Source organism: Rhopalosiphum maidis, chromosome 1 (assembly GCF_003676215.2).
Source record: "Rhopalosiphum maidis isolate BTI-1 chromosome 1, ASM367621v3, whole genome shotgun sequence".
NCBI lineage: Eukaryota > Metazoa > Arthropoda > Insecta > Hemiptera > Aphididae > Rhopalosiphum > Rhopalosiphum maidis.
This window is the reverse complement of record NC_040877.1, coordinates 30069257-30285891: the sequence shown is the minus strand read 5'-3', so window position 1 is coordinate 30285891 and position 216635 is coordinate 30069257. Positions and strand designations below refer to the sequence as shown.

Genomic DNA, 216635 nt, shown 5'->3' with positions numbered 1-216635 from the left:
TATATCACCACCGCAGAGGTTCATTATATAGTCAATGTGAGGTTTTGTCGAAAGCAAATTTCTTAACAGTCCTAATGTTTTCATTAGAATGTTGATATGAGAATCAGATAACAAATTGAATATTTGGTCAGTTCCCAAAGTACTTAGGATTTGTGATTTAATTTTTTGTTCTGCTTGGAATGCCATATTCATTAATGCCCATATACCATTAAGTCTTAATGAATGATCATCTCGTTTAGTTAAACTGCAAAATAGTTCTATAGCTCCTGACTCTAAGATGGGTTCTTTGGATGGTGAAAATTCTAATAAAAGGTTACATAGTGTGGACGAGGTAACACTCAGAATTTCATCAGAAGCACCTTCTAATAATGTCATTAAAGGTTTCCAAACTGAATGATCTTGAAAAGTTGTACGTAGTTGCTGGACAGAACGTGACAAAGAATGTAAACATCGAACAGCAGCTAATTGCACTTTAGGGCTAGGATCTTTCAGACCTAAAACTATATGATCAATTAAATTGTCAGTTTCAATTATACGCTTGCGAATTTCTTCATCATTTGCCCCAAGAGATGCAAATACCTAAAACATACATGATTATAAATACTCAAGAATACTAAAGAATTAGAAAAAATGTATGATTTATTTTTACTTTGAAAGCAGCTTGTTTCATTTCTTTAGACCTATGTTCTCCATAAGTGCCACCATATTCCCCCAAGGGATGTGCAGGATAATTCACAAACTCTGCTAGAGTTTGTAACAGGTGATTTGATATACTTGCTAATGACTGAAGTTCAGCATCATCCTCGATGAGTACAGCTAAAATTTCAGCTGCTTCAACACGATGTTCCCATTTTTGATCATTTTGACATAAACGCACAAGAGTTGGTAATGCTCCAAACATTACTTTAGAATCACTTACTTCTAATGCTCCTGCTCGATAGAGACACGTTATGCATTTTGATGCGGCTAAACGCATACTAGTAGGTCGATCACCACCTCGCATAGAGTCTAACATTTCTGGCATTGTCTTACCATTATATTCAGTCTCTTCTAAAGCTGCAGAAATCATTGGGTTATCTTGACAAACGCGAGCAAAACATTTCAATGTGGCAATGGATAAATCGTCCAGTTCAGTGTTCAATAGATTAGCCAAAATAAAACCGATCCCTTCTTCCCATAGTATATTTTGATGAGCTGTTGTACGACAAGAATAAGATAGTATAGACATGGCACAAATACTGTTGCTAATAGAATCTTCAATGATTTTAATCAACTTTCTTATAATGGCTACATCACTAAACACAACGGAATAATCAGAAAAAGGAAATTGTAAAATGGTACATATGCAACGAAGACACGCTTCTGTAAATTTTGGTTCATCATCAATGAGGAAAGCATTGAATATATATGTCACAACATTTGCATCCACCAGTGCCTTAACTTGGTCTTCAGTTCCTTTGGCCAATGAGCCAAGTATTACTACAGTTTCTAGACGGATATCTGGTGTTTTTGATTGGTCGGGTAAAACCTATAAAAGAATAATAAATATTGCATTTGTAAATCGAATAAAAGCGCTGAAAGGAATATTCATTTCCAATTTTATAATGAATTACCTGCAAAAGCCTGGGCAGTATGCCGTTGGCGATAACTATTCCCTTCTGCTTGTTGCTACCCATGATGGAGTTCTTTACGAAGTTGAGCGCCTGATAGCATTTTGCGTTGTCTTGCGTGTACAGGTTGTCGATGTAGTAACGAGACGTTTCAGCATTCATGACGAATATCGGATGCGGAACCATAATAACAATATCAATGATGACAGTAATAATGTATTATTATTGTTGTGATTTTGTCGTCAGTCTTTCAGTTCGGTCAGAGCGGCAATCGTCAACGTATCGTCGCAAATAGGACAACCATTGAAATCTGAGAGTAAGAAACTGGTTACGGGGACGAATAAATATGAATCATGTATCAAAAATAAATCGATAGCCCCGAAAACGAATCGCTTTGATATAGAAAATAGATGTATTGAAAATTGGAAAACTTCACTAATCTCGCAAAATATTATAAGTTATAACAACGATAACAGCTTTAATATTTCTTTTGTTATCTAAACACAGAATTTTTTGCAAATTTCGAGATTATGGTAATAACCAACGTTGTGGTAACAACAACTAAACATTCGTGACAATAATAACTCGGTCTGTTCACAGAATAAATAAAAAATTAGTAATTTCTTGAGTTTGTTCCTTTATTATAGTATTGTACACTATTATATAAATATTGTATTTAAATAATCAATTACATTTCAGAAGGTACAAAAACTTCATTGGTCGATTCATAAAGAAATATTACATCATAATTAAAGCAACTTATAAAGTTCCTTACTATATATTTTTTATTTTATATAACTTAAGATTTGTTAACTAATTAACAAATAACATTTATTTATATAAATAAATATACTTTAAAAACTGTGATTTCATTTATATCGTTCAAGTACCTACTAAGCAGTTTAACCCAATAACCCATTAATTTAATAGAAGTGCGTTCAATTTAATTATAGTTCTTACTTAACCACAAATTTGATATACATTTATACAGTGCTTGAATTATAGGTGAACGTGGGGCTCATGGGGTCCCTCTTATTTTTAATTTTTTTTAGCATACCCTTTTTATTTATTTGAAACGGAACGTTGGGATCGCAACATTTACTACTTATAGTGAATTTGTAAATCATCAGTTTTTATGATGCAAAATATACCTATAACCTATAATCATAATATTTGTACATTTGTATCAACTATGAAAAAAAAATGATTGTAAAATTCCTAACCGTAAAATATAATGATAAGAAAGTATAATGCTCTTCGACCTTATAAACTAAGTTTATTTTTTACTTAGTTTATATGGTTGAAGATTACGAGTATGCCTACAGAAGTATAAATATATTATATCTGTGATTATTCCATAAATAATAGATATTATATTTAATAGATTGATATAATCGTATTATAAATTATAATTGAATGATATAATAAATAAATAAGTGTTTATACAATTTAATAATTTTTTGGGGTTATGGGGACAAGGGGGGCACTTTTTTGGGGGGCAGCAAATTTAACTGGGAACTTTTCTTATAATATTAATTTAATGATGTTTTTTTTATAAACATATTATGAAAATAAATATGATATGAAAATAAATTAATAAATTTTACAATTGCAGGCTTTGATTATTTTGTTATCATGGGTACTACTGAGAAAACCTACGATATTCAACATTCTAGAACACTCAATAGATTTTTATACTGCATGATACTATTAGCATATCACATGTATTGTAAGTTTTTTTAGGGTAAGAAAAATTTCCACTATAAAAAACCGACGTGAGGAAAAGGACATTAAAAAAATGTGTACCCGGGGCAGTAAAATCCTAAATACGCCACTTGGTGACTGAAGGGGGGAGTGGGGGGCTTTGGGTAATATGACTGTAAATTTTGTATGGAATGCTCGTTCCATCCAATATCCTCTAAGTGTCTTGGGTCTCTTTTCTAGTTTTTTTCCAAATCAAGCACTGCATGTAGGTACTACCTAGTCAGCATAGAAAGACGCGTTAGAGCCCTTGGCAATCTTAGAAAAAAGCGCCTTTACCGATTAAAAATTTGACAAATGTACGCAATATACTCGTTAATAACAATAATTAATGGAATACTAATGGAAAAATTTGGTATTTTCCTTATGCGTTTTTCATAATTTAATTATTAAATTCACACGTAGTGTGTTTGAATAAACAAAATCATACACATTTCAAAATGACAAAATGCATAGTGAAAAAAATTTCGTTTTTAAAGTAGAATAAAAATACTACTTTTGTAGAGGCATACTTCGTCATAACCCTTGCTACGCCACTGAGCACTGGCTATATCAATTAATACTTACCTATCTATATAGTACTATTAATTAGTTGGTATATTATTTACAATTTATTCATATTTTACATAAAGACCGTAAATGAAAAAAAAATTCGGGGAGGGGGGGATCAAACATTTTTTTTATATATAAACGTTGAAAATGTATAGTTTTTAAGATTATATAATCAAGATGTGTAAATGATCTCACGTGGATTCGCTCACAAATCTGCGATCCGTAAAACATTTATACATAATTTTGTGAGTAATATTTATTTATTTATTTAAGTTATTGTATACTATGTTATAGAGTATAGACATAGACTTATAGTCTAAAAACCCTAGTTCAATTCAAATAGCTGTTTTTTTAATCTAAATATTTACAATATAATATTATTTTATCATAGACAGTTATATTTATTATTGATTTATATATTATATTGTATACTTATTATTATTATAAAATAATATACATAATAGGTAAACTAAATATATAGTTTTAGAATTAGAAAAGTGTTGAATTTAAATAATAGTAATCTGAGGAAGGGTATTATCTTTAATGTATAACTTGATTACTTTTTTTTCAAATAAATTTTTTTTGTTTTTTATGCATATAACCTTTTTGAATCCCATAATTTTTTTCCTTATCCGTGATTTCTGGCGCAATTGACATATTTCCAAACCATTTATTACACTACTCGCAAATTTGTGCCCAGTTACAAATGAAAAACTCATAAACAATATTATCCAGTTTTGAACACAGAACCTAAAAATAATTTTACAACTTTACAAGGGTTTTAAACACAAAACCCACAACACGAAAACAATTTGATCCATGTTTCCATGTTGGTATCCCGTACTCGTAACTCGCAAACAATTGTATCCGGTTTCGAAAACAAAACTCATAAACAATTGCACCCGGGTTTGAACTCAAAACCCATAAACCACCGCATTTTTTTCCCGGTTTTGAAAGCAAAATCCAAAACCCGTAAACGATTTGTCCTACTTATTTGTTATCTCATACCCTTGCCCAGCTGCTAGCTCACAAACAATTGCCTCAATCACAGATGTAGAACTCACAATTACATCCAGTTTTGAACGCAAAACCTGCGCATAATTTGTATCTTACATTACATTATATTTGTATTAGGATTTTAATACATAATCCGTTAAGTAGGTTCCCCAAAAAAATGTAACCTATTTTAACTCCCTAAACTTATAATACGATGTGAGTATGTGACTAATAATTTCTCAGTACCTGCAGCCTCACTTATTTCTATAGAAGCTAACACACAATACACGCATTTAAATTCAACACTATAGTAAGTTGGAAATGGGCGAATGTCGTGCTATGACTATAAACTAAAATTATTGATTTAAACCAATTAACACCTTTTTATTAAATGTATATAATATTCGATATTTATTTTCTTATATTACTAATATGGCTATATATATTATGTATTAGTTACATTGATGACATTTGGACATTTGGTATATACCTAAGTCATAAGACGTATTTTATACGCGAGAAAGTATCTATACATAAATATTATTATAGTCGATCGACGTTTGCGCGTTCTCGCTTACAATGTGGAATAGGCCTACCGGGGACACCACAATAAAAAAAACGCGGCTCGTGTAATACCTCATAAATAACACAGACGATGGTAAAATTGTTAATGTATGTCGTTTAACAATAAAGGTGGTGAGGAAAATTACACAATAACACGGTTATCTTACTATCTTAGTATTTAAGTATCAATTAAATAATTGTTTTATATCAAGAAACGAGAAATATTAACGTTTTTTTAATATAGGTTTTACCATAGGCGTAAATTTGCCATTTAGAAGAGGGGGGATAAAATTATAAATAAAAAAAAAGGTCTGCGAAACTCTATACGCCCCTCCCCCAAATTTACGCCCATGGGTTTTACCAGTGGCGGATTAAGCTATTTGCTTTCCTACAAACAGGAAATTTGCCGCTGTCTCAAATTATAATAATTATTAGAAGTATAACTGCAATCTGCATTTAACATTGTACATAATTGTCATTTGTACCTACATAATTAAAAAAATATTTCAGGATAAAAATTTAAAATAATTAAAAAATATAAACTAATTGTCATTTGTATATAATTTAACATTTTTTCAATAACATATTATAAATGACAAATTACAATTATTTTAAATTTTTACCCTTAAATATTTTTTAAATTATGTAGGTACAAATGACAATTACTGACAATGTTAAATGCAAATTGCAACTATACTTATAAATATGTTAAAAAGTGTTGCATAGATAAATGTAATGATTATATTTAATTATGCAAATCATACTAAAATAACGAATAATGTATTTAATTGGTATGGGGCTTTTTTCCTAGATTGGTTCAGAGTTGGTTCTATATTAATTACAGACATGTTTAGATATTGTATAATATACTCTAAGATTTTATACAATACACACAAGTAGGATGAAATGCTTTTGCTTTAGAATGGTACCTATTATAACATATTGTAAGCACCAACCTCTTTTAAAAATCTTAAAAAAACAAAAGTCAAAACCAATCGTTTTTTCTTAGACAACCATATCCATTTTTACATTTATGTTATCCACAACTAAATAGTCCAAGAGGCTGGAGGTTGTAATAAGGCTTACATAAGCAAACATTTTTTTATACAATTATATTTTTTAAATTTAACCTTATTCATATTATACTATCAGTGACTGACAATAATAGTTCATATCACATAAGTATACAAATTATAGATATTTTAATATACATAAGTACATAACATTTGTCTAATATTTTAGTGTAGGAAATTCATTGATTACTGGTAACCTAACCTTATATCTTAGATTTTATTTTTAAGCAATATAATTTGAAACTGATATCAGTGCTATTCTATATTATAATCTTTAATAAAATCAAATCAACAATCCTAATAGATAGATTTAGCAATACATTTTTATTTATAAAATTGGATATTTGACCTGAGATATAATGTCTATGAAGTTTTCTTCAATAATTTACAAGTTCTTAGTTTAATTTAAAATTTTGGTATATTTAGCATTTATCTTGAATTTTAGTTCACCAAGAAGCGCTATAAATGGTTATAAATTTAAAATTGTAATTTTACTAAAAATACCATACACATGTAAATAATATATACTACACCACTGCTATGAAGTAATTTTATTTTAATTAGTAGTACACAATTTTAAATCAAGTTATATAGTTTATTAAATCATATAAAACTTGGATGAATAATTTTAACATAAAGCAAGAAGTTAAATAAATTGATTATTATATTTAATCCTCATCTAACAGTAAGTTAGGTACACCATCTGATATTGGAAACGCTCTATGTGATTCTGGACATATAAGTTCACCATTTATAATGTCTACCTAAATAAAATAAACAAGTGTTGGAATATTAATAATTATTAATTACATAATAAAATAATTGTATTTTCAAACGAAACCAATAGGTAAACTGAATTATTATATGATTGGACCTTGACATAAATGTGGGTTACACAAACTTTTTTATTAGGCCAATAGATAAAACATAATACTGGAATAATGTGTCTTAACTTAAAAAAAAAATAATAATGATAGTATTTAAGTATTAAATACATCAGTCCAGACTTACTTCCATGAGTAGATGGTGTACTTTTTTGAGATATTCTTCATCGTTTTCATAGTTTTTGATTAAATCTTCAGATAGGTCTTTGCCATAGCCAATCTAGAATAAAAACAAAAATAAACCCTTGTAAAATCAATTAATATTATGGTAAATACTAAATAGATATTATTTGATTGCATAATAATAATACCAAAACCACACAATGAACGTACCTGCTTAGCAGCATTTACAAAAACTTTCCAATTGATATTCCCTATTATTTTTTTCACAAACTCCTTGTTGAATTCTGATTTGGATATCTTAATTTCTTTCGCCTGTCGAAAATAACGTATAAAGTAAGAACACGCAACATTACAATAAGGAGACAGTATTCAAAAAATGTCGACAACAGTGAATAAAAATAACAACGAAATCACTCACGACAATGCGAAGCGGATATCCTACTTTGACTCCTTCCAGACTTTTGGACGACAGCATATTGTGGGTAAACAGTTTCATAGTTGATGATCGCGTGGTGAAGCTTAGCGTATTGAAAAAATTAATTATAGAACAGCAGCCAACAGTTCGATACACCAAGTAAAACGCTCAAAACGGTTAATAAATATTATGATTAATACGAGTACTTAGTAGTAACAAGTAGTAAAACACTAGTAACAGTATTAAGGAGTAAGGTACATGTGACTGAAATAAACTAGTAAACAGTGACAACACAAGAAACCCCCAAATCATAAATCGCGGATACCGGCAAGGCAGCAATACTGCCAATACCACAGCAAGTATAACAGAGTACAGGACACAGGCGCAGACGCACAAGAGCGGCCACTCACAATATGTGTCACACATTGAAACATTTAGTTATTAATTAATGTAAAATCGTATCTATTTTCGTTTATGGATTACAGTACACGATTATTGTGAAACCCCCTTTCCTTAAAATAAATGGCGACACTGTTCTCCTATTGTTCCCACTAAAATTCCAATTTCAATTGAGTCCCATAGTCCAAATACTAAATTTTAAATAGTAAATTACGATTTTCACGATCATTATTATTTGTTATATTATATTGTTATTTGATTTGATTTATAAATGCAATTGAAGATGAGGTTGGAATTCAATTGAAAGTTATTTTTAAAATGTATGTTTTAATTACCCATGTAGTAATCTTTTTGACAAGACATTCATAGTTAATTAATATTAATTAAAGTATGTATATTATATTTGCTTTAGAATATTTAGCTACAAATAAATTTTTCAATAAATCATTAATTTCTGAAAAAAGAAATCGTAAATAAAGCAGTTTTTAAATATTTATGTAATCTTTTTCATTAGTCAATAGTCTTCAAACATCCTAGCCATCCTACATTCCTACGTAGTTTCATAATTAATAACTATATTAGGTAGGTATCAAGGCTGGACAAGTTAACTAATTATTTAAACTCGTTAAGTTAATACAGAAAAATGTAAGTTCAGTTTAAAGTTAAAAGTTACTTTTTTTATTTATTTAACTCGTTAAAAGTTAATTTGAAAAAAAGTAACTTACCTTAGTTAAAAATAAGTTAGTTTTTTTTTCGTGTAAAATTAATTACACGAAAGGTCACAGGAAACAATACGAACAAAATTTTATGAACAAATAATAATTGTTAACGACACAACGAATTTATAATAATAATAATATATGTTAAAATCATTCTGGGTTTTCTCGATAAGTTAGAAGTTACTTGTAAAAATAAAAGTAACTTGTTGAGTAACTTTGTTAAATAACTTAACTTTAATTTTTTTTAACTTGTTAATGCCCAGCCTACTAAGTATTATAAAATTGTTCATTGTAATCTTATTGTTCTTTAAAAATGAACATTTTTATTTTTTTAATTTCGACTATAATAAATAATATTGTTCAATGTTTGTTTATTTTTAATATATCTGAAAATAAAAAATGTTCAGATTTTCTGTGGCCTGTGCCATAGGTACAAAACTAGAAAGCCAGTTGATGTGCTCAGTAGTCAGTCGAGGTACTATATTATATTGTAGTAAGTTACTGTATTTTTATAGTTTTATTATTCTAAGATTAATTCTTATAATCTTATCTAATACCTGTCACGGAATATTAATATTAATTATACATATGTTATTATAGAAATAATGTATATTCACATCACTGCAGCGACTGTGATAAATTATTTAAAACTTTAAAAGTAGTCAAAATGTCAACAAAGTCAATATAGCCATTCGTCAATATTCCTCATAATAATATATATCACATAGTTTATGTGTTGATTGTTGGTACTTGTCACTCAATATTTAATAGTTAGTAATATTACTAACATTCTGTATTTCTCTTATTTACTCATTAGTCATTTCTGACTTCCCGTGATGAACATCGATGACCAACCTCAGGTTGTAGTTTGAAACGTTTTTGACTTTTTGGGTTTTCACCACGATTCATTTATTTTTACGTTTTATCCAAATCCCGTGTAATAATTAGAATAATATCAAATATTATAAATGATAGTATATAATATACTGTATATTCTACCACAGAATATTCTGTAATTCTACTGTATATGCTATAACATTTATACTATTAATAGTATTTGATAATATGAAGTGTTATCGATTATCGATCACTCGCACAAATATAAACATTTTAATCGTCTATACTCTATACTATATGCATGGTTGAAATATACATATACACAATATTTCAACCATGATTATATGCTATTGCCCATTACTATATTATAGTAACACTTCATATCTGTGATCACTTGTAGGACGACTATCGCAGTCGCAGACTTGCAGTAGTGCAGTATTATCGTTTATTGCTATTATCCAAGTCAAATATTGTGCTGTCACAGTCTTACGAACCACGATGTAAGAATAATAATATCGTAATAAATTATAAATACAACAAAACCAACTACCGTCTACCAAGCTATGTTGTATACTTGTATTATAGTAATTTTGATCAATTTATTAGTACGTACCTACATTTAGGTAATGCCGCAGTGGTATACGTTTACAATTTACAAACTTACATTTTTTTTTTGCGGGGTGGAATCCCCAACACATCCATCCCTCTAAATAGGCCCCTGAGTTTAAGCAGTAACCCAAAACAATAGTAATAGACTTATAGTTCGTGGCATGATATAGTATTATATCATAGTTCGTGAGTACTCGTGGTCGTGGATATTAAAAATATAACGTCGCCTCGTCACTTCGACATTTGTGTTCGATTTTTATATTAATATGGTACGTTATACTCAATTATACGAACTTTCATAAAATAATAATCACTAAACGATGACAAAATAGATAAATTTGTGATGCACTTAACAGTTAACACTGTCTCGTTGAGAACTTGTCAGCCGAATCAGCTGGTCGTGATCATCTGCTGCGTCCTGCGAGTCTGTAAATACCGACTAAGTAGTGGCTACTGGCCAGTTGGGTGCGGCTTAAATGCCGCGTGTTTGCGCATCTCGAAAACACGAAGCATTTCCATTATATATCAATCATATGTGTTGGTTGTTTCAGTCTATTTTTCTTTGTTTTATCATAAAAATAATAATCATACTATACGGCAAACATAAAAATGCGTTTTGTTTTGAGTATGAAGTCTATGTTTATTTAATATAATAACTTGTATGTATATTTGTACAACTAATTTAAGTGACATGTATTCAGTTGATTGTTGATGAATTTTAATTAATGTAAATTTTTATTGAATAAAAAAAATGAAATGATTATGTACCTATTATATGAAATTTGTTATCGGTACAGTCATGTAGGAATGGATAAAGAATTATAGAAATCAACGAATTATCGAGCTAAACTAAATGTTGATCATTTAACTTATCTGTAACCATCTTAAAGGGGTTTAGGTTGGTAAATCTAAAATCAGAATTGAACGTAATTTTTAATGCCAACTATTAAAAAAAATCTAATCATCAAAATGTTATAGTTTTGTAAATTGTAGTTGTAGATAACTATAAGTCTATAACCGTGAATAAAGTATGCATTATAGCCTATAATGTATGATGCATTGTATTGAAAATATAATATATTTTAATTTATATAATTTATTTCCATATCTACCTTTAAATTAATGTTTTTATAATATTTAAAAACTATTTGAAAAACATGTGTCGTTTATTAATAGAAAAAATTGAGTAAATTCAAATACCTATATACAAATTAATTTTACTGTATGTATAAAAAAATGTAAATAAGTAGTGCTTAAATAAAAAATGATTTAAATTTAGTTTATAAATACAATTAACATTCATATAATATATACGTATATAGTACAAAACTAAAAATATTATGGTTATATTAACCACAATTTTTAAAAATCAGCGGTTCATTAAAACTCCTTTAAAACTCCCATCTTTTGTTTTTTATATAACTCATTTGGATTTTGTTTTTTTTTTCTTTTATAAATATTTTGATTTTCATCAGACTTAAGATATGTTGAATCTTTTATACTATTTGGTTGTTTTTGTTGTATGTTAAAATCTATTAATTTGTTTTCAACTTCAGGTATGTTTTCTATCAAATTATTACAAAAATAGCTTGTCATTTTTCGGAACAGTTGATTGTCTTTTTGTTTAATAAATATGTCCGTTGTTTGATTCATATCATTATGTCGACGAGATGGCTGTTTTGAAGTGTGATTATAAAAATGAAAGTTTTGTTTATCTTCGATCTGTTCCATTATATTTTCTTCTTTTTCGTTGCTTATATGTAATTGTTCAAATGTAATACCTAGAGAAGAATTTCTACTATAAGAAGATTGAGATTCTAACTCTAAATCTATATCATTGAATTCATTATTAATATTTATTGAAGTGTTGATACATCTTATAAAATCTGAAAACATGTCCGGCTCTTCAATAATTATTGATAATTCTTTTTCGGTGTCATTTTGATAACTTTCCATGTCCATATTACTGTTCAGATGTGATTTATTAATTCCCATTAAAAACTGTTTATACTCAGGATCACTGTCATTATTAAAATCTAAAATAAAAGATGCTGGAACGATATTAAATTCACCATTAGATGATAAATCCATAAGCATATAATTTTCATTAGCCAATTTGTTGGTTTTAAGTTCTGTGACTATAGCGTTATGGGGTATTTTGATTATTTCTTTAGATACTTTTTCTACCGGTTTCACTTCCGTAGTGAAAATTTTACTATTATTTGATGTTTCTTCTACCGGTTTTTTAGTTTGTAAACTTTTTGATTTAATCATTTGAGAACTTTGTATTTTTTTTGATAGAATTTTGGGAGAACTAGTTCGTTGTATATTTTCTTTTTCCGAGATTGAATATATTTTATTAGAAGCTTCTGAATTCTTTGAAATTCTTTTATCTGAAGTTTTTGTAATCAATGAAGTTTTATTAAATATTTGATTTGATTTTTGTTTTAAAGTTTCACTCGAATTTAAATTCATGTTTGATTTAAGTATACTATTATGAATAGCTCTTTTATCTTTTAATACATTAGATGGTGTGATATTATTTTTAGTATTTTTTGTTTTAAGTTTTGGAGGTTCAGGAACTTTAAAAACTGGCTCAGGTTGAATTAAATCAATACTAATATCAGGTAATTTTTTTAACTTTGATATTATTTTATTGTTTGTATCATTGATATGGGTTATAGTTATTTCTTTTGAAATCTTTAAATTTAATGGAATTAATGATTGTTCTTTCTGATTAAGTATTAATTCTATTTTTCTAGAAAATCGTAAAAAAAAAAAACAATTATAAAAACCACAATAAATTTATACAATTATAAATTATTAAAATATATTTTTTACACAATGTACTTATACTTTGATTGATATGATAAATTACGTACATTTTAACTAATTTTAATTAAATTTATAAAATTATAGAGTATATCAATTATATTATTTAGGTAGATCATAAAACAGTACATTGCATAACACATACGTGTTATCACTTAAGATATATGCATTGTAATTTCAGAGAGTGCCAAATTAATATCAACTTATTATTTATTTAATATTCCAGAACATCAATAATTTATTTATATTTTAAATTCTGAGTTGATCGATTATGTATCGATCTTACAATGATGGGTGCTTTTTTCCTGTCTACCATCACCCTTTGAGGCAGTAAAAATGCTTCAATTTTCAACAGGGAGTGATTTCTGGTATCAAAGTGAATCTAGTTGGTACTTTAGGGTCAAAAGGTTTACGAATATTTTTTTTATAATTAGGAAAAAAAATATAGGAAAAACGGTAATCTATTTCTTGACAAAATTGATTTTTTTTTTTTTTTTTTGTCTAATTCGAAAATGAATTACTGTAGATATTTGACATTTTCACAAAAAGTTTATACAATTCTTTATTTACTATAACATTTTCAAAGTGTTTTAGCAATTTTTTCTAGTTTTTTTTTCAATTAATGTTGATTAGAAATTAATCGCTTTGTAGAAATGCTTGAAAATTAAATACAAGATCCTATAAGTTGTTCTTAAATCTATATTATAATATTGAAAATGTATACACACTTTTTTTTTAATTTGCATTTGTAGTTTAAATTTGACGAATTTTAATACATAAGTAGGTAAGTGTTTTATTCTTATAATATAAATAAATATATATAGAGAGAGACACTTTAAATTATAACTGTGGAAGTTGAAGTTGGTTTGAATATTTATAATGTATATAAATTATATCTATACATATTAATCTGGGCTTTATTATCTACCTATATAATTAATCAATATTATTCATTATATCTATTAATTATTTTTATGATTAATAGAAACCATATTTTAATAAGGTTATTCACTACCTAATACAATTAGTAGGTACCTACTTAATTGTATCTTGATCCATTGTTTTTGATGAAACTTGTGACATTTTTGAGATTGGACTCAATTTGACTTTTGAGTTACTAACATTTTTACATATCTATATAAATAAATAAATAAATTTAGGAAATAATTACTTTTGAAAATTGTATAACAATGATTTTTAATTGTAAATACTCGCTGGTACACTAAAACTACAGTGACGCCACGGCAAAATAATACTAAGTCGATATAGCATATTATCATAATGTAATATAGGTAATAATAATATTATGTTATATTATATACAATTTACCAAACATGACTTATTACTTAGTATGTATTTATTCATCCCCCAATCACCTCAAATTATACAAAAACCAAATATTACTTCAAGTCTATAGGTATTATCTATACTAGTATACCTTTATATAACCAGAGGTAATTCATATAATCATACAGGACATATAGACCTAACACTAGTGTTACCTATTTATCAATAATACAACATAATATAGGTACCAGAAATTATATTATAGTACTTAAACATAATCTATAATATTAGACGTTTGAATCATAAATAGTGATAAAATAATATAAAAATATGAACAATATTTAATTATTTTATTAATTCTAAATTCTTCAAGAAGATAAAGGGTATTACATTACTTAAATATGAATTTATAATATTATATATATATACAGTAGACGCCGCTTATAAGATTCACTTTGGGACCAGTACAAAGTGAGTCTTATAATCGAATGAATCTTATAGGCGAAGGAGAAAAAAAAATTAATTACGTATTTATAAATTTTATTTTACTACATATTTTGCTTTAATTTTAATACTTTAACACATAGTACATATTACATACTTATTATTGAATAAATTTAATAATCCTGATAAAAAAAACTAAAATTATAATAAGTAAATATAACCTATAAAAATATTATAAAAATTATACATCAATAAAAAATTATAAAGGATGTATGTATCATGTATTTATTATTTATTTTGAAAAAAATTTATAATTTTAGTTTGTTTTTTATTTTGTTCTAATATTTCGAAAATATACTGTTCGTAATCAACACGAATATTATTTAATTTTTCAATACTAATTTATTTCTAAATTATAACCAAAAAAGTTTATTTTCTACTATTTATTTTACGAAATTTGAGTTTTTTAACCAATTTTTTTTAATGTATTTTGATACGTCCGGACCGTTCCAGACTAATAAGCGACTGAACCTTATATCCATGAGTCTTATAAGCGGCGTCTACTGTAGTTATAATTGATTATGCGTATATAATAATGATATTTTATATCCAGTATAGGTATTTCTTAAAAAATTAATATTAACAGCAGTTAAAGCATAAATACAATATTTTCTATCTACTTCATTACGAATTATTACCAAAGCACCCTTTACGTCACAAATCATATCATAATCCTACATACAAATTTGAATATACCAATAGTCACAAGAGTAGCCACTTTGTTTAATAGACTCTTTAGCACGAACCATCCAAATCCTTGCCCGTAATTCAAACATCATTCCAGGTAATTCACCGAAAAGATTAAGGAGAAACTAATATCGAGATTTAGCTTAAATTAAAAAAAAAAAATCAAGTCAATAGTGTTTTTACTGGGTAGTGGGTAACTCTTTTTATTCAAGTCAATTATTATGTCATCAATTAAAATATTAAAAATTAAAAAAAAACTCACGGATTATATGTTTTTCAATAAATAAAAAAAAAACATTTTTCTTTTTTTTTTTTTAGAAAATTTCATTGTTTATTTATGTACATTATAAAATATGATAATATATGTAAAGGTTTCAGGTCTCCACAGTTGAATTACAATAATAATTAAAATTGTTACTATATTTATTTAAATGACTTTATTATTTCGTTTAAATTTGAATGTCAAATGTTTATAAAAAAATGTGTGTGCCTATCTTTAAAATTTTTAAATAGCTTTCAATAATACTTTTGAGAAATCTTATATTAAATTTTCTAACTTTTAGATCGGGCAAAAATTTTCGTTTTTTTATAAATTTGATTTTTACCTGTCATTAGTGTCATTCATTGTAAATTCAATAGATTTATTCACAATAAAGGGTGTACGAATATATGAATTTTTATTTTCTAACTGTATGTGCTTAAAATTACTTTGTGCATTAATCATATATTATACACATATTATATAGATTCGTCTATAGATTCTGAACGGAATGGGGTTTTTTATTTTATCTTAACTTTCAATATTGTCTCATTAAGTTAGTTTATGGTAGAGGTTATAGAGAGAAAACATAGTATTCGACAAAATTAATTTTTATATTCTAAGCGCGGAACGATGAATGTAGTGATTTGAATGTTTATTTTTGTATCTAAATATACTAGTTATTTTATAGTATAGAAAACATAATTCCATATTATAAGATCTCACATAAGTTTGTCTTATTATAGGCTGTTATAGCTAATATTAAAAATACATTTATATAACATTATTTTTTTTTATGCATTCTTAACTAAATAACTCGTCAAGATTGCAAACGTTTATAAGCTATTTCGTAATAAAAAACTATAAAATCATCAATTTTTAAACCTTTTAAGATTTAATAATTTAATACAATCGTTCTCATAAGTAATTAATACTGTAATTAAATTATCTAGTAGATATATAAATATAATTATTTTTTTTTATACAGTTTGAAATTTAAATTTAAACGAAAAATTACTTATTTAAACGATGAATAACCATGTTCATTGTATTGTTTTAACTTAAAAACATTATTCCTATTAAGGACTTAAAATTGTAGTGTATATCATGAGTTTTATTTTACGCAATTTCATAAACAAAATATGTATGTTTATTTTAAGATATTACCAATATATTTATTATAACAAACTCGTTGGATCACCCTATATATAATGTAGCACCAGTGTCGTATATATAGGGAGGTTTTAGGGGTTCAGCCCCCCTGAAATGTATGGTTGGTATATGGGCATTGATTTTGATTGTATAATTAATTGGAATTTTAGAATGGATATTTTTTTAACCCCCTCCCCTGATATTAATTTCTATATGCGCAACAGTATTTATATCATAAACCTATTCACACTAGCTGTTTTATGGTAAGGTGGTATTGATTCAAAAGTTAATAACAAAAATATATGATATTAATAATATAATAAATACAAATACGCATTTTTATGATAATTTGTTTGTTTTACGTAGCTAAATATAAGTTAAAAAATTCATAAAAGTTTCATCATAAATTGTTTTTAATGTAATTTAAAAATATCAAAAATACATAGGTACGTACGATTTGCTTACATTTATTAGAAGTCCAAATCTTGGTAAAATTATATAATATATAATATTATATTAAAAATATTAGTGACTTCAGAGAGTTTTCTTAGTCTAAAAGATATTGACGGACGGTGTAACTTTTTTGTTAATTAAAAATTATATTATTATATTTTTATGCATACCTAATAAAAATTTTGAAATATATCGACTAATTTTAAGTTATTTATACTATGAACTTATTTAAATTATTTTACTTGTAGGTCGTTTAGGATTTATAATTTAGTGAGCGATACATTTAAAATTTTGTATTATTTTGGTAAAAATTATAATAATTTAATTCAATTGTATCACTTTCAGAACAATATAATGGTAGGTACCTAATATAAATAAATAAAGTATACAAAATATTCTTAGTAGTAGAGGTCGTCAGTTTCCTTTCAGAACCGTAAAATGATATAATTATGTTTCATTGAATTCAAATTTATCACATTTATTTATTATTATACAGGTGCATCTACTCCAGCGATTCCCAACTTTTTAGTTCTGCAGACCACCAATTATGTAAAAAATCATTGAAGCCCACCTTTATACATAAGCACATATATATATATATATATATACATACAGGCATACGGCAGTTATTAAAAATAAAATAATAAAATATTATTATAACCAGAAATATTATTAGGTATACTAAAAATATGTAATCATATTATTTTAAATATATATTGTATAATATATATAATATTTAATATTAAATGGTTTACGGCGTGGGTTGGGAACCGCTGAACTACTCATTAGTTCAACAACGAGATATAATTGAAACCTATATTATACAAAAGACCAAGTTCCTCGGTTTTTCTATCGAATTGATACTATCTAATATCTTTAATAGTGAATATTAAAATCGTTTCACAAAAGGTATTATACTTACAAATCTATTGCATTTTTTGTTTAACATCATGTAACTAATTAATCCACAACAATTAATAATTATTAAGCTTAATACTTAATATTATCATAGTTTTTGAAACGAATTGCATTTTAGAAAATATTAGCAATATTAGTTTCAATAAAAACAAAATTTAATTAATGTATAATACCTACTATAATATATTATGGGTATATACTATATTATAATAAATAATATAATCACATTAGCTTGATAGTTATTTTATATATTAAACAGTTGTGCATACTTACAGGAATCGGTATTATTGATGGTTTCTGGATGTTTGTAGGTCGCACCACTTTGGCGTGTAGTTCATTTTTGTTGGACATGTTAATTTCTTGCTAAGTATGAGAAAAAAAATTGTTGAGTATAATACAAATCCAAGATGTTTGAAAACAACCTAGACGATAAAGTGATTAGATGTTTTGACTGAATGAGATCGATACAGCGGAGGACTGCAGCGATCGAGTACTGAAGTACGGGAATGATATGACGAGAAAAAAATAAAATGGAAAAGCTTGTTTGAAATGTTTGGATTATCATCCATAGACTAAATTATAGATGATTTACCTGGACGATTGTCTATTGGGTCATGAGTGACGGATGGTGGCCAATCACATTGTGAAAATTATATAGGGTCTTTGGAGAGGAATGTTTTGCAAATAAACGGAGAAATTCATCGATGAAACCTACTAACATCGACGGAAGATGGATAATTTTATTATTATTCATATTTTGTATTTTTCTTTTGGTTTTTTCCGAAAAATCTAAAAGTGATCGACTATTGACTGAATTTTCCGTGTATTACCTATTAACTGTAAAACCAATTACTTGAATTAATATATATATACATGATCTATAGGAATAATAATATCTATATTATATATATATTGCTATAATGCTATTAATATTATTATATTACTAAAGAAAAGACTCATACATTTGAATACTTATTCTAACTTATAAGTAGATAACTTTATTGTACACAATAAATTAATAATATATAATGCTTAGTACAACAAATACTTACTCAATATATTGTAATTTTGATCAAGTATTCAAAATGTTTAGTGCATATTTTTTAATATTTCGATATTTTCGAGTTTAAACGACTTATTTTCGATTACAAAAGGTTAAAGCATATTTAAAATGTTTAGTAGGTACATATTTTGATAGTTTAACCAAAATCATGAACTTAAGTAAATATTTCTCATGAACTGCGAACTTGTCATAAAGACGATGGTAAACTAATTTTTATCTTAATGGTTAGTAGATTAGATTAAATGTGTCTTGTCTATATTGTTGTTTTTTAAATACATAAGCACATAAAAAATTGACTTAAGTAAAATAATTAAAATAAATTAAAATAAATAGAATATTTAAGGAAAAAATGTTATTTTATACTGTAATATAGGCGAGTAAATTTTTTTAGGGCATATTTTTAACTACATATTTTTAATTTTTTTTATGTAAAAGTGCATATTATTATAAATGCATAGTTGATGATTTTTTTATTGCGTATAAAATTCCTTGTTCTAGTTATTATGAATAAACAATGTTACTATACCTGTACAATACAGTACGTGTAAGAAGTTTACGGAAAAAGTCACGGGGAAAAAAGCTACATAATTAGTTGATGATGACAGAAGTTTCAGACAAGTTAGATACGACTGAAATGACTTATCTTTTTTAATGGAATAAGCAGCAGTCGTGTAAAATCTACGCAATAATCAAGGCTATAATTTTATTAGTGTAAACGATTCATATTTTATATTAATACTTCAAAATAACAATAAATTTTAAATTATATAACTAAATAAGTGTTCTGATTCCGTCCACGCTCTACTGATTGAGTTCCGAAGAGTGAACTTACAACGTTACTTGGAAATATGTATAGTAGAATCCGCTTAATGGGGACACCACATAATGATGGGGAACAACCATTTAAATGTTTAATGAAGACAAATAAGCAGAGTCCCGAATAAATATATTCGTTACATTAATATACATTGGTTTATTGGGATAGTTGGATAATGGGGACAGATTGATCACCGTCCGATGTGTCCCAATTAAGCGGATTTGACATTACTTACACGCCCACGGTACTAACTGCATGGATGTTCATAACACAGTTGATTAAAAATACAATAAACCCATTACGATTACGAATTTCTCAGATTAGTCTATATATATTATTAATATAACTTGTTACATATCATACTTGTCATAGTAAGAACAAATCCCCTTTAAACATGTAAATGAATTAATTTTTATAAATTTCTGTTCTGTCTACTCACTCTATTATAAATTTATAACTATATAATTATGATTATATATCATTGTAAAAATATATATTTTTAAATGATCTATGTTGTTGCATCTTACTATTTATAGAAAAATATAATATATCTATTGTCTACAAATCTAAAATATGCTTATATAACACGTTCAAAATTTAAATCATGCAGTCATGGCCTATACTCTATATGATTATATAGTATATAATATAATACACGATGGTATGTCTGTACGTCGTCCGTGTAACTAAATAAAGTCACAATAATTGAAAGGGTTGATTTATATAGATTATAGGCCGTCCATTATGGTATAAGTACATAGCTATTCGATACGACGCGGCTAATTTATTAAATTTATCTTACATAATATATTATAAAAATATAGCTATGATTATATGAATACTATATACTATTGTCGCAGTATTATTTATTATTACGCGAGATGGGTTCGACTTCATCCTAAAAGCTTTTCATAAGCTTCTTTGCTGCAACGTAGTAACATATTTTAATGTTAGTTATAATGACGTTAACAAGGTATAAACTAAATAAAGTATCTACCTATAGTAAGTTCAATATTGTATACAAAGTGAATCACTATTATATAAGCATAATCACCTCATTTTTCTTTAGTAATGCATTAAAATAACTGATTTTTAAAATGTTTAATTACCTATAGGTATCTATTAAAGTATTAACTATTAAGGACTTATTTCAATTAATTAGATTACCTCTCTTGGACTGAGGCAATACAAACATCATTTTTTCAAATGAGTTATGAGAGCCATACTTTCTTACTGTAAATTATAAAGCAAATAGATTATTGATGATTTTAATGGATCTATATAAAAAGTTGAATGAGTAGTATCAAGTTATTACAAATTATATATTAATAAGTAATAAGGATAATAGTTCCTAAAAATTATTACAAAACTATAAAATATAGATACTATTTAATTTAGTTTAGGTACCTCTTAATACTTATGACAATTTTTACAAAATATAACATGTTAAAAAACTAAAAAGAAAATTAATCACAATAATTTTAAAATTATCCCCGTATAATTAGTTAATATAATAATACCTCCTATATCTTCCAAACCTATTATTTACTGGTATTATCCTTACATTTTAGTATACAATGTTAAAATACTCGATAATTACTCATCGAATTTTGATTTGGACACATCAACCTTTAAAGGGAAAGTAAGTAACTATACTTGGCTGTAATGATAGTAGGTGTTGTTGGCGTTGAGTCAAAATCATTGAGCAAAATACTGTAATGTACTTGTGTTAAAAACTGCAGGATTCAGTGATAAATCATTTATCATTTTACACAAAATACGTGATTCTGTGTGAATATTACTTATTTACTTATAATTAATAATAGTATTCAGGAAAAAACATTTTACGATGTATTTATATTGATATTATAGAAATGTATTATTAAAAATTTGGTAATTTGATTTAATTTTGATCGTAAATATTGCATTTTATTATATATATCATTTATATTAAATCAATTTAAAAAAAAAATTGATTTTAATTGTGTTCATGTATTGTGGCATAAATAGGCAATAGCGTATAATTAATTTAAATGTTTTGAAAATGTCATTATGATATTGCTGCAGTGCCTATTACCTATACCTACAATAATATACAAACAAGTTTAAAATTTTTATAAGCGGCTTTTAGTAGAAACTTATGAGGGTGTAAACGTTTATGGTGATTCACAAACCTGTGTGTGTGTGTGTGTGTTTGTGTGTGGGGGGGGGTGTGTTTCCCTAAATCATCTAATATTTAATTGCTGCTATTACATATGTATAATAAAAAAAATCAAAATGTAAAACTGTATTCTATATTTAAATTAGTATTATATTTTTGATTGTTGTCTGTGGGTGCAAAATGATACTTTTGCACCCCTAAAAAAATTGTTGTGGGTGCAACTGCACCCTTATGCCCCTCCTAGATGTCGCCACTGCAAATTTCCATGAACAATATATTATATTTTTTTTTAATTACAATAAAATAACTAAAATCGTTATTTGTGGTATATTTTTGTAATAATTATTGGAAATTGGTTTTCGTAATAATTCCCATTTTTCCGTTATTAATACCTATTTTGGATATTTTTACTTAGAATTTTTTATTTTTAACCTCTAAAATACCTACCAACTAGATTACATTTACTACCTCAACTACTTCCTGTAAGAATGTTGAATTTTTTGTTTTCAAAGTAGGTTTTCAATTGTGATTGCTAAATCATAATTTGAACTTTTCAAAATATTAAATAATGAAACGCTAAAACGACCATCAAATATCAATCTACTCGAATCACGCGCATTAGCGCTGCTGCAGTGCTGACGCGCCTTTTCCGGTTTTTTGGAGAAATTTGTTATCAATCACTGTCGTTATCAGCCGTCCATTATCAATCGCTGTTATCAATCGGGACCGGCAGTCACTTTCTCGGTCATATATTCAACGTCTCATGCCGGATTGGCGCCATTCCGAAATTGGCAGCCAAACCGGGTTGGTTTGATTGTTCCGGAATTTCTACCTTACTAGCGCGATGTCCGCGGTTATAGTCGCGTGGATGACATTTGTGACATTGCTGGCGCTGGCTTTGGGATCGGCCGTCAATGACCGCAAGCCTAACACCGTGTTCGTGGCCATACTCATACGGAATAAGGCTCACACTCTTCCATACTTCTTCAGTGCTTTTGAATCTCTTGACTATCCCAAGGACCGAATACATCTGTGGTGAGCTATTGAGTTATTCGATGGATAAAACAAACCTCTGTTGTTTTTGCTTTAAAGTGGTTTAACTTTAACGTTCTGAAGTGATCACACTAGTCTTCAAATATTAAAGCATAGATACGAGTAATCTTGTGAATTGTACTGTCTGTCACTTTTACTTTCCATAATTAACAAATCATTGTGATGTACTCTTTGTTTTTCATACTGTTCTCTTATAGGCGCTTATAGACAAAATAATAACGACAGATTTACTACTGAATTTCTCAAGACCTGCAAAATGTGATAGAGCAATAGTATTTAAAATAGTTTTTATTTGCTAATACTCCAAATATTAATGTTTACATTAATTATTATGAATATGTTTTAGATATTGAAATCAAAGAAAATTAATTTTCATTACTAATGCATTATTTTTTCATAATGTACACACTGTGATATTGAATAAGTAATAATGTAAAACTTGTTATAGGTATTAGATATATAAACAATTATAAAAAAAAGTTTGGTATGTAGTGAGAAATTACATTTGTTTAATTTTCTGTTTAAATTAATTTTGATTTTCTATTTAAGAAAGCAATAACTTATTTTTAAATATCATAAATTAAAGATTTATTTTACTTTTAATTGTTTTTAAATTCAAAAATAATTTAATAAATGTATTTTTTTGATCAATTTATAGAAAGTTCTAAGAAAATATGTGTATTATGGTTTCAATAATCTTTTAAATTAATGATTTATTTTATAGGAATATTATAGGATATAAAACTAGATTGTTATCTAATTTTTAAAGTATAAATGTTAATTGCTACATGCTTATTATATTTATTGTTTTATAGGATTAGGAGTGATCATAACATAGATAACTCCATTCAAATTTTAAATAAATGGTTAAAGACATCAGGAACAGTTTACCATTCAATTGATGTTAAAGTAGATAATAGTTCAACAAAGTATGATGATGAAAGCGGTCCAGCACATTGGCCCCATTCTAGATTTCAGCATATTGTCCAGCTAAGGGAATCTGCTTTAAGAACTGCACGAGAAAGTTGGGCTGATTATATTTGGGTAAATAATTAATAAAAATAAATATTTTATTCTTAATGACTTAATTTTTGTACTAATAGTTTTTAGATTGTGATGCGTTTATTATCAATAAGTCTACTTTGAAAAATTTAATAAAAAAAAAATATCCAGTTGTTGCTCCTATGTTGAAATCTGATGGATTATATTCAAATTTTTGGTGTGGCATGACTGACAACTATTATTATAAGAGAACTTCTGATTATGCACCTATAGTAGAAAGAAAAACTAAGGGGTGCTTTCAAGTTCCAATGATTCACAGCTCAGTTTTAATAGATTTAAGACTTCAGATCACTAACTATTTAACATTTAACCATAGTTTATTGTCTAATTACATGGGACCTGTAGATGATATAATTATATTTGCTATGTCTGCAAATTTTTCTGGTTAGTTATTAGTAATTTTTCTTTTAATGATATTTAAATTTATATATTATTTTTTCGATTAGGTATTCCCTTGCACGTTTGTAATGATGAAATGTATGGCTTTATAACTATACCACTTGAAAAAGATAGTTCTTTAGAAATGGACATAAGTCAGTTGACAAATATAAAATTAGAAATAACTGGTAAGGATCAGTATTTAATATTTTTTGGCGGTAAAAAATATAATATAGTATGTATATCCAAGTACAATAGTAATATATTTCTATCTCAATATTTTTTAGTTGATAATGAACCATTACAAATTTCAAGTAACTTATCAGATCTTGATTTACCAAGTGCTCTCTTAGACAATATGGGTTTGGACAATGTTTTTGTGATTAACTTAGCCCGAAGAACAGAAAGACGTAACCGTATGTATTACTGTCTTAATGAACTGGGTTTAAATGCAACGTTTATCGAAGCTACTGATGGAAGGTTAGTAATTTAATTCCAGAATTTTTAAATAGTATATTATATTATCAATATTATTATTTTAAAAGGTATAACTTATAAAATAAACAGTTTATTAAGAAATAAGTAATAATGGTCATTTATATAAATAACAAACACAAAAATTTACACAGAGATAATAAGAATCTTAAAGATATGTCACCATGCTTGGTGTTTCATTTTTTTTTTGACAACTACTTAAGTTTGTTAATTCATGATCATTATTAATATTATCTTGGTTGATTTCTGTTAAGTTTTCATCTTTATTTTGATGAACTGATATTCTGCATATGACTGTTCTTCTGCTTTTTGCTGATGATCTACTATATTTGTATTGGTCAAATCCAGCTACATCCATTTCATCGTCAACACCGCATAATTTTTGTTTTAGTGTACAATACATTTTACGTATTGCTACCTAATAAAAATATAAGTACAAACTTTAATACACTAAAATTAGTAAAATTATATTTTGACATTTGATTTTAACTAAGTATTCAATAATTAGTTTTCAATTATACGATTTGATAAAAAGATAAATTTATATTATTAAAATATTCAATAATGAAAAATATTTACTTGAATTTCTTGCATTCTTGCTGCATAAATATATGAGTTTACTGCAGATTTAAGAATTACGAGACAATTTGTCGCGAAGTATGTATAAAACTTCACGGTTAAACTGCCCCAATCCGGTTGAATTATACAATCAGTACATATCAGGTAGTATTGTAAGCACGCTGGCATCCACCCAACTACAACACTTCCGACAATTATTAATGTAGTGTATAGCGCCTTTTCGTTTTTACTCTGTTGTGATTCCGTTTGTCTACGTACCTACAGCATTCACATAAATTTGCGGGTATTATTAGATCAAAAATATAAATAACGAATAGTTGCATTTTAATATTTTACTTGATTTGGTTTATTGAAATGCACACTGCCACTCTGTTTGTACAGGAGACGAGAAGCTTGATGTTTTTTTACCAATATAAATATGTGATAGTACACTATTCCCATAATGGCAAGAGCGGCGAAAAGTACAGCTGAAAATGTACTTCTGAATTTTGATTCTTTTAAAAAACTGAAAAAAGTATATGATAATATTATTATAAGATTTCGGTATTATGTAAATTGTAGTGGATTTCGATTTTATTTTTATGTATGGTTAGAGGGGGGGGGGGTGCAAAGGCTTTTACAAAATCTTAAGAAGATACTATAGCCCTGAGTTGATAATGTAAGACACACAACGGAGAACATTGATTAATTTTTCTATTTGACTCTTAGAGGAAAAACACATGTTAACAATTTAAAGTTCACAATTAATATTTTGGGGATAATGTCATATTATTAAAATAGATCATACAATGATAAAGTTATACCTGCCTAAAATATCATTTTATCCAAAATATTATTTTATTTCGTGTTTCTAATTAGTGTTTTTGCTTTAAAATTGCTTTGTAAAAGCAGTTTTAGTAGCCCATGTGTACGTTCATATGTTTTTAATAAATTTTCTGTATAATTTCGTAATTATTACGAAACGACCAACAACTGTAATGATATGAATTTAAGGATAACATTTTTATTATTCTTTTTTGATATTACTTATATGATATTAACCCTTTATTATTACTGGTGGAAAGTCTTCTTAAGGCTAAAAGTATGTACTAAAAGAATGCCCCCCACCAATCATCTGGATCCGCAACTGACGAGTAGTATATTTGATTCATCGAGTACGTAGATAACGTGGTATATAATATTAGAAAACGCATTATGTATTACGCTCGTCACACCTATGTAAAAAGTACCTTTTTTAGTAAATAAGAATATAAATGAAGGTTAGATTTTATCAATTGGTATATATTTTGTTTTCTTGATAAAAAAACTACGTTGTATACGAATGTAATATATTGTCCTCACCATAAACCAACAAAATATGTAAGGAAAGTCATTGAAAAAATTATAAACACGTTGGTTCTGCTACCAAGTGTCAAAAGAGAATTTAAGAAATAATCTTATCTTTATAAAGTTAGCAACATAATCATAAAAGAAATTTATGAAATATGTCCAACAAATTTGTTGATAATTTGTTGGACTTTTTTGGAATATTCGAGTACTCTTTATTTTTGTTGGACATTTTATTTTCGCCAATATAGTTTTTTCAAGCTCTGCTTTGTTGAAAAAACTTGTTGTAAAAACAAATGGTTGCTACTTGTGCTACATTGTTTACTGCTGCAGCTCGGTGTAGACTCGGTGGTCTCGCTAAATACTTACTCGATTAGTTTACATTGAGGCGATTGGAACGCCTGACAAGGTATCATATGAAAGTAGGCGAATAGGAATGATGGCGGTAACGTCCATAGGAAGAATAAGAACACGGTAACGGTGCCATGCGTAACGGTGGCCGGGTAATGGAGCGGCCGCAGAATGCCGATGTAGTGGTTGAACGCCAACATGATGAGATGGCCTGCAGTGGTTACTATGGCACCTAGCCGGAGTGCCTCCAGGCCTAAAATGGTACACATATCCATTAGGTTCACTTGGAAGCCCACTGGTAGCAGGCTGTTGAATGTATGTCCGAGGCCCAACAGGAACGACGTGTACAGATCAGTACCGGCCAGGCTGAGGCTGATGTACAGGGTTGGCGACAGCGGCCTCCGGATCCATATCACCGACAATAACAGTATCACGTTGAATATTATCGAGAACACACACAGCAATATCAACACCGGTGTGAAAGTGATGTACAGAAAGTGCGAGTATTCGTTGTCCAACGTGTCCTTTTCCCATGTGTTGTTCTTCACCGGTTCCGTGTAGTTGCATCGGTCGTTGATGCTGTTTGTCGTCTCCATTTTGCGCTCTGCAGCACTCAGAAGTTCCCCGGATCACCGATGATGTGAATTGTTGATCTGTTCCCGGGTCTGCAGAAATATATCAAACGATGATTGAATGGTCGTCATGTCTTTATGGTTAAAGAGGACGTAGTGGTCTACAGGCAAAGTCGGATCAAGAAGACGCAACACTCGCTTGTGTTGTCTCAGTCTTAGGTTAGGTAACGGGAATTTTATTGATATTTTAATTAAATTATCATATTAACTTGATACTAATTAAAATATCAATAAAAGTCTCCGAGTTGCTCTAAATAATAATCTTCACCTTTCATTTTATTATTGGTCAATTTACTCTATATTATAATGTTAAAAATAACAGACTAAAATAGATTATTATGAACGTAAAATTGTCTACTTATGTTGTATACGTTAGTAATATGGAGACAACATATGCGTGAGTGTGATGTCCTCTTAATATACCGTAACCTCACGTACATTAGTAATTAGATACGAATATGTGTAAAGGAGCTTCTGAATTCGAATTGCCTATTCTTTCTGCACTCGTCAATCTACAATGTGAATATACAATATGCGGCAATAAATAATAATCTCAGTTCTATTAAAATAATGGTGCAGAGTTTATCGTTAAGCCGACTTTTAACATAGCTTAGTTTTAGTAGTTAGTACCTATATCTATATATCATATATTCATTTTTTTATGTAATCCGTCTATAATATGGTTATACTGTTTAATATTAATATTAATATAATTTTAAGTTTTAACTTAATTCCTAGTGTCTGACTAAATAATCAATTTAATTGGATTTTTTTTAATGTATAGTAAAATATTTTGAGGCATAGGCAATACAAGATACAATTAACAATGTATAAAAATATAATTATACAAATATTAATATATACCTTAAATACCTTTAATAATAATAATTGATATGACGATAAAAAATAACAATAACAGTATAATAAAATGTATTGTGATTTTGTGTATGGAATAAATAAAAAACGTATAAGCATATCATTCGATTGAAAATCTCGTTCATATGTTTTGTTATATACGATGTAAACAGTAAAGGCATGTCTTAGTGTAAGAGAACATCATAAATAAAAAGTATTTCGAACTTTTTGGTTTAGAAGGATCTCTGATAAATTCAGTTAACGGCATTAAATTAAGTTTTTAGTTTAGTTAGATACTGCACGAACATATTATATTCATGATGAATATTTTTCATCTTAGGAAATAAAGTTTTCTCACAAATGTGTTCCCACACGAGCGATTCGTTTAACGTGTTATACTGTTATAAACATTCATAAATCATTATATTTATCAATTTGTTTATTTTAAAACTGGTTATAAAGTGAACTTTTTATATATAGATATGAGTTTCACATATAAAATTAAATTGTCTTATTTGAATTTTCTGGTTTATTTATTATAGTAATGTCAAAATACGATTAATTTTGTACGTGTGCATTAATAATTATATTAGGTTTTATTTTAATCAAAAATTAAATTGTATATTAAAAAATAAAATCTGCATTTATATACTACATTTTTAAAATTTTTATAAAAGTGTAAATTCTTAAGGTTTGAACTTGAATTTTTTTATGAAAAATATTTTTTATTTACAAAATAATAGAATAAGCAATTGACTATAATTTCACGCGTGTATATAGGATTATTAAAAAGTTGTGAAATAATACAAAAAAAACTTGTTTCCTAATTTAAGCCCTCATCATATTACCTTGCCTGTGCTAGAAGTTTTTTGAAATTTTTGAAAATGTTCACGCCTTCACGGTAGATAGTTTGATATAAGTATATGTGACGTTCAAGTGTCGTTCGCTAATATGTATTAAATATTATGAACACGCGTTCACGATCGCGTTTTTTCCAAACACTGCACTAATTATAGTGATGTCTGGAGAATTTATTATTGATTTTTTAGATAAAATATATGAGATATGAATTGTATATATTATTTATTTTTTATAGTTATTAAATTTAAGTAGATATAGCCGGCGTATAAGTTAAGGAAAAGTACAGGATATGAAGACGCACGCAATATTATAACGTGTATAAAAATGCCAACGTTACATTTAAAAAAAAATGTTAACACATTTGATTGTTTAGATGATTTCTATAATGTAAAAATATTGTATAAATTATTATATCCATAAATATAAATATAACCGTAGTACAAATAATAGAAAATAAATGCAATAGGTTTAATTAATTTTGTATATTATAAATATTTTGTTAGAGTGTCAAATAATTTTATTTTAAAAGATTTTGAGCAAATTGAAGAATATATTAATTTTACAACGATGTGTGTTTTATATTTTTATGTTTGTCATTACCTTTTTGAGAAATAAAAATGTTTAGAATAAGCGTAGATAGGTATTTTAAATGTTGACAAAACATTTATAGTTAATTTACTAATATTTTGTATACATGGTATAATTCTCAAAATATTTCAACTAATTTTGAGCTATTTATAGACATTTTACATTTCAATTTTGTTTCTATAACTATCGATACAAATGTTTTCGTTTTTGTCAAAATGCTTGAAAATGTAATACAAGTTTTCTCATGAGTTATTATAGTTATTAAAAAAATTAAATATTTATACATATGCGAGTTTAAATGATGACAAAATTCATCAAAATTCCCGAAAACTTTCATCTTATTTTCTAGTTAAAAATTTATGAAATGACGAAGTTCACTTGATACCTAACCTACTGTGTCTATAAGACTGAGCAGTTATCTACTTTTTCTTTTTATAAATTTCTTGCGATAAAAATAAAACAATAAATATTGCAACTTTTTTATTATTAAAATAGCTGTTTTATTTATAATATATATTTATGTATAATGTATATAGAATAAGGAAATTTAGTTAAAAGAGAAAAAAATTACATGTGGAAGACATGAATAGAGAAAATATTCTTTGACATCATTCTATAAATATATACACATACGTAATAATAACATTATTAATAAATTGTTTAAAATCTGAATTTGAGAATTGATTTTTTCTTCATAAATTTGAGTATGAATAGTAATCAAGTTGAAAGATCTCTGAATCATTTTTTTTTTCATTCGACAGGTTGTATTGGGTAGGACCGATGGGTTCAAAGAGGATAAATTTAATATGAAAGGATTTATATTGCATATCTTAAATTTTTTTAGTATTATTTTATAAGTTATGTAAGTTTTAAATATTCATGTTTGCTCAATAAATAGTTTTTATGGTAACAAATTAATATACCAGTACCCAGTGTTCAAGTGTAATGCTCTTGTGATACAGAAATAGGGATAAATGGAGAGTAATTATTCAGGTATAAATTTAATTTTGCTTCTAACGATGGTCTTATCTGCATGTAAAATTTGTATTAATTAATTTTGCAGTGTCACATAAACATCAATGTTTATCTTAAATATTGCACATTTTTTACTTAGATATTTGTTGGAGTATGTACTATGTAAGGTTTATAATATCAATAACCCTAATATATTTTTTATTTATTTGTGTTACGGTAAAAGTACTAACCCAATTAGAAAAAGATAGATTATAAGATATACATTTAATAACTTAATTTTTTAAATAATTGTCTTTATTTATGACTAATAAAGTTTTATAAACAAATATAAATAGAATAACGAAAAATTTATAAATAACACTTAAAAATAACAATAAGGAATAAGTAAACGTAGAAAATTATTAGAATGTACAATATTATTTATTAGTACATATCTGACTACCGTGACATCAAATTTTGTTATGCAATAAGAGAAATTTGTAAATGGCCACTACACCTAATTTTTTCAAAAGCATTTTGATTTTTTTTTTTTTTTTGGTTTATTAGTATGTACTTAATTTCAATTTTGTCGTGCATTATTAAACTGGCGCCACCTCATATAGCCAAGTCTGTTGGAAGACTGTACGTTTGTTTATATCTGTATTAAATTAGTTGTCTGACAGTGCATGGTATATATTTATTTGAAATTCATAATAATTTTGTACTTGATAACTCAAGGAAATACGTGGAGTGAAATGATATCAAGTTGTGTTGGCTTTCGTTAAAAATGATATACCATCACTGAAAAATATTACTTTATAAAAATTTCGAATGAAATCGTGGCAATCATTCTACCGTCAATAGCTAACGATTTGAAACTGGCAAAGCACTTTTATTACACTAATTGACTAATACCATTATGTACAACGACTTTTCGAAGTAGAATAAAATATTGATAATTTATTTCTTCCTATAGTTTTTTATGTATTGCATAAAATATAGGCGTGAAGTTTTAAATATTTTTAGCTTTGAATCTATAAATTATATAGATATTTTGTTTTATTATATTATATTATCTATAATATTTTTAGAATATTGTATTTTATTTAATTATAAATTTTGTAAAACTATAACATATTTTAACTGAGATAGAGCTTTGTTGTTTAAGATCTTTCTTGTGAAATTTAATTGTTTGTTTTAAGCTATAAGAGAGTGATTTATATTGAGTACTAAAAAAATATATTAATCTGGTGTTATATTACTTTTATTAACAATTTAATAATGGTTAGTGGAGTAACATTATAGTACAAAATTGTATAAAAATTCAATAACATTACACTTATATAAACATACACAATATGATACTGTATAAAAACTAAAAAGTATAGAAACCTTGGCAATGGGAGCAAAATTAAAAAAGGTCTCCATTATTTTTGAACCCACTATTTTGTACATATATGTAGGTACTGAAAATTAATACAGTTGACGTAATCGGTAAAGAAAGAACATCGACCATTATTTTAATTTTATTTTCACTGGATAATTATACTTTTTATAATTGTATCGCTGTTTTCGTTTGTAGAACAATTGACATAAATATAAACAGCTTGGGTGATTCAAAATGTATGTTACAGCCATTTTGTTGTATACATATTCATAATAGTATTGGTATGAAAGTTTTTATCTGTAAAAGTATCCAAAATGATAAGTAATTTTTATATCTTTTTACAATATTTTTTTGGGGGTTTTAGGAGTTATCTTAAAAATTCAAATGAAAACTTATATATTCTTTACAATCATAATTTTAAAAAAAATTTCTGAGTTTTTTGAAACATAAAAATCAAAATTTAGGCAAATAGCTTATAAGTTATAACTTATAATTTATAAGTATTTAAAGTTTCGATGAGCGGAACGGAGTGGTACTCAATACCACGCAAAATGTTAGTCTATTACTTCGCTTACCTAAGCTTTAAATACTCATAACTCATCAACTATTCGTCGGATTTTGTATGTATCAAAAAACTGAAAAAAATTCATTATGATTGTAAAAAAATCTTCCCCGTAAAATATTGTAAAAAAATATAAAAATTACTAATCATCTTAATTATTTTTAAACCAAAAAACTTTCGTATTAAAGATTTTTTCTTTTTTATGAATATTTATATGATAAAATGGCTATAAAATACATTTTAAATTATCTTGTATATAATATATTAATACAATAAATCGTATATTTTTGGTAAGAACTCATTTGAGTGAAATTCGTTATGTTCGTATGACTTAATATTAAACATATTAGTAATTCAGAAATCAATTTTGTTCAAACATTAAAATATGCATTATATAATGTCTTATAACACGATATGTATTACACTATTATGACGTTTGTTGATTATTTGAATATAAATATGTAATAGAGTTAATTCGTGTTAATGAAAAAATATACATTCTAATATTTTGGTTTAATAGATTACATTTATTTTGAATACGATATACTTATAATGTATATAACGTTACATGACTAATAATTAAATCAATTCTTATCATTGAATGTTTTTATAAAAAATTATCATCAAGAAAAAATGTTACTGCACCATACTATAAATGGTATAGTAAAGATATGTATTTATATGTGGGCGTGAGTTTACTAGAGTGAAACATCCGGCACGTGCCTTGATTATAAAAGGCATAACCATGAATAACATGAATTTTCGGTAATAATATTAAAAATGTTTTCAAACTATAATAGAATTCAAAAATATAAATGGCATCAGGTTCTTGCATATAAAACAGTTTAAAAATAAGATTTAGTGACCGTAATTGAGACGTGTTCTAGCTAATTGTGATTTACTTGAATTTATGTCGACATTTTCAGTCCGATTTATTTGTGTTTTTTGAAATAAATTTTACTTAGCATGTGTCGTAGTATTATTGTTAGAATTTGTTAATTATGAAATTTAAACTGTGATAAATTTGTAATGTATCATTTTGTTTGAAAATGTAATTTACAATTAATTCAATTTTTATTTTACGAGTGAGAAGTACTGGTAAAATAATTTAAGCGTATTCACTTAGGTAGTATACATATATAAGTAGGATAATAATAATTGTACACGATAAATCGCCTGTCAGTTCAATTGAGATGTTATGAGAATAATTTGTATACCAAGATTTAATTGGTAGTTTCAATTGCTCGGATTTAACGGACTGTTTGCAGCAACAGATGATATTGGATCTACGGGTCAGTAAGCTATATTTAAGTCACAAGATACTGCGGTGACTCCGCAAAATAGTAAACTAATTCGCCTGGGTATTGTTGGATCAACCTTCTACTAGAGTCTTGACTGTGCCCAAGGTCTTGGGTGCAATCGGTAAAGGTACTCAAGAAATTTAACCTAATATTTTGTCTATCACATCCACGTGTTGGCCGGTGTAGTACGGTTTTTTTATTGAAAAAGTCTCCAAATGTCCTGTAATTGGATCTAGACTACGACCGTGTGTCGAATATATTTGTCACGTTCCGATAAAATAATATGTATACATAAATGGTGACCAAACTACCGGTACATATTAGATTATACTCAATATCAGTGGTGGTTATCTTAAAAAATATAGGTTTAGCGAAACATAAAAAGTAACCACTCATCAAGAGCGTAGTTTGCTCTCCCCCGTAATCACATGTATAAAATATTTACATGATTGAAGGTATAGATTTCGAGGTATTGTTCGAGGAAGACCTTTATGGCCACCACTGTTAGATATTATTTACTGGACTGTTATACTATTATGTATCTACTATCTTATACGGCATAATATAATTCAGTTTCGTAACTTAGTGAAATTTTTCTTTTTTTTAAGGAAGTAAATATAATACATATTTTTATGTATTATATCTAAAAATACCTGTAGGCTGTAGAAGAAGTGACACTGTTCTTTTTTTGAAATAATTACCAACAATATCTGTACAATCTGTACTTATAAACATTATAATATGGTAGTACTTGAAGTTTTGTAGAATAGTAAAGTTATTGAAAATATATTAAGTTAGTATTATCTGTATTATAATGAGAAAAAAATAATAAAGAATTCGTATTATATATTTCATAATAATTTAAATATTTGAATGACAAAAAAGTGAATATTGATTATATAAATTAAAAAACGCAAATAGAAAAATATTATTCAATAAATTAGAGCTTAAAATATTGGAGCAAAACGATATATTTATTCCCACTATAAAATGTAGAGGGAGGGTGTCACACCCTTTGCCCAGATTACGTTTATGATGGAATAGTATAAATTATTGGTTATTACATATTTTGATTAATTAGATTCCCTATAAATGTTGTGGTGAAAAGTATCCATCCTTTCTACTTTTTTTATTTACCTCTTTACTATATACAAATGTTTCATTAAACGTGTTATGTTGAATAAAAAATCGGTTGTAAGTTATGTTTTTAAATTGAAAAATTGTCATCTAAAACGCAGTAAAAACTAGGAAAATAATTTAACTTAAATTACTTGTAGGTACTTAATAATACGAGACGAAAATATTTTTAAATTTCAATGTGACATCCTTTCTACTTATGAGACCACTAAAAGTAAAATAATATGTTTTCTTTGTATTTATGAACTTTACCGTTTTTCTTAAAACCTTGATCGTTTTAAAGTTGTAAGTAAGTCTTACTAAGTTATAAGTTTTATTATAATTTATCGCTCTATTAAGTTTTCTATTTTATATAGCATTAAGATAATAAATTATATGTATAATACATAATATAAGTAATAATTCTTTCTGTTACTATCCATATTATATTTTGTTCAAACTATCATAATAACAAGTATTTTAAAATGCTGTGTACACAACTTATTTTTGATTAGAAATAATGAATAGATAGTCAATTCATGCTAAAAGGTGAAAAAGTGATAACCTGTGATAACCTAAGTGATTATTTTAGTACACGTATTCGTATATTTTTACATATAGCCTGTAAATATGTTATATGATTGGTACCTTTAAACATTTATTATAACAATTTTATATAAAAATGTATGTAAACAAAAAAATATTAATATGTGTACAATTTACATACTATATTATCTAATTATGGTTATGACTTATTGTCAAGATTCAAAAACATATTTTAAACATTAAATTCTATTTTAAACCAATTTTAACGGTATTAGTGTTTGCAAGTTTTTAAAAATCTTATTTTTTAAATGTTAATAATATTATACAATAGAAGACGTTAAAAATATTACTTTTTTTTTTAAGTACATTTTTATTTTTATTTTTCGTGCTATTAAAGATTTACAATTTTAAAAATATTAGGTTTTCTTTTAAAAAAAATTGTAAGTTCAATTATTCATTTCTATTAAGTTAACAGATTTTTAATTTGTCAAAGTGCAAATTCTACAGTTTTATTTACAACCTATTTAAAAATATGTTTATAATTTTCAAAATTTGTTTTAAAAGCTAGTAAGGTGGTTAAATTAATTTCGTTTAAGGTCGAGATTTAAGTATGATAAATAATAGATAGGTGAATTTATTCCGTTAAAATATGTTTATATAAACGAGGAATATTAAAACTATTAGGTATACATATAATTTTTGTTAAGTATAAATATTTAAAATATTATTATTGTATTTTTTTAATGGAAAATAATGCATTAGACTTCCACGTGTACCATTATGAATTTAATGCTATTTTAAAATAGCGGGGTCATAGATTTTGCATAAATTTCATAAATAAATACTAGATAGTCTATAGCTGTATATATTTAGAAACGTGTCTAAATATTAACAGCTGAATGTCTAATGTTGTTCTGAATAAAATTTTTTATATTTTTAACAGTAGTATCTATGTACTATCTATATGTACAATATAGGTACTCTTTTGATTTTTAAAAAGTACCGAGCATATTATAAAAAATAAGATTTATCATCTGAAAAATAAAATTATTAAACCTAAATTTGTTTACCATCGGTTTTTTTTTTTATTAACGTAAACTGTTACGAGTTCACTAAAATAGTTAAAATTCTAATTTAGTAAAACTGATGTAATATATTCGATGTTTGGCTTATTATAACGAATCTGAAGAGACCAAGAGGTTGCATTCGATTACTTTTATAATTTATAATACGATAACAGGTAAATTGTGTTATGAAACATAACATAAGTTATTTTTAAGCTAAAGTAGGGTTGATTATTCTTGTGTTTATGTGTGTGGGTGTATATTGTATAACCTGAGTGTACCTATCTACGTTGCGAGAGAAGTAACATTTATGACATATTTTATAGGTATTAGTAGTCAGATAATTATACTATTTCCGGTATTTTATTTTGTTTTTGAATTTGCTAAGATGCATTGTATTGCCGATAATAGTGTTTGTAACTAATACGTGATTAAAATAATTTTAATTTACTAAAAGCTGTGAAGTGGATTTGCTTAAGTTTGTTTAAATTTTCATTATACCTCGGTAAAATGTCAAGTAAGTTTTACTGTGTATTGTTAATAATATGTGATAATATTATTGTCACTAAAGAATTTAATATTATTTACATTACATACTCTTAAGTGGTGTATTCTGCATAAAAATTATAGCAGCATTTTTGCTGTTAACTACGTATATAGTTTTAAAAGCGATTAAGGGCCCATTATTTATGGTTTACTTTTACTAAAAGAGAAGAATTTTGTTTAATTTCTACCCTTAATTTATTATATTTGTTTCTTGGGAATTATTTAAGTGACAATGCAGCCGACTACTCATTCGAATAGTGGCTTATATTAGCATAACAGTAATGGGATTACGGTCAAATAGTAGTTTCATCTAATTTCTGGTCTTGAATAATATATAACTAAACACAATACGCCACATTTTTCTACAAAATTAAAGATTTTAATTATAATTTATAGCCGTTATACCGAATACTCGTATTTGTTTCAAGCATTTAAATTTTAATACGTTTTATTAATACAATCGTCTAAGTATTAAATTACAGTGAAAACTATTTATAACGAATCTGAAAAGACCGAGAGATTACATTCGATTACTTTTATAATTTATAATACGATAACAGGTAAATTGTGTTATGTTTCATAAAATATTGTTTCGTTATTGAGAGTGACTATACGTTATAGAAAATGAACTGGTTGTTATAAAGCAAACCAATCATTATTGTGTAATGTTTACGTTATATAGGGTTTTTTGTTGTAAAGAGTTTCGTTAGTTATAAAAAGTTTTCACTGTATTAGTTTTTGTACTTGCTATAAATATTTTAAACTAAAAGTATTTTATTATTACATATTGTTTGAAATACAACACTGTTTAATTAAAATATTTTTATGTTAACATAAACAATTATTTATTCAAAAAGATATTTTTTTTTTGTTAATATTTTTGTCTTAATATGTGGTGAATAATTATAACATAATTATAATATATACAATATACATGTACAATAAAGTTTCTGAGTCGTAACATTTTTTGATTTTTTTTTTAAATTTAGGTATTCGCTATAATTTTTTCGATTAATAAAATGGTAAGTTTTTCTTATGGTTTACTTAGAGATAAGCATTCCACAAGAATATAAGTAAGCACTGGACAGTAAATTAATTATTCAACATAGTTGATAATAATCAATTGAAAACAGTAGTGAGAAGTTATGGCAATATATTTAAGAGCACATTAAGTTCATTAAAAGTTAGTGAAAAGTTTAAAAGTATATTGTTGTCAATACATTTTTAACTCAAGAAGATAACAAAATTGGTTTTAGACTGAATTTAGCTGGATTTAGCTTATTTATTATTTGTATTCATTACATGTTTCAAGTATACGAAATGCTCAAAATGTTCTTTGTTATTACCAGTTTATATTATTATTTGATTTTATAAGTTTAACTCCCTATATCTAAAGTATTCGAGGATGTATAACTTTAAATTGTGGTTATTATTACTTTTTAAATTTCTGTTAATTGCATTTATGGTTTTGGGTATATAGATTTTAAATATTAAAATAAGGTTTTGTATTAATTCTCAATCATATCCATTACTACATTCAATAATATTGTTTAAAATTTGTAATCATAAATTTTTTGTTTGAGTTTTACAGTTTTTCACTTACACAAATTTATATTTAAGTACTTACTAATTAACTTATAATATGAATTTGTCTAATTAGAATTATGATCGTTATAATTTATGTTTTGTCAGAATATAAAGTATTTATTATTTATATTTTTTGTCAAGTTTGGGGTTTTCTTAAGCTATTTGAGCATACGAGTAAATACGAATTTATCGCAAGAAGTTATCTTTAATAATATGTAATGCATCATTTACATAATAAATTAGATACTTAATATGTGTAACTAAGTCTTTAATTTGATTAACTTTAGAGTTAAAGAATATCGGATAAAGCATAGTCTTCTGGGTATTATGTATGTATGTATATTTAAAATATGCATAGCTGATAAAATATGTGACAAAATTCTTAAAATATATAAACTATTATTAACGTGGAATAATTTAAAAAATGCATTATTATATATTGAAAATCCTAAGGGTATAGTAGTATAGTTTAATTTTACATGAAATAATTATATTTATTATTAGATTGAAAATATATCAGTTAACTTAATATAAATATGTGTAGCCATTAGAATTTGTAATTTTAAAGGTTCAAAACTTAGTTATTATGTGTAATGTGTAGTGTATATTTTATATTCAAGGTTTGGTCTTATAATAATTGCATACTTTTTTTTAAAGCTAAGCAGTGTGTAAATATATTACACGAGGTATTATTAACAACAAATGTGATATTTAAATGTGGATATTTTTGCACATTTTATTTAAGTTTTGCTGTTAAAATAAAAAAGTATTTATTTATTTTATTATTTTAATGCTTATTATTGACCTTAAAATTCTTGAAGTGATAAAAATTAAAATTAATTTAATTATATTATAATATATGAAACTAAATATTTATAAATTTACTCAAGATATTTATTTAATAAATTATACAAATTTCATTTAATTCAATTGAACAACAAAAATACGAATATTAATGTTACATATAATCTATATTGTTAATGGTCATTGATTAATCAACAGTCGTCATAGTAGTTGTCAGTCTTGTAAAAATACTTTTAAAATTGTATTTAAATACTGATATAAATACATCTATTCAAAAAGTATTTTATATACATTTTAATTAGTTTTAAGAAAAAATAATTAAGAGAAAATACAAATACTCGGCTTGTATTTAAATACTTTTAAATTACTTTTTTAATTTCACTTATTTAATTGTATAAGTAGGTAAGAAAATTTTTTTGTAATTACTAATTACTAATTTAAAATTTAAATGTCACATCTAAGGATCATTAAAACTTTGTATTACTTACTTTATTTTACACTTATAAATGAAACAAATAAAAATGTGTTATTATGTTGATTCTAAAGTACTTTAATAATAATATTTAACAATAAATGGATATTGATGAAATACATAATAAATGCATAATAAGTAAATACATTTATTTATTAAATACATTTACTAAAATGTCTCAAATACTTAACATGACTTATGTTTGATTAGGTAGATGGATACATAAATAATTTTATATTTAGAAATATATCTACATTGTACATTCTATATTAGTCGTTATTCCCAGTAAATATTTAAATTGGATGGCTGACATTCCATAATTTATTGTTTATTGATTTTGTTCGCTTCAATTATTTGTCATAATTTTTAGTTTAACAATTATGTTTTTTTAGATATCGTAACCTAAAGATAAATAAATATTTAGTTTTAGTTTTCTGATAAAAAGATTTTAAATTTTAGTTGGTTTGTCGCTTATTTATTTAAATTTGTGATTCTTATTTTATTGGATTACTTAATTTTTGTAGTTATATAATATATAGTATCTAAAATTTATACTATCTATACTGTACTTTAATATTATTAACCATAACTTATATTTAATTCATATTTAGCGTTAATAAATGACTATAGTTTATTCGTGTTGTAAAATCTTAGAAAATGTTGACTATTTATAATTTATAAAAGAGAATAATTAATTTCAATGTTCCATGTTGACTTTATTAAGTTGATTATAAATTAATAATAATGTAAACACAAAATTTTATTGATTTGCATTATGTAACAAAAACATAATAATATGTAAACACACTATTTTACAATGTTTCATTTAAGTCATAATATTATGTGCATCCATACTACATGAATTATTTATTTTTAAATGTCTAGTACTTTATTAAACTTCAGTTTAAAAGTGCACACGAAAAAAAAAATATCATTGATATTACTAATTTAATTTTGATTTCAAAGTTATTGGTAATTCAATTTTGAAAAAATAGTTATATATTTTCACTTAATTTAGAACACATTTTTTGGCTTATGGTTTTTAAATTTGTCTTCTTTTTTGATTTTTACTCGCATAAATTATTATTTATTAGAAATGTAAGTAGAGAGTTTGACTTACCCAACTATTTTTTTATTTTTAACTTTCGACCACTGTTTTAAACTTATATATACACGTAATTGCAATTACATAATATATATGAATCACGGTGTACGTGATTTAAAAATGTTAGATAAAGTTTTCTATAATAAAAAGTATTTTCTGAAAAATAAATAACACATATTTTTTTGTGAAAGCAATAGTTTTCACACCTTTTTTAGAATCTTAAAGAGTATCCATTTACTGAATGAACAATATAAAAGTAAATAATGTAGTAAACATGTGTTAAGTCATTCTAGATTTTTTTTTAGCGTTTTTGAAAATACATAGATATTTTTTTAACATTCATTTTTTTTTATTACACAATCTATAAATATATTTTTACAAAAAGTGTAAGTGTTGTGAGATATTAGTGGCTATATAAATAGGGATGAAGAGACCTTTCAATGAAAGAACTTCGGCTTGGACATATTGGTTATCAGTTAGTTAATGGTTGCTGACACCATTTACGTGTTAGAGGCGTTTCGGAATCATCAGGGCCTTGTGCAGCGGATGAACCAAAAGTAGCTATAGTTCTTTACGATTGCATTGCGGTGGCTTTGAAAACGAGCATAGAATCTTTTGTATAGTGTTGGCGACTTTAGAGACAAGAGGGATAGAGAGATCAGTATTAAGTATGTGATTTGTAGACATAGTAGGGAGATTTAGTAATTTAGCGGAGGCGCTTTGACTGAAAAGTTTGAATACGATTTATGTTAGGGGGTTTGGCTGAACCCTTAGAGTTTGATTTCATAGGTCTCGAGTTCTTGATTTAAAAATTTAAACTGATATTATTGTCGAGATTATACTAGATGAAATTAATTACAATACTAATTAACTGTGTATTTTTGGTTGTTGTTTAGTTGTTTGTTGTCTAAATTAACTAGTTAATGTTTGTTGTACTACGTATACCGTAATAATGCTAATGAATATTTTTAGTTTGATGTTAAATTAGAAACTATTACTAGAAATGTTGATAAAAAATTCCTATTTCAGGAAATCCAATTATTTTATGCGATTGAAACGTTTGGCTTATAGTCAATGATTATAACTTTTGTTGTGACAGAAGAAATATAATAGATATTTCTTGAAATGTTATTTACGATTTATTCAATTATGAAATGGATTAAAGAAATTATAATGATGAATATGTATGTAGTTATTTATTTTTGATTTTAATTAATAAAGAATTAAATCAGGGAAATGCCCATATTTCAGCTATTTAATTTTCACTCATTAAATAGGTATTATATTATATTATTATGGCTTTTAAATAATAAGCGTTTCTTCTTTATACTTTTAATTATTGATCTATAGATACATTTATTTATTATTCAAACAAAATAATTTGATACCTATAAGCTATAACTTAATATTTTCAGAAATATTTGGTATTTTATAATTTTAATTATTTTTAGATTTGTTTTTTATTTAATGTTCAAATAATTGAATTCCTTAGATATTTTTTTTAAAGGCGCTTAACATCATTAAATTAAATATATTTATACAATTAGTTTATATATATATATATAGGGTGATTCTTTTATCAAACAACACTCATTATTTTAAAAAGTATTAATGTTTTTGAAAATATTTTTTACATAGTTTCAAATTGTTAAAAATCAACGTTTTTATTAAAAATTATATTTTAAATATTTTTATCCTTATAATTTTTCAAGTTTTTACTTTTTCGAATGACAACATAGATTTTTAATTTCATATTCTAAAGCAGAATAATTTTTTGAGTATTTTGATACATAAAAATCAAATTTAGGGTGAGTAGTTTATGAGTTATACGTATTTAAAGTTTAGTTGTGCGGAGTGGAGTGGTACGGGGTTACCCCGCAATATGTTTGTTTACTACTCCGTTTGTCTAAACTTTAAATAAGTATAACTCATAAGTTATGTAAAAAAACATTTTCAAAAACATTAATACTTTTTGAAATGAGTGTTGTTTGATAAAAGAATCATCTGTATTGAATATAATAAATATAAAATTTAAAAAATGAGATATTTAATTGAATTAAAATAACGAAAAGGCGATGGATTTACAAATAATATAGCTTGTGATTGGAAAAAACCTATGAAGATGAAATTATATTTATATAATAGATAAATTAAGGTTATCTATTAATCTCATTTATACATTATAACCATCTATAATCGCATTATAACCTATCCTTTGTTTTTAGACTTAATATCATGTGAATTATTTAAAACCCAAAATTGTTGATAAATATTTTAAATACACGTTTATCTGAATTGTATTGTTGACTATAGATTTTTTTTTTACAAAAGTAATTATTTTTTTATTAAACTTAAACTATAATTTTAATAACTATAAAAACAAAAAAAAAACCGTTTTAAAGTAAAATAAATTGTTATTGATATTTGGTTAATTATCCATTTAAATTGAATCTTAATTCAATTTTTTCAATGTTATTAAACGATTTTTTGTATGATATTTTTAATCATTCATTATTTTTATGAACAATAATAATAAATGTCTATTTATAAACCGTTTAGTAAACCAAGATTGGCACAGAATTTTATTATTTTAAATGCGATGATTTATCATACATTATTCATATTATTTTCTGTATTCTAATTTTTCAATTTATAATTACTTAAAAATAAATATTACTATTATTGTACTTATAACGTTTTTATTTGTGAGAATTCAGGTAATTTCAGCATTATGAATTTTGAAATATTGAATAATGTAAATAATGTTGACTCAATTGGATTGTAAAATAATATAACATTAATATATGAATGGTAAATTTTATAAAATATTGTTCTCGTACTTATATACACATAATGTACAGAAGTCAAAATTGATGTCATTGTAAGATCTAATAACTTTTACTTCATACAATAAAATATATGACTTATGCATGATTATAATATAAAAATGCTTTGTTGAAAATAAACGTGCTATATAAAAGAATCATACTTGAGTACATTACTCATTGAAAAAATTTTAAGTGTATTGAGAAAAAAGTGTTATTATTTTACATATTATTATAAGATATGTATGTATTTAAAAATATTTAATACTTGGAAAAAATGTATGTTTGTATAGTTTTGTTTTATAGATAATCTAAAGTTAATAATTTATAATCAATATAATATGTCACGAAAGGTTTAATTTTTTTACATTACACCTTTTGATTTCTTAGTGATACATATAAATGTATTCTATTCATTATGCTCAAACATTTGATATAATTGAAGCTTTATTAAGTTATATAATTTCTGATCATGTCAATTATTTAGAATTTAGACGAATTATTCAATTAAAATAAATATAATTTTAATATAAATATACAATTAGTTTAATTTTTTTAATTAAAACGTCCTAAAAATGTTTTTATCGAGTAATGGCATTATATTAAAAACTTTGATTAGGTCCTCATTATTATTTAGTATCCAAGTCAGATACTTTAACCAACGATTTAAAACCGTTAAACTGATTAAACGTACAATATGAACTATGAACTCTCATCTAATTTTATTTTGTTTGAGAAGAAATACAAATTGGTTATTACACAAAACCGATTTTCTCGATTTATTAGTGACAGAATCAAATAAAATCATCAAAAGTCTTAGTCTAATTTTTTTCTCCCAATTTATATGAAACTATGAAAGTCAATATGCCTTAAGATTTTGTAACAATGAAAAAGAATATCTTGAAACTTGGATATTCGTCAAAGCTAGTACTCAGAAAACAACATCGCGTAATTTTATTATTCATACGAACATCTGTTGTATTCATAATTTATAAAACACAACCATGATGGGATCTTGAAATAGGCACGACAGCGATGTATTTCTATGCAATTTCGGATAATATAAATGTTATATATTATTATTGTTTATGTAATGTATATATGATCAAATAAACGAAAATAAATAACAAACGCTTCCTCCCTTTATTTTTTGTGGAGGTTTCTCCGGCCGAAAATAATGTGTAAATCTATTATATAACGTCCTTACTTAACACGTTTAAAATTGAAAACCACATAAAAAAAATCGTAAAATTATTGCAATCACAATCGCACGTAGCGTAAAAGTGGAGCAAATCATCATACAAAGAAGTGCATTATAGAGTGCATTGGGCCTGCTAAATGCGCCCTTTGCTCAGTCGACCATTTAGCTAATTCCAGAGAATTCCCAGCATTAAAAAAAAAAAAATGTTAAAAAAAACTTCACCAAAGGTTCCACCAGCCAAAGTTATTGACCATCATACTCAACCCGAAACCAAAACCTATACGGGAGCTACAAACAACCAAAACACATCATCTACTAAACATATCTCTGGTATTTTTTCCCAATTCATCTCTAATCTAATTGCTTTAATCAGCCCTCTTATTGCATTCCTTCTTTCCGTTATAAATGCACTCTTAGCTAAAAATACTATTTAAAATTTTATACACACATTACTTGATAATAATATAATATTACTAATATATAACATATACACTTAATTCCCGTTACAACTAATACCAAGACAACGAAAAATCCTGTTTTAACGAAAGTCATAGAAGTCCCCTGCCGAAAAGCAGGGCTTATAAAGAGCTTATTCGAATTTTCGTTACAATGAAATTTTCGTTAAAAAGAAAAAAAAATTCGGTCCCCTGGAGTTTGCTGTAACACCTGTAATGGGATTTTACTGTATTATTTATTTATATGTATTATTAGTATTATAATATTGATTACCTTGTTATTAACACCGTTGTAACAATTTATTTTATTAAATTTTGAATAAATTATGAACTTTATTATAATGTATATATTTGTTGATTTGTTACTAACGTCATTGTGGTATTCTTCTTTTTGCAGTAGCACTGTTTTTACTTTTGCCATAACTTTTGTCGCACAATTTTTTTTCCAAATAGGTTTAACCTAATTATTTCTGATAAAGGAAAAAAATGCTGTTTATATATTTTTTTTTTTGTTTTCTTTCTTTTCACTATTTTGCTGAAAAGTGTTTAAAAGAGTAAAAAAATAAAATAAAAATACAGGCATAATTCTCCGGCTTAATGTTTTCAAGTGTTATCGGAGAAAAGTATTTTGGTTTCTAAAAAATGGTATCTTTTTTCCTATTTATTATAAAAGTTTTTAGTGCAATAATATTGTATGTTTTTTTATAAGCAAATTACTATTAAAGTTCTTTGGCGATATTAAGTTTTTAAGAAATAATTTAATAAAACTTACACAAAAGTCGGTTATTAATTTACAGAAGGGTGCGTAAGAATTTCGTTTGATCTATTTGTTTGCTAACTAACTATTAATTATTGAATTATAGTGTATATGGTAGTAAAATAATGTGCATTATATCATTGATAGTTATCTCTACTTATAGTGTCAAATAAATACTGTTTATATGTTTTTGAACAATGCATTTTGCATAGAGCTTTTGTAGAAAATAATCGGCCTGGTAAAATCTAAATTTCCCTCGATTTGGCTCCGAGCCATTGATTACAGAGAAATGTGTACAAATACATAGTTTTAAATCATCAAAGGAATGGCGATAAATAATGTTAAATTATTGTTTCCTTATTTTAAAATGTTACTATAAATGTATTTATATATAAATATATAGTCTTATTATAATTATATAAATAATCCCTAAATATACATATTATTTATTAAATATATATTTCCTCTCGGCATTCATATAAATTACAATCACGATGAAAATGTTTATCAATTCTCATAAATGATTAACACACTTATATTTTATGATAATTGCATATTTTAGACTATGCTTTTATTTACCATATATTTTATCTATAAATTAAAGTTATTATTTATCGTTCATCATTCTAATAAATTAAGTGTGTATAAGGGTCTATGTTATTATTTAAATTTCTAAAATGTTTTTTAGATTTTTTCAGTGGGTAAAAATTATAGAATAACCAAACAGGATATTAGTCCTCGTTATTCCACTTGTATAAAAAAGTTAAAAATAACCTACTTAGAAAGTCATTGTCATAAAAATAGTTAACATTTAAAAATAACATAAAAATAATGATAAAACTATCAATGAAATACAAAAGAATACATTTTTATTATTTTTTTAAGACTGAAAGAGGGTTTACGGCCATTAATAAAATTAATATCTTGTAGCATAAATTACTTATAATTTTGAAGAGGCGTTTTGCATACAACTATCAATATTATTGTAAAGTTTAAATTAAAACAAAAAAAAATATGGAAATGAAAAAACAAGTATATTTGTGTTTGTTACGAATCTTTAGATATAAAAAATAATAATTAAAAAGTTAAAATAACAATTTTAATTTAACAATAGTTCATGACATAGATTCCTATGTATATTTGTTGCAATATAAAATATTTGTTCTATAGAGTGTTTATATTCAGAATTGTTGAAATAAAATCATTTATGTCTCTATGTTTTTAAATTATCTAATGCGTTAATATTATTGTTCTGTGATGAAATATAATCAACTAAAATGATATACGTAGATAATATTGCAAATGCCGTAATCTCAAAGGCCAATATCTACCTTAAAAATTAAAAAAAAAAAATGAATAAAATAATAAATAAATTATTGTGTTTGAATTATGGGGTCATTGTGCGTTTATGTATGTACTTAGACCAGTTGAATATTATTGTATATAGGGTATCGATTGGATTCCGTTATAAAAATGTTTGAACTCAATTAGCTCTGATTTAAATTACTTAGTGCCAATGGATTGAATTAGAAGGTACAACGTATATTATACACCTATAAAGTAAAATATTTTTAAAACCACTTGAAAGTTTGTTTTGAGTTTTGATACACACTTCATACGGAGTATCAACATGTTTAACGAGCACAGTTTTACTTAGAGAGTAAATATTTTAATGAATATGAAAAAAACATTAAAAAAAAAGCATTTACATGCACGAGTATGTCATAACTCATAAGAGTACAATAATCACGTAGCACATCGATTGTAATTTATAACCAACAGATTTGTTTTTGTGATAGTTATAATTATTACACAAAGTTTAGTCAAAATATTTTTCCTGGTCAATTTTTTGGTTTCTATCATAAGACTAAATTTTTTTTTTATATCTAAGATTTAAATAATATACTATGGTAACACGGCGTTGTGGATAGGTAATATAGCTACACCATCGTCGAGGGCGATTTCTTTTGGTATCCCATGTATTATTATGAGCAGGAAATAATAAAATAATATAATACATCTCTTTTAAAAACTATATGTTATTTTAGTTAACAGAATATCAAAAGTTAAACAAAAGTCTCATTTTTATTGAAAAATTGTAGTTTAATTTACATTTTTAAATAAATAAATGTTAATAGAATAGTTTAATTAAAATGTATTTAATGACTAACCATTATTGGTTATCATTCGGAATAATGTGTTTATATTATGTGTAATCGCAAAAAAGGTTTAAGGTCGTGTATTTTTCATTATGTACTTAGTTTTCTGTACTATTAATTTAATGGATATATTTAAATTGTACGTGCGTTGTATCATCAAATAATGAGTGGGAAAAGTAAAATTTCATTTTTTGAGAAATAAACCCAAGTCGAATAAAAACAGGAACGGTTAAAACGTATACGACCGTACATTTTAATTCACCGTGTGGGTCAGCTGAGACGTGGTGTCTACCTATGGAAACGTTCCAAAGCCGTAAACGGTTTGTAAATTATATACCCTATATATAAATATATAGTACCCGTTGTGTTTATATATATATATATATCATGCAATTTAACTCGATGATTTACTTGGATTTGTGTTTTAATGAATAAATTCGCACATACGAGTCTCTGTATTAGACGGTTATATATGCGGTTGTAATAGACATTCATCCATATGAAGGTGACAGCGGGCGAGGAATAAAAAAACAATCCAAAGCGATTTACTCTGCACCGGTAGGAGGTTTACGTTCAAGTGTGCGTGGGATTTATTTCATTTTCGTTTCACGCGCTCGTTCGCTTATAAAACATTTACATTATACATTATATTTATACATCCATACAGAGTAATCATTATGTATGTGGTCGATTGTTCGAAATCTGATTGAAGTTATAGTTGCGCGTTTATATAATACATAGAAATATAATATTTTCACCTTAAACGTCCTGTACACACATGTACGTTCCGTTTAATGAGTGCGACGTATTGAATAATCGAGATCTCGTAAATTGTTCACCGTGATTTGCGTTCATATCGCGACATTGTTGTTTGGCGCAAATTGTCGAATGACGGAAACATAATAAATAATTAATTAACTCGATGCATATTCGTTATAATATTCGTACTGGTACCTATAAGTCTTTTACGTGCTTGACGCAATGAAAATAACAATTTATAAAGATTCACGTTTCACTGTATTATTATAGATGCATACAAGTCTAATGTTTTTTGGGGTTTATTCTCAAAAACGAAAAGTCAAAGTTGGTCGGACCGTGCGGCGCCGGGCCTTTATGATGGGAATATTTTAAATAGGTCTCCGAGGTCATATCATACATATTATAATAAATATTCGGCGAGGTGGTAATGCGTATAATATATTATATTATATATGCCAGGCAAACGATTTCAAAGTCGTCAGTTGTGATTATGCCGAATAGTATGACTACTATAATGTATGTTTATAACCAAAGTTTTATACATGACTAAACCGTGGCCCCCAGAAGAAAAACGACTAACACCGTTTTCAAGATGTTGTATTATTTATCGTTGTATAGGTACTGAATACTGGAATACAAACGGCAATACGCGACACTTGTGAACGGTATACAACAACACAATCGTGCTAAACTGTGATGAACGATAAGTCGTAGGAATTCGGGACAAACAGTGATAGGATGCTTTAATCGCGTTAAGCGTGTCGGTAAAGGAATGCGCTTGACTTTTGGCGTTTTATAGATTAATATTCAATGATACGAACAATTTCCAAGCCGCGTCATTAGCGACAACGTCGCGCCGGCTAGGGACTGTTACAATGTATGTTTCAATCAAAGTCCTGTACGCGACTACACCGTGGCCATCGGAGAAAAAAAAACACGACTAAAACCGTTTCGGAGACGTAACTATAGCTACTGATTAACTGTGCGATACTTATACAATGGCACTCGTGCTAAACCGCGATAGACAGATGACCGTGGCTTTTGGCGTTTGATTGATTGTTATTCGATGAACTACATATGTTGTGTAGGTAATTGCTGCTGCGGTGTTTCGGTACTACGATATGTAACGATAAGTCTGACGTCCGTCATAATTACTGTTGGCGTACCACTGCAGGACCAGTGATTTTTAATCCGTATAAATTGCGAGAAGTCTTACTTGTAACAACTTATAGCGTGATCGTCTAAAAAAGAGTATTCGTGTAATAAAAACGTTATTTTAAGATCACGCATACGATTATATGAGCGTTATGAAATTATAATATACATCAAGTATCAATAAAGTGAACAAACACTCCTATGCGTATAATATATATACGTACTATTATAAAACGTCATCTTAGTATTTTAATTTATAACTTATGATTTATTTTTATAAATATACAGTTTTTTTGAATTGTGTTTTTCGAAGGATTTCTCTTATTTTAGGGAGCGGGAGCAGTAGACGTGAAGGTTATATTTTACATAGGCGTTGAACCGATTTATTCAAGGGATTTAAATCTTAGGATCTTAAAAGCGTTGAAAATATTTTATACCTTATACAAGCATCGTTCATTTTTTACGGACGATAAAATATTATTTCAACGTAATCGGGAAATCAAATTTTTAATTTTGTAAAATTTATTGTACGACATAATTATAGTGCTCAATTATAACTATGAACATTAATATAACTACTCATATTAAGTCCTAGTTTTGTTTGCTTTAACAATTAACATTATAAACTGTATTAATTATTTAATACGTTGTTTTACCTATAAACTTCTAAACTTTAGTCGACGGTTGCACTAATTGTAAAGAGTTTATTCGTTTGTGTATAGATAAAATTATGCTACGTGTTTAATATTATTCTAATGTTTTTAATTTTAAATAAAAAATATAGTTTTTTTTTTTAAATAAAACGTTAAAAAATATGAATAAATATTAGTTTTAAGATTTATGATTAACATTTGAAGGATATACTGTGTTCAGCTATTTTAATATATAATATATATATATAATATGTTCGCTTGTGTTATTCCATATAAATTAATCTAAAAGTTTTTGTAATTTTTAATGTTTTGTTTGTGTTTTTCTTCTGTAATTGGAAACTTTTTGAGATTTATCATTTTTAATGCATGTTTCAAAAGAAATAGTGAAAAATAAACATGAACATTAGGTACTAGTTATAATGAAATATATATATAATATATAATATATTGTTATTTTTTTTTTTAAATATTATGTACATTAAAACCTTATTTTGTTGTTTTATCTAAATCGGTAGGGTAATAATGATTTTTTTCAATATATCCTTTAATATTTTTCGGATAGAAAAAGTTCTCAAAAGTTTAATATGATCTTTTGATAGGTTGAAAGTCGTTCACAGATGGTACTTTATGTAGGTAATTGTTTTCATTTCACAGCAGTTTTCCAGGAAATTATTGAAAACTTATATGCCGGAAGACCTGTAAATTCTCGTTTGAAGAAATAATTGTTTAATGTAAATATACAATTGTATTGTTGTATAATATATTTTTGCTAGTCTTCTTTAAAGTAAATCTTGAAATGTCTTTGCATACACTTTGACCTCTATAATTGTTTATAGCTTTTAAATTAAAAAAAATAATATAACTAACTCTATTTTCTGGTTGTTATTTTTTTCTTTTTCAGAAATAACTTTTACTGTTAATAATCCAACTATTATTTAGGGTCTATTTTTTATATTGAAAGTAATTAATATGCTTATACGCTATATTATGTATTGATGTAATTCCAAGTCGATTGATTTATATTAGATTAAAAATGTCTATTTTTATAACTCTATGAGAAACATTGATGATATCTTGTAATTTTCAATTAGTTTGTTTGATTAAAAACTATTTTAATTTCGTTTTTTAGTGTATTAATTATTTTGTTTTATAAAACATTACTAAAGCTAATTTGAGTGTAAATGATTTCTAAATTTGGTGTTCTACAAAAATAACCATAACTAAATAAAATCGCAAAACAAAATTGCTCTTTTATAAGAAGGGTCCTTTCTAAATCATAAAATAATCACTATTATCCGATTAAAAAAATATTAGGAACTATTATACTTTAATTCTAGACACGTTATTAAAACACACTCTGATTATTAAATATTCTAGCAAAAAAATAATAAAACAAATGCCTGAAAATTATCCGATAAGATCGATGAGGAAATTATGTCGTTACTTAGCTACTCCTCGTTTAATCTAACCTTATAACTACACTTCAGGAGTGTCGTCAGTATGCTATTTATTTTCAATATTTACCAACTTGAAAATACTCATATTTATCCTAACTTTATTTGTTCTAATTATGAAAATTTCTTGTAAAGTATTTAATACACAAAAAAAAGTTCTTCGTAACAGTTAATAGATTAGTGTTGAATCGGTAGTGCTTTAATAACGCAGGTGAACCAATGATAGCAAAATCATTCTAACGATGTGTGTTCTACTTTATGATTAAAGAAATATCGGTTCATTTCACATAAAGAACATTCACTTTTCTTTTTAAAGTTTATTTAAAAAAAATTTAAAATCAATTTATAATAAATATGATTAGGGAAATAAATTATATTCAATTTTCAAGTGTTAAAAAAAAAAATACAAAACATAATAATATGTTATTATAGTACAAAAAATATATTCCATAAAGATGATTTATTGATACATGATACAGATATTACATTTAATAAAACATGATAATGGATACCTTTTTGATGGTCCGTACTTCTATTTGATTTTATATTACAAAAGTACGGGCTTTAATTTTCTAAAAGGATATTAATTTGAAAGATCAATAAAATATCTCTAAAACGCATGTGCATGGTAAACTGTTTTAATTAATTGTATAAAATACTTAGTATAGTATAAGAAATTCGAGGTTATTTGTTGAGAATAAAGTTAAGGGTATCCAACGTATAAAATGTGGATCAACATATATACTTAAGAAGCATCGAAAAATAATTTAATAATATCAAGAAAGATATTATTTTTCATTTAACTCGCATAATATTTAATATAAATTCAAAATGCAAAAAATTAAAAAGTCGATTTTTACCAAACGTGGTAGAAATATACAATACGATGCATTTGAAAGCTCCCGAATTTATCAGATAAAAACAATTTTAAAGAATAAACACATCCCTTCGGGACTTTGGTTTATTTAAATTTTAAAACAATTTAGGAACGGTGTAAGTTTTTACATACACTTTCGTTTAGTTAAATATTTCCTTAATTGCAGAAATAAATAAATATTTTTTAAAAGTATTATCTTTATCATAAATTTATTATAAATTTAATACATATAGAACATGATTTATAGTTTATACTATAGAAATGTAATTAAACATATTTAATAATATTTAAAAAATCTAATTTTATATTATGTATTATTAATAATAATTGTAATTATTCTTCTTAAATATTAATAAATATTATTAATATTTGAATCTAAAGTGTATATATTTTTTTTTTTTATCTCAAGGTTTCATGAATTCGTTGAATGTTTGTACGTAGTTTCTAAAAAGAGGGGTTTAAATAGCCGTAGTTTGTGGGTATTATTTTCCATTATATTATTGTTATTACTTATTATCACTGTTTTATACATATTTAATACTTGTTCTGGTGGAAAGCGTGTTAGTGTTTTAATGTTTTAATCATTTTTAATACCTATTGTTTGTGTGACATATTGATATATTGGAGAAGACAATGTAGTATATAATAGTCCATTGTTAGTTTATTTAACTTTAAAAATAAGGCGGGTTTTATGCTGAATTTACCGTCCTTTAAACACTGAAATCAGTTCGGTTTATCCTTCATTTTATATGGAATATTACATATACAAAAAAAGGAAAATAAAACGATTTGTAAACTTATTTTTTGTTCGTGAATTTTTAAAATAAGACCATTTTTTTTGTATTTTATGTGATGTTTGAATAATAAATTTAATTTATTCAATCTCGTTATAACATTATTGGATAAACACAGATATGATACTTACCACATTATAATATTTAAGGTATTTTTAAAATTATCTTTATTTTATTTTGTCAATAATACCTATCAATAGATAATGATTGTAAATGTGGGTCATCATATAAAAATATTTATAAGATATTAGGACGAAAATACTGAATCCTATTTTTGTAAATTCTACATTTGACACAATCCTCCTTGAGACACGATACCAGTAATGAATTCAACTAGCTTACGGATTAAAATGATTGACAAATGAATGTTAATTTTTATTTGCTTTGTCTGAAACTGTTCTTTTGATATTATTTTTTTCGTTATTAACACTTTGGCACCATTGGTCTCATTGGCTAATATACTTAATATGTACATACTATAGGTGTGTCTTAACTAATTTCCAGGTATTTTCTGAAATAATCACTATATGTATCTATGTATTAGTAATTATAAAATAATATATTATCAAATATCAATGACGTAATTTATGGCCATCTGAAAAAAAATGACAAAATTGTAATTTATTGAATAAAAGAATTTCTTTTTAGATTAAACAATAAAAATAAACATTTGTTGTTGATTTTTAGCAGATATCCTCTTAATTTCTTAGTATTGTCTGTTATATAGTGGTTTTAATTAGAGTTGAGATTTTGATGAACTTTGCATTGTTTTTCAAAGCTAAAACTACATAATGCTCGTTTTATAACATATTAAACATTTCATGTAATTTTTAAATAAGAATAATTAAAATTTTCTATTTTTTAATATTTTTTGCTTTTAATGTAATTTTTAAATTTTTAGAGTAGCTTAGAAATTATTGGGTACCTATTCAAACACATTTTGATCTAAAAACTATTATTTTTATTGAAAAAAAAATTTCATTTAAAAAAATTGCATGTTAGAATAAAAATATACGTACATTATTATAATTATTAATTTAAATAAAAACTCTACTTTATTTTCAATACTATGAAAAACCCTTTAAGATTAGTTACATACATTAGTAAAGTTGATGTTGCATTTGAACTGTAGAAATACTACCCATGTTCCAAAATAAAACCGTATTAAAAGCTTTAGAGAAGATTGAATTGCGTTTTGTTACACTGCGAACTTTTAGGTCAACTATTCGTAAAAGGAGTAGGTCATGCAAAACAATTATGTGCATGATTTGGTTATAAAATAAGTAAAACTATAGACTTTTGGATCGTTGCCAATCATAATGTCAGGTCTAATGAGTATTGTAAATTGTTATAGTATGGTATAATAATGTATTGGAAAAGTTATTGGGAAAAGAATATTAGAATTATAAAATGTATAATATAATATGAAAAAAGACCGAGAACGAGAATAAGAAAAAGGTAAATGTTTTATTTCCTTAATTACACCTGTAACTAAAGCTTTAGATAAATGTCATCGGTCAGTCACCGGACATGATTAAATAACATCGTATATTGATTATATCACTAAACTTTTAGCTTAAAAACATAAGGTAATTTATTCCTGTTGGTGGTATAAATGTGTAATAATATAGCTAAAGTGTTTTAATATAAATAATTATGGTATATACATTTCACTTTTACAACACACGTGTACTGCAACTGTTTCAGAAAATCACGAATTATAAAAAATATGGAGAAGGTTCACGTTAATGTTACTAATTTATTAAACGCTCGGTGTATAAGTTTTATAAATACCTAGATTGTATAATCGCACCTAACAATTACTAGTTAACGTTTTATTTTTATTATAAATTTATAAAAAAATTTTAATGCTTGTTACAACACACCAAAAGAAAAAAATAGCAAAAAGTGTATCTATTTAAACAAACAGTTACAAACAGTAAATAGTAGAGCGAGTTAAATCAAAAGTTTCAAATAATTACAGATATTTATTATATATATGTAACTTTTCTTGAAATATAACTACATTATATTTTAATAACAATGCTTTATTATTTGTTTTTATATTATTTTATCTAGAATAATGATAATTTTTTCAACAAAATTCTTTTGTTATTAATCATGTAACAGCAAAAAAAATTTTTTTATTTTTTAATCATCCGTACAACCAAAATACGCATTATATAAATGCAAACGAGATTTATTGAGGCGGATGTTCTTATGAAAAATGTGCACAATAGGTATACACAACAAACTGTTTCAAATGTGTACACATATATGAGTACAACTGTCATTGTATATGACTGCGTGGCGTATACGAGTATCTACAAATTACCCTTCTTCGTCGTGGTCTCCAAAATGTTATCGTATTAAGTTTTGTAAACACAAGTGCGAATAATTTATAACTATTCTGTTTTACGAGTTCCGGTATTTTTTTGATAAGAACTGCCAAAAATGTTGATAAGTTCCTTTACGAAAAGTTCAAATCATCTGTACCGATACATGTATATACTTATAGATTTTAACGCGATCAACCTGTCTACGCTTGACTGGAGAGGCGAGTATAATCAATGAACGATTTGGTGTATAAACAGTTTTAAAACGTTCCAAGAAAATAATGTTATCGAAATAATGAATAAATAAATTCCAAGTAATATCTAGTAGCAATGATGAATATTAATTTATTATTAAACTTTATTGCGTCTGTAGTGTTTTGTCAAATAAACTATGATTGTTGTATAGTGTTGATGTAAGAACGTAATTCATTCTCAGGTCCCATTGTTCCGATATCAAAACGATTTTAGTCTATCGGTGTGTAAAACTAATGCCTAATTAATAACTATTGAATATTTCTGTTATGTATATGTCTTTAAGAGTAATTCGACGATTTGAATTGTTTAAAGAAATAACAATGGTTAAATAAAGATATGTTATATAATAATATGGGATTAATAATTGGTTTGGAACCTTTTAAATTATTTTAATCGCACTAATTATATTCTTCCAAATATTTATCATAAACTTGTAACAACGAAATTGTGTTTAAATTACCTTAGTGAAAGATTAAACATCAGACATAATACTATTATACTATTCAAGTTATTATAATATAGTATTTGTGCTTTAATTTTAAAAAATATAACAGGTTATATGACGGTAGTTGTATAAATTTTAGTGTTTTTAATATTTAATTAGTAAAATGTGTAATTTAGAAATGAACTTTATGAAAACTAAAGATTAATAATCATTTTGTAGGTATGTTAAAAATTGTTTTATATATATAAATATATATACAGGGTACAGTAGTATAATTAACTATTAAAGTTAAATGTTTCATAATGTATATAATTAAATATTATAACATTAGGAAATGGAACAAATAGAGTAAATAGCAATTTGTTAGTTTATTAAATAATATATTTGAACCCTACGAAAAATAACATAATATATTTTAATTAAATACCAGTGGCCACAATAGTCAAGGATTATCTAAATAAATAATAATTAAAAAATTGTATACTTAAAATTGTATTTAAAAAATGTACTACTTAAAAATTAACTTTAAATTCCAATAAACTATTTTAACGCAATGTTATTTTAAAATATTATTTACTTAAATGACGAGTGGTGACAAATATAATTTATTTAACTGTAGAAACAATACAATATGTTACTTAAAATTAAATATGTTCAACTATAAATTATATTTAAGATTATAAAAATAATCAAACTTTATTTTGAATTTTTATTTAGAACTGTGAAAATATTAAAGCTCATTTGTGTGATTATATTTTAATATTCGTTTACTATTTTTAAAAACCATTTGATATGTACGAAACAGATAAAAAAATATTTCATTATTTTGAACCATTTAGTATGAAATATTTTATAATATATACTGAGTATGGTACATCTCAAGCATGCACACTCTTTTTTTTAATTTAATAATAAATTAATTCAAATTCTTAATTTTGGAATTTTAATATACTCATAATATACTACAATGTTTTAAAATTCTTGAGATTTTTCATACTACTTAATGAGTGTCCTAGGTGATAGTATAAAACTTTTATTTTACAAATGAAAACTCCTCATTTTTACTCTAAATTATTTGGTGCATAATTTTTTTTTAAATTTGACGTATCTATTAAAAATTTGAATAAATAGTTTATCAGTTGTTAAAATGTTTATATGAAGGATAAAAATCTTTAAAAATGGTATTAAAAAATAGATAAAATACATGTAATATTGGATATACCTAGTATTTATTATACTTGGATCATATTTATAAATTATAAATATTGATAGATTAATATAAATTACTAAAGTTTTCAAATTACCATAGCCCTCATATTTTTCAAACTCATTAACATGAACTTATTATCTATAGTGCACAGCGTAAATAACTCAACTACTCATTCAAATTTTGATTTTGAAATGTCAACATTTTCATAATTATTATTCACAAAGTAATTTACAGTAGAAGAGATAGGTTATCATTAGAATAAAGAAAATTTTTGAAGAATTTGAAAATAAAGTCTGTACCTAATTAAATTTAAAAATTCCAAAAAATCAAATTTTGAATGACTTTGATGAAAACAAAAAGGGTATGCATTTTCTGTGTGTGATACTTCACGCTGTAAATCATGTAACAGAGTACGGATCAACGAAAACGGCCCTTTTCAGGGCCATCACATAGCATAGAACATTTGCGTATTACGTGTAGATAGGCAATATGTATCACAACACTGTGTCGACCAATCAGAAACAGGCACCACTTTAAAAGGCAATTACCGGTCACCTATTTAAATAGCAAGTAAATGAAAGACATTTTTGGATAAAGAAGATCATCCCCGTCACAAAGATACCAATTCGACCTTTGTAGGACAAATACCGGCCGAACAACACAAGAAACCGTACAGGCAGCAAATCGGCCGCCCGGATAGGATGTTTACGCATCGGTACGGTAGCCAATATATAAATACGGGTGCATTCGGACAGACAAACTCACTCTACATCCACTTTCTGACTTGAATACATCACTCAAGGTTAGGTTAGGTCAACGATCGGAAATTGAAGAATTGAAGACTCAAGACTAAGCGGACACTCGTGAATACGAAGCTGCGATCTTACCAGAGTACGATCGGCGAAGTCAAGACCTGAATGAAAGCTACGATCGACGACAACGCCGTAGTGGATAAAATACGATAACTACCGCCGACGCACCTCCGGCAGAACGGTCGATTACCAGCGGCTTTACACGCAGTGTCCCTCGTGGTTGCGGGACCCCATTCCTTCAATCGAACTGCCATTGCAATTGACCATAAAAAAGTCCTTTTCAGGACTATTAATATAGGCCTTCCTGGCGTGCCTATTCAGGCATTCACTCTAAGCTGCGACTTACACAAGACCGCGGAAAGATATTGCGGGTTTATCTCAATTTATTGTAAATAATTGTAGATAATAAGTGCCCCTAAAGATTATATTATAGTCGCACCTCCATAGGTCCGATACCGCCCGTCACGGCCTCTGTACGGCCCGGATTAAGAGTAACTCTCCACACAAATGTATATTAATTTAGATATTGGAAATAAAGATAGGTCGCCGAATACCGATGTACCGTATCAATCACATACATTTTTTTTTATAGATATTCAAAATACTAAATATTTAACAATTTAATGTTTTATTGTTTTGTATGAGATAATATTAGACAATTATACTTACATCAATATTACATAGGTACTTATGCCATAATATGTCAATATGAATACACTGGAAGCTGTTTTAATTAAGTAAAAAGTAAAATCAATTAATTTTTCAAGTTAAATATTTAATCAAAATAATTTAAATATAACATTTTGTGTTAGATCTAAACATAACATTTTAACTGCTAGATAGCTCTTTTTTATTCAAAATATATGATATTGCTTTCACACTAAAAATTAAATTTACGATCGTTTTTACATTTTTTTTTCATGATAACATTTTTGTGAAACATTTTTTTTTATGTTATTTACTTCAATGACGAAGCGGTAAATCTTCTTTAAATTAAATAAAAAGATTGGTATGATTTTATAGAAATTTACTGATTTCAATTTAACAGTTCAACCTTTTTTTTTTAAATATAAATCTCAATTTTATAAACACCATATTTGTATTAAACTAAATTTGTGTAACCTAAACTTAAAAAGGACAAAACTATGTAGAAATCTAGAAATATATTACTCAAACTTTACATGTTATTAATAGTAAACGTTGAAATTATATTATACAATCTTTTAGAGATTAAATAAAATAACAGGCAGGATTCAGAGATCAAATAGATATCGGGAAATTGTTCTGCATCTTTCATCTCAACACAGTGTTATTATGTATTATTGAAACGTGTAATGACGATGTAATCACTTACGAAAAAAAAAATTCTAAGTGAATATCTGTTTAGTATAATTTTTAGAGAATTTTTAATACTTCAAGTAAGTTAGATAAAATTGAGGATGTATAATTTTCAGAATTTATTTAACAGTCCAAATTTTATTTTAACGTTTTTGAAAAATTGATCATTTTATTTAATACTGTGATTAATAACAATATACATTTTTTACTGATATTGTTTCTTTTTTTTTTTTTAAGTTTTGCAATAACAAAAAAAAATCATCTCTATAAAAATGTTAATTACGGTTTTAAGAGTTTCCTATCTATCGTAAGTGATAAATTTATTTAAGCCATTAAGGAAACATTTTTAAATTCAATAATATAGATGAAAAAAGCATCAAATTTTAAAAATGTTTTGATTAACCTATAGATAGTAAATCCTTTTAAAAAATGGCTATGTGTATATATTACTAAAACAACTAAGTTGGGGAAATTATGGTTTCTAAGTTTATTATTTTTTAATTATAATAAAATAACTTTTTTGTTTAAAATGAGCATAACATAAACTTGATCAGTTTTCGCTATTTTTCGATATTTTCTTTTACTTTTAAGAAAAACCAAAACTTAAAAATTGTTTATTGTGTCAAATAGATAATATTTCTAAACAATTGAAATACTCACATAACACTTTGAAACAATCTCTTAAAAGTCCTAACTAGAAACAAGGTTAACAGAAAAAAAACAATTATTTTGGATAATCGTTCCATTTAAAATCTAAAGTCAACTTTTATATGTAAATTTTTTTTTCGTACCTATATAAAATAATAATATTGGTCTTGTAATTTCTTAAAGGCAAATATTGAACAATTTTAAATGTTAAATTTATTTATTTTAGAAAACATTTTATTAACTTTCTGGAATATTTTATGAACCTATCGCAATGTTTATTTTATATTTATGATAAAAAAAATTAATTTGATAATCAATTTTAATCATAAAATATTTAAATTTTTAACAGAGTACACTTAAAAATAATTTGTAATTAAATTGTTGTTGTTTAATTTATAAAATAATAACGAATTTCAAATTTGATTTTGACTGGAAGTGTAATTTTATAACTATTTTTGAATAAAGTAGTTTTTTATTTGAAATATTTTCAGTTTATGCAATTTAAAATCGGTTGACGTTTATAATGGAATTCGAATTATTTAAAAAAATATTTCAGTTTAGTGTCTACTTTTAGATGATTGTATTACTTTTATTTTACCATATAATACAGTGAGTTGAATAATACGAGAACTTTCAGATAATAAGTTAGAACAGAATAATATATGAATTGAACTTCAGAAGTAAAGTAATAAATACTGATATTTTGTTTATTCTTTTAAAATTATTAATACACTTATACATATGAGTAGTCTAAAACAATCATATTACATTTTAAGAAAGAAGAACTGAAATTTACTTTTTAAATATTATTATTAAATTAGTTCACTATGAAAAATGTCGATAAAATTCGGTTTTTAGAAAATATATTTATAAATGTATAATAGGTAAATATAAAAAAAAAGTGTTTTTAATATTTTATTTTACGTTAGAAAAACATTAGTTTAAAAAAAATATTATTTTTCATACATCATTTATATTTATTTGTTTGACTATAAATATTAAAATTTTCAATTATACAATTAATAAGCGTTTTATAAATATTTTTTTTACGATAATTACTAACCTAAAGATGAAAAAGTTATAATATTTATATATATATATATATATATTGGTTTTAATAGTAAAAAAGCGTTATTTCTACGTATACAATCACTATAAATTACTATCAGGATAATATTATTAATATTAAGGTCATGTATTTTAAAACTTTTAAAAGTAAATAATTATAAATAAATTATCAAATATTTATTTTTACCTTGTAAATTTTTTATATTATGCTTTTGATAAAAATAATTACACTGCAATGTTTTGTAAAATAAGCCGATCAATTAAAAATAGTTTATTTTTAATATTTATGTTTCTACTGCTAGTAAACAAACTAAAACAATTTCTTTTTCTTACCTAAATGTGATACATACGATTTGACTACGTTTGTCGACGCGGTGTACTACGGTACTGCTAGGAAATCCACTGTTGTGGCGGTTTTCCGTACCGATGCGCTCTCAAAAGCTTGTAATTTTCATGACGCGCTTTAGTTTGTTCAAAAAATAAAATAAATATATATAATGTATTAGCGATAGATTTGTCCGTGTTTTGATTATATTTATATAATATGTAAGTGTGACAAACGGTTCTTTTTTCTTATAATCATGTTTGTATTTTTGTTCACGGTGAACAGAAAATCTTTAAAATCTCTTCTAATTTTAGAATATTTATTTATTTAATAAATAACTTTAATTTTTTCATTTGAACCTTAAGCTATATGAATCAATGGAAAAATTTAAATTTTTTTTTTTTTATAAGATTTTTTAAAAAAAAGTCATTTAGCTGTATCAATTGGTAGTAAACACGACATTATAATGATACTTACAGATTATATATAATTTCGAAAGATCATAAAATGTTTTTAAAAAATGGTAAAATTGACTTGGGTGTTTTTGTTTTTATTTTGTTGCTATAATATAAGACTAGAATATAATAATTGAGTATAAATAGTTAGGTTAGTATCCATTTACTACTTGTTTTATTATTACATAATTTTTATTTTGACAAAATTATTTTTACGTAATGTACAAGTACCTATAATGTTGAAATACAAGCTCAAAGTCTGTTATTGTAGACAAGTCCGAGCTCTAATGGTTACACATTATTTTCAATTTTTAAAACATTAGTATTAATTAGACTGTATGTTTTCGTAAATATTTTTGAGTACCTACATGACATTTATTTATTTTTCCTACATGTTTTTTTTTCTATAATCAATTTCTTGTATTCTAAAAGAAATATCAATTTTTTGTGTCTTTATATAATAATTAGGTATATTACAGAATATTATTTCGTGCAGTTTTATGTCTGTTTAAAATTCAAATAAAAAAAGTCCTTTGTTAGTATGCAGCTTCGGGGTGATTACATTTAGTTTCTATATAACATAGCCTAACCACCGTACACATCTCCGCTTAACGTTTATGTATCAATATAATAGACTATTTATACAATATCGATTATCGTATACCGATGCATAAAAATATATTGGAAAATATTCAGTATTATTTAATGTCATACAATAATCTGTGATTATACAGCAGTTTAGAAATCATCTAACCTATTTAGCTACGAACTATTTTTAAAAATACGAAGCTCCATAAAGTTTCAAGTAGGTACCAACTTAAAAATGCATTGTTATTATAAAATAAATGGCTGATGAAAAATGAAAATAATAATTAAATGTATAAATGTATAACTTACTATGCTCAACAAAGTTTGTCAATTTTAAAATAATCGCATACGTATATCACAAACAAACATTATCATCTGATAAATGTATATACCCATATTTACGAATTGAAAAGTTTAATTTAATAAGTTACTTTGTAATATTATAATCTTGTATGGTAACTAAACTTAATAAATTATCAATCTTATACATTTTAAGAAATAATATGGGTGTAGAAAATGTATGTGAATAAATTGCATTTTTAAGTAGTATATTAATGTGATTTTTAATTTGATTAAAGTTTGATTGACGCGACGTAATTAAATGTAATTATGATAAAATATTCTTATCAACATGATACATATTAACGAATTTAATATGTAAAAACTAATTCGGTTGTGCGCGTTGCGAATTTATATTTTTAGTTTTTCATATTATTATAAGTTATATATAGTTATCACAGATATATCTATAGTTATTGTGCCATTTAAAATACGATGATTTTTATAATTTTCAATTTTTATTTTTATGATCTTTTTTATCTGTTTAATTGAAATACCTTACTATTCCATTAGTTATCTACAATAATGCTTTTCGTTTAATTTTCGTAATGCTTTATGTAATATACATTTTGGCTAACGGAATTTCAGTAACAAATTTATCGAGTCATTTAAGTATTGTATACAACTTCAATAGTACCTAATATTTACTAACAGAAAATAAAAAAACGATGCACATGTAAAGTTTAATGATTTGTAATATTATTATAGCGCGTTATGTATTAGCATATTGCTTTATTGAATAAATTAAATTACAAAATATTAAAAATGCATTATTTTAGTTATATAATTAAAAATTTGTCGTTTTTCATCTTATAAATACTCCAGAATTTAATTAAAAGTGTGGAATGATTTGTATATCCGATTTATTAAAATTCAATGAATTCAATAAGTTAAAATAGGTATGGAAACGATACTTGTGCTTAGCGTACCATCATTGGTATATATAATGCGTATATAACAGTTATTATCGATCTCGGGTCGCGTTAACTGGTCTACTTCTTATTAGGTATATTAGTTATGTGGTCCGTTTAACATCATGGTCATTGAGTCAAATGACTGAGCACCGTTGAAATTATCGATATTTTATTACTTGGCATGTGTTTATATAGGGCATGTGAACAATATCCGAAAATTTCTCAAAATGACAGATCGGCCTTTAACATATTTAATAATAAATTGTAACTCATATTCACCAAAAACAAAAGCTCGTGGTTATATATTTACTATGCATTAATTTGAATCAGTTAAGTGTATAAATATTAATTACGGTCGTGGATTAAAATTACATTTTGTTCGATTAAACCATTCCCTAGAAAACTTTTGAAATTAAATTTATACTATTCCATAAAGATCTCTCGTATTTTGTTTTTATGAACGTGTTTATTGGTAACCCATAGATAAACATAAGAGTGAATTTAAAAAAAAAAAAATTTCATCTAACAAATTATACAAATACCTACGATGTGTGTGTTTACTAATCTATAATTTAAGGTTGCAGTGTATATATATATATATATATAAACAATTTGTTTTTAAACTTGGCATAAAACACCAAGTCGTTATATAAAACGATAAATTATTTGTTCGATGTAATTTGTCGGCACCGAATGTAAAACGTACAATATTGTTTAGTTGTGTAAATTGTACGCATTTATAGTGGTAATATTAGTCGTAATGATAATCTATATACTATATCACAACGTCGACACTTCTACATACAGGATGATTCACCAAACATATTCATCCTCTTTTTCTTCTTTAATAATACGGTTTTTCAAAATTTGATTTTTTGAATTTTTAAAAAACATTTAACCAAACCACCATATTTAAAAATTCTCGATATTTTTTTATACTATTCTAAAAGTAACGTGGAGATAAAAATTCTATTTTTTAAATGACAATCCCCATTTCAACTGAAAGTTAGTTAGCGGATAATTGATGTATCTAAATCAAAAATGAAATGATTAGTTTTTGGGGGTTGTTCAGTTAAAAAACCCGAAGTTTTTATTGCCAGAAGAATCTCCTCGTGTAGTACAGAAAAAAAAATCTCAAGAATTTGAAAATATAAGCCATATTAATAACATAAAGTATATTTAAAAATTGCCAAAATCAGAACTTGAATAAATTCATTATTAAATAAAAAATGAGGGTGATTATGTTTAGTAATCACTCTGTGTATAAGTATAATATTTTTACGAGTTGTTTTTAGTTTTTACTGTTTTACTCATTCTATCCTTCTCTTGCTCATCAATCATAGAGTTTTGTGTAATATTATTCATTTTTGTGTGATAAATAAAACGCACACAAATAGTCTACGAATTTTTTTTCACGATATTTAAATGTTTATAAACGACAATGATTTTCAATCATTTGAAATATACAATTTATTAGTGTAATTATTCGTTAAATTTGTTAGTATAATAAATGTCAATTGGAATGGTATGATAGTTAAATGTATTATAAAATATATAAATATTTTATCTTTATGAAATAAAAACACGGTTTTAATATTATATATTTACATTTTCAGTGACTATATTTTTTAGCTAATTCAATAATAATTTGAATTAAAAATGCCTAAATGCAGTTTTTTTTATGAAAAATGTTTGTTTTAAAAATAATTCACAAAAAAATGAAAATAAACTGTAATATATAGAATATGTTTTATACAATATGATGATTTCCGTTGCGTATGTCTGGGTGAGTGCGCGTTATTTAATATGTCGAAAAGAAGCCCCCGCATCCAAATTAGAGTTGTATTGTGTCTTACTGCTTTTTTTTATCACTTTATTATTACATATTTTGTTCGTTGTATATCTACGCGTTTACATTATATATTTTATTTATATAGCAATTTTCCAGTAGTTTGTTATTATTAGGTAACTAAAAAAAGAAAATTCAAAGAATGTAATTAGTATATGAAATATACATTCGACATTTGATATACAATTTAAATTATTAAAATTCTTATAATATTTATTTTTGTTTTGTTTTATGTAAGTTAATTGATGTATCTAATAAAATATTTGCTTAAAATTAAACAATATATATTATATAATGATGACCGTAGTGTCCGGTGTCTGGTGTTGTACCGGGTTTGAGCATACACAATTGTAACTGATTATTTTTGAGATAGCTATCTGTTGAACTTCTCGGTGCAACACGATAAAATTAATCATGTAAATTAAAAATAAGACATATATGCGTCTATTAGGTTCCTAGTACATTATTTTCGTCCTGCGATGGTGTCATGGAACATGTCGTTCTAAAGACACCAAATACGATATTATTATTATCTGAAAATTAAGCTTAGAGATTAAAATTGATAATAGTCGCTAAACACGTTTCCTCGTGCCAGGTGGTACGCGGTCTACGACAATCTACTAACATCATGCCGTGTATAGTATATATATATATATATATATATATAAACTCAATTACATACACACATACACCTGTAATGCTTAATATATTTATATATAGGTACTTACCGCACTGCTACAAATTACTTACGCCGAGGATAAAATTTACTCACGTATATAATATATTTAGGGCCACCACCGTCAAACCTTTCAGCCGAGGGGAGTCGCGGGGGATGTCATCGCCCTCTCCCACTTCTCACCTAACCGTGTATATCACGGCGTTAATAATACACTAGAGTCACAGAACGCGAATAATAAGTATTCGTATCATCTCCAACTACAATCGTGTCTATAGAACACGAGAATATTTTTAAAAAAAAATAAACTCTTTTTGCCAAAACTGCGTTGGATCCAAAGAAACGTTGAAATGCTTGCTTATACGTATTAAATCCTTCTCAAACACGAAACGAATGTTTAAAGAACTAAAGAAAAAAGAAAACCTTCTATAAAGTGCAATAAAATAGTCACTTGTCGCCACTTCTTTCTCTTTTATTCCACTGGTGAAATTGATTTATATATTGTATACACATAAATATACTACACTTATACAACGGACAGCGTTTGGGTATTGTATTTGTTGTGGTTATACCAATACATATACTTATGTTATATTTTTACTTACCTTATACATGTTGGTAAAACTTCACTTAACACCGCACGGTATGTGTACGTCACGTTTTTAGAAAATTCCATCGTTTATATTTTTTACACTTATTTTTCCTTCTTATTTTTTTAAAAATTAATACCTATATAAGCATATAACATAATGATTATAATGTATATACTGGTTTATGATTATTGATTGCTCAAATAATTTTTAAAAACTATAAACTAAACTATAGTTAATAAATATTAATTATTGTATTTCAGTTTTCGTAAGTTTTCCCTAAACTTATTACTATAGAATTTTATCATTAATATGCCGACTTAAGTAAAAAAACTCGGGACCTTTTGCAAAAGTTGATCTAGATGCATTGACATTAAAAAAAAACAAGGTTATGGTTTGAAAAAATAAATACCATCTTCAAAAAAAACACTTTGCATTGCCGTACAAAATCTATGTATTTGAAAGTATAACCTTTAAGTATATGTCTAGTTAATAATTCAGAAAACCAGAATTTGAATAAATGCAATTTATCTTCAATTGAAGAATAAAATAGGGCTGAGCGTTATGCTTGGTGAATCACTCTGAATATATTATAAAATGCGCCACGTTTTTCCGTCGTACAAGTAAACGGTTGTTCAAATCCCCCGAATATTTCTACGCATAGTATGTTCGCCAATATAGGAGTCGATCATGTAGGTTAAAAATGCGTGAGCACATAGATGTGATGTGAATTACCACCTTACGATACCTTGTCCAACCGTGATGGCGTTTCGCGTAAGTATAATTTTTTCCGCGCGGGATCTAAGACTCGATGCGACGTAGTCAACCTCGTACGAAAAGAAAAATCAATCATAAAATATTGCGAAACGGTTTGTTGACACGACATTACATTATCTGTACGTTGTGTTATATGCGGCGACGTGGTGTCGTTTTTAATACGCCTAAGAAAAATGTGACCCCGGCGAAACGTAAATCGACCGTTTTGGTAATAAATAATAATATCGGATGATAAGAATAATGCATATTCGGAATAAAACCTTGTTTTTGGTAGGCCAATGATTGATTTGTGTTAAGGTATTATAATTTCTTATTGATAACTGTTTGCTTTTGTGTTTTATTGGCCAAAGTAAACAAATTTTTACGCGCTTTCACATCGCATGATGGTGTCGAACCATATAATATATAAAATTTTACATAGATAATCGGCTTGAGAAGTTTGTTTGATTTTTGAAATTAATTAATGTGCACTATAATAATATCACCTACTTATATACTTATAAAATAAAGTTTGTTTTCAGAATTTAATTATTCTATTCATCATATACCGTTGTACCATACCAAGCATTGACTATCATTATTAAACTTTTTACATACCCTCATCAATAATCACAACATAATTTTCTAGTATGTTAAATAAAAAAGATATTTACATTATTTGGCAATATTAGTAGGTATTATGGGTTTTGTCATATTTATCATAATGTAGTTATCTGACGTATAAAATATGTGATAAATTAATTAATTGTATATTATTTATTATTAATCAAATAATTCAAATGTAGTAAAGTCTGACCAAAATCGATGTATGAATTAGAGCATTTTAATATTTTACAATCTGTCTCAGACGTAAATAGGTGCGATAACGTAGATTCGAATTTATTATTTAAGGTAGAAAATAAAAAATTAACTCACTTTATTATAATATCTTATATTGTAAATTAGAGAGCCGAAGGGTGAGATTTATTCTCCTCGTCCATCTCTCGATACGCGTACTACTTCCGAGTCAAAAACTAATTAATCCAAGAGTAAACCGAACTACAATCGGGAAATAAGAATAATGCAATTTATAATATATACTTACTGTTGTTTTTTCCTCTATTTTTTCGCTACTGCTGTCGAGCTTCGCATTATTTATTATCTTTGTTTTCGTATTTTCTGTTCTCAAACACACAGCACAGGAATAATAATAATAATAATAATAATAAATTATTAAGTGTGTTTTAGTAACCGAACACAAGTATTTTAATCTTCTTACGTTATACAATAAGACGTATTTAATGATAATTTTGCGTTAACGTACCTACAACATTTACAAAGTCAAAAACAGCATCTGGCATTCTTACCGTAATTAACATATATATTTCATAAACATTTCTCTTATACATGCCGCATCATTTATAGATACTATAGTACCTAAGTATTATCATGTCTCGTTTTGTTTTGTGTGTTTTGGTACAAATGTTGTATTACAATAACTTACTGTATTTCAACATGTTCGTTTTGATTCAATGATTAAATTAAATATGAATTACCTAATATAGATGTAAACATCATATCAGACTCATATTTAAAACTATATTTGAGTTTCGATGGTTCAACAACCATACAACGGTGTACAATTAAAAATTTATAAATTCTTAATTTATTTTCTATTTTTAGTTATTATTACGGACTATAAATGGTCTTAACGTTGTATCAAAATGCTTAAAGGTTTTAATGTTATAAATATTAAATTATCAGTTTAATGTGTTCGATATTTATTTAACAAAATGTCAATAATGAATTTAGAATTTTTTTTTTTTTAATTTTTTTTCAGAAGAAATGAAGCATAAAAAAAATAATTTTTTATAGGTTGTTTTACATTATTATATAATTTATAAAGGCCAAAGGTAAATAATCGCCTAAAAACGTACGTCACCTAATAGTATGTTATGAAGTTTAAGCACATAATAATTATGTTTAACACATATAAAAACGGGTGAGAAAATAAGTGTTGTGTTGAAATTAATTAATAATTTATTCACTCAGTTAATCGTGGTACATCCTTATTATTAGTTATTACATTTAAACAATGTAGGGTGTTAATGGTTGTTTAAAGCTGTGCTAGTATAATTTAGTTTATTTTACGTTTGACCAACTATGATTGGTCGAAATACAAATCTAATCTTTAAATTACTAATAATTTTGCATTTCGTTTGGAATTATGAATAATTCCGTCGAGTATTAAAAATAATATATGTTTCGATAAATGAAAAGTGATAATCAACAAATAATTTGAATCTGTTATTATTTCCATTATATATTCTAATAAAAAAAACTATATAATCTAATCCATAACTCGTAAATTGAACTCTTGAGTGTTTTTACAAAAAGTAGATACAATTTGTAACGTTTTGGGTCGCGCCAACGAGTGCTAAACACTCAAATAATGTGACGAGTCAAGTGTGTATTTTACTAGCTACTTAACAATTAAAATTTAGACAAATTAAATTATGACTTTATTGATCAGAAAAATAATATTGTTGTGCACACATGGGTAACAAATTTGTTCGTTTGAGTTGCGTTCGACAAGGAACATTATAATTTGGGTTAAAGGGTGATATTTATTTTTGGATTTTTTTTTTACATAAAATGGTTTGTGAAAATGTTTGATTTATATGCATGCAGACTGTAATATTATACAAATCAAACGTTGACCACACCATGTGCCAAAATAATTTGTATTCACGCAAGTGTTTCTCTCTTAAATTTTGAAATATTTTTTGCTGAATAAAAAATAAATTTTTAAAGTTTCTACTTATTAATGTGTGTGTGTAATGTATGTGTATGTGTATGTAATTATTTTTATATTTTAAAATTATATTACTTATTTATGATACTGTATAAAATCAAACTTATTTGAGTTGATGTTTATGATTATATTTCAAAGGTACCATTATGTGAAAATAATTTAAATTTGGTCGTATATAGTATATAATTTATATAACTTGTAAAATATTTATGCTAACTACATTAAACAATACAAAACATTTCTACTGTAGTATTATTCAAAGTATTTCCGGACAAGATGATATTTTATGCTAAGTTTAATTATTTTTGATAATCTTTAGTGTTAGTGAATCAAAAGAATAACTGTGAATATTTTAATGATATTATGTTTGTAGTGACATAACATTTTCCGTTTCGGACATAATTTTAAATTTAAACCCCCCGTTAGAGTGATAAATGTACAAGTTGAAACTGTCTACGATGCCAACTGCCCTATGATTTACGTTGTTCTATTATTTTATTATCATGTGGTACAATCTGTTTCCATATAATATATTTGAACCACAATATGATATGTTGTACCTAAAATATTTACTCAATCCTTTGTCCCTATTCAGTTTAATACTCACAATACTTGCCTGAACTCTTAATAAATGTTGTTCTTATTTTTTATTCAAGTAGGTTATAGTTGTATAAAATCAGTGTAAAATCTTTGTGTATAAAAAAAATATTTATAAATATAGATGGTCTTTTTTATGCTGGAGTAATATTAAGTTTTTAAGTGTCACTTCGCTTTAATCTAAAATAATATTTTATTAAAGCTTATGTCCTTTTTAAGAATTTGACATGTACATTTTTTAATGTTATAGGTATTAACTATTAATAAGTACCGAATATACATGAAGATATTTTTATTTTATATTTTATATACTGTTTTGTAGTTTCAGAATTCATAAATTAAAAGTATCTCACTGAAATATGTATTAGAAATAAATTTTGTTAAATGTAAAATAAACCTAATGAAACGGTTAATTAAAGTTAAAATCCATTTAGAATTTGGATCGTTTGTTTAAGAAACTTTAAACTATATAACTAACGTTGCTTATAATTTAATAATTTTATTATTAAAGCAAGGTAAAGTTTCCTCAATTTTTCTGTTTTGTTGATTTTAGATTCTAAACGAAGCAATGAATGTACTGACTTTACTATGGTGTGCGTTTTTAATTAATTTAAAATTTTTTTTTTGTGTATCCCTCATCATTTTTTAAGGCAGTAAAAATGTTTTGATTTTCAACTTTGGCAATGGTTTCTGGTAACAAATTGGATGTAGCTGGTACATGGGGAGAGGAGGAGTTTAAATTTCAAAGTACTTTCATTAATAATCAGGAAAAACAAAACAAAAAAAAAAATATGAAAAACCAGACATTTTTATACAAAATCAGTTTTTGACAAAATGTATTTTTTAATTTTGTTATTAGTACACAAAAACTAATTGGAGTAATAATTGTAAAAATTTTAAATTTCCATCGAGTGTTTAAATTATTATTTAGATTATTTATGGTAATTTTCAAAATATTTCAAATCTTTTTGAGCTATTTATAAATAATTGAAATTATGCATTATTTTTAATCCAAACATTTCTTCGAGAAAGCCAAATTTATTATTTTTTTATAAAGTTTTTCAATCAATATTAAATAAATTTTTAAAATTATTATAATATAACTTCAGTGGTGGCGTCAGTATTTTTTTCTAGGTAGAGCAAATTGGAGGCCTACAATTATAAGCTAGGGCTACAAAAAATTGAAAATGATTATATTATAATGTGAAGATTAGGCCAGTGTTAAGGCCACTGTTTGGGCCAGGTATTTTCAAATAAGGCCATGGCTCTATCTTGCCCATCCCTGGTGCCGCCTCTGCGTAACTTTATAATTTTGTTTTCTAATAAATGTCAAGAAAAATTATTCGCGGGTCTAAATTTTTGAAAATGTTACTTAAAAATTCATTGATACATTTATTTTTATTTGTATTTTTGAAGTTCTAATGTTGACATAATATGTTAAAATCACGAAAATGAATATATCTTCTAAAGGATTTTGTTATACTTATATAATTTTTAAAATAAAATTTTCTATAACTAAGGTTTGAAAATATAATACAATATTCCCCATAAGTAGTTAATACTGGCACTAAAAAAAATCTAAAAAATTATACTGACACATTTTTTAGATATTTCTCATTTATACACCATAAACCTTCTCACACTTTATTATTACACGGTAAAATGCTATTGATTCAAAAGTTAATAACAATAAACTAGTATAGTAAAAATACATATTATTGTAAGCAATAATTAAATATTAATATAATCCATGCAATGTTTTCGTCGCAAATTAAAAACATTGATATACCATTGTACTAATAATAAAATAAATTACTTTAATAGTAATATCAACAAATATAGAAGGAAATATACTTAGTGATATAGGTTGACAGACTGTCTACATTTAAAATCGTTTTTCGTGTACAATAGTATATAGGTGTGTTTGAATTTAAATTTAGCTCATCCATTATAGCGATCCACTCGATATTTACTTCACAGCTGTGAAGTGATGCCCACTTTCCTAGTTTTTTTTTTGTTGTTGTTGTTTTACTTTTTTGTGATTTACCGTAAAATGTATTTTAAAGTTTTGTTAACGATTTGTAATTAATAAAAGGATTTTGTTGAGTATTTCACTTTTTTCACTAATTATCCCATTCAATTTCCCCTTCGACATCAATTATTTTTCCCATCTTGAATTTAAAATAAATCAAGTTTTCACATACTAAACGCTTTTTCTTATTTCACTATATATTTTTTAAATTATAATTTTTTTTTCATCTTGAGCACATTCATTTTAGAGTTGCTTAAATTTGTTATTGAGGCGAAATAATATGAGTATATCAAAATGTCTACAGTTTGATTAAATTATGATAATATTATCATTTTATTTGTCGAAAGGTGACAAATGATGAATAATAATCAGGTAAATTATATATTATCTAGTATTTGAAATCATACAAATTAAACATATATCAATGCTTTAAATTTGAATAACTATACAATTTGGAATAAATAGAAAAAAAGATCTCAATCCACATAGTAAATTTCGAGAGTGTCACATTAAATGACCGCTTTTAAAGAAATGCCCAGTATAGTAAAATAAATCGCCGATAGTTTGAATCGTAGGTATTATGTAGTTTGAGTCGTATTGTATAAGAGCAAATAAACCGTAAATGTCAGTAATCTGCAATATACCTTTATAGTATTTATCCCAATTTCCTAAATTATTGAATGCGGTAATGTTGATAACGTTAAGTATGAACTAAATGTGTTTTTATTTTCAGAGCTCTGACCGAACAGGATTTGGAGTTCATGGGCGTGAGGCTCATGCCTGGTTATAAAGACCCCTATTATAAACGGTAAATTAGTTTTATTATTTAGCTTTGAAGAACGTTTTATATTTAATTATGTTTTAATTGTTGTCTTTTATAGGCCAATTACTAAAGGAGAGATTGGATGCTTCATGAGCCATTACAGAATTTGGGCAAAGGTAATATTGCTCTTTTAAATATTTAGTTAAATTAAATTAAGTTATTATTGAGCATGTCCCGTTTATGCGTATATCTACCTAATACGATACGCATAGCAATAATATTTTTTTAAATATTTTATCAATGAACAAGGTCATACATATAAGGTGCAAATATTTAAAAATCTTTCGTTCATTAATTGGATAATAAAATTTTAGGATATAAAATAAAAAAACACAATAATTTATCAATATTTATTGTATAGATACGAAAAATGTGGCGTATAAATGATTGAATAGTATAAACATTCATACAATAAATAAGATTGGTTATAGCTTATGAGTTGATCATTGTTTCAGCAAGGTTGTACCTATTGTTTCGTAAATATTTCATAATATTGATCTACCCTCACATTTCGAATCGAATTATACTATTATTATAATGGCGCTAAAAATACTTATTATTTAAGTCCCCTCTTCTATAACTGTATGTAAATTATTATTATTGTGTTTGTACGGAGTTTTGAATCAACTCGCGGTAAAATAAATATCAGTTATAGCACGCGATGTCTATCGTGAGTTAGTTGTCGATAACAATGATATTGTCGCCATGGAGACAAAACAGGGCATGGCAGTCGTAAGTTTCTTTTTGGTTATTTTCAACTATCGTAAATAAAACTCGACAAATACCGGGCAGAATATGAACAAGAAAGACAAACGGGCGTCTGATGGTTGGGTGTGCAGGTTGGGGTGTTAAGTATATAAGATAAAGAAATGTCTTAGAATAAAATCAAGAGTGTTCTATTTATATGTATATTTACGTAGCAAGTGATTCTTTTTATAGTAAAACTCAAAATTTTGAAAACAAATATCATTTTTGGAAATATTTTTTTTACATAATAACCTGATTGAAAAAAAAACAATATTATATTTTTACCATTTCGTTTTCATTTTTATTTTTTATTTCTGAATTATGGCATACATTTCTAATTTAAATTTTCATAGCTGATTATTTTTTTTAACATATCTATGCATAAAAAGTAGGTAACCGCTCAGCTGTAAAGTGATTAGCTAACAAAGTTCAACTGATAAAGCAAATTTGAACGAACCCGAGAGCATCTTATAAACTGAGAATTCGTGGTGTTCATACTACAAATAAATGTCAGAGAAGTACCTACGTGATGTCAAACGGACAAGTGAGCATTCACGTGGAATAGGTTGGTTACTATAGTGTACTATAACAACAGCTTCACAACGGTGTTGTCCGGGCGCCTATCGATATCAACAGTAAAGCGGCGTGTCTATAGAACAGAACATGTAGAAGGAAACTACAATAGATTTTATGTAGGTGTGTATGTAATATAAAGACTAGGATATATTACGGCGCTTTGTACTTTTTTTCCAATTCTCTAGATTGAAAGTCTAAAACGCATTTATCAATAAGACGTATTTTTGTAACATAATAATATAATGTAATAAATGCAGTACGACGTCCCGATATATTCACTATTAGCCCTAGTCGTATATTTTCTGGTCGTTATTAGATTTACAAAATAGTTGTGATTCATTTTATTACACAACAGTAAAATAGTTTTAAACTATAGTTGTTGTTTTACTCACGCATACGTACTAATCAGTTGGAATGTAATATCATATTGTACGTTTATATGGTAGTCATAATTTATTGGCGAACTTCTATTTATGAACTTTCGCTACAATGAACATGTGTAATAATAAGAATATTTTGCAGTCGGTACACTTTAAACATTAAATTAACAATTCCCTAATTAACTAATTAAAAAAAATATATATTTTTATAGACTTTTATGTAATTTCTTTTTGTTTTTTACGTAAGTACATAAAATTGTCTAATTATCTCAACCGTAGATAATTATATGGTTTAAGAATACAGTAATGCATTTTTATTCTTTTTTTTTTTAGTGAAAAGAAGTTTACACAACTTTATTTTATTTTATTTATTTTTTTACTATAAATAATTTTTTGATTTTGAAAGTTGGAAATAATATACTCTTAAATGTTCTAGTTACTATTCCAATATATTGATTTTATATCTATTTTTGTTTTCAAACTCATTTACTTTAATATATTTAAATTATTTACAAAAGAGAATAAAATTAAAATGTCGGGTAATTAATTTTACAAGTGATTTAAATGTGTATAATAAAAATGAATTAGAAATTAAATGTAATATATAAAATCCTGGGAAAATTACATACGTATTCCTACGTATAAATGTCTTGTATATACGAAAATGTAGTTAAAATTATAGGTACTTAATATTAAATAACCAGAAACTAAACTATTAAATGTTTATAACTGTATATCTTTTAATCGTTTTCCAAAGTTTTATTTTAACTTTTTTTTTTTTCATTAAATATTTCATTCGGCAGAAAAAATAATTCAATTTTTATAGAATTATCTGCAGTTAGTTGTATTGTTTATTGAACTTGTTCTCGTTTATAATTTATAGGTAATTGTAGTTTTTATAGTTTATATCATCATGCTATTTATGCTATTTACACGAATCAACAATTTATAATGAATAAACAGTCTAAAAATTATATAGAACTCGTAGTGACAAAAAACTTAACCATAATATATAACTTAATTTTAGGCTATATAAAATAGTATTAAAATGTAGGAAATGGCTACAGTTTGTAAGATAAATCACATTTTGTTATCGATTATAATAAAATTGCGCAAATACAATCTGTTACTTTACTATAGTATTATACTATATCCTAAGATTTATATAAAATGTATACTTTCTTATTCTAAATCACTCCATGTTTAACCACAGTAGTTCACGAAACTATACGAAGGTTAAAGTTTATAGTAATTTATAAGGTTTGCATAGTGTATACTATCGTATATACAGTTCTAAAACTAACAGTAACACAACTCAAGAATTTAACAGTTTATTTATCGGAGTCCAATTCATATACAACGAGGAAAAGCGCATTCTGCAGTGTATTTTTAAGTTTTATATATATAATATTATTGTATACCTACATTTAAAGTAATATGGGTGCTTCAAATAGAGATCTGCAATAGATGTTTTGTGATTTACCTGCATGTTCTTTTAACCATTTATCTTGAAGTAGCTAGTTGTGTAGATATTGTTTTAAAGTTACTCATATTTTATACTTATTTTATAATTTTTACTTATTCCGTTTAATATTTTGTTAATTTTATAAATATTAATATATTATAGAAGGATTATTATAACCATGTAGCGTATGATAATTATTTTTAGTTAAATCACCTCGTACGAGTGTGGATACTTATTATTATTAAATTATTTTAACGAATAAGCGTAAGATAAACTTGGATTCAGGTTGATTTGGGATTTTTTTTCTTTTTCAGTTTAATTTTATTTATATTCGTACGGTACATTTCCAAATGGAACTAAATTTTTAAGGACGTATTTAAACTATACCGTTATGTATTCTGGAGTTTGCGAATTATTGTTTAAAAACAGTTGCAAAAACATTTAATATTAATCTATGTAATAACTTATAAAAGTATTTAACGAATAACATTACTTATTCGGTAGTGCACTCGGATTATTACTATATTTTAAAATGTTTTCCATTTTTTAACGTTTTATGTGCTTGCGTATTATGAAGAGTACGTTAATTTTAAAGAAAATCATTATAATTATAAATTCATGTAATATATTAACTATATTATTTATTATATTTTTTATAATTGAACAAATTATTTAACGCTGGTGTCATATGATATAAACTTAAAATAACTGTTGTTAAGTAATTATTAATATTATAAGGAATCAATAATTATTATTTAATTTTAATGACAAAAATAATAATAATGTATAATAGCCCAATAATATTTTAGAAAAACACGAAATAAGATAAGGCCTCGTAAGCGATATTTAATCTAATCTCTATTCAAATGAATTAAATGACCTATATTTACTTTAATGTATATATATATATATATATATATATATTTGCTGATAGACAATAGTACACGTATGATTTTTACTCCGACATAGCAAGATAACTAACAATGATTTAGTTGTTGTATCCTGTTTATAATTTTAGTTACAATAAGTTTACTATTTAAAAACCTAGTGCTACCTTTAAGTTATTCGTGATGTGTTGGTATTCCTTAAATTATTAGCGTTCATTTTTTAAGTCCATATAATTTCAATATTGCCTACAATAAATTATAAACGATTTTTCTAACAATGATTTCAATCAATTTATTAGGTTGACAAAAGACAAAGAGATTAAACGGAATAGATAGTTTATTCGTATCTTATGATGAGTTATTATATTAACGAGACTAATAGAATCGGGATGCTGTGTTATAATTAGTTAAATTATACATAGTACTATTAAGAAAGATTTAGGATTTCAAACAACGAACAATGTAGTACGAACTATAAATGTTGTCGCTAATACAAAGTCGCGCGAATCATTGATAGGTGAAACTGATTGTTAACATGAAAAGCGCCCGAGCGAACAAAATGTATAATTTCAATGGACCGAAATCGTGTGGAAATAATCGACGACAAACGATTGTTTTCAAAGAACTCCTAAACTCCGTAGCATAATGGGTATATGTGAATAAATATCCTCTATAATCAATATTTATATATATCGTATCATATTAGTAATTCAGGTTAATTATTAATAGTACTAAAATAAAAATAAAAAAACTAACAGCTTGGAAAATATTAAAATATGGCTAATAATCTCGTACCCGTGACAATTACAGACTGATATCAGATAATAGATGCTATAGTGAATTACAGACAAGTAGACCACCAATTATCTTTTCTAATAATATTTTTATATTAATTACATGACAGTATAATATAATATAAATCTTGATATTTACTTATTAATTATAATATACAAAGGATGAATCACCGAGCATGTTCTCACCCTTATTTTTACCTTTTTGATGTACTAATTCAAAATTTAAACGATTATTTTTGTTTTTCAGTTGTTAAAATATTTAAATTAAAGATAATAGTATTTAAGATTAGGTAGATTACGCTGAAATTCACAGATAGGAAAATATACTTAAAATTTGTTATATAATTATTACAAATTTTTTATCATCACATTTTAGAAATATGTACGCTACTCCCACTTTTTAAAATTTATTTTATAATATATATATATATATTCTTTTTTTAACATAGATAGTATAATTTTACTATGGATAAGCATTTAAAAAAACGCAAACGTAGAAACGTGAACGATTTTGTCTGATTAGGCAACCAAAAAACACAACAAATATGGTAATTTAGATGTTCTAGCAGTATCGAATTTGTATAATCTTACCTTTGCCTAGTTTCCAAAAAAACATAGCAATATACAGATAACATTTGATTCAGAAAATTTAAAAACCTTCAAAAAACTATCGATGATTCAATGTTTTTTTCTCCTAGTGAAAAAAATATTCAGTAGCATGTCCCGTTTGTAAAAGTTAATTTTATTTAAGGTGTAGTGGATGCCAGCGTAATTCTCCTCTTACAAATGGTTTTACAAAACTATAAAATAGATGTAATATTGAATCAATATTGGAAATAGATTTACAACTTAAAATATCGTTATAATTACTTCAGCAATGTTATATTTAATGCAATAATTATTCATTTTATTTGTATTCTTCAATAGTGTATGTGATAATTCTATATTAATCTTTGCACGAATTAAATTGTTTTTCTTGTCCATAATTTGTATTTCATGTTCTTACATCTTTCATAAAGATAACCCGGTCTAAATGTGTATATTTTAACATATATTTTCTGAATTACGTGCCGTTCGACAAGGATAAAAATGTAGAGAACTGTTATAACACAGTATTCATAAAAAAAGCTTCGGATATAAAGCTTATTTTAGTATATTATAATATTTACGAGTATAGTATGCAGTCTACATATTTTGTAAAAATATGTTTAGGAAAATCTTATTTTATAAAAAGAAAGAAATAATATTGTGTAAGTATTAAAACTATGATAGTAAATTTTTGCTAATATAATATTTTTTACAATTATCTACAAAATGTGTATGATAGTTATAAATTTTAGCGTTTATCTTGAAATAATTAAATAAGTAGTATTAATCTACCAATAATTTGCACTTTGGTTTTGTAATAGTAATAGTTTTAAGTTAATGAAAAAATATATTTTTTAGTATTTTATACTTGGTTACCGATGTACTAAGTTTTATTTATCAATCGTCATATAATAATTAAGAGGAAAACAATTTTACATACTTTAAATTAATGGCCATTATTATTAGGTACATATATTTGTTCATATATATAAAAACTCAAAAAAAATCTTATTACTTTAAGCATTTTTGAGCATTCTTAATCAAATAATTGTTTAAGTATTTTAATTTTAGTGCGGATTATTTAAAATGTAAATAATTAAATATCGGTTTACATCAGATATTATTATACTTTGTTCCGGTAGCATTATACTTGCATAAGAATATTTAACGAACGACGAAAAGGAAACCTATATATAGTGACATTCTAAATTGTAATAAAAACTAATTTCTTTTTATCTTTAAATGTTTAAAACACATACATTCATACCCACTTAACCCAATATTGATAATATTGAATTTGTGGAATTTTTATATTTCTAGATTTTTGCTCTATCGATTATTACAAATTACGACTCGTTGGTCTTTGGGAGCATTCCTGTCATAATTTTATTTATTTAACCATATAATGCATACCTATTATGACAAAATAGCTAGTTTTTATGAATATAAATAAAAAATAGTGTATTTTTAGGATTTATTAAAAAATATTTTTGGTAAAATTTAAAGTCTATGGAAGGATCTGGCATTCTAGCCTCCATTTCTATAATTACAGTGAATTCCATATCATAGTTGTATAATTTATAAAAAAAAATATAGGCATTCCAATGTATCTCGACCAGCCCATAATGGACTCTTTGTATTACGGACACGGACACTAATATTTTACCCCGGTGATTTCATAACGGACAAAAATCCTAATTCAAATCTAAATGTAATATCATATTATATAAATACAAACTACGAAACAGCTTCAATATAGAGCGCAATAAGTACCTACACGTGAAAACACAGATTATGACCGATTGCATTATTGCCGATTTCGATAACGTTAATTTCGAGTACCTATTGAATTTATGAAGTTGATATACAATTAAATAGAAATAAATCCAGAAATAAATTGTAATAAAACGTATAAAAGAAAACCCATAAGTAATTCGAATGTTTTTATTCAGTTTATATCGGTTCGCAGTCAGAGTTTACGTATTTTTCATATTGCATGGCACTTACCGTACCGTGTAAATCTTTCAAGTTAAAACAAAAGATGAACATTATTTATTGTAAGGAGTCTAGCGGTTTGTGTATTCGTAAACATTCTGATAAATATTAAAATTAAATTTATAACGTTTATGTAAAATATTATAATATAATAATAATGATGAAGATTATAATAATAATAATATGTACAATATTAATATAATATACATACAAAATTTTCATTTTCCCTTTTACAGATATGTTTCTAATTTTAGTTATAAAACACTTAAACCTGTCTATAACGGACAATTATTTTGGTCCCGTGACTGTCCATTATATACAGGTTTCACTATATAAATTATAATACATTTTAATATTTAATCATACCATGAATTATGATAGTAGTTAATATTGAATTAGTTTAAATGTATTTTTTAAGTTTTTACTTTATTACATGTAACAAGCTTTTGATGCACAATATTTATTTGTCGATAATTTGGCGTGGCAGAATTGAAAGAGTAAGCGTGATGTACTATATCAGCTATAATAGTGGTCGCCCGTCATGAGACAAACATTCTACCGGCAAATAAGTGGTAAGAGCACAACCGTAATCATAATATTATTATCGTGCCGTGGTAGTGGTCAGGGTGCCAATTCAATCGCATGCAATAAAAGGTGGTTTGAAGTTAGTTGTAACTATTACTATTGAACAATGTTTTATTTTTAAATTGAATTAGTATCATAATTTGTATTGTAATGAAATATTGATAAAAATGAACCACAACAGTGGTGTATCTAATTTTCCTATTTTTATTGCCATGTATAATCAAAGTATTGCAAAGTTAAGGTTAAATATCTATTGTTTTTATCTTTATTTCGTTTTTTATCCAACTGCTAGAAATATAGTATTTTATAGCCGGAAACGGGGTTTTGGGGCTCCCGCATTTATTTCTAGAACCTATAATTTTCGAAAACTATGCCATAAAATACACGATACTTCTGTATCGTCTACCACGATCACTGTCCAGTTAAAGCTACGTAAGACCGCTAGAGAGTAAAACGTTTGACACGCATACACATTTTTGCAACACCGCTAAAACTGAGTTCTAATTTAACTTACTGCGTTTATGCCAAGAAGTATGTTTTGGATATTGTGTATAGTTATAATTGCAAGAGAGTAAAACGTTTGAAGCGCGAAGAACGAATTTTTGTAATACCACTAAAACTTAATCCTATACACCTGTATACTGCAGCTGTGTATCTAGAATTTTAATCCTGGGGGTTAAGGACGAGAGGATGAGATAAAAGTAATGAATATATTATGAGAAAACCACAAGGCACAAACTCATCCGGCCAGACCTTATTTTAAAGCACAGTCGGAAAAATTATACGCATACTTGAAAATAAATTTAACATTTCGTTACTACGAAAAGATATACAATTTTTTTTCTATACTTTCTGAAAATACAGATATTATTTACCGGAATTATACACTCACAACTGTGGGTATAAATAAATAATAGACAGAATAGATACTTTATATTTTATAAATGTCGTGGTATCCAATATTTGGATCGGCAGTGTTGTGACCTCCACTGCTATATTTTATATTCAATATAAGAAATTTATAATATCTACTATATATTATGGTTGGAGCGCAGAATAATAAACGTTAAATTTTATATTTCCACCGAAATATTGTATGTGCCGGAGAAGTGCTGTGTACAATGCGTTATTTTAAAATAACTTATTGTCAGCTAAGCTATTGACGGAGACTCATTTTCAAAAAATGTTTACAGTTGACAAACAAAAATACGATTTACGATTATTTGATAATAATTATACTATACCCACGACCCGGCCATTTATATGTGTATTAGAATTTATTACATATTATGTGTAATGCTAATCATTTCATACCTTTTGAAAGGACGACATTTTACTTTGTAATACGAAAACGTGTTTAGTAGCGTTGATGATTTTTATCCGTGTAATACATGTACGTGAATATACTTATATTAGGTACGTAAGTATGTATAATATACAAGTTAATAATGAAAAGTTTTAATCAAAAAAATTGAATTAATAAAAGAACCAATGAATATCCAACATATGTTTGTGTTATGATTATTGACGTTACGTTGCTGTCGTCTACAATAACCGAAATGGTTTCAAAACGTGAACTAACATGTTTATGTAATTTTTTACTAATAAAACAACTGTAATGCCGCAAGTGTCCCGTCTACGGTCTCGTCGTTTCAAATTGTATTATTTTCCAAGTATTAAAAGTATTTTTTTGTTAAATACCTGGAAAATAGTGTAGTTATTTTGTTTTATGTTTTACTCTTTTTCACTACGTTTCCGATCTTGTAGATTTATTGTTTTATTTGTTCTCCCGCCCGTATAAACGATCCATCATGACGGAGTACGATTGTAAATGTTACTGTATTCTACTATATACAGTTTATTGATTCGTTCGTATTTGACACTTTGACTAGTATCGAGTTAGCAACTGTTGAAAATTAATAAATATAATATTATAGGTGTATGTACATATCGATGTAGTTATATTAATGCAAAAACATATAAGTTACATGTCTATTACAATTGATTAACAACACATGGTTTTCAATTTGAGTACATAAAATAAAAGGTAAAATTATGGTTATTTTCACTGCTAAATACATATTAAGTATATATATTTCAGAAAACCTGCTCATATAACATAATATTATATATATTTAGTATATAATGTGTCAATTAAATACAATTAAAAAAAAAATGCATTAATGTAAATTAATACTATTAATACATATCCAAGTATATTATGTTTAAATATGTGTCTTTATTTAGCACTTTTGTTTATTGTTAAAATTATGAAAGTTTTAAAATGTTTTCATATAATGCATAAAATCTACATAGTTATAAGAATATAATATTTTAAAAGTGATATTCTTAAAAAATGTTATATCATACAATTATATTTTAAAATAAAAATATTTAAATTCCATTTATAAAGCTAAAAACTTTGACATTTATATTTTTACGTTGTCGTTTTGTTTTTTCAGACAACTTCTGAAGGTTTAGACGAAGTATTGGTTCTAGAAGATGACGCGAGATTTGAACCGTATTTTCGTTTCAAATTACAAATGGTATTGAACGAATTGAGACGTCTAAAAGTTTCTTGGGATTTAGTGTACGTACAGTATAATATGTTACTAACATACAAAATACATATTATAATTATTATGATCGTTTTTCCAATATTATGTAAGATATTATTGTTACGTTATATTGTTGCATGTCGAAATATAGTTACATTGGTCGAAAGTCATTAAACGACAACAACGAAAGCCAGTTAGAAAACTCGAAACTCCTTGTGCGGCCGGGTTATTCGTATTGGACACTCGGATATTTGTTGAGCGGACGCGGTGCAGAGAAACTGTTAAACGCTAACCCGTTAAAAAAATTGCTCCCGGTGGACGAATTCCTCCCAATTATGTTTAACCAACATCCTCAGTAAGTTGTTTTTAGAAATAATTTTTCTATTGGTACTAATTACTAGGTCAGCACACCTATTGTAACGTTTTTATCAAAGGTATAATAAATCATAATATTATATTACGGTATCTTGCCTCTATACTAGACAGTGAGTAGTGACACATACATCAGGAGTGTAGCCAGGGGGGGGGATGTTACAGGTGTAGTAACAGCAACCCCCCCACTATCCGTGATATACTTATAGATTTACATTTTTTTTTTTTTATATATATATATAATATAAAACTAACCTAACTAATATATACATCGCAATGCTTTACAATCTCGTAAAGTTATAATTAACATATAATTTCAATTTATTTTACTTCTACATAAAAATGAAATATAAAGTATACTTTTTTGTAACAGTTCATAAAAGTGCACAATACTAAGAACTGTCATTTAAATATAATTAATTCACTCTATCTACTTAATATGGAAATAATTGAATTATAAAACTACTATCAAGCAAAAAAATAATAAACTGGACAATCATAAATGTTGGATATTTTAATAATAAATTATATGTATGTAATGTTGTTGACTTTCAGGATTAAAAACATAAAATTGACTTGATAATATTTTAATTTGTTCTGGAAATGCTCTTGAACTAACATTAACACACTACAACTGAAAACAACTATTAACAAATCAAACAAATGTCCGTATTATAATATAATTATAATAATATATACAATATACATATATTAAACCGTTATAGTTTACAAACAAAACTATAGTAAATATTTATATCAAACATTTTATGCGTTATTTATATCGTACGCCGTACGGATATTTGACAATCATTACAGTTTCATTTACGACGTTATATTTCTATATCGAATGCTTTGAATAAACAAAATAAAACTAAAAATTATTAAAGTTTTCAAAAAAGATATCGATTTTCATAATATTAGATATTAATAAAATATAGCTATGAATGCATTTTTTTTTCCATTTTCTATATATCAAGAATTCAAAATCACATTTATATAATAATTAGTCATGTATAGTTTTGGTTCGATATCTATATATAAAAAAAAAAATACGATATTATTTAAACGTGTGTTAAATAACATGATTATTTTCGCCAGCGATAGAACACCCACATTGTATATTATATTACATGATTATAGTGTCAAAAGTTAAAAAAAATGATGGATTCGATTACGATGATATCACGCTATATAACGAATTTTATACGAACATGACTAATGTCTTTAACCGTCAAAGATAAATAAAACAACATGGTTTAAAATTATTATTTTCAAAGAACTTTGTTCCCTCCTTTTTAAACTATGAACAAATCAGATTTTTTCAATGTATATATCAACATTAATACGTTTGACGAGTAGTATTATAGTGATTATCTTGTTTGGTACGATATCGTATAACAGCCAGATGTATATATTATGAATGGCAATGTACATAACTCAATATAAGTATTGATATATTTTACTTAGTATATAGTATTACCCACTACTATAATATTATGTATTAAGTATTTATTGGTAGTTATTCATCTTTGTTGGATCGAAATCATTATCGCATATGTAAAACAAATAAATACCATTCAGACCGATATTTAATATTTTATACTACGTATTATATAGCATATACAGAGTGGCCCTCTGCGTTCTCGCTTATTCTCATTCGAACTATCCAATACGTGAAACGAAAAATCACAGTTAGGCTACACTATAGATTCGAAGTCTTATGTATTATGTACATATTATAATTCAAACACCATAAAACCTTTTATTTCTACTGCAATTTTTACGCTATTGTATAATATATAAATTGATAATCCCATCAGAGTGGTGTGCAAAGTGTGAACGCGATTTATTCACCTGCACGTGTGAAATTCGTTGTTTGGTCTTGTTCGATGAAAAACAATATCATTCGACGCAAACAAATAAAATAATAATCTATCTATTTCGTTACAGGACCGAATGGTTGGAGCAATTTGAAGAACGCAACTTAATCGCATTGTCTGCGTCGCCTCTGCTCATCTATCCCATCCGGTACACGTCAGACGATGGTTACGTCAGTGACACCGAAGACTCTGTGACCGTGCAGGTGACGAATGACAAGTTCGCGACCGAACAAAATGAAATCAAAGAAGATTTGTGATTTGTGTGCCATTATTATTACTTGTTATTAATATTATTATTATAACCTAATATTGAATAGCCTGTTATCGAAATTTGTTACGTGTCATATCATATTTTTATATTCGTTATGATTTTTTTATACATTTAATTATTATTATTATATATTACACATTAGTTATATGGAAACGAATTCGGCAAAGATATTGTATAGGAAAAAACAGCAGTAAATTCGTACAGTTCACTGGTAATTTCATACTGGCGCGTTCGTGTAGAAAATTTACTTTTATTGAAAACATGACACCAGCATTGTTTTTAAGTATAGTGGGAAAGGGATTTATGCCGTGGTGTTATGAGATCGAAAAATACATTTAAAGGTACCTAACCTTGGAATCGAACTCTTGAATACGATTACAGTAGACTGGAGATGATATAAAGTTTTTTTTTTAAATTATTAACAATGTTGACTTTATCATTAACGCTAAAATACATTTTATACGTTTTATTTTTACATAGACTCGATATATGATTGATACCAATTTATTTTTTTTTATGTTACTTCTATAGAGCAAAAACGCGTAGTATACCATAGGTATATTTTTATTTTACAACATAGTGATATTTATACTAGTACAATAAAATAGAAATAAAAGTTTTTCTTGTACTTCAATAGACTGATTGATTCGTTTTTATAAGACTTATATAATGATGATAACTTTGTGTTCATGTCTTTTGACCTACAAGTGAAGCGTAAATTATGTAATTATTTCCAAATAATTGGTTTTTTGTTACCAGAAACAAAACTATTTATGTAATGAATATTTAGTGGGTATTTTATTTCTATGAATTAGATATTATTATAAATGCGCATAATTTATTATTTTATATATTATATGCCATATTTATTAAAAATAAATGTATTTTACTTTTACATATTAATAATATTATTTTACATTTATATTTAACGCTTGGTTTTATTTTTCACCATCGCATGTAATAAAACAAATGTGTATCTTCAGAAACGATGGTCGATGACCTACTTAGTGTTACGCTGTGTACAAAGCTTACACGTTAATTATGTTTGTCAACGTTATATTGTCTGTTTCAAAGCGTTCGTATATTTAGTTCTCAACCAATAATCAGTAACATAAAGATTTTGTCGACGAAATGATGTGATTAAGATTAAAGATGACTGTCAATTTTAAAGCTATCGCAATGTCAAACTTATTTTTGTTTTGATCATCAATGACAATATTAAAATGCTTGAAATAAAAATTAAATATTTTGCTACGCCAATGGTCATGTCAAGACAGTATGACACGTCGATCGTGTTTGAGTGTGTACAAACGACGTCGTATCCAAGACGTTGTATTACTGTCGTATAACAGCCACCAGCCAAAGTCTTTAAAATATCCTTAAGATAAACGTCAAGAAAATTTTTTCTTTACAAGTCTAGATTTGGAAATATTTTGAAAACAACATTATTAATTTAATTTATATTCTACATGAAAACATTTAACTCGGTAAAGTCAATATTTTCCGTATAACTAGGATAGGTATAATAATGTGTATCAACATAAGATTAATAATACTAGTTCATGTTTATATTCTGACTTATTAGGTACATATTTTAACTGATTACTATATAATTTGTATGATTTATTAAATGACTATTTATATAAAAAATATACATTCACTGCAGTATATTATCATTTCTTAGTTCTACATCGTATTGTAGTCTGACCTAAAACTTGGAATAACGAAAATTAATGGTTATCTGATTTTTATTACTATAATACTACATCGGTAAATTTAAAGGCTGTTGATAAAACTTGGTTATTCAGAAAATGTAATTGTTGTTTATAGGTCATTTACAATATTTAGTAGGTAGATAAGTAATAAAATAGTTAACTTATAGTTTTTTTTTTTTTTTATAATGTATTCAGTCTAATATCAAATTGGTATTATATTATGTATTAACATAAACATATGTTGATTGTTGATATACCTAATGTTTAACTTATTTAATAATTTGATCGTTTTATCATTAATTTTGTAACACATAATAAGTTATCGAGAAAATGGTCTTTTTCAGGATGACGAATACATTTAGTTATTCCGGCTCGGTAGAAGATATGAAATCATCTTCATTACCTTCTATCTTAAGAAATCGAATCCACCATCGATCTTTCATACGATTTACTAGGAATGGTTGGTATAATAATATATAACCACACGTTGGAAATACGGGCGCTCAGCAACAAATGTGATTTTCCACAATCAGATTTCATAGTGACTTGTCATATTACCTATCGATTATAGAAAAAAGAAGAATATACTAGTATACGCGCGTGTTTTGAGACGAAAGACAAATAAAGTAAAGCAAAAAAGTAAATACAAGAATTTTTATTTAAAAATTTTGAATTTATTTTAATAATAAACTATTCACTTGAAATTTAATTTTCATGATATAAAAGAATTAAAAGAAATATTTTCAAAAATGTTATTAGAACTTTTCAAAGTTATGAGTATCACAGAATGTAGACACTTAAATTAATCGATAATATTGTATGTATACTCATATAAAATATGGCTTAGTCCATAATTTACATATGTATGAAATATATATATATATCAAGGCTGTAATTTACATAAAAAATAAAAATAGTACACAATTTATAGTTGGACACCGATAACACTTAATAATTAAATACAATATATTTTAAGGGCCCACTAAAAAGTTCGATTTATTACTATAGTTGATATTAAGAATTAAAGTTGAAATGGCGCACTGTTTTTTGCAACAAGTTGTCTGTGAATAAATTGCTTTATAAGTTATGACGGTTACTGGTAATCACGTTGTTTTATTGATTTTTCATCAAAAATATATGCAATGGTCAATTGAGTGGATAGACGGATCGACTTGACGGTACTTATCATGCATTTTGGCATTGGTCTTGAAATCGTCTAACAGATTTAAGTGTGGATAAACTACGTACAATAGCGGTGTAAGTGAAGGGTTTATATTATTACAAACGGGACAATTATCATGAAAGTTGTTACTTAAATAAGTAGATGTTTATTGTTTTCTATACATGCTGTAGGTCTACACTTAGACTCATACGACGAATTTAAATAGAGTTGAGGGGGCTTAGATGGTGACTATTAAAAAGGATTATTTTATACACTAATTGCTGAATAATAACCAATAATATTATTTTCAGTTTGTATCTCGGTGATCGGATGTCGGTCCACGTTCAGTTGGAAACCAATTGACAGGGTCTTGTTTTCCACGAATTAGGTAGGTATTTATTACACTACACCAGAATTCTGCGACAGGGCCACAGAGTCAGCGTACTGCGTACACGATTGCTAATGAATACTAGTCTTATTTTGATAGATTTACTGTTTTTGGTTCAGGTTGAAAGTGTTTGGAAAAATTCTGATAACCGTATAAATTCTGATAAATATCAACTATGCCGTATGTCGTATAAGATTGATAACGACAAACTCAAAAAAAATATAGGTACACGATTTTTTTTTATTTGCAAGGGAAAACAACTGTCTTTTATTGATTAGATTTACATTTAAATTTAAAAAACTGTTAACTACCTACGTAAAGTAAAAAACTGAAAAAATACTCATCGTGGTAAAAGATTTTGTCATAACTATATATATTTTTAAGTTTAGTAAATCCCCGAAATTATGTCAACACTGAACCATACATGCTGGAATGCTTGATAATTACTTTTTTGTGTCTAAAGCAAAACATATTTAGTTTGGATATCAAATGCTATTAAATACACTCCAATGTAGCTGTAATAGTATCAATTATTAATAAGTTATTATTTTATTTTTATTTTTTTGTTCTCAAACGGTAAAACTCATAAACGGTTAACTCTTAGCATAAAGGTAATTGTATTTATAAAACGCTCTTCAGGAGAATCAATAAACTTATCCGTTCGGCATAGCATATCGCAAACGATGTTCATAATGTCAGTAGATATACATTTTCAGTAGCAGTAGCTAAACACGTAAGAAAATACCTATCTACCGAAACGGAAACATAATTAGCTGCGTAGCACAGTTAAAATAATACGCGTAATCAACGACCAACGTATTTATGTGTGTTCTGTATACTGGTAAGTTGCATGAATATTCTCAGTAATTATATTATATTTAAAATAAATAGGTGTGAATAAGATAAATTATAAGCTTGAAATTGTGTTGTAACTTATAATTATTAAATTGTTTAAAATATGGATTCAATGAGGAATGACTGCGAAATTAAGTACAAACAAAAAATGTTAAACATTTTTCCATGTGCAATCAGTGTATCTTAAATTAAAAAATACCAATAGAAATATTATTGTTTGAGTTATATCTCCAACAAATTATAAAAACGTACCTATACATAGATCAAATTATTATTAATTAACAGAGCATTATAGACATGATTTATGTTTTCGATTGATTTTAAAACAATGTATTTTTTTATGACCTGAAGATAATATTTGTGCTAGAAAAAAATGTTGTGATAAGTAAGAAAAAAATGCAAATTATTTTATTATTTAAGATTTATACGTATTTTTAATTTTTATTGACAATACTATATATATATATATAGTAATATATGGTTTCTCATATGTTTTTACTGCAGAAACCTTAGAATCTCAAAGATAAAAACACATGATGAAATATCATTAAAGTGTTATTCTGCTGTAATTTAAAAATTATTTTACATATTATTATAGCAATATTATTATTTTTATATTACACAATGATGAAATTTTCAAAATATTTAAATATATAGTAAAATTATTTATATCATGGACGATAAACCTACTCAACCCGGTCTTAACTAGAGTATTAATAACTACTAGAAAGCTGGGAATATTATATGAAATAATATTATAATAATTACTTAATTATAATTTGTGTGATTAATTGTTATCAATAATTATTTCAACCTCCAACTTACAGTACTCTTTAAAAAAAATGAAAATATAGCTTAACAGACAGTCTTCGTTTGCAGAATTGTTTTTCGTAAGTAACGATTTGTCATTTAATTCAAATTTAAAACACTCATTATATTGATCTACTCAATGACGAAGTACAATATTGGCATCTACTGGCTACTACAACATAGCGAGTTAGCTGTTCTTTTTCATATTATATTTTAGTTAAAATAAAATAGGTATTCAATCATTCAACGAATTCTTATTTTCGTGCATAAAAATAAGTTTCTAGAAATAAAATATATTTAAATAATAATAATATAAATCTATGCAATAATTATGTCTAAAAACCTTATTACAACATTATTGTCTTCAAAAGTTTTATAATATAATATTTAACTATGGAATGACCGCAGAAAAACCTTCGTTATACCCACTCACCACGTTCTAATCGATCTTCATATATATATTTTTACGACAGTGTTTTTCTTCTGTGTAGGTTGATAACTGTTTTTCTACTTATTCGTTAGTAGTAGTGGTTGTTTAATTTAGTTTTGCCCGGCAGAAAAAAATAAACGGTTACTTTATTGCAACTGGGATTCTTTTATATATATATATATATATATATATATATATATATACGATAATATTATTGCTTTTCGTTTTCGTGTGATGTTGTCGTTTTAATTTTTAAACACTGGTTTAATGAAAACACGCCAACTTCACAATGACAACAAACATAAAGATAAGACAACAGAAATTATTATTTTCTTAGACATAACATACAATGAGATTTATTAGTTATCTTCTGGAGTAGGTATTATACATATATATCGTGAATAGTATATTTTTTTATAGCACTAAAATTTGTCCCATTTATTAAGCAACCTTATTTATTATTAACTTAAGTTACAAAATACGATGGAAATATACAAGAGGTAGGATTTCTTGAACGTAATATCAGAACATCTATAGATATTCCGTGATTAAACCAATCCACATTGGTTTGCATTTAGTTAAATACTATTATTGTACAGTAATGATAAGTATAGAAAATTATATATTATTATTATATAATGTAATTATTGTACTATATGTACATTAAATTAATTTCGTTAGTGATGCTGGTAAATAGCTTACTAATATTATATTAAAATACACTTGTGGAATTGTAAAACTATTCACTAGCAGGAACATAATAAATTCAGAAAAATCTTATTTTATTTTGTGAAATTTTCAAACTTAAATCTTAATAAGATGAAATACACGTGAAAAATATATTCAAAAAAATTCTTTAAAAACTCGTACTTGAAGAAATGGAGTCAATATAAATGTTGTCATCGTTGTCGACAAAGATAGAAATTCATGAAGATCAATTTGGTTGTAGAAAAAATAATCTGTTCCTTCAATAGTGACAAAAAAGCAAATTGTATTATTATACAAAACTTTCATCAAAATTATTATAATTTATCATTATTTTAATTGAAAACAATTCCAATCAAAACAATCATAATTTTATATTCATTATTTCAAAATCTATTTTTTTTCGTAGTCTTATGTTGAATATAAAATTAATAGTTTTAAATATTTGTTTAAATTAAAAAAAGATAATAAATAACCATCATAAAAATGTTACTAAATATAAGATTATAATAAAAACACAATATTTTTATTTTATAACTCATGGTTTTGAAGTTCAAAAATGTTTTAAAAATATAATTATTTAATGACATAAAATAATGCTTTATAAGTGTTTGAAATACACATGTAAATTTAACGTGAAAAGCAACAGTGTTTGAACAAAATCTATTCATTTTATCAATACATTTTTGAATTTGAAATAAGTATGGCATTTGAATCGGAAAAGTAAAAAATAAAAGTCAACTGCCAAAGAAAATATAGTATACCGAGGTAAAATACAATCACAGTCAATTCGAAAGCTCTAAAACCTGAATTTTCTAAGTTTGTTAAGAGTTAATATAAAAGTTTATAAAAGTAATAGTTAACTTAACATTTTTATATTTAAATAAATAACGTCATTTTTATAACTTCAATACATGATTATTAGCAGGGGTGTTCCCATAGGGTATACTACATATACGCCGTATACTCTCAAGATATTTTGTCAGAAATATGGGTATACTGCGTATACTCTCAAATTATATACAAAAAAAAACTGGTTTTGGTTACTCAGAAAATGCTACGAAAGTCAATTATTATTTATGACGCTGATAACGGAAATATGACACTTATATCTTACAACTATTATTAGATTCTCAGAAAACAAGAAACGAACTATCGCGTTAGATGATGGAAATGCGTCTGACTCTGAACACGATTAATTTAATCAGTACATCCGTTACCGCCGACTTGTAACATTTTATTATTTTTATAAATCGATTGTGCGTTGTGTGATCTACCGTTTGTGTTTACCGTGAATAAGTTCTTAATTCTTTTATTAATTATTATTTACTAACGTATTCATTTTATTTGAGCAGTTTTATTAATTTATTTAATTGAGTTTAATTAACTATCCTAATCTGTTTTACTGTATAAAGTGTTATTTAAATTTTTATCAAAATATGAGTTCGAATTTTAAACGTGAAAGCGGAACACTTGATAGTTTTTTTATGCCCCGAGAAAAAAAACCTAAAAATGCGACTAATACTGCCATTTGTGCTACTAGTTCACACGAGCTAGTGATGCCCAATGAAGATAATTTTGTTAGTGATAGTCAAATCGATAATCAAATACAAGATGTATGGGATACTTCCAAAATTTGGCCTGCATTATGGACAAAAGAACAGGTAATAGAGTTTCAAAAGAAAAACTCATGGTTAAGTAGCAAAAATGGGAAACTAGGATGTAATAATTGCATTCAAGCTAAAAATAGTATCAATTTTCAAAAATCTAACATCGATAGCAAAGTTCGAATTTCTTCTGAGTGGGTAGGCTTTGAAATCATAGCTGCTGGGTGTAATCGTACAAATCAACTGGCTTCATTAAGAAATAAAATTAAACAACATTCAGAAAGCAAAGCTCATGTGTTAGCTGAAAACATATTGAAAAAAAGCTCAGACAAAGTATTAGATAAAATGTTCGAACGTATATCTGAAGTAGAGATTGATTCCAATACGCGACTTTTTAGAACTGTATATTGCTTGGCAAAAAATCACCGTCCCTTTAAACAGTTTGAAGAACTTGTTCAATTACAACAAATCAATGGATTGGACATGGGATCTTCCTTACATAGCAGAATAACTGCCACTCGAATGGTAAACGTCATTGCAAAGGAGATGCGCAAACGACTTATTTTACGCCTTATACAGTCGAATTCGAAATTTACCATAATGATTGACGAATCAACAACGCTGAGTACCAAATGTACACTAATTTTGTATATTTCATCATATTTTGACGTAGAATCGCCGGTTGTAGCATTCTTAGACCTGATTGACTTAGATAGACAAGATGCTGAAACTATCGAAAAATCTATTTGGTTAAGTTTAGAATGTAATGGGATATCAACATCGTTTGCATTAAACAACTGGATTGCTTTTGCCAGTGACGGAGCAAGTGTAATGACGGGTAAGAAAGCTGGAGTTGCTACTAAACTACGCGAAAAAATTCCGAATCTATTTACCTGGCATTGTTTATGTCATCGCCTCGAACTCTCAGTACATGACGTAATAAAAGATTGTACTGGAGTCTCTCGTTTCCAAAGTCTAATGGACAAACTCTACGCTTACTATCATCAAAGTCCTAAAAATTCAATGGGTTTAGATAAATCTTGTGTTGAAGTAGGCATTGAAATGAAAAAAATAGGTCGTGTTTTGAATGTACGCTGGTCTGCAAGCAGTTTTCGAACTATAAAAGCCATATGGAATAATTATCCGGGAATATATTTACATGTTAGTAAAACACATGATGTGACATCAAATGGCATAAAAAAAAAATTAGAATCCTCTTCTTTTTTGGAGGAACTTGGACTTTTTTACGATGTTCTTTCTGAGCTTGCAATGTTATCTTGTATATTACAGTCCAGAAAAACAACTCTAATGCGTGCCCAGTCGGAGATAAATAGAACGATTAGAATTTTAGAAAGTCTGAAAGCTGAACCTGGGGAAAAAGAAAAGGAAATTATAGAAGCTATTCAGAAAGGAATTAACAAAGGTGTCAATATTACAATGACAAAATCAGGAGGGATTAACAGGTTACAATTTTTGCAAAATTTAGTAGACAGAATGCGTCAACGCTTATTTGATGACTCAAAAAATAAAACAATGCTAGAAGACATTCAGGTAAAGAAAAAAACTATTATTTTGATAATTTATTTCAATATTTTGATTATTTAAACAGAATAAATGAATATTTAATAAATCGTCTTTTATTTTATAGGTAATTGATGAAGTGTTCAAAGTAGCAATTAATGATGCAAAGGGAGAAGATGAAGTTAAAAGAGTATCACGGACATTAGGTTTTTCTGAATTTGAAAGTGTAGTTGACTTCCGTTCAAGAAATGTTTTTTCTAGTTTCATGAAAGCATTAAATATACTCCCAACTTCAACAGCTGATTGTGAACGAGGGTTTTCCGATATGAATTTGACAATAACTGATTTAAGGACTAGCTTAAACATTGAAAATGTGTCAGATTTGATGTTCATCTCTATCAATGGCCCTTCAATTGCAGATTTTAATCCTAGACCTTATATTAAAATTTGGTTAAGAGATCACCGTTCTGCCGTTTCCACTCCTAGAGGTAAAGAAAGAAAAGAAATAGACGACGAAAATAAGATGCAGAAATTATTTTTTAACAATTTATTTAATTAAATTTTTTAGTATTTGTATATTTTCATATTTTATTGACTTATAAAGGTAATTTCAAGCTTTTTTTAAAAGTTTGATTTTTTTTTTCATATTTTTAACACATCCTTTATAATTATAGACCACAGTAAAAATATTTGTATATTATTAAATATTCATGTTTATTACTTTTATTTTAAAAAGATTTATGAGTATTTTTAAATACTTAAAAAAAGGTTCTATTTGTATCATTCTACCCTCCCTTGTTTAAATCATGGATCTTCACCTTGACTAGAGTCTTAGTATACTCTCAAAAAAAATATTGGGAACACCTCTGATTATTAGTCGATATTTCAACAAAAATATTATGGTTTTTCTGTATATTGTTCTAAAATATTATAAAGTGAGTATACTATAGGTAACAAAAGAATACAATATGAATATTAAAACCTGTTATCATGCAAAAGAATACATTTTGAAATTTATTTCGTTTCCGTTGGTTATTATGTTTAGAATTGACGAAGTGACGAGTGACGAATCTAAAAACTGACATAATAAATAGTTCACAATATTGTTTAATACAATTTTTATGTTTTTTCTAAATATTGTCTAACTACAATTTAATATCCATTAAATTGTAAAATGTTAACATGTATTTGTATTTTTTAAGTTGAGTATAAAGAAAATTAATAAATAAAATACAACAAAATCTAAATGTCAAACTATATAATATAATATTCTCTACAGTTTTTGTAATAATTATTGGTTTTGCGCAAATAATACACAAAAACCATAATTAACGATTTTGCATGAGTGCGTCGTTTTATTTATATTGTACGTGGGTCAGAGAGAAAAAACAAATAGTGTGCTGAAATGCCTCAAACCCTCTTTTGAGAATTTAATTTGTGTTGTTTCATATTTACTCCTCTGTACTATTACAAAAATCGATTATCAATCTTACTTTTATGTTTTTGTTATCAAATAGCTAATCCTGCACGACGTTGCGAGTGACAAATTAAATAATACCAGTGTATTTATCCTGTCTTAAACTCCGTAAACTACAAATAATTTTAACAAAATAACTTGAGTGGTATTTACTTAATAAAAATACAAATCTAAAATTATATACAATTAAAGTAATTATTTTATTTTATGTAACTAATAGTAACAGTGAGCCTCTCTTTAAAATGTAAAAAAATTTTCTTCAATGTATGCATTCTCGGGTATAGCTATGTAACAAATTTCTGAACCACAAATATTCACTCAATAAAATAAACACAGATTTTCTTAAGAAAAAAATAAGTGTGAAAAAAAAATATAATAGGTTGAATTAATTTTTGCCGAAATATTGCCAAAAATATTAATGTGTATAATATAATAAAATAATATACATAAAACTTTTACATCTTAAAAATAATGTTTTTTAACTAGAACAAAATAATTAATACTTATCATTATTCATACTTTTAATAAGTAAAAATTAAAATTTGTAAAGATTAATATCTAAATTTGAACTTAAATAAGTACCTATAACAAAAAAAAATTGTTATATATATATATTTTAGATGATATTTTAGTTTCAGTACTTATAAGAAACTTTGTATTACATTTTCAAGTCTTTGTTATAAAAATTGAATATTTTTGATTGATTTCAAAAAAATTTGCTAATTGTTGTGATTTTGACGTATTTATTCGAAATTTGAACTTAAAATGATTATAAAATTAAATTATACCTATGTATTTTACATATATGTATATGTGTATATATATAAATATATATAAGAGTAACTTATGTAGCATCTTGTATACAATTTTCAAGGCTTTTAACCATGAAAAAATTTATTTGACATTTACAGAAATAAAACTAAAAAAAATTGAAAATTTCCAATGTCTATAAATAACTCAAAAAGAGTAGAAATAATTTTGAATAATTTAATTGATTTTAATTAATGTTTAATAAATTTATCATTTACAGAAAATGATCATATAAATTGTGGGTATACCATCTGTAGTTTGGATGCCATTGGTAGTCCTTGGTGCCTTTTGGACTGCGGAAAATCAACTGGTTACACATGGCATAACACTCGGGTAGTTGTGTACGTGGTACCCGATTGTCGTCGGCTTTTGACGTCACTCGGTGGACGAGTATGCAACCAGAAATTCAATCATTCTTCGGGTCGATCGCTACTGCTCATAAATATGGGCACCACATTATTATTAGGTGATCAGTTATGTTCAGTGTTCACTCAGTTTACTCCTTACCGAAGTGGCTAGTAACGGATCACAAAATCTTTGTTAATAAATTTGTATCATAGTTTAAGTAAATTTTTTACTATAATAATTTATACGTTTCAATAAAAACTTTATTCTAGCGATCAATATTATACGTAGTTTTATATTTGACTTTAACAATATATTAACGTCAAATTGAAATTGAATTATAATAGTAGTTAGTAGCCTTGGTTTCTGGCCGACATTCTCAATTTTATTACTAATGAATATAAAAGTCCTGACAGGATAACTGAAGTTAAAAGTTCGAAATTTTTTAGGGACAAGTTTCGGGAATATCAAAAATAAGTAATTTGCGAACCCTGATTGATCAATCTTCAATTTTTCTAGGTAATAAAAGGCAGATTCAATACGAAAATTTTCTTTATTTTCCAATTTGAAAATTTCATCATTAATAGGTACCTCAATGTAAGATTCCATAAAAGTTTTTATCAGATTTCGACTTCTAATCATATAACATTATTTAGTCGTACAATACAACTACAGGTGACAACAATTTTTAAATTGAAGTATCGAGTTTATTTTCCGCAGTTTTGTTGTAAGAAATATTAATATTTTTTCATTTGTGATAATTTTTCAGATTCATGAAATATTCAATAAAATAAACTATCAAATGGAAAAATATTTTTTGCAATAACATACCTATTATACTGTTATTAGTTATTGCGAAACAAAACAAGCTGTTGCTTTCTTTGATTTCGTTAATTTTTTTATTTATTTTCATTTTGGAATTTACAATTAATACAATAATTCATACAAAAAAAGTATACAATGAATATGTAATTTATTTTTTAATATTGATTTGGTAACTTATTATTATTTAACATTTTGGGGTTTATAATAAAGAGGTTTCTGATAGAAAAACATTATTTAACGTGAAGTTTGCTGCCCCAGTGTCCTGTATTTCTGTTTATTATGAATATAACTCGTTGAATTTTGTTGATAAATATAGGTATGACATTGATTAATAATAATATTGTCTTTATAATAGCTGTTCATGAGTCACGACTTTTTTTTAAATTAGGCGAGTGAATATTTTTACACTTTAGTTATGAAATTTTATAAAAAACTTTCGTTCGAAAGCTAATTTTATATGACTGCGCTATCTACCGTCAACAATAGTTTCTAAGCTGTCACGTTATTCTGTACGTAATAAAGTTGTGTGCTTTATCACGGGGACGTCGCGCATCGGGGACCAGTATATATATAATTGCATGTTGTAAAATAAATGTAACCAGCGTTATAATTCGTCACATAGATAGTGTTGTATACTTAAATTTAATAAAAAAAAAAATGTTTAAAGTGTTCATTTGTTATGAAAATGTACTTACTTCAACCCAACTATTAAACAACAAATTAAAAGTTTGTTCATACAAAAGTACCTTTGGCATGACTTTATCAGCAATAAATAGCTTCATTCGAATACTAGTTGCATCTACTTATAAAATTGAGCAAAAACACCTTCAAATGTACCATCAAATCATCATAAAATTCCCAAAATTTCATGTAAACGGATAAAATTTAAATCTTCAGTCAATGCTGGATTAACAAATATAGCGCCTGCAGACTGATAATAAAATTCCATCCTTTACAGCTCTTCTACCTATCATATAAAAATAAATTATATTAAAAAACTATGTTTAAATTGTTGTGAATTGTGATATTTGTTAAAAAAAAATTTAAGACAAACTGATAGCATAATAGTTATAGCATAGTATACTTTCAAATAATTCCGATTCATCATTTATATACATTTTTATAAAAATGCATCCTTAAATATTTTCTTGTCATGCCATCAAAGTTTTAATCATTCAGTCTTCACATAATGATAGTTGATTTTCACTTATACTTCTTTTTGCTGTCAAACGACTTCTAGTTGAAATAAAGCAGACATATTTTCTATCAGCTTTATAACAAATTTTTCGTCGGCAGGTAGTCGATAATCCAGACAAACGTTCGGTTACTATAAAAATAAAACAAATGTTTGTAATAAAAATAATTTAAAGTTATGAAAAACACAATTTCATTATTATTTATTAATCTGAGTTGGTGTTCTTTTATTTTTGAATTTAAAAAATTTTAAATTTTATATTCATTATCTTTTCAGTTATGAAATTCAAACAAGAAGATTATAGTACAGTTCTGTTTAACTTTCTGTTCGGTAGCTACCGTTTAAATTCCTCACTCTCTTTTAAGAATGTTAAACAGGGGATATCAATAAAAGGCCTATGTGTGATCAAAATTTGAATGTTATCAAAAATCTTAAAACAGAAAGTTAATTGTTGAAAATATCAGTCATAAAAATAAGAAGTCTAGTGTTCCTCCCTGTTTCACGTGTGTTATTTGGATAACGACCGCATTATGTGAGATTTTCGAAAACGAAAAAAAATAACTTTCCAAAGTTCAGCCAAAAAAAGAATTATTCTTTATGACAAATCGTTTAACTCAAGACACATTACAAAATTTGTTTTTAGTAATACGTCAAAAAAATGGTTATAATAAAAATCCTATGGCTAGAACGTTTTAGTACTGTTTTAGTCATATACGTAGAGTTGAGACGTCTTCGACGCAGACATCGTATTTTTATACGATCGCAAAATACCACTTGCGATTTGGATCGACTTCTTTACCGTTTGTCGTTTACTTTTGTACGTACAATAAGTAAAGTACATGCAGTCCCCGCTCTAACTATACACCGTTATATATGACGTTTCGTGTCCATCAAGCAGTCGGTCGCATTGTTCCATAACGATTAATTTTCGAGCACTCGTAAATTAGTAACTGCAATAACCATAACTGCAGCGCGATTGTAAAAGGTATGTAAACTGATTTTACATATTTTTAAGTGTTCAGATTGTACGGAAAGTTACCGAAAATTGATTCATCATTCCTTTTCAATTTAATTAACTTTAAAGTCCCTCGACGTATTTTCCGGCACTCCGTTTCTTTAATCCTTTTTGTATTCCTTCGTGTACCTCTAATTATTTAGCTAACGAACTTATTACAAGACTGTTATCACTTGCTATAATGTCGATGCCTCCTAATTTACCTTATAGATATCTGATGTATATGTTAATCTATTCTTCATCATTATTTTTCCTTTTTATTTTTATTTTGCATACATATACAGATACTATGTATGTGAAGTTCCCTCCCTCGACTTTGTCCCATCGATTCGAAAAATATATGCCAATATTTTACAAATCAATTGCAAATAATTGCAAATTGGTTTTCAGAATTTATAAATCAATATTTTTTTTTTTTATGAATTTTACTAGTGTTTTATTTTAAGTGCAACGGTTTTATGGGCTCCATGAAGTTGACCGCGCAAAGTTAAAAGTTTTTCACCAAATTTTGTCAATAATTTGTAAGTTCATTTATTATTATGTATGCGTATATCTATCTTTTTTTTCAGAAACACTGGAAAATCGCCTTTTTTTAATATTCTCTATTTTATAATGATATAGATATGCTATTTAAAATCATATTAAAATTTAATTATACGTAATTTTATGAGAAAATCATTTTTACCAAAATGTTAAAAGAAGTAAAATTGTGTTTTCTAAAAAACTAATTGACCGCAAAAATTGAATATAAGCACAAAATTACGCAAATTATCCGCTAAAAAACGTATACAACAAAATTCAAAAAATCGCAAATGAACATGCTGTCGAAATAGTGCTAGAACTAAACTATACTAATGCAGCACAATCAAGAATAAAATTATACTATTATTAATGTTATAATGTTATTATTTAACAATAATATGATTTTGTACCTAGTTAAATAATAAAATTATAATAAAAAAGCCGACTTTTCAGTGTTTCTGGAAAAAAGATAGATGTATGCATACTTTACACATAAAAAATAACAAATTTAACTTAAAAAATACCGTTGTTCTGATGTCAACGTCAAATAAAAAACACATGAAAATTGGTAAGTATTAATATAAGATGTCATCAAAAATTAATTTATAATCAACACACCAAGTAAAAAGTTTTAAATTTGTGCTTACAAATACTTACAAATTTCGATGATTAAAAAAAAAATATTGGCATTGAACTATGTCTAATTTTCTAATTAAAAAACACTGAAATATTTTTGTCATTTTGAATTCTTCGACACGACTAAATCTTCACTTAATCAACGCTTAGTTGATTGGATCACTGCAATATAAGATTCATCATTAGATGAATTATCCTTAATAATTGCAAGACACTGAATAGTTAAACCACCTAAACGTATGAGGCCTCTGATTATGTAAATTAATCGAATTAATCATCTGTTATCAATTAAAATTACTGTTAGGAGAAGCGCTTCACGTTTAACAAATATCCAAAAAGTCCATAACATTCAAATATCCAATTATTCTTCAGATGTAGACTGGAGTATATACTACCAATACTACCATGTGGACGTTTTCCTTGGACAAATTGTAAACAACCACATCAGTTTCTTTAAATTATACATTGCAGTATTTCATAATAAAACAAACATACCTATACATATACAACAATGCACAAAAATTGAAAATCATTTTTTTCGTTTTTTTTTTTTATAAAACAAATAAGAATTTTCCCATGCATCCGATTAATCGTCTTTTTGATTATTCACCAATCGTGGTGTGCAAATATAAAAATCAGAATCATAAATTCATAAATTATAGCATTGATTATAAATACTAGTTATATTTGTTATTTAGGTACCTATAGATTAACAAAACATCTAATCGACTAATCTAATGTTAGGTAATCTTTATTATTTTAACTTAAATTATAAATTATTATATAATATCTCAAAATGTTTTAATTTTTTCGTATTAATATTTTATGCTTGCATAATAAATAGTAAATTGGTAAGAATTAAAATTTAATATATTTAACATATTTTATAAATGTATGCAAACAATATCTTGAAATAGTTAATAAATATATAATATATTATAATAAGAAAAAATTAATGAAATATACACATAATATGCACATGTATGAATGCGTAATTTTACGAGGTATAAAACTTATAATGGGTCATGACTCATAGTCTGAAGTGATGTAAATATTTTACAAAAAATGTGAAAAAACATGGATAACCCCTCTACTACGCTGGTTAAAGTGGCTACCTTAGCTACATTAGCTTACGCAGCGTTACCTATAGCCCGTTTGTTTAATTGTGCGATTCATTTCGGTATGTTTTTTCATGCAGGCGGCCGTGTGAGTTTGATCTCATTATTCTCATTATTCTAGACTACATGGTAGGTAGGACGTACTTCAGGCACTTTTTCGATTTCTGACATTTTTGTCACTTGTCGGGTCCGTATCATTTTTTTGGACGACCGGCCCCTGCCCATCACTGACGACGGCACAGAGTAGATAAGATAATAATATTTATTATCATGAATAGAATCATAACCATGTTATATTCTGTGTCATAACCATGAATTAATATATAACCATGATTTAAGATAGTACTATCTTAAATCGTGATCAAAACCTAATTTTAAATAAAAATTTATTTCCTTATCTGTAATGTTTATTAGTTCATCACGCATTTTAACGAGTACATTATTTACAATTGAACAAAATCTTAAAATAGAATATTGTGGAATGTGTCGTGTGGATGTAAATTGTTGTGTTGTTTTCTGTTGAGTAACAGTAGTTATTAGTTGACACAGAATATAATTGTAATTCGTTATACATTTATATTCATAATCATAGTAACGTATTGTTCGTTATTGAACTCGGTGAACCAAGCATTTCGAAGTATTTAAAATTAAGTTCGGTCAAACTTATCCTGATATTTCATGAAAATTGAAGAATAATACAACATCTGACGATCAACAAAGTAAAATTCACGATTAAAAATATCTTTTATCGTGGTAGAGTTGAAATATTTGACTATTCACAAAAGATAAAAATTATTTTGAAGTAAAATGGTATCTATCTGGGAGAATTTTTTTCGGGACCCTGTGTCATATATCTTTGTCAGTTGTTACCATACGATTTGAATTTATTATTTATTGTTTATACTTTTTATAATGAAAATCCCAAAAATTTTTCATGTGCTATGATGATTGATTAAATTTTTGTTTTTCTACCAACAGAGCTTCTCTTATAATTATGATATTTAAGTGGTTGATATTATGGTACACTTGATATTCTTTAATATATGTAAAAAAAATTATATTTGTTTATTCACTATTGTCAGGGACGGATTTAGGTATGTGGTGGCCCCTGGTCGGATGCATTATGGGGGCCCCTTATACAAAAGAAATAGATATATTCTTTTACTTATTAAATAACATTTATTATCATATTTAGTAGTAACAATTAACTAATTATTTAAACAATCAAATCAAGTATAACTAGTATAAGTAATATCACCATAATATTTTTCTCGTATCCTAATTTAAATATCATAAAATTGGGGAGGGCCTAGGCTGCAGCCCACTCTGCCCTCTTCTAATCTGGCCCTGACTATTGTTGATTTCTTACAACTGGTTACTTATTTGTTTATTTGATAACTTTTATTATAGTAGGTAACCTAATAATTCTAATATTATATGATTACACAATATTTTAAAATGCCTGTTTAAGTAATATTTATTTTATTTTTATTTTTTAGAATGCCTAAAACAAAGAAAGTTTCCATGAATGATAAAAAACAATGCACATCAAAAAAAACTGTGTCTAAAAGACAGAGAAGATCTGTTTTTAAATTTGATATACAAAAAATTCTGAAAGAGAGACGCTCTGAAGGAAAGCTTTTAAAACAAAGTGCGGAACTTGATGAAGAGATGAAAGTTATTGATGACTTGTATCAAGAAAAAGTAAACCAGACTATTGATTTTGAAGACAGCGATAAACTTCCTCCTGTATTAATGAATGAGGATCATGTTATGATTGACCACTCTAATTATAATATACCCCTTAAAGAAAATTCAGATACTGATTCATTGTGTTTACAACGCTTAAAAATTATGTCAATTGAGCAAAATGAACTTAAAGCTAATATTCATTTTAACCATTTAATGAAAGCAAAATGGTCACCAAATTTTGATGTATGTTTTGAAAATAATAAATTCTATTCATATTATCTATATAATAAATAAATATGATAACTTTTTGCTTAAAAATAACCATTATTAAAACATAAATCAATTATGTTTTTCAGGATGTTCAAAATATTTTATGCAAATGGGGAGCCGTTTTGGATACTCCAAGTAGTAGTCCATCATTAAAATGTCAAAACATTGGGCGGCATAATTTTGAATTAGTAATAAATTTCATATCTTACAATATACTGAAAAATAATAAGAAATTTAGTGTGGCCGAGTTGCTAACGATAGCCAAGTATATTGTTACAATATCTTTTGATAATCTGTGTGGACAAATGATAAATGTGATTAAAAGATTGTTTAGTGTTTGTATTGAAACAGCATTAAAAGAAGACAATGATACTGCTATTATGACATTTGCTCAAGAATTGTATTCAAAATACAATAAAGATGATTTATTAAATATGGTGGTAGATTTATTTTTACCTTTGACATCACAAATAATGAAAAAAATGTATACCTACTTAACGTACAAACTATACAAGTCACTTTTAGGAAAAACTGATGATACGAGTGCATTTCCATCTAGCGTAAAAGATTGGTATGTATCATTTATAATAACATTTTATAATAAAAGCTTTAGATTCTTCACCCAACCTAACTAATTGCTCTTAAAAATATATTTATATATATTATTATGAACAAACAGCTTATAAAAACTGTTTCAATAAAAATTGCTAATCTATAATAAACTTAATCTATCATTTATACTTTGATATACATAATATATTTAGGAAGTACTCATAAACCTGCCATTATTCAAATGTATGAAATATATATATTTTGTTAAAATATGAGTAAAAAAGTAATGAAGTTGTACTTTATTTATTATTTTTTATAATTTATGTAAAACTTATTAATAATAATCATAAGGTATTGATCTTAAAAAAAATTTTGTTCAGGTTTGTACAAGATCTGGTGGATAAGAATTATTTCAAAAATAATCCAAAAACAGTATTATTTAGTGTTATTCAATTATTAGAACATGTTGTGATTATATTTGATTTATACCAAGAAGAAGAAGAACTGTATAAAATGTATAATTTTCTGAACGCCGCAGTCAAACCAACTGGATTGACAGATTCTCTAAGACTCATTAATATTTTGGACCAATGGAGGTTGCGGTTATTCCGTTTACATGTCAACCGTAAAACTAGTTGTAATAATGACACTACTAATGAATAAGTATAAATTAATTTAAAAGTAAATCTTAAATATTGTTAATCCTTTTTAAAATTTTGTTACTTTTATAATATAAATTGTATATGTATAATTTGTATAAGATAATTATAATTAATCTTCACGATGTATTATTCAATTTGCAATGCTTTGGACAGACAATGAAAAAATAAAAAATAAATGTTTAAATTTATCTTATTTATTTTTATATCAACATGGATTAATTTTTTGAAGGTTGAGAACCACTCATCCAATTGGTTGTAGAAAATCACAATAATAATATTCCGTTGTAGTAAAAACTGTTTAATAGTTTCTTTTAACGTATGAAATATAATATTCACCATTCAGTAAACAGATTCAAAAACTGTAAGATGGCAATGGCTAGCATGAAAATTAATTTTAACTCAACTAAATTTAAATATTAAGAATATCTCAAAAAATTATATTTTATTAATACTAACATCTTTGTTGGTTGTTTTGTAAGTAGGTAACATACATATAAAAAAATACAACAGTCAATTAGTAATATTTAAATATAATATGTTTATTATTTATATCAAACATTTACAACTTAATTTATTTATATCATGAACCTCGATTTTACAAAGATCATTGGCACCAAGAACAATATTTTGCAATTTCTTATTATTTTGTATTTTGAAGTATTAGCTATAGAATTCTTATTATATTTATCAAATTTAAAGTATAAAAAACGAAATGATACAATTGCACTATGTGTCAGTTATGTATTTAATCAGACAAATTGTTCAGTTACTGTGGAATAAAATTATAAAAAAAATTCTGTTTATCTTTTCCTAGTGGCACTGTGCCAATCCTTGTAGAAACATCTTAGTATATAATTTTGTAATTTTGTCCAATTTATTACTTAAAAGTTATCACATTTGTCATACATATAATAAATAATAAAACAAATTACAAACATGATATTTTATAACATAGGAAATAGAAAAAAAATTAACTTATTGATATGAAAAGTTAATATTTTAATTTTAAATATAATAAATGCAAATCATTTCATTTTTCTTTATTATTTAATTTATTTCTTTTATTTTTATAAAAAGCAAATTATTAGGATATGTTAAAAACAAGTTAAGAAAAAACTTTTAATACTTAAGATTATAAAAATTTCACTAGTTGTAGTCTTCTTAAAAATATAAACAGCAATTAAAATAAAGGAATTTGAGTACCATTCAGTCACTTGATGAATCAGACTCTCTACGTTTAGATACTGCGAACAAAAATAATATATATTAATTTATTTCGTGTATTCATATTTAACTAACATATTAATCTACTCACAGTTATTTATAACTCTTCTATTATTATATGACTTCGTATTTTTTTGTTTTGGTATAGCACCACCAGATGGATTTAGGTATACAGGGGAATTATGAATTGCAGAAGTCTGCTCTGAATGATTTAATCTTGAACTTTTGAAAAAAAAAATGATAAGATATAATACACATTATGTTCATGTTAAGAGACACCATGAAATATTTCAGTTGGTTGACCTTATTTTGAAATAGGGTTTTTGAAGAATAATTACGAATAGTGAAATATACATTTTCAGACAAATTTCAAACTTTTAACCTGGTACGTGTATACAACTTGGGCAATACAACTTACTTTTTTTTTTATAGTAACACCATTTTTTTCTACAAATTTGTATAGAGTATTATTTTTAAATAATTTTTGTATAAAGTTTATTCTAAACAAAAAATTTGTTTCTATGATTTACTCTCATTTTAGTCATTCATTCATATTCGAGTAAGTTGATCATAGTTAAAATTTTGTTAAAAACAGATTATTCGTAAATATCAAATTTCATTTGCCTTTTTTGTACCTAATTAGAAAGAAACTTCTTATACAAAAATTATTAGAAAAAAAATACTAAACTCAATGGTGTTGCCATCTCAATAAAAGTAAGTTATATTGAGCACCAAAAGAGTTAAAAATTTAAAATTTGTCTAAAAATATGTATTTTGATACTCCTTTAAATTCCCTCAAAATTCCATTTAAATACAAGGTCGTCCAACCGAAATATTTAATATTACACTAACATGAACACACTGAATTTCTTATTAACATAATCTAAGCTACATTAGTATTTACTCAAATGTTGAAAATTATAAATTAATTTGTTTGGTTATACTATTAAATTTTAAAATTAGCTATTACATTTCTTTTAAATAATTTATCTATTATACACAAATAATATAACATTTACATAAATGGTATCATCATTTATTTATTGTAATAAAATTTATAAAAACTTTTTAACATTATTTACTATAAAATTAACAATTTATCAACTTAATGAATTTTACTATTATTCAAAGAAGTCAATTAATTATTTCTTTAACTCATTTAAAATAATTAATAATATCATAGAAAAAATTGGGATTTTAAGAATAAAATTGAAAAATAAAAATGTTAGAACGACTTGAATATACATATGAAATAATACTTGTGGGAGATGGTAACAAAAAACCAATAGTTTAATCCTAACGCTGATAAATGACCAAATTGTAGAGCATTAATAAGTATAAATAAATAAGGTAAATTACATAATTTGGCATCATCTGCAGTGAACATATTCCATCAATAATAATATAATTGTTAAGTTTAAGAAACAAAATATAAAATAAATAAGATATGATATGTTATAACTTATCAGGGATTTGATTATAATAACTTACTTGGATATAAACTGCACATAATTGTTCCGAGCAGAGTTGTTCGCATAACGATTATCCATAGGTATGTTTGATCTACTTGGATTTTGTCTATTTAGTTTAACCCGTGGTAGCAACTGTCTCATTTGTGGGTCATATATTGATGATGCCAAAGATTGAACATTAGCATCAGAGTTTCTCAATGTCAATGTTCTATTAGATAAATTATCTGGAGCTGAAATAGAGTTAAAATTAAGAACTCTGATATTGGACATGAAAATACGTATACATAACAAAATTTTATAAGACTAATAAGTATTATCTCTATAATACTTGGATTTTTCTGGTGCCATATTGATCATATCTGGTAAATGTCTTTTAGTCTTATATTACAATTAATTTGTTCTGTGGTATGGTCTATAGCAGTGGTCGGCTACCGACGGCCAGTGCCGCCATTGTATGCTGCCAGCTTTAAATTTTAGAACAATAACATTTTTTTTAATTTATTTCATTATTTCAAAGTTTTAGACAGTATTTTTTTTCATAGTACATAATTTAAGAATGTAAAATTTTTTTTTTTATCTGGCCTGCAATCTCTTTTTAATTTTTGAATATGACCCGAAAGTCCAAAAAGGTTGCCGACCACTGGTCTATAGCAGAGGTTCCTAACCATTTTGTTCATGTAGACTGAGCTATGAACCGGTGCCAAGCCAAATGTGAATTGGGTACTCAGTCTCAGTGCGAAGATGTGCAATAATATTCAATTTTTGTGAGACAGATTATACATAACATAGCCTTTTAAACTTTAAACATCAATACTAGATGTAAGGGTTCAAGAAAGATACTACATAAATACAGTAAAAAAACAAACTAACTCTAAGAAAAGTAATATCTCTGGTGAATCTTGATAATAATGTATTCTAATAAAATATTTCTATATAATATATTTTAATGTAACAATTCTAAACATCTATTATTTAAAATTAAATAAATAAAAATAATGTGACTGTAAACCGGCATTTAAATTGTATCTAGCAAAAATGGAACTCTATATATTTATTATTTAGAAAAGGAAATCATCTTTAAAGCTTATAATTTAGGTTTATTTTATAAGACTATTTAAATTCTAATAAATACTAATCAATAGATAAATCCTGATACATGATAAAAGATACTGAAATTTTACTATACCAAAACATATTAATTAAGTGTAATAATATATTACCATCATTACCAGATGTAGGTTTCAATAAATTACGCTGAGTTTCAAGTAAGTTTACTGATTTCGGGAACTTTGTATTCATATTAATAAGTTGTTGTGGATACACATCTTTATCAAAATTATTTATCACAGGTAAATCCAAATGTAATTTTTCACATCTCCACTAGAAAAACCATTTTATTAATTAAAATATTTTACTACAAATGGAGCCAACTGAATTAAAAATGTTAATATGAGTGCTACAAAATTATTTTGTTACTCCAATGTCTCATTTAAATATTATTATGACTACAAAATAATTACTTGATGGTTTAAAAACTTCTTAATAGAGATTAATTTTTCACAAAATTCACAAGGCAATTTTTCAACATTGATTTTGTCACTATCATCTTCATCTTCTGAACTTAAACTCAATGTATTCAAATTGAGCTCACTGTCACCACTGCTGCTGGAGGTATCCAAGTCATTAGGTGGTATTGGAAACATATCATTCTCGCCATTGGTATTTTTATTATTCGTTTGCAAAACATTATGAAATGTTGCCAAATCAGGACGACATCCAGTCTACAAAATATCAATTGAAAAATAATTACACTTATTATGCAAAGAACATTATAATGTAACTTACTTCATGCAAAACGAGATTTTCAGAATCAATCATTTCCAGACAAAACTCGCATGGTAGTTTTACACTATTAAATGCATCAGAAAAATTATTGTATTCATTTGTAAAATGGTTATTGATATTTGCAGAATGGTTATTAGGAATTGAATAAGCACCAAGTATAGGAAATTCATCATCGTCATCATCTAGATCTAGTAAAAGAAAATTGTTTGAATTCTAATAATTGAAATAAATAATTTAAAATATAACATATTGATATTTATCTAAAACTAATACATTTGATCAAATATCCAAATGTATACATTTTGCTTATGAATAAATCAAATTCTTACACAATATGAAATGACAAAGATATAATACAAAAAAAATTATCAGAATTATCAAATTTATTTAAATTGTGACTAATAAAATCAATAATATGAATTCTTTGAAAATAAACAAAAACATTATTTTTATCAAAATTTTAAATCATTTATTAAAAAAAATTAAAAAAATAAGTAAAATAAGTAAATGATTACCACTTGGTGTGTCTACTATTGGCATATTCTTTTTTGGATCTTTGTGCGTATTATCATTATTGCTGTGAGTATTAATTTGAGGTTGATCATTGTTGCGTTTGACTGGTGGCGTAACCCTATGGTTAGCCATGGCTGGCTCATGTAATCTCAATGTGGGCATACTAGTAGTTCTTGTTGTCGGTCTTGCAGTTACTGCAATGTTTGGCACTTTTTTTATTAATGGTGGATATGCAGCCAAACTGCCTGGACTGTCATCTACTACTGGTTTGGCAACTATAGTCAAAAGTATAGTAAATATTAAATTCAAATATCCAATACCACATAATGTTTCTTACTATTAAGTAATTCTTTGCGTTCGTGGGACTCCTGATGTACAGCCAAATATTTCAGCATTATAAATTGTCCACAACTTTTACACCGTTCTGTACGACTACTACACATATCTATATGTGCAGGTAACGAGAAAGCTTCCATATCAATCTCACAATATTTACATGTTTGCATGCGGTGACAACAATCGTTTAACTAATTAACGTAACATATGTCAATATCAAAATTTTAAAAACATAAAAAGAACATACTTTATGTGATTCTAAATCCATTGCTTCAAGTTTTTCAGAACAAGCATTGCATATAATAATCGAATGCATAGTTTTTTGATGCTCTTCATACTCTGAAGTTAAGAACGGTTCATCACATTTCATGCAAAGCTTCAGGTTACGGTGACAGTATGCAGTGTGCATTACATGATTAACAAGTGGAATACTTCTTCGGCTAAAACAATAATAATATATTTTATGATCATAAAATATATAATTATTTAATAATAAAGAGCGTGATATTAATGAACTATAAGTAATATATAGTTGAATAAATCCATGTAAATTGAGTGTGTATATATTTATATGTATTATTGAAACTATCAAAAACCTGTAATAATGGTTAATAATCTATGATGTACACAAAATTATTAAACAGTTATGTTTATTGTACTACTTTAATTTATTTTATAAATAAGCAAAAATAAAAACTAGGAAATTAACTATCAATACAATTTATAATACAAAAATCAATACTATAACTAATGAGTGGGCAATTGGTTTACATGGCCATAAAATATATGGTTTCTAATTTATCTCCAAAGAATCTACAAAAAAAAAATCTACCTCCATACAATTTTGCCCAACAAAATATTGATATATTTTCTTTGAAATAATTTTGTGTGATATGATATATATATAAAAATCATATTAGAATATTAAATATTTATAATACCTATTACCTTACAAATCATTAGTATGGATAGGAGGGTAGCAGAATAAACAAAATAAAGGTATAGAAATGAGCGTTTTAAAATCCATTGCACGCAAAAACTACAGGACAGTTAGTATTGACTTTAAATGGTTAGGTTAATCTTACAACAAAAATATAATAAAAGCATTATTTATATATTTATATATATATTATAAAACAATATTAAATACTGTGTGTAATAACGCAATTACAATGGACTAAACATTAAACTTTATAATGATTACCAAATAAGACAGAGGTTACTTAGAAATCATAAAAATGTATTATTATCATTTAGTCAGTCAAGTCATTTAAGTCTCAATGTCAACGAGAGTAAAAACTAAACAATTTAATACTTGATAATTGAATATATAGATACTAATTTTGGTACAAATTACTAACACTATTTTCTATTACTATGATGTAAAATAAAAGGAAGAAAATTTACATTATTTATAGTTTTATACTTAAGCTTATACTATTGATATATTATTTATTTCATTATAATTTCCTCGATATTTTCTATCATATGAATATATAAATTCAATGTTTCCAAATTGAATACAGTATAATAAAAAAAACGTATTATATAATCTTAATGAACATTAGAAGGTGTAAGTGAATACACAATCACGATTAATGATTATAACATCAATATGGAATAGATTATCTAGAATACTCATTTGCAGTAGGTACTTAGCACTTGCAATCTTTAATGCACAAGATAATAGTATTTACATTCAGTAACTATCATGTGTTATTAAATCTTAAAATATTTTTAGTTATTTTATCAAAATCCCACATATTTTGGAGTATGCAAGATATAAAATCAATGGTAAGTACAGCAGATCATCATAACTAGGAACCAAACTATTATAAAGTTTTTTGTTTACATTATTTATAATTTATAAGTTATAATAAAATATGAATACATTTTTTTTTCATAAGTTATCAATTGTTTACTGCGAAACTAATAGTTAACTTTTATGATTAAATATGGTAAACTATTTGAGTACAAGGTCTAAATAGTAAAATGTATAAGTAACTAGTGACAAGTTGAATGGTGCATAATAGGTAAAATTATTTTTTTATTATTAATAATAATAATTCACTATACTCAGAATTTTGTTACAATCTATTTAATTTATATTCTTATCAAATTCTTAGATATTTTAAATATTTATTATTATATTTTCAGTACATTTAACAAATTTAATTTTACCTCTTTGCCCATACAATTAAGTCAGATATACTACTTAAATAAGTAAATGTAAAAAAAATTGCCCATATAACCAATTAAAAGCTCAATTATAGTCAATATTCAATGATAATATTCAATTGGATTATTTTCAGATTAATATAAGCTCTTTAAGTATCAATAATTTTATATATACTTATACTTAGCTTAGGTATTTGACATATTTGCTTTTTGTATTAAAATTCAATGATATAGGTACCAATATTACATGAAAAAAAACAACTAAATAATAATAATTTGTAACTATCCTTATTAATTATGCACTGAGAGTCAAATTTTTAAATAAAGATATAGCAATAAGCATTTATATATTTACATAAATTAGGTTAGAACTTTGAAATTATAAATTAACATTGGAATAAAACATTTTTTATTCGTTTCAATATGATTACTTCCTATTGGAAGTGCATGGAAGTATTGTGTAAATAGTATATGTTAGCAGAACGACTGTTGGTAAAATAATCATACTATAACTGTTAAAACCATATTCAAAATTTTAATGGGTGACATATGTCAAAACAAAATTATAACAGAACCAATTATTAATATTTATCTAGTAATTTCGGTTTTGATGCGTGTAAAGTTGGTAAAATAAAACTGTTGATCAAGTAGGTATTGTATGTTGAAGCTTACCAGTTGAAACAATATTTGGTATCTTCTTCGTTTACGTTTGGGTTCATTTTGAAGTCGTCCTAGTACTGTCTTACCGCCTACCGGCCAATTCCGCCGTAGCTGTATCAATGATAATTTAATCGATCGTAATTGAAATATTGAATATTAAAAGTGCACATTACATACAAGCGAGCATTTTTTCTACAAATCACACTTCAGTAGTTCAGTCGCTTTACAGTTACCTACAATTTTATACATATATGATATATTACATTTTTGATAAGGAACTAGTGGACATAATTACAATAGATAAGAATAAGTAAAACACACCGCCGTGTTGAGTACTTACCGACTACTGTACGGCATACAGGTTAGGCTGCTAGACGGTTAGCTCGTTGACAACAGTAGTCAGTAGTCACACAAGACACACGAAAACATTATTAGTATGTCTATATATTTTTATTTTTTTTTTTTTTAATATCTTTTATGATCCTATTAATAGCCAATAGGTACATTGGGCATTTAAGCTGTGTAAATGATTTCGTAATTTGCGGTGCCGGATATTGTTGTGAATGTTTAACAGATTCACACGTATTAAATGTATAATATATATTATTTAGTTATTGACTCATCATAATGTAAAAATACAAAATCGATGTTTCCATGAGATTTCGGTAGAGCTAGAGCGGCGCATACTGAGATTAAAACATGAAAAGCCTGTATTTCTTATAGCTGTTCTGTGTTATTGCAGTTTATAGACCTATATAGTCCTATAGTACGGAAATTCTGTGATTATATTATTATAATAGCATTACTACGAATTAATATGAATATATGATCAATGATCAAATACTTTAAAGTATTTAAGTATCTAATAATACTATAGAATACACATTACAGATAAAACCGAACAACTATAATAATATAATAATATTAATACGAATACCAGTGAAATAACTAAAAAGACGTGCCCACGTGTACTGTCTCATTTGTATCTTACTAACGCATAAATTCCAAATTGTATGTAGTACGTACTAAAAAATCCATTTTTTACCATTATTTTTTGATACTAGAATGAATTAACTTATTATAAAATTTAAAGGTAAGAATATTAACCACGACATAGTGCAGTCATTACTCATTTTATGATATTTTAATTTTTAAAGCAAATTATGAGAATTTAAAAATTGTAAATTTGTACTAAAATGTCTAAAATTTAAAATGCTCATAACTTGCGAAAAAAATAAATTATAAAAAAAAACTACATGAGGAATAAGATAATAATATACTTTTTAATTTAACCTCTAAATTTGATCATAGATTATAATCCCTATTATTAAAAATAATAAGTTAAAATTAAGGATTCTTAAAGTCTTGTATTAGTTAGACGAAGTCAACATTTATTTTAAGCAACACAGCTAATAATTACCTATTTTTATTGCACTTAAACTTGCAACTAGGCTACATAATTGATCAATGATAATAATTATTATGTATTAGTTATGACTAATTACTAATATTAGTATAATACAACCGTAATTATTCGTAAATCACCAATCAGCGACTTCATTTCAGAATAATTGAGCATTTGAGCGTGAAATAAAATAAAATAATTTTCTATACATCAAAGCCGATGATCTCTTCGTTTGCAAAATACTCATATTAAAAATTAATTACACATTTTTCATCGCAAAATATAAATAAGTAATAGGTATATCCGTTTTTTTCTTTGATACAAGATTAAGATCAATATTGCAGTTTGGCTACTTTGCAATTTTTAAAAATGTTTACCTCCAAATTGGTTAATTGACATTAATTTTAAAAAATATGGTGCTAACATGCAAATATTTACACAAGTCAAGTTTGACAAGTATATATAGACGCTCCCTATGCCTATACCGGCTCCGGTGAAATTTATTTACAAAACTAGTAAGTAGTAACTACACAAGTACTGTATAATATTCATATTATATATACATTTTAAAAAAAGTATAAAATATATTATCTTGTCTAAACTGAACTTAATTTTTTAATGAAAATAGGTCATTATTTTACGAGATTCTTAATTTTATTAAACCAGCACTTCCTTTTGACCAACAACCACTTTAAAAGTGCGGGAAAAACATTGTTTTTTAAATACGTCATACCTTCTTCTACGAGGTGCAAAAGAAGGTATATAGGAAGGATAATAGACCAAAACTTGCCTATCCGCCCATGCCTTAGCCGTATGGCTATATGATATTGGTTCACAAAGCGGTACAATACGATTGCGCACTTTTTACCTTTTTTTCTTTGAGCAAACACAAATATTAAATAAATATCAATTCTAAAAATTTACCTACATTGATAATAACGTAATTATACGTAATCAAAAAATATAAAAATAAAAATAATACTTACATCACAGCAATTTATTATTATACGTAAAATAATATATATACATATATAACAGAAATCAAGTTTTTATAACTTTATAAGTGATTTATTAAATTATTAAGAGTTATTACTTTTTCTAATGTCTTTTTAATATTTTGTTGTATTTTATGATATATTTTTAAATAATATTCGCTTTGGTGCTTTGAATATCCAATAAAATATGTATAACTTGGTTAGTAAATGGATGAGTTGTATAAAATTGAGCGTTATAGTGGCTATGGAAAGATTCTGGCCCATTGGTTGTTCTTGCTTAGTTGCTTCTATAATCTGTTGAAGGTCCAGTTGCCCATAAAATTGGTAGAAAAGAGGCATCAGATGATATATAATTGTAACCTAACCTAAAACTACGTTTTTATGCTAAAAAGTTAGAAACTTATTAGTTAGAACTTATTTTTTTTTATATTTATATTTTTTTGATGTGTAATAATAAATTAGTATGGTGTATTATTATTATTATAATTTGATTATAAATATTACGTTTATCATTAATGTTGGTAAATTTTTGGAATTAAATATTTGTGTTTACTCTATGAAAAAGGTAAAAGATGCGCAATCGTGTTGTATTTTCTCAAATATAAAAAGGTATTAAGTGAGCAATCGTGTTGCGCTCTTCACGAAGACACGAATATCACTCAACCAGTTAACCACACTGTCCACACTTAATACTGATATGGACACATGGTGTAATTATTTAGAATGTAGGACAATAAAAAAAAAAATATAAAAATTGTATCAACGAGTATAAGCCGATTTTCAAACGTATACTGTTTACGTTTGTACGAATTTATGCGACCTGCTATTATATTGTAGTATAATATGCCTATTACCTGCCATTGATTATAGAATATAATAGAATAGTGACAATAGTGTACTGGTACACATATATTATTACATTCCTTTATTTTATAAACAATTATCGTAATTATTTTCAAACTTATTTTAAAATATGATGCAGATTTGATTATCTTTTAAAAAACCCTAATCGCCTGATAAGTAATAATTAAGTCTTCTCATTGAGTAGGCACAAATCACAATAGTCACATAATATATAAATCATAAATGCAACCTATACAAATTCCTTTCTACACAGAAAATATTTAGTAATCGTAAATCGTGATTTTTGTTCGTTCCTAGTATTTTTTCTTAATTTATTTGATTTTCATGATATCTAATAATTAATTTAAAATTAAAGGGATAAAACAGACCGGAACCGACTGAAATAAATGTAATCCAATTACAACAGTTATATAACCCTGCAATGACGTAGATAGGAAATATTTTCGGAGGGGGTTTTGGTTTAGGTCTATATTAATATTATAAAATATTGAAATTAAATATGAATTATTTATCTTTAATTTCGGGGGATATTTGAACACCCGACCCTCTTACCTACGCCTATGAAATAGGGTCCTAAATGCATAGGGACTGAGCCCAAAAAGTTTTAAGAACAAAGAGTGCTTCATACTTTCATAGTTCATAGTTTTATATATAAAATTGTATCTATTATATATTTTAATTATCAGTAATATTTGTAATTTGTATGTTTGGACGACACACGGTGTATAGTTATTGTATCCACACACGTGTTTACTGCTCGTATACATGTTTATGTAGAATACCTATAGATTATTTCACGCATTGACACTCGTCACTCAGTATAGCAGTTCGTTTTTATAACTATACTAACTATACTAAATATGTCCCGAAAAATTGATAGTTAAATTATGAAAAAGGTACTTGAACCGTATTTTTAGCTTCAAAGCATTGTATAAGACATTCCAAAAAAAATGTAAATGCATTGAAATCCGAGCCCTATAGACCCCTAGTTATAAAATAAAATATTGATTGTAATTTATATAAATTATTATAATAAAGATTACCTACATACCTATTAGCTAAGCTGAATGCCATTGATTATAAAGTAACTATTGTAATTTAAAAGTAACTGAATAGTGTAAACAAATATGATGCATAACTCACAATATATTAGAAATATATACACATTAATATTTTAATGTATAATATTCAATTTGGGTACCAAACTGTAGAAAATATAATTATTAATTTGGATGTAAGCTCCAAATATTAATAGTAAATTTTGAATTTCATTAATTTCAAAGTATTATTGTTGATTTTTGAAAAGTCCACTTAAAGAATAAAGATATTTACACCATTACACATTTGTTCATTGCTAAAAATATAATTGTCCAAAATAAATCTATATAATATTTTTGCCAATGATAAAATTTAAAATATACGTATACGCACTAATGCACTGCACAAAACAATGCGGTATGTTTTTTTCTAAAATTACAAGTTTTAAAACAAATTTAGACAATTTAGAGTTATCGTTGTATTAATTTAAAAAATTAAAATATATTATTTAGGTACCTTTACAAACAATATCAAGTATATAAATATCTTTCTTATTTAATATTTTAACTGTACATATTATATATGCAGGTAAAGTGGTCTTCAAAATAAATAAACTATCTGTGTTTTATATGTAATGTAAATATTAATTTAAAAACCATTTACATAATAATATATGCATATGCTAAACCATCTCACTATTTTATTGTGAGATAATATAGAAACTCCATTATCACAATACCTACTAAATATGCATATATTATATGTATATAATGTACATAAATACATAATAGTGTCCAATGACCATGTTTATAGTGAATGTCAACTTATTTATGTAGGTATACATTATACACATTGTATTTTTTTAAATTTAATTAAATATTAACGACTATCTATATTGTCTCTATTAACAATTTTGTTACTAAAATAATATTTAAATTACCTACATTATTTGAATTTTTAATGTTTCTAATCACTTTGAAGATATACCGCATTCCTGCGACATCATTTAAAACGTCTAATATAACAGGTTCGTTACATATTATAATGTGTATTCAGGTTTTTTTCTCCTACTCTGATTGGATTTTAGAAGTATTGCACAAGCATTCGGAAATTAAATAATATTTTTCTAAAATAAATAAATTGAAAAAGTAACTAATTTACATTTGACAATTTTTATGCGTTATGCCTATAGGTAGTCTAGTTTACACTAAATCGTGTCATGTTCTGTACAGCGAATAAGATTATACCTAGAGTCTATGACAGTAGGACGATAAAAGTTACAAAATTTCATATAATTTCATAAAAACATATTTATTATTTAACTTTATGTCTCTATACTATGTATATTGTATAATAATATTGTGGAAACCCAGCTTATACCATGTAGTTACATTGTTACCCATACAGCGAGCAGTAGGTATCATAGATATTTAGAAAAAGTCATACATGTGTAGATATACCATACATACAGATCCTATTTATTAAAGGTCCCCCACCTTGAGGGGCGAGGGGCCCACCCCCTTGACAGCTATATATTTCTTATCTACCACCACCCTATTTAACTGTTAATAAAATAATACTCTGTCCAAGTCGTAGGGGCCCCATTAAACCACTGCCTAAGGCCTCAAAAAGTTTCAAGACGGCCCTGAGCCAGAGGTTCCCAAACTTTTTATTGTACGACTTATTTTGGGAATTTTTAAAATTTGATGACCTACAAATGATTTTTTTTTGCTCACAGATAACGATTGTCGATAAAACTGAATTTGAACATCAACGAAAAGTAATAGATTAGATAATTAAAAAATATGATCAGACCCACAGTTTGGAAACCTCTGTTCTAAGTCAATTAGTTAAAGTACTATTATATTACTACTATTAGTATTTACTAACTTTATTAAGTAGCCAGTAGGTAATTTAAGTAGTTAAGTAATTTTGTATACCTTTGGTGCCTAGGTGATTTTAGCCAGTTGTGTGTGAGTAATAAAACTATACTTATATTTACTTACTTGTTAATCAAAGTCCTTTAATGGATTTTTTTTATTATTTGATCTATTTTTGTATATATATTTAATAAATTATAATAATAATTATTATTTGAATGATATTATAACTTATACACACATATTTATAATACAGTATAAACTATAAAGGTATATTATTATATTTTTTTTTATATAATATATATTTATTTGTATTATTATAATACTAATTTATATATCATATCATATTATTGTTATTATTTTATTAACTTTTTAGTTAATTCCACCTTAACATAAAAAGTTTTGAATAGGTTCATATTGAATCATGATACAAAACTATAAATAGAAAATATTTTAAAATCAATCTATATATTTAGAAAATATCATTGCATATAGTAAAATTCATAATTTATTTATTTATAGGTACATACAATTTTTAAGTCCATACGAATAAAGTTTTTAAATTATGATAAAATAATGAACGTCTGACATCGTTATTGATCGTTTAATTATGTAATTTTGTCCAAATTTGTACTTCAAATGTCTATAAAAAAAAATTATGTTTATAGATTTTTTAGATTTTTTCATTTCAGTATTAACTACTTCTAAGGAAAATTAAATTAAATTTTCAAACCATATTAATAGATATAAAAATTGAATATTTTATAAATTATTTACAACAAAATCTTGCAAGTTGTAGTTTGTAAAAGTTTGTGATTTTGACAAATTTGAATTGCAAATGCATTTATAATATTTAAAAAATACTATTACAGTATTACCTATAAATAGCTTAAAAGGAATCAACATTTTTTGAAAATTATACCATGAATAGAAAATAAAAATATAAATATTTGGTGAATATTTCAAGTTTCTGCGATTATTTGTTTTTGAATTATAATATAATAAAGAAAACAATTTTGTCTCTTCTGATTATTAAGAAGAGTACTAGACTTTTTATGTGTTGACCCTTAAAGTACCAACTAGATCTAATAATCTATCAGAAATAATACCTACAAAGTTTAAAATCGACGCTTTTTACTGTTTCGAAATATGGTGACAGACACGCACACGTAAAAAAAATAATACACATTGTAAAATCAATGTAATACAACATTCATCGCTTCGCTCAGAATCTAAAATTTAAATCAGTGTCTTATAATAGATTATAGTTATAAATTATAATTATAATTATTTTCAATATGTACACAGTATGTATGTTAAAACAATATACAGCGTGAATATAACTTGTCCAAGCCGCTCGCATCAGATACACTTCTTATTCTAAATGGAAATCTGCGTGATAACAAAATCTTAGTTTTGATCTTAAATAGATCGTAAATAGATCGCCATCTTGAACAAGTTTTACTGACCAGTGAACATAAAATATATTAAGATAATTAAATACATAATAATCATGTACTATCATATTAATAAAATATTATGCATGTTGGCAGAAGGCTTGTTGTGTGTACATAGTGTACACTGTACATAATACAGGCAGCTACATCGTATGTATTAATAATAGTAATCGATAAAGTAAAATTTAAATAAAATGACAGACCTAATGAAGTGATCTGATTTCGGAGTTTATTATATCTACTATCTACTTTTATATGTTATATGTATATACAAAAAAATATATAATTATTGTGGTAATTGCAATCCAAAAATTGTCGAATTATCGAGTAGTATACTTGTCATAATATTAAAATAATACAGAGCAGTAATATGCAGTCACAATCCTACATATTTTATTATAATAAATAGCAATTATAACGTAATTAACACTTTTATAGATTATTGAAATTATTATATTTCAATATATATATATGTAGTTGTTAGATTGTCTCTAAGTCGGTAATACATAGTAATCAACACTCGACCCGCTGACGCGATAACATATATAATATATCATTTTTATTTATTACAATGTAATAGTGGCAATAATGATATTTATTATTTAATAAATAATAATATCCAACAGTCAAATAAATTTTTATTGAATTTCATTTTGACCAAATAAAATGTAATAAAACTTAATTTTTCATAAACCATCATCATCAATTCACAAGATATTAGACTTCAAATTAATATAAATTTTACTGGTAGTATTTTATACTCATTAAAATAAAGGCAAATACAGGAAAAAATGTTTGAATGGAGGAAGGGTTTTTAAAAAATATAATATTATATAGTGTTATTAATTGTTATAAATTAATGGTACTACCACTTTATAACTACCTATTACGAAATATTGAGATAATGTTTAACAGTATCCTATACGCCATACGGTGACGTTAGGTGGGTTTCTTATTATATATGCAATGGCCAATATGCCATATTGATAGGATGGAACAACGGGAAATGATCCACGAGCCTACGACTTCAGAAAGTCTATCAAAAAATGTATGAAATCCAAAAATCAGATTATCATTATTACAAAATTTAAAAATACAATGGTTATTAGAAAAAACTAGGTAAAATTAAATTACTTTAAAATAAATCTAATTTGATATTTAGAAAAAATACTGAAATAGCCGCTTATAGATTAAATAATAATTTTGGAACAGATGAAAAGTACTTTTTATTTAGAGTGGTATAATATGTTTATAATTATTATTATAGCCTAATAGAAAGGGCGATATAAAGATGAAAAAGGTTGGTTCATGTCCCTCATACCCCTTTTCTTACAAATTTATAAAACTATAAAAGGCATTATTTTGCGAAGCGTAATCTAAGTTTTTGTGTGGCCACTGCTTATATGGAGAACATTCCACATATAAATTATCATGCCACATAATAATATATACAGGTAAATTATTATGAACAAAATTTATATTTAAATTGCTATAATATATAATAAAAAAGGGAAAATAGTTTTTTCCTAATTAGTTTTAATTTTAATTTTCATAATAATTTACGAAATTAAAAATTTGCGTTCGAACTCAAACGCAAACTGAGAAAATTGTAATATTCATAATTATATTGTTTTTTGGATTTAGTTTTTTAAACGAATAATTGGTACTGTCGATAACGTACGGCGTACCGCACCACTATTATTAACTATACACATTTTTGTTAACAAATATTTATACATTTTTTTTTATTTTTGAAACTAATAGGTATAGTAATATCTAATATTTATGTTACGTTTCTATAAATTAACGTCAAAAACACATCACTATTTATTACTAATCATTAAGTGAAGTCAAGTATAATATTTATTTTAGTTAGTAAAATAGCAAACAGTTATCAGTATTATCACTAAGGATGAGAAATTATAGCAGGTAAAATTGATAAAATATAAAAAAAAAACCACGGAAATATGCATAAAAATTGGTTTATATTATTATATAATTAAATATTTACTAATTTTACTTAAATTTTATTATTATTTATTAAAATATTTCACGACCAAAAAATAAATGCATCTATAAAATATGTAAATAAATTTGTTACATTAGACATTTAAGACATTTGAACATTTTCAACACCTAAATGACTACGATTGTCTGAATAAATATTTTTATAATGAAAAAATTTTATAAATCTAAAAAATATATTTTTTGTGTAAATATTATAAGACTTACAATTAATTATTATTATTTTTTTATGCCTCCAAATTATAAGCAGTCTATTGTTTCATTGTATCAACTAACAATCATTCAATTATTATGAAACAACAGGTTTTATGTTCGATTATTGTTTTATGGGATAAATTGTATAAAAAATAAATTGATATTAATACATATTGTCTAAAAATGCATTTATATGCACGAAAAATCATTAATATGTTCTTCATGAAAAAATACCAAAATATTCAAAAATATGTAAAAAAAAAAAAACTACAAATATGAACTCACTATAGGTTATAGAACAAAATTTTAATTCACTTATCTATAATTAGAAGACATGGAAAAAAAAATGAAATTTCTATAACTTCTCATCCCTCATAATCACCAACACCATAACCGTGCAAAATGTAAATCTTATTAGTCGTAAACTGTTAAATTATCTTATTCATCTAGTCCATTTCATAAATATTGTAGAATATTTAATATTTTATCAAGTTAAATGAATTCCATTTGCTGGTATTTTAATATATTTTTTACTGCGACAATTTTTCTTCTTATAAAAAACACATCAAATTATCGAATGATTTTATTAGTTATGATGTATTAATATCAGGGTTATTATTAGTGTATTATAAGTAATAATTATAGTTTTATTACTGTTTAAAAGTTTATACTGCTTTAGCGCTTTAATATATTTTATTAATTTTTACTTTTTAGTGTAAATAGCATCTAGACCAAGGATGGCAAACTGGCTGCCTATATATGGGTATCCTATGATTTTCACGGTGGCTTGTGGCTTATTTTTGTCTTGGTATTATTTATTATTAAAATACGAAATATAAATGATGGACTATATACATGGAGGGAACCTTATATAGTTACATGTCACAATTCTGATTCAGTTTCGTTAGAAATGATGAAATAACTTGTATATATTAGAAAATAACAATCGTCCAAGTATTTTGGTAGTAACCTGTTGGCTGCTATACCTGTTTGGAAATATACAAATTTTATTAAATACTTTATAATTTTATTTAACTATTACACTTTTCATTTGTTACTACAAATATTGTCAGATACTCAGATATATTAGTCATTACCAATTTTCTTTTATATATCGATGGAACCTAATTGACAATAACGCGTGTTCGATGGCATGCGTATGTATTTATGTTTATAATAGGTAAATTTATGAAACAGCGAATCTTAAATTGTTATCCCACAGGTTACGCCGTAAATTACCATTATATTATGCTCTAAGACGTAAAATCAATCGCATAATAATATGAAAACTGCAGCAATAATTAATAACTATTAACTAATCTATAATAATATTAAAAGTGCGTAATAACAGAAAATTATTAATGTATTACTGCTCTCACGCAGCACACTGCACAGCACTGAGCACAATCGCAATAGTTCTACAGACGACACACTCACAGTCGACGTCGACGCCTCAACACCGTCGATGAATACAATATTACAGTGAGTAAATTACTCGGAGTAATAGTGACAGATGATTATATAATATAATAATATTTATAAGTACCTAATTATCGTCCTCACCAGACATCGATTAATCGTCTCCTCCATGAATATTTATTTCCCGTTCCACCCCGCCAAGAAACACATGACCACATGACGTGGGTTTATTATCTCTCGAGCATGTCACTCTTATTATTATTTGGCCATGAAATGTTGTTATCTATTATAATAACATAGCATGTACTACAGCTACACCAATAAGTGAGCTTTTCGCCCTCGTCGTCGCTTATTCAGTCAATAGTCATTATTAATTTCTCAATCTATCCGTTTGAGATCCCGCGCACTCGTCTCGTCCTCGATCGTTACATCACGATCACGACAACAACAATAACAACAACAACAACAATAACAACGACAATAACGACAACAAATTATAGTGTTATGTCGTCGTTCGGAAAACTGATTTTTTTTCGAACATGACGATGTAATTACGCGATTTTCTACGTCATAATACGTTCGTATTAATTTTAAACCGATTCCAAATAATAGCATATAATATCAGTTAGTCGAATTAAAAAAAAAAGAATAAATAAACTACTCGTTCGTTTTTTTTTTTATCACCTAGGAGAGTAATGGCGGATAATAATTTATGGCGTTTTGTTTTTTGTTATCAGTCCTGTTCATTGCAAAATTGCAATTTTTGTATTCGAACAAAGTTGTGAGCTGCTGTTTTAAAAGCCAACAAAATAAATCGACCCAAAATGCGCTCGCCAGGAAATCAGTCTGTGTCATACAACTACTAGTTCGGGCAACAAGTTTTACAACATGGGAGCTAAAGATTCGAAACCGAGCTGCATAACTTATGAGGATGCAGTTAAAAGAAGTACTAGCATAATATAATTAATCATCAATATTTTATTATAGTACTATCATGCTCATTTGGCGGTAGTTATTATTATTTTGTCAATTTGAAAAAATGTACATGTATTTCAGTTAGTGATTCAGAAATAAAGAGACTGAGAGAAGCGTTTAAAAGACTGTCGCCAGTAAATGGAGCAATTACTAAGCATTCATTCATTAAAGAAGTACTTGGTGATGGGGTTCCACTATCAATTGCAGAAGTATGTTTTTAATACCATAGTTATTGATTATCTGTACATATTATAATGGAATATTTTATAGTATATATATTCAGCTTGTGGTGGTACGATAAAAGGTATTATTTTCAAAGATCTAGTTTGTGGACTGGTACTTTTAACTCTGGGTACTAATGAAGAAAAATACAAATGTAAGTAATTAATTTAAGAAATCAAAATTTTGTCTGTTTATTTATATCATAACTATTTTATGTATTTTTCAGTTTTATTTAATTTATATTCTAATGAAAGTGAAAATGTTATTTTACGAGATGAATTTCAAAGACTTATCCAAGGGTCTGAATGTATTTTTGTACCAGAACATGTTCAATTCTTATTTTCAGAAGTAATTTTTAATATTTTTCTCACATGTCTAAATAAATAATTTTGTAATTTACAATAATAATACTTTCAGCAAGATCGTGTCAATTATGATGAATTCAGATCCTGGTTAACGAGACATCCTGATGCTACGTCATTAAGTCGATGGTTACTGTCAAAACCATGTTCAGTTTCTCTTAGTAATGAATTAGAAATGCCAACTTTCTATCAAACACTAGCTGGGGTAACTCATTGTAAGTATCTAATGCATTTTAGTTAAAAAAATAATAGAAGTTAATAGGTACATTTTTAATCATCTCATAATATTATTGTGTTATATATATTTTAAATAAAATTTATTTCATAAACAATGTTTAAGCTAGTTTTAGAAATTTGATAGTAAAAATAATATGTATTGTCATTTAAATGATGAGAAATACTATAAAAAATATAATAAAAATGGATGTTCTTAATTTAATGTTTAAGATAGTAAAATGGAACTCAAGCAAGTATTTTTTTATTTTTATTTATTTTTAAAAATTGAATGTAATTACTAATTAATGATTATAAGTTTGTTGATTTTTTTCTTAATGATTTCATACTCTAGAATTGTCTTGTATAATATATTATTTAATATAAAACATTTTTTTTTTAAATCTTCTAATACAAAGGAGGATTTTTTTTAACTATAACTACTTTTAAAATATTTTTAACCTAACTTCATGAGGTATTATTTTAATTTTTTTAGTGGAAGAAACGGATATCATCGAATTAGAAAAATGTTACTGGTCAGTAAAAGGTGAATCTTCTTCGGGGAAATTGGACTTAAAAACTTTGATACCTTTGATAAGTCCACCTATGCCATTAAATGTTTGCTCTGGTTTGTTTGCTGCTTTTGATGAGAACATGGATGGTCATATAGATTTTAAAGAAATGGCTTGTGGGATATCAGCTGCTTGTAGAGGACCTTTAACTGAACGACAGAAATGTAAATTCTTATAATTTTATTATTTAAAAAAAAAAGAATTATTAATTTAAATTTTTTAATCTCTGTCTAAATTTTTTTAATTATTTTTTTTATTAGTTTGTTTTAAAGTATTTGATAATGATCAAGATGGCTATTTATCGAGAGATGAAATTTCTAAAATGGTTGATGTTATGCTTTTCATATGTGAAGATAATATAGCAACTCAAAATAAAGCAGCTACTGACGAATCAGGTATAATTCATAATTAATTTGTTTAGTTATGTACTTATGTTATTTAAATACCTTTTATTTTGTTAATTTTTAGTAAAAGAGATAATTGTATCTGATTTAATCAAACGTTCTACTGACAAAGGTCTTGCAATTGGAGAATATTTGATGTGGACTGTTCATAATTCATTACCAATGGATTTTTTAAATTTAATTTTTCAAGTAAATAGGTTTTTTTAATTTAGTAGTCTGTTTATGTATAACAAAATGTTATAGGTTTGCCATATTGTGTTTGGTTTGAGACCTGTGTCACGTGTTGAGGAGGGAGAAATTGTAAAAGGCTGGTTAGAACGTGAAGAACGTAGAGGCTTAGTTGTTGGACAGCTCTGGTATTTAATTTCAATAGATTGGTGGCGAAACTGGAATGATTATGTTTCAAATACATATAAGGTAAAGTTAATGAAAAAATATATTTTTATACTCTTTTTCTTATGTTATTAGTAATCTATTTGTTTTAGAATGGTGGTGAAATGTCCAGCTATTGTTCTTTTGAAAGTACTAGTTCTTTTTCAAAAACTTCAAGTTTAAAACTTTCATCAAAAAGATCGCAATCATCTCTGGAAAATAGTATTGCTCTTGATATATCTTCTGTATGTATACAGTTTTAAAATAAAATAAGATAATCAAAATTTATATTGTTTATTGATTTTTATTTTATACTAGGTGGTTGTTACTGGAATAACTACTCTGGATCCTAGTACTGGTGGTCATCGAAGAGTTGGTTCAATCACTTCTTATTCATCTTTGCAAGAATCGTATGTTTTGAATTTTATGAAACAAATTTATTATTAAAACTGATGTTTTAAATTATTGTTATAATTTATTTTAGTCCAACTCAATCTCCAATAATGAGCAGAAAAGTTAGTCTTAGCAAACCTGGTCCAATAAATAATTCTGGTCTTGTGTCTGTGCCAACTACAAAAGTAACATCATTGACAGGTGAAGGAGGTCAGCTAAAACGAAATATGCTGCTACGTGGCAGAGATTTTCAGTTAGTTCCCAACTCTTTATGGAAAGCACTTGTGCAGTGGTATAGAGGTTCACCAGCACTTCCTAGACAGGTAAATAATAACATTTAACTTTAAAGAATTTAATTTTGAATCAACAAAAAAGTAGTTTTTTAAAAACTTTAAATAATAAAATTATATTTTTATAGGTTATTCAATCTAATCGAGGTTCAGGTGAAACCGAGTTGGAACTTTATCCATTAAATTTAAGACTATTAAAACATCATAATGGTACCTTGAGTAATGGGTCGGGTCCTAATTCTAATGTGGTTAGGGCACCTACACCGAATGCAGGATCATGGTCTGGATTAGTTGGAGGTTATGGTGCAGCAGCATTAAGTAACTTATAACATTATAATAACATTTGTTTTATTATATTAATAATAATTTTGAATACTTTAAATAAAGGTTCTACTGGTTACAATTATGTATCAAATTTAGTGAATTCTATGCCTCGGCGATATCTCGCATACACTGCATCTTTCAGCAAGTTATCAACTGTTAAACATGTATATGACTTTCTTTGTATTAGACTGAAATTAAAAGCAGAAGATATGAGGCTTTGGCATTTTCATGATGAGGTTTGAATATTTAAAAAAGAAAATAATTGATCTATATCAATATATATATATTTTTTGTTCATGTAGAATAATATGGTATTAATTGAAGACGAAGATCAAACTTTAGAAGAATTAGGTGTATGTGATGAAGATCAAATAATTATAGAAATAAGAAACAAAGATTTGACATGGCCCGAAGAAATCGGTTCTCTCTCTATTAACTCTGGTGATAAATGTAAACAATGTAAGTACTTATCCTGTTTCATATAGATTCATTTTTTATGCAAGTGTTGTATGCTCCGCGCCATGAGAGAAGTAATCCATGTCCCAACAAAATTGCCTTCAATTCCGCGCATCCCAACCTATTTTACCTACCGACGTTTTAAGATCACAACTGTTTATGGTCGGCAATGCTGTATATATAGTGTGTATCATAATATATACTGAATGGCATATAGTAGGGAAAACAAAAAATGTTTTTTTTCTTAAGATATTTTGGCTGTACAGTTAATAAAATATATACTAAATAAGTAAATAATATATAAAAAGATTAAAGTAGCTTGGCTTTGAATTGATTATAAATTACATAAAAAATTAGCTTTCAATATTTTTTCTGTTAAGTAATGTTATGTTTTTAATTTGATCATTTTATTCAAATTTACAGTGATAGATACACAACTATTCCATTATTTTTACTTCAATATTTTTATTATAAGTTTTCACCAGTATAATCTATCAAAATAACAATACAGTATTATTTAATATAATTTTTTAATATATTTAATGTAATTTTAATTATTTTTATAGTACCAGCTGAAAAAGGAGCTACGGGTCTAAACAATTTAGGTAATACTTGTTTTATGAATGCTGCATTACAATGTGTAAGCAATACTAGACTCCTTACACAATATTTCATCAATGATATGCATCTTTATGAACTTAATCGGTATGTATTTTTATTTCTTAAATTAAATTTCATTAAAATTATTAATCATTACAGTTAATTTTCTAGGACTAATCCATTAGGTATGAAGGGATGTATAGCTAAACGTTATGGTGATTTAATTCATGAAATTTGGAGAGGAACCGCTAAAACTATAGCACCTCTTAAATTAAGAGTAAATTTTGTTGTTATTATTTTTTAAATACAATATTAATGGCCTAATATTTTTATTTATAGTGGACAATTGGAAAATATGCACCACGTTTTAATGGTTTTCAACAACACGATTCTCAAGAACTACTTGCCTTCTTATTAGATGGTTTACACGAAGATCTGAATCGAGTACATGGCAAGCCATATTCTGAATTAACAGATAGTGAAGGAAGACCTGATGTTACAGTTGCAGAAGAGGTTTGTCTTATTAGTTGTATTTTTATTTTTTTTATATATATATATAATACATCTTAAAAATAAAGCTGTTATTTATTTATTATTTAATTGTACTTTATTTTTACTAGGCATGGGAAAATCATATTGTGAGAAACAAATCAATTGTGGTTGATTTATTTCATGGTCAATTAAAATCAAAGGTTACTTGTAAGAAATGTGGTCATGAGTCTGTTAGATTTGATCCATTTAACTATTTATCATTGCCTTTACCAATGGAATCATATGTGTGTCTTCAAGTTATTGGTAATTTATATTTTATAGTTTGGTTTTTAAAGTAATTTTTATTAAATTTTTAAAAATTTATATTTATTTTAATATTAGAAAAATAATGTAATAGTGTACAAAATTAAATATAACAAAATTGACATTATTTTTAATTTTATATAATCATGTTATGTATTTGTTCTAACGCCTTAAATAAAATATTCTAAGTTTTGGAATAAATTAATCTTAACAACTAATCTAGAATACCTTAACTTATTTTAATTTAGAAAATGTATATTAATAATTTTATACAATTATTAGTGATTAAATTGGACGGAACAGTTCCTGTGAAATATGGTCTACGTATGAATGCTGACGACAAACATTCTGTTGTTAAATCAAAACTTTCTTCATTAAGTGGAATCCCTGCTAATAATTTAAAACTGGCAGAAATAATCGGAGCACAAATTAAAGTTAGCTTTTATAATTTATTTTATTATGTGCAATGGGCTTTAACTTTCCACTATAAATTTTAATTTGTTTAATTAGAATATTATTGTTGATGAACAAAAAGTAAAACCGGGAAGCTTATTGTATGCATATGAGCTACCTCCACCTACATCGGTAGGTCCTGGTTCAGAAATGTCTGGTGATGAAGAGCGTTCATCCATTTGTTCAACTAAATCTGGTACTCAAAGAGAAGCTGCCCAAACATTTACCACTATACAACGAACTGTTAGGCCAGGAAATACATTAGGTAAACTTAAATGGTGATTTATGAATTTTGTTTATTATTTAATTAAAATTTTATATGCTTTATTTAAATATATTAATTTATACATTCATAGGCAATAAAATACCAACATTAAAACTATAAATACTAAAATTTAAGTCAGTGATTGAATTAAAAAAGTAAAAATATTAATAGCACATTTGGATATACTTAGTGTCAGTATTACTGTAGATCTATTACTTATCAATTTGTATGAGGATTCTGAAATATTAATTGTTAAAGAGTGACTTTTGTCACCAGTTATTCATTCATTAGCTACTACTGATATTCTAATTTGTTTAATTTTATAATTTTCTTTAGTGCAATCAAATGGTAATCGTACCAGTAGTTTAAATGAAGACATATCAACAACTGATAATACTGATGTAATTTTGTTTGTTATATTCATTTTATTATTATTTATGTTTAAACTTAATGTATTTATATAGTATTTATTATTATTAGAGTATTAGTGGATCTCAAATGGACACAGATATCAATTTAGAAGAACCTATTCACGCCACAATGGCAGACAGTGGGAATTGCAGTGCTAGCAGTTTTAGTTTGACTGATAGTGGTGATACAATCCATCAAACTCCAAATTATGTTGTTGCATTGCACAGGAAAATGGTAATTATTTAAGTAAAATAATTATTACTGTTAACATTTTGTTTTTAAATTAATTTTTAATTTTGCATTTTATTTAATCATTTATATTATAAACTTATTATTAACAAAAAAGTAATATGCTAAACAAAATGATCTTTTTTGTCTATTTGCATTTATTTTTATGAGAAATAATTAAACTTTTTTAAAATTAAACAAATAATTAATCTAAAAAGTTTGAAAATAAACTCAACTATTGGTATGATTAAAATAGACATTACTACATTAGTACAGTCAATTTGACTTAGATGTTGGTTGCAATTGAATTTAATGTGTCAATTAACCTTTAATAGTTGTTTTTAAAAATAAATTAGGGTTTTCACTGTTTTTAGAAGTATAATTGTATAGATGCCGTGATGAGGTAGATAGCAATGTACTTTAATTATATTTTATCTATGTCTTTATGTAAATTAAGTTATATCTGAATATAATGTTACTCACCAGTCATCAAAATTATTCTCCTATTAGTATAAGAATTATTGAGATATTTAAGCGAATCAAGTAAAAAATAACTACATCAATCAGTTACTGTATATTAATAAATAATTATCTATAAACTATCTATATAATTGCCCAATAACTAGTAAAAAAATATATTTTCTATTAAACAATAATGTAACATTTACTTTAAAATAGACATTCAATTTTGCTATGACAGTTTTTTACAGTTAAGTTAGATATATTTTGAAAAAACTCAGTTAATTGTAAGTTTTGTTAAGATGAAATAATAATGTAATTATTAATTAATTTCAAAAATTATCTTTTAATAATAATACAATGTTTTTAGATCAGACAAGATGTGTATTTTATATCTGCTCATAAAAGTAAACCTAGTATTTTTGGTTTACCAATAATATTACCTTGTAATGAATCTACTACGAATCAAGATCTTTATCAAGCTGTTTGGCTACAAGTAGCCAGATTAGTATCACCTTTGCCACCATCTGAATCTACAGTACCTAATCATGCTATGGATTGGTAATAATATTAATAATCATATAATATAATATGTTTAAAAAATCATTAATAAATGATTCATTTTTAATTATTTTAGTGATGATAGTCTTGGCTATGAATTTCCTTTTGTTTTGAAAGCTGTCAACAGAGAAGGAACACTTTGTGCATGGTGCCCTTGGTATCGATTCTGTCGAGGATGTACAATTTTATGTTGTGATACTGATTTTAATTTTGCTGCAAACCATATTGCTATAGATTGGGATCCAACAGCTCTACATTTACGGTATCAAACCTCTCAAGAGTCTGTAAGTTTTTAAATTGTTTTATTTTAGCATACATTTCATTGACTAAGAACAATTATTTAAAGGAACATGAATGCGTTGGTGAATCTCAGTGTTCACATACAGAACCAATAAGTCTTGAATCGTGCCTTGCGGCATTTACTAAAGAAGAACAACTTAGTGAAAATGAAAAGTATTATTGTTCTACATGTCAAGACCACCAATTAGCATCTAAAAAGTTACAGATTTGGAGATTACCTCCAATTTTGGTAAGTTTTTATAGATGATTATTTTATTTTTATATATACATATAAATATATTTTTTTAGATTGTTCATCTGAAACGATTTCAATACCTTCAAGGAAAATGGGTAAAATCACATAAAGTGGTAAAATTTCCCTATAAAGATTTTGATCCAACAGATTATTTGGCTTCAGTTCCAAAACACACTGTTTTAAGAAACAAAGAGTTACAAGATACAACTAAAAATTTAAAGTATAAATAAAAAAAAACTATTTCTTCATCTAATCATCACTTAATGAATCATTTTATGTTTTTAATAGAGAGCAGTATCCATCAAACAATAAAGAGGATTTAAAACCGGCTTTATTAAATATTGGTGAGATCTGATGTTCTAATAAAATAAAAACAAAGTGCTTTTTAATAAAGTTTTGTTCCCCAATGCGATTGAATAATGAATGAATATAAAAATATAACAGTCATATTCCCAATTTGGAACTATTCAATAAGATATTATTTAATTTTAACTATAATATTTTTATTTTAAATATATATATATATATATTTATAATTATTTATTTAGATGATGATAGTCCATTAAATATCAATAGTCGTCTAAACGAACTAGAAGGTTCACAACGTAAAAGGTTAGAATCTACTTCTCTTTTACGTACACCAATAGATGATAAAGCTTTGCAAGATTTTCATCAGCACAAATTGGTTGATGATTTCAACCCATTAGATTTGAAGTACAATTTATATGCTGTCGTGGTAAATTATTCAAAATAATATTATTTAGATACTTATCATTTATCATGACTATTTATACAATTTTTTAGTTAACTCATTTTGTTAATGGAACTATCACAGATTAATACGGCATTATATTATTTCAACTTTCAAGACAATTTTTTAATCTGCTATACAAAATGATATAGATCTGTTTAACAAAATTGAATGTGTAAAGCATAAGGCAACTTTCTGTAACACATATAAATACCCATTTACTATTTTTTTTTTATTATTGTTGAAAAAGCCAGTAATATTTCTTTTCTTGGTAAATTCCAGATTTTCATGTATAAATACATGTTTTTGCACATTTGCAATATTTTTATACACTTTCCATTTGGGTTTTATTGCACAAACTTGCTTAAATAAATTTCTTGTAAATTATACAATTTTCTGAAAATATTAAACTGTATTTATTTAAACTTCCGTGAAGGCTCAAGTACAATATATAAACACATAAAATATTGTGGGTATTAATCAGTGGTCTTCACATAACAATTAGATTACAGAAAATATTGTAGGTAGTCGTGAGCAAATAAGTCCCATTATTTACTTTAGTCTTAAAATTACTTATATTTTATATGATGTTTTGATTTAAACAGTGTCATTCTGGAATTCTGGGAGGTGGTCATTATGTATCGTATGCTTGCAATCCAAATGGAAAATGGTACTGTTATAATGACAGTAGTTGTAAGGTAAAGTTTTCAGCTTAAGTGAATAAATCTTTTTAAATTAAATTAAAAAATGTATGTATTTTACACACCTTTCTTAGGAAGTCACTGGTGAAATAGATACTAGTGGAGCATACATGTTGTTTTATGAACGTGAAGGTCTTTGTCATAATCAATATATGCCCAATGTGTTTGGTCGTGTTCCCGTTGATGTCAAGGACCTTGATCAAGATTTTGATTCTGACTTGAAAAAAGTTTGTACTATGATGTGATCTTTGAGCTTATATATTTTTTATAAATCAATGAAAGAGATTTATTGAAATATTTTTACACGAGCTTCATTTGTTACTTTTATTATTATTTTGTGAAAAAAGTGATGAAATGCCATAATAATGATTAAGTAATGTTGCAATGATTGCCGGTTACTTATGCCATTAAAAAAGTTACCAATCTTAATCACAGTCTGCACATTTTTATTTGTATATTGCCTTTAATGCATTCCATATTATTAAACTACTTCAATAGTAGTTTTTACTATACTTAAGAAAAATAAATATTGATAAATAAGATCAAAAATATTGGAACAATTCATTCATAATTATGATTATTATTATTTAATTATTATACTGTTGCTTGTAACTGTATATTTACATTGTTTTCTAGTCTGTTAGAGCTCCCATACATTTTTTTTTAAATATGTGAAATTATTATTATTATTATTATTATTATTATTATTTGTTATATTATTTATGTTATGTTTCTGAAATAATTAAATTCTATATTTTTATTTGTTTAGCAATTAGTCTACCTACAAATTTTATCGTTATATATTGCAAATTTCTTATTGTAACTACTTACAATGTTAATTTAATAGTTGTTTTTAAATCTAAAATGAAACCTATGTATTAAAATATTATTATTGATATAAAAATATGCATTATTAATTGTAATAAAAATATTCTTGTTTGTCATACATAATGTAAAATTATATAAATATAATATAACTAATTATTTTTATTAGATAAACAGTTGATGCAGTTAAAAATATAATATTATATTTTACAAATAATTTGTTTGATTATATACAGATCCAAAATATTCTGAATAATTTTTATATTCTGTAGCTATTCTATTATAGTTTGACGTGTATATATATCTGATGGCTGGGAGTCATTCTGATGACTTGTGCGACACCGGGAATGGTACCATGACGTCATGAGCATAAATATTTATATACAGCAGATGCCACTTATAAGATTCACTTTGGGACCAGCACAAAATGAGTCTTATAAAGTTATAACTATAACCGAATGAATGTTATCGGGGAAGTGGGAAAAAAAATTGAATTACATATTTATGAATTTTATTTTACTAAAATTTTTTACTTTAATACATATTACTACATAGGTGCCTATTATGCATATGATACTTGTGAAAAATGTGAAATGCGTCGTGAAGAGTGGTCATCGAATCTATGTGCTCATAATAGATATTGGAGAATATAAAAAAAAAATTAACTTAGAACGTCTATCAATTATTCTAAAAAACGTCAGAAGAGGAAAAGATTAGAATGGGTTGGGTCTTGGGTAGTTGGATTGATCTTTTTTGGAAAATTATCAGTACCTACAGCAAATGTCATTTTTATCGAGAGACTAAATGGATTATGGCCATTTCAATTATTATGAAAAGCAAATTTATTATTGATAAATTCAATTGTTTATTGTTAATAATTTGTCTATGTTGTGTGTGAAACATGTTACTTGGCGCATAGAATAATTAATTAGAATAATTTATGATAAATAATTTATTAATAATGACCGCGATTGTGTCAACTGCTGGGTGCAATAATACAATAAAAAATATTCACTTATAGATATATAATTTTAAATTTTATTGACGTGCAATCGGTACTCAATAAATTACAGAGTTAATTTAGTTTATAGTTTTGTTTTCTCATCTCTCGCAATCTCAATTCTCATTTTCTCAAAAATATTGTCAAATGTCAATTCTTTTCCACCAGTTCTATTATCTTCTTACTTCTCACAGCATTAAATAATATATGTATAATGTATATTGGGTACAGCTGATGTATTATATTATTCACGGACTAAGACTAGTCTGTGATATTATATTGTACTTTTTGACACTGATAACAGTTGTACTTTTATCACTGACGGTATATTTTTCTCAGAATCTATTATCTATATTGTCTTGTGTCAATTATTATGAAAATAATAATAAATAATAATTATTGTAATATTTTTCCGATTTTTCGATAGTCAGTTACTATAAATGAAATAATATTAATACAATTTTTACGTCACCCCGAATCGACTATTAAGTACTAATTAGTTAATTAAAATAATCAACAATTTTAATTTTCAATTATTATTTGTCCATGTCACTGTAATAATTGTGAATTGTGGGTTTTGGAAAAATTGATTCAGCGTTTCAGTAATATCTTATGGAGGTAAGTGTTGCCTAATATATATAAGATTAATTTTACGATGCAATTTTATATTATCTCAAACAACGTTTAATAGGACAAATTACCATACAAGGAAACTCATGTTTGGACTTTAAGTGATTTTATAGAACGACGCAAAAAATGGGATCAAGGAGATGAAGCACGATTAGCAGAATACCTTCAACAACTATCCAATGTAAGCGCAACTTATAATAATATTATATTTGTTATTAATTCTTATGATTGTATAATGTTGTAGTCATGTATTGATTATTATTGATTTCACTTTGTTTTCTTTGTTACATCAATTAACAAATAATAGTGAATCATATCCATTTTGTTTTAAAAAAATGTCACTTGAAATGTATTGGTTTTCATTTAACCTATTTTATTTTAGGTATAAGTCATGTTTTGTGATTAGGTTTTAAATCAAGTAATAGTATTTTTTAATAGATAATAATTTTAATATTTTTAGAAAATAACCCAAGGTGCTAAAAATACATTAAATGAATTGGACAATTTAGTAGCTAGCATAGATGACACTGCAGTTAAAATAGCAAACATCAATAATGAATTTCAGTTATTAGCAGATAAACAATTTATAGAAAACAAAGTTCAAGATGAGGATGAGACAGTACAAACTAAAGTTGAAGTAAATATAAAAACATTTTATTTTTTTTTTATATGAGAAAAAAATAGGAATAATATAGTTGATGTTATATATAATAATATTGTATTTACTAATTCAAATATGTATTATCTTAGAAACCTGTATTACGAGAAATCAATGCTGATACATTAGTAAATAATATAAAAGAAGCACTTAAAAATAGCTTTGAAGCTATTGATACTCACTTTGAGAAAATTACTGTTGTAGTTAGTGATTCTGATGATAATGATGATGAACTAAGGTTTGAATTGTTTAAAATTATTTCTTTGTGTTGACTATAATATTTTCATTTATCTTTTTTGTAATAGTCATGAAGAAACTGTTTTAAGGCCAAGGATATTTTACAAAAAATTAAATCTTCCTTCTTTAAGTGGTAATACATTATCTGAAATTGTCGTAGATAATGCTATGTTTTCAGATTCAGATTCTGATGTTGAACAACCTACAAACACATTTAAAGATCAGGTAGAATTAGTTTTACAAATTAATGTATATATTAACGTATAAATTAATGTTATTCATAAGATCAATCTATACAACGTTTACTAAGGGAATATGAATGCACACAAACCAAAACTAGTCTTTACCAACTGCAGTATTATTTTTAATAATCAATTATTAAATGAGGTTGAAGAAGAGAGTGAGGTGAATAAAAGTTAAGAAAGTGAGCTGGAGTTGTATATAGTGTCATGTGGTCATATTCTTACAACAAACAAAATATAGATAACTGATAAAAATATATATATATTTTTATAGACGCCATCTAGATTTAAATTCTTTATTTTTCACTTTAAACACTTGAAAATAATTGCTTTTGCAGTTTTATGTATACAGTTTAAATTATGCTACAAATTTATTTTTTATTTATTTAGGAATCATTATTTAGTAATGATGTACCTGAAGAGGATAACTATTCTATTATTGAATCAAAAAATATATATGAACCTAATCCTGAATCAATAGATACCAATAATATTGTTTTTGAACCAGAAAAACCTAAACCTAAAAATATTCCCACATATGCAGATTATGATGAAGGTAAATATATAAATATTTATTATTAGTATTTAATTGTTTATTATTTGTTACAATATACTGAAATACTTGCATTTGAGTTCATAATATTATATAGTTTAGAGATTTGTGACTATGTAATGATATTCAAGCAATTTTTTTTTATGGATTTCAGTTAATGTTGTATAAAAAGTAATTATTAATTTTTTATTTTTATTTATTTCAAATTGTTTTCATTATTTTTTGTAAATTTCTTTTTTAAATTAATTTGATTACTAAAAATAAATATACATAGTTGACTCATGGAGTTATTTAACAGTTTTTTTTGAGTTATTTAATTCAATTTGGCATATTTAACACTTCCCGATTTTTAGCAGCTATATTTTATACTAAGACCAGATTAACATGGGTACAAAAACAGCTTTTACTCCATGACGGAATTTTTCTTACATATTTACTTAGTATTATACATTAAATATATGTTGTCTAAATAGCTCTTTATTGATTAGGGTACTATATATAAATTGCTGTTGGGTGGCTCTAACTATAGCATGTTTATAAAATTTTCTCTGTTTTTACGTTGACACCATTAGATTCTAGATCAAACTAATTTTCAAAAATTACTGTTTATGATAAATAAGTTAAATCAAACTAGAATTAATAGTTACACATTTCTAAATTATGGTATGTTTTATGTGTGATGAGTATAATATATCATGTATTTTTTAAGTTTATTTTTCTTTGTACTAATCTTTTTAATTATAAACTTAATCAAATTGTTTTGAATTGTAGATGATTTGTTTAGTCCACCGCCTTTAATTAATGATGATGACGATGACAATTTAGAGAATGAATATAATATATTTGGTAATGGTAATAATATGTTTGGTGAAAAAAACTTGTGGGATGATATTGATGATGATGACAATGATGATTTTTCAAATGAACCACCTTTACCGATATACTCAGACAAACCCCCTCTGCAAGAACCTAAATCTGATACTCTAGTAAAGGTTGAAGTACCAAGTATACAACAAACACTAAATGATGAATTGCGAAAAAGATTCCAAAAAGGTTATTTATTTTATATGCTATATTATGTTTAAGTGACAGTTGATTATTTTTTCATTAATTCTATAATTCTTTATGTTTTAGATAGTACATCTCTTTCATCAGATAATTTAAATGTCATATCGTCCAAAATAAAAGTATTTGTGTTATTGCTATTAGTAATCTTAAACTTATAAATAATTTATTTGTTTATTTATACATTTTTAGTTACCTAAAAGAGCTGTTAATATTCTTGGTGGAACTGATATAAAACCATACATTTCTAATCCAGCTGTGAACATAAGGTATTTTCAATTAAAGTACAAATATCTAGTTAAATTTAATCATATTTTGTTGTGAATAAAATATCACATATCTATATAATATAGTTATATTCTTATGATACTAATTATGAGTTCACAATTATAAAATAAATTTAGCTAATTACATTAAATATTGTAATATAATTATATATACTTTGTTTCACGAGAGAAGGAACTTGTTTAATGCATAATATGATTGATGGTCGGTGATAGCACAGAATCCACTTTTCCCTCATTTCTCTTACCCAAACAGGTACAAGTGGTGGGAGATGTGCAGCCACCGGCAAAACGAGTTCCTTCTCTCTTTAAATGGGAGTATAGTATATTAATTAATATGTACTCAGAAGTTAATTATGCAAATATTCATAAAATTATTATTTACAGACCATCAACAACATCAGAAATAAGTAAAAACATTGCTGTAACAACACAGAATGATACTATTGAAGATGTTAAAAAAGATTTTAATATTTCAAATAAAGTTATAGATAATTCCAATCCAAATTCAGCTAATGTGGGATATAAAAATTTAATTAAAGAAACTAATCCAATAAAAAAACGATCACTCTTTGATCAAGAATCAGATGATGATGATTTGTTTTCCAAATCCACCGTAACAGTTTCTCCTACTTTAAAACCAGAAATGTTGGAATCTAAAGCAAGTTTGACTAAAGATAAAATTTCATCAAGAAATATATTTTCAGAATCAGATGAAGATGAAGAATTTATGGATTCAAAACTAAAAACAAAAGAATTAGTTTTTCATTCTACTATTGATAATAATTCTACAACACTCTTAGACTCCTCGTCTGATGATGATTTATTTAGTAATAAATCTATTAATAATATAATACCAAAACAAATAAGTTCTTCTCCAATGCATGTTGAAATTGTAAATAAATCAAATGAAACAAAACATATATCAAAACCATCCATAGAAGAAAATAAAGTTAAAGGTGCATTAAATAAGGTAATTATTGATGAATTAAAAAAACATACAGTAAATTTGAACGTGGTTGATAATAAAGTTACAGAAAAAGAATTATTACCAAATAATAATACTTTAAATAGTAATATTATAGAATCTCCAAATAACGATAAAATAATTCAAAGAAATCAAAAGCTTTCAAATTCACAACAGACAAAAAAGTTAAGTAATTTTTTTTCATCGGATGAAGATGATTTTGATGATGATACATTGCTTAATTTTAATAAACCAAATAAAAATAGTATTAAAAAAGGTCAATCAATTTCTAATGCAAGTGAATTTAGTCAAAATACAAATCGTGAGGTTCATGGACCGAAAGTAAAATTATTTGATTCTTCTTCTTCTGATGATGATCTATTTATTACTAAACCAAGTGATAGTCTTACATCTTCAATAATCAAAAAACAACCTAGTTTTAATGACATTGAAAATATAGGTATTTCAAAAGAGATTGATGATCGTGCCATAATGAATAAAATACCGAAAATTGATAAGATAAATCAAATAGAAAACGAAATAGATAAAAAAAATATAAAAAATTGTAATCTATTGTCTGATGATGATGAAGATGAACATTATTTGTCTTTTGATAAAAACATTTCTGATATTGCATCTAATAATCAAAATATAAACGAGAAAATATCAACTATTAGTTTGTCATCTGAAGAATTTTTTAGCCCCCAAATGGATCAAAACAACCAAGATATGTTTCAGAATACACCTGATAGTTTAAAAAAAAGTAAGAATTATGATTTATTTAGCCAAAAAGAGATTCATATGTCTAAAAATGAAATAATGTCTAATGAAAATACAAACCAGAATAATAAAAATTCTATAATATCAAGTAGTGAAGATGAAACAAAATTGATGTTTAGTTCACAAATTAAAAATGAGAATTCTAATATAGAAACTAAGTTGATTTCTCCAACATCAAATTTATCACCTGAAAATTTACTAAATAATAAGAATCAAGTATTATTAAAAGAAAAAGATATAAATGCATCCAATATGATAACAGAACCTATTTCTTCAGAAAAAACAAAACAAAGTATCGAAAATTCTAAATTTTCAAATAGTGATGGACAACAATTTTCTTTCAATTCAAGTACTCAAAATGTGAATACTATTCAGGAAATTGACGTAATTTGTCCTACATCAGAATTGTCCTTTAAGGATTCTATTGATGGACCTTTTTTCAGTTCACCAAATTCAAAGAATGAAACTACAAAAAAACTTCCAGGTAAAGCTAATTTTAAATAATACATTTTTAATTATTGATGTTACTATAATTTACTATTGAAATAAATAAATATCTGAAATACATTTAACAAAATATAAAAACACAGTATTGTATTAGTATAATTAGTTGAAATTAGTGCAAATTAAGTTCAATTGTGTTTAAACTAGGAAATTTTGGAAATTGACAATAAGCTAGCTGATATAATTATATGTTGTTGAATCAAACAATATTTTGGATTTAAACTGATATATAAAGATAAATTTGGACAGATAATAAAGCAGGTACATTAATACTTCAGATTACCATAAATATTGGATTCATATAACAATTTAATATTATTAAAAATAGCTGACATTTATCTAAGCAGATTGATTAGAACATAAGTGAAATAATGTAGGACTTTAAGATACAGTAAATAACTGAATTCAAGTTAACATAATAGAATTTTTTTTATACAATGGAAAAATATTATTGTTTTGTAACTAAAAAAGGTTTTTTTTTATTCATCAATACAAATTATATTATTTTAAAATTTTATTTTATTTTTTTTTCAGGAAAATTAAATAAAAATGCTGGTGCTTTTATAAATATTGCTAGTTTACTTCCCAATTCTAAAAGCCCATTGAAAATATCGGATATTCCTCGATCGGTTTCATTAGATGAAAAAAATGATGCTTTACCAACTGATGGAACAAAGCTTTTTAGTGCTGAAAAAGTAATTAATATTTTTAAATATAATAGTCCAAAACATATTATAAGTTGTAAATATACTAATAAAAATCAATAAATAATATTTAAAACCTTTTGCAATAATGTTATTTCTATTTCTTTATTTGTGTTTATATTACAGTACAATTTGTTCTAGGAAAGAGCCAGAATTCAAGTAAAAAGACGTCCACAAAGTCGAAAAGCTAGAATAGCTGCTGCTCGAATGTCATCTATAGATATAGGTTCTGAAACAAATTTTGAAGAATCATCTCGCCTATTTGTTTCAACGTCAGATTTAGTTGACTATCAATCAAGTCCAATACTAAATAACGATATTACAGTTTCAGATTCTTCAAATGAAGTTAAAAATAAAATCCAAGCATCAATTAATGACAAATTACTTGCAGCAAATAATAATAAAACTGATGTGATTAGTGATAAATTGGAATCAAAAAATGAGCTTATAAAACATTTATTTGATGACGATTCAGATTCATCTGAGTCAATTCAACAAGAGTTTGATAAAAAAGATAATGATTACAAAAAAATAATATTAGGTGAAAAACTATTAGAATCTAATAAATCAATGCAAGAACAACTCCCTGTAATTGAATCAGTTCATAAAAAACTTCTAGAGAATGAACCAGTAAAAGAAAAACAACTAGAAACTGAACCATTAAAAGGAAAACAACCAAAAATTGAATTGATTAATGATGAAATTTCAGAAATTGATTCAATATTAGAAACACAAGTTAAAGCGCACAGTGTGAAAGAATTAGAAGAAAATAAATCTAAGATTTCAAATACCTCGTTGCCTCATAAATCCAATTCTTTATTTGATGATGATGACGACGATGATGATTTATTCTCTCAAAAATCTGGTAAAGCAAATAAACTGTCATCAAATTTATTTGATAGTGATGATGAATTTGAATTTAAAAAAAAATTTACAAAAAAGAACTCTGATAAAACCAAGTCAATATTTGGTGATGATAGTGATGATGATCTATTTAATACTCCCAACAAACCTTCAGGAAGTAATTTAACCTCTCAAAAACCAATTGGTTAGTATAAAATATGCTATTAAATAATTATTATCTTGTAATTAATCTATTATCTATTAAATTTGTAACAATATTTTATTGATTAGTGTTTAACTTTTTTTTTTAGATAAATTAAATCAGCAACAAAATCGATCTAGTAGTGATGGATATGTAAAACTTGCTGCCGAAAGTGTTGCTGTTAATCCATTAGAATCTAAGAAATAAAATAATTGAATATTATGTTATTTTTATTTTATGTTTTAATATTTTATGCGTCCCCAATTTTTATATTGGAAGTTATGTGATATTATATATAAAAAAGTTTGAGAAATGTTCAACCTTTGGAACAAAAAATTAATATAAAATTTTATTATTTAATAAGCAGTATACATTTATAAACAATCTGATTGGAGCTTTTTTTTGCTCTCTCTCTATCATTATTATTATGTTTTAATTTGATTTGCCATTATTATATTATTACCTTTATGTAGTGTTATATATTACACTATTATTATTATTATTATTATTATTATATTTTGGGTTGTTAGTTGTTATGTTATAATTTTGTTATACATTATTTGTTTCAAATAATAAAAGTTTTCATGTCATGGAGTAAAATCTTACTATATTTTAATCTGTGTGCCAAAGTTTTATTGTACTTCTAAGTTAACAATAACCCATTATGCAATATTTATTTATTAAAATTGGTTTATATTATGTTTGATTCTTGATCGTAATAGGGAAAATAAATTGGTCGTATTTAACTTAAATAAGGTGGCGGGCGGTGCAGATGTTGATTCATGAGTTACTATGAACACGCAAATCAATATATAAAACAAGTCACAAACTCGCAACACACACATGATTACCAGGAATCGTAGGTTGTCAATGGTTTTGTTCATTTGTCGTCATGTTAAGATGACGTGTGATCCCAGTAAGAACAAGAGAATTGAATACTTTGTTCGAACAGACTTGATATGAAATCATTTTCTTAAAAAAACAAATCACATCAAACCACCGTATTTCGATGCACGTTACCTACGTTTTCATCGAAATATAGAATTCGAACCCGTTTTTGGCGTTTACACAATCCACACCGAACATGACCGGTTGGCGGGCGCCCTGCCGGTTCAAAAAAATCATATGTCCGATGACGCATTGTTCCATGAGCGATGCGTGGTTCCATGGACCAATAGTTCTGTTGTTGGCGGTGGACGCACCGCGCGCGATTCCCCGCCATTGAAAAACCCACTCCCTGAATCCCCGCCAAACAACCTTACTGCACGTACTTTCGCGCACGCTCATAAGATGGTATTACTATTTACTATTATAGTACCAAACACGACAATATATATATATATACTATAAACATACTTTCTGTATATATCTATATATATATAATATATCTTATATACACAAATACGTTTAAAGAGTATATGCTGTTTTATTGGCAAAGAGTGGTGTTGCCGGCGTACGAAAAGTACGAAGTTTTGTGCGAGTTCCGGAGGAAAAGTGGTTTTGTTATCGTAGTTGTAGTATTATTTATTTTATACCCGACCGACGTCGACAACTCGACATGCCGTGTCGTCCGCTGCCGCTGTGAGGTCGGCCGCGCGCGTTCCTACTACTACTGTACGACCGTACACAACACGCCGCCGCCGCCGCCGCTCGTCTCGCAGTCAAGCAGCCGCGCCACACGTCTTGTGCACCGCAGTGCCGACCGACCACACAACGCACAGGTACGCCGCCGCGCCGCCGAGTGCAGTGAACTTGATCGATTACGTCAGCGCGCGTCGTCGTTAGCCTACTGCTGCCGCCGCCGCCGCCGCCTCTAGTTCGCCCCTTTTTTATCTCTTTTTTTTTTCCCACGCACACACACACACACACACACGCGCGCGCGCTTTCGCATATTATACATATCTGTATACGTATGCACGCGTAGTAATAATATTATAATAGTAATAATCATAATAAATAATAATAATATAAATAATAGTAATACAATACGCGTCCGTTTTTTAGTCGTTGTGTTTATCAATCGAATACGATCAGCGTCGATCGCTAAAGCGTCTCGTGCTGTTCGTCCGTCTTTGTTCGACCGTCCGACGTCGACGCGTATCGCGCAAACGGACGTTCGTTGCAGTTTTTCGCGTGTGCCGCCGCCGCCGCCGACAACACAGTCTCTCTCTGTCGCTCTCCCGAGCACGACGACATTACGTTATCCGCACTCGGTCGAGACCTATTCAAATCGCCACCCCGACCGATTGCGAAAACCTTCCGGGAAATCATCTTCCTTCTACAATAGCATATACCCGTAGCGTTGTGCGCATAGGAAGAGGGCCGCCGCGTCCGCACGTCGTATTATTAATCGTTCCGTGTTAGAAATTATTCAAAATTCCGGTCCCGACGAAGAACTGCGCCTTTTCCGGCCGAAACGACGACGGCAGGATGAACACTAAGAGAAAAAGTCGCGTCAACACCAACAGCACCGGGACGAGGTACGTACATTCTAGGTAGACCAATATTATTATCTTTTTGTAGATGTTTTTAAATGACAATCGAAGAGACGTGGGCTCGTCCAGCATTGTCGAGTAGGTAGATACTAAAGGTACGATGGTATTTTGACGCCGCCCGCTCGTACTCGTTGAAACGCTACCATAATTAATTCGAAATAAATTGATAATATTTGTGTATATGTGAAAAAATTGCCTTATAACGTTGTATTATTATTATACTCGTGCTCGGCGATAACGGCGATGCGACTGTTGTTATTTGCTCTACAATTTTTTTTGTCTCTAATCAATGTCAACACAGTCGCCATTTTGTCGGGGATTTTTCTATTTTATACCCCGCATACTATGCCTACTGTAGTACTATACTAATATAGTAATATCGTAGTATACGTTATTATTTATTATTAACTTAGGTAACTGGATGAAAGCTGAGTTCATACTTCATAGGAATTATAGGATTACACATTTTCTTGGAATATCGTCGCCACCACACACGTTTTTTCTCAAATTCTAGAAACGTCTATATTTCATAGTAGTTTATTTTCATGTTAGGCTTTTATAGGAATTCCGTTTTTGGTTTAAAATCACCACTTCAAAGTGTTAATTGTAATTTGCTCACATTTATTTTACGGCCTTTGATCGCCTACTAAATGGCCTGTGCATGCGGCATACCTTAATATGAGATTATGAATAAGTATGATGAGTTATTTTGTGAGGATTATGGCGAATCTTGTAAAAAACCCTATTTATGCATGCTTGTATTTATCATTCAATTTTTCAGTTATAATAATATTATTATTTGATATTCTCTATAATTTTTTTACACCAATCATTTGAATTTGTTAAAATTACACATCTATTTGATCAATGTTTTTATTTGAATACAATTCAGAGACTTACATTAGAGTTGCGACTATAAAATCAATGAAAATATGACCATCTAGATGAATGTAAGAGTGATGTGTATATTTTACTACAAGAGTTGTAGAAAATAAATTATTAAAAACAATAAAATTATGTTAAAAAAGTTGTTTTCAGATCTTGTTCATCTTTAATTTTCTTGAAGTATCTGTTTAAATATAATCTTTCAATGCCCCTTTAGTCTTTTGTATTAGCAAATACAATTGCACTTTTATTTACTTATTTACATACTTGAAAAATATGACAAAGGTTATTCTATAAACTCATTGTTCATTATATAAATATATTATATTCTGTTAGAGGCTCATATGTTTAATATAAGATCAACATCTGTACGTAGCTACTATGTATGTATAATATTAAAATATATTATCTTAATTATAGTAATTAAATGAAATTAAATTCATTCAAGATATATATAGGTATAATTTAATTTTATAAGAATACTCCTGAAAAGCAAAAATCCTACTTATAGGAATTTTGTAAGGAATTACTCAAAAATATTTTGATGTAACAAAACAGAACAAGATTTATTTAAAAATAACCAATGTTATTTTGTGAATTATAAAGTATTATGATTTACAAATTATAATGAATGTTATTATAAAGAAATATTAAGAAAAATATCCTTACTTATATATAATGATAATTGATAGGCAATACTGGAACAAATGATTTTATTTCACCAATAAGATCTATCTGTCTAAAATTTTTAATTTTATGGTATTTACATTTAAAAACAATATTATGCATATACAGGGTCGGCCTGGGTACCTGAGGGCCCAGGCAGGAATTATTTTCTGGGGCCCAATAATTGTATACTGTAGTATTTTTGGGTAACAGTATAAGGGCCCAGGTAGGATATCCGGCCCTGGCCAGGCTGACCCTGTGTATATAAACTTAAAATTATATTACATTTTAGTAGGTTAAAATGAAATCTGTAAACAATTTAAATGAAAGAATTTAGGTAATAATAATTACATAATTATATGAATTTAAATTACCTATTATTTTTATGTAAACATTTTTGTGTAACTACTATTTAGAATATTTTTAGTTTTTAGAACACAAAAGTGTAAGATAGGAAAAATTTATTTATTTTATATATTTTGATAGTTAATATATTTGTGTGTATTGCATAACATAGGTAGAAAAACATCAATTTTTTTTTCATTTTTAAAAGTTAATTACTCCACCCCGATTTAGCCATAAAATATTATTTTTATAGTTGTTTAACATTTACTGTTGTAGTCTGTTTTAATTTTTAAGTTAGTAATGTTAATTTCTATAGTAAAATGTAACCCATCATTATTTAATCGATTTGTCACATATCAATTACATTTTGCTATCACATTACATATAATAATTATAGTATTGGACTAATGACTATCAATTGAATAGGTCAAATTTTATTTAAGTAAAATATTAATACATTTTCATTTACTTCTAAAGTTGGTCTATTTAAATATGTATAATATATTTATTTGTATTTTTAGAGCTCCTCGGGCTAGAGCCTCATCTTCAGGTGGAAATGGAGTTAATGCCCAAGTGTCCGGTGCTGATGGCATATATTTAAATGAAACATTTATGCACCGTGTTACTAGTTTAATTGGACTTGAAGTTGAAGTAAGAATTTTTAATAATTTAATTCTCATGTTATATATTAAATAATAATTATTTTTTTCAGATAGTAACTCATTCTAAAGAAATGTATTCGGGTATTTTGCGCACATTCTCTAGCAATTTTGATGTTGTTTTAGAATTACCGCATAGGACTGATCCTCCCCCATCAAGTCAAGCTATAGGTTTAAAGATTGTAGCTGATAAAATGATATTTAAATTTGACAGTATAGTAAAAATTGCTGCATATGAAACAGATTTAGATAGTATGACTCGAAGTAAGTAAATATATATTGGATATATATGTATATATTTGATAAGTGTATAAGTCAATTTTTATAAATGCTTAATATATTAATTTATTCGTTAATAGATACATTCCAAACTGACACAACTATTAGTAAATATAATGGGCAACCTTCAGGTGAAAAAGTATTGGAAATGTGGGAACCACCATCTATGAATGGTGATATGGATGATTTTGATTTAAGTTCTGGAAATAATAATGCGGTAGGTATCAATAATAATTATGTTTATTAGTTTTTAAAAAAAATATATAAATATTATAGCTCTTGTTAATTTAATACACTAAATATGATATTGTTAATTATGTTAAATAGCCTAGTCTTAGTAAATCTAATCTTAATAATTTTATTTTTTTGGTGTATAAAATACAAAAAAATCTTTTCACGCTGGCATTATATTAATTTTTTTAAACTTGAATTTCAAATTTTTTCATTCATATAAATAAAGAAAGTTGGCTATGCTAATATACCATTTTTTACCATTTTATAATTGTTTTTTTAATTTTTAGAATGGTTGGGATGCTGATGACATGTTTAGAAGAAATGAGCAAGAACATGGTGTAACATCTTCTTTTGATCAAAATTTAAGTGGTTATACAACAGAAATCCGAACAGATTTATCAAATTTCAAGTAATAATTTGTCTATTAGTAAATTTCATCTAGTTAAAGTATACTTATTTAGTTAGTAATAATTACTAATAATAAATTATAAAAATAATTAAAAATCTTTTGTTACTATTATGAAAATAACATAATTGTTTAATTATTATCAACACCTTGTGATCCTAGCAATCAGAATTATAACTGCTTCACACTAATAATATAAGATATGTACAACCATAAAATAATGACTGTTGCAATTGGAACAGAGTATTAAATATTCAATTATTAGATTAAAATATATTTAGTGAAAAAAAATTTAAGGTGTTTGAATTAATGGTAGATGATATTTTAAATAAAAATTGTATTACCAGTACCTTCGATTGTAGTTGAGTATTTATTTTTTTAATTCACACTATGTAAAATTATATTGTTAATTAAAATAACTAGAGTAAAAATAAAAATAAATATAACGATAATAAATTTTTAAAAAATGAAAATTTTTTAATAAGTTTTATGCATTTAAAAAAAAAATTTAACTAATAATTTGTACTATACTAAACATAATTTTAAAAAGCTGGTATTGTTATGAGTTTTTTTTATACAAGTATGATACTATAAAAATGTACTGCTGTATTAAAAACAACTAAGTTGTTATGTGATTCTTAAATTGTCTATGTAACCTGATGTTGCTTTATCTTTATAATAAGTGATTAAATTTTTTATTTTTTAGGAATGAAGAAGCAAAAGCTGCTCGTTTAGCTCGAGAAATTGAAAGTAATCCAAGTTCTCAAAATCGAGCCAATTTAGAAAATGGCGATGAAGAAGAAAGGTAAATAATAATTATCGATTAATATATTAATAGTTATATTTCCCTAACTCTAAAAATGCAAAAAAATATGTAAAAATAATGTAGTGTTTATATCTAAGGCTTAGGTCACGGTGTATTAGATTAATATTAAACCCATATAATATATCATAATACTTTAAAATAAATTAGAGTAATAAAATTTGTATACAACACAATTATGTGACATAATAATATGTAAAACTATTACGAAAATTGGTTGTGGATATATTAGATTTATATATGATATGCATATTAAGATATAAATATAAATATTATTAGATCTCATTCATAGTATATTATCATGTACAATTAAGCATGGGCCATGAGTTGCAATTTAGGCAGTAATAAAATAAAAAGCATATTATATCATTTGGGTGTGCCCTGTTTGTAACATGAACTTGAGTTTTTATATTATATATATTACATGATTCATGTCTTAAATGATGTATAAAATGAAATGTATTATTTATTATGAAATTAATATATTGATTTAATATTTATCTAATACATACATTACCAGAGTCATATATCTAATACGTCCAGGCCCTAGGTCGTGGATTCATATTCTGTGTAAAAATAAATAATAAATATCAAAATATGTTTAAATATAATTGATTAAAGTATTGTTGTTAGTATCAAAAGTATTGGATGCCAACTAATATAATCAACTTAAAACAAATATTTAACAATATTATAACTAAAAAAAAAATTCTAGACAATTCAGAATTAAAAAATTTATAATATAATTATTGAAAACATAAATAATTTTCTGGGTTTTTCAGTGAGTCTCGCCAAATTAATTAAATTATGTATTGTCTCAAATCATGATAGATGTAATTCCAAATCTGTGTTTTTGAAATTATAAATTTTATCCACAGCCCTCCACCCCATGACCTAAGGCATCCAATAGAATCCAAACCCACCTTTACATGCTCTCGACGTGGTACAAAAAGTGGGGATTCAAACTCAATGAATCCAAATCCATCCACTGTACATTTACACTTAAACCCATAAGTTGCTCCACTATCACACTCAACAACCAACCTCTCCCAATTACCAAAAATGTTCGTTACCTAGATATACTATACCTAGATCGCCATTTCACATGGACTGCTCACATACACAACAAACGACTAGTTCTCAACAATCACCAAAGACAGCTTCATCTCCTCCTTCCGTCAAACTCCTCAAACCTATCTGGTTTTACAGAATCCAATTCTGGGGGTCAGTCAAAGACTCCAATATAAACAGAATCCAAATGCCAACTGCAGATAACTAAAGCTCCCTTCTATGTTTTGAATGACACTTCCTCCAGGAACCTCTTCCCAACAGTAAAAAATGTTGCTCTATACAAACGTTTCCACCTTAAACTAGCAAATCACCAAAACCCCCTCATCTATGATCTCTCTTCCCGAACATCCCTAGGTGACTGGATTACGTCTAAAGCGTATCTGGTGTCATGACTTACTAGACAACCAACCACTCTCACCCATGCTATGAAGTAGTTCAATAGTTTCTTTAATCAAGCCTTTTTTTATTATATTTATACATATCTAAGTATCATCTATTGTGCTTATTGTAAACAATTTTATACAAATTGTACTAACTATAATAAATAACAAAAAAAAAAAAATAAATACATTTTATCTAATTACGTGACAGTTAAATGTGTTTATGATTAAATTTTTATTTGGAATTTCAAGAAATTATATTTTTAATTTTTTTTGTTTTGTAAAATTATAAATTCAAAAAATAATATTCTAATGTCACATATTACCTTGTTTTTAAAAAAGTTCTATGCTTTTATAAATACCACAATTAATTTAAATTGGTTTTTAAAATATTGTGCTTGCCAAAAGTATAAAATATAGATAATATTGTAGAAACCTGAGAATTTTGAAAATGATCTCTTCCTATACTATCTAATTTAAAAATACAAGTACTTATTTAAACTAACTTCATATTCTATTTATTCAGGTTTGCTGCTGTTTCAAGACCAGCAAGTGAGATGTCTAATAATCACAATGATAACAAATACATGTCTGGACGTCGTAAACCTGGACCACAGCAGCCAGCCAACAGTGCATATGGTTTGTTTAATAGAAACCGTAAACACCCAGAAAAATATCCTAGCAGTGGATCTAATGAGCGATGGGAATGTGTTTCTGGTTCAGGGACAAAAAATAGCAATCAGAATCGAGGACATGCTCATCAGCAAAATGGTAACAACAACGTTGTGAACAAATCCACTTTGCCTCCTTATCACAACAGTGCTAATCAAACATATGCTGCCAATAGTCGTGAATCACCAGTTTCTGTCAATGGTCAAAGTGATAAACGAACATCAGCTCCTATTAATAATCGTAGAGAAACTTCTTCGTCTGGTTCAAGACACGGTATTTAATGTTCTATTTTATACATAATAATAATCTATGTTTATTAATTAATTTTTATATTTTTAGTTTCTGGTCGTAATAATTATTCATCCAATGACAATCAATCATTACCTTCTTCATCAAGGTCATCTCCACCAACTGTTCAAGGCCATCATAATCAAATAGCAAGTGTACCTCCCCCTAGATATCAAACAGCCACTTACACACAACAGACAAGTACAACAAATTCTCGGCCTAATGTTAGTACATCATATGCTGCAGCTGCTGATAAATCTGTGCCAAAAACACAACCTCCCCCACCTATTAGAGGTAATTCATTATTTGACGCTGTATTATAACTTGACTATTAATGATAAATCATATATAAAAAAAAAAACAGTAATGTACTATTATTTTATTAAACATATATTTTTTTTATATTTCAACAGTTAGGGATGAAAGTCTGAATTCTGAACTGAAGCGATTTAGTACAGACTTTAATTTATCTTCACCATCCCCTCAAAATAATCCTAGAGTTTCTTCACCTGCATCAGTTGTACCCGAAACACCTAAACAACATGCTGCTCAGATACCACATTCTGAGCCACCTTCTCCATCTATACAGGAAGTATCACATGTACCTGAAGAAGTAGCTGAATCTCCTGTATCACCCCCACAGACATTATATAAACTTCAAGAAGTGCAGATTGAAAAGAATGTTGAAAATTTAAAAAAAGATCAAACTGAAAAAACTCCTGAAGAAAACATCACTCAGTTGCCAGATAAAACTGTTGTACAGACATCAAAGCTCAATCCTAATGCCAAAGAATTTGTTTTTAATCCAAATACTAAACCTTTTATTCCAGTAAGTTTAATTAAAATCATCTATACTATGTGTCTAAGCATATATTATATTATAAATAAAAAGTATTGAAATTAAATTTTAAATTTATTTATAGCGTTCACCTAGTACTCCAAATTCATCTAGACCAATGACGCCTCAAACGCCAACAACAAATATAGTTGCTACAACTAATCAACATCAACAAATGATTCAAGCACAACATGGACCAGCAATAGCTATTCCAGCTGCTTATCATCATCACCATCATCAACATGCACCTGGTACTGGGCAGATGGTTACACATCAAGCACCACCTCATCCCCATCCAGCGTTTACCATGTTACCTACTGTATTTGTTACTTCAAATTCTGCATTCAATCATCATCCTCATTCAATGCCTCCACAGCCACCAAATCAAGCAGGACGATTCCGTAAAAGTTAGTATTATTATAGTATTTTTAAAATAATATGAGTTAGTTATTAGTTATAATAAGAATATTTTTTTATAATTTGGTGTTATAAATAATTTAGTGACAGTGGGAATGTCTCATAGAAGTGATATAGCTTCACAAATCCAAGTAGCTGCTGCAACTGGACAACCTCTTTTGGCACCAGCGCCACTTCAAGCACAATTTGCTGTACCAGGATATAGTCCTCAACCAATGCCCACACCTCAAGCTTATCAACAAGTACAGGTAAATAGTTATAAATAATATAATTTTTTTTTCTTGAAAATATGCTGTGATTTAGCCATGGTGAAATAAACTTCCCTCCTCTTCATAAATTGCTTGTATTATATATTCATACAAAAATATATAATACGGTGAAGCATCAATTGTCCAGACTACAAAATTTTTATTTCCAAATTTATTTTTAGTTCATTTAATTTAATTTTATCATTTGTTATGTTCCTTTTATCGTGTACATATTATAAACGCGAGATTATTTTATTATCTACTATGGCTCACTCAAATGTAGTGAAGTGATAAAAAAATTGATTATTATTTCAAATAAATACATAACATATATTTTTATTATATTTTTTATGTTACGTATGAATTTTATATTCAGTATTATATCTATTAATTTAATTTTTAACTTTATTTTAAAATATTCAATGGTTATTTGATTATCTGCACAAATCTATTATTCGCATCCCCTTCGGTCCCAATTAGTGCAGATAATTGACGCTCTACTATACTTAATATTACTATTAAAAATTACTGAGGAATGGGTCGCAATAAACTAGCGCAATTAATTATAACCAAATCTTATAAAAATGTTTAATGAAAAACACTGAGACTTTAGCTATTAGACAGCAATATAATTATCAAAAAATCTGAGAAGTTGCTTAGTTTCATAGTATATTTTTAGTGTACCTATAACTGACTATAACAAACTCAGTGTAGTGTTTTTAAAGTCACCAGTTAAAACAAACAAAGAGTCATTTATTCAATGTGTTAAATTTGATTTTAATGATAAATTATAGTATAGTATACTTTAATTGACTTTGATTTTAGATGGTTCGTATGGTACCACAGCAAGGAGGAGGAATGATGCCTACTTTAGTGCCTACTTCAATAGCCTACCATCCAGCTAATGCAGGCCAGTTAAGTCAAATGGAAAGTGGTGTACCTCAAGGTCCACCCTCTTACCATCACCATCATCATCACCAAGCATCACAACATCATATAATGAATCAACAACAGACTGCTCAGTCTCCAGCACCACAGCCTGGGCCACCACAAACACCTGGACAGTCTCAAACTCCAGTAAATTTCCAACAACCCCCACCTCAACAATCACAACCACCTCCTTTCCCTGCGGGTACTACAATTATGTGCCCTATTTTGCCGACACCCACTGCATCGCAACAGCCATCGGCACCTAATACACCTGGTTCGGCACCTCCAATGCAACAACCTCCACCACAGCAGCACCAACAATATATTTCCCATCCACATCAGCATCACCAAGCAGCATCTACGCAAGCGCCCCATGGGCAATACCACTTATATTCAACCATTCGGGAGTCATGAGATATAGCCAACTCATTCGATCCTAGTCCACATTTAGTAAGAGCAATAAAAAAGTGAGTATTATTCATCATGGTATTTTATCAATGTCATCAAATTATATATATATTCTGTTTATTAAACTACTATTTGTATTAAATAGTTTCTCGGCGTTTATCAAGTCATACAAAACAATTGTCAGTTCAACCGAAAAATCTTGATTGTCAAGAAGCTTCAAGCTCAAAATTTACCATCATGTATGGTTACAATGATTTAATAACTATGAGCTAGCTTTGGCTAAATGTTGTTCAGTAACTGTTATTTATTTATTATTATTATTTTCTCGTTCTTTACAAATGATTATTATTAATTTTATTATTTTTTCCATTGAATCCTTCAGAGGTTACTTCATTTTGTTTGTTATGCCAGTATAAAAAGAAAATTCTAGAACATTTATTAATTCGTATATAAATATATATAATAATATTGTGACTCGATTAATGTTTTTAGTTTTCATTCATTTTTGCATGACATCTTGTTGGCAATTTAAGATTGAAATTATAAATTCAGCTGATGCAAGCACAGTTGTTAATAATATCAGCTTATATATGTTATATATACATTATTCATGTTTATATATACATATATTAAATATATATATTTATGAATATTGTGTCAGATACATTGTTTTAACTTTACTATACTCCTCAGCTGATATTTCTTTTATAAGGAGAAAATGTCTTTCTGAGATATGTGATATTTAGCTGAAATTATAATTTTTACATTAAACATTACCAGTAAGCAGAGAACAAAATCTTGTTATATTATCTCTGATTACTGGCGATTTGTTTTGAAAATTAATATGTATTGTGATTTTTTCTTCTTTTTTTTTTAGTCTTGTTACAAATTTATTTTAAATTAATTTGCCGTATGATATATAAATTGCTCGACTTTTCTATTTAGTTTTAACAAATTGTTAGATTGGCCGCAACACAATCGCAATCTGAAAAAAAAAATATTTTGTTAGTTTTTTTGGGAGTAATTTATTTAGTAGAATTTGTTTTAAATGTAATATACGTTTACATGTTGCGGCCAACCTTGGACTTTCATAAACAAAATGTATTGAAAATCTATGAGAAAAATTGTTAAACGCTGCGAGACCTTGTTAAAGTTTTATATAAAAGTCTTATTTTGTACATTTTGTAATGCCACGTTCAGTAAATAAAATATTAAACTGTCTCCCGAAATTATTGTAATTTTTTTGTTTTTTTTTCCTTATTTGGTCATTATTCATAATTCATGGCTATTATCTAGTTAAAAAATAGAAACCAACTTTTGCAATCTATTTTAATTAAATACTCATTTATATTACCTTAAGTGTACTAATTTGAAGATGCTTAAAAATTATGGACAGATGATGAATGCAGAGTTAGGTTTTTCTTGTTGTTTCAGTCATATAATTTACTTTTTACCCACTGCTGGGTAAATTAGTAATTTTTCCAACTAGTTTAAGTTAAGTTACTTTAATACAAAAACTGAGTCAGAATATAAGGTACCTCACTTAGTAGTACTCACCATCTTTCAATTGATACTTGAAACAATGAATTATATTTTAGGAATATTACTTATCAAAAATAATTTTTATTACATTTTTGTTATTTGGTAAAATGTTAAATTTTAAAAAAATTATATAAAACGTTACTTACATTATTTCACTGACTTAGTTTAAAATACTTTTCTATTATTGAAAATTTATTTTCATAATGTAAGAAAATGTATGAACTATGGTGTGTCATATATTTTAACACAGATTTGTTCTAATTGCTCCTTTAGGTTTAGACTTAATTGGTCGAACATCCATATGGTGTATATAATAGTTCTTTATTCTTATTACTGCAGAATTGATGAGCAATATACAATCTTCATTTCATTATTTTTAAATATAATAAGGTATACAGAGAATTTACCAATATTTTCAAAACTAGTGATGGTTTAAAAGAGAAACACCTTATATATTAAAACAAACAGAAATAAAATATTTTTATTTGTCATCACTGATTTTAAGAAATGAAAAGCATATGATGTGGAAAATACACTAGTTTTGTTATGAAGAACTCCTTCGTATGCTCATTAGCTTACCACTATATAACTATATAGCTACTACGGTCCTTTGAGATAATTTTATTTTATACATTGTTTTTAGATGGAAATAAATTCAAATAATTATGTTAATAATTCAATCTTAATATATTATACTGACTAAGAATGATAATTCTAAATAATTTACTAACATAAATATTAAATATAATTATAAATAATTTAGTTGGTATTATAATATAATATATGTAAACATTCATGAATCTACTTTGACATTATAACAGTTAACTTTAGAATTAAGTTCAATTACTCAAATAAATAAAACAAATATTTTCCTTGATAAAAAATTAATCACTGATAAATAATTCACAAGAGAAATAAACGTAAATAAAAATTATAATATAATGTATGAACAGTAACATGAGATTCTCAGAGTAAACTATTTTTGCGATTTACATGTAAACGGAATAATCGCAACCTCCATTGATCCAATATATTAACAAGCTTAAGAGAATCTGATAATCCAGTTGGTTTAATCACATAATTTAAAAAGTCATACATATCACTTAGTTTTTTTTCATCTTGATATAAATCAAAAACAATCACAACGTGTTCCAACAGCCGAATAAGGCGGTATAATAATCTTTTTGGTTTTTTATTGAAAAACTCTTTATTTACCAAATCTTGAACAAACCTGGAAAAATGTATTCAAATTATTTTTCAATTATCTACTACAATTTAATAGAGCTATAGATGTAATATAGAAGAGTTAAATTTTACACTTTTCTTTCCAAAACACATTGAACTGTATAATACATTTATTTATTTTATACCTTCTAACATATTTTAAATTAAAATAATCATAAATAACACTAACCATTCATTAATATTAGATGGAAATGATTTTATGTTGTTGGTTTTTTCTAGAAGTGACTTGAATAGTTTGAATGTTAAATAAGTATATATTTTTTTCATAGTATTTCCTTCTAAAGGTAGGAACAAATCAACAACCATCTTTAAAAGCTTATAGTTATACTGCGAATACAATGCTTGAGCAAATGCTATAATGGAAGTATCATCATTTTCTTGTAATGCAGTTTCGATGCAAGCACTAAATAATCTTTTTATAACATTTATCATTTGTCCACAATGGTTATCAAAAGATATTTTGACAATATACTGGGCTAATGTTAGTAGTTCATCATCACTAATTTTTTTATTATTTTTCAGTATATTATAAGCTATGAAATTTATTACTAGTTCAAAATTGTGCCTTCCAATTTTCTCACAATCGTTAATTTGACATTTTAATAGTGAACTATTAGTCAATGAATCCAAATCAGCTCCCCAGTTTGAAAAAATATATTGAACATCCTAAAAATCATTTTAATTAAAAAAAACGATTAATAAATTTAGCTTTTAGTACCTATAGTAGGCAAAATAAATGTTATTTTACATACCTTAAATACTGGTGACCAATTTGATTTCATCAGATTATTAAAAATAATGGTAGCTTTAAGTTCATTTTTTTCTATTGACATTAGAAGTAGCTGTAGTGAATATGATTCTATCATATCAGATTTGTTTTCAAAATTCATATTATACTTAGAGCGGTCAAATATAATATAACCAACTGTTGGTAATACAATAGGACATTTATCATTATGTTTAATAGTATTGTTTACTTCTGCTTGAAACAAATCGTCTACAACTTTCATCTCTTTATCAAGATCAGCATGTCTTTTCCAAAATTCACCTTCAGCTTGTCTTTCTTTTAGAATTCTTTTCATATCAAATTTGAAAACTGATTTACTTCTTTTATTAACAGTAATTTTACTTGGGCATTTGTTTTCATCATTAATACTTTTCTTAATTTTTGGCATCCTGAAATAAATATATAAAAAATATTAGATTTAGAGTAGGGGTACAATCAGGGCCAGATTGATCTGGAGAGCTACCAAGTAAAACTCGATGGGCCGGGATTGAGTGTTTGGTAGTATTTTTTTTTTTTTTTTTGATGAAAAAAATTATCTGGGTACAATATACTAGTTTCCCAAAGTGTGTTGCGCCAGATGTATATGATTATTGAGAACATTATTTTATATTATTTGTGAAAAGGGGTTCTACCAAAACACAAACTATTTCTCAAGGGTGCCGTGGTCGTAAAAGTTTGGAAATCGTTGCAATAAACCATGGTAACAGGTAGAATATTTTATAAAAATATCTTTTACTAACACTTTTGAAGTATTATATTCCGGAATTGAGCATTAAGTTTATATTAGAAATTGGTAAATGAAGTGTTAGGTACATATTTTATGCTAAGTACTTCCCAGCCTAATTTGTAAATATTTTTCACAAAATTCTAATAAAATAACAGTTTACTCAGAATTATTTTCTGAATACTTTTTAATACTTAGATACAAGACTCGAAGTATTAAATATTACATAGGTAAGAGGTATTGATAATTATTAATTAGTCTTATTCATAAATAGAAATTATGTAAAGCAATGGATAACTTATATTAATATATTACCCAGAGATTTAGATCCAGCAACCTACAAAAGATGTTGAGAAACACTTAAGTATGAATATTATGTAGTGGATATAGAGATGTAGTTCTATAAAACTATTCTATTAAAATATATACTAAATTAGTACGACGATATTATCAAAATGTTAACAGAAATAGAATAGACAATCATCAGAATATTTACAAGCATTTGAAATATTTTTGTTAAGTAATGCTTTTCTAATAGTCTTCATTATCAATACTTTTTGACAACTGTACTTCAATAATGATGAAAGACAGAGTTGGAACGATTTTGAAGTCTCAAATCTTGGCAGGCTTTTTGAGTTAATGTGTAAAATCTAGGTTATACATTGTACACATACATGACGTTACAAAGTATTTATACGTAAAATTAAAATACAAATTATGCAACTAAATGTATTGAATTACATAGATCACATTTCAGTGGGTGGGTCTTGAGACCTCTCTAGTTTTTAATCAAACATATTCAATTACATAATATAATACATAAAAATGACTGATTAATGTCAGTACTTTGTAAGACTATGGCAACTGCCAACCCTCAACTATGGAGTGTATAGTCTGTCCAGCGAGAGAACGCGCCAATTCTGCGCATCCCCCCATGTCACCATGCTATCAAAACAGGTTCGCTTATGGCTGGGTATCATTGGGGGAATGCGCAGAATAACTGATTTTGGTCGGTATGCGGCGGGTTCTCAAACTGGACAGAGTGTAATTGCACTAAATTATTGTATGAATGTCTGTGAATTTGTGATGATCAATAATGTCACAGTCGATCTTTACACAACCAAGGTAAATGAGCATAATTTACTTTTGTATAACAATACAAACAATGTTTGATATTCAATGAAATTATTGTTACAATTGTATAGGGAAACATCTTTTTAAAAGTCGAAATCGAAAACTATTTAAATACCTTGCACAAACACAAAACCTATTCAATACTTTACGTCTAATAACAAAAATATTATTTATGCAATATAATTTATCAATTAAGGATTTGTGTGATTTTGTAAAACGTGTTACTTGTCAACACGAATTCAGATTTTAAGTAGATTATTAAAATTAATGTGTTTTGCTTACTTGATCTTATGAATTATACTTCAATAAATTCACTGCGAACATACGGATTAATAACCAAATACACTTTCGGTATAGCTGAGAGATCGAAAAAGGATAAACTGCCAACTGGAGAAATCGACTCGGCGGATTCAACGGTTTAAAACCGTGATTAAACAATGGGACGACGGTTAATTATAAATCTTAAATTGCTTAGTTAGTTAGTTCGCTCTGTCGTCGGGTTTACTGTCAGGCGTCGATATAGAAAAGAACAGGATACTGGGAACATATAGATAAAACTAATCAAAACAAATGATATATATTAACGAATCTGCCGGAACTCCCGCGAAAAAAATTAATATGATAACTGATGAGAGAGCATTTCGTCGAAAACCCTTAAACCGATAATACCACCAAACAACAGCAGCATAATCATGGAGGTTATAATTACGTGGCAGTAGTAGTACGTAGCAGTTATTGTAGTGGTACTGAGGCGCCGTAGAGATATTCTTTATAGGGCCCTAGTGGTACAAACGACGAGTATTCTATGGTTCCATGCATATTTTTCTCTCACAGCTGATAACTACTATCATGACGTCCTTCAGCTACGGCTGTTCCAACACCGAAGTCCGAAACTCCAAAACCGTGATCTACATTTTATCGTAAAAATTTTGATTAGGTTGTAAGTACGAGTTTTTATTTATCCGATCGACGGCAGAAAATCCCTTTTTTCAGGAACGTCCAACCACGTAAAGACAGGTAAGCACCGTAGGTACGGTCAGTTTTGTTTTTCGAACAGACGTCCGTGATTTGACTAATCGTTTTCGGCATCTTTGCTCTAAAACCAACGACGCATTTACGATATCTAGGGGATGCTGAAACGACGTTTTCAGACCAAAGTATCATTGATGATCATTGTTTTGTCACGACCTCTACGGTCCGTTCGTTGGGTATATTAAACATCGGTTGGGGGACTTTGAGGTTTACGACACTTGCGTTTCTTCGCTTAAAACATCATTATACTTTATAGTACAATTTGGAGCGATTTTTTTCTATCAATTATATGTATTTAACTACTCTTGGTGGTTATGAGGTTGTTGTGGCATGATACTGAACTCTTTTTCTATTATTTCTCGTTACATGTTTCACAAATTAAAGAAATTCTTAGTAGAATAGCATTGTTAATATGTTAATATTAAAACTTACTTTCTAACATGCTGTCTGTCTTTTTAACATTTTTAATTGATTTGTCACCAAAGTAGGTAAATCCAGTGTTATATTTAATTAAAACCACATACTTAATGTTAAAACTATGAATTCAATGTTTAAAAAATTTACCTTCATTGTATTAAGATATACAATTTATCCGATGTAAGAAATATATTTATTTTCTATAATGAATTATTTTTCAGACTATTACCATGGCAATCACAAAAGTACTCTACCAAACAATTTTGAGGAGGCCATCTCGCTTCTTTGTCGTAATAGCAGTTGGATCTCTGTTCTTTGAAAGAACACTGGATATCGGTATTGAAAACTTATTTGATAAAATGAACCGCGGTGTAAGTAAAAATTATAAATATTTTATAATAAATTCAAAACTTAGTCTCAGTATTGATATCGTATTTTGTTAGAAATATATATGTATTTAATATTAAATACTTGATTGATGTCTATATGTATTTAAAATTATAAAAATAAAAATCATGATAATAAGAAAAATTATCCATAAGAAAGTTTGTGAGTTTGTTAAAAATAAAGTTAAACTCATCCCTATAGTTAATAAAATGATAAAATATAAGTGATAATTGGATTTTATCATATGAATTGCTTACAATTAGTATTTAATATATAAAAACCAATTTATCACTACAAAATATTATGTTTAAGTATAGAATTATATTGAATTTAAAAATGTATTTTTTTAATGTGTATATTTTCGTTATATCTTTGCAGAAACAATGGAAAGACATTGCCGACAAATATGTTTGAACAGGACAACATAAACATTTTTGGTCATAGCTATGTAGAACTATCAATACCTGTCAATATAATATAATACCTTAAAAGTGTACAATTGAATATAAATGTCTTGAAAATAGAATTAAGTAATGAGATATTAAAATTTTGATTTTTTCTTACCTAAAAAAATGTTATATTGTATTCACAGTTTAAATCCTCAATCAAAAAACTAGTTTTCACATATTGGATGTTAAGCCTCTGATGATATAAAATTTGACTATTGGCTATTATAACCATAGTATTAATGTGGGCGTGTGGCTAATTAATTCTCAGTTTTCATTAGTTCCTACTTTCCTGTAACGGTTTTAATTATTTGATGACAAAAAGTATACAAGGGGATGTGTAAACTGGAACAAACTAGTTTTAGTTGTATTAAGTATTATTATTTATGTAGAACATGAGGTGACCAAAAATTTAATGGTACATACTAGGGGTCTAATTTCTAAGTATACAATCTCCATATTCACTAAATTAGATTAAATTAAACTTAATCACAGGAGATCAAATTTTTTAAATTAAATGTAATTTTCAAACTTTATTGAAATTTGACTATTTTGCTGAAAATGGAAAAGTAAATTTGAATACTAAACAAATCAACATTGATACAGAGATTATATATTTTTAATTAATTAAAAAAAAAAATAATTCCATGTTATTTTCTTTAAATCTTTATCAAAATCTAGTTTTAAAGATAAGAATATTCCTAAAATAATAAATGAAAAAACAATTTCAATAAAATAGGAAAAAAAGAAATTAATCTTTTCTACGACGTTTATCACGATCTTGTTGTTGTGGTTGAGACCTTTTAGATGCATGCTTGGCTTGAGTTAAGAACTGATCCAAACCAAATGGATCCTCTTCTTGTTGATGTTTTTCAAATTGAACTGGACCAGATCGACCACTAGCTTTAGGATCACGATCTGTTCCACTAAATTCTTTATTTGGCACAAACCTAAATAAAAACAAAAATTATAATTTTATGGAAAACAAGACAATAAAAGTTAAATTATGTCTAGATTTAGCTGATTAAAAATGTCGGATTTTTAAATAAACCGTTTGTTAGAGAATCAAATCAATTTTCCTAAACCAGGAATAAAATAAAATTGTTATAACTTAAAGCAGGAGGTAAAATATTTTTTTTATAAAATAGCTGTTCATCTATACATTTTTAGTAAACATGGTCTATGTTTCTTCAAACCCTCTTAATAAAATGGACTCAATTTTTCTTCTGAATAATTGCCCCCGAGAAAAGTTTTTAATGACAAAAACAAACAAACTTGTTAAGAATTTTCAATTCTCCAACATTAAAAACTTCTGTGAAGAAAATTGTTCAGAAGTCAAATAATCAAGCACTTATCCAGGATCAATTTTCGGGGGGAGGGGGGGTGAACCCCCAAAACTTTCCTTGTATACGAGCCTCCAAACAATATAACTAACTGATTCTGTAGAAATGTCACTTTTCATAGAGTTTGAAGAAACTTATCACAAAAAACGTATGGGAAACGAACAGTGGTTATAATATATAAAAATAGTTAAATCTTACTGTGGGAAAATTACATTTAAATGCAATTTTTTTTCTTAGCATAAGGAAACTAACCCTTTAAATATTCCTTATTAAGAAAAGCTTCTAACACAGTTAAAATTTAAATTTTTCTAATAAACAATATTATTGTTTTATGAAAATTCATAATTCATGAAATACACAAAATTGCATTAGCAGTTTTGAATTATTCATTTTTGGAATCTCTTAAATTAAAGCTTCATTGAATATTTAATATGATTAAATATAAATTATTAAATAAGTATTTCAACCATATAATACCACACTCACCTATTTGTCTTAGCAATTTTGTCTAAATCATCACCATACACTTCTTTATCAATATTAGCAGATGGACGATAAATATGTTGAGCCAAAGAGCTATTTCCACGCCAAGGTTTATCATACACATTATATTCTTCATCATCACCGAAACCGGTATCCATACCTGCTGATGTATTAAGCAAACGTTGATCATACTGAGTATCTCCTGTTTTTCTAGTAATTGCTGGAAGTCCAAGAGCAATTTGTTCACTAATATCTCGATCTCGTAATACTTTGTTTTTACGGCTGTCAGCATTCCTAGCAAGGTTTCGATCACGAGCTCTGTCTTTTTGACGTTCTAAACGTAATTGATCACGCTCACGAGATTCATCATTTTTAGCAGATCCAGGAAGCCGAATACCTGCTCTTTCTTCTCTGGCTTTTTGAGCCATTGCTCTAAGATGTTCTTCTTTCTTTTCCTTTTCTTTTTGTGCCATTTTCTTTTCTAACTGAGCTCTCATTTCAACAGCTTCTCTGGCTTTACGATCTGCTATATATAAAGCCTCTGCCAGCTTAGCAAACTTTTCATTTATATGATTTTGTTGTAAACCTCGACCATCAGCAGCTAATCTTTTATCTAATGGAATTGTATAACCTTTAGCATTTTTCCAATTGGAGATACATGGAGGAATTTTCCATTCTTTTTGTTCCTTAACAGATGTCTTTCTAGTGGGGGAATGCATTAAAGGTGCAGGAGGTGATGGAGGACCTCGAGGTATTTTTTTATTAATTTTGAATTTTGGTGGTTCCATTGGATCTTTCTGAGCCTCTACTAATCTTACTACACGCTGTTTTGATCCGGAATTGTATTCTTTTCCTTGTTCGGTAGGGGTATAACGAAACCATTGTACAGGAGCCTAATCATAAGTATTGTGTAAATAAAAATATCTGTAAAATAAGACAGTAAATTCATAAAAATGAAGAATATTTTAACTTACAGGTTTATCTGCCGCCCGTACTGGTAATGCAGCCGAAACTTTAGAATTGGTCAACTTTTCCAGAGCTGCTCTTGTTTTTTCAGTGATGTCAGCAACTTCTTCTGAATCAGGCTTTTGCAAAGAAGGATCATCTTCATTGATCACCTCAGATGGAAGCATATCAGATAGTTTTGAATAAATCACTTTATCTTTTCTTTGACCTTGACGAGCAATCATATCATATTTAACTTTACCATCAGAAGTTAACTGTAATGCAAGAGCATTTGAAACAGATTCTTTATTTTCTTTGCCCATATTCAATGGATATTGCGCAACTTGGATTTCCGGAAAAGCACCACCATCACCAAAATCCTAGATAAAAAAGTTGTTATTTTAATAAAATGTTTTATGCATATACTAATTGATTTCTAAAAAAAGCATCTTAATCAAAAGAAAATTGCTTAAGAGGACGACATCAAACCCTCGTATGTTATTTCTGTCTTAATAAAATATATGTTTAGCATTTTCAATTTTATATTTTTAGCTTAAATATTAGAGTGAAATAATCTATAATTAAACTTAAACCCAAGAATATTAGTTGTGTTCTCTCATTAGTTTATCATGATACTATAATTTGTAAGTGAATTATGAGTATTTTTAAAAATTAATATTATACATACTAATAAAAAAACTAACAAGAGAACACAGATCATCTTTTTAAGTTTGATAATAGGTCATATTACTCTAATATTTAAGCTAAACGCACAAAATTGGAAGAACATATACAGTGGATTCCACTTAATGTAGGCACCGATTAATATGGGCATTTGCTTAATATGGGCAATATGGTCTGGTCCCAATATAAATGTATATTAACAAGGTTAAAAAAAGCTGCGTAATATGGGCACTCGATTCGGTTTATGTAGGCAATTTTGATTTTATCATAGTGTTAGAATATACACATATGTATTTAAAAAAGACTAATTTAATTGAGTTTCGTCATATCTATGAGATTGTATTTATCAAAAGTAATTAAAAGCACTAGGTACCATTTAAATCTTAAAACCCTTTTCTGCATATTGTACCAAAAATGGCACAAATTAGTTTTTCGTAGTTTCTATTGTTGAAAATAAAGTTACAACATTACTATATATACGACCAGTTACATCTACCTAGCAGCAAAATTGTGAACTTCAGATGAAAAATAAATGACTGAAAATATTATTGTTGTACAAAGTGAAAAACTACCCATTTTATGTCACAACAATAACAATTTGATACTAATGATACTACCGATCTTTGGTAAAAAAAAATCTATCTTGTAGTACTTTTAGTCCAGAATATTTTAAAAATAAGTATAGATTTTTAAGTATAATACTTATTGAAATATTCAAATATATTATAACCTAATTGTGTGCAAAAAGTTAATCCTTAATCAACTATTAAGGGTAGTTTCACTTGAATATTTTTAAATATTTTTCCCATCCTCCTGGTGTTTTTTACAATAAGTACATTTTTATCGGAAAAAATAAAAATTCTTGCAGAAAGGGATTTTGTTGACTTTTTTTGATATTATAATTTTTTTTTTTTTACTAATTTCGGTTTTTATGGGCAACCGCTTAATGTGGGCACGTTAGGACCAACCCTGTTTGCCTACATTAAGCGGAATCCACTGTATTTTAGTATGGTATACATTAATAAGACGGAAACAGCACATGTGAGTACAAAGTTCTCTTAATAATTAGTAGTTGATGAATTTTGAAAATAAGATTTAAAAAAAAATTAAATCTGTATTTATTTTTACTGGTTAATAATTTAATATATAAATTTAACCAAATAAAGTTTACAATCGTTGAACATATCAAAACTATTATTTTAAAAGTACTATACATTGACAACCACGATGTAACTGCAACTTGGTAATGTAATTTTGTTCTATACCATTAACATAATATAATATATTATGTCTATTTTCTATACTGATGGATTTGATAAAGGATTGACCAAGACTAGTAAACAAATATCAACCTTTGTGTGCAAAATTAAAATTATAAATTTATATTGATTACCTAATGTATTTTAGGGAATAACATGTTTTGTATGATACGCATATTTTATTTAGTTTATATAAATGAAAAATATTATTTTGAAGTACAAAATTTGCTATGTAAATAAGATTTTAACAACTATTTGTACTTAGTTACTTGAGCATTAATTAAACATTATTTATAAAATTGTAACTAATGATATAACACATTAGTACAATGCAAAATTACATTACAATATTTTAAGATTTACTTCAACAGTCCTTGGTACCCATCCATTTCTGTTTCCATATGGTGGAATTTTTACAGCATACACTTCAAAAGTATTGGTTTTCTCAGCAAGTGTTTCGTTAGCCTCGTCATCTTCTTCTAAATCTTGGAGGAATTGTGTGGGTGCTGGTAATACACTGAGGAATTATAAATTAATAAACTGGTTTTTGACTTTTGAGCAACAGAACAAATAAACCATATTTGTACTTACCTAAATAGGGACATTATGTAGTCTAATGTCTCATAACAACAGAAGTGACTATTAACACGTCCGACGTGAATTCACAAACGGCACAAACTACAAAGGAGACAGGACTTCAATTGGCTAGATAGTAGCCAGTTACAGATTTGAGATTTTTATGAAACTGAGACTCAGTGACACACGCAACATGCACTAACTCATGATTGAATATTTTCCTATATTTTTAATTATAAAGATAATAAAGAAATTGAAGGGGTGGGGCCAGCCATTGATAAGGAAATCTTCATATAGAACCATAGATATATATAATAAACTAAATTGCTAACTATTGATAAGACGTAAAGAGAAGTTTCGCTATTTTATCTGAGGCCAGAAGTAATTATCACAGTAGTGAGTGATGAGTATTGAGTACTTTCAAGTTTTAATTCATTTTGGATAACTAATTCATGTGATTCAATTCATTAAATGATATATGAATCAATTCAATGATTGCATGTTAGTCATAGATTCATCACACTAGTTCATTAATGAATTACGCTTCCTACTGAGCTTTCTTTTTATTGTTAGTGTTTTGAGTATGTAATGTTATAAATTTATAATAATGTAATATGTGATGATACTGCACAAGGGAGGTTGTCATAACCCCCAGACACCCCCCTTGTGTATACCATTGGTCGCATAAACAAATAAACAATCACTACGAACAGTACAAATATATAATGAATTGAAAGTGAGCTAATGATCCCTAAAATATGATTCAATATTTTGATCGATTCATCAAATTTTAGTGAATCAATTTTGTTTTATTTAACAGCATAGGTGTGATTACAATTTATATTTGCGTTTTTATTTTTATTTATATATCTGTGTATAGAACCATATAGACTTCTATGTATTGAACATTGCCGACTCGTACGATAAGTTGCCTATGGTATGTCCCTCATCAAAATTATATCCAGACATAGATATTCTGTTCAAATTATTGAATACTCAATACCCTTAAGTCTAAGGCCTAGAATCTATAGGCAGCGCTACAATTATAAAATTTATTATTTCAAAGTTACGATTTCATTTGTAAGGGTAAAATTTTCAAAATATTTCCATCATTTTTAGGCATTGCTGAATGAGAAATAATCAATTATTCGCTGGGTAGAAATACTTAATTGGTTAACTTTTCAATTAAAATATATCTATGTTTTTTTTATAAGTATTTAAATTTGGAATTTTGACAAGATTTATAAAAATTGCAAAGTAATTGTAATAAAAAATACTTAAATGAATAGGTTTTTGTAAGTTTAATTCTAGTAATATCAGTTATAACATAAAATAAGTTTCTGCAATTGCACTCATTACAATTTTGATAGAGATTTTGAAATTTGAAAAGATTTTTTTTTATATTATTATTTTGAAATGTTGTCAGTCAAAAAAATTGTGCACTACAGGTACATTATGATTTATGACTCATGTTAATAACTAAAATTGAGTACCTATATGTCTTAAGAAATATCTTATCAATGCTTCTCTAATTATGTAAACATTATTGAAACACATAATTAACAAACAATGGTACAAGAAAACACGTAGATATTTTCTTTACAATCCTTAAATATTGTATAGACCAGATAACATTTATCCGATTGAACAAATGTTGTCATGTTCTTTTAAATCAAGATTCATTCATAAAATTTGTAAGCACTTAGTTAGCTGTGTCCCGTTAGATTTTAGTCATACATTTTTTTTTAATCAAGACACTTACATTTTTTGGTGACATTTTCTCCATGTACAAAAACAGTATTTCTAATGGAATTTTATCATTTTTTACTTTTAGAAACAAATTCCTTAATTAGAATAATAGTATTGTAAATGTTTTTGTACACAGAGGACATTGAAAATTTTATTAGCTTAATAATGCAGAACAAGATACAAAAAATTTTGACAATTCAGTTATTAACAAAATATTAATAGATTTAATGATAAACAAGTTCTTTAGTAAAACTAATTCTGAAATAAACAGAATTACGCATACGTTTTAGTGGACTGTTATACAAATTTTAATATTATGCTGAAAAAACATTAATGTAATTAATGATAAATAAAATTCAAGTTGTTCAAGAGAAATGTTCATTTTTAAATATCTACTAGAAGGTTGTTTTTATAAAAATACAAACTAGAAAGTAATAATTATTTTATTTACACTTAGAGCACCAAATGAATTAAAATATATTAGTCAACAATTTTACTTGAGTCTCCTAAATAAAGTTTAAAATATATAACAATAAAATAATATTAAACATAATATTACAAATATGGAAGACTAACAATAATAATACAAATTCTTCTGTGTCAATATATAATATTAAAGGACCAGTTTAATATATATTTTATATATTAGATTAGAATTATACTCTTATTATTAACCTGTTTTCCTTAAGGTAACTTTTTGTAAAATAGTCATTGCAAATGTTCAGAACACATCAGTTTCTCGAACTTTTTTTGTTTCTTTTGTTTTTCGCCTTAACGAGGACTGTTGTATGTGGTAATATTTGAACGTATCTTCGGGTATTTCTAACAATATGAGCTATTAGAACAGAAATGGGGAAATCATAGAAACATTTTTAACTAAAAAAATATCAATAAGACATAATTTAATATAAGGGTAAAAATACCTTTTTAATAATTCTCTCTTCCTCAAGCATATGTAATGGTGGATTTCGCAAGGCTTCTAAAGTTTCACACATGGTAGGAAAACGTTTTTTGAGATCTGAATATGATTTTTCTGGTAATGATATTTTAATCATTATTAAACCCATTTTGAAAAATGTTTTAATGCCTACAATTAATAAATAAATAAAATTCTATTTATAAGAAGATTTTTAAATTATTTACCATCAAATAAAAATATATCCCAAAATCTCAACAAAGTGGGCCATGGCAATGTTCTTGTGAAAGCACATAAGAACCATTCAGTCATATACATAATTGGATCAATGCATTGCTTTTTCTAAAAAATAAAATATATTATGTTATAATAAACACAAATCATACATTATTCAGATGTAAAATGATACACTCACCAAAAGTTTGTAAATTTTTGGCTCACGTTCTTTTAACAATGCAAAAAGTATGTTACCATCTCTAATCAATGTTTCCTAAAAATAAAATAAATACATTAAATTAGACAATACTCTTTTGAAACATATCTATTGTTAAAAATGTTCAGTTACCATTCCTGGACTGTAGTAATCACTAAGGTAATCGTCACAAATTGCTACGAAACACCAAAATGCTTGCTCAGCTGGCATGTGCATGAGAAGAAATGCAGCAATTGGAGCTTGTGCTTGACAATATCCAATTACAGGGTTTAATATTGTATACGCTTTGAGAACATTGAATAATTCTTTTTGGCTGTCGAACAAAAACACTTAACTAATATTAAATGTTATTAAAATTGTATAAATTTTTATTAGAATTTACCCTGTTCCATCGTTGTCGACAAACATCTCATGATATGGGAACTGTCGATGTAGATCTTTTCTTATGTCTTCAATCCATTTACGATCTCCTGGCTGGTCACATAGCTTAAAATATAAATTTTTCTTTTGGTCCAACAATTTATTTGCTTTAGTTAAATACAACCAAGCTCTGGGCCTGATTGATTGAGGTATTCCTTTTCTACATCTGTTTTGTACCTAAAAAAAAAACACATTGTTAAGATAAAATATTTAAAATATGTACAAGAACCATTATTATTTTAAATGTTATTACTTTTTTAAAATTCCTAATCATTTGTTTATCCCAATTGGCAGTCATATTAAGCCATTTTCGTTCACGTTCTATTGTTTTGTTAGCTGATATCATGTGTTTCCTACAATTAAACATTTTGTTATAAAAATTTCACACAGTAATGAGATAAAATGTAGTTATGTATTTAAGATTTATGTAGAAAGTATAGAAAATGTTCTCACACATGGAACAGGGAGGAGTTAAGAGCAAGCCAAATATACTTCCTTTAAAGTTTAACTAGTGAACTATAATGTTGTTTTCATGCAATACCCTTAAATGCATAATTATATTGAATCAAACAGGAAGTACGCAATGCACACACTGTAGCATAACAAATAGCTAGGATGACCAAAAGAGGATTTAACTTCCTGTGTTCAATATTATTTAAACCATTGTCAATATACAATATTGCAAGTATATAGTTTTATAATATATAAAAGCCTGATTTGACTGTAAATTAAAATCTTTCAAACCGGGATTGTCAAAATTATATGCTAAGGAATTTTTAAAATATAGCACATTTTTTTTATATAATCAAATACGTCAGACATAACTAAATTTTACATGATTATATTTATTATCATATTTAATATTATTGCATTTGATTAGTTATTTTTATGAAACTTTCACAATGATAAAGAAAGTTTAAGAATTTTATTTAGATGTCTATGAGTGTCAACATTGATTTCACAATAATAATCAAGGTGTGGTCAATGCAATACAAAACAATCTATAACACATCACACTTAGCTCTTACTGTAATTTGTTTCATTTAAATAATAATGATTATGATAGTTATATTATTATTTATTAGATAAGTATTATTTTTAAGGTAGTCTATAACATAATGTGACTTAATACAATAAATTTCATTAAATTTAGAAGATATTATGAGTAGTATTAAAATAATATTTTTAGATTTATAAACAATAATTATCTTTTGTTATCAAATCTTATGTTATGTATTTAAATTATTGTTATCCATTTATGGAAAAAGAAAATAATTATATTTAATTGACTTGTTAATAAAAAAAATATTGAAATGATGATTATTATAAGAAAACTATGTATAAAACATGCAATTATTCCAAAATTCTTTATAATAATTATAATAGATTATGTTATTAATCATTATGAACCACAAAAACTATAGGTCATGTACATAATTTAAAATTAATATCAAAAAGGAATGGTCTCACAATATTCATAGGCGATGAAGCACTTACGATTCGTTGAGGTATTGGGCACCACCTAAGAAACCATGTCTGTCAGGCACTGTTGACACTACTGAACCGTTGGGAGCCAGCGATGAGCTGGCATCTGAGTAGTTGTCTTCGTCGTTGTCGACATATTGGTTTTCCATTTTGTTCACAGAGAACGGACTAGCCGCTTTCATGTTATTATAATATTATTTCGTGTAATACACGAATCCAAACGACTTGTGCGGGTAAGACTTACTACAATTATTATCGAGCTGTAGATACTCAGGTTTTGTAAACTGTCATTAACATAGGTGCTTTTCAGTTTACCAAGGTGTTGTGATCTTCGAACACGATACCTACCAACACCACAAAACCATGAACAACAGACAACAGTGTGCGGTTAGTTAATAACAATATATTATGATTTAATATCCGTCGGTGGAATATTATGATAAATAATATTATTAAACAACAGTAATTTACGCACTGCGCTCGCACGGTGCGGCGTGTCGGACATAAGCGTAACGCGCGTTTGGCGAAAGAACGGTAGTGGCGCGCTGTGCGTGCATAGCTTTCTGTTCAGTCCATCGCACGCAGCAGAAGATAACAGAACGATTAAAGTACCCACGATCGACGAGTGGTGGCGATGATTACGAATGCAGAATAACGCGAACGATTCTGAGTTTTCTTATTTTTCTCGGTATTTTTTTCTTCGTTGATAAAGGCCGTTGCGGTGGTCGGCATTTGATAATGATGATAATAATAATAATAATAACATTAATATCGGCCGATCGCCAAGGCCGATGGAAAGAAGTGATGGGTCCGAGCTCGAGCAAACAACAACTGACGAAAGACCATGCAAAACTACTGATACGACACGACTGGCGATTGCCGATTGGCGACTGCCCAGCGAAGTCTGGAGTGGCGCGGCAGAGTGGAGTGTAAATCGTCGAGCGTAGCGGGGAACAGCTGCTGTGGCGGCGGTAACTGGCGGACCAGCGTGGAAAAATATTAAATACGCAATTTATAAGAAAAAAACGTGTCATTTGCAGGTTTACAATATCGTTTTACTTGTTTTCGTTGTGCGTTGGTCGACCCTACCCATATTAGTAGATAATTATTATAATATTATAATTTTATAATGTCAATACTGATGATACTGTTAATTGTTAATATTGCCTTCGCATAACGTGTGGCGAATTCCAGTGAGGCTCACGGCGACAAGCCAAAAATATCCGCACCGTCGTTTTTAAAAATAACAAAGACCGCGCTATTTTTATATTTTCGTTATTTGTTAGTCGTCTTGTGATGAATTCATTCAACTGCGGTTACGTAATGCTTATGACGCACCTATCCACCTAACTACCTTATTGTTATTTATTACATTTTAGACAACATTGAATATAGTACGTAAAGCGCTCACTGCGTCAGTTACTCACTAGTTCATTACGAATGTTACCGATAAATGATAAATTAATTGTGCTAGTTAGTCAATGGTCGGGCTAGTACTTGCGGTCCCTCCGAAAGATTGTAGTTTTCCGTAAGTTCATTGAAATTGTTGACATTCCGATTGCGAACACTTGGGTGTAGCCGGTGGAAGGCCAAGCAGTGACATATTTACGTTAGATAGCCAGGATGATAGTAACCCCAGAACCGTTGTTATTTTTATGTTTTAAATGTTTTAATAATTAATTTAATATAGGTTAAAATGTATATTTTTAATGAAATATTAATAAATATCTCATGAGTAATGACAAAAAACCATTACCTATGTAAAGCAAGTCGTAAGTGTACTTATAAAAACCAAAATATTATATATTAAATGATTATTTAATTTTAAAACTTAGCTGATTAATAAGCAATTTATAACAGATTTAATTAGGATCACTTTAGAGAATTAATCTTCAACATAGGAAAAGTATGCACAAAGATGTGTTTTTTTTTCTTTTTTAATAGAGCCGTTTGAAAACGAGAAAATGTGTAGAACTATAATAGTGATAGAAATAACAGAATTCACTACTCAAGTTGGAGAGGGTATACGAGGGGCTGTGATTAAGCTCCAGCTTAAACAGTTGATTCTGTTGAAAATTATGATCCATCCGTAGCTTATTGAAGTATATCAGTATATGTTTTGAATTTATGATAACAATTATGGCTTGTGGCGACTAAGTGTCATAAGTTTATGCTATGAACTAAACCATACTTACCACACACTCCACACTCCACTTTACTAATAATACTTTGGTCTATGGCAGTGGTGCGCTACCTTTTTTTAATCCATGACCCTCAAAATTATTTATTTTGATGATACGACCCCCTTCTACCTACATTATGTAAGTGTATAATATACGAGTATACTTACTTAATGGTCTTTAAGTATACAAAAATGTTATTAATGTAAATTAAATTGTTAATTTTAGGTAATTTATTAATTTATTGGTGACTCCCACATTACGCACTACTAGTCCTATGGTTGTATTATATTTATTATCTTCTGTAGTTCCTGTTATGAGGACGTCACACCCAAATGTATTGTCTCCGTCTTACACTCTATACGTCTTACACACGTACGGCCTGGACAAAACACGTTACGCAGTCTGAGTAGAACTCGCTAAATTTTGGAGGGCAAGACAATAAGTTTTTTTTCATTATTCTCTATATAACATTCATTATATCGTTTAAAAATAGCGAAAATTTACAAATTTTTAACCTTTACCTTTCAAAATTTCAATTTTAAAAGAGAACTCATTGTTTTGCCCTCCAAAATATTATCATCTTTTAATTAAGAAATAGTCTATTCTATAATCAATGCTACCACAACCACGTAACATAAGTCACGACCGTGGCCGCAACAGGTTGATATCACAGGTAGGCAAATATTTAAGGCCTGAAACTACCTATGGTTGAATGGAAATGTTAAGAAAATTTACTAAAGAGGAGTTTAGGTACTATTGCCAGTTTTTGTCTGACACATGAGTTGCACAACTTGTAACGTATCAATTTTTCATTGATCAGAATCAATTTCATGTTGTTAGCTTTAGTATTAGAGTAAATTAACCTATATTAACTTAAAGTTAGCAATACCTATGTAAAATATTACAATTTAAAAACGGTTAAAATAATAATTCTAAATGTAAGCTAATAACTTGCTTTTTAACTAAAAATAAATATTATGTAATAAAAAAATTAAAATATCGTTAAATAACAATAATGTAAAAATAGAATAGTATGAGGCAGTAGCCATTGTCTCCCCCACCATCGGCTGTATCAACTTAATGTAAAGACGAACTGTTATTGTTAATTGTTGATTACGTTTTTTTTAGTACTTTGGGTTTGCCCCCCCCCCATTTTAAAATTCTGGTTACGCCACTGGTATAAGGGTTTAGTGTTTTATTGAAATATTGTACTAAAGTTTTTCTTATAGTAGTTTAAGGTTAATCATAGTAAAGAGCAATAAGGAAATATTTTTAATTATCAATTATTATCCTTTAAAAAAAAAAAATTGTAAATTTACTTCTGCAATTAGAAGAGATAATTTGATAAAACGGTAATACAAATTCGTATATAATATTATGCGATTAGTGCCGTTCAGATAATTAGAACTTTCGAAGTCTGAACACAATATTTATTTTTTAAATGGAATTTTCCACTTTTATACAATGTTGTCAAAAGTAGGTAATCTTTAACAATAGCCTGCAATAGGGTAGGTACACGCGTATAGTTAACACATTTTTTTTTTTATCAATGTAATAAAAAGTGTAATTATGATTTATTAGACGGAAACATTAGCTAAATATATATGTCATAACATGGTAATTGACAATGAAATAACGCATATTATACACTTTAGAGGCTGCAACCTACATCAACACGAATTCATACCTCGAAAATCCACGGCACCACGCCGTTTTGCATTTTACCGCCTTTCCCCCTCGACCGGCGTATGGAGCAGGGCAGGCACGTATACAGGGGGGTGTGTTTGGGGTTCAAACCCCCCAAAAAATTTTTTTTGTGTAAGTGCCTGGATCAAGACATATAAACATATAATACAAACCATTGCAAATGTACAACTCCGATAAATTATAAAATTGCTGTTTTTGTAAATTCGACAGCCATGGTCATTGTCCATTGGTCGTGTGATATTAGGTATATTATATTTACGATATAGACATCAATGTATTCGCGAGCAATGGGCATATACACATCCGACTGCGTAATAATAATAAGTTAGGTGGTTTCCTAGCATATATAATTAGGACGCGATGAACGATTTCCAATAAATGTAGAATGTAGATATGTTCCGTTTGAATTTTGGTGATTTCAGAACATCGCCGCACGACTGCACGAACCACGACTTACAAGTGCAATTATAACACGTGTATAACAATAATAAAAAACAAATTATTTTTACATGAATGATCTAAGAACACGCATAATATTCGTGTCATTGAGTTAATAATAAAACACGGTAATAAACGACCATATTTAAGTATTCAACGAATTACGGAGGTGGAACGTGATATAATATTTTAGTATAAATTTATTGTATCAAGTTTTTAATACTTTTTTTTTGTTTTTCTATAATAGCCGATAGGTATCGTTATGAATATAATGTAAAGCGAAAATAAGAAACTTACCTAAATATTTTTAGTTATATATAACCTAACCGCATATATGTTGCATTTATTTGACTCCATCTATTTTGTTTCGACTTAGCCGGCTATTTGCTGTTCATACTAAATAGTAAGTATTTATTAATAACACTGAGTGTTAAATTTAATAAATTATGTAGTTATTAGTATTAAGTATAATATTTATAAATAAATGTTTCTAAATTTACTTACTTAATGTGACCCAATATTATCAAAAGTTATAAGAGGGTTCGGGACTTCTTGCATTTGCATGAAATGGAAATGGAGAAACTGAATATTAAATTTAAATTTGCATATTTTTGCATATTTTGTAATATTTTTGGAAAAGTGCATATTTGAGCAATTTTTAGCATATTTGTACATATTTTGCATTTTTTAAATTTATATGTACGTAAAATTGTCTGGAAAAATTCTATTTGGAAAACATTCAAAAATATTTTTTTTTAATAAATTAAAGTCTGTCGTATCTGACTAGTATATTTACTTACGATACTTTCTTTGTTGCTTAAAAATCAAAATTTTTATCGACAATATCGACAATTGTATATTGTTGTAGTAAAACCTAATAATGACATCTAGATTATAAATCGTACGACGAAATAAAAAGCAGTACGTGTTCGTTCGTTAATCACGATTTTGTACCTATCTAATTTTTAAATTTTTATTTTTATAATTATAATATGCTTTATATGTTTCGAAAATAAAATAAAAATGAGTTGCATGTTTTTAAGCTTATTTTGATGATTTTGATTACTTATTTCGATAATTTTAAGCGCAACAAGTTCCGAACCTTAGCTAGTTATAACTATATATTTATACATTTTTTTTTTAAAATACATATCGTTATTATATGAATTATTTGTATATTTTCTTTAACATGTATAATATTATTACCTTTACCTATATTAAACGTAAATATAAGTTCAACATTATTATGACTCATATAGCCATTTAATTTCCAAGATTAAAAAATAAAAACAAAACTTGTGTTCAACTTCATAAATCTTTATTTATTTAAATATTAATATAAAGCTTTTTTCTACTATTTTTATAAATTTTAAGCTAGACGGGTGTCGATAGATAGATATAATTATGAGTAGTAATCGCCAATCGTCGGAATTGATAAATTCCCCAATTTCAACATAATACACTTAATTATCGTCACTATTACATGTACTCGTATGTATGTTGCTATTATAACCAATAACTATAGTATAAATGAATTAAATGATATTCCATGTAACAAAGTTATGGGAAATGAATTAATATTTTTCATGTGATTGTATTTTATTCGGGTTTTACTTGCGTATACTAAATATAATATAAATATTTATTTTGTTTATTTATACAAGAAATATGTGTAATCTATGTCTCTATGGAATTCTAAGAATGGTATGATTAAAAATGTTTAATATATGCAATGCTTAAACTTATACATTAAGAAAATATATATATACGTCAGTCAAACTTTGAGGAGAGATGATTTTTTTTTAAATTTATTTTAATTTGAGTATGTATATTGTATATAATTTGTAATTGGTAATTAATATTCATCTATATCAGATCATAACAAAATTAACGTTTGAGACGTTTGGTGGATTATCAGAAATTATGGAGACACCTAGGTTCTTTACAAGTGGATTAGAGTAGGAGATTAGACGACTATTATAGAAGCGTTTGTAAATAAATAGTTTAGCTTCTTCACGGACTGTTTTCAATTTGAGATTCAAATGAATTGTAGAAATGTTTAGGCGAGGGGCATTAATTAATTTCCATAGCGAAATATTTTGGAAAGTTTGAATGTTGTATTGGATGTTTTAAGTTTTTGCATTTCCCTTATAGCAGGGATTCTCAAACTTTTATAAACACTGTACCCCTTTTTATCAATACATTTTTTTGGATACCCCTTCTTAGTTAATAAATTAAAATATATATAAAAAAATTTAAAGACTTACATACATTTTGGCCAGACTTGTACTCCTTAAAAAATTTCGAGTACCCCCAAGGGGTATGCGTATCACAGTTTGAGAAACACTACCTTATAGTATAAATACGTATTATATTAAACAATAGTATACTATATAAATAACAATACTCGTTGTTTGGAAAAGTTCTTTGAAAACTAAAAGATATTTAGATACTTTAAATATTTATATGTATATGAAGTAGAGTAACTAGCAAGACTTATATTCGGGAATGTCCCGAGTGAGTGAAACTATCTCATTTTTAATTTTACTTTTTTTATAGCCCAAATACGTCCATAGTTTTATCCACAAATTATGTATTATATAATAATTTATAATAGTCTAAGTACGTACTCGATTTGCAGTCAAAACTTTAAGAGACAGAACCAACAATTGAATATTATTATAGTATAAATGTATAATTATATACGTATTTTTTACAGCAATGGTCAATTACTAGGAATTGGCAGTGGTGGAGGATACCACATTTTATTTTATCTTTGATAATATCTGGGAACGACTAAAACTTATTTACGATTACTATATATACTTGAAATTCTCCTGTAAGTGTGAGTAATAAACTGATGTGTGAAGTAGTGTAATAATATAGACAAGTAGTTACACGCTTACATGTGTTTTCAATTTTAAAAATTTTCAAAAAATGTGTAATTCAATTATATACTGAAAATTAGTACATTTATCTAAACTTAAAATCTGTAAAAGATAGGTGTAGCTATGCCAAATTAATAAAATAATTAATAATAACCAAATATATCTGGGGTGTAAGACCGCAGTTCACTTTCTCGTGGTGCACTCGTGGTAACTTAAATTAACTGGGCGCGTTTGGGCTACGTAAAATATACGATTTTAAAATACTTTATTTTATCGCAGCCATTCGCAGGCATTCAGATAATACCTTAATTATTTTAGACGCATTTGGGACATTAAATAAGGGTTATTTTAGGATGTATTTAGGAAACTACTACATTTTTTGAGGGTGAATAGAGGGGGTAATATGGCTATTTTTTTATTTTGTCTCATAAATCATAATACTTATTATAATTATGTAATCTAATTTCTACGGTAAATTATTTTTCTCTATACCTACGTACTAAAAATGTTATGTTTTCATAAGTGAATACAGTGATGCTGATGTGTTCTAAGGTGATGAAATGTTTATATAGATATACATATAAGTATTAAGTAATAAGTACAGTTTAAAACTATTATATTACGTCATATAATAATATTATTTAAGTAATTAATTAAATAATGAGGCAAAATTAACTAATAACATTATACACATTTGCATAATTTTTCGCCACCACTTTTGCATAACAATTAGATACTAAACACAAGCAGAGTAAGTTATAGGCCATTTACACCACTAGTTTTTAGAAACTACAAATATTTTACCAAAAAAGCGTACCTTTTCTTGAGAACATAATAATTGTTAGCTAAGTGATTTAATTATTTTAAATGGAACTTTTAGAAAATTTAAATTTAGAGTTTGGGATGTGATATAATATATATCATTGCAATTGTAATAATATCTTTAATTTATCCAACCCCTACACATTTATTGGTAAATCTACTTTCGATTTTTGATTTTTAAATGGCAACCCGTATATTTTCAATTTTCTAACCGGATTATTCGAACTTGATTTTTATACTTAAATATCGAATAATATTGAATGATTAATTTTCAATTAATAATAGCTCTTGTTATTGTATTAGATTTAACATAACTATATATTGACACCAAACACCTAAATGTATGTATTTATTACATTTATAAATTGTAGTTTATTTTATTGTGTATTTATAATTATTATTACTCATTTGGAAAATTACAACACAATATAATACCGTGGATTTAATTTAAATTTTTAAATAAAATGTTTGAGCGTGAATATACTAGGTTAGTGAAAAAATGAATGAATTCGTCAACACTATTATATGTATACTATGTAGATACTTGAATACTTTAATGTGCAAAGTACAAACTGAAATCTATATTATAATGGTACATATTACATTATCACAGTGTTAAATATTTGTATTTAGTCTGTCACTATCGGGTGGGCAGACCCGGCAGTGACAGCAGTGTAATGGCTCAACCGGGATACACGATAGCTTGACGGGGAGGAGGGGGTATCATGATTAGCACAATAGCAACTGACCTTCCCACTACAGTAAGTACGTCACTGGATATAGTACAAAGTGACTGAATATGTTTATTTATTATCAAACATTTAGAGAACAAACCACACACGGGTAATTTTGATGAGAGAAAAAAAAGTCCCACGGAGATAAGAGTTTTCGGACCACATCAGTCGAAATTATAATAATAGAAAATAAACGTTTATGTAATATGCAGGTCAATATAATCAGGGTTACACCGTCTTATTTTTTTAAAAAAAATTTTATATTAAAAAATTAATTTGTTTTTTATAAAGTGATGTAACATTTGTCATATTTATGTTATTGGACGTAAATTAACGATGTTCAAACTACAATAGGTACAGTAATGCTTTGTTCTGTATACTGCAGCTGAAGTGTAAACATTTAAATTCCTATATTGTATTATACGAGTATACAATTTAATCCTGTAATGAAAGCAAAAGCTATATTATACTAAACAATCTAAATAATTTTTTTTTTAAATGATTTTGTTGTAATTTAACAACAAGTTAAAACCAACAATAATAAACTGGCAGAATACCACTTGTAAATTATTTGAACACGCACTTCAATTATTGATCATTTTTCCGTGAAATAATTATCATTATTATTATTATTATTAGTATTATATATATTATTCATTATTCCATTGAAATTACCATATATTAAACCTCATTTAGTAGGCATACTAGGTATAGGTACTCCATTATTATAATAGATGCGCACGAAAGACTTCCCTCGTAAGTGACTAAGTGAACACTTACGTATAGTTAATTGAAAGAAATGTATAAACAGCTTAATTCCTTATAATCTGTGTTCGGATAGGCTTTTAATTATAAAAACAGTTTGCTGAAGTCCCCTTATCGTTCCCAACTATTATCAAACAATTATGGTTGACCTCTAAAACAGTTCTATTTTTTCAATCTTGACTCATCATCTGAGTGAGCCTTAAATATATATATATATATATATATATATATATATACATTACATATATAACGGCGCGGGCCGGAGAAAGTGAAAAAATATAATAATAATAAGGACGTTTGCGTTTCCATACAATTAACTATAACGTACAGAACAATGCTGCAGCTATAATAATTTATAACTTAATAATTATTTTAACCTCGGTTATAACGTTTCAAACGATACTGTATAGTTCAGACGTGATGAAATAGAGAGCGTTGCTTTTATGTTCCTTATATAGTATAGAAATCATTTTTAATACGTGGACTTTTAAGAATATTGTTATTATAAAAGCAACTCAGTATGGCGGCTTTATATGTAAATATTTAGATAAAATTCAACCCACGGCTGTTGTGTAATATAAATAAATTTTAATATATAGTATTGCTAGCATTGGTACAGACTGCACCTACGTAATATACATCATATTGTAAGTTGTAACTAAAGACCAAAATAATTTTTATTTGTTTGTCGTAATATTACACAAAATTAAAAATTGACTAATATACTGTAGGCCAAATTTGAAAGTTGCCACAAGGGATTACCGTTACTGATTTGATAAATATCCCTATCTGTTTAATTTTAGTATAATGATGTCATAACATTGCTATGTATAGTGTATTATTATTTATAATAGAACACATTGTTTCTTAAATTAGAATAAATTCTTAAAAAAAAAAAAATAATCAATATATTTGAAAGTGAACATAATATACTTTAAGGCGTAGGAATTATAATTTGTATTCGTAAAAATTAAGTAAATGCATTAAGCTACATGTAAGTGTTTATACATTTACATTAATTATTTTAAAATTCAATTTAATTAAAAATTGTAATTGCTATCGTTAAACGATGTGATTCATTACATTAACTGAAGCACATGCGTACTATACTTACCTTCATATTCTGACGTTTCAGTATTCAGGTCATATTATTAAATTTTGAAAAATAACACGGCGGATATCGCGAGAAAGAAAGAAAACCAATTATAATGTAGTTTTAAAGTAAATTATAATATATTATGTTATACGATAGGTATAATATTAGTCAAATTTATAAAATAATAATGATGTGATTTTAGAACTTAAAGTATGTATGTATAAATATTTCAGTCGTGTAATATAAAAATGAAAAGAGGAATCACTTTTTGATTTCTTCTTAATTTAGCGAACAAGACCAACAGCGTTGTAAGTCATCATAACTTTTAAAGAATTAAAAAATACGCACTATTTAATAATATTTTATTAGTACGAATATTTTTTGCATGACGGCGCATTATGTATGCAATTTAATTACATGTTCCCAAAACCAAAGTACGTTATATTTTATTATACTATAAATATTAATATTGTACAATATAATAATACTCTTAAAATATCTTATCGTAATAGATTAACACAGTGGAAAGTTTAGGGGAGGGAGTAGGGAAGGGTCAAATTCCCTAATTGCCAAATTTTAGGGGCGACAACAGTGATGGACCGTGGTCTAGATGAGAAAACTATTGCACCTATTTAAAATAAGAAATATAGTATTTATTTTTACATTTTTATTTACTTACCTAAAATATAAAACTTTATAAAAAATATAATTTTTGTGATATGTTAATGTTAGTTGGTGAGAGGGAGTTTTGATATCAGAGCGCATAATAAATTCTAAATGTACAAGTGGACGAATACAGTTATTATAATATAATTTGTAACATACGATAAACAACCGCATCGAACTAACGTAACTAAATACAAATATTATGTATTCATATTTTAAATCTCGACATTCCCCAATAACACTATTATTTTGTGTAACAAAAAACACAGTTGGGCAAAGTTATGCCTGAAATTTGAATACTAATCATCCCATCAGTCTTGCTATAATTTTACTTATTGATTTGGTTATCATTTAATTATGTATTAATCGAGATATTATAAATAAAATTGTATAATCGATATTTAATGAAAGATAATATTACATTTATTGTATTTATTAAAATTAACAAGAAAAACGTTAAGTACACGGCTTACAGTACCTATAAATATAAATTTCGAATGTGGACTGAAAGTTGAAAAAGGTTGCACACACCTGTTCTATGGTTATTCATTTTAGAATTATAACGATATAACAAAATTTATTTAAGGAAAAACAGTTATTTAATTGATGATTATAGAATGTAAAACTTTAAATTTCAAACGCCCATAAAAAATTAGTTTGACTTTAAGCACACATTTTTTCTAATTAATAATTAATAATTTTTAATTTTTTTCTTTTAATAACAACTTATGAAGAACTTATACAAATTAAATGATTTTTTTTTAATATTATTAATGAAGGTATCTTTTCATTGAGATCTCTGTAATGGATGTGTTAAATTTTAAATACACGATAAATCATTGCACATGATAAACGATTCTGAGCAAAGATGATTTCTTAGTTTATTAGTTATTAGCCAGAGAAATTAGAAGATCGAAGTTGAAGTTTGAAGCATTTTCACTACTTCAAAAGACGATAACATAATTTTAAAATGAATACAATTATTGCTCCACTTGGAGTTTAGATTCTAATACTGATATGAATTTGGCACCTCAAATAAATCCTTGCACACGGGCTCTGATATTCGTAGCAGTGGCATTGGTATTGAGCATTTTTGCAAGTAAGGTATTGGAATATTGTTTTTAATGCTGGTTTTTATGTTATATTTTTTGAAACTCCCGAGTATACGAGTGATATAATTTATAAGTGGTTATTAATAATTATTTTGTTATTTGTTTATTAGTAGTCTTTTAGCATATTTATTTGCTATAATATGACGTGTATATGTAAGCGATCCGCAGCCAAGTCTATCGCATTCATGGTTCTGAAATTTAGTACATATGTAATCCTGTACCTTCCTATACCCGAGTATGTGTACTTTAATTTAATTTTTTAACTATGCATTTTAAAGAGGGGTTTCACACAGGGATTTGTAGGCTCACGAAAAACGAACATGTTTTTGTTTGTATAAGGTTGCCATTGGTTACATATAATAAAATAATTATTCAAATTTTAAACCTGTATTTTATTTTTATATTTGGTCAAAACCACCCAAATGACTGTGTTAAAAATATGTGTAGCTTACTTTTAACGGAGTTTAAGACAGGGTAAATCCACTGGTATTATTTAATTTATCACAAGCAACACCGTACAAGATTAATTAGCTTATTACTTTTTTGCAGTAGGTATAACTAATTAATATTATATTAAAATTTATAGTTGTAATTGGTACGTAATTTATATTATGTAAAATAAATTTGTGTGAAGTCTGTATCGATAAATTTAATTATTCGCATTTGCTACAATCTAATGGTTAGATGAGCACTAACTGAGATCAAAATGTTTAATTTTAGTTCTTATAATAATATATTTTATTATTATATAATATAATATTATTTAAATATTATGTTACTGTTATTATTTATAATATTACATAAATTATATAAAAATTGATAAGTATATTCAATTTTGTAAAATATTTTCATTAATTATTTGTAAATATTAAAAATTACTAAAAGTAGTGATCAACTTAAAATATATCGATATACGTATTATTAAGTATTGTATTATAAATAATTAATCAATGGTAGCAATATCATATTATTTGTATTATGATTAATATTGTTGGATAACGATAATATTATAATGTTTTAAAATAATTCAAATTGAGTAGAATATCAATAAATATATTTTGGCTTATCAACTTTTAATTCATCATACGAATAAATTTAAAAAAAAACTCTTAGTTATATACGATTGTCTATGCTGTACGATCTCAAACAATGGTATAAACATTTTAATGTATCAACTATGTACCTTTAATATATTGGACATAAAAAAAAAAAACGGTCAAACAAGCTTATACTTCAAACTAACCGATTAGCAGAGAGAGCAAATAATTATAAATAGAACAGGGCATTCCTATAGACACATCTTATCTACTATTACCATATCATCATTCATCAAAGATTACAGACAATAATGTAACACACTTTTTAACCCTTAAAACATAAATATTATTAAATAAATAATTATATACTGCTCGAAATACTCAATAGTACATCGGGTCCGATAAGCTCTCAATAATCCAACATCAGAAGTCCTCCGACATAACACCGCAAGATTATAATATTTAAGTTCCTTTTTGTTAAGTTAGAAGTTGATAGTTTAACAAATAATAAACAAAATAATGATGGGCAAGTGGGTATCACTTTGCTGTATAATAATAGGTATGAATGGTATTTTACTGTAACAGATGTATTTAATTTGAATTTAATAATATCTCATTATAATATTCGAAAAAGAATTCTGAGCAGAGGCGGTTTGTCAGCCTATATCACTTATATATAACACATTATATAATGTTTTTTGATATTGCTCTTAAAGTACTTTATTTTTTTATTGGTGTTACGAAAGGTTGATTTAATTTTTGTCAAAAACTTTATTTTATTAAGATAGATTTATGGTATAATTGTAAAAATAGATAATATCTTTAAATTAATAAACAGATTTTTAAAATGTTATTGTGTAAAATAAAATTCATAATACAGTAGATTCTCGTTATGTAAAATCTCAAAAGAAACAGGAAAAAGTTCAAGATATCAAGTTTTATTAACATTTTTAAAAAATTGGTAAATAATTTGAATGCTTAAAAATTTAAAATGCATAGTTGAGTACTTATATAAAGTGCTAATACTACTTACGTATCAAATAAACTACAATAATGAATAGATTAAGTTTTTTTTTAAATCTGTCACTACAGTTTATTTAATATCGCTTTAGTTTTTGTAAAAATGTAAAAAATATGTAAGGAAATTTAATTCACGCTCATTTTCTTTTCACTATGCATTGTATACGAATGTCTTCAGTTATTGATTATCAACGTGTTAAATCACAATCACTATAATACTGAATATACTTTTAATTTTTTGTTTTTACAGTAATAAAAATATTATTTATACATTTGAAATAGATAACGAAAAACGATTAATTTTATTTCGAGTTATCGAAAGCAAAACGCTATTAAGACTTTAAGAGCAATGGTAATTTAAAGGGGATTTAAGTAGTTCGAGATAACGAAACATTGTGATAGCGACGTTCAACATAATAAGAATTTACTGTATAACTATGTAAAAATTAAAAGGCCCTACGAGTAAAGTTTTTAAATTATGACAAAATAATGAACATCGTTATTCATCGTTTAAATATGTAATTTCGTCCAAATTTAAATTTTTTAATATCTAGAAAAAATAATTATGCTTTTGCATTTTTACAGATATAAGAATAATTTATAAGATATTCTATTAATTTTCAAGGATTTTGATCAAGCGAATAATTTATAGTATTTGTATTTGAATTATAACAAAATAAAGTAATCAATATTTTCAAAATTTGTTTAGCGTTAAAATTCTAATTTTTGATCAATTTTTTTTGTATTTTCCTGATATTGAATATAAGTACTGGAAATTGTTTTTCTTTTAACCCCCAAAAGCATCATTAAGATGTATGCTACCATATACAACCCCCCCCAAAAAAAAAATAAAATAAAATACTACAGCATTGTAAAATCGACACATTCATAGCTGCGCTTAAAATCTATAATGGTAATGACGAAGTACATTGATGAAGTGTAAATGTTGTACATATCATATTATTATGTAGCTGATATTTACGGCGCCTGTTACAAATCGGTAAGACGACAGACGAGTGAAAACTAGCGATTTTTCCCAATAAACGGATGCAATTTGTTATGCTCCTCCCCACCATGGGGTCCATGGCTATAGAATAGTTATAGGTTTACCTACGGCTTTGACTAATTAATAAACGACTGTTATAGCAGAGGCAAACTTTAGCTGAAACAACGGCTATACCTATATATTATATAGTTACCTACTGCAGTTAGCTTAATTGATTGTGACTAATTAAACTTACCGGAGTGAGCTGTCTCTGGCTTAAATCGAAATCCAAGTACGCGTATACCCGTGTCGGAAATGTAAGTCAGACGAATCGCGATATCATCAGTTGTAAAGTAGTTATCCGGTCGATTTGATATTTTGTATAGCCCATGCTGTAGTGAGAGTTGATGGGCGTACGCTGATGACGGGCGGCGTCATTATACATACACGTCTATAGGGTAATTCACCAAGCATGCTCATTCTCTCCCATTAATTCTTTAATAATGCATAATGCATTTATTCAAATTCTGCGTTTAAAGTGAACTATTAAGGAACATATTATTTTTAAATCATGTTTACACAATTTAAGGCAGTAGCAGTTTTTATACAATTTTGAGGGAGAGGAAAACGAATTTATTGTCCCGTAGTGATCAGAATTTTTTTTTTAAATGATAACTATATAAATTTTCACTGAGTGATTTTTTGAAAAATATTGATGTATTTGAATATTTTTTAGTTTTTAAAATATATAATATACTCAAGATTATGTAGTCTTTATTTTTTTGATAATGGTTGTTCATTATAATCAATACAATTCAATATACTTTTGACTAATATAGTTATGAGTGTTTGACTATTATGTTAATCGAAATTTTTTACATATTTTAAAACATTTATGTAGTTACCAATATAAATAATAATTACTATGCCTAATTTTCAGATTATCATAGTCACTATAATATATAGTATATAATCAAGCCTATATAATTACGTCATAAATTTGTTATATGTTGTGCGTTGGTCAGATAGAGAAAATAAATAGTGCACCGACAATCCCTTAACATTTTTGATTCACTTTAACATTCACATTCGACCATAGTTTTAGGCCATAAACGTTAGCTGACTTATTCCATCGATTGTTTTGAAATATAAAATGGTTGCAAAAATAAAAACCGTTTATCCACTATAAATTCGTTTTCAAAATCGAGATTAAATTACGTCATCATAATATTGTTGAAGTGTTGATTTTGTTCAGTTCTTATTTTAATGGGAAATAGTTTTTAAATTATTTTCAATAAAAATACGAAACTTCTAACAAGTGTTAAAAAATTAAAACAAATATTTTTTCAAAACGACTATTTAATATCAACAATAACGCCATCGGATTCCGCCAAGTATGCTTTATGCTCGTAGCTTTATACAGCCTCGTATATAAAATATGTTCTCATTAAAAAAACCTCATCTCAACTAACATAAAAAAATTAATTGGTCAAATACAAGGGGTTTTATCCCTGCTTTTACAGTAATGCTTCAAAGTGACTTCGTTCCCAGCTCTAATTTAAAATATAAACAATAATAGACTATACTGGCTATAGTATTTAGTAATCAATATCATAGCTAATTTTTTTACCATCAATTCAACTAAAAAATACAATCTACAAATCCTTCGAAGAACTTAAGTCCCTCGTTGGCCCCTAATATACTTATTAACAACATTATTAAATAATTTTCCACAGTCTACTATTTCTATTTCATAATAAATACAATTTATATATTATTTTAATATCTTGTTATCATTATTAAATATTATCCACAATTTTTTATGTTATTGTAATGTACAGGAATAATATTTCATGTATACTATATAACCATATTATTTTTCATTTATATAAGTAATTGTTGAGATGATTTTTTTTTATTATAATATTAATAAGATATTCCTAGCCATTGGCTATCTATACCTATGGATATTTAGACAATTTACAATAGTTTTAACAGATTAACGTGAGGATTATAAATATTTTTACATATGAACTATGGGATAAATTATAGAAGTTAACATATATTTACATAATATACTAATATTTACAATGTTTAATAACTATAAGTATAACAGAGTGATTAGCGTGTAAGAGTGCTTTGGACGAAGCGGATGCGTAGTACAAAGATATGAATGTTGTGAGGGTGGCTTAGCGTAGGAGGTCGCGGGGATGACCTCGCTTTAATCGACATTGAGTTGATTGAGTGAGGAGATTATAATGAACTGCATCTGATGAGTTTGGAAGAGAGTAATGGAAATTTTTTGCTAGGGTTTCTATATGATCTTCGATTTCTTGAACTTGAAACTCTGTGGAGATTTACGTTTCTAACAAACCACGGGGCGTTTACAATTATTCTGAGGACTTTGTTTTGGACAGTTTGCATTTTTTTTGATGTGCGATGGTGCGCAATTAGAATTGGGCATATACTTTGTTTGTAAATTAAAAGAGAGCATTTTTTTTTTTGTATAGATGAATTTTCGTTCAGAATGGGATAAATCATTGAAATGCGCTGGTATACCTGTGGACTTTAGGTTTAGATATTATAGTATAACTTTATAATCTGATTTCTCAATAAATTAGTAATATATATATAAATATAGTAACGATAATATCAATCGACGTGGATAAGTTGGAAAACAAAATTAGCTATTTTTGGGGAACACGATGAAAAATACGTTACCAGAAAATATGTCAATTAAAATATTTTGAAGACAAAATCTGACCGAAATATACGTTAAATCATATTATAATCAACTAATAATTTTTATCGCGTAAAATTAATGATGAACAAAATAAACAATCTTTCCACTGATGTCATGATATTATATTTTATTATTTTTTTTGGAGGGGACGCTAATATAGCTATTAATTATAAATTGAGGAAAAAAATAACTAGAAACGATTTATATTATTTTTAAATTTTCTTTATGAAAAATGTAGGCAGAGGTACGTTTACTATAATATATGTTATACATTTGAAAATACACGTAATTATTTATGATTTATTTACTTTGTCTAATACACTTATAGCGGTAATATCGTTAGGCGTATTGATTTTTTTCTAAGTTAGTATACATATATATAGTCAATATCCATTAGCCATCTATATATAGATAGATTAAACGATGATAGGAGAAATATTTGAACGATTTAGTAGATTAATTTGTAGTTTTGAACCCTATATATTATATGGGAAGTATTATATGAACCAACTCTAGAAACAAATTCGATTCTTTCAACACATTGCTGCAGTATAAACTTTAAGAATATATTTTTTAGCCGTACCTATCTTTGGTCTCGGGAGAATTTGGTTTCATAGAATTATACAATAATAAATTATCCGTTTTGTATAAACTTATAAAATGCAATTTCAACGTTTGAGAGTCGTTTTTTTTACAGCAATAAAGAAAAATAATACGCAAGCTTAAATTACTTTGAGACTGTTGTAAAACGAATTGGACCAATATAATAATCCAACCTATATAATATCATAATATTGATCAATTATTTTGGTATTTGAAAATAAAAAGGAGAAACTTGTACAATATGAGGGTATATTATACATTCACGTATTTATATAATTTTAGATTCTGAGCAGAGACATGAATGTATTGATTTTACAAAGATATGTGTTTTTTTTTTGTGTAAGTATACACTATAAGTAATCAATAGAATGCTTTAATTTTCAAAAATGGAGTCTCTGCAATGATAAAAAATTGTAATTAATTAGTAATTTAAAGATATCAGAATTAAAAATTCTCATTTTTTTTTCTTAGAACAGGGAAATCAAAAATCAAATGAGGAAAAACGGGAATTTTTACATATTCTTAATTTTTTTATAAAGTAGATTTTGTTTTTTTTGGTGAAATTTAAGAACGAATAACTGTAGATAATCATAGATAATTGTCACCAAATGTTTGTCTTATCATTTTCTATTTACGGTAACTTTTTTACAAATATTTTGATTGTTGAGTTATCTATATAGGCATGAGAAATTGTCTATATTTTTTTAGCTTATTTTTTATTAATGTTGATTAAAAATTATTCGCTGGGTAGAAATGTTTAAAGTTTTAATACAAAGTTCCTTGTAAAAGTGAATATTTTAATTTACATACGTACTTACATAAATATCGCCTAAAGAACAATTTTCGTTTTTTATAGTAGATGATATATTTAATTATTGAACGACAAGCGGATAACAATGTTTTGTAAAACGTCTGCGTTTGGTCCGAGTGCTGCGTCTAGGGTGTTGGGAATGTTGAAGTGGTTGAGTTCATCTCTGTACTGGAGATATTCTGTAAAAATATGGTTGTCTGATATTCGGTACCACAGGTAATGCACATAGGTTTTTCTTCCTTTGCCATGAGATATCCTTGTGTTAGTCGAGTGTCTCCGATGCAAGTCTGTTTATAATTGATTAATTATTATTATGTTACAATTTAAAAACATTATTTGCGGGATCTTAAAACATTTATGTACTTAATATTATATTATTATTATGAATTTTACTATATGCAATAACATTTTAGATATTATCTATATTTACTATGAATTTATTCTTATTTTTATATGGAATTTACAGAAAGGTATTATTACATATTTATATTTTGAGTTATATAAGTTGATATAATGTGGTATAAATATTAAAATATATTTACTTATAATTAAATAAATGTATTATTTTAGGAAAAATGATATCAACCTATCGTAATACTAAAAGTAAAATAAATGACTTTATAAAAAAAACATATCATGAAATTTATTTAGTGATATAGCCTGACAGTTCTTTTTGCACAGAATCATTTTTCGTGTATTATGATATTATTGATATTATATTCTTTAATTTAATTATACACTTAAAATAGTGAAATATTCGACACCTAATGTACAGCAGAGCGATATTCTTTTGTCTACCATTTTATTTTTGTGTTAGTTATTTCCTTTTGGGGATAAAAATATTATGTTAGGTATAACCTAACCAACTTTGGGGGTGGTTTCTGGAATTATATTGAGTGTCGTTGGTAGTTAAAGTTTGAAAATTGAATACAATATTTCTCACTAGTTGTCAATTGTTGTCATAGCTATTTAATATTATTAAAGATAAATATCTTAATTTTTTAAGTATTTTAAATTCAAGTTTAGCCAAAATTCATCAAAATTATGAAATTTACAAATAATTTTGTAGAAGTAGTTTTTGTCCTGTAACTAAAAAATCTTAAAATATACACAAACATATATTTTTTTTATAGATAATGTAAGTTGAAATTTGGACGAAATTAGATAATTAAATAAAGAATAACAATTTTACTTATTTTGTTGTAATCTAAAAATATTATTTGTGAGTACTTGAAACTTGAAACCTTTGTCGTATGAGTTTATGATAATATTTTATATAAAATTATATTTTTAAATGCAATGTTTTTGGCAAAAATTAATTATATAACTGTAATTTGTATTAAATAAAACTTGCTGAAATTAATAATAACAAAATAAATTACTTTAATAGCAATAGAATATTATATAAATATGTCATAAAATATAATTAGAAATGTAAGTTAATGGATCGACTTCGTTCAGAACCGTTTTAGCACTTATGTTTTCATTATTGAATTCAAATTTAACACATGTATTGCAATGACTTACCTACCTACTCAATGACAAATTGACGAGGTATACACTCGATACAGTAGAGTACGTGTTACCTCTTTTTAAATATTTATAATATTCAATAATTATATATTTATAAATAATAATAATATGTATTTGAACATATATTTACACATATCATTAGGTATTTATATGACATAGATTAGGTACATTAGGTAGTTACCAGTATATGTATGGGATAATCTATGTTTTATATATACATTTTATTCGGCGTGATGTAAATAAATATTATTTACTTTGATAAAGAAATTAAAAATTATACCTATACATAAATTATAATCTATATTAAACTGGCGTGTATAATTTAATATATAGATCCGTAATACAGGTGGAATTGCAATAAATAACGTAAACGCTTACTGTGTGTATTAGTGATGATAAAATATGATGAATGTTTAATAGTTTTTTAGTTTGAATCGTAATTCTATAATTTTCAATAGCTATTTTTATATTATACCGACGTAGCCTTAATCTGTTCCGGTTTTACAAGCTGTTTCCGAAATTATCCATACTCTTTCGACTAATTAAGTATATATTTATATACTTATATACTTATTATATATTTATAGCATAATATATTACCTTGTAATTTTAATTTAATGTATTCGGCAAGATCTGTATGGATGATTTACCGTGTGTTAGATACTGTATATATCCGTTTAGTCCTTTAATCAACTAGGTATAGGGTATAACCATTCGTCACTATTTATAGCCCCCCGCCAAAAATATACAATCTTAAACAATTTTAACAATCGGTAGTAATAGATAGTGTCACGTTTACTTATAATGAAAAATCGTTTATCTAAACCGTCTATAAACGATCATATTGTCATCAATACAATATTAGCTAATATAGTCAAAACCGAATATCCACATGCAGTAAGAATATAGTAAGAGTGAATAGGACCTTAATGTAAGCAATATCCATAACAATAAAGATGATAGTTTTTATTTCTTCAACTATCAAATTTTGTCAGTGTAGTTACTACACTATAGTGAGTATAGTCTATTATAGGTAGGCCGACATTAGCTACAATCATCCCGGAGTGAAAGAACTTAGGTAAACGGTTTTATATCAACGATCGATACAATTTTTTTTAATCACTAAGTCAATTCTTTGGTACGGCTATGCAGGGCGAGCGGCACTAAAACGGTAAAATTTTAACTATAAAATTAAAAAAAAACGAATGAAACTGAATAATTGATATACTAAAATAAAGCATATAACATGCTAATCATTGAAAATATGATTTCTTTAAGAAGACCGCAATTTCTCCATTTTTATCTTACTGAAGTTACTATCATACTGTACTATACTACCGCCTGATTTTGAAAATAAACACAAATTAAATGCTAAGGCGCTGAACAATCACATAACTATCGTTAATTTTGCAAAACGCTGATTTATCATAAAAGAACTAAAATGCTTTTAAATTATTATTGTCTGTACAGACTATAGTATGGGTATACACGGAAATACTTTCTACCTTAAAAATGTAAACGATGAGAGAAATTTATTGGTTTTAGAATGTTTATTTTTTCTACGGACCTTTGGAATTTAAACACTCAATAACTTCGCGTAATCGTGTTTCAAGCGACCTAATGCTCACTGTTATAATGGACACCGATCTTTTTATTTTAAAAGTAGATACCTATATTATATTATACATTAAATTTGCAATATTTATAGTAACTATTAAATTATAACTGTTATAATAATGATAGACAGTCGTCCTTGAAAATCTATCTACTATTGCAGACGTAGTGATAGTATATATATATAGGTGCACTTTACTGTATCTATTATACCTATTCCCTACCTACATATTATAAATTTATAAAGTAAAATCAAAATCATATTGTAGGTTTAACAAATGCAGGGTATTTTAGTTTGATTATTCGACAATAATATTCATTAAATAATTAACGAATAACACTGGTGATGTCACGGTTAAGTGACGTATCTAAAATTCTCAAAATTCGTAATCAACATACAAAAATAATGGTTTCGGAGAATGACAATATTGTCACGTTAGGTTTTTGTAGCCAAATGCACACTGTTTGACCGTTGATTGTTACGTATCTGTATATACCATGTGCGACTTGCGTTTACTATTTAATAATTACGTGTATTTTGGTTCAGCATATTTTATACACTTATCGATGGCTGATTCAGTTAATAATTTCATGAGTTTAAACTATAATGAAAGTCTAGAGTTCATCCGATATTATAAGGCGAAAACTAATTAAAAATAGATTTCTAAGCAAATAAAGTGATAAATAATAATTAATTTTCATAGGATATTTTAAGTAAATAGATTGATGTGATGTTAAAAGGCAAAATGATGATTTTTAATAACGGACTACCGTATAAATTTATAATTATTTAATAAATAGTTTTCTGTTATGATTGTATGTAAGTATGTATAGTAAAATAACTGGTAAGTGTCATTTGCGTCTACCGTTTATAATAAATGTTATAGACAAATTTTTATGTTTAATATGATATTTGTGCTGATGGATAAAGTACCCAATTGAATATTATAGAGTGCAGAACAAATAGCTTGTGACGGTTTTTACGTAATTTTAATTAATAACAACAAATTCCTGTTAATTATGAAGCTTTATATTTTATCTGATATTACTAATGATTATTCGAAGGCTGTAACAACAATTTAACAGTGTTTAATCAACTTTGGGATCTAAAGTCACGTGGTATCGGGGATGATTAAAAAAATATGTTTATGGTAGGACTGGTAGGTATATCTATATTCTATAAATCTAACCTAATTTAAACTAATATAATATTCATATGTATCAGGGGCGTCATTTCAGGTTTTTTTCAGGTGTGCGAGGTTTCAAGCAGGTCATTTTGAAATTTCACCAGGCTATATAAAAATATAATATGCTGTAGGGTGTTATGGAAACATGTTATATCAAGTTAATATATGATTTAAAATTTAAAATTTGGAAGTGTTCAGTTTTGTTTATTTTGATGCTTTTTTCTATTTTTTTTTATTTTTTCTGTTTGTTGAAAAAACTAATTAGTTTTTTCAGACGCGGGAGAATAAAATTAGCACAGTTACAAAAACCTAATATTTTAAAATATAGTAGTAAAACGTGTAAGTTTTTAAGGGCTTCTTTGTTTTTTGGAGCTAGAGGGAGTAACCATTTGGTATTCGCATTTTTCGTTTATTATCAATGTTTTCAATTCCTTGATTTAATAATGCTTATATTATACGAGTATTTTAGAGTTTGTAAATGGGTTTTTAAGCACTTGTTTTGATGATTTTAAGTTTTTCAAGTATCAAACACTGATAAATGATAATAGATCTATATTATATAGTTATACTTAAATTATTTAAAAATTTAAACGAGCCATAAGTATACAGATGTAATTTATATGATTTGTTACTCCATGTTTATATATTAAACTAAAATGTGTGTAATACGAAAAATGACAAAAAATAAGTCCCATGGCGATCTAATTGGAAAATTCAAGAAACGCCATAGCTAGTATGTAGTATAAAAATATATATTATATAGGAACGTATGTATAGCCAGCATATAGGTATATAATATTATGTCACAAAACGTTTCGAATATCGACAGACGCGCATAGGTCTATAATCCCAAAGACCTTTATTAGGATTATAATCGGTATATATATATATAAAATATAAATATTTACAATATAATATAAATGTAATACATAAATACACAACATTCCATAAGCTTACACATACGCATGCGACTATAGATACAGGATGAATCACCAAGCATGCTTACCCCTATTTTTCCATTTAAAAATGTATTCAAATTATTGTGATTTTTTTTTATCCCTTGAGAAGTACCTGAGTTGACACAAACTTCAGTATTTCAAATGAGAATTAACTTTTTTTCTATGAATTATTTAATGGATATTGTTTTGAAAATGTTGGTGCTCCTAATTCAAAATTTGAAAGAGTAGTGTTTTAGCTATTAGAATGTTTGTATTAAGAATAATAGTATACTTACAAATGGTTTTACAAACACATAAAGTAGATGTGATATTGGATCTAGTGTTTATTAGGATTTTGTGAATTTTACAAATTAACAATTATTGTAAAATTACTCGTAGCTCTCTTATCTTCCAAACCAATTATACCATAGTATATGTATATTATGGTTAGAACGTATTGTTAAACAACTCAAAAAGTACTCGTTCGAATTTTAATTTCGACGCGTCAACATTTTTTATGAAAATTATGAGTGAAATAACTTGCGCACTATTTACAATATAAAGAGAGTTTTCATTTTAAAGGAAAAATGTCGTGTTGTAACGACTTTGTATCATATTATCTGAAAACAAAAAAAATCACTCCCAAAAACGTATTAGAGCCGTTCGAGAAACCGAGTGTTAAAAACCTTTAGAAGAACCACCATGTTTATGTGCGTGATTATATTACGCCGCACAGGTAGCTCTTGGTTGGCGTACGTGCGACATATTAATAATATATACAAAGCTTCCGTTGCCGCCGAGTCGCGGCGGTGTTCATTAAAAATCCGCTGCAAAGCACATTTCGTTTAATCGCCGATAACTGTATACAATTTTGTCCCGACGCATTAAATCCGGCTCAATTTATCGTCCCGCGAACTTTTGACGGTTACTAATGGTTCCTCTTGATTTCGCTGATGAACAGGTATTTCGGCGTAACAAAAGCGTCTGGAATTAAACAGCGCGTGTAAAACCCCTTCCGCATTGTTTACCACACACGCATAATACGCCGTCTAAATTGCACGCTTAATGAACACGCGCGCGCGCGCGCGCGCACGCGAGGCATTCGGCCGCAGAACTTTATTATTATAATAATACGCGCAGTATATACCCTCCACGCGCATCATAATAATTTATGTGATGTTAATTGATGATTAAAACCCGAAAACAATAATAATATATTACCTCTCGAAAAACCGCATCGCGTACCTACTGCTGTACATTACGAGTAGGTGTAGGTATACACCTATAATACGCGTCACGTGTATTAATAATGTATGCGACGACGGTGCCGCGGTCGCCCATCCCTCGTGTCCCGGATATACTTACCGTAATTGTAAACCATTAACCATGCCACCGTGGTGTGCATATATATGTATATATATGTGCGTGTTAAAATACGTATCATCTCGATCGCGGACTCGAACGTATACATACCGCGTAGTCGGTGGTCGAGCTGGATCTATGTATAACACATTATTATATGTCTACGGCCTATCACGCCGATTCATTCGCCGCGGGCGACGACGACGCGACGCGATTTTATATTAAGGCGGTTACACTATAATATTATATACACACTTATTATGCCGACCTAACCGCCTGATTATACTCTACTCCGCTGCTGCGGCGCGCCGACATTGTCATGGAAATATAATTCACAAGACCGAGTTGTTTTAACCGGAAATTAAATCGTAGTACCAGATAATCTTGTCGGCTCCGTGAACGCGTGTGCACAGACGAAAAGTCAATAGACGAGAAAAATTCGAAAATATAAATAATATTCCGTATATTATATTAGGTGTGTACGGGTAGCACGACTAGCGCAAACTGAGAGGGCATTAGACGCCAAAGATTTTATTTTATATTTTTTTAAATTTGAATTGTTTTAAAACAAAATATGTTAAATGTATAATATTATTTTTACGCGTTTGTTGGTATTCTAAGTGTATTTTTTTTTTAGATTTTATTATCTATATTTTTAAAATGTTATAGTGCAATAAGTTTGTACACAGTCTTAGTTATCGGATATATGATATTGAAGTGAATTGACCTATTATTACTTTCAAAGGTAAGAGCTGTGTTTTTTCATCGGTTTATAAGATACTATAATTTTTAAGCGGGTTACGAGAATGTAAAATATTTTAAAAACCAACGAGAGAATACAATTTCTTTACCCGTTGTTTTAATAATTGGCTATTCTAATTTAATATCAAATCAAATTTTACTACAAAATTGATTTGATTGAATACTGATTTGCCATGTCGTAAATTTGTACGACAGAAACAACATATTCGAGTATCAGGTGTGATGTCATCTTAAGTACTTAAGGTACTTTAGGTACTTTTTATATCAATTATACATATATAAATATATATATATATACTATTAATTAACAGTAAAATTTAGTCCAATCGATAATATAATTTGTTGTAATTTAAGTTGGTAGATATTTTAAATCTTAAAGTAGTTAAATTAAAATTCACTTAACAGATAAATGTTGATTTATTGAAAATATTTTATGGATTTTAAAGAAATTTAATTTTAAATTTCATTAGGATGCTGTGAAAAGTATAATTGTTTTTAGGACTCTATAGAGAGCTATAAAAGTATAGAGTTACTTTTTAAATGATTATCTTGAAAGCTATGATCTACGATATATACTATTTTATCAAACTTTTATTCCATAAGCTCTATAATTTTTATACCTACTTAGTATAACTATAAATTATAATTTAATTAATGAACTAATCAGCGGCAGTACGTAAACTATGTAACAAAAAGAACAATAATTGTAATAATTATTATAATTTAAATTTAATATCGTCAGTGGTAGAGTGTGTTTTTCCTTCTCTAATGATAATATTCTATGTGTGTAGTGATCAATAATATTTATATTTATAATACATACATCTCAGTTGATATTTTTGTTTTCAGGTATCATACATTTAATTCAAAATAATGATTCAAGAACTTAATATTTTAAAAGTTCTGTTTTTTTTTGTTAGTGATTACAATCATAAAAATATTGAAAAATTTTTAATAAAACTAATTTTTTAAATATTTGTTTGATATTAATCCTTAAAATATGGTCTGCTTCAATCCTTTTAATTTAATTGGATAGTAAAATATTAGGTCTTCTTTTACTAAAACCAAAATTCCGTCACTGAATTTAATACTAATTTAAATTATTCGAACGAGACGAATTATTAGTGGAATTAAATTAGGCATAAATATTTTTGTTGCATAGGTTTTAAGCATAAAGTTGCACGAAAAGTTACTATTTTTTTTTTCATGATGGATTGCAAAAAGAACAAAAAGAATAGTCACGAATTCCGTGCTATAGAAAAAAAATAGAAGATCTGCAAGTACTTCACAAAAAATAACAAATTATTATATTAATCAAGTTTTAAAAGAATCTTTAGAAACTAAAAACCTTAGGAAAAGAACGAATATACTGAAATTAAAATAACAAACAGTTATTGAACATAAGGTAGAAACTAATGCAACGCACAGTAGCAAATACAATTGTCATAAATAATAGTCAAGTTGTTAATAAAGTCAGTGAAGTGTATTTTATTGTATTTTAAACTAGCTGAAGATCTGACTAATGTAGCTACGAACAAAATAATTGTACAAAAGTTTAAAAAAAAATATCAGAAAAAATACAAGATTTTAGTGCACTCATATTTGTGTTTCCACGCCTTCTGATTGTAACTAATGCGACCATGAGTACTAAATTACTTAATACCTTAATACCTGTATTAATGCATTTGAAAACAATAAAAATAAGAATTTGAGTTCATTTTATTTCTAGGCTACTTCCAATGATACAATATTGATTTAAAAATTTACATATTACATTTAAAAGTGTATAAATAGTGTTTAATAGTGTGTAAATCTTGAAAGGTTTAAATTTTAAGTTTTTAATTTTTTCATAAAATGTTTATTAAGTTGTCTACTTAATTTGTCAAAGCAACAAGACGTGTAAATTAATTTTTGTTTTTAATTATTATTATTATTTTTTTAACTTCATTTTTAGATGAGAAGTTGAAAGCTTGTTGCTGAATGTGAACCGTTGTTGAGGACATTAACATGTGTCACAAATTGAGTAGGTACGTCAAAATTAAAAACTCCTATGTTTGTAATTTATTACTCATTATATAAATGTTATTAAATGCGTGACTATATTAAATTGCATTTGTAATCAAATTACTTTTATTAATGAAACAGTATTTATAATTTATTTAACTTAAAATAACATGTACAATGCATTTTTATATTTAGTTTGATCAATAATTATTATAACTGTGTTTAATGCAAACCTACAAATTAATAATTCTTTATAAATATATTATATATTATTGAGTTATTGTATATTGGTTACGAAATATACATATAAAAAAAAAAAATTGAAAAATATTCAATTGTTTTGTAAAAATAAAAGTCGTATCTGTTTGATAAATTATAGCTGGTAAATAATATATAATGCTTTCATAAATCGTAGTGTTTTGCAGAGTGATATTAATATTAATTTGTTAATTTGCATTTATATCCATATTTTAATCCATTACCTCGTTAAATTTTGTGACATTTACATCATTTTCGTCGACCATTCAAAGCTTAGTTGTTTTGTAATAGTTTACGACTAATGCAATTATCACGGTTATTTCATTATTTGATAAAATAACTCGATCCATCAAACGGTAGGTTAAATTAAACAAATTAAATATTTTATAAAACAATCTTTAGTAAATATTTTTATGATAAAAAATCACCGTTTGTAATATTAACGGATTATTATATAATTTACGATTCATTATTATATCAATCTAACAAATAAATTATATACTCAATTTTTTAAAATTAACAACTGGCATGAAATAACTATACTGTACGCATATGTTTAATTCTCTTTTTTATGAAATTAATAGTATCTAATCCAAGCAATCCAAAATGTAATTCTTCGAAGACTCCAGTTCTTCACCATTTATCTCTAATTTGGATGTATAATGATTTGAAATGATGAGCACTTTTAGAAATGAAGCACGTTTGTATACACGCTTTCAGAAAGAACTTCAAAGTCATTCCAATCTCCTTAAATAGGTTTCCATCCTAACAATGTTAAGAAATCATCGGCGCAGGTTAAAAAGAACTCGTAATGCGACCTGTTAAAAACATAATAATATTCAATCCTATATCTAAAAAATTCTAATTAAAAAAAAAAAAAAAAAATATTGTAAAAAAAAATTAATCAAGTTAAGTGTTGCTATAGTGGGTGACTCCTTCAATCAACCCCTTTCATGTCTATACCTGCTAGAAGGTACATAGATAGTTTATTGTACATTTTTTTTGAATATATTTTTTTATTTAAAATAATATAATATGTAAACTATTTAATATTTTTCTAAGTATAAACGACAAATTAATATAGCCTGATAATATACCTAACCAAATGTTTCGATTTATAGCAACATACACTTTAGAAAAATCAAAATTATTGTGTCGTTTGTTTTAATATTAAAGTGAATTAACTTATTATCAAACTTATTATGATATTCTGATCTAGTATATCTCGTAGATTTTTATTGATATTTTATACTTATATAATAAATACAATTAATAAATATTTTAAGTGTTTTATAAAAATATGTAAAATATTATAATACATGATATTATGACCTTTAAATTTTTATAATTGGTCAATTATATTCACTCTAGTGAGTATTAAAATAAATATCACAAAATTGTTTCATTGATCAAAAGTTTGTTAAGTGTGGCGTAAATTCGAGAGAAAAAGTAAACAATGCACTGACGTTTTCTTAAAGATGATATTTACTTGTGTATAGTCCTTATGTACCTATGTATAATATCATTTTACAGCTTCGGAAATCGTAGTGTGGCTGTTCATTATCATTATCATCGTTCCTTTTGCTAATATCAAAAATAATTGAAATGGTTTCATTCGATACTATAGTTATTGTTTGCATAAATAACTTTTGGACCTCAGGATAATGGTTATAATTTGTGGAATAGTTTGTTTACAAATAGTTGATTCCCAGATGTTTTTTATAATATTCCATTTTTTTGAACAAAGACGCTGTAATAAATGCATAAATGCAAAAATACGCGTACGTGATGAAAAATCACTATTCTTTATCTTACTTCATTCGTTATTAATTTATTATTATTTATTAGTAAAGGTAAATCATTTTTTTTTAATAAATTTGAAATTTTTATTATGTCTTAAATCTTATATTGGTGGCTATCACAATGATAAACTGATAATGCAGAGTTAAAAAGTGTTTGTTGAAAACTGTGAAATCCAGTTATCATACATACCACCAACAGAAACCACTATCTTTGTTGTACCATTATATAACAATCTTTTGTTATAAGAAAAAGCTTAAATTATTACAATATAGTTGATAAACTTTTAATTTATTTACATTATAGTACCTACTATATTTTAAGGGTGGAAAAGTTAATAAAAATAATTAACTCAAGATAAGTTGAGTGAACACAATATCGTTAAGTTAGGAGCTCACAAATAATAAATTTAACTAAGTTTCAAGTTATTGAGTTAATACGGAAAAAATACGAACTTAACTCAGTTTAATACAAGTTGCTTAATCTATTTTTTGAATTGATACATAGCTCACATAAATAGTATTTTGTGCATATCTACCTATGTATAATATTATTATAACGGCAATCATAGTATTTCATATCACTATTATTATTATATTAGATTATTTTTGTTTAAAATGTTATTTTATTATATTTATTATATAACTATATTGTATAGTAATAAGGTATAAAACCAGAGGCATAGCCAGGATTTTTTTATAGAGTGGACTAAATACTTTTAACTTGAGTTATTGAAAATCAAAAACATCAACAAAACAAAAATACTGATAATATATTAACGTTGATTTGCCGCTAACGTATTTACTAATTTTAAATAATTAAAATTTGTAAGACATTTCCCATATTTAAATTGAAATATTTCAAAACAATATACAAAAAAACGGCCAATGGGGGGGGGGGCTATAGCTACTTTTGCCCCCCTTCGCTACGCCACTGTATAAAACCATTAAAACTAATAAAACTAATAATGTCAAAAATGCTTTTAATTTTAACTTGATAAATTATTATGAAACAACTGAAATAAATTATTTCAAGTTTCAACAGTCAATTGAACTAGTAAAGTTTAAAATTTTAAACATTTTTATTTTTTTACTTCTATTATATTCGTCTTTGCCATATTATACCTATACGTTATGAAAAAGAAAAAATTTTTTTGTATGGATTAATAATAGAATTCCCGAGCTATTTTATATTATACTGCTATTTTATTTCGCGAAAAATCGATTGCATTTTAAAATAAAATGTTAAAACACTTAAAATGTATGTAGTTATAATTTATTTATTCCTATTGTTATATCGGTACTATTCGTAATCGTTTTTGAACGTTCGATTTGTATTTTATGGTGGATTTGTTGACATTTAAATTTAATTACACTGATTTTACCATATAGAACATGGGATACGTGAGGTATGTTTATATAATACACGCGTTTTAAAATCCACACCGGCTCGTTTAGATTGTACAAGACAAAAGTTTTTAGGCTGCGCCAGATGTCCTCCGGATTGACGGCTAGTCCAAAAACTTCCGTTTTGGAATTACTGTTGTTATAAAAGTTGTCCTCTTTACGATCACGTTCCAAAGTCTCGGCGTATTTGTCATAAACAGTAAAACAATGTATTTGCTCTTTATAAATGACCGTTTGAAACTATTTTCTCAAACTGTAAAACGTCTAACTATAATATCTATGTTCCGTGTATAATGTATATAGGTATATAATATATATGTAATGTATATTTTATTCACGGAAATGACGTATTGCGTGTATAACAGTGTATATAAGGCTTTACTTATTCAGGTAAATTGATTATTAAACGAAACAGAAGTTTGATTTTATTTTTTATTTGAGACAAATCTTGTTTTTGCCACGTCATATTTTTCAATTCCGTAATTTTGCTAATTTATTATTTAGTGTGTAAAATTCTCGTCAAAATAATGGCTAAAATCATGTGTAAGCATGCTGAAAATGCCAATATTTATGGCATGACGATAGGCGCAAATATTAAGAGAACTGAGAGACTGATCTTGTATAGATAATCTATACTAGCCACTAGGCTAGATATGAAGACAATTTATTTAGGGGTAGGTTAAATTCTTCCAAGTCCCCTTCTTCGATAGTAGTATCAAATCAATGAGGTATCTGCTTACGAGTTGCAATCCGACATAATACCTAATTGATAATTATATTATAATACATGTATAAATGTTTGTTTAATTTACAAATACACATAAAACTTAAGTTTTTTATCAGTAAAATAGAAATAACAATAAAATAATTAGATCGTGATTAAAATATTTTCATTCAAAATCAAATAAATATTGTTTCCTTATTGATTAAACGAACGGGGATAATTAATTATTATTAATATCATCATCACACAAAAATTAGTGGCGATCTTGATGATGGGGTGTACTTACGTATGAGAATTTAGAACTATTAAAACTTTTCCAAGCTCCTTAAAACATTTTTATTTTTAACAAGTATTATAGTTATAGCTATTAGCACATATTGGGCGATCTGCTATTATTTTAAATGTATTATTAATTGCTTCATTGGATTCTATTTTGATTTATTAATTAGAGTAATTATCTTTGTCTTCATTATCATTAACTCGTTTCTTCAAAGAGGAAAAAAAATTTTATTATTTAATAAATTTATTCAATAACAATTAAAATGTTATTAATGTTAATTTTGTTTTTACTGCAGCTGCGTGAAATTATTATGTCTGATTATTATTAACATTTACCTGTCATTTATGATGGTATGTAAGTACAGTATTATATTATATATTATAATAATTATTCATGAAATATTTTCTTTCGTGACGTATAGAAACCACTTTCAAGCCAGCTATATAGCTATCACACTCGAAGAGTTTCTAACAATAATTGTTGAATTATATACGGTTGTGTGTCAACCGGTGTTATTCATATTATGTTTTCACCTTATTTCTTTATTACGAAATTATTATGACATATATTATTATTATTATTTATAAGTGTTAATAATTTCTTAAGTTAGTAACTTTTATAATATATACCTATACATATAGACATATTAATATTAAATATTAGTAAATAGTATAAATAATATTTATATTATATTTAGTCCATGCTAATTAATAGCAGGTTTAGAAGATATGAGGGTTTTGATAATTTAAAAATATTTTTATAATTAGTAATTACTATATTAGATAATTTACTAAAATTATATTGATTGTAAAAATTGTTCGAGTATAGTAAGTACTTGACTAAACTTTACAAATATTTTATATTCTATGCAAAACTATATTATATTAAAGCCTATCATCTTTATTAAACCCAAACCTTACTAATAATATAACTACAGTCTACAATTAACTTTACTATTTGTTCGAAAATCGGTTTTTTTTTTTATGGGTATCAACATTTTAGAAATGTACTTTTTTTTGGATCATATGAAACAAAAATAGTATGTTATCATTAAAAAAAAGTTACAAACTTAAAAAATGGTAATATTTCTAATTTTTTTTTTTAAAACAGTGTGTTGTGATGACTCAAAATTTTATTATAAAACAATATTTCCATGATATAGTTAAAATGTTTTAAGACAATAATGGGAGTTCGTCTTATAGAATCACTTTGTATATATTTAAATTAAATAAAATATTCGGCGAGCGCGGCCGCCATAAATTATACTACCTACTTATATATAATTGTTCTTGTACCTGCCAAGAGACAAAAGACGAATCCACGGGTAAATAACGCACGAACGTAGAGCCGAAAACAAAGGTAGAGCATACTATTATAATAATATTGTACCGCAAGCCGCGACGCGTTTAGATAGCGCCTCGGCGTGAATCCACTCTTGCGATTCGCGGTGTACATTATTTTATATACCTATAACAATATATATATATAATATATATGTTATATAGGTATACTATATTATATTATATAAATGAGTATTAAGTAAGCGTGAGTTTACCATATATGGTGAGACTTAAATAACGCACTCAGCTTAAAAAAAAAAATAATAATAACGGAACGGTCTGAAACGTATGAATATACATTTCGCAGCTATTTTATTTCTATCCTATGCGTGTTGAAGAAACACAAACAAGATTATAATAATATAATAGTAGATAATGTCAACTAAACTTTATCTCGGACGTTAACCATTTTTAAATTATCTATCAAAAATACAATAACGATCACACATAAATCATATCGTACTGCAGAGTTTGATTTGGAAAACTTATTAATTAATATACTCATAAATGATAACATAAAATTATGAAAAATAACGGTATACAGCGAATTATTATTAATACATCTTATATACTGCAAAGGGCTAGTCTTTTCTCCATAGTGGTTCATTTAAATCTATAATACTGTGAGGGCGAAGATATAATATAGCCATTGTGGCGTTCTCACAAAGTATGCTTTTAAAATATATAAACGTTTAAAATAAATCATACATTTACTTTGACAAATTTTGAAATTTTAATACGACTTTAGTAGATAGTTCAATTGATACTCTATATTAAATTAATAAAATAGAAAATGTAATTATAAAACTGTTTAATAAGAAAGGAAGGATATTCGTCGGCATATACCGTCCTATGATTATACGTTTCAGTAAAAAAAAGTTTTACGCTAAAATATCTGAAAATCCCCTAATCAAGTACGTGTCTCCGTATATTTATAATATATACATGGACTATTAGACTGCAGACGCAGGTGTTGCTAGCCTCTATACATTATGATGTAGAAATACACAGCACCATTGATTGAATCTATTGATCGTAGACACTTCTTATTAAGTATATGTCGAATTTTTTGTTTAATGTCACACATTAAAATTGTTCGGTTTCTTTTAATTACGTCTTACTTCAATTAAATTTAGACACGAAAAAAGTACCAAAAATAGGTATATACATTGATACGAAGTTATGTTACTTATTTATTATTTTATAATACAGGTGAAAAATATTTAAAATAATAAACAAACAATTATACACCATTACAGTATTACCACTCGCTTTCGTTTATCCATAGTTTACCACTAGAATACTTTAAAAAATTATTTTATCAAGTTTGCTTGAAATGTTATTAAAATAGTTCATAATAATCATAAATCATAATTAATCCTAATTGGTTAAAGTTCAACTAAAGTGTAATACATAAATATACAAATATAATAGTGATCGAAAGTGTCATTACAGTTTTTACGAGTTATACATATTAGTTGTTTTACATAATAAATAAAGTTAAAATAACTTTAAGAAAGTTATACATTTAGGAAAATTTTATGGGGAACAATCTATTCGCAACGCTCGTGGTTTAGACAAGGTCAAAAACTAGAAGTTACTAAATGTCTAAAATTTATGTTCGACCAAAATAAATCAATCTGACGCAAATTATGAAATGTAATCACATGGTACAAACACAATGTACTATTTGTACTCATGAGTCATGTTATGTCTTATACCTATAAACAAAAACCATATAGATAGGGGTTAAAGTAAATTATATTTATTTTCCTCAAGTAATTTATTCATTATTTACCATGCGATATCATTAAATAATATATAAACAATATGTGGATTTTCTTATGAACATAAAAATATAATAGGAATTTTTTTTTTTATTAATTTTAAAAATGATTTACCAATAGAATAAATCACCTACATCGTTATTTTTCATAATTTCATAAATTTATAATATAGTACCTAACAATTATTTTGGATATAATTATTATATTAGAAATAAAAGATTTAAGTAAAGAAACCATACATTTGGTTTACATACTGTTGCAAAGTTCAAGTCCAAGAGTGATGTATTTTGTTTAATTTGTTTTTTAGATATAATGATAAAATAACATAAGCACATCATATTAATTATTAGAATATATTTAAGTACATTGTAGTTTTTATTGTTGAAAGAATTGATTCTTAAAAAATCCTAAGTCAAAGTATGTCCTATTAAGTATAATCTCCTTTGGTTGACAGTGAGGAATTATATTGTGGTTGACCTAGATAAGTTTTAATGGTTTACAGCCGACACCAACAGGGTTATTAAATACGATAATATTATATTGTTTAGAATCGACTACCTACTATTTAACCAGTCGATTATGCGTTCTAACAAGTCACCGAAAAAGTTTAATTCGGAGTTAAATTATACTTAATTAATTAAACAAATTCTTACTTACATGTATTGCAGTAGCATAATTACTGGGGGGAGGGTTTGGGTGTCATATCCCCCTTCATGAACTTTTTTTTATAAAGACTGGTTAACTACATTTATGTACTGACTGACTATAAATGTATTATATATTATAGTCAGTTGTATTATTTCATAGAAATTATACAAAAAACCCGAATCCCCGATGCTAGCTGTACAAAAATACTTAAAACGTAAAAAACGCAGATGCATAGGACATTGCAGAATTGCTTTACAAACATACCTATTATGATGTATTATCAATTATCACGGTGGCACAAAATTAAACCACTGAGTAGT

The 216635-nt window shown here is 26.5% G+C and overlaps 15 protein-coding genes across 19 annotated transcripts in view; 7 read left to right on the top strand and 8 right to left on the bottom strand.

Moving 5' to 3' along the window:
* The window catches only part of LOC113560562 (armadillo repeat-containing protein 8-like), a 2572-nt gene extending 510 nt beyond the window's left edge, over positions 1-2062 (bottom strand). Inside the window, exons 1-3 of the mRNA XM_026966505.1 lie at positions 1614-2062; positions 650-1528; positions 1-579 (exon numbers count right to left, since the gene is read on the bottom strand). The exon at positions 1-579 is cut by the window's left edge and continues 510 nt beyond it. Coding sequence (XP_026822306.1) covers positions 1-579; positions 650-1528; positions 1614-1796 — 1641 coding nt within the window. The 5' untranslated portion in view covers positions 1797-2062. The remainder of the gene's footprint in view (positions 580-649; positions 1529-1613) is intronic.
* A 5049-nt stretch (positions 2063-7111) lies between these two features.
* On the bottom strand, positions 7112-8343 carry LOC113549254 (multifunctional methyltransferase subunit TRM112-like protein). The gene is made up of 4 exons (XM_026950463.1): positions 7982-8343; positions 7774-7875; positions 7568-7660; positions 7112-7320 (listed from the first exon to the last, which is right to left on the bottom strand). Exons 1-4 carry the CDS (start codon positions 8057-8059, stop codon positions 7225-7227), a joined length of 369 nt encoding a protein of 122 aa, XP_026806264.1. The 5' UTR covers positions 8060-8343; the 3' UTR covers positions 7112-7224.
* A 3636-nt stretch (positions 8344-11979) lies between these two features.
* Positions 11980-18943, bottom strand: LOC113549842 (the record flags this gene model as incomplete). The annotated part of the gene is made up of 3 exons (XM_026951318.1): positions 18908-18943; positions 14414-14508; positions 11980-13300 (listed from the first exon to the last, which is right to left on the bottom strand). Coding segments are annotated over exons 2-3 (1365 nt in total), but the record flags the coding sequence as incomplete, so codon positions are not given.
* A 4576-nt stretch (positions 18944-23519) lies between these two features.
* Positions 23520-90184, top strand: LOC113549210 (glycosyltransferase 25 family member). Its single transcript, XM_026950402.1, has 10 exons — positions 23520-23710; positions 24544-24772; positions 24832-25174; positions 25237-25356; positions 25456-25648; positions 76170-76244; positions 76318-76375; positions 86739-86866; positions 86986-87189; positions 89157-90184. The coding sequence occupies exons 1-10, from the start codon at positions 23520-23522 to the stop codon at positions 89341-89343; spliced, it is 1728 nt and encodes a 575-aa protein (XP_026806203.1). The 3' UTR covers positions 89344-90184.
* LOC113549211 (trace amine-associated receptor 4-like) lies at positions 25775-63889 on the bottom strand. Its single transcript, XM_026950403.1, has 5 exons — positions 63834-63889; positions 27938-28584; positions 26579-26747; positions 26243-26500; positions 25775-26081 (listed from the first exon to the last, which is right to left on the bottom strand). The coding sequence occupies exons 2-5, from the start codon at positions 28513-28515 to the stop codon at positions 25812-25814; spliced, it is 1275 nt and encodes a 424-aa protein (XP_026806204.1). The 5' UTR covers positions 28516-28584; positions 63834-63889; the 3' UTR covers positions 25775-25811.
* A 6762-nt stretch (positions 90185-96946) lies between the features above and the next one.
* LOC113549277 (E3 SUMO-protein ligase KIAA1586-like) lies at positions 96947-99199 on the top strand. Its single transcript, XM_026950503.1, has 2 exons — positions 96947-98580; positions 98678-99199. Exons 1-2 carry the CDS (start codon positions 96982-96984, stop codon positions 99107-99109), a joined length of 2031 nt encoding a protein of 676 aa, XP_026806304.1. The 5' UTR covers positions 96947-96981; the 3' UTR covers positions 99110-99199.
* A 7686-nt stretch (positions 99200-106885) lies between these two features.
* On the top strand, positions 106886-109782 carry LOC113548408. The gene is made up of 4 exons (XM_026949274.1): positions 106886-107212; positions 107993-108428; positions 108542-109026; positions 109388-109782. Exons 2-4 carry the CDS (start codon positions 107994-107996, stop codon positions 109668-109670), a joined length of 1203 nt encoding a protein of 400 aa, XP_026805075.1. The 5' UTR covers positions 106886-107212; position 107993; the 3' UTR covers positions 109671-109782.
* Positions 109783-110751: 969 nt separating this feature from the next.
* On the bottom strand, positions 110752-118360 carry LOC113547804 (TRAF-type zinc finger domain-containing protein 1-like). Of its 3 annotated transcripts, XM_026948315.1 has the most exons (11): positions 118238-118360; positions 117910-118130; positions 115307-115499; positions 115061-115250; positions 114726-114998; positions 114211-114398; positions 113886-114146; positions 113586-113745; positions 112385-112595; positions 110985-111115; positions 110752-110913 (listed from the first exon to the last, which is right to left on the bottom strand). In XM_026948315.1, the coding sequence occupies exons 2-11, from the start codon at positions 117954-117956 to the stop codon at positions 110876-110878; spliced, it is 1692 nt and encodes a 563-aa protein (XP_026804116.1). In that variant the 5' UTR covers positions 117957-118130; positions 118238-118360; the 3' UTR covers positions 110752-110875. The 3 variants fall into 3 exon arrangements, with proteins under 3 accessions (XP_026804116.1, XP_026804117.1, XP_026804115.1); XM_026948316.1 differs by lacking the exon at positions 118238-118360 and having other exon boundaries at positions 113595-113745; positions 117910-118177; XM_026948314.1 differs by lacking the exon at positions 118238-118360 and having other exon boundaries at positions 117910-118175.
* An 11126-nt stretch (positions 118361-129486) lies between these two features.
* Positions 129487-140157, top strand: LOC113560723 (ubiquitin carboxyl-terminal hydrolase 32). Of its 2 annotated transcripts, none has more exons than XM_026966770.1 (32): positions 129487-129752; positions 129913-130121; positions 130232-130359; positions 130421-130526; positions 130599-130720; positions 130790-130949; positions 131444-131683; positions 131780-131914; positions 131988-132112; positions 132167-132340; positions 132409-132540; positions 132614-132705; positions 132780-133011; positions 133107-133296; positions 133366-133538; positions 133605-133761; positions 134325-134463; positions 134530-134635; positions 134698-134871; positions 134979-135153; positions 135436-135587; positions 135664-135871; positions 136208-136272; positions 136352-136516; positions 137340-137530; positions 137607-137814; positions 137877-138059; positions 138119-138285; positions 138354-138409; positions 138614-138801; positions 139422-139514; positions 139592-140157. In XM_026966770.1, the coding sequence occupies exons 2-32, from the start codon at positions 130064-130066 to the stop codon at positions 139760-139762; spliced, it is 4665 nt and encodes a 1554-aa protein (XP_026822571.1). In that variant the 5' UTR covers positions 129487-129752; positions 129913-130063; the 3' UTR covers positions 139763-140157. The 2 variants fall into 2 exon arrangements, with proteins under 2 accessions (XP_026822571.1, XP_026822572.1); XM_026966771.1 differs by having other exon boundaries at positions 129864-130121.
* Positions 140158-141742: 1585 nt separating this feature from the next.
* On the top strand, positions 141743-149331 carry LOC113549064 (putative uncharacterized protein DDB_G0282133). The gene is made up of 13 exons (XM_026950213.1): positions 141743-141960; positions 142034-142153; positions 142433-142609; positions 142723-142868; positions 142936-143092; positions 143500-143665; positions 144434-144715; positions 144797-144849; positions 144920-144996; positions 145399-147242; positions 147797-147957; positions 148108-149014; positions 149121-149331. The coding sequence occupies exons 1-13, from the start codon at positions 141955-141957 to the stop codon at positions 149216-149218; spliced, it is 4194 nt and encodes a 1397-aa protein (XP_026806014.1). The 5' UTR covers positions 141743-141954; the 3' UTR covers positions 149219-149331.
* Positions 149332-150609: 1278 nt separating this feature from the next.
* LOC113548211 (ataxin-2-like protein) lies at positions 150610-162272 on the top strand. 2 transcript variants are annotated; one of them, XM_026948970.1, is made up of 14 exons: positions 150610-151491; positions 153924-154053; positions 154115-154325; positions 154421-154557; positions 154862-154983; positions 155687-155785; positions 157781-157893; positions 157978-158199; positions 158266-158508; positions 158628-159043; positions 159138-159459; positions 159554-159717; positions 160543-161114; positions 161201-162272. In XM_026948970.1, exons 1-13 carry the CDS (start codon positions 151442-151444, stop codon positions 161059-161061), a joined length of 2748 nt encoding a protein of 915 aa, XP_026804771.1. In that variant the 5' UTR covers positions 150610-151441; the 3' UTR covers positions 161062-161114; positions 161201-162272. The 2 variants fall into 2 exon arrangements, with proteins under 2 accessions (XP_026804771.1, XP_026804770.1); XM_026948969.1 differs by having other exon boundaries at positions 150613-151491; positions 157781-158199.
* A 778-nt stretch (positions 162273-163050) lies between these two features.
* On the bottom strand, positions 163051-167080 carry LOC113548540. Its single transcript, XM_026949481.1, has 4 exons — positions 166770-167080; positions 164595-165018; positions 164012-164508; positions 163051-163828 (listed from the first exon to the last, which is right to left on the bottom strand). Exons 2-4 carry the CDS (start codon positions 165015-165017, stop codon positions 163564-163566), a joined length of 1185 nt encoding a protein of 394 aa, XP_026805282.1. The 5' UTR covers position 165018; positions 166770-167080; the 3' UTR covers positions 163051-163563.
* A 266-nt stretch (positions 167081-167346) lies between these two features.
* LOC113547899 (cytochrome b-c1 complex subunit 9) lies at positions 167347-168870 on the top strand. The gene is made up of 3 exons (XM_026948475.1): positions 167347-167504; positions 168158-168307; positions 168702-168870. The coding sequence occupies exons 2-3, from the start codon at positions 168167-168169 to the stop codon at positions 168735-168737; spliced, it is 177 nt and encodes a 58-aa protein (XP_026804276.1). The 5' UTR covers positions 167347-167504; positions 168158-168166; the 3' UTR covers positions 168738-168870.
* Positions 168871-169364: 494 nt separating this feature from the next.
* On the bottom strand, positions 169365-174295 carry LOC113547898 (SNW domain-containing protein 1-like). The gene is made up of 5 exons (XM_026948474.2): positions 174075-174295; positions 173847-174000; positions 171570-171920; positions 170599-171488; positions 169365-169719 (listed from the first exon to the last, which is right to left on the bottom strand). The coding sequence occupies exons 1-5, from the start codon at positions 174086-174088 to the stop codon at positions 169521-169523; spliced, it is 1608 nt and encodes a 535-aa protein (XP_026804275.1). The 5' UTR covers positions 174089-174295; the 3' UTR covers positions 169365-169520.
* A 1970-nt stretch (positions 174296-176265) lies between these two features.
* On the bottom strand, positions 176266-179945 carry LOC113560675 (TBC1 domain family member whacked). Its single transcript, XM_026966698.1, has 9 exons — positions 179538-179945; positions 179075-179406; positions 177831-177930; positions 177540-177754; positions 177290-177470; positions 177140-177214; positions 176952-177066; positions 176732-176895; positions 176266-176643 (listed from the first exon to the last, which is right to left on the bottom strand). Exons 2-9 carry the CDS (start codon positions 179242-179244, stop codon positions 176530-176532), a joined length of 1134 nt encoding a protein of 377 aa, XP_026822499.1. The 5' UTR covers positions 179245-179406; positions 179538-179945; the 3' UTR covers positions 176266-176529.
* Positions 179946-216635: the final 36690 nt, after the last annotated feature.

Coding starts and splice junctions, on each gene's coding strand:
- LOC113549254 (XM_026950463.1), bottom strand. CDS start 8,059: ATGAAACTGTTTACCCACAATATGCTGTCGTCCAAAAGTCTGGAAGGA. Junction 7,876..7,981: donor GATATCCGCTTCGCATTGTC/GTGAGTGATTTC, acceptor TATTTTCGACAG/GCGAAAGAAATTAAGATATC. Junction 7,661..7,773: donor TTGTAAATGCTGCTAAGCAG/GTACGTTCATTG, acceptor TTTTTATTCTAG/ATTGGCTATGGCAAAGACCT.
- LOC113549210 (XM_026950402.1), top strand. CDS start 23,520: ATGTCCGCGGTTATAGTCGCGTGGATGACATTTGTGACATTGCTGGCG. Junction 86,867..86,985: donor AAAGTTTCTTGGGATTTAGT/GTACGTACAGTA, acceptor GTCGAAATATAG/TTACATTGGTCGAAAGTCAT. Junction 87,190..89,156: donor ATGTTTAACCAACATCCTCA/GTAAGTTGTTTT, acceptor ATTTCGTTACAG/GACCGAATGGTTGGAGCAAT.
- LOC113549211 (XM_026950403.1), bottom strand. CDS start 28,515: ATGGAGACGACAAACAGCATCAACGACCGATGCAACTACACGGAACCG. Junction 26,748..27,937: donor CCTCAATGTAAACTAATCGA/GTAAGTATTTAG, acceptor TACTTTTTTCAG/TTTTTTAAAAGAATCAAAAT. Junction 26,082..26,242: donor CAAGAATGCAAGAAATTCAA/GTAAATATTTTT, acceptor TATTTTTATTAG/GTAGCAATACGTAAAATGTA.
- LOC113549277 (XM_026950503.1), top strand. CDS start 96,982: ATGCCCAATGAAGATAATTTTGTTAGTGATAGTCAAATCGATAATCAA. Junction 98,581..98,677: donor CAATGCTAGAAGACATTCAG/GTAAAGAAAAAA, acceptor TTTATTTTATAG/GTAATTGATGAAGTGTTCAA.
- LOC113548408 (XM_026949274.1), top strand. CDS start 107,994: ATGCCTAAAACAAAGAAAGTTTCCATGAATGATAAAAAACAATGCACA. Junction 108,429..108,541: donor AATGGTCACCAAATTTTGAT/GTATGTTTTGAA, acceptor TATGTTTTTCAG/GATGTTCAAAATATTTTATG. Junction 109,027..109,387: donor CCATCTAGCGTAAAAGATTG/GTATGTATCATT, acceptor AATTTTGTTCAG/GTTTGTACAAGATCTGGTGG.
- LOC113547804 (XM_026948315.1), bottom strand. CDS start 117,956: ATGAACCCAAACGTAAACGAAGAAGATACCAAATATTGTTTCAACTG. Junction 115,500..117,909: donor ACCAAATATTGTTTCAACTG/GTAAGCTTCAAC, acceptor TTATTGTTTTAG/CCGAAGAAGTATTCCACTTG. Junction 113,746..113,885: donor AGAAGTTTTTAAACCATCAA/GTAATTATTTTG, acceptor TGGTTTTTCTAG/TGGAGATGTGAAAAATTACA.
- LOC113560723 (XM_026966770.1), top strand. CDS start 130,064: ATGGGAGCTAAAGATTCGAAACCGAGCTGCATAACTTATGAGGATGCA. Junction 131,684..131,779: donor TTTAACTGAACGACAGAAAT/GTAAATTCTTAT, acceptor TTTTTTTATTAG/TTTGTTTTAAAGTATTTGAT. Junction 136,273..136,351: donor CAACAACTGATAATACTGAT/GTAATTTTGTTT, acceptor TATTATTATTAG/AGTATTAGTGGATCTCAAAT.
- LOC113549064 (XM_026950213.1), top strand. Junction 143,093..143,499: donor CAAACACATTTAAAGATCAG/GTAGAATTAGTT, acceptor TTATTTATTTAG/GAATCATTATTTAGTAATGA. Junction 144,716..144,796: donor GCGAAAAAGATTCCAAAAAG/GTTATTTATTTT, acceptor TTTATGTTTTAG/ATAGTACATCTCTTTCATCA.
- LOC113548211 (XM_026948969.1), top strand. CDS start 151,442: ATGAACACTAAGAGAAAAAGTCGCGTCAACACCAACAGCACCGGGACG. Junction 158,509..158,627: donor ACCTCCCCCACCTATTAGAG/GTAATTCATTAT, acceptor ATATTTCAACAG/TTAGGGATGAAAGTCTGAAT. Junction 159,718..160,542: donor AAGCTTATCAACAAGTACAG/GTAAATAGTTAT, acceptor CTTTGATTTTAG/ATGGTTCGTATGGTACCACA.
- LOC113548540 (XM_026949481.1), bottom strand. CDS start 165,017: ATGCCAAAAATTAAGAAAAGTATTAATGATGAAAACAAATGCCCAAGT. Junction 164,509..164,594: donor ATTGGTCACCAGTATTTAAG/GTATGTAAAATA, acceptor AATGATTTTTAG/GATGTTCAATATATTTTTTC. Junction 163,829..164,011: donor CCATCTAATATTAATGAATG/GTTAGTGTTATT, acceptor ACATTTTTCCAG/GTTTGTTCAAGATTTGGTAA.
- LOC113547899 (XM_026948475.1), top strand. CDS start 168,167: ATGGCAATCACAAAAGTACTCTACCAAACAATTTTGAGGAGGCCATCT. Junction 168,308..168,701: donor TTGATAAAATGAACCGCGGT/GTAAGTAAAAAT, acceptor ATATCTTTGCAG/AAACAATGGAAAGACATTGC.
- LOC113547898 (XM_026948474.2), bottom strand. Junction 171,489..171,569: donor TACGGGCGGCAGATAAACCT/GTAAGTTAAAAT, acceptor ACTTATGATTAG/GCTCCTGTACAATGGTTTCG. Junction 169,720..170,598: donor AAAATTGCTAAGACAAATAG/GTGAGTGTGGTA, acceptor GTTTTTATTTAG/GTTTGTGCCAAATAAAGAAT.
- LOC113560675 (XM_026966698.1), bottom strand. CDS start 179,244: ATGAAAGCGGCTAGTCCGTTCTCTGTGAACAAAATGGAAAACCAATAT. Junction 177,471..177,539: donor GTCGACAACGATGGAACAGG/GTAAATTCTAAT, acceptor TTTGTTCGACAG/CCAAAAAGAATTATTCAATG. Junction 176,896..176,951: donor GGATATATTTTTATTTGATG/GTAAATAATTTA, acceptor TATTAATTGTAG/GCATTAAAACATTTTTCAAA.